Source organism: Podarcis melisellensis, assembly GCF_964234715.1.
Source record: "Podarcis melisellensis genome assembly, chromosome: 11".
Taxonomy (NCBI): domain Eukaryota; kingdom Metazoa; phylum Chordata; class Lepidosauria; order Squamata; family Lacertidae; genus Podarcis; species Podarcis melisellensis.
The window spans coordinates 13,920,612-14,187,002 of NC_138543.1; the positions used below are offsets into that span (position 1 = coordinate 13,920,612).

At 42.8% G+C, this 266,391-nt stretch overlaps 2 protein-coding genes and 1 long non-coding RNA gene across 4 annotated transcripts; 1 reads left to right on the forward strand and 2 right to left on the reverse strand.

Moving 5' to 3' along the window:
• Positions 1–18,861: 18,861 nt before the first annotated feature.
• On the reverse strand, positions 18,862–30,938 carry MINAR2 (membrane integral NOTCH2 associated receptor 2). The gene is made up of 3 exons (XM_081930807.1): positions 30,649–30,938; positions 20,188–20,433; positions 18,862–19,042 (listed from the first exon to the last, which is right to left on the reverse strand). The coding sequence occupies exons 1-3, from the start codon at positions 30,826–30,828 to the stop codon at positions 18,863–18,865; spliced, it is 606 nt and encodes a 201-aa protein (XP_081786933.1). The 5' UTR covers positions 30,829–30,938; the 3' UTR covers position 18,862.
• A 1,291-nt stretch (positions 30,939–32,229) lies between these two features.
• Positions 32,230–151,687, reverse strand: ADAMTS19 (ADAM metallopeptidase with thrombospondin type 1 motif 19). 2 transcript variants are annotated; one of them, XM_081930428.1, is made up of 23 exons: positions 151,312–151,687; positions 145,722–146,326; positions 124,353–124,494; positions 119,332–119,504; positions 118,540–118,623; positions 116,226–116,383; positions 111,532–111,575; positions 94,923–95,028; positions 87,557–87,697; positions 84,298–84,448; positions 81,374–81,475; positions 78,217–78,347; positions 75,455–75,627; positions 69,121–69,248; positions 67,327–67,447; positions 63,281–63,361; positions 55,126–55,283; positions 52,698–52,851; positions 51,436–51,571; positions 49,988–50,192; positions 48,798–48,950; positions 34,979–35,156; positions 32,230–33,960 (listed from the first exon to the last, which is right to left on the reverse strand). In XM_081930428.1, exons 1-23 carry the CDS (start codon positions 151,394–151,396, stop codon positions 33,809–33,811), a joined length of 3,561 nt encoding a protein of 1,186 aa, XP_081786554.1. In that variant the 5' UTR covers positions 151,397–151,687; the 3' UTR covers positions 32,230–33,808. The 2 variants fall into 2 exon arrangements, with proteins under 2 accessions (XP_081786554.1, XP_081786553.1); XM_081930427.1 differs by having other exon boundaries at positions 124,329–124,494.
• On the forward strand, positions 35,061–43,802 carry LOC309380754. Its single transcript, XR_014173110.1, has 3 exons — positions 35,061–35,167; positions 42,293–42,377; positions 43,729–43,802. It is a non-coding gene; the product is annotated as an uncharacterized lncRNA (long non-coding RNA).
• Positions 151,688–266,391: the final 114,704 nt, after the last annotated feature.

Genomic DNA, 266,391 nt, shown 5'->3' on the forward strand with positions numbered 1-266,391 from the left:
CTTCCCGCCGGAGTGGTACCTATTTATCTACTTGCACTTTGACGTGCTTTTGAACTGCTAGGTTGGCAGGAGCAGGGACTGAGCAACGGGAGCTCGCCCCGTCACGGGGATTCAAACCGCCGACCTTCTGATCGGCAAGTCCTAGGCTCAGCACCACCAACATCCCTTTAGCGCCACCCGCGTCCCTATAGTTATAGTCATAATCTGTGTGTTGCCCTCTGATTTTATTCTGCTCCAAATATGATTTTAAGCTGTATTTCAATCAATTGATTGGTTTATGTTTTTAATGTATCATACTTTGATGTTAGCTTCCTCTGAGCCCGGTCCTGGCCAGGGAGGGCGGGATATAAATAAAAAAATGTATTTTTATTATTATTATTATAGTTAACACTCATTCCTGCATATTTTAACTATAGCCACTCTTTATTACTTCCCCACTCTTGCAACACCCACAAATGTCACTTGCACTGTCAATTTTGTCTCATTCTGCCCACATTTTCACCTGTGTGCTATGGTTTTCCATATACAGTGGTACCTCTGGTTACGAACTCCGCTAACCCAGAAGTTAGGTCTCCTGGTTGCATACTTTGCCCCAGGATGCGAACGAAAACCATGAGCTGGAGGCCCCATTAGCGAAAGCATGCCCCAGGATAAGAAGAGTTTCAGCTTAAGAACAAACCTCCAGAACGAATTAATTTAGTAATCAGAGGTACCACTGTATCATCTCCCCACTCATCTTTAAATACCGGTTCTTCTTGCTCTCTCATTCCGTATGTTAAACCTGCTAATTCCAGAAATAAACCAGAAATAGGCGGGCCTGGATTATTTTTCAGAAATTGGGCAAATGTTTGAAATGTTAGACATGTCTAAACCAGGCATGTCCAAAGTCCATTTTGGGGTCCAGTCCAGCCTGCCGGTAGGTTTAATCCGGCCCCTGTGGCAGTTTATTTTCTGAGGTAAAATTCTCAAAAAACCTCCACAACTTAAAACCTTAAAAAAACCTCAAAAACTTTGGGGGTAAAATCATTACAAAAACTCAACTTCAATCCTAAAAAAAAGTAAACAACTTTGGTCAACAACTTTGGTCGGTCCTTTGGTTGGCCCTCATGGTCCTTCACTTTATCAAATCTGGCCCTCTTTGCAAAATGTTTGAACATCACAAAGCTCAACAATTGTTGGGTTTTCCTTTTTTAAATAAAAAAAAAATAGCTCAACAATTTTGGGTCTTCCTAAGAAAAGCTCAACAACTTCCGAGTGTTCCTTTTAAAAAAATTGCTTTTTACTTTTTGAAATATAGCAACCCCAGAATTAATCTCCCCGCAATGCTTTTCTTCCAGCAACTCTTTGCGCCCAGAGTCCAGGATTCCTCTTGTATGTTGGCGGCTCGTCATTTCTTCACAAATGGTCTCACAAATCCCTTCTCGCCACCCACCGCCTTCTTCATCTGCACCTTCCTTTCTTACAAAATGTGTCGCTTTCAAACAGGGAGAGGAGAGAATGGAGAGAAGCTGAGAGGGAAAGAAGAATGGTCTCCATCGCCTCCCTCAAACCAAGTAGAAAAGAGAAAGAGCTGAGAGGTAGGGTAGTCATGTGTCTGGTAATTCCTGGACAAATACAAAATGCCGCACCCGAAAGCAGTGTCCGGGCTGGAATTGGCATTAAGTGTCCAGGAAAATCTGGGCATGCAGCATCTGACGTCGGCAGTGCCATTTTTGCTGATTTCTCTCAAAGACAGGTTAAAAATAACTGAGAAATGCCCAATTTCTTTGCGAGAAGAAAAAGTTGCCACATCTTTTTTTTGTAAGTTTATAATTTTTATTTTTAACAAATAAACTTTTCAACAAAACCATTATAACAGTTCTCACCTATCAGACCTCAACTTCTCTCCCTCTTTCAGTAGTTCCATGAATTTACCCTCTTCTTCTTCTTCTGCACATCCCTATTAACTCTATTTAATCTTTTCCTCATCCATTTCATATGTTTTAGAAACTGCAAGTTTTTACAAGAATTTTACAAGTGTCTTGCAGATTGTTTGTAAATATTCAATAAATGATTTCTATTCCTTAATAAAAAGTTGGTTGTCTTGATTTCTTATTCTTCTAGTAAATTTCACCATTTCTGCATATTCCTTTAATTTCTGTAGCCATTCTTCTTCCGTCAGGACTTCTTCTTTCTATTTTGGGGCAAATGTCATTCTTGCAGCAGTGGTTGCATACATAAATAAATTTCTATATCATTTAGGTAACTCTGATCCCATAATTCCCAAAAGAAAAGTTTCTGGTTTTGTTTTGTTTTTTATTAATGTTATCTTATCAATTCATTATATATCATTTCCCAGTAAGCTGTAACCTTATTACAATACCACCACATATGAAAAAAGGTACCCTCTATCCCATGGGTAGGCAAACTAAGGTCCGGGGGCCAGATCCGGCTCAATTGCCTTCTAAATCCGGCCCACGGACGGTCCAGGAATCAGCATGTTTATTTGTGGGACCTGCCTGGTGTTTTTACATGAGTAGAATGTGTGCTTTTATTTAAAATGCACCTCTGGGTTATTTGTGGGGCATAGGAATTCATTCATTTCCCCTCCAAAAAAATATAGTCTGGCCCACCACATGGTCCGAGGGACAGTGGACTGGCCCCCTGCTGAAAAAGTTTGCTGACCCGTGCTTCTCACTTCTAACACATATGTGAGTTTGACCTATACATTTTTGCCAGTCTACTTGGTGTTAGATACCATCTGTATAACATTTTCATATGCATGCTGTAAATTTTATACCCATACATCCACAGTCTTTCCCATGCCTCATTTCTATGTTGTGCTCAACAAAACAACAAACGAACCCCAACAACTTTGCCCCCCCCAAAAAAAGTTCAACAACTTTGGACAAAACTTTTAAAAAGCTGAACTGTTTTGGCTAATCAAAACAGACAAACGAAAAACCTCAACATCTCTCCCCCCCAACCCCCCCCAACTTTTCTGTCCAGATTTTCACTTTTTGAAAGATGGCAATTTCATCACCTTTTAAAACCAACTTGAAAGAAGGAGGGAGGACTGTTGCATTCCCTGACAGCAAAGGGAAAAAAATCTGGGTATTGAGGCCTCTGAAGGCACTTGGGAATGACTCCCACTGAACTCAATGTCTCTTACTCCTGAGTAGGCACAAGACAGCGCTGTGGGAGTTATTTAGGGTTGCCATACATTCAGGAAATCTCAAACATGTCCTCCATTGGGGGCCTACCTGCCCACCTGGGGATATTTTTACCTTTTATAGCAAATGTTTGGGATTTGGGGGGGTTGGGTTAGGGTTGCGACAAGGGTGCAGGCAGCTTGGGCTTGGCTGACTAGAGGGTGAGTGGGTGCCCAAAATAAGCTCAACTGCTTTATGGATGATTGCTGGAATTTTACCTCTTGATATATGGCAACCCTGTATTTGGGAGCACAGATGGTGCACACTGCTGTCTTCTGCGCAGATCTACATGAGAAATACCCTCCAACATTTCTCTGAGTCCTTCCCAGCTCTACCTGGGATTGAAGCTAGAAGAGAAAAGAGATCCCTTGTTTCTGCTTATGGAAGGGTAATCTCATGCTTCTCTGGGAAGAAGGGACAATTGGCTATGAAACAGATTGTGACTGTAGTGATGATTATATGCCTAGTTTATATGGCTAGCATTTACTTTAGGTTTAATTTGGGCCAAGGGACAGCACCAGATCCTGTTTTCAAAGCAAGGATCAGTCCAGGGACATGCAACAGGGGGCTTCTGAATACAGTTGTACCTCTGGTTACAGACACCCCAGGTTACAGACGCTTCAAGTTACAGACTCTGCTAACCCAGAAATAATACCTCGGGTTAAGAACTTTGCTTCAGGATGAGAACAGAAATTGCGCAGTGGTGGTGCAGCAGCAGCGGGAGGCCCCATTAGCTAAAGCGGTACTTCAGGTTAATAACAGTTTCAGGTTAAGAACGGACCTCCAGAACCAATTAAGTTCTTAACCAGAGGTACCACTGTATAGCCATGGAGTAACCACAGGCATTGGGGAAAGGGTCAGGAAGACACATCAGCCAGTCCACACATGCCAGGGAATTGGAGGAAAGAGCGTCTAGGGGAGAAGTTGTGGCTTCCCAACAGCTTGAGGCTTCGCCGCTCACCGTTTTGAAACCCAACCACTGTGTGGTTTCACAGAGCAAAGAAGGAGAGGGCATAAGTACTTGCAGCCCTGTAGCATGTTGGCCAACCAAAAATAAAAAGCACAGTATGGCATTTAGAGACACTGCAGGCATGTGCAGTGTTACAGTGACAATGGTTGGGTCTGTGTGTGTGTGTGTAAATGCTACTCTTGCACTGGCACCTTTGTGGTGGGACAGGAGATAAATAATGCTTGCATATACTAATCTCAGCTGCGGAAAAAACATGTTCCCCCTTTATTTTCCACTCTCTTGGGAGCAGGAATTTAACCTTAATTATTTACAATTTTTGTTTAACCCACAAGAAAGAAGGCTTTTTCGCTGGTGAGGTTCAATTCTAATCCTTCTAACCTCCTTTAGGTTTGTGGGTATGGCAGAGGGAGATAGGATCTGCCCATGTGATGCCCACCTGGTGGAAACTCTAGCTCACATGGCCCTTAAATGTAAAAGGTATGATGATCTCCGCCAACAATTTTTAGACCAACTATGTATCCCAATATGGTTAGACACTTCTTATTACAGGGAAGAGACCAAGAGCTCACCAAGACAGTAGCTAAGTTCCTCTATTTGATTTTTTTGCCACCAAAGTACGCTACAGGATCCTGCCCTTGCTGGAGATCCACAGAGATGAAATAGATTGCTCGCCTCTTCTTCCCTTTGGCAAATGACTGTACTGTTGAAATGGCGACAAAATCACACTGGCCTATTTATTCTGAATGTTTGTATGTGATGCCAATAAAGGTTTGATGATGATGATATACTTTCATAGGGGAGAGTGGGGAAACAATACTACCTCTGGGGATTGGGAGCAGAGGAAGAAAGAAGTATTGGACCAGTACGACTGTCTCCAAAGCAGCAAACAGATAATGCTAACAGTGCTACAGACTTCAGGGCAGCAAGGAGAAAGAGACAGCATTTGGGCAATTGAATTTATTAGGTTGTTTTATGCTTCCTATAAAATGAAACTGTCAAATGAAACTGTGGAAAGGGCTGGAGGGCAACAGCAGGATGTGTAGGGGGCAGAGAACTGTACTAATTTCATCTCAACAGGCACTAAAATTACTGAGCAGACAAACTAATTCCCACCCACCCCAAACTCACAACATGTTAGCAAAAGGAGGAAGAGGTTCTAATGTTGCAGGAGTATGCAAGAAATGGGCTATCAGCTATCTCCATCTTCTGGGATTTCTTAAGTAGTAGATCAACAGTATCAAAGTCTGAAAAAAGATCCAATGTACTTTATCTATTTCTCTGGGACATATACAGTCTAAGTGTGAAACATGACTCGAAAGCCAGTTTCCAGCACTTCAAAAATATCCAGGAACTGGAAGGAGGAAAGGGAGAATTTGGTTTTCTCCAATACCTTATGCCATTCCTGAGTTTTGGTGGCATAGCCTAGCTTTTGACTACTTGCCAGCCGACAAAGTAGACATGAGTCGAACCCCCAACTTATTTCCAAATACAATTAACAGTGGCACAGTTAGGTAATTTTGGAATCTGGAATTAATAGTCTCATGCTCTCCCCTTTAGATGGTAATGTGAAGTTACTTTACTTATTTCAAAATTTAATAAGCCAGCCCTGCTGAGTTAGGGATGCCTGGACATCTACCCCAAAGTCCTGCCATGACAGTGTGACAACAAGTAACAATCAGTGACAGTATCTCAGATCTCATATACAACGCTTCTTCATTCCAATCAATATCTCCCCAATTCATCATGCAGAAAACAGACATTTTTTATTTGTCAAAGAGGTGGCAAATTCTGAGGATGACTCACTCTCCAGGCAGAGACAACCCGAATGCAACAGGCTGTTCACTAGCTGGAGCAACTGCCTCATATGACACTTTGCAGATTCAATGGCAGCAGAAAACAACAGGTGTTTTCCAGCACTGCCAATGTGTCCTGACCCCCTGGCCTACCTGGCAGACAGTGTGCCAAGGTGAAGTCCCAAGTGCAGAATCCAATCCACACAACAAAGTTCCAAGTCCAGAAGTCCATCCTTGCAAACCAAGTCCAAAGATCAGTAAATGCAGTCTGGAGTCAGTCCAAGTAAGCCAAGGTAGGAGTTCAGTAGCCAATCTCAAAGTAGAAACCTGTGAAAGTCCAAAGAGAACACAGGCGAGGTCCCTCAACATGGGCCACTTGAGCAGATACAGTACCTCAGCTCTGCTGCCTTCTGCTTGCCCTAGCTGATGATTCACATGCCTCCTTCCCAGTGGTGTAGCGTGGGTTGCCAGCACCCGGGGCAAGGCAAGTAATTTGCGCCCCCTAATCCGTGGATTTTGCGCCCCCTAACCCATGGAGCGCGCCCCCCAGATGTTGCGCCCGGTGTGGCCGGCCCCCCCTGCACCCCCCACGCTATGCCACTGCTCCTTCCCAACCTAGTGAGCTAGTGAACTAGGCTGCAGCCCCTGGCCAGCCCGTTTCCTGGAATGCCCCGCCTGCTGTTCCCTATGTCTTAGGACCCACCATGTTCATAGGGGCGGGGGCCTTCCTGGCTCTGGCCAGGGGTCCCACTGCTCACCTTCCTGTGAACTAGCCCCAGCAATAATAATAAAAAAATAATAATAAAATTTTATTTATATCCCGCCCTCCCCGGCCAAAGCCGGGCTCAGAGTGGCAAACAACAATAAAAGTAACACAGCATTCTAAAATCAATTCATTTTAAAATCAATTCAAAATCAAATTAATGGCAACCATTCAGCTAGAGTTCTGTGAGGATTACCAAAGGAGGGGGTCAGACTGTGCCTTGGCCAAAGGCCTGGTGGAACAGCTCCGCCTTGCAGGCCCTGCGGAAAGATGTCAAGTCCCGCAGGGCCCTAGTCTTTTGTGACAGAGCGTTCCACCAGATCGGGGCCACAGCCGAAAAAGCCCTGGCTCTGGTTGAGGCCAGCCTAACCTCCCTGTGGCCCAGATGTTTTTGTTTGAAGACCGTAAGGTCCTCCGTGGGACAAAAGCCCCCCTGCAACGTTTGGCAGTGAAAACACGTGTTTCAGTGCATTCCACAAAATGAGCCTTTGGCACTCTAACCCGCAGTCATGAACTGGCAGGATTTCAGAGAGTAGGAAGAGGATCCAGGTGAGGGGTGCAGCTGGGAGTGTGTCACACAGAGCAAGCTGGGTTTGGGGAAGGAGAGGTTGTTGTTGACAATACTCATAGGGTGACAGAAGATGAGGAGGGGATGGAGATCAGTGCGCAGGAATCAGGGCAGCAGGACACACCAGCAAAGCCTGAGGGGCCCCTGTCTCTGCGAAAACAGCAGACTCTGAGGCATAGGGAGGAGTGGGAAAGGCACTCCAGGATAGAATCTACACATGTATAAAAAACGCTGTGGAAATGCTTAAAAAAAAGTTTTGTAAAATACATTGAAATTGCCATAGCTAGCGTCACATTTGTATATTGCACTTTACAACAAACTTGATACTTTTCCTTTGCAGCTGAATAGCTGAGTCCTAAGAGGCAGAGGAAGGGATGCGGGTGGCGCTGTGGGTTAAACCACTGAGCCTAGGGCTTGCTGATCAGAAGGTCGGCAGTTCAAATCCCCGTGATGGGGTGAGCTCCCGTTGCTTGGTCCCTGCTCCTGCCAACCTAGCAGTTCGAAATCACATCAAAGTGCAAGTAGATAAATAGGTGCCATTCCGACGGGAAGGTAAACGGCATTTCCGTGCGCTGCTCTGGTTCGCCAGAAGCGTCTTAGTCATGCTGGCCACATGACCCGGAAGCTGTACGCCGGCTCCTTCGGCCAGTAAAGCGAGATGAGCGCCACAACCCCAGAGTCAGTCACAACTGGACCTAATAGTCAGGGGTCCCTTTACCTTTAAGAGGCAGAGGCAGGTAAGGGCCCACTAGCTGGTCAGGTGGGGCTTGCTAGCTCTGGAAGGAGGTATGTGATTCCTCAGCTGGAGTAAGCTGGGAGCAGGTGAGGGTCATATACCTCATCAAGCCCAGATGCTGCAATCAGCACACAGAGTAAGAGCTGAGCTGCTATGTCTGCTCAACTACCTGCTCCAAGATCTCTGTGGGACTGTGCTTCAGTTTGGACTTTGGATTGAGCCTGGACTGGAGACTTGACGTACTGACTTGCTGCCAGGTAAGCCAATTGTAATTGGGGACCAATTACAAGCCCTATTCTGAGGTTCCTCCCTCCCTGTGGTGTTAAAAACATAGAGGGGGCTATGTGGGCAAGCCTGCTCACTCTACTCCTCTATCAAATTCCCAGTCATCATCATCCACAAGTTGGGAGGCAACTCTCTGTAGCAGGTAGCCTCCTTCTATACAGGTAGGCTGCTTGCTCATTTTCGAACCCTACTTTCATGCAAGCTCCCCACTGCAGACAGTTGCCCTCTAGCTCACTGAGGATAACTGGGAAGGAGATGGAAGTGGGTGAGTGTGCACGCCCAATTCCTCTTTCATATTATTAATGCCGTGCGGAGAGGGTGAAGGGTAGAACATGACTTGGAGCAATCAGGTGAAGAATGATACTGTGATTGATACTACCTATGAATCTATCACCAACAGTACTTTAGGTAAAGGCAAAGGGACCCCTGAACATTAGGTCCATTTGTGGCTGACTCTGGGGTTGTGGTGCTCATCTCACTTTATTGGCCGAGGGAGCCAGCGTGCAGCTTCTGGGTTATGTGGCCAGCATGACTACGTCGCTTCTGGCGAACCAGAGCAGCATACGGAAACGCTGTTTACCTTCCCACCGCAGCGGTACCTATTTATCTACTTGCACTTTGATGTGCTTTCGAACTGCTAGGTTGGCAGGAGTTGGGACCGAGCGACTGGAGCTCACCCCGTCATGGGGATTCGAACCGCCAACCTTCTGATCGGTAAGCCCAAGAGGCTCAGTGGTTTAGACCACAGCGCCACCCGTGTTAACAGTGCTTTAGGTAAGCAGTAATTCTGATACCGCACCTGATATTTAAGGGAAATGCGACCCTATCCAGAGCAGGCACAATAAATCACATGGAACAGACTTTCTTTTCTTAAGAAAAAAAAGGGGGTGGATCAATCACTGTGAATAGCTGTTTGTTTCTTTTACAACAAGCCTGAAATGTATGTCCTAAGTCACTGGTATTAGAGTTTGGATTGCAGCCCTAGTAAATATTCATAATCTAAGAAATGCCTATGGGAAAGTAACTCATTGGCAACTCTTGAGTAGATGGTTTCAAGTTTGCACCCTTCAATGAATGTTTCATTTTCTAAAGTACCATCCACTTTGATTAAGTACAGCTAAAGAAATCAGTTGTTCTGATTGCATTTCCGGCCCATAGAATAGATTGCAAACATTAATAACACAACAGCCTGTGATATCTGGAGAGGGTAAACTTGCATGCCAGGTTTTCCTGCATGTTTTATGGCAGGGGTCAGCAAAATTCTTCAGCAGGGGGCCGGTCCACCGTCCCTCAGACCTTGTGGGGGGGGCAGGATATATTTTGGGGGGGGGGAAATGAACTAATTCCTAAGCCCCACAAATACCCAGAGATGCATTTTAAATGCATTTTAAATAAAAGGACACATTCTACTGATGTAAAAACATGCTGATTCCCAGACCGTGCACAGGCCATATTTAAAAGGTGATTGGGCTGGATCTGGCACCTGGGAGTTAGTTTGCCTACCCATGTTTTATGGGTTTGGAGAAGATAGGGATGGACACATCCCGCTTTGTGTATTATTATTAGTAGTATTATTTATTCTGTACTGCCCTTCAAGGATCACAGGGCTGTTTGTAATATAAAAACACAAAATACATAACATAGTAACAAACAAAAACACACAACCCACACACACAGTTTAAAAGGCTATAGACTCTTTAATTAGCCAAATTAGGTGTTTTACATACATTGAATAAGCCTCTTCCATCCCATTTTCTGCAGCTTTAAAAAAATGTACATCAAATTGTATGTGTTTCCTCCTAAAAAGCACATTTGTATGTATTCCCCCTCTAAAATAAACATTTTCCTATTCCTCCCCCCTAAATTATGCATTTTCCTATAGAATACAAATTTTGTACACTTAAAAAAAACTGCATTGAAAAGTTCAGAGAAGCATGCAATCGAATTTGTATACAAGTTCAGGAACTGCAAATTAAGCTGGTTTGCTTTAAAATGCAGATTGAGGAAAATTCTCAGCCATCCCTCGCAGAAGAACAATAGACACAGCCTAAAGTGTAACTGCACCACCTTGTGAAGCAATATTGTGGCTGCAGCGGCCTTTTCTGGATGCGTTTAGGCTCGTCCTCTTTCTCAGCACAGGCATTCTTATTTATAAAGGTAGGGAATCATTTTAATAGGAAGACATCACAAGCCGCTGTATTGCTATATTTCATGAGGTTAGTTACTGGACATTCCATTAGAGTACTTGAAAGCATTAACTTGTGTTCGCTGCCTTCTTGCGTAATTTAGCCAGCACAAATTGAGCAAGGACATTAAAAAGCTCTTAGGAGCAGGGATTTCTTCCAGCAAGAGTCTTCTCTCTTTGGCAAAATAAAAAAGCCCTTACTTTGGGGGCTCTAGGCCAATAATATTTTTAAATGCTGAAATAAACACATGGGAACATCTCTGGGGAGAAACAAAAAGGACATAGATCTTTTGCAAAACTTTCACAAATGAATGCATTTATTGTTGTGCACCGAGTGTTATTTCAACACACCCCTGGGGTTGGATTCTTGCCATGAGATTGACTGGGGTTTCTTGTGAGGCGGTTACACTGTCATAAGCAAACCTGATTTTAGAACTGTTGATCCCTAATTTCATTGTCAAACAGGCACATATAACTAATGTTACTGGCAGGAGGTTTCTGTCCCTTTCGCTGCCCATTCATTCCTCCAGTCTTACCAACTCCTTTGCCTAAGCACTGGATGTCGGCAGACGTATGTTCTCACTTCTGTCCAGTTCTGGATCTGTGACTGAGCCAGGGCTGATTTTCAGCCAAGGGATGAGCTATGAAACCTCTGGAATATGTGATGTAATAAAAATAATTCCCGGGACTGGAGGAAAGGACTCTAAAACAGAGGGGTTGACTTACAGGCTTCTCTCATTTTAAAAACAGAAGGCAGAGCCACAGGGCAACCTGTTTAGAGACAAATGCTTCCTCTCATTCCTCACTGTTCTGTTTATTCCTTAGCCTCTTGTTGTTGTTATTTAGTTGTTTAGTTGTGTCCAACTCTTCGTGACCCCATGGACCAGAGCACGCCAAGCACTCCTGTCTTCCACTGCCTCCCGCAGTTGGGTCAAACTCATGCTGGTAGCTTTGAGAACACTGTCCAACCATCTTATCCTCTGTCGTCCCCTTCTCCTTGTGTCCTCCATCTTTCCCAACATCAGGGTCTTTTCCAGGGAGTCTTCTCTTCTCATGAGGTGGCCAAAGTATTGGAGCCTCAGCTTCAGGATCTGTCCTTCCAGTGAGCACTCAGGGCTGATTTCCTTCAGAATGGATAGGTTTGATCTTCTCGCAGTCCATGGGACTCTCAAGAGTCTCCTCCAGCACCATAATTCAAAAGCATTAATTCTTCGGCGATCAGCCTTCTTTATGGTCCAGTTCTCACTTCCATACATCACTACTGTAGTCTCTAGGAACATACAAAGTCCACATACAAAGTCCACTTTCAATCACTCTAGGAAGGAGAGATGTACACTTCAAAATTCAGGAGTCAATGAAAGATGACCACTTCTTGGTTGCAGGTCTTCTCTGGTAAAGGAGTTAGAATAAGATCAGGAGGGAAAGGAAAGCCAGGGGTTGGAGGTCTCTGTCCTTCTTGATGTTATTGGACTCTAACACCCATCAACTCCAAGCTCTAGCCATCACGGGCAATGATCGGGGAAGATGGGAGTTGTAGTCCAACAACATCTGGAGAGGCATAGCTTCTATAACCCTGATCTAAGTCCCAAACTCCTGCTAATGCTGCAATAATCCAGTCTAGCCCAATATCCAAGTCAACTTTTTTGTATGCTCTGCACAGTGCCTTTCCATTGGGCGTGGAAGGTATTATTACAAAAATAAATAAATCGGAAAACTACAGTCTGGTTGAGTGGAGCTGGAAGGGAACCAATGAGATCTTAGATCCTGAAGGAGTGTCTTCACCCCCACTATTTGCCCCAGACAATGAGATCCAGCTCCAAGGGCCTTCTTGTGGTTCCCTCGTTGCAAGAAGTGAAGTTACAGGGAAGCAGGCAGGGAGCCTAATTTGTAGCCGTGCCCTCCCTGTGAAATGCCCTCCCATCAGATGTCAAGAAAATAAACAACTATCTAACTTTTGGAAGACATCTTTAGGGAAGTTTTAATGTTTGATATCTTACTGTGGACTCAGCTATACAGCTGCAAATAAAACCTTTTAAATGTGTTGTAAAGTGCAATATACAAATGTGACACAAGGTGGTGGCAGTGAGCTATGCCAAATTCAATGTATTTTTCAAAATATATTTTTTTAAACAGCATTTTTATATGTGTGTAGATTCCACCCGTCTTTTAATTTGTTGAAAACACCCAGAGTGGCTGGGGCTATCCAGTCAGATGGGTGGACGTTGTTGTTGTTGTTGTTGTTGTTGTTGTTATATGAGCCGGAGTCCCTCTGCTCTCTATTTAATTTTAGGTGTATGGAATTGGTGTGGCAAGCACGTGGAATAGATTTTAACAAATGTGCTAAATAAACTGTTGACTAAATATATTCAGGATGAGCCACAACAGACCCTGAGGGGAATCAGTATTGCCAGATAATTATCAATGGGGAAACTCTCATCTCAGACCCTTAAAATCCCTATGTTTCGTTCAGGGTGGCTTTCATATTCAGCAGGGAACAGCATCCCCTTCTCTTTCTCTCTCACAATAGCACCAAAAGTTGCTGGGCTTTAGAATAGTGCTTGGGACAGCACTCCATGGTGATTTTCCCCCTTCTTGCCTCAGGCATATCGGTTATTTCTCACACCTAAACTACTTTGAAGTGATGGACGATAACACCACACATTTGAACTACACCAATTCTTTGTACACGGGGCTGTCCTGAAGACAGTTTAGAAGCTATAATTAGAGGTGGGGAAGAAAGGCAATTCCATTCACATTTAATGGACAATCTACCTAATGTGCATTTTCTGAAACAATACAAGAACTAAAACAAAGCCGTCCTTTGAAATTTGCCCTTTGTTTAGGCTTTTTGGTATGTTTTAATTCATCCTTCCAGCTCTTCCTGTTTTCCATCCTCTGCTAGTTGTTGTTGTTGTTGTTGTCAGGGCTTTTTTTTAGTGGACCTCAGTTCCGGCACACCTCAGGTGAATGCCATTGCCTTTCTAAGAGAACAAAGGGAGGCGTTCCTGGTGAGCTTTAGCACCTCTTTTTCTAGAAAAAAAGCACTACCTTGTTTCTTAAAAAAATCAAAAATACTTTGGGAGGTTCGCTGTAAAAGCGATAAAGAAACATCTTAAAAAAATTAATATTTATTTAAACAAATAAGGTTCTAGGTCAGGCATTGGCACGGGCTGCCAGAGCTGCTTGCCAACCCTGGTGCTGCTCAGCATACAGGTAGTGGCCAGCATCATGTGCTTAGTGATGTGCCCACTCTTAGGGTTGACATATTTCAAAAAGTAAAAACCAGGACACCCCGAAAGTTGTTGAGGTCCCCTGGGACAAGGCAGGGACCTGAAGAGCTTGCATCTGTATGCCTTAAAAAGGGAAGCCTGTGAACAGCGACAAGAGCAAGCAATTACCCATATCTTGGAGGAATCCCTTATTAAAGAAAACACTTTTGATCCTGTTGTGTCGCTAGGTGGCAGGATCGTAACACAGATTAAGTTTAGGGAAAAAGCTGTCGAGTGGCTTCTTATCCTATTTCCCCACCTTCCACGAGATGGCAGCAGCAGAACTAAAATGTGCCAATAATGACCTTAAAGGCGGCGGCCCTGGAGGGGAGGAGGGAGCCATGATTTTCATCCCTACTGTCAAACGCAGAGAAAGAAGTCCTGTTAAGAAATGCTCTCTATTGGCTGCTTTCCTGGAAACTACAGAACTCTTGCTTTTTGGTCTCCACCCACCAACCTCACTAATGTATACAAATACATTTCCTTTCTCAAACGTTGCTTGCAGTCTACTTTAAAACAAGTGGGCTGGAAGTAGAGAGCTAGATAAGCAGTTATTGTGTGTGTGTGTGTGTGTGTGAGAGAGAGAGAGAGAGAGAGAGAGAGAGAGAGAGAGAGAGAGAGAGAGAGAGAGAGAGAGAGAGATGCTCCATTGGTCTTGTAAATTCCATGGCACACTTTGCAGTATTTTTATTTTTTTTAGTCTGGCGTGGATTGAGACCTAATTTCTACCCTGCCGTCTGAGATAGCAGTGCCATTATTTGCTTAGCACGCTAAGCGTATTATTGAACCGTAAATTATTCTCGAACGCCTTCAGTGTGTGGGTCTGCTCAAGGGTCTGCTATGGAATTCCCATTTCGGTTCCACATTTTTTGCTCCGCTCACTTTGATATGTCAGAGCAGAGTGACAAAACCAAACGCAACACCTTCTCAGGAGGCGCCCCAAGAGGCCCTGATGATATACCCAGAGATAATGGATTTGGAGTGTGATGGGCTCTGTCAACGCTCCCCTTGAAGAATGGTCCCCTTGTGCAAACAAAGTCAATTACCCTGACCGTTGTTGTTTTCACACAACACACAAATATGTCAGGGGTCAGTCCCACGGGGGGGGGGAGGCCGAGTGGTTCTGTGTGTATTCAGAAAACAGATGGACTCTAGTGCAGTTGGAGAATTTCAGATTGCAGACTAAATACCGTATTTTTATGTGTATTAGAGGAGGTTATTTTATCAGAAAATCATGCTAAAAGCTGTGGGTCGTCTTATACACGGATAGCGGAGAGGTGGGACGGACGATTGTTGGGTGTGGCAATGTCCGCTGGTTATTGGCTGCTGCATCAATAGGGAGGGCGATTGGCGCTTTATTTTGGCATTTGATTGGCTGTGGCTGTCCTGCAGATATGCGATTTCTGGCAAACCCCGCCCCCCGAAAGCTCAACAAGTCTGGGCAATCTCCCCCCATTTTCTCAGTTTGGAGTCCCCCAAATACACGGGGGCATGTTATACACAGGAAAATACGGTAGTCTTGTTTGTGTGTGGAGGGGAGGTCTTTTAGATGGTCATGTGAATTACTTCAAAAATGTGGTTTCTCATTATTGGGGGACGGGACCTCTTGCTCATTCTGCTGAACAGTCCTGCAAACAATGTGGGCTGGATCCAGACACATCAAAGAAGGGCTTCAGAAAAATGCGTTGTAACCTTTATAATGAGAAACCGTGTTGGCAAAAATGGAAGTCCGCAGCGCCATCTGGTGTTGCAGTGTTATATTGCATACGAAACACTTTTTCTTTACCAGTCTAGCTAAGACCTTGGTAACACTGCAAAGCTACAGGGCTGACCTATCCCACAGAAAGCAAAGGGCCCTGTGCCTCAGTTGCTGTGTGTGCCATGGACCACGGCAGTGAGTGAATGCCCGCCTAAGGTTTGCAGCCAAGGTGCTCCTGGGGAGTAATTTTCTGTGGCAGTTGCCATAGAAAAAGACATGGGAGCGGTGTCAGGCACGGCTTTAAGGGAGGAATCCTTTCTGAGAGAGTAATGGAGGAGACTAAAGTGACCTAGGAGACCGAGCCCCAGGGAGCAGAAAAAAGAGGATTCAAATTGGGAGGGAGAGATTCTCCGGAGTACAGCCCAATTCTTCTTCTCTAATCTTCATGTCAGAAAAACAAAAACAAAGCATGTCTTCATTCCGCTTGAACCCAGGGCTAGAAGGAGCTGCAGGAAAGGAATTTGAGTCGTGTGTGCAATAACTCTTGCATGTGGCTCCCCACATCACACCTGCACCAGGCCTCGTGTTAAAACTTCTGGGTGACCCTGCAAAACTGATCACAGCTACTCTCGTCCTGCTCTCTCCCCCTGACCCGGTAGCAGAGCTGCTGTGGCCGGGTGCATCTCACTATGACCGAAAAGGGCTGTTCTCTGCCACTGGGTCAGATGTGACCAGGCGCAGTGGCGTCACAATGGGGGGGGGGCAATACGCCCCAGGTGGGATGTCTGCGGGGGTAACAAGAAAGCACCCCGCGGGGGCACGAGCAGCCATCACGCCGCCGCAACCGCATGTGGAGGAACCTCCGTTTGTGGTAGAGGATCCCAGCACTGGCGGCAAACCGCTGTGTACAGCGCATATGCGGCGTCACACACATGCACTGTATGGAGCAATGCCACACATGCGCTATACATAGCAGTTTGCCACCGGCGCCACTCCAGCGCCGTACAGACGGTGTCGGGATCCCTCAGTCGCCGCTACAGCCACAAACAGAGCAATCCGTACAGTGCTGGAGCGCTGGCGCCGGCAAACCGCTATGTACAGCGCACGTGTGGTGTTGCTACGTACGGCGCACATGCGCCCTACGTAGCAAGGTCCCACCCCGGGTGTCACGGCACTTTCATTCACCCCTGACCAGGTGGGGGAGCTGCTGCTGAGGAGGGTGGGTGCCAGCGTGGCCGCCCACTCTCCTCCTGGTCTCCTTCCCTGGGGCAGGCCTGGCCCTGGGGCTTGTGCGACCGGGTACAACTCCTTGTGCGGAGCCAGGCCTTGGTTGAAGGAGCCTGCTGTGGGGGTGCCTGTTTGCGCTCCCTTTCCAAATTGCATCCGGGGCCACGTCCACCTCCCCACATCTCTGAGTTTTTAAGCAGAGGTTGGATGGCCGTCTGTCACAGAGATTCCTGCATTTCAAGGGGTTGGGGTCCCTTCCAACCTTACAATTCTGTGGTTCCTCACTTACGGTACTATTTACATAGCTGTCAAGTGTCCCTTATTTGAAGGGACAGCCCCTTATTCCAGCGCCATGTCCCGCTGCTGTCCCTTATTTATGGATGTCCCTTAAATGTCCCTTAAATTTCAAAGGAAGCAGCTCCTCACCCTCCCTCCCTGCTGGCCAGGGAGGAGGGAGGCTCCAACTGTGTTGCTTGGCTATGTTGCTCACCCAGTAAGAAGCCTAAGAACGACTGGGGGGGGTGGAGCTTGCATGCCTTGTGTGTGGCTAGTTAATGCAAGCTGAGGGGTTTTTTGAATGCTGGCTGCCATTTTGTTGCACGTGGTGCTGCAAACTTTGCAGTGCAAAGCCAGGCCGGGGAGCCATCTTAAGTTGAGGCTGCATAGGCCTTGTGGTGCATGTGATTCAGATTCTATTCAGTTGAACCTCTGGTTACAAAGTTGGTTGGACAGTGTTCTCGAAGCTACCCAGCAGTTTGATCAGACTGCAGGAGGACAGGAAGACTGGAGTGCCTGGAACAGGTGAGGCTGTAGGTCCCTTATTTGGCTGCTGGTCCCTTATTTTCAAATCTGTAAGTTGACAGCTATGACTATTTACACTAGGGCTGGCCATTTCCCAAGTTAGCTAAAGATGGAGTCTCCATATTCAGAGGAAACATGGCCCTGAATTCTATTTGTTGAGGAGCAAAAATATAGGTGGGCTGTTATGCTGGTGGAGTTGGGCACTGTGGAAAACTGTAGTAGAAATGGCTCTGAGCTGATGCCTGACAGAAGTTATTGGCAGGGCTGGTATTAGGTTTCATGAGGCGCTAAGCTACTGAAGGTAATGGGGCCCTTTATATGTCCAGCTGTCCTTTGTCAACAACAAATTGTCCCCTTTTTTTGCATTGAATATATGCTATATGTTAACTTATGGACCTAATAGTTATGTAGGTTTTATTTTATTTTGTTTTTTATCTTATATTTTGGAAATGTACATCCAGGATTTTTCCCTTTAAATTTTTGGGGGGGCCCAAGAGAGTGGGGTGCTAAAGCTTGTTTAAAGGTAAAGGTAAAGGCACCCCTGCCCGTACGGGCCAGTTGTGTCCGACTCTGGGGTTGCACGCTCATCTCCCTTAAGAGGCCGGGAGCCAGCTCTGTCCGCAGACACTTCTGGGTCATGTGGCCAGCGTGGCGAAGCTGCTCTGGCGAGCCAACACCAGCGCAGCACATGGAAACACCATTACCTTCCCGCTATAAAGCGGTACCTATTTATCTACTTGCAGTTAGGGGTGCTTTCGAACTGCTAGGTGGGCAGGAGCTGGGACCGAACGACGGGAGCTCACCCCGCCGCGGGGATTCAAACCACAGACCATACGATTGGCAAGTCCTAGGCACTGAGGTTTTACCCACAGCGCCACCCGCGTCCCTAAAGCTTGTTTAGCTTATACGTAAATCCCGCAGTGGTTGTTGGACTACACCTTCCATAAGCACCAGCCAGCATGATGATCCCATCAGAGAGATTGGCATTTCTAGTCCAGAATATATGGAGGGTACCATGTTGGCTACCCTTGCCTTAGAGGCACAAGATAGATTGGATTCTGCTGGCTCTATTCAGAGTTACTGCTGAGGAGACTGAATCAATCGATGACCCGCTTGCCTTTGACAGATTCAGTACAGAAGGTTTTCCCTCAGGGTGTAATCTAAAAGTCATCACATTTAAGAGGTACCTTGCTGTTGATTTCAAAAATGGATTGCAATGCTGGAATCACTGTGGCTTTTGAAAGACAACCAACTATGCTGTGTGATGTTTCTAGCCCTTTGATGAAAACAAAACTACAGATTGCAGTTTCCAGTAAAAAAATTTTTTTAAAGGAAAGCATTGTCCAGAAACTTTTATTGGCTGAATTTGGCTGTATCAGGTAAACAGAACACAAACTGTCACCGTTGTTATGATGACGCAAACCAGCAATGTCAGGAGCAGCGCAATGAGGCAACATCGCGAGTGTTTCCTTTCTCTCTCCTTCTTTTTCAGCAGGGTGTCATATCCTGGTGTGTAAATATCTTCCAACCAGTACTGCAGGTCATTTGGGTTTTCCTGCAAGAAAAGTGACTGGGTTCTTTCTTGTGCATAGGCAATAAACAACAACAACATCATGCAGTTGAATATATTTTGGCTCCCACTGAAAAATGAACTATGGCTACCCCAGATATGTCCAAGGGCTTTCAACCTGCAACAGTTCAGACCAGGGGTCAGCAAACTTTTTCAGCAGGGGGCTGGTCCACTGTCCCTCAGACCTTGTGGGGGCCAGACTATAGTTTGGAAGAAAAAAAATGAACGAATTCCTATGCCTCACAAATAACCCAGAGATGTGTTTTAAATAAAAGCACACATTCCACTCATGTAAAAACATCAGGCAGGCCCCACAAATAACCCAGAGATGCATTTTAAATAAAAGGACACATTCAACTCATGTAAAAACACACTGATTACCAGACCGTGCGGGGGCCGGATTTAGAAGGCGATTGGGCCGGATCTGGCCCCCGGGCCTTAGTTTGCCTACCCATGGCTCAGAGGCTTCCACTTAGTAGAATGAGGGCTAGATGGGGGGGCACCTCCATACTTAAAAATGTGCACAACGGATTCAGTGTGATTGACCAGTTTACATACTTGTGAAACTTTAGAATCCTGTCTTTGGCATGGAAGCTTAATGGAGCAACAATAAACAATTTAGAAAGAAGGAAAACACAATCTGATTTGCATCCTGGCTTTTCGTGCTGTCGATAGAAACTTACTCCATTCACAGAACGATCCCTCCCATAAGTGCAACTTTCCTTCCATGAATGGAAGCGCTTTCCATTCACAGAGCCAAAAGTTAGGATCTGGGCTTCTGCAAGCAGTCCCAAAGCTTAGTGCTCCCTTTGCTCTGTGCGGTACCCAATTTCCTCAGGTACTTAAATATCCAGTATCTCAGGCACAAATCAAACAGCGTAGTTCTGGGGTTGCCAGCCTTTTGGGGCCCATGCCTATATTTGCAAACCAGAGAAAGTGTTGCTGGCATTAGCCCAACCTATTGACTTGGCTGAAACAGAATGCTTCTTTCATGTCTAATTTCAGCCGGGGGAGAGGACATGTGTGAATCAGGGAAGGTCTCTATGGGTTCATGGGTGTCTATGGGCATCACATTACCGACCCCAGTATATTTTTTTTGTGGGGGCAGATGCGATTTTGTGGAACTGTACCTTTAGATAGTGAGCCAGGCTAGAGTTTAAGGAATGTCTGTCGTAGTCTTGGACAGTCCAGGATGGGTATTTTTTCCCTTCCTTCCAGCTGTCATCAGGGAAGACATCACTGTAAAGAGGATTTCTTTTGATCGTTGATTTCAAGGTGATTGGTGTAATGTGTTTTCCAAGAGCTTTATCTATCGCTGCAGGATGGGGCTCACTGACTTCCACGATAGGATGCTCACGTAAATTTTTCTTTTCTCTCTGGAAGAGACACGTACGAAAAGGATGAAGGCTGTCATCGACATTTACCTAAGAGCATATTATTTCACAGACTTCCTCTGGAGCTTAACAAAGCCCTTTACAGTAATCATCAGCTAATCCTCCTAGCTTTGAAAATCTTCTATTGAGAGGAACAGTCATCTTTGTTCTTGTAATATGGTCAAATTACTATAAGAATCTGAAAAGTTCTTTAACAACCTGGTCACAAGAAAGGCTTGACTAAGATTCAACGATTATTCATGGAATTCAGATATAGATGAATACAAAGCAACTTGATGCCAAAACACATTATTTTAAAGCAGCAATTTACCTACATATGCAACCAAAGCTGACAGCAGGCAGGAATATTTCCTTATTCATCATCACCAAAGCGAGAGAGTTCCTATTACTTTTCACCCTGGAAGTGGAATGCCAATTCAAAGTTCCCAGTTCAAAACCCCAAACTTTAGCCAGGTATCATTAATTTCACAAAAGACCATGATTATTACACATTAATAAGTTGAATTACAGGTTTCCTCCAGACTATCAGCATTTTGCAGCAGAAATTCAAGCTCATGCCAGGAATTTAGCTTTGCACAGTTAAAGAATATTAAAGCATATTATTGTCCTAGAACGCTGAATCTGCTTAAACAAACAGACAAACTTCATTTTTTTTTTCTTTTTTGTGGTTAGGAAAGTGATGAGGAAATGTGCTGAAAAGTGTGGACTGAACAAACGACGGACATGAACATATATAAATACCCCACAAGCAAACCAGAAATACGGCTGAATGTTCATTGCTGTGAAACCTCCCAGCATAAAAATAAGAACAAATGCTCCATAAACACTAAACATGTTCACACAAAAAAAGAAACTTTGTGCAAAGCAGATCAGGATGAATGCTTAATTAACAGGTCGTCTGAAGTAGCCTATAGATTGAGAAGATACTTTTGGATTTATTATTTTTTTGCCAGTGTGAAAGAGGGAAGCAACCCACAGTACGAGCCCAAAGGGAGCAGGGTGGGAGAAAATGGTTGATTCAGCCGGCCAAGTGATGAGCTGACTGCCTCAATTGCTCTGTCTTCCTTGTCCTCTCAGTTGTAGCATAAGAGGGCAAAGAAATCAGGGAGCTGAATCTGCTGTCTAATGCCCCCATCTTCAAGAGAGGTTGAAACGTCCCTGTCAGGACCACTTGCTGCTTTTGCCTATCCTTTTTTTATGAGAGGGTGGCACACTGTTTCAGCCGGCATGCTTTTCTGCTCTGAAGGAATTTCCGCCCTCCCTTCCCCACAGGTGGGCGGGGTTTGCGGCACCGAGCGACGGCTCACCTGGGCGGGTGCCTCCCACCTTCTTGGGCTGGCCTTTGACCCGCCCTCGGCCAGCTTGCCGGGGGTGGGCTAAGGCCAAAGAAAAGTGGCGGACCCCTTTGTCCAAGCCTCTTTCAGTTTTCTTCCTTCCAGGCATGTAGGTCAAACTCCCGGGACGAGGTTACTGGAAGGGCATGCTGTGTAAGTTTGTGCTTTACAGTCCCCTCTCACTGGACCTCACCTGCCTGCATATCCTCAGCCAGATGGGCTGAGAGGGTTACCTGCCAAGGCCTGTGCCAAATTTCCCATTTCTGAAGCTAAATAATGTTGTGGCAAATTTGAACCCATACCCTGGTCTCATTCTTTGGGGAAAAGAGTAGGCACCACAGACAGGGCTTAGCCCGCATGCCCGCAAAGGGATTTTCTTGTGTAGTAGCCTGCCTGACCCAGCAACTGAACCTCCATTGTTCTGCCCGGACGCTGAGGTCCAGCACCAAGGGCCTTCTGGCAGTTCCCTCGCTGCGAGAAGTCAAGTTACAGGGAACCAGGCAGAGGGCCTTCTCGGTAGTGGCACCCGCCCTGTGGAACGCCCTCCCACCAGATGTCAAAGAGAAAAATAACTACCAAACTTTTATAAGACATCTGAAGGCAGCCCTGTTTAGGGAAGCTTTTAATGTTTAATAGGTTATTGTATTTTAGTGTTTTGTTGGAAGCCACCCAGAGTGGCTGGAGAAACCCAGCCAGATGGGCGGGATATAAATAATAAATTTATTATTATTATTATTATTATTATTATTATTATTATTATTATACACAGCCCGATTGTAAAACAGACAGGCCTCAAATCAGTTGACTTTTGGGTAAATGGCGAACTGCATTATTGCCATCCCAATGGCTAGACTCCACCAACATTCGATTTCACTATGGTGCGCAGGTACGCCACGGTTGTTCTGAACAAATTTGGGACTTTAGCCTTTCTTGGAGGGCACAGGAGATGCATTGCAAATAAAAGCTACCTGAATCAATTGTATCATGTATATGTAAGCTATTTCAGTTGGATAGTGATTAAAAAGATGACTTTGTTTACAGTCCTTCCCCAACCTTTCGTTTCTTCTTAAGAAAGCAGTCCCTCTTGCCATCCATTCTTGTGTATGGGGGATATTTACTTTGTCTCTTCTTTTTCCTTCATGTGGTATATTGCCTGTGTAAATAATGCCTGAATGGGGTTTCGATCAATAATGTCCAAATACTTTATTACTACCCACTTTTCGTACTCGGTGAAGGATGCAAATTTCTCTCATTATTTGTTCATAGTACTACACCTCGGTGCTAATTATGCAGTACTTAATTAATAGATACCACAAGCCTAAGTTTACTTTTTATAATATTTTTGCTAAAAAAATTCAACATAAAATCCAAAAATCAACCTAATTTACAAAACATAATAAATTAAAAAAAGAAAAAAGGAGAGATAAAATAACTGTAGGGCCCTTTACTATATTCATATCATATATACATATCCAATCATCTATCTACACACAGAGTAGACCTTCCCATCTCCCACCTAAGCCTGCTTCTTCTCCTGGTCTCTCAGTCTGGGAGACCTTTTTCTACCCTGTCTTTCATGCAGGGATCCCGCTCTGCCAACTGTCCCCTTTCTGTGTTTGCCATCCTCAGTCCAAAGTATTTGCACAGCTTCGAAAAGCTTTTACAGAGCTACGACTAAATACAATAAGCTCTGCTTATAGAGATGGGAGACACAGAGGCATACCAAAAAACGAACGTGTTTGCAGTAGGGGATGTTCTGAAGTAGAGGACCTTATGCATTATACCTTGCACTGTCCGTTATATAATGATGCAAGAAAAAGATTTTTGGTACCTATAATGACAGGGTCCCCTGACCAGAACCCCCTTGACATGATGTTATATCTCCTTGCAGACACAGATAAGTATGTGACCTGGCGGGTAGCACTTTTTGCAACTGCTGCTAGGAAAATCAGAGCAAATTATATAGCCAAGGTAGCCATTAACTGCAAAGGAGATGAATTTATTTGATCCCATCTATCTACCTCAGGCTATGCTCTATCTTTGTCACCAAACTCTGAGTATAAATTGCACACTGTATTGATACTGTTTTTAACATTAGTGACCATGTGACGATTTTAGCTTATGAATTTTATTGTTTAATGTTTTTATTTGTACATTGGGGTACTTTTATAGCTTTGTTTAGAGTACGTAATGTTTTAATAATACAAATGTTTTTAGTCTTTTTTTTACCAATTCAGTATATTTTCTTTTAATTGTCAAATAATTCTGTGTACATTATGGCAGCCTTTGGCTATGTGCAATAAAACTGACTGAGACTGAGACAGTCCGAAGTAAATATATTTCTATATATTTCTCCTGCAAGGGTCAATATTTTCATAAGGAACAAACAATAATTGGACCAAGTACATATTCCCAGCTGGGAGTTTGCATCAAACAATTGTTGCTGTTGGTGATACTGGCACAGATGCATCTTGAAGTGGGAAAACTGACGGATCTGGATTCTGATAGATTTCTGGTCAAAGCACCTAGAGTAGAAAGCACCTTTTCCTCTTTCCTACGTGTAAACTCACAGAATGTTGACTTCCTGACAAGGTTCACGGTTTCCAAGCAGAAGACACGACCGTGAACTGCGATCCTGTGCCACCATGCATCAGGCAAACCCCTCGTTCCCTTTCCCCTTGCTTCAAAAGCAGAAAACAAAATCAGTTGTGGAATACGCCCCACAAGATTTTCCCAGGCGCAAGTCATGGTTTGAAAAGCAAGACGTGCAGGAAAAGGATGCTTCTTCCAATGAGCAGCGTCTCTCAGAGCCAGTGGTGTAGCGTGGGTTGTCAGCACCCGGGGCAAGGCAAGAAATTTGCGCCCCCTAACCCATGGATTTGCGCCCCCTAACCCGTGGATTTGCACCCCCTAACCCTAACCCCCAGATGTTGCGCCCGGTGCGGCTGGCCCCCCCTGCACCCCCCACACTACGCCACTGCTCAGAGCCAATCAGATGAAGAAGCGAGGGAGCCAATCATGGGAAGAATAAACTAGACTATCTGGGAAGATACTTGCGTACCAGATGGAATTCTGATTGTTCACCATTAAAGGTTGCAGGTACACACACCATGCTTGCAAAGCAGAGAAAAAGATGTAATCAAATGCAAAATAATTGCTGTCTGTTTTCGGATTGCAGCCAGAGAGATTGCAAGGAAATCGTTATAAGAAACCCTGTGCAGGAGGATTCTGGCATTCACACCCCTTTCACATGCCTAAGTTGCCAAGTCTGTTTTAGAGCTCTAAAATTATCCTCGGCTACTGCTAGGGAGTGAATCGATCTGCAGTGCCCGCCAGCTGCAGTTTTAGCTCCCGTCAGTTTCCATATGCCATTTCTGAGCCCTGACATATCCTCAGATCAGATTATCTTGCGTGTCTTTTGTGAATCGTAGTTTGCCCCCTCGAGCTTTCATGAGCCTAATTGAAATGGCACCACCGCAATAGCTTATCATATGTGTGTGTGTTTGTGTGTGTGCGTGTGCCGTCATTTCATCACCCTATTATGTATTTAAAGTTCTTCAGAGATGCTAATGGTGTCTCAGGCTTGCGAACTGGACGTGGAAAAGAAGGGCTATTTTACTACTGGTGCTATTAGGGTGGAATGGGAGATGGATGTGGAAAAAGGCATAAAAATAATGCGATCTGAGTGTGATGGTTATTTTAAAAAGTGTTGGGGGGGGAGAAGAAAATCAGATATCAGAATGTACAGTGGGACCTCGGGTTACATACGCTTCAGGTTACAGACTCCGCTAACCCAGGAATAATACCTCAGGTTAAGAACTTTGCTTCAGGATGAGGAGTCCCCGCTGGGCTCCGAAGGCTTGCGGATAGCCGCCTGAAGCCTGGAGAGTGAGAGCAGTCGGTGCACACCGATCCCTCTTGCTCTCCAGGCTTCGCTTCGCTGGAGAGGCGCTGCACAGTTTTCCCTCTCTGCTCAGAGCCCCTTCAGCGAAGTGGGAGGAGAAATTGAAGGGGCTCCATTTCTCCTGCCGCTTTGCTGAAGGGGCGCTGAGCAGAGAGGGGGAGAATTCCCCTCCCCCTCCTATGGTCTGGTGCGTCCTATGGTCCAGTGCATCCTATAGAGCGAAAAATACGGTACATTGGCTGCCCCCTAACACGATGAATTAGTCCCAGAGTTTGAAATTTCTTGTGGAATTGTGAGAGCAATTGTTAGAAGAACGAAACTTTTTCGTAGGGGCCATGGACAGCATCTGGCGATGCAGGAATGTCTGGCCTTCTGTGACCTTCCGAAAGCATCTGGCTGGCTGCAGTTAGAAGCAGAACACTGGCTTGCATGGAGATGATTCAGCAGGGCAGGTCTTGCCTTCAAAGATGTAAATTAGTTTCAGTTCAGCCACTTTTGGGGGGTGAGTAGGTCACATTCAGTGATGGGTTTTCTCCCCCATTGGTCCTTACTGATCAGCTGCATGGTGGTGTCTGAGAACTTTGATGCATCCAGATCTCATTTTTTATCATCACCATGAGCAATATTGTTCAAGTATACACACTTTGTAGAGTGGCTTAGGCAACTGCACCTCCAAGCACATGTGGACCGAAAGCAAAGACAGATCAGAAAGTAGTATAATTGCCCCCGCCCCCAGGCCATGTGACTTGGTCCACAGGCTGTAAAACTGGCTGGTGTGTCCAAGCGTAAGTGGAAGCATTGCAAGAAGATGGGCATTGCAGTCAGTCCTCGCTGCGACTACTACAGAGGTTAAATCTAGGGAGGGAGGAAGCTTACGAGTTTATTTGCATCATAAAAGCCTCCACATGGAATTCTGATTGCTTACCATTAAAGGGAAAGCCTGCAGGAAATTGTTTTTGGGAACCTGAGGATCAGATGACCTCTAGCCAACTCAGGTCTGCTTTTTGCAGTTCATGCACAACCCTCTTACAGCCTGATGCTACAAATTTTCCTGGAAGTTTGTGTGTTTAATTTGGCTTTCTAAAGTCTATCTTTGATGGGTAATTCAGTTGCCCTAGTTGGTTCATGCCAGTCTGAATGGTATGGCTCAATGGTGCTCTCTTACTGTAGGGATAACCTACAGGAAAATCTACTGTAATGAATATATAAGCAACACACCCAACTGCTAGGTAGTGCTGTACCATAAGTTTAGTGCTTTACTTAAGTCTTGTCTTCTTCTTGTGGCAAAGGACTTGTTTGGTATTGTAACAGATCCATTCCTTGCTCCAAACTAGTATTTCCAAATGCCCCAGGTTAATCACATGCTATTCCATCCCAGGGCATAGAATACCCTCCAATATTTCTCCTATGAAAATAGGGATATCCTATTCAACCATCATTTTATTTATACCCCATCCATCTGCCCCAGCCACTGTTCCAACATACATAAGAATACAATAAAACATTAAGCATTAAAAAAAACCTTCCTTATATGGGGCTGCCTTCAGATGTCTTCTCAAGGTTGTATCTCCTTGGTTTGGAGGAGTCGCATAACTCCATCCCCTCCTCCATTTCTCCAATGAAAATAGGGATGTCATAAGGAAAAATGGGACATTCTGGGATCAAATCAGGAACTGGGGTGGCTTCTGTAAATCCAGGAGTGTCCGTGGAAAATGGGGACACTTGGAGGGTTTGAATAGCCTAGACTAGAGGCACAAAGGTCAGGTTCTAGGATTTTTTTGTGGCTGCTTGCCAGGAAAGGAAAGAGCCTGAACATCACATCTCTTAAGATTAATCTGCTGCCATGGTCTTATTAGTTAGAGTCTCACACCCTCCGATTGCAATGCTATTGTGGTGTGGACCTGAGAGAGCTGGGCACAAGTTCAGTTTGAGCTTGGAATTTGTTGGGTGGCCATAGGTAAAATGACTAGCTTTTGGGTTCAGTTTGACACCTGCAGCATGATGATGAGAGAGGTTTGCTTCTTACGGGTTTTATGTGGATGAACAAAGAGTGTATAATGTGTTTCGGGAAAAGAGAAGGTTAATTGTAGTCACTCCAGCTAGCGGCCGTATGTTCTGAAGCAGGCTCCTCACCAACCAGCTAATTGTCAGGCAGATTGTATTTCTAACAGGCATCCTTGTGCACAAGCCCAGCTGCTGCTGCTGCACGTGTGTAGTTGGATCGGGGCCAGGGAGTCTAAGTGTGTGGTTTAGCAAAGAAAAGGAAGACCGCGCTCTCTTTCGTGGGGCAAACATTTTCAGTGCAAAGGCCAATAGGGCTTGGGCAGCCTTTACCTTCCATTATCTGAAATTAGATGAGAGGGGAGGAAATAGACTCCCCCAAAGCAGATTTTTTTAAAAAGTCAAAAGATAGACTATTGGTCTGAAACCCGAGTTACCTGTCATGGCAGCCTCAGAATTTGGTGGAAAATAAATGAAAACACTTCTAGGCAGAGGAAAGCACTTTCAGAAGCGCAGGGGGGCACATTAATCTGAATGATCTCTCAGTAAAGGTCGTGACAATCTCACAAACACAGCACGGAGGCAGCGAGTCCTAAGAAGCAAGTGTTTGTTAAAATAAAATGAATTCCAGGGCTGGGAATTTAGGTTGCTTTCAGGGTTTAATGACTTCAGGAACCTAGAGGTCACTCACATCTCTTCTGAAAAGGAACACGAACCCCCCTCTCCTATTCCGGTCTTAACTAACCCTTAACCTCATTAGGCCTTTCGTCCTAAAACAAAACATGCTATTCATCAAGCATTCGTTCTACACAGTGCGTACATCATGTTTATTTTGGTATCTGGAACATGTAAGACATATGCAGTTCCTCCTTATTTTTTGATCGTTAAAACAAGGGGGGCATTAACAATTAAGGCGGCAATCTCAAACATAATTATTTCCAAGTAAAACTTGCTGAAATCGGTCAGACTCATTCCTAAGTCAGCATGGATAAGATCAGGCTGTAGGTTTGGGCCTATCAAGGAATGTGTTTCTGTTGAATTTTACATTTCAATAAGACATTCTCCCAGAAAGCTCTCTGAAGGTTTAAAATATAGGGTTTCTTTTAATGCCTCGTGTCTCTCTCTCTCTCTCTCTCTCTCTCTCTCTCTCTCTCTCTCTCTCTCTCTCTCTCTCTCTCTCTTTCTTTCTTTGCCAGGTTGGACCATACTTTCTTACTTTCTTCTTCTTCTTTTAAAAAAGGAAACTCCTTTAAGCCCTGACAGACAAACCTGAGAGTTTTTATTGATCTGCATTATGAGGTTCCAAACACATACACTGGGAAGGGAGAGAAATATATGCAAATACTTTAGTGTAACAGTTGCTGAAAATCAAATTTTATTAAAGGGTTGTCTACATGTGTGAACCAAGGGTGTGTGGTTGCTGTGGGGAAAGCATTTAAAGTCTCTTCTAGATGGCCATGCGCAGGATTCGGCACATTGGCAAGTGCTTAAAAATAGCACTAAACAGTGAATGCTGAAGGCTGAATGTTGGTGAATGTGCACACTTGGCTTACTGTGGACACACACAAATGTTTCCAGCAGCCATCATGAGCTATCTGGCAATGAGTCTCAAGTCCTGTGCTCAGAACTGAGGGTCCCTACACATGTATCCCAAGTGTTCTTATGACACAAGTGAGATAAGCTGAGCTAGTGTTTAAAGAACATGTGTTCTATCCAGTGCTGGATTTACGTATAAGCTAAACAAGCTACAGTGGTACCTCGGGTTAAGAGCTTAATTAGTTCCAGAGGTCCGTTCTTAACCTGAAACTGTTCTTAACCTGAGGTACCACTTTAGCTAATGGGGCCTCCTGCCACCGCCCAATTTCTGTTCTCATCCTAAAGCAAAGTTCTTAACCTGAGGTACTATTTCTGGGTTAGTGGAGTCTGTAACCTGAAGCACCTGTAACCTGAAGCATCTGTAACCTGAGGCATCTGTAACCCGAGGTACCACTGTATAGCTTAGGGCCCCACTCTCTTGGGGGCCTCAAAAAAAATTAAAGGGGAAAAAACTAGATGTACATTTCCAAAATATAAGATAAAAAACAAATAAACCAACACTTGCTTACAGCAACAGTGTTTTGTGTTGTGTAGGCTCCTTAGATGTAAGTAATGGGCCTCACCTTCTAGCCTGCTCTCTAAAATATTACTGGTTTGCTCATTTCTATATATAGGGTGCCTACCTACTAGGTCCATAAATTACCATATAGCATATATTCAACACAGGACATCTGGGCATATAAAGGGCCCCACTACCTTCAGTAGCTTAGGGTCTCATCAAACCTAAATCCAGCCCTGATTCTTTCCCACAGCATCTCTGTCACAACCTTCATAATTAAAGGTTCCTTCCAGATGCTTCTTTTGCGGGTGAGATTCGATTGCATGAAAAGTGATGGGGAGCTGCACTGGAGAAAGTTTGGGTAAGAATTGTTGGACGTGGCATTGTATGAGCTCCCTGCAAACCAACAAGATGAATGCTCAATAATCTGCCAGTATCGTATAACCCCCTCGCAAATTTGTGCAAGTAATTCAGGATGGATGCTGGATAAACAGCATATAGGGAAGAGACCAGAGAGGACTGGTGATTGTTTTGAAGTGGTGCCAACTGATCAGTGGTTGCTAGCTTTCATTTTAAAGTGTATTCCCTCCCCCCTCAGATTTGCTTCCTTTAGGTTTGGTTTGACTGAGAAGCCCTCCAGTTATAATGCCATATGACAATATCTACCAAAAACATGCCAGCAAAAATGAATGTAAATGAATTTAAAATATCAAACAACTTAAGTCTAAAGCACAGAAGCAAAGCTAAGTCAGGGATGTTGCCAAGATGGGATACAGGATTTCCCAGTCCTGTGAAGTTCTCTGTAAAAGGTACAACAAACTATTGAATTAGTAGAGGATGAGTCCGGTGCTCTAGCAACTTACCTGCGAATAGACTCTGTTGTGCCATTGCTGTTGCCCAGGAAAATGTGTGTCTGGAAAATTTGCTAGCCAGGTTTGTAAAAAGACGGAGGTTTTTGCTAAGGATTTCACGTCTAGCTGCAGGAATTTGTCGGGATGGTTGTTGTTTGGCAGTGCAGAGAAATCCATGTCTCTCTGTTCCATATTAGTGAAAGCCAGTTGCTCTACGCCGGAGCAGCTCCCATCATCTTCTATAATTAATTAAGTGAACAAGGATATTGTCTTTCTCCTACCTGAAACTGTAGCTGACTGATGTCAGGTATATACATTTCCTATTGTCTGCACATGAAAACGAGCAACACGGCTGCTCCTTTTAAAGCAGCCGTTCTCAACTTGTAGGTCCCCAGATGTTGTTGAACTACAACTCCCATCATCCCTACCTAGCAAGGCCAGAGCTCAGGGATGATGGGAGTTGTAGTCCAACAACATCTGGGGACCCACAGGTTGAGAACCGCTGCTTTAAAGGATTAGCCGATGTTTTCAAGAGCCGGTCTGAAGTGAAAGGGAAGCTCTAAACGTGATTATCAGTTACCAGATGCCCGAGATGAGTGCAGCAAATTTTGCAGAAGTAGCGATTTCTGCAGCAAGTATGCATAAAAATGACACCAGAGCTTACAATGTAAAATGTAGCTTAAAAAAACCCAATCCCAACTTTATTGCTACGGCAGCATTTCAGATGTCTATTCAAAACACTCTTGACTGTCACAAGATAATCACTGGCATGAAATACAGTGCTGCACATTGTGGTAAAGGTAAAGGGACCCCTGACTATTAGGTCCAGTCGTGGATTGCGGCGCTCATCTCGCTTTATTGGCCGAGGGAGCCGGCATACAGATTCCGGGTCATGTGGCCAGCATGACTAAGCTGCTTCTGGCGAACCAGAGCAGTGCACGGAAATGCCGTTTACCTTTCCGCTGGAGTGGTACCTATTTATCTACTTGCACTTTGACGTGCTTTTGAACTGCTAGGTTGGCAGGAGCTGGGACCGAGCAACGGGAGCTCACCCCGTCGCGGGGATTCGAACTGCCGACCTTCTGATAGGCAAGTCCTAGGCTCTGTGGTTTAACCCACAGCACCACCCTGCACAATATCCCATATACACTTATGAGGTCTGGGCTGGCATGGTGATGGATCAGAAAAGAAATCGTGTAGTGGACAATTTGCTAAAAATGTAGCCTGACTGAGTGTCTGGCAGCTGTGAAAGTGGTTACATTCCACAGAAATAAGACAGGACTTGAAACCTCCCCCTTTGCAGGGAACAGGAACTGACTAATAAATGGCAATTCATAATTTATCCTCATAACATTTCTTTGAAGACCAGTGCGCCAGAAACTATTGGGCTTACGTTGGCCATGATGGCTAGGACTGTTAGAAGTTGAAGTCCAATGACCTGTTGGGAGCACCATGCTGGCTAATCCCCCTGCGCTAGATGGGTAGCGCAGTCCACCTTGACATATTTGGTTTTCTCCATTTTATTTTTTATTTTCAACAGAAATCAACCAACATTATATGGTTTGTGGGGAGTGAAGATATATATAAATGGAGTTTATATACATATATATTTATTGAAGATGTAGAAATCACGTGACTCACATACAAAATTTTCTCATAAGGAAAATGTAAGTTGCCTTGTTCACGTTTCACAAAATTGCAAAACTATCTTTATAAAAAAACTTTTTTAAAAAACAACAAAGAAGCTTATCACAAAATTATCTTCTAAATCTTTTTTTTAAAAAAACCTGAAAATTTAGCCCAATTCATGTGAAACATTAGGTTTTTCTCCATGTGCAAACCACATGAGCACCAAGAGCTAGGTGTGGATCTTTCGCTGAAAACCCTTGAGATCAAATGACAAGTTTAAAAACAGTACAGATTTCTTTCATAGGATGTTACAAAGTCTAGAACGATGTTTCTCTACACTACATCAAACAGTGCAACCGAGATTCAGTGTTAATCTTTACAGTGTTTAATTGATTCAATACTTGTGTTCAAGTATATGTTCATACACATGATTAAAATCCCTACTTTGTCATTTTGTCTATTTTTGTTTATAAAAGTTTCTAAGTTACAGTAGATCATTTCTTACAGTATGTTTTTAAGGGCATGGAGAAACATGAGGTGTCACGCTGGGCCACTAGTGATCTGTGGTAGGAATCAAGAACCCACGACCCTCCAGGTGTTATAAAGACTCCATCAGCCCCAGGTTAGCACCACAAAAATTCAGGGATAATAGGAGCTATGGTTCTGCTATATCTGGGGGACCGTAGGTTTCCCATGCCTGTTTAAAGGAATCTGCCTACAACTTCGTGGAATTGATTCTTACGATTAAATTGGTTGAAAATGGGCTGCTGTGATTATGAAAATTAATACTGGGAAGCTGTAGCTGTGTCCATAGATGTTCTGGGTCCAATGTCACATGGAAATAAATATTCGGACAGTTCTGAAAGTCTGATTCAGCCCTTAATAAAACAAGAATTGATTTCTCCAATACATTCAGTAATATAACCTGTTCAATGCTGTTAGATCAACTCACCCCAGAACTTGTTGCAAAAATTTCTGAAGTCAATCTGACACAAAGCATCAAAAAAATTACAATAAAATAAAGGGGATCTCATTTCCATACACAGGAAAATTATTAACCTAAAAAAAAATCCAAAAAAATCAGGGTAATATGATGACATTACTTTGCACAATCTTGTGGACAGTTAAGTGTGTTTAAGTCCCATTAACTGCAAGTGAGCAGGACTAGCACACTAAACAATGCACAGTATCATCATGCTCATTATTTGTCTTTTGGAGGTTGGGGGTGGGGGAAAAAAAAAGACATATTGGCCTACTGAATATAAACATTTAAAATAGTAATTTAAAAAAAAATCTGATAAATGTATCCAAAATAATTCATATAAAATTAATTATGGAAACTCTGAGCATAAAACAAAACCAAAAAAAGCTGTTTAACCAAAATCAAAAATAAAAATGTATTGGCAGGCAAAAATAAATTAATTTGATTAAATTATATGTAATCTGATAATATTTGGTCTGAAAAAGCGTGCTCTTGTGTGTGTTTATAAATAGTGTGGCTGTGAAGAGCTGAGAGCTACCCAGCCAGTCTGCCTGCCAGAGGTCAACTCCTTTGCTGAATTTTCTGAGCATAAAAGTCTCTGCACGTCTCACAGCAACGCTGGTACCACCTCATGTCTTGGCAGAGGTTCTTCTCTCGTATCACTCTGCAGTATACAGGCCACTGGTCTCCAAGGCACTTGAACGTTAAGGCAGCTGTGAAACGACACAAAACCAAACGGGGCATCAATGCAGGTGCATATGTCAACGGCTGTGAATTGCATTTCTAAGGTGTGAAACGTATGGTGGATGGATAGCGCAGGAAGCCTCTTACGTACAGGCAGCAAAACACCAACAACAAAGCGACTTGGGAATGAAACGCACGTAACAAGGTGGTTTTATAGAAGCAAAAAGGGCAAAAAAAAATGCTTCAAAACTTAGAGATAAAGGATGCAATCTACTAAGGAGTAAGGGACACAGGTGGCGCTGTGGGTTAAACCACAGAGCCTAGGACTTGCCAATCAGAAGGTCGGCGGTTCGAATCCCTGCGACGGGGTGAGCTCCCGTTGCTTGGTCCCTGCTCCTGCCAACCTAGCAGTTCGAAAGCACAAAGTGCAAGTAGATAAATAGGTACTGCTCCGGCGGGAAGGAAAACGGCGTTTCCGTGCGCTGCTCTGGTTCGCCAGAAGCGGCTTAGTCCTGCTGGCCACATGACCCGGAAGGTGTATGCAAGATGAGCACTGCAACCCCAGAGTCATTTGTGACCGGACCTAATGGTCAGGGGTCCCTTTACACTTTACCTTTAAGCACCATTTAACACAGGAGCATAAGAACAAGGCTGAACCAGACGAAAGACTAGGTGATATCCAACAACTCACACAGATAGAGTTGCACTGGTCGTCTGGGGTCCTCTGGGTTCCAGATCATGAGGATCTGGAACACAGCTCTAATGAATTGATTTCAGAATGTATTTCAATTAATTGATTGTGATTTTATGTCAACTGTGTTATTTTGACTGTTGTTAGCCGCTCTGAGCCCAGCTTCAGTTGGGGAGGGCGAGATATAAATAAAAATAAATAAATTATCATCATCATTGTTATTAATGTTCCCCACCCACAGGATGAGCAGCGGCGCCATGATTTTGGTCTTGGGAGAGTTGGGGAAGCATGGCACGCATGTGAATGTGACAAGACAAAGAATAGTCACTCCCCCATATGACCTTGCAGCCGCTTACCTAACCTAGGAGATGTAATTGTGTTCACATTAATTTTTTCGTTGCAGGGCTGCAGGTGGCAGGGTCTATAGGCTGCAGGCTTTTCAGAGGAGAAACACTCGTTGCCGTGTCTTCCCGTGATCTTGTGCATGCACTGGATGACTCGGGACTGCATTCCTTTGCCACAGGTAATGGAGCACTGCAAGGAAGGTAAGAGAAACATGTAAGCACTTTTGCCCATGGAACAAAATCTTATCCAAGCCTGGTGTTATGATAGACTCAATGTCTGAATTTAAAACAATGAGAAAATATAGTTTCCTTTTGCGCCATCTTACATGGAGCACATTCTTCTCCCAAATAGGTGTTTTCAAGGGATGTAAATTGCATTCCCAGAACCCTTAAGGATCTATTCTGATATATGAAATAGCACTGGATATGGTTTAATTGTCCATCCGTCCCCCAAATACTATAGTCTTTCTTTGGAAGGAGGCTGGTTTAGTTTCTTCTATATCTCTGATAAAGACCATTCTAGCAGTTAAAGCTGAGAATGTAAAGTTCCCAGGCAGCTGAAGCTCACCTGTAAGGAACAGCTGGATAGAGCTCTAATAAAGCATTGTCCTTATATACAGTATTGTGTGACTTGAGTAAAATACTCAGGGACAGGAGACTTCCTATTTTTATCCAGTTGCAGTCTTTTAGCTCTAAAAAGGCCAAATTTTGATCAAATCATTATTTTTATTGAAATAATACAGGATCGGATCATGGTTTACAATCCTGGCTTCTTTCAACAAACCATAGTTTAAATCAATCAGATGAAAGCTGGTTAATTTAAACCAGAAAGTGGGCGCTTCCCATCTCTTCCCTATGAACTCATCAGAGGAAGAGAAGGTAATGAGGAATGCATGAGGTTCATATCAGAAAATAATATTGTTGCTTGTCCTCCATTCATTGTCTGCTGGTTGCAACCAAGACAATATAGCTGCAAATTGGTGGCCTTTATAGTGTTTCTGTAAGGTCAGAATCTCTGTACGCTCTAGTGTGTGGCGGCCACTGGTACTTGAACTAAGGGAACCAGAAATGCATTTTCTTCCATGGATGCAACAGCCTTATGAGCAGAAACCTAGACAAACACAGACTTTGTAGATAGAACGTGAAGTGATCTTAGTAAATCAATTCATTTTCAGGTTTAACCACTGGCAAAAAGGTATTATTGTACGCACACATGATATGTGTTGCTTCTGCCTGTAGCTGATTAACAAGAATTCCTGGACAAAAACTATTAAGCATAAACAAAATGTTCTAATAGGCAGCCAGATTTTCTTTGTGGAAACAACACTTCGCTGTTAATCTCTGCATTTTGAATGCAGCCCTAAAGGTGCTGTTAAACTGTTCAAGCAGCAACTCAAGCAGAACATTCTTGTCAAAGACTGTACAAAAATGATTTCTGGATGAAGGTACTTGAAAGCCATTAAGGAAAGAATGATGGGTGGTATTTGTTTTCTGCAAAAGCAGCGGTGATCTATTTTGAGTCTCTCTTCCACATAATTTAAGTAACTGAACTGTAAACACTATATCAAATTATCTTTCAACTTGGCACCCGCAACTCTCACCCTAAATTCTCCCTTTCCTCTGCCTGCGAGAGACATATATTTTGAAGCTGAATCCCTAGACCAAAGGCTGAGGAAGGTGCTGTAATGCTACAAGCCACTTCCAGCTGGCCTCAGTACGAAGTAAATTAAGGGAAAAATTGTCACTGGCAGAGAGCAGCATTTAAACTCTGAACCTCAGCCAAGATAATAGGCAATCACTGCCGAGCTTGATAAAAATCTGCAATTGGAAGTGCCAATCTGTAACAGTGTTAACAACATAGACTTGGACAACTTCTTCCAAGAACAAATGATTACTCAAGTTGCAATGCAGAAATCACTTGTTCTAGAGTTATTACACAGAAGACAAACGAACACAAGAATGGCGTTCCTGGATCCGACCAAAGGCCTCCTGAACACAAACCAGACCAGCATCTTAAATGAAAACTGCAAGGTTACTGACTGGCCTGACAAAGGATGGCTTTAAAAAGAGGACGACGCCTGGCGTGGTGGTATGCTTGCTGGCCCCAACCCACCTATAAAACAGGATTTTAAATATATATATTTTGAGTTTGTCCAGGCTTCTGTACTCTGATACGTTCAAAGGCTGGACAGCAAGCAGGCAGGATGTAGCCTTGCTGCTAAAAGACTGTAATCCACTGCAGAGTAGATTGAGACGATAAGGGGGAGAGGGAAGAATTTCTGTGGGCTGCAGAGTGAGTGCCTCCCACATACTGTATTGCTAACAACTCCCTGGAGTTATTGCAGAAATCATCTCTTTCTAAGTTTTTATCTAAGTGCCAAAATGTGTACATCCAGCCATCTATCAATCTTCCATCCCCTTTTTGAGTTCCCTTCAAGAACTGATCACAAAATGTTGCCCCACCTTTAAAAAGAACCCCATCCCTTCACGTACAGAACAAGTATTTCAGTGAGAAGGCTGAGCTAGTTCAAACCAACCCCTGTATATGGTGTTTATCAACCTGACTAAGGCTTTTGACACTGTAAATCATAATGCCCGCTTACGGAAAGCTTGGCCTATCACTCAACATCCCCAAAACCTACCGTAAGTGCTGCACCAACAAGTACAAAATAGCCCCTCTGCAGTGCCACAAATCCAACTCAGTGGTGTAACGTTGGAAAATGTTGATCACTTCTCCTACCTAGGCAGTTATCTTTCCACAAGGGTCAACATTGATGCAGAAATCCAGCATCGCCTGAGCTCTGCGAGTGCGGCTTTCTCCCAATTGAAGTGCAGAGTGTTTGAGGACCGGGACATTCGCAGGGAAACCAAAATGCTTGTTTACAAAGCTATTGTACTACCAACCTTACTGTATGCTTGTGAAACATGGACCACTTACAAACGCCATCTCCAACTTCTCGAAAGATTCCATCAATGGTGTCTCCAAAAAAATTTACATGTCACTTTGGAAGACTGGCAAACTAATGCCAGTGGACTGGAAGAAGCAAAGATCACCAGTGTCAAAGCAATGATTCTTCAATGTCCCCACTGTGGAAGGACGTGTGGGTCCAGAATTGGCCTCCAAAGTCACTTACAGACTCATTGTTAAAACTGTGTTTATGGAAGACAATCTTACTCGGCCATGAGTGATCGCCAAAGAAGAAGTGCATTTTCTACTATGTACAATCCTTCCATCATCAGGAAGAGGGTTTTTTTTTTAAATGCCTCTGAAAAGCTGAGAGTTTTATTCAATATTTCTCTCTCTCTATTTTTTTAAAAGAGGATTTAAAAAATGTCTGCTGCGCCACCAGTAAATAAAAGTGGGGTGGATACTTCCATATCAGATGTGTGCTGCATTTTCTGTTGAAACCATGCAAAATATCTATTCCGTTTTTTACTCCATATGGAAACGAGCTGTCTGCCATTTTTATCCAATTTCTCTGAAATCCAGAGTTACAGCAGTTAAAAACTGGAAGCACGAAAGCTTCCCTTCTCTGCCGCAGATTCCGAACACCTCCAGCCAGCTTTTGTTGACAATAGCTTCAAGTTACCTGTAGATAACTACAGATAACTGTGAACCATTCACTTTTTGTCTACTGTATCTCATAGGGCTGCTGCAAGGATAAACAGGGGGTCGGGTGGGGGATAAATCTAGGTGCTGCCCTGAGCTCCTTGGATGAGGGCGGCGGCATAAAAGAAGCACAATGATTCAACACGATTACTGCTTACATGTCACACAACCAAAAGCTTTGACTAATACTTTCCATGTTTCTCAAACATGAATGAATTTATAGGAGCCTTTGCTTTTCTCTTAAACTGAATTTTTTAAAACTGTAGAATATTAACTTCATTTTAAGATGCTTGCCTATATTGCATTCCAATTTCCTCCTAGTCTTCTTAAGTTGCAATGTTAGTTTTATTATAAACCAACTAGGAACTGATATTGCTTCACACCATTCCATGAAACCACTTTTCACACCTATATAATATCTCCTTGAATTTACACACTTTAAGGGTCTCCTATAGCAACCTTTGTACTCATTGTGATTGTCTAGAGCCTCCTCCTCAAATATTTTTTAAGGCAAAAATCCCACTAGATTCCACTGGACTTAACTTCCAGTTTACTATGCTTACAGTTGGAACTGAATTTTCTTTTTCAAGCTGTTTCTAATTCTCTCAAATTCCGTTCAGAAATATAATTTCTCAGAAATCTGATGTCACAGGGACTCCAAATGAAGTAAGCCCTCCTTGCAAATACTTCACCACTAAGATTAGCTTTCAACAGCAAGCTCGTTTCTGAATATAGGCCCATTATAGCAGCTAGATGCCTCTTTGAACGCATTCTACCAGCTGTTTCATTGCTTCAAGATGGGACACTATATCTTGTTCTGATCAGCCTCTTGAGAAACATCCTCAGCGGCAACTTGTGGCAAAGCCTTGTTACAAAGCGTGTTCTCCCTAAAATGAGAGCAAGTGTTGCGGTGTGGGCCGCCAGGCCAGCCCTCTGTTGCCAGGCAGGTTAATAGTTATTGCCTGGCGCAATGATTGGCTGACCGGGTTGCTGGGGCAAATTGCATGTAACAAATTGGGTGGGTGGGACCATAGGCTTTAAATATTGGGGCACACTGCTTTTGCTTTCTCTTTTGCAGAGTGCATTGGATCACCCGCCGGCCCTGTGTTCTGGTTGACCTTGCTATGCCTGTCATAGGGTCATCTGCCTTGGGGCAGGGGCCTAGTAGGAATTTTGTCCATTTGGCTGATTGACTGGTGCCATTTGGTTTTTGCCTACTACTTAGCAATTCGTCACAACTTGTAAGGTTGTGGTTAGACATTGGTTATAAAAACTAGTGGTGGAGGGGTCAGGATAGGCTGTGCCTGCCCCTCCAATGGTGCTGGAAGGGAATTCCATTAAAGGAATCCTGGGGCTTGCCACAATTTTGTCCAATCCCTGAAATGGGACCAGGGCCAGCAAGCCTTGGGGAGCTGGTTGGGTGAGCGGTGAGGGACTGACGCTCAACTCAACTGATCCCCAACATTGTTTTCCCTTCACTGGCTTCTGATGGAGTTCGGAAAGTCAGTTCTGTCTGAGGGGAGGGGGGGCAGATAGTCATAACCAATGTCTAAGCAACCACTCACAGATTTTGTATTTTAATAAAGTTGTGGCCAAAATAGTATCAAAAACCTTAAACTAAAATTACGTGTGATTTCTGAATTATTTTGAGGGGTGGCTTGGGGACTTACACACGCAACAGACTTCAGTACTTCATGATCGGAGCCTCCACTTGGTGTTTGGAGATTCCCCCCTCAGCCTACCCCAGACAGCAGCCCACCACAGTAAGAAGCGTCACTGAAGCCTGGGATAATTTTTTCAGGGGGTCAGGGGGCTGGCACTGGATGGAATGGGAAATTCCAGCTAATACTAGCCCCTTCCATTAGCTTTTCTCGTGATCCAGCCCAAGGAAGAGCATTGAGACTGCTGGGTATGATGGTAGGTCATAGTTATGAGGCAATAGTTATGAGTTATGACTTTGTGTCAGTGCATCCTTACCATACATTTAAAGGGCATTTAAAGTGAATGGCTCCCCCCAAAGAAGCTGGGAACTGGAGTTCACCCCTCGCAGAGCTACCATAACAAAATACCCCGGGTTACAGATGCTTCAGGTTGCGTGTTTTCGGGTTGCGGACTGCCAAAACCTGGAAGTACTGGAATGGGTTGCTTCCGGGTTTCAGTGGTCGCACATGCGCAGAACGCTAAATCAAGCTTTGTGCATGGGCAGAAGCGCTGAATCGCAACCCGCGTGTGTGCAGACGCAGGTTGCGAACATGCATCCCACATGGATCACGTTTGCAACCTGAGCATCCTCTGTACAGTTCCCTGGATTCGTTGGGATGGAAGTAATTGCTTTAGATGGTATTGTGCGGACTGCACATTATCACAGGTGGTCAGGACATTGGAATTCTTTTTCTTCTTTCGCAATCACTCATAGCTGAGTAAGATTGTCTTCCATAAACAAAGTTTTAACAGTGAGTCCGTAAGTGACTGTGGAGCCCAATTCTGGATCTACACGTCCTTCCACAGTGGGGACATAATTATTTCACTATTAATATATTTCTTCTTAATTGTATCTCAGTTCATTACTTTGATAAAATACATATTTTGTTATGTGCAAATGGCTTTAGATACCTATTAGGTCCATAAATTACCGTATAGCATATATTCAACACAAAAAACAGTGACAATTTGTTGTTGACAAAGGACAGCTGGATAGACAGGGTGGGTCTTTTAAAAAAGGCCCCATGGAACATGTGTACTCTGTATCCACGGGGCTTCTTTTAAAGGACTCGCCCTGTATAAAGGGCCCCATTACCTTCAGTAGCTTAGGGCCTCATCAAACCTAAATCCGGCCCTGCCAATCTAGTCCAGCATCCTGTTTGCACAGTGGCCAACCAGATTCCAAGCAAGACTGGAGCCCTTTTGAATGCATAAGCAGCTGCCTTCTTTTAAGCTTGTAACTTGCCACCAGCCCCCAAACAGATAATAGCTCATTTATTCATAAGATGACATAGCAAATAGCTAGCCAGCCTACCCAAAATGTTTATCTTGGCAGGTTTTAGTAGAAGAAATCACATTTTGTTCTAGATTTTTTTTTAAAAAAATAAGTTGTTTAAAAGGCAGATGAGTTCAAACAATAAATATCTATAAGGGAGGAAAGGTAGACTATTATGTGTCAAAGGATGGGAAAATACAAAATGAAGAACATCTGATTTTTCCACAGAAAATATCCAATTTAGGATAAATTTGTTTGAACTGTATCATCAGACATGTCTTCAAATTGACATGAACGGCACTCACTTAGAAAAGAACTTTCTGCTTGACTGGAAACATGTCTATACTGATTATACAATCGTTCCCAGTTAAATCAGGACTCCAGAGTTCAATCATTGGTGTCAGCGTCAATTTTAAGGAATGACAGGCTTGTTTGGAAAATGAAAGGTATACTATATTGGCTAGCCTCTAGACACCCTGAAAGAAGAGGCCTAGACTTGAAACTTAAGTAAGATTAAGCTCGATTTTTTAAAAGGTTAAAAAAACCAAAACCTGATTGATACTAGAGCTATACTAAAATGGCCCCTGAATATTCAGTCTCCATTTGTGGACTGTAAACAAGGGGCAGGGGTGTCAAAAGTGGACACTTACTTTTTGCAGCACTGTAGTGGGAGGGATTGATTCAGTTTTTAAGCACTTAAAAATGTCATCTCACTACTGTCATGTCTGCCCCCCATCAGGGCTTTTCCCCCAGCCAGAACTCAGTTCCAGAATCTCTCCGGTGTGCGCCATTGCCATTCTAAGAGAACGAGGGAGGCGTTCATGGTGAGTTGCAGCACCTCTTTTTCTAGAAAAATTGCACTGCCTGAAATGATGCTGCGTCCGGGTCATTTGGTGGTTAAGGGAATTGATGGGAGAGCTTACCTAGAGGGAAAGTGTATTGCTGCCAATGGCACTGCCATCACACGCAACGGTGAGATATACAGTAGTACCTCAGGTTACAGACGCTTCAGGTTACAGTCTCCGCTAACCCGGAAATAGTACCTCGGGTTAAGAACTTTGCTTCAGGATGAGAACAGAAATTGTGTGGTGGTGGCAGCGGGAGGCCCCATTAGCTGAAGTGGTACCTCAGGTTAAGAACAGTTTCAGTTGGAACCAGTCCTATTCTATAGAGCCACCCCAGGTTACAAATACAATAGGGCGCCATCTCAATTGTCTTTTCAGCACCTGTTGAGGACTTTCCTCTTTCCACAAGCCACAAGTGGACATTTTTATGCCAGTACTGTATTTGAAATACCGTATTTTTTGCTCTATAAGACTCACTTTTTCCATTCTAAAAAGTAAGGGGAAATGTGGGTGCGTCTTATGGAGTGAATGCAGGCTGCGCAGCTATCACAGAAGCCAGAACAGCAAGAGGGATTGCTGCTTTCACTGCGCAGCGATCCCTCTTGCTGTTCTGGCTTCTGAGATTCAGAATATTTTTTTCCTTGTTTTCCTCCTCCAAAAACTAGGTGCATCTTGTGGTCTGGTGCGTCTTATAGAGCGAAAATTATGGTAGTTTTTATATATGATTTCATTGTACAGTGGTACCTCGCAAGATGAATGCCTCGGAAGATGAAAAACTCGCAAGACGAAAGAGTTTTTCATTTTTTGAGTTGCTTCACAAGACGATTTTCCCTATGGGCTTGCTTCACAAGACGAAACGTCTTGTGAGTTTGTTTCCTTTTTCTTAAAACCGTTAATACCAGGGTGCATCTGTGCTTCGCAAGACGAAAAATCCGCAAGACGAAGAAACTCGCAGAACAAATTAATTTTGTCTTGCGAGGTACCACTGTATTGTGAAATTGCTTTGAGATTCTTTGCAGGAAACAAGTAATAGACAACAATATAGTCTACAAGAAACAAGGAGGGACAGGCAATCACAAATTTCGCCCAAGTTGAGCTACGCTCTCCTAGAAATTGTGGCAGTGTATATGTGTGTGAGACCATGTGTTTCTAAAACCTCGAGAACCTAGCTAATAATTATGATAAACGAGCCATATTTCCTCTTTCCCTAATTTTTTGCCTTTGCGGCTCTTAGTTGTGTGAGATGGAGGCCGCTGTACTGTAATTACCTAAGAATTCTTCGATTAGGGAATAAGAAAATGCATCTGCTCTCTCGTTTTATTTTTTGCAGGGAATTTCACTTGGTGACCCCCTTCCTCCTTTACTAAGGTAGGGAAACAAAGGAGCAATTTAAACTTCAGCAATCCTCTTGTTACTGACAGCTTTGTTTTCAGAGTTCCTTACACTAATGGCTCTCTCTAGACCACACGGCTTGTTCAATGCGACTCCCTAGGCAACTGTAAAGTGTCAGGATGCATTTAGTCTCTTATGCTCAGCATTCTCCTTTGACACTAGCCTCAGGGATCTGGCACACACACTAAAAGTACAGGACTGCTGCAAAGGGGGAACTTGAAAAAACACACAAAAGCAAGGAAATGCAGCTCACTGCTTAAGGATATGCACACCTTTTCACCAACTAGTAAGCAAGTTGCCATTGCTCAGGAATGACTGCTTTTAGCACTAAGGCTGCAGACCTACAAAGGCTTTCTAGGAACTTTCACTTACTCAGAACCTGACTCTGAGGCTGGGTACACATTGCTGATTTCAAACGCAGCCAGATTATTCTGGATCTCAATTCAGATTGAAGCTGGTTGGGGAAAAATGTGTCAAAACACATTTTTTCATAAGAAATGATGGGACAGGCACAGGACAGAGATGGGTTGGATAAAAATCAGATTTTTAAAAAAATTAAATTGGATTTTTAAAATAAAATGCTTTTGGAGGAAAAATCTTTCTAAAGATAAGTTTTCTATTTAAGTTATACTATAGTCCAAAGTTTATTCATCAGGAAATAAGGATTTGTTTTAAGTTTTTCATGTGTGCTAAAACTCAGACTAAGTTTTGTTTCAAAAAAACCCCACAGTTTAACCACATCAGTTAACAAACATGGATACATATGTTATTGCTTTAGTAAAATAAACTGTTTAAATTGTTATTAAGGAAATGATTATTTTTCTCCTTCCAATAAAGTACAGCAGAAAAGTTGTCCAAATATAAACAGTTAACTTATTAAACCTCACAATAATGTCATAATTATTTCTAATAGTATAACCAAATCAGTAATTTTTGATATAACTGTAAAAACTACTCTGAAAATTTCTCATTCCAAAAATGAAACCTTCATCTGGTTGTAAATATTAGGATTATACCAGCAAGAATTAGTCTTTCTTTTTTAAAAATGATTTAAATCAAGTCTTGCTGACTAGTGATTTAAATCGATTTGATTTAAATAAAATCCACCCTGGTTGTGGCTAACATTGTGTGTACTTCCCAAAACAATGGTGGCAGCACACTGAGTGCAGAGTTAACAGGAATGTGTAGACAGCCTGAGTAAACCTGGTCAGAAGTAGGCTGCAGCTATTTACTGTATGTTGGAAAAAATGTATATAGCATAGCAGGCTATTCGCCATTTTTTTTAAAAAAAAAATCAAGTCACCTTTTAGACAAATCTCCCAGCAGCTTACTAAAATAGTACTTATCAACAGTGTTAGGAACAGATATATGAAATCTGGGAGCTAAATGGCACCTTAAACCCAGGTTATGGGCGCAACAACTGAATGTCTATGTGCACTTTTTTATAAAAAGAATACAAAGCTGAAAATGACTGAACTGCAGCTAAAATATGTTTGTTTTCCACATGGTCTAGTCCTGCCACTGCCCACGCCCCTAATATTCTTCAGAGGGTCTCTTCTCCAGTCTGCAGAGAGTACCTGGAAGTGGGGAGGTAGAAAAAGGTCCTCCTTGTTAGAATTCCTGCTCCATGATTGCAGTCATGGGATTGTTGTCTATCACATGACGGTGTATGTTTTGACTCCACAGAGTGGGAAGTGATGGAGACAGGATGTTTGTGTTACTGTTTTCCATGAAGTGGGACTATTGTCCTTTGTTCTTTCTCTTTGCTGTCTGATGCTAGAGAGAGAGGGAGCCATGTTGCAGTGCTCCGTGTGTGTTTATATGTAAATAAAGTAGATTAGCCGAAATCTGAGTTGCTGAGGTCTGTTATGCAAGTTGCGAAGACTCTGCGGATCCCTAAGTGTGCCGATGTCTGTTGGCATCAGTCACTGTGATGTTTGCGCAGAAGAAAGCTTTTGAAGCTCCCAAACAATTGACCAGGCGGGAGGGAACATGCCAGTCGGGCATGTGTCTCTGCCAGGGTCCTACTCAAGAGTAGGACGAGCTTCTGACACTCCTTTCCTTCCAGCAGTGGCAGTTTTAATCTGAAATCTTAGGCACAGTACTGTGCCCAGAAACAGCTCGCGCTAGTGAAATTCCCTGTCGCAAAATGCGCCTCGTACAATGGGAGTTTCAATCATTGCTTATCAAAAAATTCTGATGAAGTCAACAAACTTGAAAAAAAAACAAGTAGACATAATAAAAATAGTGGGGGGAATCAACATGATATAAAAGCAAGCACGTATAACAAAATTACCGTCTGGGTTGGCATGCTGAAACAAGTAAGATTTTGGAAGGCATTGAGAGCAGTAGAACGAAAATGCCCGCCTGAGAGTCCCAGAGCACGGGTGCTACCAGACTAAAAGAGTCATTTCCTCCCCAAGTGCAATCTACTGTGTCAGCTTTCAGGTTCTAAGAACAATTCCTTCTGCTACTCATTACCTGTATGCTACAAAGGGGGATGAAACAGCAACAGTTTGAGTCTTGGATATGAATCGCTAAAACTATTCACATATCAAGATTGGTAACTGGATCTCCTCACTGCTACTGCCATCATATTTTCAACCCTTGCTAGTTGCACATGGAGATCTGTTACATACAGCTGCAATAGGTAGGCAGGCTGGATGAACCTATCCATTTCCTTTTCTCTCTGTATCTCATTTCCCCCTCTCCATCAGTTTGCATTTAAAAAACAAAACAAAAAGCCTTCATGACGAATACTCCATTAGAATTTTAGTGCACCCCCCCCCCAATATACACTATGTAAATTTTTTTTTGCCTTATATACACATTTCTGCAAGGATTTTCACCGGATATAATGCATGGTTTATGTTATTTTCCCTAAATATTATGCATTTTGCTGCACACTTTCTGCCGCCGAGTGCACTTTCCTTCACACTATTTGGCTGCCCAACTAGATCGCAAAAGTCGGAAAAGTGCAAATTTAAAAGGAAAGCTGGGTTTCGGAAAATGAAAATAAGGCAGGTGCACATTAAAATCCTAACCAAACTGCAGTTCTCCTCTATCCCTAGGGACAAGGGGAGATACAGCATTATGGCAGGGTCAACATAAGCTCAGAGGCCACAGTGCCTCCAGCCTCCTAGTCTCTTTGCATAGCCTCTTAACTGAATACTGATGAACTCCATGATGGTGCCAGTCGACGCAGCTCAAATTGGTATGCCCATTTTTATTTCTGTTTTAAAAAGCCCTCCAATACTTGTCCTCATGAATATGAAAAGCATCCTAACTCTGAGCTCCTTCCAGTTCTTTCTACCACTAAGCTCCTTTTGCCTAAGAAAATCTGGTTTATACATTGAATTGTGTGCAAATTGTACCCCACGGAGGGCCACTTAGGAATGCTGACCCAAGACAATTAAAAAAGCTTGCTTTGCTTTTCCCTGGATCCCACATTGCCATCACCATGACAGGCACACAACACAGACTGACGTTAGTTGCCAGCACTTTACCGCTTAGAGCCACTTTGTTTGCTACTAGCATCTATTAAAGACCTAATGCTAAAGTTTCAGAGAACCTGACACAATACATTGAGCTTGTGGAACAAGTTTAGCATCCCTTTTATCTGTCTTCTGTTCCGCTGAACAATAGAAACCTATAATCTTTTATTTTTCTGAAACATTTTAAAATCCATTTTTTAATATCTTTGCTTTGGTAATAACTGTCTTATGCTCTACTTTTCACATTGTCGTTTATTTTACCAATCCTCTAAGTTCAAAGTTAAAGGGATGCTAAACCCTAAACAGAAAGCCAAATGGTATCCGATTAAGCTTCCTGTCGCAACATGTGACATTTGCGTTTCTCAAGCTGCATTTTGGCACCCGTTTAACAAGAACTTGGCATTTCTCAAAAGAACAGCTTCCTATCAATGTCCAGCGGAAAAAATCCCAAAGAGCAAAACCGAGGGTGATAGAAGGCTGCACTAATTATTCTGTATCACAGACAATCAGCAGTGAGCAAGGATATGGCTCTTCAATTTCTTTTTCAAATTGAAGCTATATTACCATGTAAGCTGCACCATCATGTTGCTATGCACTAGTTTGAGGGTGGGATAGTTTAGTCACGGAGAGAAAAAGACAGGAAACATGTCAAAGCTGAACTCATTCCTCTGCCGAGAAATTTAAAATGCATACTGCTTTGATAGAAACCTTTGAAAATCTCGACTGCGAAATACACAATTCAGCTGAATATCCACACTGGTCTGCTCATTTCCCTTACAGCCGCACGAGATAGATGCTTTAATCAAGTTCACAAATGACAGCAGTGTAACTGCAAAGGTGACTATAAAATGCTTCTGGTTAAAAACCTGCAAATGACACACACACACCCAATTTAAATTGTTATGTGATCTGCAAGGAGATTTCACTATGGTTGCCAGATTTTAAAAAGTGAAAATCTGGATTTCGCCGGACATTTTAGCTGTATCCACCCAGACACTGCAGTATTCCGGCTATGTCTGGGAAATTCCTAATTTCACTCACTTTCAAAAGGGCAAATCTTTACATATAAAAGAGCAGTGAAGCAAATAAAGAGTCTAGAAAAGAGCATATAGAAAACGACATGCGATGCAAACTGGCATTCTTTAAATAACAACAGGTTTCTATTTCTTACAGTGCTGCAGATGAGCTTGGAAGTCCGTCAAAAAGACTTAGTGAATTTCAGGATCTGACTCTGGACTTTGGTGGGCTATAAGGTCACAGTTAAAACACTGCCAGAGGGAGAGGGGATTTTTTTTTTAGAGGGGAGGGGCTGGGCCTGATGGGAAATGGCGTTCGACATATCTGAAAGGCCACAGGTTTGCCACCCCCAATCTATTATCTGCCTTGTGACAACTTTACCACATTGTTCAGTTCAGTCTGCACTGGTCTTGTCCTTCATTGGAGAAGAACTGTAGAATATTTGACAATGGCTAATAAATATAACATCATAGCACTAGTACAAAGCATGTTGTACCTTAGACCAGTCTCCCATTCTCCAGACGTAGCATTTGGAATAGTCTTCACAGTCTTCTGCTTCTCTAGGCCTTGTAGACAAAACGCACTTCTTCCGAGGATTGGTGCACCTTACAGTCCGATGGCGTACTCCCTTTCCACATTTTACAGAGCACTGTAAAAAGGTGTTTAAAATGATGCACACACAAAATACACATCATGGCATTCTGCACAGAGATCTATAAAAAGGTAAAGGACCCCTTGACAGTTAAGTCTAGTCATGAACAACTCTGGGGTTGCAGCACTCATCTTGCTTTATTGGCCGAGGGAACCAGTGTACAGCTTCCGGGTCATGTGGCCAGCAGGACTAAGCCGCTTCTGGCGAACCAGAGCAGTGCACGGAAACACCGTTTACCTTCCTGCCAGAGCAGTACCTATTTATCTACTTGCACTTTGACGTGCTTTCGAACTGCTAGGTTGGCAGGAGCAGGGAGAGAGCAACGGGAGCTCACCCCACTGCGGGGATTCGAACCGCCGACCTTCCAATCGGCAAGCCCAAGGCTCAGTGGTTTACACCACAGCGCCACCCACATCCCTACAGAGATCTATAGCTCTCTCTTTCTTCTGCCTAATAAATGCAATCATTAAAATGAAATTGAATGGGCAAAGAGCAGATACAAGAAAATATTGTGGAAGGATTCAGACAATAAATGCAGTTAATGTGCAATGTTCCTATTTGCTCCCTGAGCCCAACTTCACAGTGCCAAGGTTTGGAGGGGGGATATGGGGCTAGCTAGCCTCATCTATTTAGGGGATCAGTTTGCTTGAAAATGAACACTGCTGATGTGATATATCTGTTCTTTGCTTTAACTGGCATAGCCAGGACACCTTTTCAGCTGGAACTTGCCAGAACTCAGTTCAGGTGGGAGCTATTGCCATTTTAAGAAAACAAGGGAGGCATTCCTGCTGAGTTCCAGCACCTCTTTTTGTACAAAAATAGCACTGGGCACAGCACGTGCTATGTGAGAGAAATATACATTCATAACTGGCCCAAATTAGACATAAGGAGTTGTTTCGTTCTCATACTTGCATATGCAAAATTCTGCAGCATTCACTGATAAATCACAAACTCAACTTTTGTGTTCTCCCCGAATGTAGGTAATACAAATGAACAGAAAATAAAAGCATAGAAAAACAATGCATATACTCCACCTCGGACCATACGCCAGCCTCCCACACCGTCATGCAGTCCTGGCCTTCACAGCGCTGCGCCGAAGGGGGTTTGGGGCCAAGACAGTCTCTCTCACGGGCTCTGATCAAAGTCCCGTTTCGAAGCTGCTGAGTGCAGGCGACTTGTCTGTTCTGCGTCCCCTTCCCACATGTCCTTGAGCATGGAGTCCATTCTGTCATCATCCATCTGTAAATGCAGGTCAAAGCATGATTACTCCTCGAAATATGTTCTAGTGAGGTTTAAGACACATTTTAAATTGACCTCTGTGATAAACGCAACACACGTGCTTTTTGAGGGTCATCGGCCCTCAATTTTGAGGCAACGGCGTCTTAACTTTCAAATTACAGCCTTCTTTCCGCTATTGCATGCTTTTATCCAGTGCTGTTTACAGCAGCTAAGAACCAAAAGGTTGATTCGAGAATACTCTTCTGCAAACAAAGGGCTCCTTTGGAGCAAGACACAGGTCAAGCAGAGGCTCTGTCTGGATGCAGGGGGTGGGAGGTGATCTTTGCAGATTCTTCCTCTTCCCTGCAACTCATTGTATCCCTTGAAAAACTGCTCTGAAAGGGCTGGGAACTCTCTGGAAGAGCACAGTTGGTGGCATTGAGAGCACACAGAGAGGAGGTACAAACTTAGCAACCTGCCCAAACAAACACACACATGCACTCAGCAGCATTTTTGTCCGCTGGGCAGCACTGGTGTAGGATGGACTTACCCCAGAACTGCCCTGGGGAGCAAAAAAAAGGCTCTTTTTACCTTTGCGAAAGGAACCCTCCTCCCTCTGGTGTGGGGCCATTGTTGAAGGTCTTGGAGTGGAAACAGGAAGAAGAAATCAGAAAAAATTGCCTAGGGAGGAGGGCTTCAGGACGCACATGAAATTACTCGGTAGGCTAGATTTGCTAGTGATGTGCCAGGCATTAGAGCCAAAGGAGAGGATAAGCTCAGATATCTTTTGAGTTATTGCAGATGCCTTGGGGCATTCTTTCATTTAAGCTGGGACACCCACCAGGTGAGAAACAGGTGCTTTCTGAGCGTAAAGGTAAAGGGACCCCTGACCATTAGGTCCAGTCGTGATCGACTTTGGGGTTGCGGCACTCATCTCGCTTTATTGGCCGAGGGAGCCAGCATACAGCTTCCGGGTCATGTGGCCAGCATGACTAAGCCGCTTCTTGCAAACCAGAGGAGGGTTTACCTTCCCGCCGGAGCAGTACCTATTTATCTACTTGTACTTGACGTGCTTTCGAACTGCTAGGTTGGCAGGAGCAGGGACCAAGCAATGGGAGCTCACTCCATCACGGGGATTCGAACTGCCGACCTTCTGATTGGCAAGTCCTAGGCTCTGTGGTTTAACCCACAGCATCGCTCGCGTCCCTGCTTTCTGAGCATAAGCATCAACTAAAACACTCATTAAATAATGACTCACTATCACCTTGTCTGGCATGGCTGCTCATTGCACCTTCGGAGCTGAGGCTCAGGTTTCGTTAAGTATTTGCATTTCTTGCTGTCCACAAAACTGATATTCTTATTCATGATCTTTGTGCAGGATACTGTTGTCTTTCTTTCTCCTGGTAAGACACAAAAGGGATGTTTTTGAAGGAAAGCTTTGGGCAGGGAGAGGTGGGCGGGCTCTGTGCAGCCCCCTGGCCTGCCCAATCCTTGAAGCAGGTTGGTGTGTGGCTGAGTTAGGAGCAGGTCCCAGCTGGAAGAAGGAAGTGGCGAGGGAAAGACTGCAATTTTCTTTCAAGATCAAATCAATATTATTTTGATGTTGTTGCAGGGTCCCGAAAAGGCGTGGGGCCTATTTGGTAATCTGGTACTGACTCAGATTTTGCAAGTAAGAGTCCCTCTAGTAAGTCTCTAAGAAGAAGAGGCGACTTGGGGTTCTGAGGATTCTTGTTACCTTAGGGCAGGACAAACTCTGACACTTTTCTTTTAAAAAAGGTCTCTCAGGCAGCTGCTTTGATTAAAAACGCTGGCCAAACAACCACTTCCTGCACTTCTTCTTCTGAACAGCAGGTTCTCTTGTCATATCAGAAATTGCTTTTGGCCACCCCTTCAGTTTCAAGACTGCATCTGTCGTGCAGCTTGAGAGAGTGTCCTCTGAGAAACACAACCCAAAAGACCTGTTGGGCACAGGGAACAAGAATGACATGAATGGCACTGTAAGCCAAACCTTGACTTTAGCTGCTGTCCCATGCTGAAATGCCTAAAATGCCTTGGGAAGAACAAAACAGCTGCAATCTCTCTTCAGAAAGCATGGGTTAATCCATGGTTTGGGCATAGTGTTCCATTAAGGGGCGCGACCTGTACATTTACCTGTACACACCAAAAGCATTCTGTGTCCTAGAAATGAGTGTCAAATGCTTATCCATGGAGTTCCATGCATGTTTTAGAGACGATGGATTTCAACTAGAATTTTAGGTCAAGAACTAGCAGTTTTGTGAAGTTTAAAAAACACCCTCCAAAAATATATTTCCAAGTAAACAAATCAGTCTGTATCATCTAACAGTTTTTTAAAAAAGAAAGAAAGAAAGAGAAATGAATAAGATAAGCAAAATATTTTGAACTTTCCAGGACATGATATTGTCCGAATGGCAATAATGGCAGCCCTAGCGCATCAGCACCAACACCATATCTTCACACAACCCACTGAATGTTTTGCTCCTACCACAGATTTTAGAGAATTATTACCTCCTCCGCATACGGCATCGCAGTCCTCCCAACCTGAGTGTGTCCACATAAAAAGAGGCTCCGACCCTTTGGAGCTCTGATTCTCAGGCAGAGGGTCCAAAGGAATGGTGTATTCATAGTGTAGCCCATAATTCTGATCTTGAAAGAGCAGAACCTGCAATATACAGAATAAAAAATCGGGGTGTCTCGATATCACATTGGAGAACGGTGATATTTCTACATTTGAGGGGAGAGAGGTAAAGCTCTGTGGCAGAGCAAATCCTTTGCACAAATCTTTTCCATGTTCAACCCCCCATCACGGTCAGCTTAAGAGATCCTTCTCCTGATGCTCTTGAGAGTGATTGGCAGTGACAACCAACAGTACTGGGATAGACAGATCCATGGTCTGTCAGTACAAGGTGGCTTCGTTTGTTAATATGAAGAAATGCAGCACTGACTTGCATCTGACAGACATTCTGACATTCTTACAGAAGTCATTTGAGGCAACTCTCATAGGGAAAATCAGAGGGTTTATACATGCAGTGCTAAATTTTGCCTGTGGATGCAGGCAACCTCTTAAAAGGGCTATTCTTACAGAACATTTCATGTAAGTAATAGTTATCCGCCTGATTCAAAATGTTGGTGCTGACCTTTAAAGCCCTAAACAGCCTCAGTCCAGTATATCTGAAGGAGCTTCTCCACCCCCATCGTTCAGCCCAGACACTGAGGTCCAGCTCCGAGGGCCTTCTGGCGGTTCCCTCACTGCGGGAGGTGAGGTTACAGGGAACCAGACAGAGGGCCTTCTTGGTAATGGTGTCCGCCCTGTGGAACACCTTCCTATCAGATGTCAAGGAAATAAACACCTGACTTTTAGAAGACATCTGAAGGCAGCCCTGTTTAGGGAAGCTTTTAATGTTTCATAGATTATTGTATTTTAATATTTTGTTGGAAGCCGCCGAGAGTGGCTGGGGAAACCCAGCCAGATGGGCGGGATATTAATAATCATCATCATTATCACTGTAACAGGAGGCAGTGACTAAGATCAAGGGATATTTCCCTTTAATAATTTTCATGGTCATCAACAGAATTTTCTGGGAGAAGACAGAACTTTATCTGCATATACTCACCATCCATTGTTAAAACCAACAACACAAAAGCAAAGTGTGCATTGCAAAAAGTGGGCAATATTCAGCTAAGCAATACTAAAGAGTAGACTTACTGAAATCAAGAGACATACGTCCACTGATTTCAATGTGTCTACTCTGAGTGTGACTAACACTGGAGATCACCCAGCATTAAGATGTCAGGAGAACTTTAGTCATAGTGATTCTATCTGCAATAGTCATTTTAAAACTGCAATAATATAGCGTAAGTGTATTGTGCTAACTCCTGCCCCAAGGACTTAAAACTTCAAGTAAGCTTCTATTTTTAGAAATACATTTTTCATCATAAATTTGAATCACAGAATAATTTCGCTTCATGACAACACACTCTTTCTAGACCCAAATACTGGTCAATACTGTGTTGTTACAAGGAAAGCTACTGCCAGTTTAGCCAGTGATTATCACCATAATGAAAACTTCACTTTTCATTTTCTCAACCCCCTTTGCCTTGTTGCCATCCTATTCCAAGATTATAGGCACAAACATCGGGGGGGGGGGAGGACCTCACTTTCACTGAAAGGGAGAATAATTACTTGCAAAGATCAGCTCCCTCCAGCAAAATTTAAGGAAGAATTATTCAAGAGGAAATAGTTCTTTGCAAATGTGTTCTGCAAATTCTTTGAGCACAACTAGATAGAAATAGCTTTTATCCACTGCCAGGGTTTGAGCATATCTGCAGTTATGAAGGAAACGTTTTATAATCCATAATGTGTCCCTAAACGATCCAGCTCCTTTGTGCTAGCAATTTTGAATTGATATCAGCTTGTTTATTCTTCAGTTAATGGTCCAGGTTATGTAGAAACCCCCACACTGACTGTAGATACGTATGTCTTTGACAAATCTCTCTATTTGAAGAGATTCTTGCCATACTTCGCTGCAAAAAATGGTGAGTGTTTGCCTGCCAGGGGTGGAAGGGAATTTTGTTTGGTCTTCATTTTTTAAGTAAACCGGCCTAATCTATATAATTATGCCCTGAATTTAACATTTCTCTGAATTTTGTGGTACTGTTCTCAGCTAAAAAATGTACTAAAATGTGTAAAAACTGAACACATTTGCATTAAATTCATTTAGAAATGCATACACTAGGATACAACTGTCAAATACGAATTTTCATGCAGATTTTAAAATCATCATCACCATTGCAGATTAACTCAGAAACGGGATGGAACAGACTAACCAATGAATACAAGTGAAATCCATATGGACCAGAAATAGACTTATCCATCAATCCCTAGTATATTAAGATTTATTATAGTATAAAATAGTTTTTAAATGGTCATCCATACCAATAAATGCAAAGGTGATGTGGTTGGACCTTTGGCTGAGATCTTTTCCCACAGACCTCTCCTAACGTAATGAACCGTGGTACCAGCAATGTTGAATGTTCCAGAATGTTCTATCTTCCAGTCACTATTAATAGACTGCTTGCCGGCATCTCGGAGAGCTGTAGATAACATTGGGAAACAGTATAGAAGAAAATGGTTCATTTTCCAATTGTTCTATGAGATTATTATTTTTCCTACACTGGTTCAGTTACAAAGCTATTTATGAATAATAAGCATAATAAAGAAATCTCAGCAAGAAAACATTTTATCTGTTTCCCAGTTGGGATAAATGATAAAAGCCATATATTTAGATTTGTCTAAATTCTTTCCATATTTAGGAAAGGGTTCAATAAAATAGTGAGTGGTTGAGATAAAGGGCTGCAGGATTTAGTTCACCATCATGCAATATGGATAGTACAAACTATACGTTGTGGATTCATTGTTTGTGTTACATGAATGCACTAGAACATGGTATTTTAAAATTAATTACAACAGCAGCTAAGAAGATGCAATAGAATCTCATTACTGCACTCTGTGAACTTCCTGTGCCAACGTAGCTGGATCTTAAAATGTGCTTTGAACACAAGCTATTGAGCAATAGAGCTTTGAAATTACTAACTTAAAAAAGATGTGGTGATGGCAAGTAGCTTAGATGGCTTTGGGGAAAAACCTTAAGAAGCATATGGGTGGTTTATTTGTTCCAATCTATGATAAAACTCAGGGTTGTATTCTACTAAGAGCAAAGCCATTAACATTAATAGACCCAAATTAGTCATGCCCATTAATTTCAGTGGGTCTACTTTGAGTAGTAGTTAGTTGGCTACAACCTTCAGTTTCCCGCATTCACCTCATCCTGCACCTCATTATCTTCTTACCACAAAACTTATCAGGTCACAAAACTCCAACAGAAGCTACAATTGACACATCTTTCCATCAAGGGAAAGAGCTTTTTAGGCTAAGTCAATCACAAACTTTCAATCTGTGCTGTGAGGCCTTTGCAAACCCAGAGCTCCCAGATCATCTTTCAATAGCATGCCCCAAAGTATGCCCCACAGAAGGGCTCACGGTTATCTCTACAGCTGTGCTGGTCAACTGGGCCATCAGGATGGGAAAAGAAGGTGGAGCATGAAAGGGTCAATGGTGGTAGTGGTTGAACAGATCACACTGGATGACAGGTGGGGTGGACATAACGGCAGTAGTCCTTGTTCTCCTCTCAAGTCAGTTGTTTTCTGTCTTCCACAAGTAACATAATTTCCCTTCAATGCAATTCCCATAAGTTAAAATAACTTTATCAAGCTGTCTTGATATCACAGCCACATGAAATTCCCTGGCTCGCAGTTCCAAGCCTGCCTCCCTTGGCTGTCCAATTCCTTCCTTGCTCTTTAGATTTTCCTTTTGTAAACTCTCCGACTTCTTTGTCTTTCCCCCTCAAGCTCTTTCCATTCCACTGACTCATCCATCAGTTTTCTGATTCTTAGTCCACGGCCTGCTCTGCTCATTTTGGCCAAGCATGGTGGCCCTTTGCTTCCCTAGCTCCTTGGACTTCAGCCTGCCCCACAAAGCTACTCCTGTCCCAAGGACATGTGTGAGGTATCAGTCCCAGGCAAACTGACAACTTTTTCTTCCTTCCCAGACGTTGAGCTGGAAACTGTCTGGAAACTTGGTTCCCTGAGCTGTTAGAATGTTTGTGAACACCGTATACCAGCTCTGTCAAGTGGTGTTAGAAGGTTCACTTTCATAAATCCAACATTATATAGATTAGATAAATTCATAGTACATGATTAATTCTTATTACTTTTCTGTATTTTACTCTTTGTATTTGTCACAAGTCACCTTGAGATCTTTGTGGTATAAAGTGGCTGATAAAGAACAAAAATTGAATTTGGAGTTCTGGTAGCTTATCAACTAATTGCCAACAATTCACCATATCCTTCCCCAACTTCAGCAGTATGATCACATTTGGATGGCAAACTAACAAAAACCATCAAGCAACAGGGGAGAAAGTTAACTATTAAATGCCTAGGAGTGGAAGAAATTCTTGGTCCAGCGCTGAAAGAATAACAATGTTGGCCCTGGGCAAACCTCCTTGGGGAGAAATTCTATAGAAGGGGATTACTACTGAAAAGGTCCTCTCTCTTGTAGTAACAGGAGGGCTTCCAATGATGACCTAACAGGCAAGGCAGGTTCAAATGTAAAGTCCACGGGTCCCAAGCTATGTAAATATTTACAGAGCAAAACCAGCCCTTGGAATTGCACCTGGAAATGTATCAGAAGGAGCACACCCAGGCCAGAATAAGTGTTATATATTTGGATTACAGGATCCTTGTTATGAGTCTGGTTGATGAATTTTGCACTAGCTTTAATTTCTAGACAGTCTTCAAGAGCAGCCCCATGGGCAATGAACTGCAGTAATCTAACCTGAGTATTATTGGAGCATAGGAACAAAGCTGGTGGGTGCTCTGTGCCAGAGAGGTCACGTATGCATCAGAGTAATGTACCCAGAAGCAAAGGACAAGCAACAGGAAATGATTATTATGAGATTGGGGATAGTTGTGCTCTGATGTCAGCCTCCCAGAGACAGGTGGATAGCTGCTGTCAGAAACAAAATTCTATACTTGGTGGAAGTTGTTCTGTCCCACTAGATAAGTTGAAGAAAAAACTAGAACTATTAAACTTGTTCCGTGGCCATTTCCACCCATATATCTTGGGAAAATAGCAATTATCCCAATTAACATGGTCTGTTTTCCATCACCTTTGTGCTCTAAGCAGTACATCCAGCCTTCCGGCCATCAACATGATGAGCTTGATAAAAAACCTGTAAGATTTGAAAGCTCACAAAGCTCTTAAGAACCTTTTTGATCATGGTGCTCATTTGTTTCTAAGTTGGTGTGGTTAGTACGTGTGCAAATACCTCATCTATTCTTGCGAAGTGCTAAATGTTAGCACTTACATTTCTAGACATTTTTAACTGTGGCTTTTGCAAATAGACATTAATTTGATCTTTCCTGCCAGGAATAACTTTTTTTGGCCGACTCTTTCCTCTCCCAGGCCCAATCAATCCCCAAAAGTATTTAATGAGGTCAACTCAGATACACTTCAAGGAACTGAGGGATACGCAACCTTGTCTTTGCCGATATATAATTCTTCATTTTTTCCCTCTCTCTCTCTGTAATGTGAATCTTGAATGCCTCAGGCCCCTTAATCAGATATGTGAAGTTTGACTTGATGGCTTGATGTCATCCTCTGGACAAGACTGCCCTAAACATTCTTTCTCACTGAAATTCCATGCTTGGCATTCGTGATGTGAAAGTGCCTTAACTGCTCAGTCCTTGCCCAAATCTCTTCATAAAGTTGTATGTTAACGTGAGTCATTCCTGGCAATCAACTGCCGTCCTATCCATATTTGTACTGTTTTGTTATGTTTCTATGGGAAACAATGGCAATAGCACCATCAACTGGCGGCAATACAACTACATTATCCAACAATCACGCATGCCACTAAGGCACAGTACGATGAATCCAAATAGCACAAAATTCCTAAAACATCCTAGCAGCATCCAGTAATGTTACAGTTCTAAGAGGTTTCTTTTTCTGATGTAATATCTCGACATTTTAAAGTCTTCTAACTAACCACTGAATAAAAGTAGATTCTTCTCCACCCAAAGGACAGACATCTTTGGTACAGGAGTACAGCAGCATGGTTGTTTCACAGCCATCTTGTTTCTGAACAATTACCAAATGAAGCCCCAAAGCACAAAATGCTGATATTTTAGGAAGTGTAGCTAGCCTATCAGATACAGGACAGTTGCACCTTATGTGGGTATTCAGCTCCAAGGATTCCGTATATACACAAAAATCACATATACCCAAACCCTTGAATTATACAATGCCAAGTTCATTCCCTCACAGCAGACAAGCCAATACTATCTTGACATAAACAGTGTCCACATTCAAAGCCTTCACAATTTGTACAGGTGGGTCATATATGCAAACAGCTTCATTTCAGGGAAATGGGCAATGCCCCACAAAATCTTCCTGTGCCCTTCAGTTTGTAAATTGCATAACGAGGCCGGCTAAAAGTATGCTCTGGTTTTGAAGAAGAAAAAGGGCATGTGCTTTACATCCAAAAAGTTGTAAAGGGGACACCTCAGTTTTAAAATGGTAAAAGCAAGTTTTTTTCAACTCCAGGGGGGGGAATAATTTTTTTGGATGTGATCAAACCAAAGCAATCTACACACAGTTATGTGAAAGATAAAATTCTAGCTGGTCTTGCATTCCGTACTGGGACACTGTCGCCAAGTCTAACTAAGTTTGTTATTGGTATGAGCTTTTGTGTGCATGCAAACTTCTTCAGATACCTGCTTGCACACAAAAGCTCAGACCAATAACAAACTTAGTTGGTCTCTAAGGTGCTACTGGAAGGATACTTTTTTTTTTTTTACTACAGCAGACCAACACGGCTACCTACTTGTAACTAGAACCTCTGGAGAGCCAGTGTGGTGTAGTGGTTAAGAGTGGTAGACTCGTAATCTGGGGAACCGGGTTCGCGTCTCCGCTCCCCCACATGCAGCTGCTGGGTGACCTTGGGCCAGTCACACTTCTCTGAAGTCTCTCAGCCCCACTCACCTCACAGAGTGTTTGTTGTGGGGGAGGAAGGGAAAGGAGAGTGTTAGCCGCTTTGAGACTCCTTTGGGTAGTGATAAAGCGGGATATCAAATCCAAACTCTTCTTCTCTTCTTCAAGTCTAGTGTCATCTCTTTGTACCTGCTTAGCTGATTTTATCCTGGAAGCAATCATCATGCAATTCAGCTGCATCAAGGCAAGTTCCCCCTACCTGGTGATCTTGAGATGTTTTGGACTTCAATTTTCCATCATTCCTGATTGCTGGCCATGGTTGTTGGGAGTCGCAGTCCAAAATATCTCTAAGGACTCAAGTGGAGGAAGGCTGGAGAAAGTCATGCTTTACTTGTTTAAAAACCTACCAACCTTTTCTAAGGTACTACTTTGTGGAGTGAAAATAAATTGAGACTTATGAGTTTAGAGTCACTGGCTGCATGGACTAATTGCCTCTCAGTGGCGTCAGAGCCACTGGCAATTGGTGTGTGTCTCATATTTGGGCCAACTCAAAAAAACCTTTTATTTAGTAAGTCTCTACAGCACCTTTCCGCAATTACCGTATTTTTCGCTCTATAACACGCACCCGACCATAACACGCACGTAGTTTTTAGAGGAGGAAAATCCGTAGGCATGCCACCCGTAGGCATTCCCTCCATAACACGCACAGACATTTCCCTTTACTTTCTAGGGGGGGAAAGTGAGTGTTATGGTGCAAAAAATATGGTAAGTAGCAAAAGTACACAATTACAAAATAAAACCTATCAGTAAAAACAGCTACACATAAAGACCAGTTAAAAATTACACCATGAAAGCAGCAGCTAACGAAAATGCTGAAAACAGGCGAAAAATACATCTAAACAGGGGTTTTCTGTGCTGCTAGACTAGCAGAGGGGTGACTAAATCTGCTCTGCCTGAGGAGGCAGTTGCAAAGCTTAGGAGCAGTCACCAAGAAGGCCCTATCTTGTGTCCCTGCCAGATAGGTCTCACTGCTGAGCTATGGTCCTTTCCTATAAACAGGGTTACCAAACTGATTTGTCAAAATGGCTATTTTACTGACTTAGGGGTGGAGCTAAAACATGGCCCATATAAGAGCCCTGGAGATTTTTTCTGCGGCCCTCAATGCATCTCCCCACAGAAACATTTTGACAGCGGCAGCAGAATTTTAATGTTTATAAAATGGCTCTGTTGCACATTGTACCACTGTCCCTGGTTAAATTACTTCAGAGCAACTGTTCCAAATGTCATTGTGCTCCCAAAGGTCCTGAAAAGTTGCTCATGGCAAGCACTGCTGCAGCGCTCTCTGCTCCGGAGAAGCCATTGTCTATATCTCTTTCTGCTGCTTCGCTGCGCAATAATCCATTCTCTGAAGCTACGGATGCAACCACAACTGGGAAAAGCAGAAAAGCAGCAGCCAAAGCTAGTACCCCTCATTTATGGGGGTAATCTTGCTATTCATTTTAGAGGAATTAATTTGGAGGCAATTTGGAGACATTAATTTGCCTGCATTCTGTGCAGCAGATGATGGGAACTGGCTTGCAGCAGGAAAAGGATGAAAGAATTGGCGTTGCGTTTTTCAGGGACATCCTTTTGCCTTGTACTCAGGTTCCTGGGCAAGTTCTTGTCAATAGTTTTACTGGGCAGAGTGAGGAGTTCCATCCCTATAAAGCACACCCAGTCCAGAAAATTCTTTTGGCTGGCTAGTAGAGGAGCTCTCTTGAAAATCTTCAAACCTCAGGTTTATGTCACAATCTGTTCTCCACTAATTTGGGGCTTTATGAACCGACATTTTCAATTAAGTCCAGTTGGCAGCCAGCACTTCTCTTGTAACAGAGAAATCACATGCTCTTGATAACTAGTCCAGGTCAACAGTTTGGCTGCGGCGTTCTGGACCAGCTCAAGTTGCAGAACACTTTTCAAGGCGGTCCCACAGACAGCACATAAGATTAACCCATTCAAGATGTAACTAAGGTATATGTCATTATGACCAGATCTGACATTCCAAGGAATGGATGTAGTTTATTTTATTTATAGCATTTCTGGGTCACCAAATAACCAAGGATTTTGAGGCGTTTTGTACAAGTTAAAAACAACAAGTTGTTAATACAGCAACCTCAGGTATGTGATAATGCTCTTGGCCACTATTCCTACCTGGGCACTCAAGCTTGAAAAGAGGTCCAGGGTCACACCCAAACTGGATTTCCAAATCCTTAGAAATCCAGCCTCTAATTAGCATCAGTTCCCGTGTGTGTGTGTGTGTGTGTGTGAGAGAGAGAGAGAGAGAGAGAGAGTGAGTGAGTGCAAAATGGGCTAAATACAGGACTACACTCATTCAATTTTTTTATGTTAAAGAGAATATAATGTGCGCCCGTTTTTAATAATTCTAACTACCACAGAAAGTATCATTTTAATCCCGGTTATTAGACTTGCAAATTGATTCCGTGCATACTTATTTGCAAGAAAGCTCTGCTGGTTTCAAGGGGGCTTGTGCCTAAATAATGATCCACAGATTTGTATCTTTTGTGACTAAAAAAGGAGTAACTGCCTCGTATCACCTTTCAGTTTTCAGTCTACCGCTTTGGCAAAGTTAGATTCCTCTAAATAGTTCCACAAGGCATAAGCAAATATCAATTGAGCATGACAACCCTTAATACTCCTAAATCTGGCTATTTTCCAAAATGTGCTTTCAGTTGCTGTCAGTTGTACCTACTGCGTTAGCACTTACAACCAAACCTGAAGCTTGGACTCTGACTGGCAATTTTTCTCTTCCAAAATAGAATTGATCCTTTGATAGATTGTAAGAGACAGCAGGCCCCGCGGAGTCTTCATTGTTTCCACATTTTACAAAAGCAATTCAGAACCCTTTGTTTATGGGGGGGGGGGAACCTATTGATTTTACACAGTTGTATGTTTTGATACTTGTATCAATTAATTTTTTTAAGATTATAGTTTTTTAAGCAATTATTACAATTGTCAAACAAACTGATAACAGCCTGCAAACAACAACAACAACGACAACAACTAAGTAAGCTTGAGAACCACCGTTTAGGATGTGCAATGGAAAAAACCGTGCTGTTTTTATCTTTCGTACCTTGGATTTAATTTTTAAACATTTCTGTCTTCTGAAAAATCTTTTACCTGCACTTTGTTCATTTGGATTTAATGTCTTTGATTTTGGGTTTTCAAGAAAGAAAATGGACATGGGAGAGGGAAGGTCTACCTCCTTGTGGACCACAATAGGGTATTGTTCTACAGTTCACAGGGGGCTGACTGGGGCTAATAGGAGTCCAAAATCATCTGAAAGGCCACAGGTTCCCCACCCGGAAAGTAATTACTTGCCTAAAGCTATTTAGTGACCCCAGTGTGACATTTGAACTGGGGTGTATTCCACACTCGTAGTTTCTGTTTTGAATCTATGAAGAATACTTTTTTTAAAAAGGCATAAAGTTTTCTATCTTTTTTGTCAAGTACATATTACAATTACGGACAAAACACAACTCACCTAAGTAACTGTGAGCAGGTTTTTCTTCCACAACCTTGATTCTTCTTGCCCCTGCAGGTATCACCAATGCTTCCACATAACCTAATTACAAGATGAAATATTCCATGTGATGTTTGTAATCAACAAACACAAAAGATTTGTTTTAAAGAAATACAATAGTCTGATTTCCTCTTCTTGTTTATGAAGTTTTAGAATCACATTTGCCTCTCATTCTGTCAGTGTCTCTGGACTGACCCTCTGGAATCTAGTTTTTTTTTTTTAACTGTGTGCTTGGCACTGTTGTCTTCTTATTGAATCAGCCAATATTAATTTATTGACTCTCCCTTGAGTTGGATAGTTCCCGGGTCAAGCAGAGAAGCTGAAGGGGTTGTCACCAGTGCTGACTCCATGGAGCCAGAAAACATAGGTGGGGGTGAAGACAGGGGGTAAAGTGGGGAACCTTCACACTACATGAAATATTTTCATGAATCTGATTTTCTTTCTGGTCTGTGTCTGGAGCATCAATAACAGCCTGATCTGAATAGATACAATAGGGACTGCAGGGCATTCAGATCATAGATTAGCCACAATGACAATAATCTGGTGGCCAGCCATACAGTGGTACCTTGGTCCTCAAACTTAATCCACTCTGGAAGTCCGTTCCAAAGCCAAAGCGTTCCAAAACGAAGCCATGCTTTCCCATAGAATGCACATAGGCAAACTCGGCCCTCCAGATGTTTTGGGACAATTCCCATCATCCCTGACCACTGGTCCTAGTAGCTAGGAATGATGGGACTTGTAGTCCCAAAACATCTGAAGGGCCGAGTTTGCCTATGCCTGGCATAGGAAGTAATGCAAAATGGATCAATCCGTTCCAGACTTTTAAAAACAACCCCTAAAACATCAATTTAACATGAATTTTACTCTCTAACGAGACCATTGATCCATAAAATGAAAGCAATAAACAATGTACTGCAGTCAGTAGCTGAACTGGGTTCCACACAGTCAGAAAAACAAAACAAAAGAGCAGCAAATAGAAAAATGCAAAATAAATAGCAAAAAAAGACAGAGTGTAACACTCAAAACGGAAGTGTGGCACTCAAAACGGAGCACGTTTGGCTTCCCAAAAAAGTTTGCTAACCGGAACACTTACCGGTTTGCATTGTTTGGGTTCCAAGTTGTTTGAGTACCAAGGCGTTTGGGAACCATGGTACACTGTACTTCCAAGCAGGTGGAAGTGCCTGAGCAGTTAATGATCTTTGTTGAATTCTGCCTTCTAGACTAGCCAGAAGGCCATCTTGGCGGTTCCATTGTTAACAGGCAGGTTGTAAGCAATGCTGGACAATCCCTTCTCGCCCAATGCAAAGTTCATGAATACCATAAATAAAATGGCTGTCACCTGGTTCAACCCAGTGTGTGTTTTTGTCCTACCTCTTAGCTCATGCCTTTCATATGGACTTGGATTATGGCAGCGTGAAACTTTAATAGCTTGTTTAAATCCCACTGCATTTCCACAAAACTCCCAGAATGCTTGTATTTCCCCAATGGATTTCTCCACACTGCTCGTGAAATAATAGTCTTTCAACATATTATTCTCTTTCAACAATGTACATATACATGGTATAGTCAGAGGCCACCACAACCCACAAGTAAAACAAACAGCGACAACATAGCATTGTTGTTTGACGTCTGTATCTTGTATCTCTCTCACCCACATTTGTTACTGTGTGCTGATAATATAGTGTACTTCTTTTTACATTTCCCATTTCTACTAAATATTTTTACCCTAAACTGCATATAGTATGTGTGTGTATTTATGTAAGATTCAGTAACAAGTAAGAGGGCTATGTCCTATGCCGGATATCATATTTTATTTCAATTAAACAATGTTTCCTGCAACTATAAATGGGTAGCGTCCAAGAGACTCACAGATGATGTTCTCACCAATCTGATCCACAAATTTCATAATCTGCAGTGAGACTCATTCATAGATTCTAATTCCCTTCAGGATCAGGCCACACACATCTCATGTGTCAATACGATTACATAATACCCATGTGCCTTTAATATCAAGAACATAAGAATATAAGAAGATCCCTGCTGGATCAAACCAACATTCCTACATGAACAGTTATGTTTCAGAAATAAACTTCCAGTGTTTACTTTTCCCCACCGTGGGGGGCAAGGAAATGGGACTCCCAGATTTCCTTCCAGACTCATCAGAAATGACTTGGCAAATTCTGAATAAAATTCTGACTAACCCTATCCAAAATAAACAAATATAAGGCATGTGTGTTATATGTCTATACAGTGATCTACAGTTGAATGAACACAAGAGAGTAAGGCATTCCTTCAAGCATTTCTTTGGGCAGAAACCACAGAAATGACACTGATTCAATGAAAACAAATAGTCCTTTATCATTAAGACCACAGATAAGCACTGTGGTTGCAAACGTCCATAGAGTTATGCACGCATAATTCTTGAAGAAATGAATGGGATTTGTAACCGTGTAACTAGGCATAGGATTGTAGTCAGTGTTTTGACAGCCTTTTAAGTTGTTTCCATTGAGAAATACGCACCCGGCAAGCTATTTCTGAAACTCAGGGAAGGGGGAGAGCTTCATAAAAACTGGCTACTGTGTTAAAACGGAGAGAAAAAGCCCAAGTGTTCATACACAATCCCTTTTGCTTTTGTAAAGTCAGATTGTGGCAAACATGCTTAAAATCTGGGGTCTACATTAGAAGGCATTTCTGTGGTTTACGTTAGTTATTAAAACAGGAAAACATTTTTCTTTCAACAAGTACTCAGCCATGTAACTGGAAAGATTTAAACAGATTTCCTTATGGATATTTATTTTTGCCAGTGTTTTATTGGTCAGCTTAAAATCTCTATAAATATAATTTCAATATCCAATCTCTCCAACTTTCTGTCTTCTGACTTAGACCTTCAGGGTAGTTTGTGATTTTGCCTCCCTTTTCCTAGATTATCTCCATCCTAGGACACAACCGCACCTGAAGACTCAAAGCATGTCTTTAATTTTATTTTCTGAACCCCTGAATGATTTGGTATAGATTGTGATGTTTACTGCTTTTGAAACGTCTTGGCTTCTAATTCGGTTTTTTAAAAATACTTGCTGACTTACTCTGAATATTGAAATTTAACAATTTTGAAGACGCCTAAATTAAAGTCCCACTAATGGTTCCCCTCTCCTGTTTCAAAAATATATGCTGACACCTGATGCTTGGGCTAGATATGGGAAACAGTGAAATCAATTAAACTTATCACTTGCATTTTGCAACAGAAAAGAGCAAAAATTCTTGATTTCTGGAAGAAGTGGACTAATTTTGTAAATAATTATGATAGGATATTTGATACACCCTATTTTTTCATGCACTAGGTGACATTATGCATGACTTCCAAGGGCCCAAGTGTCATTCTGCCAGCAAACCTCCAACTACGCCAGCAGAATGTTACTTGTGCTGTATCCTGAGGCTCCCTCAGATGGCCTCACACTAAGCAAATGATTGCATCCCTAATGCAAAATTTAAAAATTCATATTCAAAATGTTTGCTCTTCTGCAAAGTAACACACATCAGAATCTGGACGACTGTTTAGCTTCTCAGCTATTTCATTTAGGGGGAAAAATCATGTTAAGTATAAATATTGAATTCAATATATATTGAATCTTTGGATATTTGCTCCCTTTTCTTTCCTTCATTTAATGTTTGAGCATTGGAGAGCTGCTAATCCAGATAAATGTTTATGTTCAACTATGGTAAATAAACCCAGGTATCATGTGTCAAAAAGTATGCAGTGGGGTTTACTAAATACTTGTTCCCATCTGTTCCTAATCACCCCCATCTCAGCAGTAATAAGTCTGAAACTGGGTATAAGGAAAGCCTTTTCTTGCCCTTATCTGCTTATCATGAATGGAATGCTACCACTTAATCAACACAAAATATGAAAAGGTACTAATTGATTTATCTAATGCAGAATGCTCATTACATTTACAAATTTCTGTAAAAAAGCATTAAATTTGAAAGGTTGGGAGGTGTGTTTTTTTTACCTGCTCCCCGAGTGTGATTAAAATCTCCTTTAACCACTCTGCACGATTTCCCATCTCCGTTGCAGACGCCACAGTGGTCTTCCCATGCCAAAGATCCCAGGATGCCATCACACCCAAACTTCTGGAGGTGAAAATGAAGCATCACGACATTTTCAATGAAGGCTTTACTGTGGCTCTCAATGTAGCTTGCAAGTATTAATATGACAATATAAGGAATTGACTCTGACGGCCAAAATAGACATGAAGTTAATGGTGTATCTGGCCCTTATATCCTTGCCCCTCCCCACTTTCTGTTAAACAGCAGTTGAGAAGGACTGGGGCTGGGTGGGGGACTTCTTTGCTTTCTTCTTCTGGACTCCCTCCCCCCTGAATAAGTGCCCCAATCCATCTTGTATCCCTCTACAGCAGGGATGTCCAACAGGTTGATCGCGATCTACTGGTAGGTTCCCGTGAGGTTTTGGTAGATTGTGGGTCAATCTTTGGCTCCCTTTCCTCAGCATCATTGAAACTGACTCCTGCCCCCTTGCACCGGCCTCCATTTTGTTATCTGATCAGTGGAAGGGAAGATGGGGCTATCTCTCTGTGGCTGTTTTCATTCAGAGAGATATTATTGTGAGTGACTTTTCCCCTTTGACCCTTGCCTTTAAACCCCCACCCCCATGGAACTTCCCTGCTAAAAAAGTATTTGTATAAAAACTGGGCTTTCTTCCTCCCTAAAAAAACACTCAATGACTTCGACCTGAACCCCCCCAAAACAGGGGTAGATCATTGCCAGATTTTAATTCTGAAAGTAGATTGCAGTCTCTTGGCCACCCCTGCTCTACAGGATAGCACAGTTGGTAGAGCACGAGACACTTAATCTCAGGCTTATGGGTTTGAGCCCCACACTGGGCAAAGGATTCTGGCATTACAGGGAGTTGGACTAGATGGCTCTTGTGGTCCCTTCCAGCTCTACAATTCTATGATTCTTTGATTCCTAAGCAAAGAAAGGCAACAGTTATGCCTATCAGTCTTTGGTTGCATCCATAACTCTTCTTAAGTCAATGGGGAAGGGAAAGAGAGATTCACGTAAAATAAAAAATAATCCTAAACAAGCGATTAAAGCAATTGAAAAACCCCGATTGTTTAACAGTAAGAGATTAACACTGAACCCCTATACATTTTGCTCATAAGTTACATTTTCAATGAAGCTTACTCCCAGGTAAGTGGGCATAGAAGGGAAAGGACCTAGACAGTTAAGTCCAGTCAAAGGCGACTATGGGGTTGTGGCATCCATCTCACTTCAAGCTGAGGGAGCCAGAGTTTGTCCGCAGACAGCTTTCTGGGTCATGTGGCCAGCACTGACTAAACCGCTTCTGGCACAACAGGAAACCAGAGCGCACAGAAACGCCATTTACCTTCCCGCTGCAGCGGTACCTATTTAGCAACCTACAAGACTTTCAAAGGTCTTTTACTTTACCAAAGAATAAAAGCTCAGCAGAGGTAGTCCTTCATCATGCTGTTGAGGTGGTTGAAAGAGAAGTGGGCATAACAGGATGCTTCTCCCTTCAAGGTATGCAGATGAGGAACAAGTCCCCCATCAAAAGGAGGGACTATAAACACTGATGTTTTAGGAAGATGCAGAACCCATAGAGACCAGAAAGAATGCATATGGCAAGTAGTAAATTGCCCCACCCCCACCCATATCCCACAAAGGCAGACTAAAGTTTCAAAGCAGGATTCAGGGATCCAAACATTCAAGAAACACTGCACAATAAATAGATAGTAAAACCTGGCTTCTGAACTTTGATTTACCTGACACCTGCCATTCGCACATATATCCATTTCCTGATGACCGCATGGCGTTCCATCCATCACTTTCTCCGTTACTAGTATAGGCTGGTCTTTTCCATTTGGAGAGCAAAATAATGCACAAGGTTTTTCTGTTCGAGTAAATGGAAACCAGGTAAGCATGATAAACCTCATTTCGTAGATACAAAATTCTGCTTGTACTGGCTGCAATACCAAGCTACATTTCTGCTATATTCCAATTCAACTCTCTCTCTTTTTTTTTTTAATAGATATTTATTGGAGTTTTTAGAAAAGAAACACAATAATAATAAACAGTGTTGCTTTGTTTTTACAAAATTTCATAACATCCTTAGACTTCCTCACGTCTCCCGCTCCCACTTGCATCGTTAATAATTTTTTGTCAAGCAAATTATCATCTTATTTCCAAATTTATAACCACTTATTTAAATACAATAAAAAAAAAATTCTCCTACAAATTTTGTTTCTCTTAATCTCTCTTATCATCAAATTCTGATCTATTTTGGTGATGGCCAATTATTTATAACCAAGCATCCTTCTTAACATTCCACTAAATCACAATGTTTTTATAGATAAATCTTGAATTTCTTCCAATCTTCTTCAATCCTTTCTTCTCCCAGGTCTCGGATTCTGCCAGTCATCTCCGCCAATTGCATATAGTCCATCAGTTGCATCTGCCATTCTTCCAGTGTGGGTAGATCTTGAGTTTTCCAGTTCTTAGCGAGTAGTATCCTTGCTGCTGTTGTTGCATACATGAAAAATGTTCTATCTTTCTTTAACACCTTCTGGTCGACAATGCCCAGAAGAAAGGCCTCTGGTTTCTTGGTGAAGGTATACTTAAATACCTTTTTCAACTCATTAAATATCATTTCCCAGAAGGCTTTCACTTTAGGGCAGGTCCACCAGAGGTGAAAGAATGTTCCTTCATTTTCTTTACATTTCCAACATTTATTATCAGACAAATGGTATATTTTGGCAAGTTTAACTGGGGTCATGTACCATCTGTATATCATTTTCATTACATTTTCTTTCAAAGCATTACATGCAGTAAAGTTCAACCCAGTGGTCCACAACCTTTCCCAGTCCTCAAACATAATGTTATGCCCAATGTCCTGTGCCCATTTTATCATAGCCGACTTAACCATTTCGTCTTGTGTATTCCATTTCAGCAGCAAGTTATACATTCTTGAAAGTACCTTAGTCTTAGGTTCTAACAATTCTGTTTCCAACTTCGATTTCTCCACCTGGAATCCTAACTTCTTGCCACTTTAAAAAATTTCTTTAATCTGAGCGTAGTGTAACCAGTCTCGCACTTTATCCTTCATTTTCTCCATACTCTGCAATTTCCAATTATCTCCGTCTTTTTCTAACAGTTCCCAATATTTTGGCCAGTAGGCTTCCATATTGGGTCTTTTCCAGGCCTTAGCTTCCAAAGGTGAGAGCCACCTTGGAGTTTTATTTTCCAATAAGTCTTTATATTTTGTCCAGACATTAAACACTGCTTTTCTGACAATATGGTTCTTAAAGGCCTTATTGATCTTAGCCTTATCATACCACAGGTATGCATGCCAACCAAAAGCATTGTTATAACCTTCCAGGTCTAACACATCAGTGTCTTCGAGGAGTAGCCAATCTTTTAGCCAGCAGAAAGCTGCGGCTTCATAGTACAACCTTAAGTCTGGCAGGGCAAAGCCCCCTCTTTCCTTCGCATCTGTTAATATCTTAAACTTAATTCTGGGCTTTTTGCCCTGCCAGACAAATTTGGAAATATCTCTCTGCCACCTCCGGAAACACTCCGTTTTGTCCACAATTTGCAATGTTTGGAACAGAAACAACATCTTTGGCAATACATTCATCTTAATAGCAGCAATTCGGCCTAATTCTGCTATATTCCAGATGGGAATTATGGACACCTCTTCAGATGTTTTACATCAGTTAGGTCAACATGCAAGGAAGGCAGCAGCGGGGGAAAAGCATGCAAACTCCAACCCTACCATGATCACCACACTGGTCACCTCCACAAGTTTGAAGGCAAATATTGGAGTCTCCTATACTTGTTGTTGTTCTCTATGGGTTTTAAAGGTAAAGGGACCCCTGACCATTTGGTCCATTTGTGACCGACTCTGGGGTTGCGGCACTCATCTTGCTTTATTGGCCGAGGGAGCCGGTGTACAGTTTCCGGGTCATGTGGCCAGCATGACTAAGCCGCTTCTGGCGAACCAGAGCAGCGCACGGAAACACCATTTACCTTCCCGCTGGAGTGGTACCTATTTATCTACTTGCACTTTGACGTGCTTTCGAACTGCTAGGTGGGCAGGAGCAGGGATCAAGCAACGGGAGCTCACCCTGTCACGGGGATTCGAACCGCCGACCTTCAGATTGGCAAGTCCTAGGCTCTGTGGTTTAACCCACAGCGCCACGAGAGTCCCTTCTATGGGTTTTAGAACCCTGGAAAAACAGTACTTTGATCTCCAAGACATGGGCAGCAATGGAAAAGGACAGTTGGCATCCCATCTGAAGGATAGTTTTCAAGTCTCCATTGAAAGGGCTTTCCCTGTTGGCTTTCCCCAATGGCTGATGGAGGACAGCAACCTGGGCATGGCAGAACTGGGTGGGCTTAGTGCTGTATGACTGAGCTTTCGCTGTCCTCCTCATCTGATGGAGGTTCAGCGCTGGCATTTCTTTGAAAGATGTCCCTTCATCGAAGCAATCCAGAGAAGAAAGGGGAGAGCAGGGGGTTGAGAGGAGGTGAAGGATCAGAGTGAATCAGGGGAAGGTGCCTAGAGGCCAGAACAGGTTTTCCCAAACTTAGGTCTCCAGCTGTTTTTGGACTACAACTCCCATCAACCCTAGCTAGCAGGACCAGGGATCAGGAAAATGTAGTTCAAAAGCAGCTGGAGACCCAGGAACACTGGGCCTGAAGAAAGGCACAGGTAAAAGAAGAAGTGTATGAAAGAAGATAGGGGAAAAAAACGTTTTCAAATAGGCCTGAAGAGAAGTAGCAGCAGGAAGGAGCAAAAGGAAGCAAGCTAGCTGCTTATAACGGAGGCAGGAGCAGAACTGAATCGTGGCCATGCCTACTTCCCAAAGGGTTGTTTCCTGTCTTCCACCAGTGGGAGGAGCCATCAACCCAGCCCACCAACCTTTCACTGGGAATGGGAAAATGGCAATGGAAGGGGCAGAGCTACATCCTCTTCTCTATTGCGTGTTTACTTAACCCTGATGCAGAGCACCTGAAGAGGGTTCGAGACATGCAGTATTAAAAAGAAAGAGAGCTACACAAGATCACAAAGTCCCTCTCATTTTAGTAGGTTACGCACAAGGAAAGCTCTCCTTCCAAGCAGACTTACTAATGAAGGGCATACACTAAAACCTTCCTTGGTCTCCTGCAAGGAGAATGGATGGGTTGAGACATAAAAAGAGAGTAATTTTCAGTGAGGGACTCTCCCCAAATGAAAACAAATCAAGGGTACCCTCTGCCGGAGATGCACAAATTTTGGCTTGGCTTCCAAGCCAGATATTATTTATGGTGGCTGAGGATACCTCAACAATGTTCTCTGGAATTTGGGGGAAGGCAAGCATGTTCTCCAATAGCAGAAGGTAATAAAAGTTTCTTTTGAGCAGCTGATGTATCTTCTTCTTTCCAAACCACAGCACAAATTAGAGAAGACCCTCTCGGTCTCTCAGTGCTCTTTCACGAGCAGAGGTTTGGGAGGAAAGGTCAACTCTTTAATTTGTGCTGCAGTTTGCTGAAATTAAGAAGCACTTGTCTCTCCTTGCTGCTCAACAGAGAATCAAACCACTGGGGTTGGTTTTTTTTTTACCTTCTGCAAGCTGCAGAACAAGTGACAGCTCTGCAGAAGTGATTTGAGGGCTGCCGGAAGCCCTGCTCAGTGGGGACATGTCCCTGGCATGTGTTTAAAGCTTATTCGATTCACCTTAAATACAAAAGGATTAAAAGTTATTTTCTTGACCTCATAGCTAAAACTCTCTTTTCTAAACAACCACATTTGATAATCTGTCTAAATAATATTCGCATCAAATAAAAAGAAGAAATCAGTTTCATCCACACATCCCTTTGGCCCTTTGTTAATGGGACAAAAGTGGTTGTTACTGTAATCCAGTGATCTTTTCTTCTCCAGGTGTGGGAACTCTGTCGGGGCATTTGGGTAGAATTGGCACACCCAAAAGAACCGAGTGATGAGAGCCTAGCCCATCTTATGAAAATGCAGGAGGTATAAGTGAATGGCATTTATGCACAATCAGACATGTATCAATAGGACACTATTTTCTGTTAAATCTCATAATAATTAATGGAATTTGCATAGCATAATCCAATGACACACACAAAAAAGACTATATCAAAGCATAAATGCTGTCCTTCTGACTATTTGAGGCATTTGGGGTTCAAATCCTGCACTTTCTACAGGAGCAACGTTTTTTTGTTTGCAGAGTCATACACCACTGACATTCACGTGAACTGTGTGAATTTCTGTTTCAAATCTTATCAGCTTCTTATCACTTGTTTCAGGTTATGATAGGACACTGTCCTAAACATTAAACACGGGGGGGGGGGGGCGGGAATTGAGCCTCATCAAATATAAAGAAGTTAGATAAAATCTGTAGGTGAAATCACATTTCATTTAATCAACGGTTGGTTAATTCATAACATTGTGACATATCCTCAAATACCAGCATAGCTTAATATCACGAGTGTTATTCATCTTCAGGCTTTACATTAACAGAACAAAAACAGCTATTTTCTTCGTAGAAAAGGAATATGGTAATTTGAAGCCAATGCATCTGTAGAGTAGATAATGTTCACATTCCAAACAGGGTAGTATGTAAAATATTTCTATTTTTTTAGACCATCAAGATAGGACCATTGGTTCATCAAACTCAGAATTGTCTACAACAGGGCTCAGGAACCATCTGGCTGATGGGCCAGATCCTGATTTTCCTTACCTCCCACAGGCCACAGTGATAGATGGGCCTGTCAATCCCCAGACTCCACTATGATGCCAGTTAACTGAACCTCAAAAGGAAAGAATGGGATGAACACATTAAGGATGCTCCTATTTATTCCTTTATTCTTTCGTGTCCCAGCTTGAATTTAGCTTGTAGATGCAAATGAACATTTTTTCCTTTGGAGTCTGTGTTGAGTTCAAGCCTTCCCCAACCTGATGCTCTCAATACAATTTGGACTATAGTTCCCCCTCCTGCCAGCTGCAGCCGATGGGATTTGTAGTCCAAAACTTACAGAAGGCACAAAGTTGGGGAATGCTACAATATACGAAGGATTTAGGTTTGGCAATCCGTATGCTGGATTTTAAAGAACATATTCCATGGCCAACTAAGATATACATTAGTTGCGGTTGCTTGCCAAAATACAGTGCAAGGTATGTAAAACATTTGAATGCCAAAAGCCATGCTTCGTTCTTCTCCTTTGAAAAAGTCCACTGTCTTCTTATTTCTGTTGTGTACCCAGCCTGACAAGTATGAAGCTGGATTACACAGAGATAGACTCACAGTAGTATAATGTAAACTGAAATTATTACATTAAAAAAAAGAAGACTTGAGTTGTCATGTTGTCTTTTTGCTTACATTTACAGAGCAAAATATCCTCTTGATGGAACCTTACAAAAGAACAATATGAGTGGACTCTCCGTGCCCTTACCACAGCAAAAAGACTGATACTGATGAATTGGGAAAATAAAAATGCAGCTCCCATCTACGATTGGATTGAAGACTTTTACAAAGACTTGCAACATATGAACATCTTGCATATAAACGCAGACTTGCCATGGGCAAATTCAATGATATTTGTAATCCATTCTTACAAATACTGTAATAGATTAAGATCTGGTGAAGTACAATAGCAGTCTTCAGATAGGTAGCCTTGCTGGTCTGACACAGTAAATAATAATAATAATTTTTTAAAAAAAAATAAATCCGAAGAAGTGTGCATGCACACGAAAGCTTATACCAGAACAAACTTAATTTGTCTATAAGGTGCTATGGGACAATTTTTTAATTTTTATTTTAATAGCAATCTTGTGTAAAGTATACAGTTTTGGGTTTCCCCCCCTTTATTTTCCTTTCCACATGGGATCTGCTTCTCTTTTTCTTTCTCTCTCTTTTATTTATGTCTCACCATGTTCAGTGCACATGTAATTATGTACCTTTTGAACTTTCAGTAAAGATGTTTATTTATTTATTTTTAAAAAGGTTGTCTTTTTTTTGCTAATGTGTGAATCACTTGCAGTAGCGTAACACGTATCAGCACAATGCTAGCAGCAGAAATGTGAGATAGGCTTACCTTCGTCAATAACAGCCTGCCACTGGTGGATATGTTTCTGATATGATGCTCTTACACTGAAGACCTGGCATTGCCAGTCCCTGAACGCAGGCACTCCAGGGGGACAAGAGGGATTCTCACATATTTTGTACTGTATTCTGGAACCGTGGCATTCCCCCGCTTCATGAGCTGGACTAGGGAAGACAAAACCAAAATAGTAAACTTGTTTGCAGGGGATATTTTGAGGACTTTATACAGCAGGAACAGATTGCTTTAAGGTACTCAAGGCAAAAGGGAAATCTAGACCAGGGGTCAGCAAACTTTTTCAGCAGGGGGCCAGTCCACTGTCCCTCAGACCTTGTGGGGGGCTGGACTATATTTTGGAAAAAAAAATATATGAACGCATTCCTATGCCCCACAAATAACCCAGAGATGCATTTTAAATAAAAGGGCACATTCTACGCATGTAGAAACATGCTGATTCCCAGACCGTCCGTGGGCCAGATTTAGAAAGCGATTAGGCTGGATCCGGCCCCCGTGCCTTAGTTTGCCTACCCATGATCTAGACCAGACTTTCTCAACCTGTGGGTCCCCAGATGTTGTGGAACTACAACTCCCATCACCCCTAGCTAGCAAGGCCAGAGCTCAGGGATGATGGGAGTTGTAGTCCAACAACATCTGGGGACCCACAGGTTGAGAACCGCTGATCTTGACGGTAACTAATGGCAGGCACAAATGGCAACCGTCTTGAGGTAATCTTCTGCAGGAACATTATTGTCCCAAACTAGAGGTGAGTGAAACCATTTAGAATAGGCAAGCCTTCCTCCTTCCATCACAGATTATAAGAGAGAGAAGAGTGTTGCATTTGGAGTCCCTGCACATGCAGTGAAAGGACTCGTGTGCAGAGAAGGGTAACCAAGATGATCAAAGGTCTGGAAACCAAGCCTTATGATGAAAGGTTGAAGGAGCTGGGTATGTTTAGCTTGGGGAAAAAAGGAGACAGGAGATATGATAGCCACCTTCAAATAACTCAAGGAATATCTCAAATATCAGATGGAAGAGCGAACAAGCTTGTTTTCTCCTGCTCTGGATGGTAGGACTCAAACCAGTGGCTTCAAGTTACAAGAAAGGAGATTCCGACTAAACATCAGGAAGAACTTTCAGACTGCAAGAGTTGTTCGGCAGTGGAACGGTCTCCCTTGGGAGGTTGTGGACTCTCCTTCCTTGAAGCTTAATAACAGAGGTTTGATGGCCATCGGTCATGGATGCTTTAGCTGAGATTCCTGCATTGCAGGGGTTTGGATGAGATGACTCTTGGGATCCCTTCCAACACTGCAATTCTCTGATTCTATGACAGTTTTCATAGAGCATGGGGGCGTAATTCAATATTACATTCTTCTGATCATTCTGTCCGCACAAACTTTTCTGCTTACCAGATGGCTCCCAGTACGTTCCGAGCACAATTCAAAGTGTTGGTGATGACCTTTAAAGCCCTAAATGGCCTCAGCCCAGTATACCTGAAGGAGCATCTTCACCCCCTTCATTCAGCCCGGACACTGAGGTCCAACTCCGAGGGTCTTCTGGCGGCTCCCTCACTGTGAGAAGTGAAGCTACACGGAACAAGGCAGAGGGCCTTCTTGGTAGTGGGGCCCGCCCTGTGGAACGCCCTCCCATCAGATGTCAAAGAAATAAACAACTATCTGACTTTTAGAAGACATCTGAAGGCAGCCCATTTGATGTTTTATCGCTTTTATTATTATTATTATTATTATTATTATTATTATTATTATTATTATTACAGTGGTACCTCGGGTTAAGAACTTAATTCGTTCCGGAGGTCCGTTCTTAACCGGAAACTGTTCTTAACCTGAGACACCACTTCAGCTAATGGGGCCTCCTGCTGCCGCCGCACAATTTCTGTTCTCATCCTGAAGCAGAGCTCTTAACCCGAGGAACTATTTCTGGGTTAGCAGAGTCTGTAACCTGAAGCGTCTGTAACCCGAGGTACCACTGTATTGTTATTATTCTGTTGGGAACCAGCCAGAGTGACTAAGGAAACCCTGCCAGATGGGCAGGGTATAAATTAATAAATAATAATAATAATATTGAACAACCCCAGCTCTCCTCCCTCTGTGCAATGTTCTGGGGGTTCTTCTGACCCTCCAGAACAGATTTGGGGGAGCTGCAGTGGTTGGAGGGGGAAGCTCTGTTGCATGAATGGGATCCCCTACCCTGGCTTCCTCTTGGGTTGGTTGAATCTGGGCCACGGTTTCCACAGTGCATAGCCAGATTATGGCTAATGTGTATACAAGCTCCGTGGTCACAGGCCTCTTATTTATACTCTGTTGTGAACAAGACACGGAATTACAATTGGAGAATCGAGGAGATAGGGCAGGATTTGGTTTCATTCATTAACCACGTTAAATAGTTCAGCCTGATTTGTGTTGGGGTCTGGGGAGGGACAAGGTGTCCCCCACCTCAATGTCCCCTGGGTGCAGCCCCTCAACATCCAACATTCATGCATTTAGCATGGATGTAAAAAGAAGACTTCTAAGCACATTCTGCTGAACACACTTAGAAGACTTGTCATTGTAAGTCCTGTGTTATGGTTTTTAATTGCTTGTTGTATCCTACCTAACCTGGGATGGCTTGTGATGAAGAAGAGGCTAGAAAGAGTTTTGGCAAATAAAGAAGACTTGCCAATATGTAGTGCATCTGTGCGCAACCAGGTTGGTACAGCTATATTAGTAAATAATATTGCAAGGACGAAAAAAAAAAGATACCCTGAGCATCTACGCTGTCGGCTGCTGACTCCAGTGTTGCAGGTTCTGCTGCAAGTGGTCCATGCACTCCATTCGCCCTCCATGCGTCCAGCAAATGATGTCCTACTGGAACATTCTCCAGCCTTGCACCACTATTTAAAAAGGTCAATTTTTAGATTAATATATGTATGTATGTATGTATGTATGTATGTATGTATGTATGTGGGACACATGAGCAATAATTCATTGCAATAATTCTGTTCAAACAATATGCCACATCGAAAGGGTAACAATTTTAGCTCTGATCCAGCACCTGTCGGTACATACATGCAACAGCTCTCTGTATTCTCAGCTCACTACTTAGAAGGAAAACCAGAACCAAAAAGTAAATGGTCAAGCCCCACAACTGCTTCTCTGCCAATCTTGATGGGAGTTCAAAGCTAACATTGGCATACATAATGCACATCTCACTTCTCTTCTACCTCAAACCTACTATTTGGATAAATCCCGTAACAATTCATGCCTATTGACAAAACTATCATATTCCTAAAGTCTGGGCATTTAGTACTCGAAGGGACTTTCACGTTTTCTTTTTGGTGTAGAATGACTGTGCTTCCTGTTAATCAAGTAGTAATAGGACAATTAAAGTTGGGGGAGAAATTTCTACAGTTCACATTTGACTACAAACTGAGTTTGCATTTCCCAAACCAATATGCAAACCAAAATACAGCTGTTTTTCAATTCCACACTGAATTTGTGTCAAAATTTATGTTAAAGTTCTCCCCCCAAAAATATATGCATACAAAGGGTTCATAGTAGTGGGAAAGTGCACACAGAAATGTGTATATTTGTGAAAATAACGTGCAAAAATATTTTCCAGAAGCACAATCTAAAATACTGTATTTAGAAATGAAGCATTTTAGAAGGAGCTACATACTATGTAGGTAAGGCTTAGCCTAGCTTGACCCGGTTATCTTAGAATTTGAGGTCCATGTAATGCATTGTGGGGACATCATGGCTGCAAAATATATACCGTATTTTTCGCTCTATAAGACACATCATAAGACGCACCTAGTTTTTGGAGGAGGAAAACAAGGAAAAAAATATTCTGAATCCCAGATGCCTCTTCAGGGCAGCGAGATGAAGGCTTCCCCTGCCCTGAAGAGGCTTCGCACGGCGAAGCCAGAACAGCAAGAGGGATCGCTACACAGCCTGCATTCGCTCCATAAGACGTACACACATTTCTCCTTACTTTTTAGGAGGGAAAAGTGTGTCTTATAGAGCAAAAAATACGGTATGTATGGGAATAACGTAACGCGTGTAAACAGCTTGACTTAAGTCTTGGAACCATCGCATGACAGGAACACCCCTTCCTGTTGGTCTCTGGTGCTGCCAAGAAGGCTTTCTCTGCCATTGGTCCCTGTCAACCTGCCTAGCTACCTAATAGCAGCCATTTTAAGCCTCTGCGAGGAAACTGAGTTTGGGCAGAAACCAAGAATATTGCCCAGCAGTGGGGGTTACACTGACCCAAGTATGTATACTTAGCAATCTCAGTCACTCCAGTTTGGACAAGCACAGAGACAAAGCAGACACCTTACTTGCACTTGCTTCAATTTAAATCTATGTGCCTGCCTGACCTTTCGTTCCCACTGAAAATATATATGGATTTTCTTCGCTTTATGACTGCACATAGTCAAAAGCATGCACAGCTTGTGCAAGACTCATGAATATTTCCCATTAAAGAGTTATTTTTATGCTACTGTTATAATAAACCAGGACAATAATTCCGGACGAATAATACGGTGCTTTGGGAATTCTTAATAGGCACTTGAGATGCATTTGGGAACATAAGTTTTTAAACATCTTTGTATTAAAAAGACAGACAAGTGCAAAATCCATCAGACAGATACGTTACGAGGATTTATAATATTCTGGGGTGAGGATTTGGGAGTAGAAGCAACTTGACTGATTACAGTAATCCAGAAATAAGGGAGCCGGTTTGTCAGATAAATGTGACCAACAACTTTCCCATTGATTTTAATAGTTTTGGATTTCGCACAATACTATTTATTTCATTCAGTTGCATTTTCCTTCTGAAAAAGGGATCTCAGTTTCAAGTACTGGATGTGCTTCATAACGGAATGAGAAAACGAGGTGCCAGTTTTTATCCTGCAGCGTGACCATAAAGAAGTATTTTTATTCTATTATAAAATATAGTTGTATGAAATTGCCATGCATAATACACATGAAGAAGCACTTGAAATTGGGTCAGGAATACAGAAATAGTAATACATTGCATGCACGGGGGGGGGGGGGAGACAACCTATTTCTTAAAGGTAAAGGTACCCCTGCCCGTACGGGCCAGTCTTGACAGACTCTGGGGTTGTGCGCCCATCTCACTTAAGAGGCCAGGGGCCAGCGCTGTCCGGAGACACTTCCGGGTCACGTGGCCAGTGTGACATCGCTGCTCTGGCGAGCCAGAGCCGCACACGGAAACGCCGTTTACCTTCCCGCTGGTAAGCGGTCCCTATTTATCTATTTGCACCCAGAGGTGCTTTCGAACTGCTAGGTTGGCAGGCGCTGGGGCCGAGCAGCGGGAGCGCACCCCGCCGCAGGGATTCGAACCGCCGACCTTTCGATCGGCAAGTCCTAGGCGCTGAGGCTTTAACCCACAGCACCACCTGCGTCCCATCCACCTATTTCTTACAGGCTAATAAATGTGTGATCCTGAAGTTCTCATCTTACGCATGTCATCATGGGCCAAAGAATTACTGGGAAAGATACTAGAGTCCCATTGTATTTCAGTGATGGCTTCAATAGTTAAATCAATTGATTTGTTAGAGAAAATGAAACTTAAAAACTTTTTAATCAGCCAAAGGTCGACCCAATTAACTGGGCTTCAGATTAATTCAAGCACCTTTCAAACCTGCCGTTGGAAAGTACTATTTAAACAGTCACTATCTATACAGAAATGAAATTCTCTTCAAAGATGATGCCCACTCTGCCATATGCACATGCCATTTAAAAGCAAAGAAAGCATGCTTTTTTTTTTTTTTGCTTCAGAATCCAATTGGCGGGTTTTACACTCCAGAATTAAGGTCAATAAAAAAACTGCAAAACAACCAACCAAACAGCCGATGCACAAATGTGACTTCCTTAGAGTAAGGTTCCAAAGTACCTTTCCGGTGTCACAATCTGTTCCATCCATTGGTGGGTCCAGCTTAGTTTTGCATTCCTTCTCCCCTTCCACCTTGCACCATAATCCAGTGCAAATAACATGCTGGGGAGGAAAACAGACACTAAGAATGTAAAAGTTAGTATTTAAGTCCCGTTCCGTGGCCAATAAGCACAGGACGCCTTTGCCCAGAGGTGCTGTGGTGCATAAAGGTAAAGGTAAAGGGACCCCTGACCATTAGGTCCAGTCGTGGCCGACTCTGGGGTTGCAGCGCTCATCTCGCTTTATTGGCCGAGGGAGCCGGCGTAAAGCTTCTGGGTCAGGTGGCCAGCATGACTAAGCCGCTTCTGGCGAACCAGAGCAGCGCACGGAAACGCCGTTTACCTTCCCGCCGGAGCGGTACCTATTTATCTACTTGCACTTCGTGCTTTCGAACTCCTAGGTTGGCAAGAGCAGGGACTGAGCAATGGGAGCTCATCCCGTCGCAGGGATTCGAACCACCGACTTTCTGATTGGCAAGTCCTAGGCTCAGTGGTTTAACCCACAGCACCACCTGTGTCCCTTGCTGTGGCCCATAGATTGCAGCAAAATACTAGGCAAGGTTTTGCCCAGTATCTTCTCCGTGTGATGGGCTCATGGGGGAAAATTGTCCCATGAGCCCTTGCTGAAGAGGGTAGGGGGTGCCTATATTAGGCTGCTTCTCCTAGAGCTCCTGCCCTCCTACCCTCGGGTTAGAGCCTTCACAATTTGGGGTCGCTGGTTGACAGGGTCAGAAAGGAATTCTTTTCTCTCAGCCTGATTGGCACTTGGTTGGGGGTTTTTTCCACCTTTCCCTCAGTGAAATTATGGCTTTCCTTTGTTAGGCGGAAGAACACTGTATGAGGGTGGAAATGGCACTGGATAGGATCAACATAGTATAGGGGGCTCGCCAAAAGGAGCCTGAGGGGAGCATTGCCCATGGCAAACCCAAGCGTGAGTTTGGTATCTGCCTGGTTGGAATCTGCACCCGGTCCCCCAGTGAGACACTGCTTGCTTGGCTTGCACAACGGCAAGGTTCAACACTAGCTAACTCTCATCGTACAGGTTTGGAGCTATCCAAACCCAGCAGATCCATTCCATCAACGTGGGGCTTGTGGAATGATGAACTGATCCTGAGACCCAATGCCATGGCAACCCTTGCCCTGCCTGCTGCTGTCAATAAAGATTTGGCCTGATTTTATCCCATCACCATTGTGCAGTTTGGTTATTTTGCTGCTCTCATGGGTCACATTATATTATTATTATTATTATTATTATTATTATTATTATTATTATTATTATTTAGTAAAGGGACCCCTACCATTAGGTCCAGTCGCAGACGACTCTGGGGTTGCAGCATTCATCTTGCTTTATTGGCCAAGGGAGCCGATGTTTGTCCGCAGACTGTTTTTCCGGGTCATGTGGCCAGTATGACTAAACCACTTCTGGCGAACAAGAACAGCGCACAGAAACGCCGTTTACCTTCCCACTGGAGCGGTACCTATTTATCTACTTGCACTTTGATGTGCTTCGAAATGCTAGGTTGGCAGAAGCTGGGACCGAGCAACGGGAGCTCACCCCGTCATGGGGATTCAAACCGCCGACCTTCTGATCGGCAAGCCCTAGGCTCTGTGGCTTAACCCACAGCACCACCCGCGTCTTCTTCTTCTTCTTCTTGGAATTTATATACTGCCCTATACCCAAGGGTCCCAGGGCAGTTCACAGAATAATGAATATAATGCGTCTGCCTGGGCAAAAGTGCTTTGTCTATTTCACGAGAAAGTGGCTGCTTTTAAAGGCAATAAACAGAATGTGATTGAACTCTGCCAAGCATGGATATAAATAAAAACTATGCTTTGGTCACAGAATAAAATCTGTTTCCGGTGCACTCAAGTCATGGATGCTTTAGATCACAATTCAAAACTAGGAAGGAATTCCCAACTAGCTCATGTAAATTTTAAAAATGCATTGGTTTCTCTTTCCATCTTCTGCCATCCTAATCCCACTCATGCCAAGGATTCAGGCATGGTTATGGTAATTAGCAAGCATTCTGGCTCCTGGAAATACAAGTTTAGGCTTAAGAGCTAGAGATGGATGAGGTCCTCATGGATCACACTTAATTGGCTTGAACATGAGCCAAGCTTGTTGTTTAGTCGTGTGCGACTCTTCGTGACCCCATGGACCAAATCAGGAATTAGGCTGGCCTCATTCACTCTCCCTGACAAAAATCAACTGAAATCTATTTCTTCACTGATTTCAAACTTTGAGGTAGCTGCCAGAGAATGGCTGAAGGGCAAACTTTTGTGTGGGTTACCATTCCCCCCCCCCGATGTTTTTGGGGCTGGCCAGTCAGGAATATACTCACTGCTTCTGTATATCTTAAGCAATATATGCAGCTAGGTTTATATTCAGAGATAACTGCTAGAGATAATTGTTCTTTCTGTGTATTTTGATCCTTCTAGCTTTATCCTTCTGGCCTGACGTTGCCTGTAAAATCAGCTGTGATATTAGATAAAACTCTTAATATATTTCCTCTACAATCTGACTCTGGGTCTTATCCAAAACCCAGGAATTTTTCTCCTCAGTGACAGAAATTCTAGCTCAGTTACAGCAGCCTTATTTTTCTAAAAACAGCAGAACTGGGAAGGGGGCGAAGGAAAGGGTCAAATCTGCTTCACCTTAGGAATACACAGCAATCTTCTTGCCACAAAACACCTGACCTTTATAAACTGAAAAATGCAAGGGAGGATGGGAACAATTTAAGGTAGCTTTGGGTAGCTAGTAAGAGTAAACATTTTGGAACCACTCTATATTTCTTATTTTTCAACCCCTCGTTGTTATGGAACAGAAAAAGCCAAAGAATGGATGTACTAGCTAGTGGATAAATTAAAATGTGTCATCACTGTTACCTGCATTTCTTGGCAAAAAGAGGCCGTTGGTCCAAAGAGAATTTGACACTGTTCATCTGCAGTGTATGTCAACCCTGGCAGTTTTGAAGGAATAATCACAGAGTTAAGGCTCTGGGGATTTGTCTGTAGCAAACAGTTACTGGCCTTTGACCTGGCAGTATAAAGAGGTTTAGAAGTTGGTGAATAGTAATAGAGGCTGCTTATTATACTGACATAAAACATGCACACACTACAAAGAAGGAATTATACATCTTAAAGTGAACGCTTAGAGAACCATTCTGTTTCATTTAGTGAAACGCTAAGGTTTTAAATTAGTGTAAAGGTTGAACTAACAAATTATGACCATGAACTTGCATAATTCACATATTGTTTCAAATTAACCAGTTATTCAATATAAATTGGGGGGGGGATAAAAATGAAACAAACAAAATCTAATGGAAGAAATTTCCCTTGTAAAGATACATAAATTAAGCCAGGTGAACATCTGCATTTAATTCCTATTTTTTTGCACACAGTCTCTAATCCAACCCAACACATGGGCAGGCCTCATTGTTGGATCCAGACTCCTGCCAGAGAATTCATGAACAGTATTTTCTGGGCCTTCTTTGCTAGATTGGACCATTAGCTTGCTCTCTAATATTCCAAAAATGAACATTGAATGAAATTGCTCTGCCCCATTTTGAACAGACGTGTCTTTGAACGTAAGGTAAAGGATCCCTGGACGGTTAAGTCCAGTCAAAGGCGACTATGGGGTTGTGGCGCTCATCTTGCTTTCAGGCCAAGGGAGCCGCCATTTGTCCACAAACAGCTTTCTGGGTCATGTGGCCAGCAGGAGACTCAACCGCTTCTGGAGCAATGGGATACTGTGACGGAAGCCAGAGCGCATGGAAATGCCATTTACCTTCCCACCACAGTGGTACCTATTTATGTACTTGCACTGGCATGCTTTTGAACTGCTAGGTTGGCAGGAGCTGGGACAGAGCAACGAGAGCTCACCCTGTCGCAGGGATTCAAACCACCAACCTTCTAATTCACAAGCCCAAGAGGCTCAGTGGTTTAGACCAGTGTTTCCCAACCTTTTTTTGGCAAAGGCACACTTGTTTGATGAAAAAAATATCGAGGCACACCACCATTACAGCCCCGTGACGTCAGCGCGCAGCGTCACTTGAGCTCCTTCTCCTGCTCGTTCAGGGCCGCAGTGGCGTAGCGTGGGTTGTCAGCACCCGGGGCAATGCAAGTAATTTGCGCCCCCTAACCCGTGGATTTGCGCCCCCTAACACTAACCCCCAGATGTTGCGCCCGGTGTGGCCGGCCCCCCCTGCACCCCCCACGCTAGGCCACTGATCCATAGCTAAAAGCAGAAGTCGACAAATGTGTCCTGTTTTTTGCTCTTCAAAATATGGCAACCCGAAGACCCCCAGGGACCGTCCAACCAGCCTAGGAAGTGTGCTCTGGTCGCGGGGGAGGAGACACGAGGCATTGCCATCCACACCTGGAATTGAGGAGGAGCTGGAAAGGTCCTTTGGTTTCACACCCAGGACCCATTTTTTCTCTCTTCTTTTGAGAAAGGGGTGGGAAACGGGATTTGGAGGGCGCATGTGTGTGCGTAGCTGAGCTCCAGTTGCTCTGGGCATTTCTGGACAGCGCCGGTAGCGTCTCTACTAACCCCTCCCCACCCCGGTCTCCACCCCCCCCCGCCCAAAGGCTTCCCCCTACCTGGCCAAAGTTCCACCCGAAGCTGGAGATGCGGTTCGCGCTGCCCACGAAGACGACGGCGAACTCGGAGAGGACGTATTCCTTGCGCTCAGCGCAGCGGCGCAGCTAGCCGCTCAGGGGCCCGGGGCGGCGCGCGCGTCCTGCAGCCAGGGGCGAGTGCCATGGGGGCGAGCCATGGCAGGGCGCGCTGCGTGGAGCCTCGCTGCAGCCTCCCCCTCAGCTGTAGGGAGGCTGAGGCGGTGGGCAGAGGCCAGAGCGGAGCTTGCAGGCAGTTCGCCCGCAGACGCATGGCTCAGGCACGCTGCAGGCGCCGAGGTGTGGCGCCCAGTGCCCCCCGCCTCGTCTAGCTACCAGTGGCATAGGAAGGGGTCTGCGGTGGGTGCGGGGCTGAAAGGACATGCAAGGCTCCATGCTGCTGCCCGGACATGCCGGCCTCCTCCTCGTCCGCTGTCTCGCGCTCCTCCCTTTTGCGCGCGCTGCCCTGCCGCCGCCCCATTGGCCGGGTCCTGTCAGCTGATCCTGTGTTATTTCCTGTGTGTGTGTGTGAGGGGAGAATGGAGAGAGAAACCTCGGCACCGCCACCGCGGAGCCGCCCCCGGCTCGACGCGGATCCTCGCCGCCGCTGCCCCGCCTCTCGCCCGCCTCCCTCCCATGGCACACCAGGCAAGGCTCCGCGGCACACTAGTGTGCCGCGGAACACCGGTTGGGAAACACTGGTTTAGACCACAGTGACACCAGCGTCCCATCTTGAATATAAGAACCTTTATTGTAAAATACAAAGAATCACAGAATTGTAGAGTTGGAAGGGACTCCTAGGGTCATTTAGTCCAACGCCCTGCAATCGCAACCATATCATACATGACAGGTGTCCATCCAACTTCTGAAAAGTAGGTGGTTGAGCAGTTCCACCTTCTCTCTGTCACCCAACAGCATTTCTCCATCTTCTCCACACAAGGGACCTCCTACTTGCTTGTTCTTCCTCTTGCTTTGAACATAGCTGAGTAAACCTTTAAAAATTGATCTGGTGGAACGCTCTGTCACAAGAGACTAGGGCCCTGCAGGACTTGATATCTTTCCGCAGGGCCTGCAAGACAGAGCTGTTCCACCAGGCCTTTGGCCAGGGCACAGCCTGACTCCCTCCTTTGGCAATCCTCACAGAACTCTAGCTCAATGGTTGCCATTAATCTGATTTGAATTAATTTTATAATGAAATGATTTTAGAATGTTTTATCATTTTACTGTTGTTAGCCGCTCTGAGCCTGGCTTCGGCTGGGCAGGGCGGGATATAAATAAAATTTATTTATTTATATTTCTATCCTATTCCTTCAATTAGCTCTCATGTTCTCTTGCTGGATAATCCAATAATGCTGAAAGCTGAGATATCACACTTTCAAAACTGTTCAACAGTACCTTTTGAACCTGATACAGAAGCTGCTACAGGGTGCTGAAAACTTGGCATGTCTGAAATTTATAGCCATCAAAGAAAATAAATGAATAGATGTAAAAGCTGACATTAAGCAATTCCACTTCTTGAATGAATTACCTGAGAAATCTTTCCAGATCTTCCCTGCTGCACCGGGACCACGAAACATCTCCAAGATTCTGCCCTTTGATCCATTCTCCAGACATGATATGGAGACCATCTGCACAAGATGGGTGGTCATTGTCATGATTTATTCCCATGCTAAAAATGTGAAAGCATTGAAAGTAGAGCTTATTTTAAGAGGGAAATATATAAATAGTTTTTAAACTGCTCACAGAAAGGCAGTCTTTTCCTCCTCCCTTTCAAAATAGACATACCATGTTTTTCACTCTATAAGACGCACCAGACCACAAGACGCACCTAGTTTTTTGGAGGAGGAAAACAAGAAAAAAAAATTCTGAATCTCAGAAGCCAGAACAGCAAGAGGGATCGCTGCGCAGTGAAAGCAGCAATCCCTCTTGCTGTTCTGGCTTCTGGGATAGCTGCGCAGCCTGCATTCACTCCATAAAACGCACACACATTTCCCCTTACTTTTTAGAAGGGAAAAAGTGAGTCTTATAGAGCAAAAAATACGGTACTTCCCAGTAAGCGATATTCATATGTACATATTTCTCTTTAAAAAACGGTTTCACCCAATATATTTACCTATAATCCATATTTAAACACATACACACACTGGTGGCAACCCGTTGTAGTTGTTCACAGTTCTTCAGCAGATTAGTACATCTGACTCAAAAGTTTGTCCCACCAAGTTTAATGAAGGTAAAGGTAAAGGTAAAGGTACCCCTGCCCGTACGGGCCAGTCTTGCCAGACTCTAGGGTTGTGCGCTCATCTCACTCTAGAGGCCGGGAGCCAGCGCTGTCCGCAGACACTTCCGGGTCACGTGGCCAGCGTGACAAGCTGCATCTGGAGAGCCAGCGCAGCACACGGAACGCCGTTTACCTTCCCGCTGGTAAGCAATCCCTATTTATCTACTTGCACCCGGAGGTGCTTTCGAACTGCTAGGTTGGCAGGCGCTGGGACCGAACGACGGGAGCGCACCCTGCCATGGGGATTCAAACTTCCGACCATGCGATCAGCAAGTCCTAGGCGCTGAGGTTTTACCCACAGCGCCACCCGCGTCCCAAGTTTAATGAAACTTGCTGCGAAAGACTGAAATCCTCATAGGAAGCTCACTAAATTGAACAGGACTTCAGATGTGGTTAGGACTGCAGCCTTCATGAAGCAAGCTCAACAAGACTGTTGGTTGCAGGTCTGCTCAGAAGTTAGGCTGCTTAAATTCTGAGAACTGAGTAAATTTCAGAACTGCTAATGTTGCCAGTGGCGTAGTTTGGGTTATCAGCACCCAGGGCAAGGCAAGTAATTTGCACCCCCTAACCCATGGATTTGCGCCCCCTAACCCGTGGATTTCCCTAACCCCCAGATGTTGCGCCCGGTGCGGCCGGCCCCCCCTGCACCCCCCACGCTACGCCACTGAATGTTGCTCCCTGCCTTGCAAGCCTTTCCCCACCTGACTGACTCCAGCTACAAAAACTGAGGCTGCTGAAGAGGGCGAAGAGCATCTTGGATGTGTCTTAGTGCAAACCAAGGTCATCAGGCCTGAGGTACCACAGCCGTCACCCTCCATGAACCACCATTGGCAGGATTGGCAGCAACAGCAGCAGATATATGTTCTATGTTTACAATAATACTTGATTCTCTTGCCAGTTACGCTGTTTTAAATATGCATTTTCTATTTGATTTCCTCTAGTAATGTTTTCTTTTGAAATAAGGTATTTATTTCTAACTTGGTTGTGTTAAATCTGCATTCTGCAGTGACCTAATTTGTAATGTTTTATTTTGAAATCTTTAAGAAATATTTTAGTTTCTTGTTAATTATGTTGTTTTGAATGTATAATTTATATCTGACTTTCTTTTGCAATGTTTTATTCTGGATTTGACATTTTGACGTAGGTTGTAAACCACTTTCAGGGGTTTTTTTGAAAAAAATGAAAGCGATCTAGAAGTGAAACGAATTATTTATTTATTTATTTATTTATTTATTTGAATTTGTATATATCCATAGATCTCAGGGCGGCTCACGACATAAAATGGCGGTTTAAAAACCACAAAATACATAATAAAAATAAGAAAGAAGAAATAATAATAATTCCCTCTCTCACAACGCATTTAATGCCCAATGACTCTAACAAGCATCTTTTCCGCAGGGAAGCATGGAAAAAATATATGTTATTCACTCCCCACCCCCACCCCATCTTATTAAATAAACGGCTGTCTACCCATCCCAATATTCACCATTTCAAAGCTTGAAAAGTTTCAGAAATACCGCTTCTGAAGGCTGACTCCTTGTAACTGTTTGGTGGAGGGAAGAAAGAAGGTGGAGGGAAAGAAGGAAGACTGGAGAGATGTGGGTTTGAAAAACCAACTAGATTAACAGCACAGCTAAGGCTGCATATAAGGATTGTACGTTCTGGGTTTCTCAAATCACACAAATCAGATAAACTAATTTTAGGGAAGCATCGTAGCTACTAAGACTACAACGTAATGCAAATCCTCCTCTCTCTCTCTCTCCTCCACCTCACACCAACAATTGTAGCCGTCTGGCCCAAATCCAAAATATGTGAATTCTGCACTTTCCCTCCTGCAGAGTAAACCAGTTTCCATCTGTCAAAGAGCTTTTCTTGCCAGGCATCCTTACGTTAAAACATCCTGAACTGACAGCCCAACTAACACACTCCTGTCAGCCAATAATCCAGCCAAAACTAAAGCCGAACGAAATCTTGCACAACAAATTCAGTATTTCTGGGATGACACAGGCATATTAATGACTGGTTGCATCGAGACTGTAGCTTTTTCAGCAGGGAGCTGGTCCACTGTCCCTCAGACCTTGTGGGGGGCCGGACTATATTTTGGTGGGGGAAATGAATGAATTCCTATGCCCCACAAATAACCCAGAGATGCGTTTTTAATAAAAGCACACATTCCACTCATGTAAAAAAACCACGCAGGCCCCACAAATAACCCAGAGATGCATTTTAAATAAAAGGACACATTCTACTCATGTAAGAACACGCTGATTCCTGGACCGTCCGCAGCCCAGATTTAAAAGGCAATTGGGCCGGATCCAGTTCCTAGGCCTTAGTTTGCCTACCCATGCTCTATCCCTACTAACTTCAATCAAGCCATGCTGCCAGATGACAAGGGGCAAGTTTTCATTTGACAACATCAATGCCTCGCAAGACGAAATTAATTCGTTCCGCAAGTTTTTTCTTCTTGCGAGTTTTTCGTCTTGCAAAGCACGGTTTCCCATAGGAATGCATTGAAACTAAATCAATGCGTTCCTATGGAGACCGTCCGGGGACAGAGGGGAAGCGCCGCGCGGGGAGATTGCTTCTCCCCGTTGCCTGCCCCGCAATCTCCGTGGACAGAGGGGAAGGCGTGTGCGCCTTCCCCTCTGTCCCCGGACCTGTTTAAAGCAAGTGGCGGCGGGGAGAAGATTGCTTCTCCCCATTGCCTGCCCCGCAATCTGCGGGGACAGAGGGGAAGGTGCGCTCGCCTTCCCCTCTGTCCCCGGACCTGTTTTAAAGGAAGGGAAGGGGCAGCGGGGAGAATCGCTTCTCCCCGTTGCCGCCCCTTGGTTCAAAAGGGGTCCAGGGACAGAGGGGAAGGCGCATGCGCCTTCCCCTCTGTCCCCAGAGATTGTGGGGCTGGCAACGGGGAGAAGCAATCTTCTCCCCGCCGCCCCTTGCTTCAAAAAAGGTCCGGGGACAGCGGGGAAGATGCGCTGCGCTTCCCCGCTATCCCCGGAGCTTGTGGGGCAAGCTTCGTTTTGCGAAGCAAGCCCATAGGGAAATGCGTCTTGCGAAGCGGCTAAGGAAACGAAAAACTTCTTCGTCTAGCGAGTTTTTCGTCTTCCAAGGCGTTCGTCTTGCGGGGTACCACTGTAATAACTGCGTAGGTTTAATAAGTAACTTTACTTCTTGGATTCAAAATGGAGTAAGGAAGCATTCTGGGGCTCTGAGGGTTTCCTAGGGAGTGATAGTGGAAACAAAAACCATTGCATGGTGGTGCCAAAAAAGGACTTTTAATCCACATTTGTAAGCAAGCGTTTTTACGAATTGTCGTAAGAGTTCTTCCTGACAAACTCAAGATGGTGATTCCCACTTGTGTAATAGTAGAACATTTGTGTGTGAATAAATTATGGTATGATATTGATGACAACTGTTGGATTGCTGCTTGCCTTTCCAATACGGTTTGCCCTCACTAAAGTGGATCATCACCAAAGCAAAAATTAAGACCACAATTTTACACATACAGGCCTGTGAGTCAGGTCCATCGAACTCAATGGGGGTTTATTTGGGGCAGACATGCATAAGAATGGTCTGCACTTTCACACAGATACCAAAACACAGAAACCTTGTCGTGTAGCTATAGAAGACCTATTTACTGCCAAATAATATTACTTGCAAAAAGTACCAATTAAACTGAACAGAAAGGAAAGCAGAATGAAGAGCCAGAATCTTATTATTAGCAACAACTTAGTTGTTTAACGGAGAAGACTTAAACTACCCCAAAGTTAAAAACATCTGTTCAAAAGGTCAATGAAAGTGGAAAATACTAGTGAATCCCAGTCGTCTTGTATGCCATTGTGTCATTTGTCAGAATCTAATGTGTGAATATTTGTGGCTGACTGGAGAGGCCTATATGACTCACTAAAATTTTATGGAGAAACTGTACAAGTAAGGAGCTTGCGGCCCCCACTTACATAATCCAAAAGGTAATTGTCTGTGTTATATGTAGTTACAATGTACTGTATTTGTTACTCTATAGAACGCACCAGACCACAAGATGCACCTAGTTTTTGGAGGAGGAAAACAAGAAAAAAAATATTCTGAATCTCAGAAGCCAGAACAACAAGAGGGATCGCTACGCAGTGAAAGCAGCAATCCCTCTTGCTGTTCTGGCTTCTGAGATAGCTGCACAGCCTGCATTCGCTCCCTAAGACGCACACACATTTCCCCTTACTTTTTAGGAGGGAAAAAGTAGAGCAAAAAATACGGTACTTTCATTCTGTTTTCTAATTTCAGAACACTTGATTCTATATGGTGTTATGATACCCTGTAGAATCGGGTGTACCAGGTGAGTGTGCTGTTGGGATCTAGCAATGTTCCTGAATGGCTAGGTTGCGATTGCAATAGCTAAGGGTACATTTTTCTCCCATTTACACCTTGGTGTGTTTTGTTTATTTACACCTGGGCCAATATTTATACCTCAGTAATCTCATGGATTGACTATTGCAACACACTCTCTGTAAGGGTGACTTTAAAAACCAGTTTGGAATTTCCATCTGATCCCAAACTGCTAACAAACAGTATAACTGAGGGCTTTTATTGTTCCATTCCTGGCTAAGCAGGATGTCGCGCATAAATGTCGTTGTCATTGAGGATGCCACATTCAAGGGAGCAATCTGTATCTCACATGAACACAGTGGGAGTGTTATCTGAGTAGACATGCACAGAGTTGCACTCCAGGTATCTGTCAATTCTGGATGGGTTTTTGGGAGATTCTTGTGCATGAATTTATTCTGTGTGTGGAGATCAGTGTACACTGATCAATGCACAATTTTCGCAGTAAGGCTCTATTCCAATGGCATGAGTATCCAGAATTGGCCTCCGCAGTCACTTATGGACACACCGTTAAGACAATATTCATGGAAGACAATCTTACTCAGCTACGAGTGATGGCCTAAAAAGAAGGTACAGTCATACCTTGGGTTGGATGTGCTTCAGGTTGAGCGCATTCGGGTTGCCCTCCGTGCCAACCCGGAAGTAACGGAGTGCGTTACTTCCGGGTTTCACCGCTCACGCATGCACAGACGCTCAAAATGATGTCACGTGCATGCGCAGAAGCGGCAAAATGCGGCCCGCACACGTGCCGACGCTTCTTACATTTCATTCAGGATGTGAATGGGGCTCCGGAACGGATCCCATTCACATCCCGAGGTACCACTGTATCTGTAAGAACATCCAACTTGTGAATGCTTTTCTGTTCTTTGCCACTGCAGCAATTCAGGTCTTTAAATAAACAATTCACTGCTTTGGGGTGCAATCCTGCAATCAGTTGGCAGCGGAAGCAGGCTCTCCAGCAGAGAGGAGCTTTGCCCTCGGGACCTGTGATCCTCAGATGAAGGACAGTGCATGAATAAGCAAACGTATTAGGGGGAAATCTCTTATCAGGTTTTAAAGCTGAATTGCAATAGCAAGAATATTCCTCTTATTAATCTCTTTTCCATCTTTGCCCTACTTCTCTTCTAATTCTCTCTTGGATACTAAATTTTCATCTCAAATATCTTTCCTAAGCTTGAGGAAAGTTGGTGTTCACTTGCGCAGGATATCTGTGAATAAAAATAAATCTATAAATCTGGAGCGTTACCGCTTATCCATATCCAATGTACACTTTTAGTGTTGTTGGGTGAATTGTGGTTTGGCTGGTCTGTCGCCTTATTGCTCTGTTTTATTTGCTGGTGCTCCACTTTCGGTTCTGTAACACTCGTTGCTCTCAAAATGCTTGGGCAATAACGGCTGTAAAGCTAATGCGATCCCCTGCCCGCCCCAAAGCTAGTATAATAACAAGACTTCTGGGGACAGCGGAAAGGCAGAGCGCACAGCAGTATCTGAAAGAAAGAATGTGGTGTGTGTTTGCTGGGGATGTTTTCGCCTGCCTCGTAGCAATTGTCACAACTTTGTAAGGTTTGGCGGTTAGGCATTGGAATAGCATTGTAGGGGGGGAGGGGAGGCCATCAGCTGCCCCGCCATGCTCAAAGGTATTCCATTGAAGGAATCTGGGGGTGTGGATCTCATCCAAAGCCTGCAGAGGGGCTAGGGTCAGCAAACCTTTTCAGCAGGGGGCCGGTCCATTGCCCCTCAGACCTTGTGGGGAGCCGGACTATATTGGGGGGGGGGAATATGAACGAATTCCTATGCCCCACAAATAATCCAGAGATGCATTTTAAATAAAAGCACACATTCTGCTCATGTAAAAACACCAGGCAGGCCCCACAAATAGGTTATTAAGCAGACGTTGGGTGACCATCTGTCATCTATGATCTAGTTGAGGTTCCTGTATTGCAGAAGGTTGGGCTAGATGACCCTAGGGGTCTCTTCCAACTCTACAATTCTATGATAATTAGATTTTTAAAAAATATATATCAAAAGAAAATCAGCCATGGTATTATTATTATTATTATTATTATTATTATTATTATTATTAATATACTGCCCTATACCTGGAGGTTTCAGGGCAGTTCACAGAACAAAATCAAATATAGGGAAGAAGGGTTTATTTATTTAAATGTACACATGAATACCAAATCTCCTTTTTCAGACTAGCAACATAAAGTTGAATAATCTTGTTTTATCTACTTACTTGTGCCCCATCTCATGGGCAATAGTAAATGCCAGATTCAAGCCATTATCCTCTGCAATAATACATTTCCGCTTTTCGCTGCACATCCCATTCAGATACGCTATACCTAGAAAACACAAGGATCACAGGTAATCACTACACTTCTTATTTTTATTCGCAAGCAGTGTTTTGGTGCACACGTGTTATATAAGAACAGTCTTGTTTTCCTGTATGTTGCCAACCTGCAAACATGCTGTCATGACTTTTACAAAAGGCAGCATTCTACAAAAGGACAGCTGTAATGTGTGTAATGAATGACCTGATGTATTGGAGAACGAACTGATCTTTCCCACTCAAAAGTACCCAGATGACATAAAGTAGGGAAGTTTTTAATGTTTGGAGTCTTATTCTTTTTTTTTTAATATTCTGTTGAAAGCCACCCAGAGTGGATGCGAAAACCCAGCCAAATGGGAGGGGTAGAAATAAATAATAAAATAGTAGTAGTAGTAGTAGTAATAGTAATAGTAATAATAATAACAGTCCTCTATGGAGATATCATTTCATAACCAGAAGCCATCGCAGAGGTCTTCCCCTAAGGAGCTCAAAAAAGCCTGTACAGTATACCGTATTTTTTGCTCTATAAGACTCACTTTTTCCCTCCTAAAAAGTAAGGGGAAATGTGTGTGCGTCTTATGGAGCGAATGCAGGCTACGCAGCTATCCCAGAAGCCAGAACAGCAAGAGGGATTGCTGCTTTCACTGTGCAGTCATCCCTCTTGCTGTTCTGGCTTCTGGGATTCAGAATATTTTTTTTCCTGTTTTCTTCCTCCAAAAACTAGTTGCGTCTTGTGGTCTGGTACGTCTTATAGAGCGAAAAATACGGTAGTTTTGCCTATGACCACCCAATCTTTATTATGTTATATTTTAGATTATTTTATTTATATACCTGGAGGTCTCAGGGCGGTTCACAGAACAAAATCAAAATATAAAACCGCAAAATATAGTATCAAAATAACAACAACCCAATAACGCCCCCCCCCCTAAAAAAGCACATTTTAAAAGGGCATAGGATGTCAATCAAATCAACCAAAGGCCTGGTTAAAAAGGAACGTTTTTGCCTGGTGCCTAAAGGTGTATAATGAAGGTGCCAGTCAAACCTCCCTGGGGAGAGTGTTCCATAGATGGGGAGCCACTGCAGAGAAGGCCCCGTTCTCGTGTTGCCACCCTCTGGACCTCTTGAGGAAGCACACAAAGAAGCAACCCTTTATAGCAGGCATGGCCAAACTTGGCCCTCCAGATGTTGTTGGCCTACAACTCCCATCATCCCTAGCTAACAGGACCAGTGGTCAGAGATGATGGGAATTGTAGTTCCAAAACACCTGGAGGGCTGAGTTTGGCCATGCCTGCTTTATAGCAACCCTGATAGGTAAGTTACAGTGAGATTAGTGACCGGTGAAAGGTGACTCAGCTTCACAGCTGAATGAACCAGTATCTCCTCAGTATAACTTTCTGTCATCCATTGCGGAGCTAAATTAAGCAAAAAGTAGGGGGAAGGAATGAAAAGCAGCAGAGATTCCAAGACACACACATACATCTCTAATGCTTCCATGAGGTAAGAAACAAATTGCTCATGTTTCTAAACTGTTTCAGCTGAACTGAGCTGAAGGGTTTTTTTTTTCTGAAAAAGCAATCTGCTACACAAGCCGGCCACATTCTGGTTGCAACAAAATTATTAGCGGTATTAAACGTTTGGGAGAAAGGAGGATTCCTTGGCGGTGCTCAGCGTTTTTAGGGGTTTTTTTACATCATGTGTATCACAACAACAGTGAGTAGCAAGCTGGAGAAAGAGGGGCAAAGGTCTCCCAAGTTAGCACCTCATTTAAAAATGAGCAGGAAAAACAATTCTTAACATGGTCCAAATGTTTTAGTATGTCTGTCAGCGCACAGAGGAACCTCTGCTACAATGCCTCCATTGTTTTGTCTCAAGCACAGTAGCCCGGAGTATGGTTAGATGATATACTGAGCAACACCCCCCCTCCAAAAAAACCCCACATATACACTTATTTACGTTTGTGATTTTTATTTCGGAGCATTTAACAATGATCGTGTCTTCTTGTAGAGGCTTAAGGTAAAGGTACGCCTGACTGTTAGGTCCAGTTGCAGATGACTCTGGGGTTGCACGCTCTTCTCACTTTACAGGCCAAGGGAGCCGGCGTTTGTCCGCAGACAGTTTTTCCGGGTCATGTGGCCAGTATGACTAAGCCACTTCTGGCACAACGGAACACCGAAACCAGACCAGCGCATGGAAACGCCGTTTACCTTCCCGCCGGAGTGGTACCTATTTATCTAATGATAAAGGTACCCCTGACCATTAGGTCCAGTAGTGGACAACTCTGGGGTTGCGCGTTCATCTCACTCTATAGGCCGAGGGAGCCAGCGTTTGTCCGCAGACAGCTTCCGGTTCATGTGGCCAGCATGACTAAGCTACTTCTGGTGAACCAGAGCAGCTCACAGAAACGCCATTTACCTTCCCGCCAGAGCGGTACCTATTGCTCTACTTGCACTTTGACGTGCTTTCAAAGTGCTAGGTGGGCAGGAGCTGGGACCGAGCAACGGGAGCTCACACCGTCACAGGGATTCAAACTGTCGACCCTCTGACCGGCAAGCCCTAGACTCTGTGGTTTAGATCACAGCAACACCCTGTAGAGGCATATTGGAGGAGGCAGTATAATAGGAAACTTACTAAGCAGTGTTCTCAGTGAAAACATTTTTTTGAAAAAGTTCCTAGCAATAGAGGAAAAATCAATTTTACTTTGGAAAGTTTCTCTTTGGGCTTAGGGTACACTAATGAGATATATATCTCAAAACTATTCCCGTCTGAGATGTAAGGCTGTTTGTTTGTTCAAGAGTGTTAGGGGACCTGGGACTGCAACTCAACAACATCTGGACGGCTGAAGATTACCTGCTGATTCAAACCACTTTACACCCCACCTTTTCTTATAAAATGCCAGAGGTGGCTAACAAGACACTCAGAACATGTTTTAGAAATTCATATTGCACAAAACACTCTTTTAAAAATCTAAAAATTGATATGTACAAACATATAAATGATCAGCTAAACACACACCATTACAAAAAATCTATACTTAAAGCACAGCCATCCAACACACAATATTTTGAGGATCTGTTGTGGTTTCCATATTCTCTTAGCAGCAAGACAGCTCATAGCATGACAAGGGGCACTTTTGCAGTCAGTTCCTTCACTATAACATAAAGTTTAATTCACTTTGGAAAGTGAGACTGCAAATCCTCATATTTTATTTTCTGTCTGAGCCATATTTTTCATTAGTTTAGAATATTTTTGTGTCTGTTTTTTTCTTTCCATTTTTGACCAAGTGAACTCACCTTTATATTTCTGTAGACCAGAAACTCTTCATTCTGCCACTGCATAAGATCACTACTTATTATTAGATGCCAAACATTTCAAGTTAAGATAAAATCTGTGGGATATTTATCATATTTAAAATTTCCTGACTCACTGTTTTGGAAGATATGACTTACCTGGAAGCATGTTGCAAGCAAAACATATAAAACCAGTGTTCTTTATTATTTCATTTCTTATTAAACATAGCTGACCTTGTGCTTGAAAGCCACATCAAACAGTAGCTACTGAATGTAAATCAGTCAACGACCAGCTGTGAACTAGTTTCAAGGCTTGTCCTTTGTTATTAATTTCATGTGTTAAGAAAGAGAAACTGGCTTCAGATGAGCAGCTGCTCCTGCTTAGTCAATTCCAACATTAGGTAAGAGAAAGATGTTTGTGTGTGTGTGTGTGTGTGTGTGTGTGTGTGTGTCCTCTACTTCTTCCTGTGGCTTATTAGCACAGCTGGAATGGTTTCAAGGTTTAATCCATGATGGGAGTGCAGAACTGAACAACTGATCTTCTGTAATGGTTAAGCCGCCGGCTAAAGATATGAACTGGATCTTATTCAAGTTTACACAGAAGTACAGTGGTACCTTGGTTCTCAAACTTAATCCATTCCGGAAGTTTGTTCCAAAACCCAAGCATTCCCAAACCAAGGCACACTTTCCCATAGAAAGTAATGCAAAATGGATTAATCTGTTCCAGACTTTTAAAAACAACCCCTAAAATAGCAAATTAACATGAATTTTACTATCTAATGAGACCATTGATCCTTAAAATGAAAGCAAAAAAAATATGTACTGCAGTCACACAATCAATCAATCAATCAATAGCTGAACTGGGTTCCACACAGTCGCAAAAACAAAAACACAAAATAAATAGCAAAAACACACAGACCTCAGTGTAACACTCAGAACAGAAGTGTGGCACTCAAAACAGAAGTGTGGCACTCAAAACGGAGCACGTTCGACTTCTGAGAAAAGTTCGCAAACCGGAAAACTTACTTCTGGGTTTGCAGTATTTGGGTTCCAAGTTGTTTGAGTACTAAGGCATTTGAGAGCCAAGGTACCACAGTAACTCCCAAAGCAATCAGAATGCATAAGTTTGCAACTTTAATGCATGAAGAAAAAAATTACCAATAAGCAACGAAACCTGAGAATTGGATCTAATCACAAGAATAAATGCAGAATCATGTACAAGCCCATGACTTAGGTTTGTAAAGTACTTTCATAATCAAAAGTTGTCATCAGGCCGTGTATTATAGCCTGATATTACAATGGCCAAGAACTACCTCGCGTATATGCTCTAATTATTATTTTTTGTCAGTGCTTACATTTATACTACGTTATGTTTAGTTTTGGGGTTTTTTTTAAGTGAATAATTGCTTCACATTCCTGACAAAATCTACTAAAAACCTTCAAACTTAAGTGCATGTGCATGACCTTGCTGTAGAATTAATCAGTTGTACATATATAAATTCAGCAAATAAATAAATAAATAAATAAATAAATAATAGGGAAAAACTTGCCTGCAGACAAATTGGGCCAGTCTGGGGTTTGTTTGTTTTTTGCCTACCTCATAGCAACTGTCACAACTTGCTGGTGGAAAAAAGGCATTGGGTATGTTCCTTAGTCTAAAACAGGCATGGCCAAAATTGGCCCTCCAGCTGTTTGGGGACTACAACTCCCATCATCCCTAGCTAACAGGACCAGTGGTCAGGGGTGATGGGAATTGTAGTCCCAAAACAGCTGGAGGGCCAATTTTGGCCATGCCTGGCCTAAAACAAATGTGGGGAGGAAGGTTTCTGTCTGAATCGCCAGACGAGGTCAACCAGGCTACAGAACTCCCCAAATGGCATCCTGAAGGGATTCCTCTTTTTGATATGTTTCATGGGAAGATCCTTAACCCAGGATTGACCCTGGCTGATGCAGGATACAAAAGCCCAGTAAAGGTAAAGGTAAAGGTAAAGGGACCCCTGACTGTTAAGTCCAGTCGCGGACAACTCAGGGGTTGTGGCGCTCATCTCGCTTTATTGGCCGCGGGAACTGGAGTACAGCTTCTGGATCATGTGGCCAGCATGACTAAGCCGCTTCTGACGAACCAGAGCAGCGCACAGAAACGCCGTTTACCTTCCTGCCAGAGTGGTACCTATTTATCTACTTGTACTTTGATGTGCTTTAAAGCTGCTAGGTTGGCAGGAGCTGGGACAGAGCAACAGGAGCTCACCTCGTCGCGGTGATTTGAACCGCCGACCTTCTGATCGGCAAGCCCAAGATCCTCTGTGGTTTAGACCACAGCGCCACCCGCCCAGTACCTACGCCAAAAAAGCCTGCTTACATCTGTAATCAATAAAGTTGTGGCCATTTCGATCACAATATGCTGTCGTATCATTGTTACTGCTTCACGTGCCCCAGCCCTGGTGGCCTTGGACACTGAGCCTGGGCCCACAATCATGCAGAGGTGAGACTTTTATGCCAAAACACATGCTGCTATGCTACTGCAGGAAGTTCTTCAGGACTAACCAATCAGTCATTTGATAGGCAAAATGTTTAGATGGCATTAAATTGTGACTAATGACATCCATACTGAGAGAAGGGTCGATTTCATGAAATCTGAAAGCATTTTTATTCATCAAAAAAACTCGAGGTGCTGTACATAGTCCTCCCACTGAGCTATATAAAGCTATTATATGATATGTTTAAAGTAAAATCCACACTCCTTAAAATTACATGCATCAATACTGAAAAGCAGTACTTACAAAGGTTACTAGAATTTATCACATTTATTTTGCAAGAAAAATAATCTTTTGTGTGTTTTGCGTTCTTACAATGTCTTTGAATGTGAATTTTATTATGTTGAGCACAACATAAGGCTTCAGTTGTTTGCAGTAAGTTAAGCCACTGAAATAGCAAATATGATCTATATTATGTTCATGTGTTTCTGTTTTCTTTGACTATAGACAAGTGTTTTTCAGACACGCATGCTTTGGAGCACGACTTGGGGGAAATTAACTTCGACTTGCTATTTCTAAGAAACTAATATTCATTTTCTTTCAGCACATCAAGTGTTTCCCATTACTGAAAGAGGAAAGGAGGGAGAGATAAAAAGCTTTCTGCACTGTTGTTGCTTAAAAAGTGTAAATAATATGTGGTACTTTTGAAAGTGCTCTGTACAAGACTGCTGCGCGGGACCACTGACGACTCATTTGTCACCTAAAAGATGTATCAGTGACCATACATGCAACAATGAGGAGATAAGAGAGCTTTGAAATATCAAGTAGTATATAGCTCCCTATAAATAAATAAAAATAGCAACAATTTAATGTAGAATAATCTCAAGGAAGAACAGCCAAGCACTGAAATAAGAGAGAGAATTAAACTACACTGGCAAAGTTATATATGTATGTATACGCACCATCTTCTGCCCCTAAAAGACAGTCCTCCAGGCAAAAATCAGAGAACAAAGATACAATCGCTAGCAAGGTAAAAAACACACTTAAAAGTTTAGCAGGGTAAAAATGCCTCAACTGTCTATCTAAAAGACATTAGAGAAGAGACCAATCTAACTACATTTGGGAAAGAGTTGCACAAAGTGTCACCACTGAAAATGCTATTCTATCCTAATATAACATATGTGGCTAGTAAAAAACAACTTGTATCTAAATACCTTCCAGATATTGCTGGACTATAACACCCATAATCCCTGATGATTGGTTATGCCGACTGGGTTTTCACTCTAGCAACTTCTAGATGGCAGCCCCAGTCTAAATATCTACGGCAGCTTCTTATATTTTGTTTAATCGTGTGAATAAAACCAATGTGAATTGAAAACGCCAGGGAACATTCTTCATTTAGTGTCTCCGAAACATATGGGCCACAGTTAATAATAATAATAATAATAATAATAATAATAATAATAATAATAATAATAATTTATTATTTATACCCCAGCCACTCTAGGCAGTTTGCAACAAATATGAAAGCATAATGGAAACACCAAACATGCAAAACTTCCCGATACATGGCTCCCCTCATAGTGTAGTTCTTTATCTCCTTGACATCTGATGGGAGGGCGTTCCACAGGGTGGGTACCACTATCGAGAAGGCCCTCTGCCTGATTTACTTTTGGCAGAGAAGGTCCTCGGAGCTGGACCTCATCTAAAGTGTGCTTGTTTTCACACAAAAATACCTAATTTCAGCTTATTGGAAGCTTGGATATGGTGACATGCAACACCTTCATTTGTAACCTGCATTCCCAGGATTCTTCTGTCACTTGAGGACCAGCCCTGAAGAGCACCTTTAGGAATTAGCCTGGGCCTAAACACGCCTTCCTGTCTAGTCTTCCACAGGAACCTGCCTTATGCTGAGTCAGAAAAACAAACACTCCATCTAGCTCAATATTATCAACATTGACTGTCAGAAACTATCCAGGGTTTCAGACAAGGAGTGTCTCACAGCCCTACCTAGAAATGCCATGTATTGATCTTGAGACGTTCTGCATGCAAAGCAGCTGTTCTTTCAATTAACTATGGCCCTTCCCAGTTAGTGGCTGAAACTGCAGCACAGAACAATCCTGAACAGCTTTTTAAAACAACAGATGAAAAGGAGAGATGTTCATTCTTCCACAGTTTTCTGGCCACACACATAAAAGAAGCACTCTTTGTGCGTTTCTGGCATACTCAAGACATCACAATATTTTTCAAATTGTATGCAATTTGCCAAACTAAAGAAGACACACTGTCTCTTAAGTGCTTTTCTGCAGATGGAAAGTGGATCAGTCTCTCACTTGAAGAGCGGAAGCAGAAGACATCTCTTGACATTTATCTTACGACGACACATGGCAACTGGAGATAATAGCCAGTTTTGTTTTTGAGAGTGACAGTCTGTGCCCTTTTCCATTGCCTATCCTTCTAATAAGATCCAGGAATATGTATTCATATTCTCTCACACGCTCGGTTAGGTTTTTGGAGCAATAGTAAAGGGAATTTGGCCATTTCACTTAAAAAGGAGAGGAGCACAAACGACGGTCATTTGTGGTGCTTAAAGGCTCCAGATGGAAAGAGCTCACAACTGTTTTGTGAACACTGATTTGCTCTTCTAAGAGCATGCTTTAGAACTGGCTTACATGCCAGTATTGCTCTGTGTTCTCTCAGTTTGTTCTTTGCAGCTTTCCCACTACCGAAAATATAATTCCTTTGACTACAGTTTTTCCAGGGGACGGGCTGAGTCAAAGAACACATCACATGCACATTATCATGTGCACATTATCAATGTCATCCATGATGACATGGACTTTGATGCAGCTATAACAAAAGCCAAAGACTCCTTTACTGAGTAAGGACAAACTATTCTGAATACATAGACGTATTTGTTTTATTGGAACTGATTTTGAAAAGCTTGCACTCTTCTCAGCACAAGGGAGTTTTGCAATATAGAATGGCTACAGCCATTGCGTCCTGGTTAATTATTATTATTTATTTATACAGCCCCTCTGGGTGGCTTCCAACAAAATATTAAAATACTGTAATGCATCAAACATGAAAAGCTTCCCTAAACAGGACTGCCTTCGGATGTCTTCTAAAAGTCTGGTAGTTGTTGTTCTCTTTGACATCTGGTGGGAGGGCCTTCCACAAGGCGGGTGCCACTACCAAGAAGACCCTCTGCCTGGTTCCCTGTACCTTGGCTTCTCGCAGTGAGGGAACTGCCAGAAGGCCCTTGGAGCTGGACCTCAGTGTCCGGGTAGAACGATGGGGGTGGAGACGCTAAATAATAGTATTCATCATCACTCATATATCAAGCGAGAGTTTAGCTTAGCATCTAGAGTAGCCACTATGAAGAGAAATTAAAACATGCTAAGAATGCAGCTGCTACTTATCAGTATTCACCATGAATACCTGTGCTCAGCTAGTGAGGTGTCAGATCTTAGAAATAAATAAACAAAAGGGAAGGACAGGAATTTACTAGGACATAAACTCCAGAATCAAGCCTCTGTGTCTTCCCTCTGAGACAGTCACAAATACCACAATTCACAATTTATATCATGCTGCTTCTTAATTCATACATGAGTCTGAAGAGCGTACCTCCATTTTTTCATCTTATATGAAGCCAGGCTAAATCTCAAAGATGGAGTGAGACACAAGAAATTATTTTACCCGCCTCACTACACATATTGGAACAATGTATGTGAGTCTATAAAAACACTGGAAAAATGTGTCTAACCACCAGTCCAGTATGTTTAATTTGTTCAGCGCAAAACATTTTATTTTATAATTCCCAAAGCCAAGTCAGTAAATAAACTGTCCTACACGGTAGCATATGAGTGGCAAGTCTAAGAAATTCACTGAGAGTGCAACCTGTCCGCTTGGCAGTAAGTCCCATTGTTTACTGAGGTTGAGCTCAGTAAATAGAGCAGGAACGCAGCATTAAATGTTTGTCATTCATTCATCAAACTAGTTTCACTGGCGAATGAATTTAGAGCAACCTTTTGAGTGGGCAGGTCATTTCGCATGAATGATCTTCATGTTTTTCTGCTTATATTAATTCACCTACATAACACCTTTGGCTACCATAAACAATGATATATTAATAGGAACTACCGTATTTTTCCATGTATATGATGCCCCCGCGTATAAAATGATCCCTACTTCTTTTAACCCAAAATTAAGAAATCAATAAGTTTGGGTTGCCAGAGTTCTTGAGAGTCCCATGGACTGCAAGAAGACCAAACCTATCCATTTTTAAGGAAATCAACCCTGAGTGCTCACTGGAAGGACAGATCGTGAAGCTGAGGCTCCAGTACTTTGGCCACCTCATGAGAAGAGAAGACTCCCTGGAAAAGACCCTGATGTTGGAAAAGATTGAGGGCACAAGGAGAAGGGGACGACAGAGGACGAGTTGGTTGGACAGTGTTCTCGAAGCTACTAACATGAGTTTGACCAAACTGTGGGAGGCAGTGGAAGACAGGAGTGTGCATGGGGTGCTCTGGTCCATGGGGTCACAAAGAGTAGGACACAACTAAACGAGTAAACAACTCAAAGTTGTTGATTGCCCCACCGAAAGTGATGTATAAGACGACCACCCACCCATTTTTTACTCAAAAAATTAAGGGGAAAAACCATTGTCTTATACACAGAAAAATACAGTATTTTCTCTTACGATATCTCTTCCTTCTATTCTGTGACTAGGCTCTGCTATGATGTCATTTCTACTATCATATAATATTAGCTGATAATAGCATTACCTTGCACGCACACACATTGCCATGGGAGCTATTTCCTCATAGTGTGGTTCCAATCTGCTGCATCCAAACCAGGAACTGTGGTTTGTTTTGCTCCATCAAACTATAATCAGTAATTCTTGGCGACAGATCATGGTTTGTTGGAAGCAAAACAAATGATACATTGTACTGACATAATGCAAAGCCCATGGTTTGCTTCCTTCTAGTACAAGCAGGGAGAAGTGGGAAGAATCAGACCAGATGCAATATGCTCATGCCCATAAACTATGGTTTATGGCATACCATGATGTGCCAATGTGGCCAGATTTTAGATACATTCCAATTGTACCTAAATTGGAGAAAACTTACCTGTTTAGGAACATATATAATAAGCTGTCTGAGGGAAAGTCAAATGGATATATATTGGTCTACCAGCCTAATCCTCTTCATGGATCACTGCCTTGCCATGGCGAAGGGGCTTCAATAACTCTGAGAAGCTATGAGCTATGCCATGCAGGGCCACCCAAGATGGACAGGTCATAGTGGAGAGTTTTGACCAAACGTGATCCACCTGGAGCAGGAACCGGCAAGCCACTCCAGTATCCCTGCCAAGAAAACTCCATGGACAAAGACAACAGGCATATAAAAGTTATGATGCTGGAAGATGAGCCCCTCAGGTCGGAAGGCGTCCAACATGCTACTGAGGAAGAGCGGAGGACAAGTACAAGTAGATCCAGAGCTGATGAAGCGGCTGGGCCAAAGCCGAAAGGACGCTCAGTTGCGGATATGCCTGGAAGTGAAAGGAAAGTCCAATGCTGTAAAGAAAAATATTGCATAGGAATCTGGAATGTAAGAACCATGAACCTTGGTAAGTTGGATGTGGTCAAAAATGAGATGGCAAGAATAAATATTGTCATCCTGGGCAACAGTGAATTAAAATGGATGGGAATGGGCGAATTCAGTTCGGATGACCATCATATCTACCACTGTGGGCAAGAATCCCGTAAAAGAAATGGAGTGGCCCTCATAGCCAACAAAAGAACAAAAGCTGTACTGGGATGCAATCTCAAAAATGATAGAATGATCTCGATACGAATCCAAGGCAGACCTTTTAACATCACAGTAATCCAAGTTTATGCACCAACCACTGGTGCTGAAGAAACTGAAATTGACCAATTCTATGAAGACTTACAACACCTTATAGAATTGACACCAAAGAAGGATGTTCTTCTCATTATAGGGGATTGGAATGCTAAAGTAGGGAGTCAAGAGATAAAAGGAACAACTGGCAAGTTTGGCCTTGGAGATCAAAATGAAGCAGGGCAAAGGCTAATAGAGTTCTGTCAAGAGAACAAGCTGGTCATCACAAACACGCTTTTCCAACAACACAAGAGACGACTCTACACATGGACATCACCAGATTGGCAGCATCGAAATCAGATTGATTATATTCTATGCAGCCAAAGATGGAGAAGCCCTATACAGCCAGCAAAAACAAGACCTGGAGCGGACTGTGGCTCAGATCATCAGCTTCTTATAGCAAAATTCAAGCTTAAACTGAAGAAAGTAGGAAAACCCACTGGGCCGGTAAGATACAATCTAAGTCAAATCCCTTATGAATACACAATGAAAGTGAGGAACAGGTTTAAGGATTTAGATTTGGTGGACAGAGTGCCTGAAGAACTATGGATGGAGGCTCGCAACATTATACAGGAGGCAGCAACGAAAACCATCCCAATGAAAAGGAAATGCAAGAAAGCAAAGTGGCTGTCCAACGAGGCCTTACAAATAGCGGAGGAGAGAAGGCAAGCAAAATGCGAGGGAGATAGTGAAAGATACAGGAAATTGAATGCAGATTTCCAAAAAATAGCAAAGAGAGACAAGAAGGCCTTCTTAAACGAGCAATGAAAAGAAATAGAGGAAAACAACAGAATGGGAAGAACCAGAGATCTGTTCAAGAAAATTGGAGATATGAAAGGGACATTTCGTACAAAGACTACCATAATAAAGGACAAAAGTGCTAAGGACCTAACAGAAGCAGAAGACATCAAGAAGAGGTGGCAAGAATACACGGAGGAACTATACCAGAAAGAAACGGATGTCTTGTATACCCCAGGTAGTGTGGTTGCTGACCTTGAGCCAGACATCCTGGAGAGTGAAGTCAAATGGGCCTTAGAAAGCACTGCAAATAACAAGGCCAGTGGAAGTGATGATATTCCAGCTGAACTATTTAAAATTTTAAAAGATGATTCTGTTAAGGTGCTACACTCAATATGCCAGCAAGTTTGGAAAACTGAGCAGTGGCCAGAGGATTGGAGAAGATCAGTCTACATCCCAATCCCAAAGAAGGGCAGTGCCAAAGAATGCTCCAACTACCGCACAATTGCACTCATTTCACACGCTAGCAAGGTTATGCTTAAAATTCTACAAGGAAGGCTCAAGCAGTATATGAACCGAGAACTCCCAGAAGTGCAAGCTGGATTTAGAAGAGGCAGAGGAACCAGAGACCAAATTGCAAACATGAACTGGATTATGGAGAAAGCTAGAGAGTTCCAGAAAGACATCTACTTTTGCTTCATTGACTATGCAAAAGCCTTTGACTGTGTCGACCACAGCAAACTATGGCAAGTTCTTAAAGAAATGGGAGTGCCTGATCACCTCATCTGTCTCCTGAGAAATCTCTATGTGGGACAAGAAGCTACAGTTAGAACTGGATATGGAACAACTGATTGGTTCAAAATTGGGAAAGGAGTACGGCAAGGCTGTATATTGTTTCCCTGCTTATTTAACTTATATGCAGAATTCATCATGCGAAAGGCGGGGCTGGATGAATCCCTAGCCGGAATTAAGATTGCCAGAAGAAATATCAACAACCTCAGATATGCAGATGACACAACCTTGATGGCAGAAAGTGAGGAGGAATTAAAGAACCTTTTAATGAGGGTGAAAGAGGAGAGCGCAAAATATGGTCTGAAGCTCAACATCAAAAAAACGAAGATCATGGCCCCTGGGCCCATCACCTCCTGGCAAATAGAAGGGGAAGAAATGGAGGCAGTGAGAGATTTTACTTTCTTGGGCTCCATGATCACTGCAGATGGTGACAGCAGTCACGAAATTAAAAGACGCCTGCTCCTTGGGAGAAAGGGGATGGCAAACCTAGACAGCATCTTAAAAAGCAGAGACATCACCTTGCCAACAAAGGTCCGTACAGTTAAAGCCATGGTTTTCCCAGTAGTGATGTATGGAAGTGAGAGCTGGACCATAAAGAAGGCTGATCGCCGAAGAATTGATGCTTTTGAATTATGGTGCTGGAGGAGACTCTTGAGAGTCCCATGGACTGCAAGAAGATCAAACACATCCATTCTTAAGGAAATTAGCTCTGAGTGCTCACTGGAAGGACAGATCGTGAAGCTGAGGCTCCAATACTTTGGCCACCTCATGAGAAGAGAAGACTCCCTCGAAAAGCCCCTGATGTTGGGAAAGATTGATGGCACAAGAAGAAGGGGATGACAGAGGACGAGATGGTTGGACAGTGTTCTCGAAGCTACAAACATGAGTTTGACCAAACTGCAGGAGGCAGTGGAAGACAGGCGTGCCTGGTGTGCTCTGGTCCATGGGGTCACGAAGAGTCGGACACGACTAAACGACTAAACAAAAACAACCAGCCTAATAAGTTAGCACAATATAGACACAACCCAAGCAAACTAAAGCACTTTTAAAGATTATTGGTTCCAGTGAGAAGTTAATCACATGGCTAGCTCTCAATGGGATTTTCTTGGAAACAAATATGTATAAGCCTTTCCTAACTTAAATTTAGATGTGCAAACTACTTATGACGTCAAATAGACTTAGACTTCTTAGTGAAACATTTGAGTACATTCAGGTTAATATTAATGCTTACTCCTTCCTGTGGTATGGATAAGATTGCATACCATGCTTCAATTTTTGTAAACTTTTAACAGCCGTAAATTGTTCTCTTGACATTACTTCAACATTTTTCTTTTAACTTTCTTTGGCTAGCACCGCAATTTACAACATGTTAAAAATTCCTGGAATGTCCTATCTCAGTTGCCCTATAAATACACTGGGAGAAGATTTGTTACTTCGTACTTGTTTGCCTTCTGTCTAATCCTTACAAGTGATCTATTTAAATTCCAAATTCAACCTTCCACTTTTAACTATTAATCTGTCACATTCTCAGAAAAGGAAAATCACAGGTACTGATCTGAAGTAACCATAATCTTAAACCAATGGTGCTACAGCTGTTATGATACAAGATTATGCCCCAGTATACCTTATGTTAACAATTTACATTAGCATTTGGTAATCTTTCTTCTTGCAGTTCTTGCTTTCAAAAGAATAACATTCATATCACTGTTGACATAGTCATCTTTTATACTTAGAAAATATCTGATTGTGTTTTTGTTAAAGGTATATCAATGCAATGGAGAGCATTGCTCATTCTTTAAAAAAAAATACAGTACAGACAAGATCAGGGGTCAGCAAACTTTTTCAGTAGGGGGCCGGTCCACTGTCACTCAGATCTTGTGGGGGGCCGGGCTATATTTTTTTGCGGGAGGACGGACGAATTCCTATGCCCCACAAATAACACAGAGATGCATTTTAAATAAAAGCACACATTCTACTCATGTAAAAACACGCTGATTCCTGGACCGTCCACGGACCAGATTTAGAAGGCGATTGGGCCGGATCCGGCCCCCGGGCCTTAGTTTGCCTACCCATGGACAAGATCAAGTAGTCCAAAGAAACTGCAACCAACTTCCAACCAAACTTTTAACTTGACTTGTTGAATACTTTCATTACTGTCCTTCCCAAAGCGTACAGAAATCTCGCTTCAATATACGTGATTGGACTAAATGGCTGTGATCCAGAGGGCTATTTAGGTATGCTCACTTTCCTTCCCCACTTTGACAAGTAGACCCACAAGCAATATAACAAACTGCTTTTGAAACCCTCCTCAGTTTCAGGGCAATTGCCATGTGGCATAAGAAGCTGCCATATGATGAATATTGGCAAAACTCCTTTGGCTGCACAGAGCCAACTACACTCTTGTTTCAAACCCAGGCAATGTCATTTAGACCTCCTAAAATTTACAGTTCTAGGATTCCATGAATATGTTTCTGTATGAAGACCAGTATGCAGTTTTAATTCAAATTGGTACCCTTAATGATTTTTCTGTTTGTCACCTCTGGTGCTTGCTAAAATTAAGGTATTGTTCCAAGTTTACGGAACACGAGTAATAACTTACATCAAGTGCATTGAAAGGCACCATATCTTTTATCACTTAATATTATGTATCCTACAGATTCACTTTGACTGGAAAAAAATACATTCCGGATAATGCTTAATAACTGTAGTTTTTCTTTGGATATTGAATTGAGAACCCTTTTTGATTAAAATGAAAAAAAAAAAATACGAAGATAAAGGTCTAATCTAATGCAGTTTCACCTAAGGTTCTGGATATGCATATCAATGAAAATATGTATTTCAAAATGTGGAACTTGATTTAAATCAATCATTTAATGTGCATCTTTTCTTGATTTAAATCAATCCACCCCAATTCATCATAACATGTGAGCTAAACAATGAGTGACAGGACCTCATTGCTCCATGGGCTTCCTCTCCTGTAGCTCACATCACTGATTGGTACGACAAGGAGATGAGCTAGCCAATAGGAAAGAGAAGAAATGGAGACGGTGTGATGAGACATGGAGCACCAACAACTCTTTTGTCTCTTACGATGCCTAGGTTAGTCCCAACTAGTCACTGAAAGCAATGGAGCGGTATATAATTAAGTTGCATCAATGTCAAAATGCTTAGCCTTGGTCAACTTGCTAGAGTACCAAACACGTCATCATTATGCATTTTAACTGCCTATAAGCATTCATCCCCACATAATGAAGCTTCCACAACTCCCTATAGTGCTGTATTTTAAAGGCATTATTGTTATTTGTTTGTTTGTTTGACTTACCAACAGTATCACATGGTTCATCTTTATGTACACAGAAATCCTTCCTAAAATTGGGAGGGAAAAGAAGACAAAACCTTAAGACAATTGTGCTGTCAGATGCTCATTTATGCAAATTTTAACCGCTTAATAAATGACAAGGCTCCTCTGTTTCAAAAAAGAACACGTGAAGGAAATCCTGAAATTATCAAATGACACTTCAACCTTAAATCTACAATTTATTTCCTATTTAAAATGTATGTGGCATCAGGTTGATTAGTTATCTTCCTTAATCATCTGAAATTCACAGATTTGTCAGATTTTTCATCCCCTACTGAAACTAAAGAGACTTCCACATGGGTACTTATCCTGAGATCAGTGCTGTTCATGAATGCCATCTCTGGGGACAGGAGGGGAAAGAGATCACAGAGATTTTTCTGTGTTGAGAACCTTGGTGTACTCAAGCAGGGGAATTAGGGAAGACACCACAGGGGAATGTAAATTGCCCCTATCTCCAGTCCAACTGTGCTGTTTTCAGGTCACTTAGATTGTCATTCATTTTTAAAAGATTACAGTCACAGAAATATTCCAGACTGGAGTATTCTCCCTAATGGGATCATAGTCTTGCATTTAAGCCCCAAACAACATGACTCTACAACAGTGTTTCCCAAACTTGGGTCTCCAACTGCTTTTGGACTACAATTCCCATCATCTCTGACTACAGGTCTTGCTAGCTAGAGGTGATGGGAGGAGTTGCAATCCAAAAACAGCTGAAGACCCAAGTTGGGGAAACACTGCTCTGCAATAATAAAAAAAAGGTTATAAAAGGAAAGTATACAATTAAATATGGAAGAATCCCCTGTTTCTAACCACTATGATAATCTCAACACACAGGTGACTCTCAATTTATGCTGGGGTTACATTCAACTCTGGCCTTTTCAACTTGGCTCCGGCCTGGTGGAACGCTCTGCCTCATGAGACCAGGGCTCTGCAGGATCTGATTTCTTTCCGCAGGGCCTGTAAGACAGAGTTGTTCCACCTGGCCTTTGGCTTGGAGCCTATTTGATTCCCTCCGTCCCTCTCTTTCTTTTTTCCTTTCCTTCTCCTCCTGCGATGAGGCTACATTTTAAAGTTTCAATTTTTTAATGTTGTATTTTAATTTTGTTTTTAAGTTGTAATCATTCAACTTGTTTTTATTATTGCTTGTAAGCTGCTCTGAGCCCAGCCTTGGCTGGGGAGGGCGGGGTATAAATAAAAATTATTATTATTATTCCAGGAATAGTGTCTACAGCCAAAATCGTATATACGACTCAGCTATACTGCTGCACATAAAACGTTTTAAATGTGTTGTAAAGTGTATTAAACAAATGTGACACTAGATGGTGGTGGTGAGCTATGGAGAATTTGATATATTTTTCAAAACGTTTTTTTAAAAAATGCATTTTCACAATTTCTTTTATATGTGTGTAGATTCCACCATAGTCAAAGCACATTGGGTTCAATAATAAGATTGACAAAGTCTTTTTCCATGAACACCTGCCCCCTTCGTTTCTTTTTTTAAAATTTGCCAAACATGTAAACATGTGCACAATCGCGTAGGCTGCAAGTTAACTGTACAAGATTACAATATGCCAGTATCTGCAGTACAAGAGATGAATTATGTGTTAGACATAGGGTTTAATGTTTGTGAATCTGGAGGGGGGAAGCCTGTCGGTGTTATGAATGCACTTACATAACTGCTCTTAAGGTTAATATCTGTTTAAAGAAGGAGAAAGAGGAGAACAAACGTAAAATATAACAAGGCACAAATAGAATGGAAGTTGTACTTTGTCAAAAATAAAATTGAGATTTGTATATGCACACCCTAATAAGTAGAATATATGTGGGCTGAGATGCTTTCATTCAGCTGATTTCTATCCTGGTTGAAGTAAACTTCCAAAAGTTTAATTATGAGAGTTTGGGGAAATAGAACTCTTAAGTCTTGGCAACAGTGAAGTACAATTGCATCCTGTGCAATGAGACAAATGTAAAACATTCCCTAATTTCCAAGAATAAGAACTGTATTCCTTGGAGACTAGGCTGCCCAGTAAAAGTTTATGATACTCCAGATACACCTATAAACAATTCATTATTTATTTGTGTCCTCATTTCTACTTAGGGAAGTTGCAGGAGGGTCATCATGTAGCATCTGAATCTACAGAATGGATTGCAGCATTGCTCTAGCATTATTTTTTCAAATTCTTTAAGTGACTTTATTATTAATTAGCGCCACTAAAATCTTAGTAGGCCAATGGTACAAAATGTACTGGAAAGGCTAAAAACACATTTAAATGCACATTTAATTTAAACACGTAAAGGAAACCATTGGTAAGTATGTTCCTGCAAGAGGTATATAAAGGCATGCACACGATTTATATGGCCAAATTTGCCTTATATTCTGTGTCCTGTTTCCCCTCGAACTTGATTAACGCTAGCTCCCCCCCCCAACTCTGTCTCCCCACTCGGTTTCACAGAGCCCCTCTCATCCAAAATCTTCTTCCCCCCAATGCCAGCCCCTCAATTTCTGGCCTGCCGCCTTTTGTGGAAAGCTTACAAGCAATGGCTCTTCGTGGTAGGCTGGGTGATTTTCTTATCAGTAAATGTGTCTGTGAAGAAGGAAGCCAGCCTACAATCTGGAGCATTTCCCCTCTCCCTCCCACTTCTCTTTCCAAAAGAGATCAGTTCTATCAGTTGTTCCCAGTCCTTAAAATTAAAGATGGGAGTAAACCAAGCTCAGCATTGAAGTAACATCTGAGCTGTCAGATTTTATTGTCTTCCTGTGAGTGGATCTTTATGCTCCAAATGCTTTCTATTTCTATGCAAGCCTATAGGGCTTGAGGACTGAATCAATCTCTGAAACAACTGCTATCACTCAGCACAAGTATCAACACATATGCTCGAAGTTCAGCACTGTGGTAATAAATGAGCCTTCCTCAACTTCCACCAACCCCAGGAAGCATGGTCAATAGTCAGGGATGATGGAAATTGGAGTCCAAAACCCCTGAAAGTCACCAGGTTGGGGAAATCTGTAAAGGTAAGTTGAAATAACACATTATTCTGTTCTAACTCCCATCTCATTGAGTAACCAACTAGGTATCTCCAACCCCTTGAAAGATTCCATCAATGGTGTCTCTGGAATTTTTTTGCACATCACCTGGGAAGACAGGCGAACTAATGCCAGTGTACAGGAAGAAGCAAAGTTTGCCAGTGTCAAAGCGATGATTCTTCAACATCGACTTCGTTGGACTGGTCATGTTGTGCAGATGCCTGATTATCGTCTTCCTAAGCAACTACTCTATTCAAAACTTTAAAATGGAAAGCGTAATGCCAGTGGTCAACAAAAGAGGTTCAAAGACTGTCTCAAGTCAAATCTAAAAAAATGTAGTATAAACACCGACAACTGGGAAACACTGGCCTGCAAGTGCTCCAATTGGAGAACAGCCTTTACCACAGGTGTCATGGACTTTGAAGACACTCAAACTCAGGACGAAAGGGAGAAACGTGCTAAGAGGAAGGCATGCTTGGTAAACCCTCACCATGATCAACTCCCGCTCGGAAACCTCTGTCCCCACTGTGGAAGGGCGTGTGGATCCATAATTGGCCTCCACAGTCACTTACAGACTCAATGTTAAAACCGTGTTTATGGAAGACAATCTTACTCGGCTACGAGTGATTGCCAAAGAAGAAAGATTTGTCTAGAACTGTACTGCATATTCCATGTGAAAGTCACAATAAGGGATACTTTGGTATCTTCTATTATCAGGTCAAGCAATCATAATTTGCAAGTGATTTACCAAGCTTATAGAGGGGATAACAGTCCTTCAAGTGGGAGCAAAATCTAACTTTTAAGAGATTTACGGCAGTTTTCTGAAGATTAAATGAGGTGACTAATGGCAAAAAAGAATCTGAGGCAAGAATGGGCAACTGCTAGTCTGTCATTTCCATAAATTACACTTTACTCATAAACTAAAACCTATTAAATACAGCCGCGGAAGAGGTCCTTAGGGTAATGCAAAGCCTAAATATTCAGCTACTCCATATAAAGACTACTATTATACAGGAATCTCTTCAAAGAAACATATAAAACAGGCAGGTATGGAAAGGGTGAGATGCATAGCAAATGACAAAGAAATACGGCAGGGAAGGATGGTACAGGAAAATCTCACGTGTACTTAATATTAAACCTTCCAGAACTACGTCTTTCTGCTCAGCCCAGATACGATGTGTCTTAACTCTAGAAGTCAGGTGCCAGTATGCTAAGAATACTGGAATGCTTCTCTTCTGTCCTTTGAGATTTTCCTTCATGATTCTGCAAGCCTGTTTCCCTTCTAATTCTCCTCACATAAACAGTCATAGATGTACAAATACTGCAGGCATCCAAATATCTAAGTCAGTTCTTTCTTTTTTAAAACAAAAAAACAAGATAGTGTAGAAGACATCTTGTTTCTCCATCACACCTGAGGAAGGGGAACACTAAACACTGTGGGCTTAAGTGGTTCCTGTTCATCTTTTGAGGTGTTTCCCACCCACCCCTTCATTCCTGCATCTGATGCCTTTCTTTTTTTGCCTATTTGCTTCATTTTGGGGATTTCCATCACTGATCAACTCATCAGAGTGCCTGCAGAATGCTGCATGAGGTTCCCGGCCATTAACAAAAGGGACAAAAACATGCAACTTACCTCGTGATTAATATGGCTGCGTCTACTGGTGACACATCTTCACCCCAGCTTGTTGACATCTCTAAATGGATGTCATTTTTCTTACCAAATTCTTCATGTTGCCATTTGCAGAAACTCTCCAGCATTTTTTCACCATGGTGTCCAATATACATGTCAGCCTAAAAGGTGTAATGTTTCACTTGTTGTAACATATGTATCTACACGGCTTTTTAAAGCAAAAGAGAGTGTGTGTGTTTTAAAGACTTCTAAAAACATATAATAGAGAATTTTGTCGTTCCTTGAATATTCAAATATTGGTTGCTATTCCACAATCAATATTAAAACATCTATTTCATTGCAACAACCATAATGTTCCCCCTTCCAGCTGACTACAAACATGTGTAATTAAAGGTCTGACTCATCTAAACTTTAGATTCTCTAAATATTTTTGTTTGCATCAGGGAATTTGGATAAATAGAATCATACTGTTTACAGAGCTGTTTGACCTGAATTACATATTTGTGACTTAAAAGACACATACACAAAATGTTCTACACACCTTCATACAGCTTCAGAGATTTAAGAGCATCTTCCCTTAACATTAACCTTAAAATAATATCCTCATGTTGTTTCGTAGAGCCAGGCTGTAATTGTGTTTGTTTCAGCAAAGGAAGACCTCACTATCTTCCTCACATTATTTTACCAATCCCCACTGTGTATTTGAAGCTGCTCATGACATTGAAATAGCTGAGGAAACCTACTCAGGTGAAAGCTTTTGTGCTTGTGATTGATGGCACACATAGCTCTGTCGGTAGAGCACGAGACTCATAATCTCAGAGTCATGGGTTTGAACCTCATGTTGGCCGAAAGCCTCCTGCATTGCACGGGGTTTCAACCACAATTCTATGATTCTATGAATGGAGGTTTCCAAACATAATTTGTAAAGTAAAGGTAAAGGGATGCCTGACCATTAGGTCCAGTCGTGGCCGACTCTGGGGTTGCGGCACTCATCTCGCTTTACTGGCCGAGGGAGCCTGAGTACAACTTCTGGGTCATGTGGCCAGCATGACTAAGCCGCTTCTGGCGAAGCAGAGCAGTGCACGGAAACGCCGTTTACCTTCCCGCCGGAGCGGTACCTATTGATCTACTTGCACTTTGACGTGCTTTTGAACTGCTAGGTTGGCAGGAGCAGGGACCGAGCAACGGGAGCTCACCCCGTCCCGGGGATTCGAACCGCCAACCTTCTGATCAGCAAGTCCTAGGCTCTGTGGTTTAACCCACAGCACCACCCGCGCCCCACATAATTTGTAGTAAGTACCAATAACTAGGCACAAGGCACAACTCGCTGCCATTAAGCAGGGGGACAATTTAGTGTGTCACCAGACGGAACAGCTATAAGGAGCTGCCCCGTTCCCTTTTGAGCACCTCCGCTAAAAGTGGAGAGATGTTTTTCACTGCTTGAGAAAGCTTCACCAAAATGTGTCCTCCCTCATCATTTCCACTCAACCTTATAATTTAAGAGTGTGTGTCCTTTATCTGTACAGATGTCTATTCTAAATAATAATAATAATAATACATATAATGCAGGTTAATTATGTGTCCAGGGCCATATAATGCAGGTTAATTATGTCTACCAGCTCCACCTGGTATGCAGGCTGAGACCCTACCTGCCCGCAGACTGTCTCGCCAGAGTGGTGCATGCTCTAGTTATCTCCCGCTTGGACTACTGCAATGCGCTCTACGTGGGGCTACCTTTGAAGGTGACCTGGAAACTGCAATTAATCCAGAATGCGGCAGCTAGACTGGTGACTGGGAGTGGCCGCCGGGACCACATAACACCGGTCCTGAGAGATCTGCATTGGCTCCCAGTACGTTTCCGAGCACCATTCAAAGTGTTGGTGCTGAGCTTTAAATCCCTAAATGGCCTCAGTCCTGTATACCTGAAGAAGCGTCTCCAGGCCCATTGTTCAGTCCGGACACTGAGATCCAGCTCTGAGGGCCTTCTGGCGGTTCCCTCATTGCGAGAAGTGAGGTTACAGGGAACCAGACAGAGGGCCTTCTCGGTAGTAGCGCCCAAACTGTGGAACACCCTCCCTTCAGATGTGAAGGAAATAAGCAGCTATCCTATCTTTAAAAGACATCTGAAGGCAGCCCTGTTTAGGGAAGTTTTTAATATTTAATGCTGTATTGTTTTTAACACTTGATTGGGAGCCGCCCAGAGTGGCTGGGGAAATTCAGCCAGATGGGCAGGGTATAAATAAATTATTATTATTATTATTATTATTATTATTATTATTATTATTACATGGAAAAGGTAAATGCAGTACTTTCTTACTGGAGTCTCATGAAGCAAAACAAGCTTAGTCACTCGAAGGTTCACTCGAATCCCAAGGCTCTTGTGTTGGAAAAGATTGAACACCTAAAATAAAATGGATTAAAACAACATTTCAGAATTGTAAAATGAAAATCACAAATCTGCTTTGGCAGTCTGACGAGTTCCAAGTGTTTTATACAACAATTTTATATAACAATTGGGTCTGGGCAATACACAAACACGGTCTCCATGTTCGGAACAAGCTTCATCATCTTTTTTTAGGGGGGTGGGCAGAAAGCTCATCTTCATATGCACAGAAAGATCAACTTTCTTTGATGGAATTAGACGCTCATGTTCACATCCAAGCACACAGAGCACTTTATGTAAGTGAGAGTGGAACATACTGTTGACTCCTTAATATTTTTTTACTGAATGTTCAAGGAATATCATAGTGTACTAATGTAAGAAGGCACTGTTACATCTCACAAGACATCTATGGAAGCCTAACGAGAAGGGCCAAAAAGCTTGAGTCTAAACTGGAGATAGGAGCTTGGGTCAGATCCTGCGCCTTTGTAAGAGTCCTAATCAGGACTCTGACCCACACTAGGATCCCACCTTCCAATCCTAATGACTTATACAATTAAGCTATGTTCTGCGCTTTACTGAACCTTCAAGCCAATTTAAATTGACGGTAGCGTAGACCAACTGGGATAAATGGCATCCATTAACTTACATTCATAGTTTGCAATGGGTATGACTTAGTTGGCGATCACCCAGCGTATTATCTTTACAGAAAATCTCAACGTTCCCTACCATATTTAGAATTGTTAGGATAAATCGTCTAGCTGCATCTGCCCCGTGATAGGATATCATAGCCGGATCTGCAACAACTACAGTCTCCACATTATATTCTTGAGGTAATTTATAGGAATATCTTTTTCCACGTCCGCTTTCTGTTCCTTTTTGGCTCTTGGGTAGTCTTTTCTCTGCAACAGAAACAAGTAGTAGACAAATGATTGCGTAAAGATGCTTTATACGGAGTTATGCTATTGGACCATCTCTATCTGGAGATGCTAGAGTTCTTCTGCATCTAAATATATGCTCTATGATTGACAGAAAGGCATCCTAGCCATTTTTAGCAAAAAAAATGTTTCACTGGGATACATGTTTTATGGCTTTTGTTCAAACCTCTAGTGATTATCAACTTATAAATGAAATATTTACCAACCATGGCTTATACAATGCTAATGAATATAACGTTACACTTCCTGCTCAGGGCTGGATTTAGGTTTGATGAGGCCCTAAGCTACTGAAGGTAATGGGGCCCTTTCTATGTCCAGCTGTCCTTTGTCAACAACAAATTGTCACTGTTTTTTGTGTTGAATATATGCTATATGGTAATTTATGGACCTAATAGCTCCATAAATGGGATGCGGGTGGTACTGTGGTCAAAACCACAGAGTCTAGGGCTTTGCGATCAGAAGGTTGATGGTTCGAATCCCCATGATGGGGTGAGATCCCATTGCTCGGTCCCAGCTCCTGCTCACCTAGCAGTTTGAAGGCACATCAAAGTGCAAGTAGATAAATAGGTGGGAAGGTAAACAGCGTTTTCGTGTGCTGCTCTGGTTCGCCAGAAGCAACTTAGTCATGCTGGCCACATGACCCGGAAGCTGTCTGCGGACAAATGCCGGCTCCAGCGGCCAGTAAAGCGAGATGAGCGCCGCAACCCCAGAGTCATCCGCGAACGGACTTAACTGTCAGGGGTACCTTTACTTTTATCTTTAATAGCTCCATACACAACACAAAACACTGTTGCTGTGTGTAGGTTTTATTTTATTTTTTATCTTATATTTTGGAAATGTACATCCAGGTTTTTTCCCCTTTAATTTTTTGGGGGGCGCCTCAAGAAAGTGGGGCCCTAGTCATGCTTATATGTCCAACAGATAACCGACTGGCCTCAACAATCAATTAACTGCTTAGCACAAGTTGCATAGCATTTGATGGGTTTGTGCTGCTTCACATTTCTCTGGTTTTTAATGCTGCTAACTTTGCTCTATAGCAGATTTCCCCTGAACTAAGACTAATGAGGCACACATAGTTCACTTAATATTTTTTACTGTAGAAGCAGGAATATACTGTAGATTTAGGAGCAACATGCTTCCACAAGCTCAAAATTCAGAAGCTACACGTATATTTTTCATCATTAATTCAACCTCAGCTCTGTGAATCAATCACAGCTCCCCAAAATGTATTTCTACAGCATCTGTGAAGTTAACTAAAAAACGTGGGAGGTGGATTCTCATGTTGCAAGTACACACTAAATTATAATTTCTATTCCAAAATAGGAATAATAAGTATTTCCAATCTCATCTTTATTTTTCTTAGTCATGGAATGCAATAAAATAATCAAAATTGCTTTCCTAGGAACTGGCAAGAAACATTTATGGACAATAACTTAAAAACTGTTCAGAAGAAGGATGGAGAATGCTAATAAAACAATATGGCGCTTTCATCTCTCCGCCCCCCCCCCAACTTGCAGATATAAAAGAATCACAGTTCAGTAGTTAAGCTTGCTAGGGGGGGAAATGCTTAAAAACTAAAGAAAATGTCCCTATGTGATAAAATGTTAGTGAAAATACTTTCATTCTATCCCTTCTGCAAGTCTATTAATGTTGGTGTTTCTGAGTACTTTGCACTGGGTTTTAATTTTATTTTTTTAATTTACAACAAAAAGGCTATTATGTATACAACTGTCACATTTAATAGCCTTCTTCCATTTCAAGAGATGACTGGTTCCAGCAACATTCTCTGTTTAAAATTGCTCTACTTCCCCCTTTGGTCTCTCAGTAGGAATCCTAGAAAGCTGAAGAGCCTCTTTAAATGCAACCAATGCCTATGGAGGAACTGCAAAAACAGACCACACAGATGAGGAAGAAAACAAAAAAGGGTCTGTGTGTGGGAGTCTTTCAAAACACACACACAAAATAACCAAAAACAATGATAGCTCCTAAAGATGTTATTAGGAGCTAAACACACGGAAAGATGGAAACTGCTGTCATTTGATTTGGGCAAAATAATGACAGGGTAAAATAAATGTTTTTGAAACTGCTCAAGGTGAGGTTCCACAGACAGGGAAACGTAAGTCGGTTGTGTCCATACCTGACACTTTTGAAAATCCAGGAGGAGGAGAAAGAGTCTCTTATCCCCACGATTTCATTCATAACAACAGTAGTATTAGTAATAATAAATGACATGGGAGATGAAGCACACATTTTGATATCATCATTCATTCAGATAATATTGCCAACATAAGCAAGAAAGAGCAAAACCTATGTAAATCGATTCAAATCTTGACGCTCTAAGGCTGAACAAGATTGAACCATTGCAATATTCTGTTTAAAATGCTAATTTTCATTTAGCTTATTTTACAAAGTGTGCATGTGATGAATCTAAGGATTCGTCGACACCAATTTACTGTGTATTTGCATGCCCATTTAATTTGTCTAGTCCAGGCATGTCTAACAGGTAGATCGAGACCTACTGGTAGATCGTGGGGTGTTCCTGGTAGATCATGTTAGATCTTTGGCCCCTCAGTAATCTGCTTCCCCCCCTTTGGTCCATCACTGTCATTTTTTTATACTGTGAGTAGATCGCAGTCTATTGGGAGTTGGAGGTCCCTGGTTACATCATTACCCTTAAACAACACCAATCTTGATGCTTTCCCCTGTAAATTCAGGTTTACCCGATACAGGGTTAATCCAATAGATTGGGGGGGGATTAGGATCCAAACTGCTCCACTTAGGGTCACAGATGATTGGGGGGGGGGGTTGGATGGGTAGATTAACTGTCTACTACTTCCCTTTCCATGCCCACAAATTCATTTCTTTCCCGCTAATCTCATAACTATTTCCGATATGCTCCTATTCTGAGACATTTTGTACCTTTTGATCTCGCAGTATTGCACAAAACTAGAAAAAAATATAAAATATATAATCTATGCAGGATATGTGTGTGTGGAGTGGGGTGAATTGTGTGCTGACAATTTACAATTGCTTCAGTTTCTTTTCCGGTGTGTTAGTAAGTGCAACATCAAGAGTGAGCCATATTCTTTTGATCACTCAGATTTGCACAAAACTCAAAATTGCACAAACTTGCAATTGCCTGACTGTGTGTTTTTGCACACTTCCTGGGCGGGGATTTTTTATTTTAAAAAAAGAAAAAAGACAGAGACGGTGCATGCATGCACAGCTATCTGCACACATGCCCTGTAAGTAAAAAGGTAACGGTAAAGGACCCCTGGACGGTTAAGTCCAGTCAAAGGTGACTATGGTGTTGTGGCACTCATCTCGCTTTCAGGCCGAGGGAGCCGGTGTTTGTCCACAGACAACTTTCTGGGTCATGTGGCCAGCATGACTAAACCCCTTCTGGCACAACAGAACACTGTGAGAGAAACCAGAGTGCATGGAAACGCTGTTTACTTTCCCGCCACAGCGGTACCTATTTATCTACTTGCACTGGTGTGCTTTCGAACTGCTAGGTTGGCAGGAGCTAGGGCAGAGCAACAGGAGCCCACTCCATTGAGGGGATTCGAACTGCCAACCTTTCGATCGGCAAGCCCAAGAGGCTCAGTGGTTTAGACCACAGCTCCACCTGCGCCAGTACTTAGGTGGCGTAACAGAATCAACAAATTTGAAGGAAGAGACAACACAAAATGGAATGCCTACTGGGAAACACTGAAGTTCCTCCTCATATGCAAATTCAAATATATGCAGATGTTTAATCCAGTCTAATTCAAAGGGGGGGGGGTGAGGAAGTGAATTAACGGCTAGATAATGTTCAAATGTGAGCAAGCCCTAAACGAATTAACAAAGTAAGCTTAATTAGCCTGGAAACAAACTAAAAACCCTGAAGTGGTTTTGCAAGAACTGTATTTTGACGCAGTGAGCTTGGCGCTTGAGCAGTTTACCATAACCACAACATTTGAGAACCACAATGAAGAAGAGGCAGATCAGAACAAGGACAAAAAGGGAATCAGCTTTCACTGCAGAAGAGAGTGTGGTCCTATCCAAAAAGTGAGTTGGCAGGTTGATTTGCGACTTGTCCTGTTAGAATCCTGGCACATCAATTCTAAACACATTTACTTAGAAACTGTCTTCAGTTAAATTTATTTCCAAGTAAAGGAGTTTCTGTCCACTGATTTTAAACAGAAACCGAGGTTCCATGTACTTGGAAGCAAGTCTCACTAATTTCAGTGGAACTCCAAGTAATATTGTGTTTAATGGGACAATCCAAATTATAGACTACTGAAATCAATGACACTTTCTACAACTCAACAACTATGGAATAGGGCTAATTGTCATTTAAAGTAATAGTACTCAGGTAACCAGAGCCTAGAGCTTGCTGATCAGAAGGTCGGCGGTTCGAATCCCTGTGACGGGGTGAGCTCCCATTGCTCTGTCCCAACTCCTGCCAACCTAGCATTTTGAAAGCACGCCAGTGAAAGTAGATAAATAGGTACCGCTCTGGTGGGAAAGTAAATGGCATTTCCATGAACTGCTCTGGTTTTGCCAGAAGTGGCTTAGTCATGCCACATGAACCAGAAAAAACTGTCTGGGGAGGCGGAAAAACGCCAGCTCCCTCGGCCAGCAAAGTGAGATGAGCGCCGTAATCCCAGAGTCATTCACGACTGGACTTAACTGTCAGGGGTCCTTTACCTTTAACCAGAATAGTGACTAGATATTAAGACAAAGATATTTGTTTCTTACAATAAGTGCCTACTGCATTAAATAGGTTAACAGGGATTACATTACCAGTAATAACACCACAGTACTGACTATGAGAAGCAGGCTTTTCAGTGGCTTTCTCAGGTATGGACCTTCTACGCCTGTAGACGCGATGTGCATGACCTGTCACAGCCAAAGTGTGATTGAGTGGTTCAATAAATATGAAGTCGTCATTCAGCTGCAAAAAACCCATCTGCAGGGGGAAACAAAAAAGCAACAGATACGGTGTGTTATTTAACGAGGTTCCACCATGCCACATATACGGAATAAATTTCAAATAGACCCTTAATGCTTTAAGACTTCCTGAAAGAGCCAGAAAATGCTTGTGATGATGAGACGTAAGTTACATCAGTACAAGAATTCCAAACCATGATATTTTGGAGGCAGGTCCAGCAGCGCAGATATAGGCAACTTAGGTGCCAGGTCCTGTTCCATTAGCCTCTTTCTTTCCAAACGCTAAAATAAATGTCATTTACTTTGACTTAATGTGGGTGGGTGGCTATGTGCCAGTAGCAGATGCACAGTGAAATATTCAGATTTCTCAAAACTTGCTTTGGAGGGCCCCAGAGGTCGTTTAAATATGTTCAGCACAATCTATACACTTGTCTTACAACATTCCACATTATCATTTATGTCTTTGTTTATTAAAATGAAGGACAGTTATTAATAAAATACTTCTGGTCAGAAAAAACACACCTAAAGCTGCTTCAAGTATTATTATTCCTTCTACATGGAAATCATCTCTGTCTTGGGGAAACAGTGCAAACTTTTTCTGCTGCAAGTACACATGCTGGGAATCCAAATCTGGGCCAGTCCTATCATTGGGCAGAATGAGGCAACCACCTCAGAGAGCAGATGCTGGTGGGTGTGGTGCAGGCAGAGTTTATTTATATTATTTATAGATATATGGCAATGTACAATTGAAACATCATAAAATTGCAATATTATAAAATACAGAATTACCTACATTCAATTGAATTAATTTCTGTTAAAAAAAGTGGAGAAACAGAAATGATTTCAGCAAGCAGCAAAAGATCAGAATTGTGGGTGCCTGCCTGATTTCAGAGGGAACAGTGTTTCAAAGTACCGGTGACATTAAGCTGCTTTAGTCTGTATAGAAACTCAATGAATCAGGGACAATGAGGAGGGCTTGGCCAGATGGCTGAAGTGACCGAACCCAAAGAATGCTCATTAATGGTTCTTCGTCATCCTGGAATAAAGTGGCAAGTGGAGTGCCACAAGCTTCTGTCTTTGGCCTGTTGTTGTCCAATGTATTTATAAACAACTTGGATGAAGAAATTGAGGGGATGCTCATCAAATTTTCAGATGACACCAAACTGGGAGGGTTAGCCAATACTAGTGAAGACAGAATCTGGATTCAAGATGACATTAACAGATTGGAGATGGGGACACCTTGCTTGCCAGTAGTACAATTGAAAAGGACCTATGGTTCTTGGTAGACCACAAGCTTAGCATGAGTCAACATTGTGATGCAGCAGTAAAAGTAGAAGTAACGTGAGTCAACAGTGTTACGCAGAAGTAACAGTACCTGCCTTGGTCAGACCACACCTAGAATATTGTGTCCAGTTCTGGGCACCACAATTGACTAATGATATTGACAAGCTGGAACTTGTGCAGAGAAGGGTAACCAAGATGACCGAGGGTCTGGAAACCAAGCATTATGAGGAACAGCTGAGGGAGCTGGGTATGTTTAGCTTGGAAAAGATGAGACTGATAGGAGATATGATAGCAGGGAACGGTCTTCCTTCCAGCACTCATGGCAGCAGCAATGTAACCTTGTCCTAGACAGTCTATGGCTTTGTACACTAAAAGTAATACCTTAATCTTCTTTTGGTAGTGTACTGGCAGCCAGGCAGAGCTTTCAGCACTAGTACAATATGCTGATAGGCCTGTCCAGGCAAACATCATTCCACAGCATCCTGTGCTAGCTGCAATCTCCAAACCAATCTCAAGAGCAGCCCCACATAGAGTGCACTGCAGTAAGCTAGAGATCACCACTGTGGTTCAGCTAACCTTGTCCAGGTATGTCTGTAGCTGGCGTACCAGTCAAAGCTAGAAAAAAGGACTTAGGATACCTGTGTCTCCAGCGACAGTATCAGATCTAAGAGTACTTCTAAGCTACATATCTAACCTTCCAGTGTCCTGAAGTTGGGAACTATTCACCCACAGGGCTTCTGTCTCACCAAGATCTGATCAGCTTCAGTTTATTGAACCTCCTCCAGCCCATCACCAACCACAGGCAGTGGTCCAAAACTTACACAGCCTCACCTGATTCAGGTATTACCAAGAAGTAGAGTTGAGTGTCATCGGCATACTGATCACATACAGATTCAGTATCTGTGATCCCATAGATACTTGCCTGGGAGTAAGTTCCCCTGAACTCAATAGAAGAACTTCTGAATAGATAAGGAAGGGATGGGATTGTCACATCCAAGCCACTGCTCAATCGTTAAGCTTACTGGGTGGCCTTGTACAAATCACTGTATGTTAGGCCTAAGCTACCCCGTGGAGTCATTGAGAGGGAGAATGATGTAATTGTAAAGCACTGAGTACTTTAAAAAAAGATAAACAGCAACAAACATAAAAGGAGACTGCTCATTTTATATCAGGAGCACGCCTCTGTGTTTTTACAAGAATCTCATTAACGGACAAAGAAAAGTAACTTTTTATTGCTTTAGTGAAACACAACATCTGGCAATATATCAATGAAGATAAGAAACAGGTTTACAGAATCATACTTTGAAGTATTTTCTCATGAGTTACACCATCTAATGAGTTGTCATTGGAGATAAGAGAGAGACTGTGTGTGTTTATATAGGACAGGCCATTTGTTGACCACCACTTGATGGGCCTTAAATCACAGCATGCGTCGAGATGGCAGCTTGCACCAAATGTGTACAGACTTCCAAACTCTGGAATGACAGGTACTGGGTCCAATCTTGCATCCAAGTCAAAATCCTGACCTGAAATTCATTTCCACCCTAGACCAGGTGTACAGCAGCTAGTTGGAGTAGTTATGCAGTGGAAGTGTTTTAAATGGCTTCCATGTGGGCATTGCACCCCTTTGTGAACCCCCTCTCTGCATGTGAGACAGCTACATTACTATTAATCTTTCAAAAAGAAGTAATCTAGTTTGTTGCCATTATATAAGCATATGCATACAGATTTTCTAACATATATAAGAGAAAAGGGAGCACATCTCAAATTACAGTTTTTCAATTCAACCACAACTAGTGAATTTTGGGGTGTTAGAAACTATATGATGTGTTAATTGTAACTGAAATAACATAGCCCAATCTTAGAGTCCTGTGTGGACTCTACACATACAGATGTACCTTGGAAGACGAACACCTTGGGGGTCGAACGTTTTGGCTCCCGAACGCCGCAAACCCGGAAGTGAGTGTTTCAGTTTGCGGAAGTTCTTTGGAAGCAGAACGTCCAACACGGCTTCCACAGCTTCCAATTGTGTGCAGGAAGCTCCTGCAGCCAATCGGAAGCTGTGCCTTGCTTGTAGAACGTTTTTAGAAGTCGAACGGACTTCCAGAATGGATTCCGTTCAACAACCAAGGTACGACTGTACTCTCTTTTAAAAAGATCTATGAAGTTTTGAGATACATTTGCTAATCCATTTTTTGTCCCTGCTTTTAGCTTTCTGTCTCTGCCCACAAAGTTGGTAGCGGTTATCAAAACAGCCGTCTATGTATCAAGAGATCATGATCAAACAGAACACCCACAAGACAAATAGCATGCAGAAAAACCAAATACAACGATGAAATAGTCAAGACTCGGCCAGCTACGATTAGATAAATAAAAGAGTCAATCATTCTGTTCCGAGTACAGCCCTCTGTCATCAACTATCTTCATTTTTGGACAGATAGAGAAATGATACCCAAATGGTAGCCAGTAATCTCTGTCTTTGATTAACTGTACTTCCTGACATACTTGCTGTGCTGGATCTGCACAACATATTTTTCTTAAAGTTCTCTGTCCACCTGCTGATGGCTTTTCTAAATTTGTTGGATGAAGAAAACGTCCTGTCTCTCATCCATGTTAACTCCCTCCTTTAAAAGTACTGTGGGATTTTTCAGCTAGTTGCACAACACAAGTTTCCAGAGAAGCGGATCCATCCCAAGTCCGTGCTGAACAAGTTCACTGTGCAATACAAAGAACACATGCTGTTACTTGAAAGGCCTTCCGCATACAGTTGCTCAGTTTGATGGTTGACTGTGTAAACCAGCTGAGTGCGTGGACTGATTCATCTCATGGAGATTCTCAGTGCCACAAAACAGTCTTTGCAACAGCAGATGAGGGCACAGAAATTCTCCCTGCAGTGGGAGAAATCCACCAGGAGACCCACTCTTCACATTATAACCCTTGCCTCAAACAGCCGCCATGTGACGTTTGTGACAACAAGGCTACACACATTGGATCCATTTACAAAAGCAAAATGGCGAAAGATACGCAGTAAAATTGAGTCCTTGGAGTGGGGGGGGGGAATGCCAAAAATGATTGACTGCAACAAAAAGGAAGGTTGAATATTGGAAAGGGGGGGGAAAACATTCCACACAGAAAGTTACCAGATATAAACTTCTCTTGCAAATTAAAGGATATGGAACAGTGAAATACAAACGAAAGTCAACACATTGGAACTGTATTATTTGGATTAAATAAGCGGATTGGAGCAAGAACAAGTAATCAATATCTCCTAAAAATCTCCTAATATCAGAAACATGGGAAGTCAACCAAAATGTTTAATTTGCAATCTGATGATTGGCTTTTTTAATCGAATTATGATTTGGTATTGTATTAACGTGGTCTATATTGGATTGTTATTAATGAAAAATTAATTTTAAAAATTATAAAAAAGAGAACCAAGTTAGAGATATATGACTAAAGCTGCTTTAGATGCTCACAATATGACCCATTTAAACTAAGCATGCTATACTTTTCTTTAGACTTCAGGTTTACTGCTTTTCTGCACTGTGCTTTTATTCTGTGTCAATTCTTACTTTTTACAGCTAACTCCTTTGAAATCATTCATTCTTTTCAAGATAGCTTAACTTTAATTTAATGTAAGTTAAAGCTCATTTGCAGAAGATGTTATTCTTTTCACAGGACTATTTCTTAAACAGTTTATTTTTAAGTAGGCTCGGCTGTATACTTTCTTGCCAGCAATTACTCAGGGGTGCCATTGAAAATGTGTGTTAACAAAACTATGTTGAGAGACTGGAAGAAACCCAGCATACAGAATCCCAGAGCTCATCTCGAATCTATGCAAGCCCCTGATAAGTTATATACCAAAAAAAGAGTGTAGCACATTTGAACCATATATCACATTGAGATAATAATTACTAGCGCATCCTGTGTATCATTCCCAAGTACTGGAGGCTACACGGAAATAATTAAATATGATGTAAGCTGAACTTCGTAGTTAAGAACTTGGCTTTGCCCTGCAAAACAACATTCAGAAACAATTATTATTCCATATATAGCATTCTAGCCTGCAGAAAGCATGACAGATTTATATACTGCTTTTCTTCTTCTTTACTCCTGAGATGTGCATCTGGGTGTGTTCCAGTCTGAGGTAACAGAATTCAATGTAATGACAACACAGGATTCACTTAGGAAGGATTTGCAGGATACAATTACCATGAGCGCCATTTTTGAAGTTTCAGAAAGCGATACTGTTAATCTGGACGTGCATTTTCTATGTTTAAAAAAATACATGCATTGCAGAGGAGAACGTGACGACCCCTAAGAAAATGAAAAAGCTGAAAGAACCTTGTGGCATCTTTAAAAGCCAAGAGATTTATTAGCAAGTACAAGGCTTAAACCACTGAGCCTAGGGCTTGCTGATCAGAAGGTCGGCGGTTCGAATCCCCGGGACGGGGTGAGCTCCCGTTGCTCGGTCCCTGCTCCTGCCAACCTAGCAGTTCAAAAGCACGTCAAAGTGCAAGTAGATAAATAGGTACCGCTCTGGCGGGAAGGTAAATGGTGTTTCCGTGAGCTGCTCTGGTTTGCCAGAAACGGCTTAGTCCTGCTGGCCACATGACCCGGAAGCTGTACGCTGGCTCCCTCGGCCAATAAAAGCGAGATGAGCGCCGCAACCCCAGAGTTGGTCACGACTGGACCTAATGGTCAGGGGTCCCTTTACCTTTACTTTACAAGGGTTGAAAAACTAGATCCTACTTAACCAGATGCACAAAACTGGGTTCTGGATAATGAAAGCTTATAACACAATAAATCTGTTAAAACGGCCACAAGACTCACTGTTGCTTTTTACTATAACAGTCCAGTCTGGCTACCCTGTGGAATCACCTGTCAGCCTGTGATGAACTGGAGAAATTGCAGGTGGGTGACCCTCCTGCATCATCTATAGCTGAATATATACAAATGAAACAGGCAATTATGCTATGGACACTGAAGGTGATTTTGATCAGATGGGAAGATTGAAGCACAGGATGTGATTGTGAGCCTTTCCGCCACAATCACTGCACTATATCCCTGTGAAAGAATAATTAAAAAGGTAAAGGTACCCCTGCCCGTACGGGCCAGTCGTGTCCGACTCTAGGGTTGTGCGCCCATCTCACTTAAGAGGCCGGGGGCCAGCGCTGTCCGCAGACACTTCCGGGTCACGTGGCCAATGTGACGAAGCTGCTCTGGCGAGCCAGCACCAGCACAGCACACGGAAACGCCGTTTACCTTCCCGCCCACCAACTTCTGCCCACCAAGTTCCACTCCTGACGCCACGTTTGAAAGACAATGCCATTCTATGAGAATAAAGGCGGCGTTGAGTTCCAGCACCTCTTTTTCTAGAAAAACAGCACCACATATAACACCATCGACAGAGCTTCCATGTCACTAGATGTCAAATTTCGCACAACGCTTCTCACTGGAGCTCTTTTCATACATTCAGCGGCCAGATCTCAGAATGAAAAGTGCAGAAGTGAGTAGGGAAAATGAGGAAACAAAAGTACATCCTGGGAATCTTCAATTCACTGCTCTGCCGCCCATCTTGCATTCCATATACAAATAGTTCATAAGACCACGCTCATGTCTGACCGTTCAAATATTACAGAGATGTATCTCACCGTACCATGTGTTCTTCAACACCCCAATCATGAATGCATTAGGGACAATGTAATGATGGGGACACAGGTGGCGCTGTGGGTTAAAGCCTCAGCGCCTAGGACTTGCTGATCGAAAGGTCGGCGGTTCGAATCCCTGCTGCGGGGTGCGCTCCCGCTGCTCGGTCCCAGCGCCTGCCAACCTAGCAGTTCGAAAGCACCTCCGGGTGCAAGTAGATAAATAGGGACCGCTTACCAGCGGGAAGGTAAACGGCGTTTCCGTGTGCAGCTCTGGCTCACCAGAGCAGCGATGTCACACTGGCCATGTGACCCGGAAGTGTCTCTGGACAGCGCTGGCCCCTGGCCTCTTAAGTGAGATGGGCGCACAACCCCAGAGTCTGTCAAGACTGGCCCGTACGGGCAGGGGTACCTTTACCTTTACCTTTAATGATGAAGTGGCAAAGTGGCATTTAGCCTCAGCCCCTCCAAACACTAGGGTATCCCATTAAAGGGATCTGGGGGGGGGTCATGTCCACAGGGCCAGGACCCCCAGACAGCAGTCCCTGTGGGGGTCACCCTGTTTGATGTAAGTCTTAGGAATGTGTCATTTCCGGTTGGCGGGCCGGAAGTATTTTCACTTGCCCCATGCCCAAGCCAAACCACTTTCATAAAGTTGTGGCCTGTTTTGATCCAAACCCATCTTAAAAAGGTAAAGGGAAAGGGACCCCTGACCATTAGGGTCCAGTTGTGGATGACTATGGGGTTGTGGCGCTCTTCTCACTTTAGTGGCCAAGGGAGCTGGCGTACAGCTTCTGGGTCATGTGGCCAGCACGACTAAGCCACTTCTGGCAAACCAGAGCAGCGCACGGAAACGTCGTTTACCTTCCCGCCGGAACTGTAACTATTTATCTACTTGCACTTTGACGTTCTTTCAAACTGCTAGGTTGGCAGGAGCAGGGACCGAGCAACAGGAGCTCACCCCATCGCGGGGATTCGAACCGCCAACCTTCTGATCAGCAAGCCCTAGGCTCTGTGGTTTAACCCACAGCACCACCAGTGTCCCTTTGATCAAACCCGTCTTAGGGGTCTTTTATTTACCAGGGTTGGGGACTGTGGAGCACGACACCTGGACCTGTAAAAGCATCTCTAACACCAATGTCGCGTATTGCCAGATTCCTACAAGAAAGTCACTTCAGCAGGGAACTGTAACCCCCAACTGGAAGTTACGCATCCATACAAACACATGCAAAACATTTCAAGTGCCTTTACCTAGAAGCAAGCCCCCACCACCTCTTGAACAGTACTGTAATTTAACACTCCTATAAAAGAGCTGATTATATATCTCAACAGTGATTTTGAATTTTATGCCATTTGCAACAAGCTATTTGTTTTATGCACCACACCACATTAATTATTATGAATAGCATTTCATATATGAAGCATATATGCTTCAAATCAGAGTATATATGATATTATGATCGTGGAAAATAGTTTTAAAGATGTAATTTATTAAACTGCTGTTTTCACAGTTGAAAGCCAAAATCTGCTGTAGCCAATATATGTTCACAAAAGCATGATACAGTAAATATATCATGCCCTTGCTCCTAGATTTATGATGCAGAAATCCATGAAGTCTTACTTCAAACCAATAATACACATTTATTCCAACAAGAGGGAGCTTTGGTAATAAACGACACTGTACGTCTATTTTGAAAAATTGACATTTAACATTTTTCCCCTTAGATATGTGCCCTTATGGATTTTGCATTATTTTTTCTCATGAAGACGCCATCTGATTTTGTATTTAGATTGTAACTTATCAGAATCATTTAGATTGTGATAATTCTACACACTCAACTCTATACACTCAAAACCTCTTAAACCTGAATGCATTGGATGAAATAACAAATTGGAGGCAAAAAAAAACCTTACTTTAACTATCTAGCATTATAAATGACAAAATTGGTCTTGTATATTTTATTATTATGTGAACTATGAATATTTACCCAACCGTGAGCAGAGACATTTATTTACCATCTTACAGAAAATCACAGTTCTGCCCAATAACTGCCACCTCTTGTTTCTGGAAAGTTCTGGGCTATTAATCTTCAAGTAATTGATACTGCTTAACACACTTGCGTGTGCATAGAAAAAGTCTGACAGAAGACCTTGATTCCATAATTGCTTGATGTTTAATCGGATATAAATTCTGAAATATTGCATGAACAAAACTATTACGTTATGCTCCTTGAAAATGAAGGATCTTTTTTAGAAATAATGTTATTGTTCTAACACCCAAATAGTGTTGTTCTGGGAGTTATTGGAATAAGTACCTCCACCCCCCCCCCCAACTCAATTTCAGGGAGCGAGCCGGGGGGTGGGGGGAATCCACATCATGCAAATGGAAGTTCCTAGACAGGACTTCTGCTGATGGGATTTTTTAGGAGAATGCCACTCTCTTAAACTGATTTTTAAAAATCAATGACATTATACAGTGGAACCTTGGTTTTCAAGCGTCTCAGAAGCTGAATGATTTGGAACCCAAACGCCGAAACCCCGGAAGTGAATGCTTCCATTTTTTAACATTTCTCATTTCTCCACTGAAATTGCCAACCACCCATCGCGCCTCGGTTGTCTAACGTTTCGGAAGTTGAAAGGTCTTCTGGAATGCATTACGCTTGGCAACTGAGGTATAGGGTTATAAAGGCCAGGACTAGCCTCCTGAGAAACAGTTTCTACGCAAATGCAATTCTGGTTCTAAACACAGCATAAGGAGTCTCTATAGTATATTGTATTTTAAAACGGGTTTTCAGTGTTTTTAGGGGTTTTTGAATATTTTATGTAGATTTTCAATTTCACTGTTCTGTATGGGACAATGACAATAAAGATATCGTATATTGTATATACCGTATATCCAACCACTGTACTGAAACCCTTTTGGAATTTAGATCTAGCCACCTCAACTTCAGATTGATAGGAACAGATCAATAGATGGTCTTAAGATTGGCTTGTCAAACAAATGTGCTTATGAACAGCCCTGAAGAAAGGCTGTTCCCCTTCTGTTTCACAATGATTGTCACAGCGTTCTGTTCACCTTCAGAAAGCCAGCTGGACTGGCAATTTTTCATAAACAGTGCATGTTACATCATGGCAATGTAAGTAGAAGCCAACTGCTCTCAGTCTTAAGGACAAGCTTGTGGAATGAAGGGTGAATAGCCATTTTAAATATGAGATGCAGGCAGCACATGTAGTTTTGCATTCTGCCGCTGAAGCTGTGCAACGGTTCTCAAAGAGTGTCATTTGCTGAGTAACTACAGCTGCGATACCTGGCTTCTCCTATGAGGTGCCCCATCCAACTAGTGCTGGCCTGAGTTGACCCAGCTCTGCTTTGAAGATCTGGTGGGAGTCCAAGGTAGCGCAGCTGAGGTAATTAAATAAGCACATGCAATTGTTGGAAGATAGTCACATTCAAAAAATGAAGTCACTTAGCGTTGGCTTGGGGCACACTTCTACATTTCTGTATAAAACTCATTCAGAAAATGAATTTTGACTTTTGTACCAGTGGACCCGAGAAAAACATCGTATAATATACAGCATGTACCCACAAAAAAAAATTTTTTTAAATCAACTAGCATGAAAGGCATGTGGCATCTGCAGCTTACAAGGCTGTGAAAGAGAAAGAGTATCATACATATATTCATATATATATATATATATATATATATATATATATATATATATATATGCAGGTTTTGGTGTCCTCGGGTGTCTTCCCGTGTAAAAGTTGGGGTGTCTAGGCGACGTTTCGACGAGGTCTCACTCGTCATCTTCAGGCTGGTGCTTTCGGCTTCTTGTTACTGTCTGTTCCAGTAACAAGAAGCCGAAAGCACCAGCCTGAAGATGACGAGTGAGACCTCGTCGAAACGTCGCCTAGACACCCCAACTTTTACACGGGAAGACACCCGAGGACACCAAAACCTGCATTCCTGTACCCGTGAAAATCTACGAAAGCATATATATATATATATATACACACACACACACACACACACACACTACTCCACAACTATTTTGGGAAACAATATTCAATTTCTTTCCTCTCCACCAGCATTTTTATAAACTTAAGAAACGGCAGGCTTCCCCATCTGTTTCACAAGACAGCTAAGTTATATATGGAATATATAATTAGATATTTCACTTCTTTATTCTGTAATAGGTTTTCTTCCAGCTGAATATTCAAAACCAGTGCAAATTGCTTTTAAACAGTATTTTAGTAGGCATTAAAGTGCTAAAATTCAAAGATGGTTTGATGCATAGGAGCCTCAAAACAGAGAAACAGTCAGAAAACTGACAAGTGCATGTGCCAACATGGAGGGGGAAAGAGTAACATATGAAGATATTACTAGGAAAACAGACCAAGGGATAAAGCTCAAACCATATGACCAAACTGAAAAGATGTTAACAGGGTGGCTGCAATACCATCAGATTAGTGACTTACTAAAGGAAGATAAAAAGAGAAATGGGTTCGAAGATAAAAAATCGATTTTCCAAATTGAGTTAATAGATTGTAAAGAATTTTTTTTATCAAGAATGTACAGTTTATTGCTAGAATGGTATACAAAAGACGAAGAAGTAAAGGAATCAATGATAAAATGGGCAATTGATATTGGGCATAACATTGAATTGGATGCGTGGAAAAGATTATGGAATGAGGGTTCGAGATTCACAGGATGCATGGCTTTAAAGGAAAACTTGCTAAAAATGATGTATAGATGGCATTTGACACCAGTAAAATTAGCTAAAATGTATAGAAAAAAAGAAAGTGTTGGAAATGTAAAAAGGCAGATGGGGACTATTTCCATACGTGGTGGACCTGCGATAAGGTAAAAAAATTTTGGAAATCAATTTATAACAAACTCAAAAAAATATTTAGATATACTTTCACCAAAAGACCGGAAGCGTGTCTATTAGGTTTAATAGGAACAGAAATTAAAATGGGAGATAAAAAATTGTTCATGTATGCTACAGCTGCCGCGAGAACCCTTCTGGCCCAAAGATGGAAAGTACAAGATATACCAACTATACAGGAGTGGCAGGCAAAGTTGACAGAATATGCAGAACTTGCCAAACTGTCAGGGAGGATCCGGGACCAGGAAGATAAAAGATACCAAAATAACTGGAGTAAATTTATTGAATATTTAAAGAAGAATTGTAAAGAGATCAAAACACTAGCAGGATTGACATAATACCTCCAATGTATAATAGTACTAATATGAGAATGATGTGCGCGATGGAAAGGGGTTAAATATACCGGTTGTGGGGAGGGAGGGGGGTCGCGACTCGGCAGAGTCAAAGGGAATGTATGGTGTTAATGCAATTTGTTGGAAAAGAATATGTAAGGAAAACAATAAAAATTTACTTGTGACAAGTGCATGTGCCACTTCTTGGATGTGCATGTATAAATGGCATTTCTAACCTTTAATACAATTTATGGGAATGTTTTGGATAGCCTGTAAAGCATTCAAATAAAGGAATTAATTTAGTACTTATACAATCCCATGTATCATACTCAGAAGTAGGTTTTATTGAGTGCACTGGGGCTTACTCCCAAGTAAGTGTATGCAGAATTGTAATGTTATTTAATTAAACAGCAAACAAAGAATGGGTTCCAAGTAGCCTGGCATGATTTTTAAAAACTAATTTTAGATGTTAAATGGTTCTTCATGTAATAGCTCACATTCCATATCTATTAAGGAATGATGCTTTGTAGAACATCTTGGTTACTTGGAGAACAAGTTAGCCAAAAAAGAAAAAGAAAAGAGCAAACTGCTATTTTCACAGAGATTTAGCAAAGCAATTATTCCACCTCAATTCAGGCATAATCTGGTTATGATTAGTGAGTTGGCTACCCACTTTAATGATTCAGAGAGTGAATTGGCTGCCCTCTTTAATGATTCTAAACATCTTCTCAAATTTGTCAGTGGAATTTTTCCAGACTCACCATCTAGACTTCTTCAGATTATGGATATGAACTACAAAATGTTTGTGCAGAAACCTGGGATATAGAAGTCTTTCCTGCCTTATCACGTTGTTGCTGTGCTGCGGACACCAACACCGATTCATCTCATCTATTCCTAGAAGCTGCTGCAAAAAGGAATTCTTGATATAAACTGCCTGCCCAGGTACAGTTTATAACTGTATGACTGTATAACCAGCAGAGTGGCCACTTTTCAGGGAAGATGGTGGTGGTTGTAACAGAACAGAAGTAGAGACATCACCTTGCCAACAAAGGTCCGTACAGTAAAAGCTATGGTTTTCCCAGTAGTGATGTATGGAAGTGAGAGCTGGACCATAAAGAAGGCAGATCGCCGAAGAATTGATGCTTTTGAATTATGGTGCTGGAGGAGACTCTTGAGAGTCCCATGGACTGCAAGAAGATCAAACCTATCCATTCTTAAGGAAATCAGTCCTGAGTGCTCACTGGAAGGACAGATCGTGAAGCTGAGGCTCCAATACTTTGGCCACCTCATGAGAAGAGAAGACTCCCTGGAAAAGACCCTGATGTTGGGAAAGATGGAGGGCACAAGGAGAAGGGGACGACAGAGGATGAGATGGTTGGATAGTGTCTTCGAAGCTACAAAGATGAGTCTGACCAAACTGCGGGAGGCAGTGGAAGACAGAAGTGCCTGGCGTGCTCTGGTCCATGGGGTCACGAAGAGTCGGACACGACTAAACGACTAAACAACAACAACATAACAGAACTCTATGGGGACCATTTAATAGCCTTTACAGTCATACCTCAGGTTGAAGTAACTTCGGGTTGAGCGTTTTTGGGCTGCGCTCTGCGGCGACCCGGAAGTAACGGAATGCATTACTTCCTGGTTTCGCCGTTCGTGCATACGCAGACACTCAAAATGACATCACGCGCATGTGCGGAAGCAGCAAATCGCGATCCATGCATGCACAGATGCGGGTTGCATTCGCTTCAGAATGCGAACGGGGCTCCGGAATGGATCCCATTCACATCCAGAGGTAGCACTGTACTGGGTAAAGGATTTTAGTCTAGCTTAACGTACAGCTTCCAGATAAAAACTGTACAAGTCAATGTGGGATGGTTATGCTTGCTATATTATAAACCTGGAATACAGCCATCCTTGGGGGTGGGGGATAACTCAGCATTTGTTGAACTAGCTTACAAGAACATAACAGCCACTAAGATGTTACACTTGGGGTTAATCCATGCTATATTTTACAGCTTTCTGCACCTCCATTTTCTTGGCTGTCCACATCCAGATTTTCTCAAACCAGGGGTACTCTGCAGAGCCCTGCTATGAGAAAATCCAGATTGAGGGAGGGAAAGGCTGAGATTTGGAGAATGTCATATTAAATGCTTGTGTGGATCAGCCCATAGTATTAAACCTACAGAGTTATTCTTGCTTACAGGAGTCCAGTCCAAAACAACACCAGTTAATCCTAAAATTAGAGTGAAACGGTCCTCCGACCTCCAATGTTAGATTTACCAGGAAGCAGATTAAGGCTGTCTGGTTACAGCCAGTAACTATGGACTATATTATTTCCAAAGGAAACCAGAAAGCCTTGCTGTTACAGTGAGGTGGCCCTTATGATAGGAGAAACTATACAGCATGGGAAGCACATCCTTACACTCCCTGTGGTCTTGAACCAAACAGACCACAAGTCCTTTGAGTCCCCCTTAAGGAACTCTTCAAAGAAGTTGAACAACAGTCGCAATAGACTGCCGGTGATTTCTGCCACTCCCAGTCCTTGGGAACAGACTGACTGCATAGCAGTCAGGTGCAGAAGGAGCGAGTGATGCTACTGAAGACTTCAGTCCTTTCTCAAAGTCTCTACTTTCCTTCCTTTGGCCGCAGCAACTGCCCAGTCCGCCCAGCACATATTGTGGATCTAGCTGGTCAACAGGCACAAAGGAACATAGGCACCTCCTTCCCTAACTGGCTAAATGGCTAGAAAGGTTTTGTGTTTTTTTGTTTTACACCAGCACCACTCTGACCTGATCATGAGTTTAGCTGCTGGGCGGCTGTCAGTGTAGGATAGCTTGGCAAGTACAGTGAAGGTTCTGGAGAAGAAAAAATGAGCTCCCTGAGTCACGTGCTAAAATGAAGGAAAACTTCCTCGGACCTGTCCCTTTCAAGGCCCTGAAGATAGAGGAGACAAGGGCAGGTCTTCCACCTGGAATTCACCTTATTATGAGGCCTTGTGGGGTGGTGATGTAGACAGATTCATATTGGCACTTGTGAAGACCACGAGCGAAAGTTCATCCAATGGTCCCAAACTTGGAGGTTCACCCAGAAAAGAAGTTGAAGAAGGAAAGCTCTTTTACCTGATAGGGAATCCATAGGAGGAGGAGGGAGTTGATCATGGTAAGCTGTGTGACAACTGAAGATCCCATAAAGGATCAATTAAACTGCTGCCTATTTGAAACTCAAAGGTACTCCATTGTCTCTTTATTCTGTGGGCTTAATAGGTCTAGAAAGGTACTAGATGAGTCTGGCCAGAAGTCAGTGGTCTAGCTTCAGTTCTCTATTGTTGTTGTTGTTTAGTCGTTTAGTCGTGTCCGACTCTTCGTGACCCCATGGACCAGAGCACGCCAGGCACTCCTGTCTTCCACTGCCTCCCGCAGTTTGGTCAAACTCATGTTTGTAGCTTCGAGAACACTATCCAGCCATCTCATCCTCTGTCGTCCCCTTCTCCTTGTGCCCTCCATCTTTCCCAGTATCAGGGAGTCTTCTCATGAGGTGGCCAAAGTATTGGAGCCTCGGCTTCATGATCTGTCCTTCCAGTGAGCACTCAGGGCTGATTTCCTTCAGAATAGATAAGTTTGATCTTCTTGCAGTCCATGGGACTCTCAAGAGTCTCCTCCAGCACCATAATTCAAAAGCATCAATTCCCTTCATGGATCACTGCCTTGATGTGGCGAAGGGGCTTGAATAACTCAGAGAAGCTATGAACTATGCCGAGCAGGGCACCCAAGATAGACAGGTCATAGTGGAGAGTTTTGACCAACTGTGATCCACCTGGAGGAGGAACCGGCAAGCCACTCCAGTATCCCTGCCAAGAAAACTCCATGGACAAAGACAACAGTTCTCTATTAGTTCTCTCCAAACCCTTACTCGATCTTTCTTGTTTCACTGGTAGGTTTCTCCTAAACCACCTCCATGCTCCTGTATCCATGAGCGCATGAAGACACAAGGACCTGCTTTCTAACAAGTAAGATCACTAGTCCACTTACCTGGAACTAATTCCCCAAAGTCTCAAGCAGAAATCTTTATCAGCCCTGTTACTTCAGATTCTTTTAGTTAAAGGTGCCAATAATTGAACCAAGAACTCTTATCACTATTCTTCCATGGAGCTTTGGGTTCTTCTTAGAAACTACTGAATGGATTTTTATTATACCAAGCATTTCTATATATCATTCTCTCCATGTTGTTTGCAATATAGTTGAAAAAACACAATATTTTCATCCAGGTTTTTTCATCCTTTCTCTATTCCGGTCTTGTGTCTCCACCCCTCCTCTTCCTTTACCCTATTGGTCTTTTCATTGTAAACCTTTGCACATGATCTGTACATTCTGACCAGTTCTTGTACCACCACAATTAAATGCTGTTACTATATACTCATACTAAAGAAATAAACATTATTGCTGTTGGTGGGAAATTGTCTTGGTGCAATTGCATTTGCATATTTGTCAGTAGTGCTGGCAGTACCTGCATTAAATCCATTCAGCTCTTGCATTCATATTAAGTAGTGGAAGTTCAGGTCTCCATCACATCATACCTTCAGAGCTGTCCCCTGAGTTATGTGATAAAACAAATCTGTTTCGTTTCCATTTGACATTTCCATTGATGTCCTCCCACCTAGACCATTTCTTCTGATGGTAAATCTGATAGTGCCTGTTTAAACATATCTCTCCACAACTCAAACAAGCGATAAATTAAGGTAAACAAAGAAAAGCCTTTTGAACTCTGTGGCCTTTCAGTGAGAAAGATTATCCCCAATCAGCTTCATGCCCTTATGAACAAACTTTCTCCTTGTAATTTGTTAGAAAAACTCAAAATACCATGAAAGTTTGTGGAAATGCCATGCCATAATTTATTTTTCTAAGATGAAGCAATCTGCAATTTTTAAAGAAAACTAATCTTAGATTCAGAAGGATTTCCGTTGATGTTGGGGAGGGAATAAGAAAGAAAATGTGTAGATAAAAATGAGCATAAACTTCTAGATAGATGACTGACTCAGATTGGTCATGGTCAATGTTGATCATTTCAGAGAATAAAGAGGGACCTCTGTTTTAAAACCCAGTTTTCAGTCCCATCAGTTTCTGCACACTATTTTATGCTCAATATCTGGAGAAAATGTATACTCAAACTGGTACTTTCTGACATTTTAGATAAATAAATGTAGCTTACATTTGCTGGATCTGCATGTCCCCATTCCTACCCTTAGCTTACCAGGAAAATGTTTAGAAGTTTATAGGAGGGAAAGACAAAGGGTAGAAGTGAGCAGAGAGAGATCAAATCAAACAACAGCTATCACCGTATGGCAGGCAAGCTACAACTGTAGCAACTCATCCTGTAGATCAGGACAATCTCCCCTACGATGCCATCAGCAGCAGAGAGAGAGAGAGAGAGATAATTGTGTAGAAAAAGCTACCTAATATATTCCAAGTGACAATTAGAGTCTGCTTGTGCTGTTTTGCAAAGAAGAATCAAGCGCTTAAACCAGCTATAGGCTATTAACATGTGATGATGCACCTATAGGATGCACAGTGTAATATACAAACAGAACCATATGGCCAATTTTACCATATATATAAAAAAACAGACACAAACCTTGTTGGTGGACTTGGGGAGAGAAAAGGAAAAATATAAATAGCAAAAATTCCCTAGATCCCCACTATATAAACACTATATAAATGTTGACACCTATCATAACAAGTAACAATACACTTTACAAAAAAAGTAAAAAAGTATTCAGTTTTGACTATTCATCCATAGTCCGCATTGTACCCATACACGGGAAAAATTGAGACACCCAACATGCAAATGTTTAAAACCTGGCAGTTACACTTTAGTTTAAGCAACTTCTTTTCAGTATCAGTTAAATGCCATTTCCCCCAAACCCAACAGTTTGAGTCTAAACAAGCAAACTGAACTGCAGCTTAAACCTCAACTTTTCCACCCAATTTCACTTTAGAATCCTATCAAACCTGGCAAATCTGCAAGTTTTAACAGCAGTAAACTAAACTAACTCTAGTCCTCACAAAAAAAAAATGCTTGCAAGCTATTTTCAATGTTCTTTGGTTGAAATCAGATTTTGGAATGGAAGCCAACGATGTCTTCATAGCTGTAGCACTGTTCCACAGATTACAGCCAGCCAACCAGGATATGCCATTGACTCTCTTCGGCCTCAGAGCCACTGTCAACAACACCCCTGTCCTCCTTCTATATGGTTCCGCAGGCATGCAGATTAATAAAAGGCTAAAGGAAAAGAGTAATTGCTTTGCTTTAAATCATTCCAGGATTTTACATCATCCCAGCTGCCCATACTCTCTCCACCCACCTTGAAATATCCTGGGACTTCTGCTCATTGCAGAAACCATTGCTGTTGTCGCTGGGTCTAATTCCGATTTCTAGCTGGTGCAATCCAGGATAAAATCTGCTGAACTCCTACCAGTAGTTAACTGCAGTCTCCAGGGAACTGTTGATACATTCAAAGGTTGTTTCAAGTCCAGCAGGGCCCAAGCAAAGACATAAATGGCCTCACCTGCCCTTAAAGCCAAGCCATGGTTTACAACTCTGTGCTGGAGCTGTAATGAGCTGAAGCAAAGCCTTGAGCTTGCATGCTCTCCCTTCCCCTCTCCTCTTCCCTGCGCTCACTCCCTAAATCTCAGCCTGGTTGTTTGGACCAGAGATCATATCACAAACTCCGAACAAAACAAGCCAACTTCAACATGGGTTACGTTTAACAAACCATGGGTTTGTTTAACTAACAAGAATTCGCGATAAACCAAGATTCCTGCAAAGCTTCAGAAAAAATGAAAGTAAACACTGCCCAAATCCTTCCTACACATTGCTACAGCAGCCTCTGTTACTGGGGTGGAGGTTGTTTGCTACCCTAGGCAAATTAAAAATTAGGTGATCCACAATGAGTGTTATCGTATGCAGGATGATATTAGCACATTCTTGGGCCCTGATCCTTAGCACCAGCTCTACTTGACTTTGGATATACGTTTGCATATGTTATTGTTATTTTATTGTATACGTTTTATTCTGTAACTCACCTTGTTAGTTTAACAATGAGACGTTGTCTATAAATTATTTTAAACAAATGAACAATTTATGCATGAATGTGGTCAGAGAAAAGCCACCCTATTCACTGCACTGTAGATCTCACTGCCCTGGTTCAAACACAACACTCAGCCATAGTTTAGTGCAGGCATAGGCAAACTCGGCCCTCCAGATGTTTTGGGACTACAACTCCCATCATCCCTAGCTAACAGGACCAGTGGTCAGGGATGATGGGACTTGTAGTCCCAAAACATCTGGAGGGCCGAGTTTGCCTATGCCTGGTTTAGTGTAATGTGCATGAGTCTTAGGCTTGTGTGCTCCTTCACTCACCTTATCCAAAACAGCTGCAAGGAGACGATTAGCCCTCCAGGTTGATGGCCAATGTAGGAGTTGCAGTCCAACAATGGGGTGTTAGGGGAGGGGTAGTACCTCTGGTGGGCGACATGTTGTGATCCTTCTGGGGTAGTTTGTCTATCTATGGTCCCCCACCCTGCATTCAGCTCTCACCTGCTATCAGGATGCAACAACAGCAACACTCTGGGAAACGATTTTTGGCTGGCCAGCTAAATCAGGTGAGGGTAGCTGATAGGTCTTAAACTCTAAGTGAGTTAGAGACTTTGCCTGTATGCAAAGATAGGCTCCAGCAGATTGAGCAGACAAGTCTAAAGGTCCAACGGTCAAGAAGACTGTAGAGAAGCCTTTCTCAACCTCTGGCCTTGATAGCTAGGGGTGATGGGAGTTGTAGTCCTACAACATCTGGGGACCCACTGGTTGAGAACCGCTGCTATGGGGCAGAGTGGGTCACCCTTCTAAGAGAAGGAAAACTCTGGTCCTAAACCTCTGCTGCTGCCTTGTGGGATATATTCGGAAGAAGAGAAGGCTAAGGAGTAAACCCTACACAAATCTGGAGTCCCTAAGGCAGTTGGATGGCATCTTGTATGTCTCCTTCTGGCAACTTCTGCAGCCAATCTGGTGCCAAACATACGGCTCTGCTTTCCTTTGGACCACATAAACAAGGCCAAGAGGTTGGTCTTGTCACCTCCATTCACTCTGCCCAGGCTTGCGCCATGGGGATGCTGCTTCAGTGCTGCTAATGCGCCAGTTTGACTTCGCCCCCAGAGAAGCACTGACTACAGATGGGTTACAGGGTAACCCTTACCTGGCAAGCCAGGTAAAACCATGGGGATGTGTGTGGCATTTGCCCATTCTATGGGGATACATTTGTACTGGGGGAGAGAAAGGGTTAATAGGTTGACCAATAAGAAATCCCGGAGGCGGAGCCTACCTGACTTTGAGGCTCAGCCCAGAGGTTTTGACAGTTAAGTTTGGTTGGTTCTTTTTTTGGAGACGGGGGGGGGGGGAGAGATAGAGGAGTCAGAGTGAGTTAGACACAGGGACAAGACTGAGAGGGTATAGAGTGACAGCGTTATTTTAACACTTTTTTGTGTTTGAAATAAACTTTAATCTTCATTGTTAACTCTACCTGACTGAGACTCAATCCTTCACTGGGGAACCCTGGGTTCCCCCCCTCACAAAATTGGTGGCAGCGGAAGGATAAAGTAGTGGTGTACAAGTCAATAGTCCGTGAAACAACCGGGGGCTCTATACGAATGCCACAATGTGTAAAGGACAGCACAAAGAATAACCTTTTCCCCAAAGAAGGAGAAAATACAGGAGGTGCTGAAAGAAAGTGTTATGTACTGAAGTTCTCACCCTGGGCCAGCAGGAGGATACTGTAGATAGTTTTCACTCAGGTCCACATATGCAAATAAGGGATTGAAAGTGACGTTCAGTGATTGGATAGTTACAGAAAATGGTTACTGTTACGTTCTAGTGGAGCTCTATATAAGGAGGCTGGCTGAACCCTTCAGTTCAGTTCTGTTCTGCAAATAAACAAGAGCTGTTTGAAGAATCGCTGTGTCGTCTCATATGTTCACCCACAACTGAACAGAAAGCACCTCAAAAAACATACAAGACTGGGAGAATGCTAAAATTACAAGCCTTACCAAACCACCACAAGTGCTGAAGGAAGCAAAGGAGCCTGGGTAATGGAGCACAGACCCGCTGTAGTAACACGATCTCTCTGTCTGGGTCTGGGCAGAGTTCGGGAGACTCCTCCTCTCGCTCATCAGTCGTTCTTCCACTGCAAAGCCTGGGGCCAGGAAGCGGCTGTCCCTCTTGAGCAGCAGGTAGAGCTCCTGAGCAAAAGCTGGTATTCTCAGCAGCACCTCGTCCCCGTCCTCCGAAGAAGGCGGCAGAGGCGAGGGAGGGGGCAGCTGAGAAGTAGCGTTCAGTCCCTGAGGAAGAGGAGACCAGTGATAGAACTCCTGAGACTCATATTCGTCCTCAGAGACCTCGTCCTCAGAGGTCTCCCCAACCGGCTGCGGCTGCCTGTCAGATGAGGAAGATACTGAGCGGACCTCGCGAGAGCTGCCCACCACCTGAGTGGATGCAGAGGTAGCGCTAAGATTGCTGCTACTGTTCCCACAGTTTCCATCAGTGCTGCAGCTGCCTCCTGCGCCGCTGCCTCCATTGGGTTCCTGCTGACCCCTGCTCCATAGTGCCGGGTAGACAATCTCCCACTCCTCAGAGTCTCCCAAAGGTTGCAGTCCTGCATAGGGGGGGAAAGATAGGCTGAAGTTTAATGCCAGAACCAGTCCCTGACCTTAACAGTTGCCACAAATGATAGATCAATATTGGAGCCAAACTTCAGATGTGACCATTTCATTTCAATGCTTCAACTACGCTTGGGGAGGGGAAGAGGTAACTACCCATACAGTGGTACCTCAGGTTACATACGCTTCAGGTTACATATGCTTCAGGTTACAGACTCCGCTAACCCAGAAATAGTGCTTCAGGTTAAGAACTTTGCTTCAGGATGAGAACAGAAATCGGCCTCCGGCGACGCAGCAGCAGCAGGAGGCCCCATTAGCTAAAGTGGTGCTTCAGGTTAAGAACAGTTTCAGGTTAAGTACGGACCTCCGGAACGAATTAAGTACTTAACCCGAGGTACCATTGTATTCTGTTAGTCTCCAATTGCATACCAAGGCACCGCAACCCACGGTCCCCTGGTGGATAACTAAAACACACAAACAAGCGGATTTTGGTTTATGGGTTCAAACAGGCCACAACTTTATTGGTTACAGATGTGAGCGGTTTGGCTTAGGCACTGGGTGAAGCCAGACTATATCCCGACTGCTGCCCATCTCCTGGGAGTCCAACTAAGGGTAAACACCTGACAGGGGGAGCCCTAAGACGTACATTAAAAAGGAGCACCCCAAAGGGTCCCCGTTGGGGTAGTGGCATGGCCCTGGCCCACGTCCGGCCATTGGACAGAATCCACACCCCCAGATCCCTTTAAAGGGGTACCCTTAATGAGGAAGGGCAAGAGGAGACTACAACCTTCCCTCCATCTAAACAAGGGCTTACCCAATGCGAAGGATGCAAGAGGACGGCCTCCCCGCCACACTGGAGTTTAAATTCCCCATGGACACGCCCCTCGTCGGTGCTGAATGGTTAGTGAGGACCGCATCTTGAACGGCGCCCTGCCCAGCGCCGATGGCATGGGGAGGCAACAGCAGGGAGTGCACCAGTCTCCAGCCCTCAGCCAGGTGATGCGGGACCCAGCCACAACGCCGGCCACCAAATAAGGTAAGCGGACTTCCCATCAACCCCAGTCAACATAATGGTCCAGGGTGATGGGAGTTTATATATGCTGGAAGCCAGCCAGAGTGGCTGGGGCAACCCAGTCAGATGGGCAGGGTACAAATAAATTATTGTTGTTGTTGTTGTTGTTTTTGTTGTTGTTGTTTTTACAAACAAACCTCACAGTGGTTTACAAAAAAGCAAAACAATAAAATCAAGGAAAAATTACAGCAATAGTTAAAAACATACAAAAAGTTAAAATACTACAACCGGTCAAAATTCACAACTTTCTAAGCATCTGTTTAGGCTTGTCTAAGCGATAATGTTTTTAGCAAGCACCAAACAGAATGCAACAGGCAGAGTGTTTTAAAGTGAGAAGAAGAAGAAGAAGAAGAAGAAGAAGAAGAAGAAGAAGAAGAGGAGGAGGAGGAGGAGGAGGAAGAGGAGTTTGGATTTGATATCCCGCCTTTCACTCCCTTTAAGGAGTCTCAAAGCGGCTAACATTCTCCTTTCCCTTCCTCCCCCACAACAAACACTCTGTGAGGTGAGTGGGGCTGAGAGAAGTGTGACTGGCCCAAGGTCACCCAGCAGCTGCATGTGGAGGAGCGGAGACGCGAACCCAGTTCCCCAGATTATGAGACTACCGCTCTTAACCACTACACCACACTGGCACTCTCTCTCTTGGTCTCTCTAGATGACCAAGTTTTTACAAATGCATGGTAATTCGCACAACAAGCTGGAGTGTTACAACATCTGGAGTACCAACGTTCACCATCCGTGGCCAACACAGTGACACAAATAGAGTTGGATTTGAATGCTGTGTTTTTTCTTTCCGTGTGCTAGGCTATATAAGATCCTAGATGATATATCACCTAGGTTAAAGAAAGGTGAAAATGCTGAAATTCATACCAGTGTTGAAGACTGTTGCTTGTTTTAAAAAATAAAGGACCAGATTCAACTAAGTAGGTGCACTAGCAGAAGCCAGCACAGGTCCTGCTAGCACAGTTGGACTTTCCCTCCTTTCCTCCTCCCAATCTGGGGGGTCTTGAGAACCCCCAGATCAAGCAGGGGGAAGAGAGGGGAGATCATTCTATCAGACAAGTTAAATGCTTGCACTGACAGAATGATTAGAAGAGCCCAATGTTGGATATACTTCCTCTCGAAGTATAAACTGCGTCCTTTTTTAAACTAAATATAACCCAAAGCTTCTTTTTAAATTATAAGGCATTAAATAGGGATGATATATTATCCATTTTAATAGTTCTGTTTAATATTTCAAGGGGGTGTGGAGTAGGGGCTGATTTTGCTTCTCTCACTAGGTGGCTTCAGGCAGGGCACTTTCTTTCAGTCACATCGCCCCATCTGCAGCACGATGATAATAATTTCCTCTAATTATGAAGCTGGGTGGTTAAGTGCTATCAGTATGGTCTGGAACCGGGCCACCTGAAAATAAATAGCTGGGGGATGTGCAGAAGTATATACACTTGTATCTTAAAATAAAATGACAATTAAAAAAAGTTCTTTCTAAAAAAAAAGGAAGGAAAGAAAGAAACCTTCAGAAGGAGCTGCAGTTTCCAGGGCTTTTCTACTGTTGGAGGAAAAACGGGAACTGGAAGTGGGACGGAGCCTGTGGTTGAAGGGAGAGGAAAAACTTATTTCCCAGGGATGGATCCCAGTGGGCTGGAGATACAGTTGTACCTTAGAAGTCGAATGGAATCTGTTCCAGAAGTCCATTCGACTTCCAAAACGTTCAAAAACCAAAGCGCAGCTTCTGATTGGCTGAAGGAAGCTCCTGCAGCCAATCAGAAGCTGAGGAAGCCCCATCGGATGTTTGGCTTCCAAAAATCGTTTGAAAATCGGAACATTCACTTCCAGGTTTCAGTCGTTTGGGAGTCAATTTGTTCGGGAACCAAGGGGTTCGAGATCCAAGGTATGACTGTTTATCACAACATTTTGTTGCGGGTATTGTTGTTGTTGGCATCCGTCGGTCTCAAGAGACATTTTGCTGCTGGCCCCGCTTATAATACTAACCATTACATCATAAGAATGACACTGGGAATCCGTGTGAACATAGAAACCTGCCATATGCTGAGTCTAGACCATTGGCCCATTTTGCTCAGCACAGCTGCTCTCCAGAGTTTCATACGCGGAGCCTCTCTCAGCCCTACCTGAAGATGTCAGGGGTTGAACTGGGAAACTTCATGTATTCCACAGCCCCCCTCCATCACTTTGGACACTATGGCATTTCAGGTGTTGGTTATTACCTGGTTATTATTCACATCTTACAAAAACAAAATACAAACAGGACACCGTACAAAGAGGTGCAGAATGCCATTCGTCAAGTCTTCTAGCGTTTCACATGGTGGCATGTGCCGTATTCTAGATGTCCAGAGTACAGCAAAATTACTATACAAGAACAAGCCAGATTCAATGCTCAGCAGTCCCATCCCATTGTATCCCACGTCCCCCTGGCTCCTCTGCAATATGGATTTTTTTTTACACACAATAAGGAAAGTACTATCTGGCATATTCTTCTACTCGTGAAAAAGCCTTACAAAACAACAGACCTCGCTGCACAGGAAATAGCTGCGAAGCACTCTGCAGTTAGCTTAGGTGAAGCAGGCAATGTACTGTACAGAGAAACAGAGTTTCCTTGCAATTGACTACCTAGTCTTGCTCATCAAAGGAAACAAGGCTACAGAAGTAATTCAATTTATTAAATATTGACCCTTAATGCTTGGACGTGAACCATATGAGAGAAAGAAAATTAAGAGAGCTCTTGTCTCAGGGGAACATGTGTTCTGCCTTTTGAACCCAGAGAGAGGTAAGGAGGCATTGGGACTGAGGAAGAGATAGGAATTAACTTGGCCAGTTGCATTTGCAAAGTATGTTGCATGCACTGCGTGAAAATACAGCATATGGTATAAACCACGAACATATATATCGTTTCTACTTTTTAATGTGTTCCTTTACAGCACAGTGTCTAAAGACCTAAACTTCACAGATCTCCTTATAGGTAATGAGAACACAAGGAATCACTCCTAGGAAATGAAAGCTCACAGTCTGAATGTTATATAAGACACATTTTGAAGAAACGTTTGTAGGAGGACACATTCTCGTAAACTATGCCAAACCAAGATATTGTCTTAGGGTGTGTATCAGAGAGTGCATCATTGCAAGGAGAGCAGAGAATGAGTTCCCTCCTGTTTTATAATGGCTAGTAAAAGAAGCGCTTAATTTGAGTGGCGGCTTAACTTTCAATCTTATACTGCCAACAATTATCAAGCGTTTGCACGGCTGACTGGAGAGCTGTCCGACTCTGAACATGTGCAGAGTGCTGTGTTCCTCACATCCACGCCTGGCGCTGTGCATTTGGAGACGGGATGGGCCAAGGCATTCCAGCCAACCTGAAGCCCGATAACTCGCAGAGATATTGGTGCAACACGAGAATCTTCCTGGGCAGAAGTTTGCGCTCGCCCAGGATCCTCAAATCCAGATCTTTCATCTAGCAGAGCTGACAAATCTATCCACAAACCCACTTCGTGCCCCACCGCTCCCTGCCCCTTTCCCTGCCCAGTCCGGTAAAACATCCAGCATCTGGACACCTCTGGGAAGAATAAGTGTGTCCGTTTATTAAACGGACAAGATTCAAAAAGAAGAAAATTGAGAAGGCGTGCCGGGCTGTGGGGGGAGGAGAGAGTAGGTCTGGCATATGTTCGTATTTCCCCGGACGCTACCGGGATTGCAAAGGCAGAAATTACGTGGGGGGGGGGGGGATTTCCGAAATGCGGGGCTTTGTCCTGGATCTTAGGCAAGTCACATTTTTTGGCTCAATATTTTGGGGTCTTCCTTAAAAAAAAAAGCTCCACGACTTTCGGGGAGTCCTGTTTTGTTTTTCAAACTTTTTGAAACATGGCAACCCTAGGAGAGAGAGAAAAAGCTGAATTTTACCTGCAGCGATCCCATTTGACAGGAAGCACAGCTGATAAAAGAGGCAACAAAGGCGGCTCAGTCGCATCCCTCGTCTCTCCTCCATCCACGGAGGAGAAGTGGCCGGATCACCTCCCTCGTCTCCCGGTGGCGGGTGTTTTTCTTTTGGTTTGGTGTTTCGTTTTTGGAGAGCCGCCGATCGCCTCCGAGGGCTTCTTCGCGCCCCGACGTGGAGCTTGCCAAGCCGCCTCTCCCTCCGGTTTGCCGGAGGGGAAATGAGAGAGAGAGCGGGCTTAGCAGCAGCAGCAGCGCGCTCCGGTTCCCAGGAGGAGGCGCTGGGGGTGACCTGCTTTGCAGAAAGGCGGCAAAGCAGAAAAGGCGCCCGAGCGGCAGCAGCAGAAGCGGAGAAGTGGTGTCACCGCACATACACACGCGCGCGCGCCCGGTCCCGCGCGCGCCCGCCCACCCCCGGCCCGATCCGCACCGCCGGCGAGCCGCGGAGAGAGCTCTCCCTGGGTGGCAAGTGGGCGGAGGACTGGAAACGGACGCGCGGGCTCCCCCGAACTCCGGGCGCTCGCCTGCCGCCGATTGGCTACGGGCGGCGCTCCGATTTGCATGCCGCTCTGGCCGGCCCCGCCCCTTTCGCGCACGTGCGTTCGAGGCCGCGGGGCAGGTAGGTCTGCGGTGGGTCCGGCCAAAGAAGGGGGGGCAGCTTTAGTGGACACACCGGACTGCTGCAGAATGAATGAATGAATGGATGGATGGATGAATGAATGAATCTTTTTTTGCATCAGCCATGGCCATAGCAATAAAACAACAATACGACTTACAAAGAATAGAAATAAAAAGTCAATTATATAAAATACATTTTAGAGTTTTGAGTCAATAGTCAAATAGTGGATCTTATTCTGATTGCCCCAGCTAAGAACCTTGCAACCTTTCCTGTCACCTGCTCGTCTTGATGTGCCAAGAGAAAGGACACTGTGGCATAGCTGTCAACTTACAGATTTGAAAATAAGGGACCAGCGGCCTTGAAAATAAGGGACCAGCAGCCAAAATATGGGACCTGCAGCCTCACCTGTTCCAGGCACTCCAGTCTTCCTGTCCTCCTGCAGTCTGGTCAAACTCATGCTGGTAGCTTCGAGAACACTGTCCAACCAACTTTGTAACCAGAGGTTCAACTGTATAGAATCTGAATCACATGCACCACAAGGCCTATACAGCCTCAACTTAAGATGGCTCCCCGGCCTGGCTTTGCACTGCAAAGTTTGCAGCACCACGTGCAACAAAATGGCGTCCAGCATTCAAAAAACCCCTTAGCTTGCATTAACTAGCCACACACAAACAGCCTCCCCCCCTCGCCATGAGATTGCCAGTCACCCACCATTTTAGTCAACCAGCTCCTTTCTTTTCCCCCATAAGTCAATCAAAGGAACCTCCAAAACAAATTCAAAAGCCCCCCCCACGAGATCTCCAGCATTCAAAAAACCCCTCAGCTTGCATTAACTAGCCACACACACACACACACACACACAGCCTCCCCCCTCCTACGAGATCTCCTTTCCTTTTCCCCCACCATGTGCGCCCGCTCCAGACAGACCTTTTCACCGGCAAGGGTGAGTGGGCCATCGATGACATATCCATCCAATTCCAATCCGAGCACTCAGCACAGGTATGTTCAACTTCTGAGCCCCTCTAAGCCAAAGGCAGAAAGCCCAGCCAGCAGCCAAACAAAGCCTCAAGGAAAACCACCGTCACCTCTCCACTGGGAAGCGCTGAGCAAAGGTGAGTCCCCAGGCAATGCAGCCGATTTGATCAGCACAAGGTGTGCAAGCTCCACCCCCAGTCATTCTTAGACTTCTTATTGGGTGAGCAACACAGCCAAGCAACACAGTTGGAGCCTCCCTCCTCCCTGGCCGGCAGGGAGGGAGGGAGAGGAGCTGCTTCCTTTGAAATTGAAGGGACATCATTTAAGGGACATTTAAGGGACATCCATCAATAAGGGACAGCAGAGGGACATGGCGCTGGAATAAGGGACTGTCCCTTCAAATAAGGGACGCTTGACAGCTATGCACTATGGCAGTGGTTGGGCAACCCGGAATGGACAATAAAAGAGGGGTGATAACCTCATTCCTCAAATCTTTATAAAACAGAGTGCAAGCCAGAAGGGCATGCACCTCCAATTCGGTACTGCCATCTCCACAGGGACATAAGTGTTTATCGTAACTGCTGCAGAAGTTGAAGCGCGGGGGCAAAGGCATCTCATGATTCTCCCCTCTTGCCCTTGGAAGGAAACAAGATAATGGGGTGATTGGCCACGGGAGGCTTCACGTGCCTGCCACCCAGAGAAGCAGAGCAATAACTTTGGCACCCTGGCGCTGATACACACATGCGCACCGAGGGAGCCAGCGTTTGTCCACAGAGAGCTTTGCGGGTCATGTGGCCAGCAGGACTAAACCGCTTCTGGTGCAATGGAAAACTGTGACGGAAACCAGAGTGCACAGAAATGCCATTTACCTTCCCGCCACAGCAATACCTATTTATCTACTTGCACTGGTGTGTGGGATGCAGGTGGTGCTATGGTCTAAACCAGTGTTTCCCAAACTTGGTTCTCCACCTGCTTTTGGACTACAATTCCCATCATCCATGTCCACTGATCTTGCCAGCTAGGGATGATGGGAGTTGTAGTCCAAAAACAGCTGGTGACCCAAGCTTGGGATACACTGGTCTAAACCATGGAGTCTTTTGGGCTTGCCAATCGGAAGGTCGGGGTTCCAATCCCCGTGAAGGGGTGAACTTCCATCGCTCTGTCCCAGCCTAGCAGTGTGAAAGCACGCCAGTGCAAGTAGATAAACAGCAGTGTTAGAAACTGAGAAGTGAAAGCTAGGAGTTCAGTGGCACCTGAAACTGAGGTTATGGGCTCTACCACGGAGTGTCCAGGCAGACTTTTTTTTAATAACAAGAATACAAAGCTGAAATGAATGAACCACAGCTAATTTTAGGTTATTTTTTCACATGGTCTAGTCCTCATCTTAAGCCTGCAAAAAGCAAAGCCATTCTTCCCCTGCCCGCCTCCCTAATATTCTTATGAGGGTTCCTTCTCCATTCTTCAGAGGGTGGCTGGAAGTGGGGAGGCAGGAAAAGGCCCTCCTTTCCTTCCAGCAGCGGCAGTTTTAATCTGAGCCCAGAGCTCAGAAACTCAGAAGGTAAATGCCGTTTCCATGTGCTCTAGTTTCCATCATGGTGTTCTGTTACGCCGGAAGCAGTTTAGTCCTGCTGGCCGCATGAGCTCAGCCTGAAAGCAAGATGAGCGCCGCAACCCCATTGTCATCTTTGACTGGACTTAACTGTCCACAGGTCCTTTTTACCTTTACCTTTTTACACTAGGTCCATTTTTACATAAACCTATACGTATATATTTGTTCATGACTTGACCTGGTCAAACGATCTGTTCTCCTTTGCAGTGAACACATAGGTCACATGAACAGGGCCTACACCTGCATGCAAATTTATAAGAATAAATTTTGGTTCACGCTAATGAAGTACATATATATGTTTACATGGGGAGTATTTCCCATTAAACAAAGTGAGTCCTGATTCCAAATAAAGCATGCATAAAATTGTGCTGCACCACCTTGATGCACCCTGCAGAAGGTCAGAAACACCCAAGTTGTTCTACAACCTGCACTTCAGTGTGAAATGGCGCACAGAGACACCACAAAACCGAAAACCTGCACTGTGTGCCAAAAAAGAGTCCCTTTACATGCTACAGTCATGCCTCAGGTTACAGACGCTTTGGATTGCATGATTTCAGCTTGCGCACTGTGCTAAACCTGGAAGTACCGGAACGGGTTACTTCTGGGTTTCAACACTTGCACATGCGCAGAAGTGGCAAATTGCAGGTCGCTTGGGTTGCGAACGTGCCTCCCACACGGATCATGTTTGCAACCCAAGCGTCCACTGTACTACAATACATTTTTATGGCTATACATACAGATAGGAAGCACTGTTTTATTAAAAAAACAAAAACCTTGTCTTGTTCGGAGTGTATTTTGACTCTTTGCGGAAACCATGTATGACTCGGCCTCCCTGAGTCTAGAAATGATTAAGTGGCTGGTGAGACTATTCATTCAGCTTGACAACATCAGAGATACAAACACCCCCATCTAGATCAGATTTAAAACGTGCACGCACACAACCTTGTTCTGTTTAACTGATTTATATATTAAAGGCAGTTATTACACTTTCAAAGGGAGACATGGATGGCAAGTTTAGAAGGCATTTCTACAGTAATTTATGATTACAAAAAGATATCCTAAAAGGTATAAAAAAGGGTTGACAAATAAATACCCAACCTTGCTCCTAATTAAAGTAATAATAATATAAAAAAAACATGTTTAGGCACCAAGATGTAAAATGTTGCTTGAGGCTTGGTCTCTGATCTCCATGTTCAAGAACCGCTTAAAATACACAGCAAGGATGTGTTATATCAAGCATAATAGCTCTAAACAATATTCACTAAGTGGAGGGAATACCTTAATGCATTTCCCCAGACATAATTTAATATCACAACCTTTATAATAATATTTTTTAAAGGGCAACTGCAAGGAAAGTCCTTGCAACTGAGGCAATGATAATGATATAGGGCTGCCATATGTCTGGAATAAGGCAGTCGGATACAGTGTCCAGGCAGAAATCGTTGAAATGTCCAGGAAAATCCAGACACATGGCAAACCATGTCGGAAGTCTAGTTTTTGGCGAATCTCCTTCAACAACTTTGGCCCAAAAAAGCAAAGTTTTTGAAATATGGCAACCCTTTGATAATATGCGTAGTCTTAGGAAGATCATGGCCACTGGGTCCATCACCTCCTGGCAAATAGAAGGGGAAGAAATGGAGGCAGTGAGAGATATTACTTTCTTGGGCTCCATGATCACTGCAGATGGTGACAGCAGTCACGAAATTAAAAGACGCTGGCTTCTTGGGAGAAAAGCAATGACAAACCTAGACAGCATCTTAAAAAGCAGAGACATCACCTTGCCAACAAAGGTCCATATAGTTAAAGCTATCATGTTCCCAGAAATGATGTATGGAAGTGAGAGCTGGACCATAAAGAAGGATGATCGCTGAAGAATTGATGCTTTTGAATTATGGTGCTTGAGGAGACTCTTGAGAGTCCCATGGACTGCAAGAAGATCAAACGCATCCATTCTTAAGGAAATTATCCCTGAGTGCTCACTGGAAGGACAGATCGTGAAGCTGAGACTCCAATACTTTGGCCACCTCATGAGAAGAGAAGACTCCCTGGAAAAGACCCTGATGTTGGGAAAGATGGAGGGCACAAGGAGAAGGGGATGGCAGAGGACGAGATGGTTGGATAGTGTTCTCGAAGCTAGCAGCATGAATTTGACCAAACTGCGGGAGGCAGTGGAAGACAGGAGTGCCTGGCGTGCTCTGGTCCATGGGGTCACGAAGAGTCAGACACAACTAAACGACTAAACAACAACAACAACAAAGTGTCCTGAGTTCAGTGTGGCTTCCTCCCAGACAAATGAGATTAGAATTGCAGCCTAAATGGCAAGGTAGTGAATAAGCAGTGCCTAAGCTTCTATGCTATAGAAACAGTGAAGCCATAGCTTTGAAGATCTATAGGAGGGATGAGAACCTATGCCCCGCCCCCTTCCAGATCATGTTGAGCTCCCATCAGCTCCCGCTAGCAGGGCCACTGGTCAAGAACAATGAGAGTTGGAATCCACCACTGTCTGGAGGACCACACGTTCCTCAACCTTGCTCTACAGCCTATAGTGAAACAGAAAATGGTGTACATGGAGGTGGAGAATGTTAATAAATGGCTATAGGTTTCCAAAGTGGGTGGTACCATCCCCTGAAGAGTTGTGGTATTGCCTAGGGGGGAGCTAAAAGGCAAGGGTGCTGCATGGGGCACTGGTGGCACAAATGACCTGAAAAGCTGGCATCACTGAATCAAATTAGCTTTGTTGAATCGATTAAAGCTAGAACCTTCCAAGTACGGTCGTACCTTAGATCCTGAACGCCTTGTGAGTCGAACATTTTGGCTCCCGAATGCCACAAACCCAGAAGTGAGTGTTCTGGTTTGCAAACGTTCTTTGGAACCTGAACATCTGACGGGGCTTCCGCGGCTTCCGATTGGCTGCAGGAGCTTCCTGCAGCCAATCAGAAGCCGCACTTTGGTTTCCAAATGTTTTGGAAGTCAAACAGACTTCTGGAACGGATTCCACATGACTTCCGAGGTACGACTAGTTTTAACTGGATTTGAACGAATGCAATTATTTGTTACTGCTTTGAATTTTACTGTGCTATTGTCTTCCATAGTGAGTTGTGCAAAACACTATTCTGAATTATGGGGTTTTTTTATATAAAGTAGGGTAGGGGGCATTGGGGATGAGTTTATGGGACCAGGGGGGCAGTGGGTCAAAAAAGTTTGGGAACCCCTGCTATATAACATGGTTTACACGTTGCTATGTACTAAGTTAGTTGGCCTTACCATGAGCCTGACGAAGACCAGAATCCTGGGTGAAGATGTCACCCAGGATGTCATCCATGCATCATCGTTGGTGACCACATGCTTGAGGCAGAGTAGACAGTTTTGCCTATCTGGCTTCCACCATAACCAGCAACCTCCCCATTGATAGAGAGCTGGACAAGCATATTGGCAAGGCACCTACGGCAATGGCTCGCCTCTCCAGAAGGGTATGGGAGAATGTGATGCTTACAACCAAGACCAAGACGAAGGTCTACCAAGGTTGCGTGTTGTGCACACTGCTTTATGGAAGTGAGTCACAGGCAACTTACAACTGCCAGGCAAGACATCTCAATGCCTTCCACATGCGCTGTGACAGTAAGATTTTGGACCTCACAGGGCAGGGCAGAGTCTCAAACAAAGAAGTCCTCTCCCAAACCCACATTCCCAGTATGTTGGTACTCCTGTCTCAGTGACATCTGTGTTGGCTTGGTCATGTCCAAAGAATGGAAGATGGCAGGATCCCCAAGGACGTGCTCTATGGGGAGCTGGCTTCAGGCACCAGACCCATTGGCAGACCAACTCTTCATTACAAAGATGTCTGCAAACATAACATCCAAATTACTAGAGCAGGACATAGTCCCAGCTAAAAGAACAGTAACCTGCAAGCTAGAGGAGATGGACTTGCAACAGAAAATGATCTTGGGCAATGGTACCTGCTCACCTCTAAACCTTGGTTTATTACCCCTCTTAAGGCTCCCAAACTATTTGAATTCCTTAACTTCCTCAGCTCATAGATATGCCTTTGTAAAGGCAAGATTCAACACCTTCCCATCGAACGTGCTGAGAAATAGATTCTCCAATGGACAGATATCGCTCTTATGTGATTGTAATTGTGGGGCACCGGAATCGTTGCATCACATAATTTTTGACTGTGCTTTTCACTTACCGGCCAGGAGCAAGTTTCTTGCTCAATATCTTAAGGGAATTGCCCATGATACGACTGAAGCCAAACTGAGATATCTACTAATTGATGATGACCCCCTAAAATCACTCATGGTTGCCAGATTCCTGATCAGCGTCCTATCCCTAAAGAAGAGAAACGGTCTCCTGTGTGATTCGGATAACCCCTTTAAACCATGACCTATGTTTTAGGCGATATCACCATTGAAATCCTTGATTAATTTATGAGCAGAGGGCGATGTATAGGCTACAAATTTATTGTAATGTATGATGGTGGTTTTTGTTTTTGTTTTGCTTCGGTTACTGTTTGTCTTTTGTAAGTTTTGGCGATTTTAAATTTGGAGGTTTAAGTATAATATGTTGGCATGGGAAACTGTCGTGTAATGGGCCATTGGCCGTAATAAAGATCAATCCAATCCAAATCCAAAGATGTCTGCAAACATAACATGAAGGCTGGGAACATCAACCCCGCTGTGTGGGAATCCCTTGCGGTTAACCACGGTGCCTGGAGACAAACAGTTAGGTAATGCATCCATAGCAGTGACCAGAGGAAGGATGACAGCTGGGAGGAGCTCAGAGGAGAAACGCCATGGTGCATCTGCAGCAGCAAAACTGGATGCCTTCCTCTGCCCCAGTTACAACAAAACAAGTCTCTCCCATACTGGTCTCTACAGCGACAGCAGACACTGTAACTGCGGATGCCGGATGATCGTCTTCCAAAGCAACTACTCTATTATGAACTTAAAAATGGAAAGCGTAATGCTGGTGGTCAGCAAAAGAGGTTTAAAGCCTGTCTCAAGGCAAGTCTTAAAAAAATGTAGTATACACACTGTCAACTAGGAAACACTGGCCTGTGAGCGCTCCAGTTGGAGAACAGCCTTTACCAAAGATGTCATGGGCTTTGAAGACACTCAAACTCAGGATGCAAGGGAGAAACGTGCTAGGAGGAAGGCACACTTGGCAAATCCACACCATGATCAACTCCCACCCGGAAACCAATGTCCCCACTGCGGAAGGACACATGGATCCAGAATTGGCCTCCATAGTCACTTACGGACTCACTGTTAAAACCGTGTTTATGGAAGACAATCTTACTCGGCTACGAATGATCGCCAAAGAAGAAGAAGAACCTTCCAACAGTTTGACTTCACTCCCAAAGGTGTATTCCTCCATTTGTCTTCCTAGACTGGTGAATGCTAACCAAACCAGTGGTTCCCAAACTGTCATCCATTCAGGTGGCCTGCAGTCTGTCTCTGGATTTGTGGCTTGAAGATGGGAGACAGCACATCCTTAGCATTAAATATTCAAACTGATTTTTAATTGTATTATACAGTGGAATCTCGGTTCTCTAACGTCTCAGTTGACAAACATTTCGGAACCCAAACGCTGAAAACCTGGAAGTAAATGCTGCTGTTTTTGAACGCACCTCGGAAGTCAAACACCTTCCACTGTGTGTTTAGGGAAATTTTTTATATTTGAAGTTTTATTCTGCTTTTACTGTTCCGTTGGAAGCCGCCCAGAGTGGCTGGGGAAACCCAGCCAGATGGACAAGGTATAAATAATAAATTATTATTATCATCATCATTATTATTCAATTTTCTCAATTGAATTTGCCAACAGCCCTTTACGCCTCGGTTGTCAAACATTTCAGAAGTCGAACGGCCTTCTGGAACACATTGCATTTGACAACTGAGGTTCCACTGTAATTGCCTCTATTATTTCTCGTATTCTATTTTACTATATTAGCACTTGAATTCTATGGAATACAGTACAAAATGATACAATATATAAGAAATAAAATAAGTGATTAAAATACAATTAAACATCATGCGGCATTGAGCACAGCACATTTACTACAACGGGAAGATGGTCGGCTAAGACACAGCAATTTTTAAGTGGCTCATAGGAAGATAGGTTCAAGAACCACTGTGCTAGACTAAACTCTAGGGTGGGCTATTTTAAAAAAATATTGATTTACATATAAGAAATGACAATGTATGAGGTTTTTTTTAAAAAAAAAAAGTTCAGCATTGTTCTATTGTTATAACATCATTTTCTGTCCTGGGAGAAAGGAAAATATATATAGAAACCAGCAGCAGCCTTTGATACAGTTAAGTGTATGGAATAAGAATTGGGAGAGACAGTGTGAGAGCTTCCTTTAATCATCTGTGTGGCAGTCTGAGTAAAAGACTGGGGGCAAATTAAGCTAAATTCAGATGACTTGGCTTTGTTCACTAGAGGCTGGGGGGTATTTAACTGTGAAATACATTGAAACAAAGATCCAGAGCAAGTACGGCAATGTTTTGGGGGTGGAGGGGAGAAATGCTTTAAAATCTCATTTCAGTTGTGCTGTGTGAAGCCAACACACATAGGAGCTTACTTTTCTGGGAGGTGGGGGACCAAGAGACAGAGTAGATACATACGTACCCAACCCTTGTAATTCGAAGCCCAGCTGCCCCCATGTGTCATTTAATTTCTCCAGATTAACTGCCACCACTAAGTGCTACCTTCTCTGTTGTTCAATCCCTGATACCAAAGCACCTCACTTAGACAAAATACGCAGGGCCATCTGACCCATAGGCGCTAGGGGTGCGGGGCACCCGGGTGCTGGGCTCTCAGGGGCGCCAGGATGAGAGTCCGGTGCCCGAGAGTTGAGTCTGGGGAAGAGCCTACCCTTTGGTCGGAGCTCTGCGACGGGTTCTTCCGCGCCACAAGTTCGGGGGCGACCGAGCCAGCGAGACACTGAGGCCGCCAGCCGGCTCCGCCCTCCTGCGTGCCTGGGACTGGGCAACCTAGAGGGGGCACCGGGCGGATCTTTGCACCCTGGTACCGCATATCCTTAAGACAGCCCTGAAAATACAACTGGGAAGTAACACTTTGTCGCCTCCACTTTTCTTCCTAAGGCTGCAACCCTATAGCCATATACCTGGCAGTAGGCTCCTGTTGAACCTGATAGGGTTTGCTTTTAAAAAGCCTTTAGAGGGAGGCCCTCACAATAACCAGTGGTCATGGGCAGTGTGAGTTGCGCTGAATGCTAATCCTGCCCCACAGGAACATGCAAAACAGTGCTTCAAAACAGTGAATGGGGCATGGTTACATGAAACCTTTCTTTACCCCAGCCCCTGGCTCCAAGACAAAAGTATTCTCCGAAAAGAACGCTTGGCTCTGCTTTATAAAATCATAAAATCAGCCCGGCCAAAAAAAAAAAAAGCTGGTAATGGGAATGCATACAAGAAAGAAACCATACAGAGATATCCCAGAAGAGCCTTCTAAGTTGAGGTCGGGCATAAGTGAAGAACACCTTCCATTTAAATTGTTAGTTTTTGCACAAACGAGTTATATGTTGAAGCAAATCTTCACAAAAGTGAGCAGGCCTGTGCAAAGTAGCTCACTGATCCATCAAGGTTTATCTTATTCGTGACTTTAGAGCTAAGAGGGTTTCTACTGAGATTAGGTAAACCTCCAGATCAGAATGTGAGAAGGTTGTTCCAGAAAGTAATGTGTGTGTTTTTAAACTGAAACGCCGCAACGTTTTCCTGAATTAAATTTCATTTCATGTTTCCTATTTTATTGTTTTAACAGCAGGTATAAAAGTACAAAGGAATTAATCTAAGTTTACTTTTGAGGAATGGATGTTATTAAACAGGGCTCCCACTGACTTCATTAGTTTTTAACAAAGAAACTGGCTGTAGCATCCTACTGGCCAAAAGGGATGCTGACAGTTGTCACTATAATTAAAAAATAAATTCAGAGAGGAGGTGACTCACAATGGGTTTTTTTGCTCTGATCAGTGCACGCAGGGAATGAGAATTCCCCACATTCTATACATACAGTGGTACCTCAGGTTACAGACGCTTCAGGTTACAGATGCCGCTAACCCAGAAATAGTACCTCGGGTTAAGAACTTTGCTTCAGGATGAGAACAGAAATTGTGCGGTGGCGGCAGGGCGGCAGTGGGAGGCCCCATTAGCTAAAGTGGTACCTCAGGTTAAGAACGGTTTCAGGTTAAGAATGGAACTCCAGAATGAATTAAGTTCTTAACCCGAGTTACCACTGTATTTGTAAAAAATATTTAGATTGTGGGTGCATTTTATTAATGTACAATGTCTAGTAATTTTAAATCAAAACAGTGATAGGACGGGAAGGGTCTTGTTTATTGGTAATGAACAGGCCCATCAAAACCATTGCTGGTTTTATGGAATGTTGTACAGTACAGTGGTGCCTCACAAGACGAAATTAATTCGTTCCGCGAGTCTTTTCGTCTTGCGATGTTTTTCGTCTTGCGAAGCACGGTCCGTGGCAACTGCGCCTCTTCAAGCGGCTTTAGGAAAAAAGCGAACAAACTCGCAAGACGTTTTCGTCTTGCTGAGCAAGCCCATAGGGAAATTCGTCTTGCGAAGTGACGCAACAACCGAAAACCCTTTCGTCTTGCGTGTTTTTCGTTTTGCGAGGCATTCGTCTTGCGGGGCACCACTGTATTTGTCTCAAAAGAAATAGCAAGATAGCACAGCTTTGTATTTGTAAAAGCTGGGGGAGGGAGGAAAACAGTGCACCAAGTCTCTGCAAACTCTGGTGACATTCACAAACACGATATACACAGCAAAAGCAGAGACACTTGCTATTGCTTCTTGTTCCCTTTCAAGGGGGACTAAACTTCATTTTAGCTCCCGCTCAATCCCTCTCTAAAAAACAACCCCCATTCATTTTGCCTGTACAGATGATGGATTAAGGCCTCCCTTGCTTTCAATATCTCAAGGTGCCTTTTGCAAGTGCAGCTAATCTACCTGCGTTACACCCTGATTTTTGATATATTCACTCATGTCCTGCAGGAAGTTGCTCAATGCTGTGTAAACTACAGCAGGCCAAATGCTAAAGAGATTATTGACGGGCTTTTGTGGACTCACAAATCTTCTTCTTGAGAGGTTAGACAACATTGCATCGAGCAAATGTTATCCCACAGTTTACTGTCACTTTCCTTGTCAGAAAAAGCCAGCAAGACTGTTGCACAACAGCTCCAGATGAACTTTAATTGCACAACCTGAATTTGCGAGTATACAACTGAATTCCGTCCAAAAACAGCAACAGTCTGTAATAGCGCCCAAAGTAACTTCATACATCTCAATATATTGTTGGCACAGCCAATATGAATAAGCACAATTTGGATCTAGTATCATCTGTTTACATGAGATTCCGTTTTTAAAATTATTATTTCTTCCATCCCCACTGACCACTTTTGTTGTTAATTACTTGAGCATATGCTGTATGCCTCTTGAGAGTTAGTTAGCATTAAGATATATTGGTTTCACAGTGTCAAAGTATAGTGAAAATATGCCAGATCAATAGAAGAAATTTTGCCTGTTTGAATTATTCCTGCTACTTTAGGACAACATATCGTATGTCTGCTCAGATTAGAAACAGAAGTGCATGCCTTCTGCTTCCTAGAAAACCTTGGGAATAAATAAGCCATGCAAAATTCAAGCTGAACTGCATGCTTTTTAAGAATTCAGGCAAATGTAAATAGAAAGCATTTGTTATCCTTTCGAAAGTAGAAATGTTTCTTCATTCTATAGAAATGTGCGCTCTCTTTCCGTAGATCTGAACAGTTAATCTCATTGCCAGCTAACTCAGTTTAGACTGTAATACTATACTGCTACTAACATGCTCAAAGTAGAGGTTTATACAAAGTGTATGTATTCAAGACCACTTCAAGAAGTTTTCTTCAGTGAAACTTGCTTTAGAGCGAATCAGACAGTTATAGCTAAATTCTGCAGTAGACTCCAAAAAACCTGTGGGGGGGAGGTAGCTGTCAAAACTATCAGGAGCTTAATTCTTCATTTCTAAAGTGGTGGCATTTCAGTTTCATGGTCCTGCAACTGTAAATATGCAGTGTTAAACCTCACAGTAGTGTGACCCTATTACAAGGCTCTGAGGCTTGTGCAATGAAGTTTAAATAACACAGTGGGATTTTCTCTTTGTAAATAACCTATAAGCCATTTCCCAAAGTCATACTGTGAAGTTAATCTAGATCTTTGTGGGTGGTAGATGTGAGTAAAAAAAAAAAAAAGGACATGCAGACACACTGACAGCACACTACTTTTGTTCCCTTGAATTGGGACTACTGTTTCTTTTATGATACTTCCAGCCTCCCACTGTATAGTCAAATATCTGTGAATGGTGGACCTTTGACTCCATTCACATCAGTGAGCCAAAAGTTATTCCCATTAAAAAGTTACAAGTTTTTGCACAAGAGGTCTCAGCTGAATTCTTGGATTGTCCCTCTTACTAGCTATTAACTTGCTTCTCCTTATTTTCACTCATTAATTGAGTAGAGTGGTTAGTTCATCCCCCTAACAAGGCCCAGAATCTGGTTTTTGAAAGGTGGCTGTTGCGTAGAAAACTAGCAATTAATATTTACAGGAGGCAAAGAACTGCATCCAGTTGACCACACAGTTAAGTCATTCTGTAGCTGGCATCGGAAAGGCTCTGTCTCAGAAGCTGGAGCCAGGAGTACGTCAGCAGTAAAAAAAAACTGGTGTCCGTGAAGTTAACTCGTTATTCAAGGAAACAAAACAGCTGAGTCATAGTGGTCACAGCAACCCATCCCATTAGGTCTTGCCCCAGTGAGACAGTTTCAGATAGAAGGTCTCCTCCTTCCCACTGCTCTCTAAGGCTCTTCTTGCAGTTCCTTCCACAGCAGCCTAAGGCTCCATCGTCTTGCCTAACATTGCTCCACCCTGTTTATTTCTCTGTATGTTCTGGGAGACCAGGGAGGATGGGAGCTGGTCGTAGCAGGAGGGGGAGACTCCCTAGATTCTTCAGCAGCCTGCCTCATCTCTGTCTCCTGGGCCCCCTCCTCTCCTGACTCTGAGTCTGGACTGCTCTCTGCCACAGCCTCTTCCTGCTCACTATACCCTGTTGCCTCTTCAGCTTCTGACACATTCTGTTCCCTCTTTGTTTGTTTTAATACTGCTGTACAGTGGTACCTTGGGTTAAGAACTTAATTTGTTCTGGAGGGCTGTTCTTAACCTGATGTACCACTCTAGCCAATGGGGCCTCCCGCTGCCGCCGTGTGATTTCTATTCTCATCCTGAAGCAAAGTTCTTAACCCAAGGTACTATTTCTGGGTTAGCGGAGTCTGTAACCTGAAGCGTCTGTAACCCGAGGTACCACTGTATTTTCTATTTTTGTTACTGTTGTTTGATTTTTTCACTGTTTTCATATGACTACAGTGGTACCTCGGGTTAAGAACTTAATTCATTCTGGAAGTCCATTCTTAACCTGAAACAGTTCTTAATCTGAAGTACCACTTTAGCTAATGGGGCCTCCTGCTGCTGCCGCACCGCCAAAGCATGATTTCTGTTCTCATCCTGAAGCAAAGTTCTTAACCTGAAGCACTATTTCTGGGTTAGCAGAGTGTGTAACCTGAAGCGTATGTAACTCGAGGTGCCACTGTATTTTATATTGTTTTACACAAGCCTCTTAGATGGTTGGGTTTTGTTGTTGTTCTTAAGCAAAGCATTATATAAATCTCGATAAATAAATGAAATCCTGTCTAAGAGGCTCAAGTCTTGCTTCCAAGATGGTTGTTGTTCTTCAGCTTAAAAGCATAAATTATCAAGTGCATAATCAGTGTAGCTATTTAATGGGAAATGGTATAATTGCAAGAGTGAAATTAACTTTCCCAGTAAGAACTACTCTGAGGAGGGCAGGTGAGAAGGTTGAAATAAAACGTTCTAGCTGTAGAAACCTGCCTGAGGTTAATATTTCTGCCAACACTGACAAAACAAGTTTGATAAATGGTCTTAGAACACTTTCTATAAAAATATAAACATGTCACTAAAATAAAATTATTCCTGCTCGCAGTTGATAAATGTCTGTCTGATCAAATTTCTAAAAATGCCTCGTATTGTTTTTAGGCAGCTTCCTTTGTTGAACCAATTGCACCACCTTCCAATTGTCCAAACTCTGTATTAAATTACTGTTGTACACCTGAGTTCAAAACAGGCATAGATCACATTGAATATGAATGGTACACAGGTGAAGTATGTGCGTATCTTCACTAAGAAGTAATATGAGAAGCCCAGAATTAGCGACTGGAGTATGGAATTGCCCAAGAAAGATGTTAAATTATTTTTGTATGCCACAACCGCTGCTCGAATTTTACTAGCTAAGAATTGGAAAAGACAAGACAAGAAGTCCCAACAGTGGAGGAATGGCAGATGAAGATGATGGACTTTTCGGAGCTAGCCGACCTGACTGGAAGAGTCCGTGACCAGAAGGAGGAAGACTACCAGGAGGAATGGATGAAATTCAAAGACTATTTAGTTAAATATGTTAAGTTAATTTAACTGGAAAAGCTTGCAAATACCAGATCGGCTTAGGATTTAAATAAGTAATGTGATGAATTAATATGTTTAATGCTGAATTGGAAAGAAAGAAAGATGTTAAGTTAACTTAGGTTTTGGAAAACTGTTAAAATGGGATACACTGAAATTCAACCAGGGGGATACGAGGAAGTCACTTAACAATGTTATGAAGTTTGGTTTAAATACGGTTGAGATTTATGTTTGCTTGTTAAAAAAAATTCTGGAAAATTAATTTTAAAAATGGGGGGGAGAGAATTAGCGACTGGAGTAAGGGCATCTTTAATTAAATGGAGTCATACAGTAAGCCAACTTAAACTGCTGTTACAATGCATGCCATAGGATTTTGCCATCACTCTGCAAAGAGGGGGAAAAGGTATGAAAGAATGATAGAATCATAAAGTTGGAAGAGACCCCTTGGATCATCTAGTCCAATTCTCTGCAATGCAGGAATATGCAGTTGTACAGCGATCAAACCTTTGACCTTAGTTAAAGCCTGGTGCTGATAATGCTAACTAAGCTGGGCATGTCTATAAATTCTTTCTAAAGCTGTGTACATTACAGTCGTACCTTGGTTCTCAAACTTAAGCCGTTCCGGGAGTCGTTCGACTCCCAAAACTGTTTGAAAACCACGGCATGGCTTCCAATTGGCTGCAGGAGCCTCCTGCAGTCAAGCGGATTTCGAGTTGGACATTCGGCTTCCGAAAAATGTTCACAAACCGGAACACATACTTCTGGGTTTGCGGCGTTTGGGAGCCAAAATGTTTGAGTACCCAGGCGTTTGAGAACCTAGGTATGACTGTAGTGGCTTAAAATGCTGCTAGGTCATTCCTCCCCACCCCACCCCAATTCAGACCAAAGCTTGTTTGGGGGAAAACACATCAAAATGCATAAGAAAAAACCAGGATATAGATTGTCTATTCTCCGAACGCTGCTTTTCAAACCAGCAGTGAGAGCACACTGGTTGCCGAGTAATCAAGAGGGTGTGTAGCATTTTTCAACTTGGGGCAAAATGGAAACAATTTGGTTTGTTGGCTCCACATCAAGAAGTTCCTGTTTCTGCCTTAAAATCTCTGCCCTCTGGCTACATGGAGCTAGGTAAGAATGAAGGCACAGAAGATAGACTTCAATTAAATGGAAGATTAAGTATCAGCTGGAAAAGACCAGGTTGACAGAGTAAACTGTAATTATGTAGATTCAAAGCTAGGAAATGTCAATTAACAGGGTGCTAAGAGGCATTTGGTGCTCTAGATTAATTTGTTAATGTTAGCAAAGGGCTCTTGAAGATGGAAAGTGTTGCAAGCTAAGTAGTATAATCAAAAATCAGAATGATTCCCCTAAAGGAAAATATGCACTGGTTTTCTCAAACTGCTCCTATAAAGAGCCATCATTTCTGCATATTTTCTTCAAAATGTCCACATTTTGGGATGTGGGGAAGAATGCATTATCCTTTCTTTTCCACCCCCTGAAATATAATGTGAAAACTAAGCAAGTGAGGCACGAGTTCCATAACCAGTCTAACAAATGCACAATATCCTGGACCAATAATACCTAGAGTAGTAAAAATATTTTCCACTGGTGGCTTATATTAAGTTTTTATGAGTAAAGAAAAACATACATTCTGAAGTGTGGTGGATATGTTTCTTTCCACCACAAAGCCTTGCACACACACAATTCTGTTCTTCAAACCACCTAGGTTTCAAAACTAGCCCCTCTCCCTATGAGTAGTCAGTTCTCGTATTCTGTTCTTAATGTTTTATTCAATTGCTTTGCTTAAAAAAAATGCAAGCTGCATTGTCAGGATGTGCTTTTTAGGTGGGGTGGAAATAAAACAAATAGTCAGCCGTTCTCAATGATCAATCCCTGTTCATCCATGCTGAGTATGGCCCCAACTTCAGATTCCTCCTCAATCTGGAAAAGACCATTCCTGACTGACTCCCACAATTTTAGAACTTTATTTCTCACCTGCCCTGAATTCATTTCTGTGAACCTGTCCCATCTGAACTTCAGCTGCTGCTTTTAGAACTTGACCTCTTGCCTGTCTTGGACTGCACTACCTACTCCTGGACCTAATGACCTTGGATGTTGAGTATGGGACCGTAGGAAATCGTGGGCTGAACTACTTTGCCCTATCAGAATGATAGTCAGCTTCCACCATATTTCAAAAATTGACTGTTTCAGGCCCAATCCATGCAAAACACTGTGGAGTCCTGAGGCAGAGTGGGCAGTTAGGGGAGCTGAGAAGACAAAGTCATTTCCAAGTCTTTTTGTGTTTTGTATTCTCTTGTTGGGTCTTGCTTCCTCCTGGTGGTATGCCATGATAGGCTACAGACTGAGTTGAAATCTTCACCTCTCTTGAATGGGTTGGGGTAGTGACCTAAGGCTCTCCAGTAATATTGGCGAGTGTGTCTTAACTCACACCTCTTCTTTTGTAAACATGACATGCTGCTATCATTGATGAGACTAACATCTGAGCGAGTTCCTCTGCTCTGTTACCAAACCTCCAATTTCGATTGGAGGAAGTATGCATGGAGGAACACCTACAGCAACATGGTGGTGTTAAACAATAACAGACATTTAAGTAGAGCAAGCAAGGATAGAGGCACAAACAGGATAATAGAGGTTTCACTAGAGCAAATGGAGGAGGAGACTGAGGGGGAAAGTGGTGGGGAAAGGTTTCAATGCAGTAAGAAGAGAGTTGGGAACAGAACTGTTATGGTATCTTTTTGGTGTAAGCTTCTGTGCTGTACCCATCTCTGCTATTTCTCATTGTTAGAGTTTTTTAAAAACAAGAACAGGTGTTGTGTATTGAAGTTCTCACCCTGGCCACCAGGAGTATCATGTATATAGTTTTCACTCAGGTCCACGTCAGTTACTTTAGGCGGGAAACCCTGGGTTGTTGTTGCTACAATATTGACAGCCGGCTGCCTATAAAAGCAGGCCGGCTGAGCTGTTTGCTGTTCAGTTCTGTTCCAGCTTGCAAATAAAGAGCTGCTTTGGAGAAATTGCTGCATCATCTGCTATGTCTGTGTTGTTGTTGTTTAGTTGTTTAGTCGTGTCCGACTCTTCGTGACCCCATGGACCAGAGAACGCCAGGCACCTCTGTCCTCCACTGCCTCCCGCAGTTTGGTCAAACTCATGCTGGTAACCTCGAAAACACTATCCAACCATCTCGTCCTCTGTCGCCCCCTTCTCCTTGTGCCCTCCATCTTTCCCAACATCAGGGTCTTCTCCAGGGAGAGTTCTCTCCATGCTATGTCTACCCACTATTCTTCTCTTCTGCTATGTCTACCCACTATTTAACAACAACCCTCTTTTCCCGATCTGTTCAGACCTCTCCCACCACTTTCTGATCTGGGTGTCCTTCCATTCCAGCTCCCATCCCGTTGCCATTGTGCAACCTTCTTTCTCTTATGCTCCCCTACTCCACTCTGACTTCATACAAATCCCAGTTCCTGGTGAGTGATTCCAACTCCCCCAATGGGAGCTGCATGATGACACACTTACATTTTTATTATATAGCAACATATTATATAGTAAAATATAATTTTTTTAACAAAAACAAATGATAAAAAGTGAATACTTTCTTCTGTCATCAGGTCTTTGAGGATTCCCCATTTGTTTGTTTTGATCCCTGTTATCAGTTTAATTCTATTTGTTTGAACGGCATGGATTGTATTTGACAGATTTTTAGGTGTTTTTATTCTTGATTGTAAACTATTTTAAGGGAGTGGTAAAGTAGTGTATAAGTTTAAATATAAGTAAAATAGCACCCCAAATTACAAGTCGAAGCAATAGTTTCCTGCAATCTGATAATTTTAACAGATGTTTCATATTAAACTATTCCTTCTTAAAGAACTGCTTCAGTGTCTGCAACAGGGCTTTTAAAATAATAAATAAATAAATAGCTATACAACTTTAGATTATAAGAAAAATCAGACTATGCCAAAAACCTGACATAAACATTTGTATAAGCTTAAATGCCTACCTAGCTCACCCCCTTTCTTGTTTCTGACTCAGATCAGGTTACCTTTTCTGCTACTGTAGAAATTGATGGAACCGTTTTCTTTTAGAATTGCATGGTATTTTTATAGCTAAATATGGACCTAATTCCTGCACAATTTGAGGCCGAAATCAAAACAATTTGACTTCAGTGTCTTTCAATATCCCCAAATTCCTGACTTAACTGTCTGTTTTCCAATCAATTCCGATTTTCCACTGGAACCCTCTGAGATCTGGTTACAGGTACAGAGTACAACTGACGTACCCAAGGAAACACAGGGTGGTAACACCTCTGTTGTCTATGAAGACTCTTGGCACTATACCCCAATAAAACTGCCCTACACAAAGAAAAATGTTTTATCCCAGTTCTGGCGATGCAAAAAGTATAAAGATATGTACTTCCACCTTCAGTGGGAGTGCCAACCAGGGTAAAATTTTTGTGAAATGATATTTATAGAAATTAACCAGATTATAAAACAGAGTTACCAATAGCAACTTAAGCACGTCTGGGAATATGAGATGGTCCTGATGAAGAAGGGACCAAGTAATGGGTTAACGTAGTATGATTATTACAAATATTTTGAAGTATTTTGAGGGGATTACTAAGGAAGAATGGTGTAACTGAGCATGGTTAATAGCAAGGGTTTGCCTGGTGAGGAGCAACCCAGACCCTGAAACTTTGGGGCCCAAGTCTGAGAACTAAGGTGGCCCCTAGTGATGTAATAGGGTATGGGCTTCAATTATGTCAAAGGGGGTGGGCCCTGGTGATGTCATTAAGGATAACACATTATTTACTCCAGTCACTGAAAGAACATCATTCAAATGTTAAGAAGTACAGTGGTACCTCAGGTTAAGTACTTAATTCGTTCTGGAGGTCCGTTCTTAACCTGAAACTGTTCTTAACCTGAAGCCCCACTTTAGCTAACGGGGCCTCCTGCTGCTGCCGCACCACCGGAGCACAATTTCTGTTCTCATCCTGAAGCAAAGTTCTTAACCTGAGGTAATATTTCTGGGTTAGCGGAGTCTGTAACCTGAAGCGTATGTAACCCGAGGTACCACTGTATGAACAAATAAGCAAATATATCACTGGTTGGAAATTAAGATAGAAATCTTGGCTGAAGATGGGGTTCCCGGGTCCCGCTGAAATGAGAAGAATCAGTAACTAACTAATTAAGAAGCCCAAAGGAATTGCTATGTAGTGAAACAGGGATTGAACGCTGGCAAAGGCTGCGAGCAAGGGAAAGCAAGTGGGAGACATTTTGACCCCACTGTTCTCTAACCGAAAATGTGCACATTCAGCACAGCCCTAACATACAGCAAGAGGCAAAGGATTTTGTGACCTAACAAATCTCAAGCTCCCAAGGAAACTAACCCAATAAATAATAATAAAAAGTATGCAGATAGAAAGCCAGCAGGGGTGTGGAGGCTATCCTGCACATCTGTAACTCTTTGTCCACTGGAAAAGAAAAAGTTGTGTGTACAGAGGGAGTGCTTGCTGCAAAGAGCTTGTGGCCTTCAGGAAAAGAGTTCATTCCCTTGAGGCCAAAATGGCTGACCTGGAGAAGCAGAGAGGATGGTGGATTTGAGGATGCGACAGCTGTGTCCTGCTCCCCCATTGTCATGGCGAAGGGGCTGCAGAGGAGGAAGGTGTCTGAGGAGGAGGGAAGAGCTCCCTCAGAAGGGACCCATTACTTGGGGGATTTTTATTTTTTTTTAGGATTTGATATCCCGCTTTATCACTACCCGAAGGAGTCTCAAAGCGGCTAACATTCTCCTTTCCCTTCCTCCCCCACAACAAACACTCTGTGAGGTGAGTAGGGCTAAGAGACTTCAGAGAAGTGTGACTAGCCCAAGGTCACCCAGCAGCTGCATGTGGAGGAGCGGAGACGCAAACCCAGTTCACCAGATTACGAGTCCACCGCTCTTAACCACTACACCACAATTATCCTCTTGTGCTGCCAGGGGGCAGGAAGATCCTGGCAGTGGGTGATCCAATCATTAGTGACACAGGTGGGCATACACGCTGCATGGTGCCTTGCCTGTTTGGCACAGAGATTGGGGATCTAGATAGCATGGTAAATAGTGTTTGGGAAGGGGTCCGTGATTGTGGTGCATACAAGCATGAGGAAATATAGCTGTGCAGTCCTGGAAACCTAATTTAGGTTGCCATATTAAAAGCTACAGTCGTACTTTGGATCCTGAACGCCTTGCGAGTCAAACATTTTGGCTCCCAAACACCTTAAACCCGGAAGTGAGTCTTCCGGTTTGCGAACGTGCTTTGGAACCCGAACATCCGACAGGGCTTCTGCAACTTCCAATTGGCTGCAGGAGCTGTCTGCAGCCAATCAGAAGCCGTGCTTTGGTTTCCAAATGTCTTGGAAGTTGAACGGACTTCCGGAGTTTAAGTTTAAGTTGACTTTCCCTGTAGGTGTAGCTGCGTAGTCTCAATGCATGGTTGAGATACTGGAGTCAGGAGAAGGAATTTTGATTTGTTAGGCACTGAGGAACAAGCCAAGTCTGTTCATATGTGAAGTATTCCCCTTGGACCAGGATAGAACAAGACTGTTGGCATTTAAAAATAAAAATGTGACAAAGCAGCTTTTAAACCAATTGTGTTCTCCTCTGTGAGTGGTGATAGAAGGTCCAAAGAGTAGTTGAGTGCTGGGGCTGTACAGTTGTGCCCTTGCCCAAAATGCCTAGGCTAGGGTGACTTTGAGATGAAGAATGAAATCAATGAGATAGCTAAAGGAGGAAGTGCTGTAGCAAAGTGACTTCAGTTATCTTTACATAGACTGGATATATGCATATTATATTAATGATGTTATGTACTGAGTTCAATAGGATCCAAAATGCAGCAGTCTGATTGGTCCCAGAACAATAGGATTCAGAATGCAACAGTCTGACTGGTCCTAGAAAAATGCAGCAGTATGATTGGTCTGCAGGAGCCACCCAATCCAGTTCCAGGTGGAAGTGAATCCACAACCTGATTGGCCTACAGGAGAATTCCAGAATTAGCCAATCACGTGCAGCCCATTGTGTAAATAATGTATATAAAGCAGATACTTTGAGGGGACTTTCATTCCTCCTCACCACTATGAGCTAAATAAAGAGCATGAAATCCACTCTCGACTCTCAGTATATTTCAAATGACAAGGAGAAAGTTCCTAAAGGACTGTGGTCATGGAACCAACCAGGGGGTTGGTGACCCTATCTTTAATCTTAAGTGGTGCCTGTTCATGCTGTGAGATATAAGTGTTGCTGAACCAGTTAGAAACAAGGAGCGTACTGCTATTAAATTCAACCTATGTGTAAGTGGGCACGTGTCAAGAAAGGCCAACACAATCACATTTAACTTCAAAATCTTCCCCAAACTAAGGAGACTCTTAAAAAAGAAGTTGAAACAGAAAGTGATGAGGGTCAAATCTCTCCAGAACACTCGGGTATTGTTCAAAACCAGAATGACCAAAGCTCAGCTGCACTGTATAGCACACATCAGGAAAGGTACCTACCTTTCTAATAGGATGCCAGCATGGTTAATGAGCAGCGTCAAGGAGACTACTAGGCTGCAGGCAAAACGTTTTTCTATAACCAGGACTTTGTCTGATTAAACAATTTATGGTCTTTTAAATGTGTTTATGGGGGATAAGGGACCAAGATGAACAGAAATTTCATGACAACTGGAATAAATATTGGACGTATATTGGAACTAATTTGTAGATATCACTGGCGGGGGTAGAATAACTCTAACAGCAAGGGGTTATTAAGCAAGATTGAAAATAAAATACGTGACCATAGAATCTATTTGACACTTACCAAAGGGGTGGAGGGAAGTCCTAGGCTTGGCAGAGCCTAAAATAAGGTGTTTATTTTGTATGATTTGGGGAGTGGATATAATATGTGTAAGTTATGTAAATAAATTTTGTATATGTTTATTTGTTTATCTGTGTAAATACTAATAAAAATTTATCGGGGGGGGAAATAAATGTGTTTATGGGAGGAGGGCTATTGGTTTGTTTTTAGTTTTTGTTATGTATTTTGGGTTCTCATTTTGTACTTTTGTTGTTGTAAACCACTCTGGAATCTTTGGATGAAGGGTGGTATCCAGGCCTTCTTAAGCATATCCGGTGCCGTGGTGCAAAGATCCCTCTGCCCCGGTTTCCCAGAGTTGTCGACCTTTTCCCAAGCCTCTGCGGGGGTCGCTCTACTCCCATGGAGGCTTGGGAAGAAAGCTGCATGCCCGCCAGCCATATGGTTGATGGGGCACAGCTGGCGTGCGTGCAGGGAAAGGGGAGGCTACTGGCAAAGCCGCTCAGCTCCCCCACTTGCTGGGGCGCCCCTGAGAGGCCAGCGCCCTGGCACAACGCGCCACTAAGCACAATAGGAAAGACGGCTCTGGGTGATATTATTATTAATAGTGTTTGGAAAACACCATTTGTTTGGAAAATGGAAGCCTAGTCCAAATGAAGGGAACACAAAAGCAATCAGAGAACAGGAGATGCAAAGGAAGAAGAAGCCAATTCAAGGAGCACATCGCTTAAAAACCTGAAAATTAGTCACACACAAAAATCTACATCTGAAGGCCTTTAATACGTTTTAAGTGGTGACGACTTCTCTTCTTCCTCAAGCAGCTTAACCACACAAAGTGATTTATTATCTTTTTAGAGGCAGAGACTGCTCCCAGTTCCTCAAGTGGATAAGGTGGGGCTTTAATGTTGAGAAACTATGATACAAAATCCCCAGTCAGTCATGAAGCTCAGTTAATGGCCTTAGGCTGTGAGAGAATGACCTACTTGGCTATTTAGAGGAAAGAGCAGAATTTGTAGAGCACTTCATACAATGAAACAAGAAATAGTAATCAATAAAATATGTATTTCAGGTCTTCAGCTAAAAGCTTCTGGCTCTTTTAAAGCTAAAATTCCTTCGGTAAATCAGTATACGACCACCATGTTCAGTTTGCACTCAGTTTGCCCCTCCTCAAACTTATGCCAGTAACTGAAATATTCTCCAAAGGTGAAAATTCCTGCATTTCACATACTCCTGAAAGTTCCTTTCAGAGCCTGTTGCCTGAAAGGAGAAAATCATAACCTTTCATTGTTATTTTCAAAATTACTGCTTGTTTAAATTAAAAGCGATATTATTTTCCCTCCGAGAAAGACCCACGTTCATTTTTTTCCTTATTAAAGCCATTCTGCTTTTCAGAAATATTTCCCTGGCGCTTTCTTTTCTGTCTTGATTGTAATTAATCCTGACATTTATCACATTTAGGTAAACTGGTGAAACAGTATCCATGTAAACTCTCAACGGCAGCCGTGTATGCAATATATTTGGTAGTTTCTGAGGAGCGATGTTTGCGTTTTTAGATTTGAAAAGTTTGAACAGAGGATTCCAGCTGTGATATGCCAGGAAGAATCCAGCTGCACAGCTTTAATGGGGGAGAAGGGTGTTTGTAAGAGCTGCCTATTCTTCCTTTCAATCAATTACCATAACAAATTACTGGATTTCGGCCAGAAAAGACACAAAAGCTCAATGTGTAGCATTGTTTTTGGGCTTCGTAAACTGTTACATTTGAAGCCTGGCCTAGATAAAACCCAGATGGGGGGAAAGGACAGGGCAGTCAGTACCGTTGGTGTGTCTGAAATGATAGCAACTCAAGAAACGTTTTCATGAATGTACTTCCTTTTGAAGGGTACTTGAGAGCCGGAGGTCCAAGGGCCTTTGAAATCGATGTCAAGGCTACCATTGACTTCAAAGGGCTCTAGGCTTTTTACCGTTGCAACAGGTATAGCATAAGCACAGAGGCTAACACATGTCAGATGTGACCCAGAGAAGAAATCCTATCAAGGAACGAGTACAGGAAACTTATCCATTCTTTCTCCGGCATTTCTGCAGGGACTCAGCCAACGTGGGTATCAATCACTGCCAGCTGAGTTGGTGGTTTTATGATGCGAACATCTGCCTGCTGTGAAATGAAAATCACCCACTATTTTCACATAAACCAGTGAGCAGCTCCCTGTCGCAAGAATACTGTGCCGTGCCCTCTTTCGTGGTGCGCATCAAGGGAACCTTTTGAAAAATGGCGAGCGGTCTGAAATTTGGCTGCTAAGATTGTCTAATGCATAAAGGAAAATATCTGAACTATAGAAAGCATCTGATCTCATACATCAAACTAAGGAAACCATGAATATAGTCGCATGCATGACATTTTCTCTTGTTCTGACATATTACAGTGGTACCTCAGGTTAAGAACTTAATTTATTCTGGAGGTCTGTTCTTAATCTGAAACTGTTCTTAACCTGAAGCACCACTTTAGCTAGTGGGGCCTCCTGCTGCCGCTGCGCCGCCGGAGCACGATTTCTGTTCTCATCCTGAAGCAAAGTTCTTAACCTGAGGTAATATTTCTGGGTTAGCGGAGTCTGTAACGTGAAGTGTATGTAACCTGAAGCGTATGTAACCCGAGGTACCACTGTACATTAAGTTATACGTTACTGCTGTATCCCAGATTCAAAAGAACCATTCCAGCGGAGGGACTGTTTCTCCCCCCGCCCCAATACAATGAAACTGACATTTAACTGCCTCTTCATTTTCAAATCCTTTACCAGTGTCTAAGCTTCTAATGCATGGGTAGGCAAACTAAGGCCCAGGGGCCAGATCCGGCCCATTCGTCTTCTAATTCCAGCCCACGGACGGTCTGGGAATCAGTGTATTTTTACATGAGTAGAATGTGTGCTTTTATTTAAAATGCATCTCTAGGTTATTTGTGGGGTATAGGAATTCGTTCAATTTTTCTCTCCAAAATATAGTCCGGCCCCCCACAAGATCTGAGGGACAGTGGACCAGCCCCCTGCTGAAAAAGTTTGCTGACCCCTGATCTAATGAATGCCCCTGGCCACATACAAATGAATACTACAGTGAACACATAAACTCCCCACGATACACATTTTTCACTGGACTGACTGTGGCATGTTTGTTCCATGGCATGTAATGTGGTATTGATTGTATGATTCTGGACTTGGCTTCATTTCCCAGTTGACCCATAATGAGTGAATTTCTAAATTACACATAATGACAGCCAAATATTGTTTATTTATTAAATTTGTGTAACACCCTTCCTTCAAAGAGCACAGTTCAGTTCATACCATAAAAATACAAAATGAGAACACAAAATACATAATAAAACAAAAACAAACCAATAACCGCCCCCCCTCCCACGAACACATTTAAAAGTACATGGGATGCTAATTAGCCAAAGGCCTGATAAAAGATGAACATTTTCGCCTGGCAGTAGGCAAGCCTCCCTGGGGAGAGAATTCTACTACAAAGGAGTCACCACAGAAAAGGCTCATTCTTGTGTTACCATCCTCCGAACCTCTCATGGAGGGCTTCAGATTATGATTGCAGGGTCTTGGTTAGTTCATATGGAGGGAGATGGTCCCACCATATGTAAACGTTAAAAAGCACAGATGTTTAATAACATTGAACCCTGAAGACCCTCACGTTGAAGGCTCCACAGGGCCAAAGAACCTTCCCCAAGAATCATCTTCTGGAAACAACCAGTCAAGTAGGACCAGAACCACTGTGAAGCGGTGCCACCCACGCCTAACTTGGACAGTTGCTCCAGAAGGATGCCACGGAGGTGTTAGAATTCCTGATCTATGATTGCAGTCATAGGATTGTTGTCTTTCACATGACGGTATATGTTTTGACTCCACAGAGTGGGATGTGACGGAAACAGGATGTTTGTGTTACTGTGTTCCGTGAAGTAGGACTATTGTCCTTTGTTCTTTTTCTCTTTGCTGTCTGATGCTAGAGAGAGAGGGGGCCATGTTGCAGTGCTCCACGTGTGTGTTTATATGTAAATAAAGTAGATTAGCCAAAATGCTGAGTTGCTGAGGTCTGTTACGCAAAGCTGCGAAGACTCTGCAGATCTCTAAGTGTGCTGGTGTCAGCTGGCATCGGTCACTGTGATGTTCAGGCTGAAGAAAGCTTATGAAGCTCCTGAACCAGGAGGGAGGGAACATGCCAGTTGGGCATGTGTCTCTGCCAGAGTCCTACTCGAGTGAAGGCTGAACTCCTGACAGGAGGATGGTATCAAAAGCCACTGAGAGGTCATGGAGAATTAACAGGGATTCATTTCTGTTGTCTTCTCTCCCACCAGAGGTAATCCTACAGGGCAACCAAAGCCATTTCTGTGTAAAAACCGGGCCTAAATCCCAAATGAAATGGACCCAGGAGAATGGTTTTCTCCAAGAGGGCCTGGATCTTGGAGGACAACAGCAAACCACCTCTCTCTACTGACAATATTAATCAACCTTCAAGCCCTTGATTTCTAACAATGTCTGGCCAACCTTGCATCCAAGGGTTTCTCTTGCTTAACCTGCACAGGTATTTCCATCGTACAGTCCATGGTGCCAATAACAAGACTCTATAAACATTTATTTAAGGACGCGGGTGGCGCTGTGGGTAAAACCTCAGCGCCTAGGACTTGCCGATTGCATGGTCGGTGGTTCGAATCCCCGCGGCGGCGTGCGCTCCCGTCGTTAGGTCCCAGCGCCTGCCAACCTAGCAGTTCGAAAGCACCTCCGGGTGCAAGTAAATAAATAGGAACCGCTTACCAGCAGGAAGATAAACGGCGTTCCGTGTGCTGCGCTGGCTCACCAGATGCAGCTTGTCATGCTGGCCACGTGACCCGGAAGTGTCTGCGGACAGCGCTGGCTCCCGGCCTCTAGAGTGAGATGAGCGCACAACCCTAGAGTCTGGCAAGACTGGCCCGTACGGGCAGGGGTACCTTTAACTTTTTATAAACATTTATGCTACTGCCTGTATCTGTCCTCCCACTGGTGGTTTTCACCAGTTCCCCATTGCAGCTGCCGACACCACCTCACATACTGTTTGTGGGGCTCCCCAACCCACCAGAACAGTTTTTTGTGGGGGGGTGTTGCTGCAGTGGGAAGGAAAAATAGCCCTGCTGGATCAAAGTCACTGAGTTCAGCTACGCTAGTACATGTGCAAAAGAAATTATTTTAATTGAATTAGTGTTTAGTACAGTGGTACCTTGGTTTCCAAACTTAATCCATTCTGGAAGTCTGTTCCAAAACCAAATTGTTCTAAAACCAAGGCGTGCTTTCCCATAGAAAGTAATGCAGAATGGATTAATCCGTTCCAGACTTTTAAAAACAACCCCTAAAACAGCAATTTAACATGAATTTTACTATCTAACAAGAACATTGATCCATAAAAATGAAAGCAATAATCAATGTACTGTACTATAAAATAAGTAAGACAGAACTGTAGATGATAAAATAATAATAATAATCTTATGTGCACTGATGATAGTCATTGTTTTTGGGGGGTATCCATTTCTTCAGTCACAGAATCAATCCATCAGTAGCTGAACTGGGTTCCACACAGTCACAAAAACAAATCACAAAAACGGAGTCACAAACAACAGTCACAAGTCAGTCCCATAAAACAAAGAACAAGTCACAGTCAAAAAAATGAAAAAGCCACACAAACAAAAAGCACAAAAAATAGCAAACCCAAAAGCTCCAAATATCACCTCTGTGTTGCGTGGGTGCGCGGGACTCAACAGCCGACAGACTCAATAGGAAGCCTCTGATTCGCAGCGGAAGACTCAATTTACAAATGGAACATGTTCAGCTTCCAAGGCAAAGTTCACAAACCAGAACATCTACTTCCTGGTTTGCAGCGTTCTATTTTCAAGTTGTTTGTAAACTAAGCTGTTCTTTATAAAACCAAGGTACCACTGCAACAGACTCTTGCCTCATTACATTGAGGACATATATGTCACTAAGAAACAAATGACCTAGCTTGGGAACTCATGTATTCTAGAAATTTGCTTAAGGCCAAAATAATACTTGATTGGCAAACATTACCACAGCGGACAACTATATTAACGTTAGCTGCATTCTGTAGCAGTTCTGAGAGACAGAAAGAGAGGATACAGAACTCCAATAATTTTTAAAAAACCTATTTTTAGATACGCTATGTTGTAGATGTCATTCCAATGGCGCAATATAGAATGCATATAAAAAGGTCCAAATTCAATGCAAATTTGTTACTATAACTGAGTGCAAAGATGCCACAGCGGAATAATCAAACACAATCTGGCTTTGTTTATATGAGAAATATTAAGCTATGTTTTCCACGAAGGAATGACATTCCCACTGGATACACATAGCGATCACAGGGTTATGATTAATGACTATGGAGGGTAGGAGTGGAGATTAGCTTCAAGGGAGGGTCATAAAGAGTACTCAAGTTAAAGATGACTATACTCAACGTTGACTTTTGTAGCTCTATTTTTTAAAACATATCTGATGAACTGAGAACTGATGTAAGTGGAGAGTTATAGACATTCCACCCTTGATTGTATATTACTCTTTTTCTCTCTGGAATGGGTGCAGTTTACATTTTCTGTTATTTAATTGTGTTTCAAAATTCTGTAACTGAATAATTTGTCATTGTTAAATCCCCCCCCCATACAAAAAAGGAAGAAGATTCAAGACAGAAAGATCACTGGAAATCAGAGCATATTGCATTTCCGCACGTTTCCTTTAAAAACATCATTTAAACGTCTCAGTGCTATTGTGATATGTGGGATTAAGGATATTTTAGCATTCTTGAATAGCTTTTTAAAGAAAACCAGGGCAACCATTTTAATTTCCCACAATGCCCCAGTGTGATGCTGTGTCAGCAGCACTCTGGGACAAATAAACGATGGAATTTCAGGATATCGGCAAAATGTCCAGGTTTCTGAAACTTTCCCAAAAAACGCTCAACAACTTTTTGTGCCTGGATTTTCACTTCTTGAAATATGGCAACCCTACTCTGGACCCAAATGATATTGGCCCATTAGAGTGCACTTTGCGCAGGACCCCTCCAATCCTGAAGCCAGCCCTCATAACCATTAAATGAGTGGATCTTTGGGAAGACTTTCTAGCCAGTTCTGAACTGTGTTTTCCTGACAGAGTTCAACTCCCCAGTGTAAAAATAAATAAATCTGCAGCCAGTTTCACAGCAACTGCAGGAATATTCCGGGTGCTCCATCTCCCAACACTGGCATTCTTCCTCAAAAGTCATAGACTATTAGCAGGGCCGTCTTAAGCATATCTGGCGCCGTGGTGCCAAGATCCCTCTGGTGCCAGCGCCCCGCCATTTCCAAGTGTTGGGTTTTTTAATTATTTATTTAATCATTTTTTCAGTACAAAAACAACCACATCAGATATGTTTTAAAAAATAGAGCTACAAAAGTCAACATTGAGTAAAATCATAATGACACTAATAACACAATCTGACAGTTCAGATTTGAGTACTGATATACCTATGACTACACCTTTTTAACAATATTTCCCCACCTCTCCTCCCCCTACTTCCTACCACCGTCCGCCTTATCGCTTAAATATTCCTTCCAGATTTCTTCATATTTATCCGTTCTTAATTTGCGTCAACATGCAATTCATTCGTGTGTAGCTCGTCTGTCCATATTATCAATCCATGTGCTCAATGGAATCTTTTTGCGGCTCTTCCAATTCATCAAAACAAGTTTTTTTGTTTGTAATATGGCAAGATACATCCATTTTTTGGACCCCTTGTAATCTCCCACGTTTCCGGAATATAATTTAGAATTCAATTCAATTCACCTAAATAACAATTTCTTTTTATTACTCTTGCTATGAATGTCCTCACCTCACACCAAAATGATCTTATCATCATGCCATTTTCAAGAGTTTTCAACCTTTTCCCAAGCCTCTGCGGGGATCGCTCTCCTCCCGTGAAGGCTTGAGAGACAATCTGCAAGCCTGCCAGTCATATGGTTGACGGGGCACAGCTGGCAGGCATGCAGGAGGGAAAGGGGAGGCCGCCGGCAAAGCTGCACAGCTCCCCCACTCGCTGGGGCGCCCCTGAGAGGCTGGCACCCTGGCGCAACGCGCCACTAAGCCCAATAGGAAAGACGGCTCTGACTATTAGAGAACTTTCACGTACAGCTGAGAGAAAAAAATATCTGCTGTACCGTGCTAGTATAGAGAATGTCTCCAGAGCACCAATGAATATAACCACACACAAAAAGCAGGTGCAAACTTAAGATTCTAAGGTGTGCAGCTATTAGCAAGCGAAACTGCCCCCAACATGATCCAAATCATGTTTACTCAGACTAACGTCCCACTGGATTCAGTGTGGTTTATTTCCTAGTTTGTGTGTTTAAGATTACTGCTGTGGGAATATTCCCTGCACAATGTCACAAATGCTATTAACACATTTTCCTATTCAAAAAGAGGGGATATGCTAAAAATCAATATGATCCTATTAATGTGCTCTCTAGTCTATAACAAAAGCTGGAGAATATTACAATTTTCACCTACGGCTTTTAAAGTTTTCTTTAGGTTGCAATGTTATGCAAACTTACTTGGGAGTAAGTCCCATTACCTTTCGAGTAAACAAGCACGGGACCAGGCTGTTAATTTAGCTTATGCTGCCAATCATTGTTAATGACCTTTTAAAGTCATTTGCAAGTGGGATTTCTGTCATACTGTACTGCCATCAGGCTTTTTATATATGTCTACATAATGCATATGGCTGCAATGTTTACATGTCTGGAAATTTGAATGAATTCAACAGCACTTCCAAGCTTGCATGTGCTATATTTAGAGAGAAAATCTTTGCCTTTAAACTTAACTGCTTGAGCCTGTGAATGCAGTTCATTCTCGATTTCTTTAATACCGTACCAAGAATTTAAGCGGAATGGTATCTCAATAGGTATAGAAATAAATATATGTATTAGGTCTCAAAATCATAAAAAAGTGCCTTCTTTCGTTTCAAATGTGTAGGGAATGGGGAGAAAGTAGATAAATGCAGATGGGGAACTGTTGTGTTAGGAAAAAATCTGCTCCTGCGGACACACACTGTTGTCTTCCCCCAATTCCTGCAAAATATAGGCTATGGCTCCTCACTTCTCCCCATCACAATGATGGGCATTTTGCTAGCAACATACACCACTCTGTAATTACCGGTACATTTCCAGACGGAAATATGGGCAAGAACTTGACCGAGGAAGGCACTTTAGTTGTCAGATTTACTTGGTGGACAATAGAAAACGGCAAGGAAGCACAGGGGATTGGAATGATCTAATAGAGAGTTCATCAAGTTGAATTTCATGTGTTTGCTTTCCAAACCAACACCCTTCTGTAGCTTGGACACGGACCCTAATGGATACACTTCAAAATAACAGTAAGCATCTAAGCCTGTGTGGGTTGAAGAACATCTCACAGGGCTTTGTCCTAGCCAAGGTTAGTTGAGGCTCTCAGAAAAGTATTAAATGAAACCTCCGCTTTCAAGCCTCAGAAGATTTTCAGAGTTAAAAAGGTTCTATTTGCTTTAGCGTTTTTTCTTCCAAAAAGCTAATGAGCTCTTCAAATAGGCAAAAATCTGTTTATTCCCACCTGGCAACTAATAATACAAGTGAAACAGATATGTGTTTTCCATTGAGGTTCCTACCATTTGCTCTTGCATTTATATTATTGGCTTGTTCAAAGGAAAGAAATAGTAGCTTGAGCTCATAATATATTGGGCAAAATTTCAAGAAGATTAGGGCACGTGGTGAAGGATTTTGGATGGAAAGCATACATTTATGGCAAAGAATCGTTTGTGCCAGAAATCCAAATTGCACTGGCAATCATCTCTGCCTTGTATCTGCTATGTCCCAGTCATAGACTCTCCTAACAGCAGGGAAGGTCTAACACCATTGTCACAAAGCCAAAATGAACTCTGAATTAGACCAACCCAGAAAATGAGCAATCTTGATTGGATAGAGCTGCACATTCAGAAATACTAGGCACCCAGATATACACATTCAGAAATATTCCATCTGAAATGTACTGATGGGTAATACAGTGGTACCTCGGCTTAAGTACTTATTCGTTCCGGAGGTCCGTTCTTAACCTGAAACTGTTCTTAACCTGAAGCACCACTTTAGCTAATGGGGCCTCCTGCTGCCGCCGTGCTGCCAAAGCCCGATTTCTGTTCTCATCCTGAAGCAAAGTTCTTAACCTGAAACACTATTTCTGGGTTAGCGGAGGCTGTAACCTGAAGCGTATGTAACCTGAAGCATATGTAACCCGAGGTACCACTGTAACTTGCTCATAGGAAGCATGCAAATCAAAGAAAAGTCCAAGTTAGGACTCCTGTCCTTGACATGATAACTTGCACATGCAGGGAGATTTTAAAGTATGGAACCTGTGTGCATTCTACTGGTTCCTCCCACTACTGGTTACTGGGAAAGCAGGACACAACTCACCAAATTCTAGGAGTATATGAGAAAACCCATATACAATCTATAAACATTTACACAAACGTGCTGGGACAGGTGTTGCAAGGGTCTTGGAAGACACATTTGGACAAGGGAATCCCCAGGAAGGGTGGATCTTTCAACCTGCACTCTGGGAGGTCAGACTCATCCTCAAAGTTTACTCTGTGGGTTAACTTCCCAATCCGATTACTGAAGCTGTACCTAGGGGCTCACAAGCTATCACTCTTTTTAGATTGCACCCAGTCGCATGTCGTCTCATCTCCTTTCTAACAAATCAGAATGGGTCATCCGGAAGCGCCCTCGTTGTTCCGATCAAATTACAGATACCTTGTGTAATGTATAGTTTGCCCATCAGTTGACTCTTTGTGAAATTCTTAACGATAATAGGCTTCCATGTGAAACAGAATAATGCCCAGCTAAAAGCACATTCAGGTTCTGCATGTCTTTGTTTATAACTAAAATGTATCTGGTGCTCAGCCACTTGTGCAGCCTCAAGAGCAATGCCCCCTGCTATACATACTAAATATACCTTATAGTGAACACTGGGCCACGGCCAACAGGGTAGTGGCAAATTCAGAAGTGCAAGGTGCCTTCATCATTGTCACAGCCATGTATCCTGACAGCCACACCCCCTTCTTAGACCACACAACCTAAGATTGTATAATAATCTTATAAATAAACAAGAATAATTAGGGGTGCATTGCAATGCTCAGTGTAGATTGCTGAGTGTTGTCTTTCAGCAAATCTGCTATTTTCTGGGCAAGTTCATGGGCAAGTGATTTGGTGTGTTCTCAGGGCTTTTCTTCAGATGGAACGCAGTTCCAGCACCTCTCAGGTGGGCGCCATTGCTATTATAAGAATATATATTCCTTGAAGTTCCATGGTAGATAACATAACTTGCACACAATTCTCTTGGAAAGTGAAGCACCTTGTTTTTTCAGTTTTCCTAAATGCTCTGCTTGGGAGCATACAGTACAACAATTCCTCAGTCTTCGTTTTGCCCACTTTTTCCAGAGTGATCCCATGAGCCAGATCTCAGTGGCGGACTCACTTCTTTTCACTGATTGGCTGCAATCAGCACAAATGATGATTACCTAAAAAGTTTGTCTTTGTGTTCTTTGGGTGCTTTTAGGGCACTATAATAATAATTTAAAATAAAATAAAGAAGCAAAGTAAAATAAAATAAATAAAATAAAATAATTTATTTATACCCTGCCCATCTGGCTGGGTTTCCCCAGCCACTCTGGGCGGCTCCCAACAGAATATTAAAAGCACAATAAAACATCAAACATTAAAAACTTCCCTGTAGACATGGCCCCCCCGCAGCAGAAATAGTAACAAGTCTTCAACCCCGCACAACCCCAGACACCACTATACCTCTGAAAAGGACTGGTGGACTCTTTACATTAATCCTATAATGTTGCACATAACAGCTACATGAGAATCCCATAATTCATGGCAGAAATAATGTACTTCTTATGTGTGCTGTTGGGATTCTGTGACTGCAGAAATATCATCACACTTGATCTTAGCCGAAAGGCCCAAGAGTCTATCCTGGAAAAAAGCCTTCCCTTCATGAGTCAGCCATCATATGAATACGCTGTTAATGTGTTTTCCTAATGATCCTCTTCATGGAATTGGATGTCAGAGCTCATAAATGTTATGCAAAGTACCACAGCTGTCACCCAAAAAAGAGGAAGCAGAACGTCTCCATCCTTTCCTTTCCTACATTCTATTTTACTTACATCTTTTTCATGTTCTGACATCACAACACCACTCACTATTCCACCCCACCTTATTGGCCGGCGCTGGCGGGGGAGTGCGCTGTGCTGTGATGTCAGGATGACAAAAGGTGAGTCAAAGTAAACCTGGCAAAGAAAAGGAAGAGAACAGAACATATGAATTCTGTTTTGGTGGCAGCTACATGTTTCAGCCAAAGGATGAAAACGCTACCAGTTCTGAATTAATAAAATAAATAAAACTTGAATACTTAAATAAGAAAAAGAAAAAAGCAGCTGTTCTCCATTGCCACCGAGGAAAACTCAAGAATAGCAGCCTGAATTGTGACTGAATATTAGGAAAAACTGTAAGAACAGCTGAGCAATGGAACAAGTTTTCTAGGAAGTTCTCTAGAGGCTTTTGGGGGAGAGGCTGGATCAACAATGTCAGAAATAATTTAAGTCAAAGGAATCCTGCTATAGTGCAGGTGGCTGGACACATGATGACCTGGAATGCACCTTCCGGACTTTATGATTCTGGATTTTCTGAAATCACAGCAAATATGCAATTGCTATAAAACTTATGTGGTCTTTCCTTTATGGAAAGATTTATTTTTAATAAATGAGATATTGGAGTGGTCACTGTCCAGCAGCATTTCTGAGCGAGGGAACCATGTCTTTCAATGTTCTTCCATGCCACAAATTCCCTGCCTGTGGAAGGCTCTCTGATATGCTGATTTTCTATTTGAAATGAGATTTTTGATGAGAATATTCAAGTAGGCACTTATTCTCCCGAAACGTCTACCATTATATGAAAGGCACAACATTTCTTTACCTTCTTCCTTTAAGTCTGTCCTTGCAACTCCTTTTCTTAAAAACAAATCTTCAGATCCATCCCCCCTTTTCTACCAGCCCTCTTCTTGATCACTTCCAAACTGGTTTTCACTTAGCAGAGGCTTCTATAACTAATGTTTTCATCCATCTTGTTGTTGTTGTTGTTTAGTCGTTTAGTCGTGTCCGACTCTTCATGACCCCATCAACCAGAGCACGCCAGGCACTCCTGTCTTCCACTGCCTCCCGCAGTTTGGTCAAACTCATACTGGTAGCTTCGAGAACACTGTCCAACCATCTCGTCCTCTGTCATCCCCTTCTCCTTGTGCCCTCCATCTTTCCCAACATCAGGGTCTTTTCCAGGGAGTCTTCTCTTCTCATGAGGTGGCCAAAGTATTGGCACCTCAGCTTCAGGATCTGTCCTTCCAGTGAGCACTCAGGGCTGATTTCCTTCAGAATGGAGAAGTTTGATCTTCTTGCAGTCCATGGGACTCTCAAGAGTCTCCTCCAGCACCATAATTCAAAAGCATCAATTCTTCGGCGATCAGCCTTCTTTATGGTCCAGCTCTCACTTCCATACATTACTACTGGGGAAACCATAGCTTTAACTATACGGACCTTTGTTGGCAAGGTGATGTCTCTGCTTTTGAAGATGCTTTTCATCCATCTTTATCTTGCAGAAAACCCTAAGAATCAATTCTCTGTACTACTTCTTTTGAATCTTTCATTACCCTTTGATACAGTTGCCTACTTTCTCTCCCCTCCTCTTTTCTTTAGTTCTTCTAGTTTTTCAGGTATACTATTGCCATGGCTTCAGTCATACTATCAATCCTTTAAGGCTTATTTCAATAGTTCTTCATCTGTTCCACTTTCTGCAAGAATTCCTCAGGGATCAGTATTATGCTGCCTTCTATGCTTTTAATATTTTCTCTCTCGGTTCCATTACACATTCTTTTGTTCTTCAGCACCACCTTTGTGCCAATGAATTTTGGTTCTACTTCATTACATGATATTGCACTGCATTCCTTGCCTCCATTTCGGAGTTCCCAGTATCTAAGCAGGAAATGATGACATTTTAAATTTCCCACAATACCCTAGAGTTTCTGGCTTAAGTGCTGCCTTGTGGGATTATGGGAGCCTTAAAGGTTGGGGCACTATGGGAAATCATAAAATTGCAATCCATAGTTGGATCTTCACTGAGGTACAGCAGGGGGTTGGCAGAGGACACCACGGAGAAAGAAAAGAGTGGTGGTTAAAAAGTAAAAACAGTGTAAAATAATTGAAAAAGAGGTGGGAGCACTATCACAATGACTAATGGTAAGGTAAATATTGTGGCAGCAGACAGCATAAAATTAACAATAATTCAAATGGGGTGTGTGCAGTGCATCTTGTGATCTGGGCCCCCACAATATTTTATTCATGTTGGCACCCCTGACATCACAGATCAGTTTTAAGTGGGTGCTTAAATGCCATAGGGTAGATGCCTGTCTGATGTTCATTCCAAAAGGCAGGTGCCACCACACTAAAGACCCTGTCCTTAGCAGACTTTGGATAACCCTCAAGAGAATATGGTGCGACCAATAACCTTTCTCCCAAAGATCAAGGTGACCAGGGAACGGTACACAAAGGAAAGTGTTTTCATTAGGAGGCCCATGTTCCCAGCCCTGATTGATTCTCCTCCTGCTTTCCTTTTCTTCCTAATGTGCATAAGCCTGTGGGCATGACCTATTTTTCTTTCTTTCTTTCTTCTCATTTGCATACGGCACCTAGCAACCTTGATGTGGTTTTAAATAGTAGCATCGGCAATTCTGAACGCTCAGCTCAGCTCTCATCACTTTGGTCTAGTGATAAAAAGCTCCGCACCAAAAGACCCAGCTCCCTGATCAGATTAAACTAAGCAAATTGAGACCTTTTCTAGGGTTTGTTTTGCCTCCGTGATTCAGTGGAGCTTCGTAAGTCATATATTAGGGGGAGGATGCAGTTTCCATTTAAGAAATCGTGCACACCTCAGGTTTACCCTGTCAAATGATAATTGCACAGGTATCTGGTTTCAGCTGGCAGGCAACGGTTGCTCCTTTTTCATCTCTGAAGAATCTGGGTATGGGAAGGAAAGGGGAAAATTCTAGGAATGTAGCCAGGTAACCTTTAATATCATCTGTGTCCCATTCCTTCTTTCTATACTGAGTGGCTTTTCTCACTATAAGTCCTGATAGGCCTGCATAGTGGATTCAGGAACTACAAGTTAACATCTTTCCACTAAATGATTATTGGCTTGTGGTAACACAGAAGAGGGTTTTTTCATTGGTGCCACCAATGTTGTGTAATGCTCCCCCGGGGACGCGGGTGGCGCTGTGGTCTAAACCACTGAGCCTCTTGGGCTTGCCGATCGGAAGGTCGGCGGTTCAAATCCCTACGGCAGGGTGAGCTCCTGTTGCTCTGTCCCAGCTCCTGCCAACCTAGCAGTTTGAAAGCATGCCAGTGCAAGTAGATAAATAGGTGTGGCAGGAAGGTAAACGCCATTTCTGTGCACTCTGGTTTCCGTCACGGTGTCCCGTTGCACCAGAAGCGGTTTAGTTATGCTGGCCACAAGACCCAGAAAGCTGTCTGTGGGCAAACACTGGCTCCCTCGGCCTAAAATGAGATGAGCACCACACCCCATAGTCGCCTTTGACTGGACTTAACCGTCCAGGGTCCTTTACCTTTTATGCCCCCCCATCATAAATCAAGACAGCACATAGGTACTACTAACATGCTGCCATCTGTTGAGGTCATTCCCCCAATCTTCTGATTTGAACCTCCCATTTCAATTGCTCTTTAAACTGTTTTAATTGTTCTGCTGACTTAATGGGCTTGTTTAATTGTACATTTTTATTGTGAACCATAATTGCTCGTGACTATACTTTTTATAATCAGTTTCATATTTGTAAACCGCTTAGAAGCCACTTTGGCAATTAAGCATTATGTAAATTAAATTAATCATAGATTCTATACATTCAAACATGTATAGAAGTGGTGCAGAGAACGTGTCTGTATGGGTGATATGCAAATATAATAAATAAGTGTCTTTGTTGTTCCTTGAATTTTACAGGCTAACGAAAAAAGCAAGTGATTGGCAGGTACACATGTAGCAAAAACTTGGAGCACAGCAGTAAATCGCCCAGCAAAGGGCAGAATAACTACCTCCTTTGCATCGGAAAGAGCAAATGCAGATGCAATTACTTTGCGCCTGTGACCATGATGGGAACAGAAATAATGCAGACCAGCAAATGCAAAACATTTGCTAACAACATCAGATGCTACATTATAAATTATCTAGACTTTCTATAATCTATGGCTTGGAGGCAATTAAATGAGGCAGACAAACATTTGGCCATAGTATTCCGATCTAAGGCTGTGCGTGCACATGTTTTTACTTTGTGTGACTGTGAATAGAGAAAATTAAATTAAAATTAAATTAGATCTGACAGTAGCCTCATTTTGTTGGGAATAGAATCTCCAGCAGGGTCTGTGTGGTCCAGAAAGAAGAGATTTTAAGCATTTTCCAGAATTCCCTAATCCTGATTAGATGCTGCATGTCCTTAAAATTACTTCCACTTCCCGGAACTTCTAGGGGATCCTGTTTTATTTTCTTTCATATGTTTTCCTCTTTGAAGGGATACGGCATATCAAAAACAAAAGCAGTATCATGTGGTCGGTGCAGCCAATGAAAAATATGCCTCACAGCTCACTCCCTGCCCCCATTTGATACATAACATGGCAATAAAGGTAAAAAGGTAAAGGACCCCTGGACGGTTAAATCCAGTCAAAGGCAACTATGGGGTTGCTGTGCTCATCTTGCTTTCAGTCTGAGGGAGCCGGCATTTGTCCGCAGCTTTCCAGGTCATGTGGCCAGCATGACTAAACCGCTTCTGGTGCAACGGAACACTGTGATGGAAACCAGAGTGCACGGAAGTGCAGTTTACTTTCCCGCCACAGTGGTGCCTGTTTATCTACTTGCACTCGTGTGCTTTTGAACTGCTAGGTTGGCAGGAGCTGGGACAGAGCAGCGGGAGCTCACCCCATTACGAGGTATGAGGATTCGAACCACCAACCTTCTGATCAGCAAGCCCAAGAGGCTCAGTGGTTTGGACCACAGCGCCACCTGCATCCCTTCACATGGCAATAGTGAAATATGTGCAAAAAGAAACCAAAATTAGAAAGATCATGGCTCCTTTGCAGATAAATGAGAGCCAATTTGGTATAAAGGAAACAGTGCTGTACTTGAGGTGGGGAAACCTGGGTTCAGAAAGTGGCTTTGGACAGGTTACCATCTCAGTCTCCATCGCAGGGTTGTTGTACTTATAAAATGGGATAGTCCTCAACTGTGCCATTCTGCGGCCTTTGGAAGAAGTGTGTGAGAAGTAAATATTAAAATCTGGCTTTGTTCAGAAGGTGCAAAGGCAAGACATTGCGAAAGAGAGAGAGAGAGAGAGAGAGAGAGAGAGAGAGAGAGAGAGAGAGAGAGAGAGAGAGAGAGAGAATGAGAGAGAGAATATGAATGTAATGGAAACATTACATTTGTTCAGCCCAGACACTGAGGTCCAGCTCCGAGGGCCTTCTGGTGGTTCCCTCACTGCGAGAAGTGAGGTTACAGGGGACCAGGCAGAGGGCCTTCTTGGTAGTGGTGCCCGCCCTGTGGAACACCCTCCCATCAGATGTCAAGGAAATAAACAACTCTCTGACTTTTAGAAGACACCTGAAGGCAGCCATGTTTAGGGAAGTTTTTAATGTTTGAAGTTTTAAAGCGTTGTTGTTGTTGTTGTTGATGATGATGATGATATTCTGTTGGGAGTCACCCAGAGTGGTTGGGGAAATCCAGCCAGATGGATGGCGTATAAATAATAAATTATTATTATTAAATATTTGGAACATTTGCTTTCTTTACAGATACGCAAGCAAAGCATCATGGACGGAAAGGGGTAGTGTGATTTGTTACACAGACCGCACATAAAATTCTCAGAGAGAGGTCCCGAATCCCTAAAACTCTTCACTTTGGGCCAACTCACAGCTTTCTCTCTGCATCTGTCTTCAAAACCGCCAACTTGAACTTTCTGGCATACAGTCACCAAAGTACTTTTCTCAGACCCACCCGTCCCCCATATGAACTTTCATAGCCATTCATATTCTAGACTCTTATAATCAGGCATCTTGAAAAAGCAAAGGAGAACACACACTCATAACCTTTTCATATTACACGTTTCAGGTTAGTGATCAAATCGAATTTTGCATTTCTTTGTAAGGTTTTAAAGAGTATGGCTGTGCGTGTGCTGTTGTTTTAAAAAATCTTGACCAAATATGTTTTGCATTTATAACAGCAGCTTTAAATTTTCAACCAATCTTAAATTTCTACTCTATTTAACCGAGATGTTGTCAACAAAAACTGGGTTAAAAATACATTGCAACCTTCTGTGGTTCCTCAGGGCAGGCTGGGAAAGAATCACAGAAGGCAAGAAAAGCAGGGGCCATCACTTAAATAACCCCTGTCCTAAATGCTACAGTTTTGGTGCTGGGTCCTAGTTTAATAATATGGAATTGTTTAATAATATGAAATTGTGTCTTTTTTAATAAAAAAAAACTGTTGCATGTTGCTTCTTATGTCAACCTTGGAAAGATTTTTATTCTTGAAAGGTGGTATAAAAATTTATTGAATAATAAATGAAATAATAATATAATAATATACCGGTAATTATAATATAATATAATATAATATAATATAATATAATATAATATAATATAATATTATAATATAATATAATATAATATAATATAATATAATAAATATAATATAATATAATATATAATAATATAATATATAATAATTGGCTGAAGTTCAGGAAGCCTTATTGGTGGCTAACTGACACAGTCACTCATTCCACAGTTTCAAACATCCCACCCTTTCCAGAATAAACCATGCTTCCAAACAAGAGGGCTTTTTTTCTCTCTCTGTTTTAGGCTCAACTTCTCTGCCCTCACTTCCACCTTTACTCCTCAACAAACGCATATTCCACCATGAAACTGGATGCCACCACAATTTGATATGGATGCCGACAAGCTGGGAAAGCAACAGACTCCACCCAGATGCAACATTTCCTCTCAAAATACACACATTAAAACAGATTTTGATACTTTTTTTTAAAAAAAGAAAAAGCTGAGAAGTGAACAGCAATTTGGTTTTTAGCAGATAGCTTCTCTCTGATCTGCACATTAGCCTGGGAGGAGTGGATCAGGGCAATTTCATTTCTGAATTTACGGAGAATGAATTCCTCAGGCATCCTTAAAACTTAAGGGAGCCTCTCTGTAAGGTCTATTGAAATTAGAAAGACATACTTTCAAGAATATTTATTAAGGACTGGGCATAAAGAGAGAATAAGCTGGACGCAAGTAATCATGGAACACTAAGCTTTATTGCATGTGGTAGTGTCTGATGCGAGAGTTATAGGTTAATGTGACCTTGCTGTGCTTTAAAGGAAATTGAACAATGCACAAGAGTAGAGCCAATTACTAAAGCTGTCATCCAAAATGTATTTGAAGTTTGTCCTCTAGATATACAGGACTTCCATTCCCATTTTTTAAAAACCCCCCAAAATCACCTTCCATGACTCTTTCTTACTACTACAGCACTCATCTGTCACTTGCTAAGTCTTTGAAATATTCCAGACATGTCCCTGTTTTCTGTTTTGCCTCCTCTCCATTACTTTCTACTAGCTGTTCTTTTTTAAATGATATACGATGGGTTTTGGGGGTGTTTTTTTTACCTTGATGAATAACCTGGGTGTTTCATAAGCAGACTTTCCTGAACTGTCGCATCTTTAAGGCTTCGAATTAGGCATTTACGATGCAACTTTAAATCGAATCATACAAGAGTTCCTACTCAAATGTTAATAACAACCTTTGGGAGCAGAGATTATGTTGTTAAAAACACAAAATAAGAGAGCTGAACAGTTTACAAAAAAATTATGTTGTTAAACACACACACACACAAAAAAAAATAATAGAGCTAAAGAGTTTACAAATAATGAGAAGTTCATTTCTATTACTTCTTGAAATTCCAGATTTAATATAATGCATGAGCAAACACGAAGTCCTGATTCGGAGTTGATAAATGGACATAATCTGTTACAGATTTGTCACAGTGGATAAAATTAAGTACACTAGCTTTACACGAGTCATGTTGGTACCATCACATTTTGCATGACCATTGAGTTGAGGCATGATATAGGGCACATTCACAAGAGCAAGATGTAGGCTAAATCAGGGCAGATCCACAGGACCTGTTTCGTTTTGTTGTTCTGGGGTTTATAAACCATTTCAACTAAATAAGAATGTTAGATTACAAAGTTGTTATGATTACACCAGCACCACCATCAATTTTTTAATCTGTTTCACCAGGCTATTTCCTGAAATCTCAATGAATCCCTGGAAAGAGCTTATTTGAAATTGTAAATGTTTATTCTTCATTCATGTATATTATTGTACGAAACCTCTGTTGCAATGTGACCCCAGACCAAGAATATATAGACAAGAAAATTAATGGCGCCCCAGTAATTAGTTGGTGCGTGGAAATAAGTGGTCCTTTCAAGTAGGTTTCAAATAGGTTTTTCCACCTGAAATTCATATATTTTTCTGGTATGAAAGAATATAGGTTTTCATGTAATAGACCATGTTTACAATCCAGGAACAATCTAAGACACATTACATACACTACATAATTATTTTTGCTTCCTTAGATTCAGATTTCTGTTTCACTGTCAGCCTACGAAATGAGTATATTAAGTAAGATCACTTAGGCTATGCTTGCCGTCCTGTACACCATAAAACTGATTATCTAGATCCATTTCAATCTGATAACATTTAGTCTTGCATATACTGAACTTTAACAATATATAAATTGGGTTTGAATAAATATTTGTTGACCTCCATGCCTGTTCACTCCAACCCTGCTACTGTTTGGCAGATGGCATTCTAAGGAACAAATCTTAGCAATTCTGTGGTGGCAGTGGAACATTAAGGAATAAAGAACTATAGTACATTTACTAGAAGGTATTGTTTGTAGGATCATAAGGACTTCCATTCCTTCGCATTTGGTATTGCGGCAGTTGGAATGAGGAAAGCAAGGACCTAAACAAGTTGGATGTCCGGGGGTGACCACCCGGCAGGCAAGATTCAAGTGCCCCAGGAAGGATTGAATCTGTCTAAGTGTTACCTTTCTAAGGGGAAGTAATTGGGAAATAACAGCCTTAAGGGCTGATAATTTCTCAATTAGCAAGCGAGATGTTTGGGAGACCGTATCCAGTTGGACGCCCAAGTACATTAGTGTTGTGGTAGGGCCTGTTAGAATTCCCTGCTCCATGACTGCAGTCATGGGATTTTTGTCCATCACATGACGGTGTATATTTTGACTCCACAAAGTGGGAGGTGACGGAGACAGGATGTTTGCGTTATTGTGTTCCGTGAAGTGGGACTATTGTCCTTTGTTTTTTCTCTTTGCTGTCTGATGCCATGTTGTAGTGCTCTGTGTGTGTTTATATGTAAATAAAGTAGATTAGCCAAAATGCTGAGTTCTGTCACGCAAGCTGCGAAGACTCTGCGGATCCCTAAGTGTGCCAATGTTTGTTGGCATCGGTCGCTGTGAAGTTCGGGTTGAAGAAAGCTTTTGAAGCTCCCGAATGATCGACCAGGAGGGAGGGAACATGCCAGTCGGGCATGTGTCCTACTCGAGTGTAGGACAAGCTGCTGACAGGGCCTTCAGTCTTCTCAGCTGCTAGCGGGACTCCTATTTCCTCAGACAGGGCTGCCCGTTCTTCTAACAGGGTAGCACACACAGTGGTATTCCAGAGATCCTGGTACAGGCTGGCGCCATGTGGGTAGATGTGAGGAGGAAACAGAGTGAGGAGACTGAAGCTGCTATATCCATGGCGCGGGGCTGAAAGGGGCGATTCAGTGTCACACCGGGGTTTAATTGCCCTGGCCACGCCCCCTGAGCTGCCCAATTGGCCACTCGCTGCCTGGCATAGCTGGGCCCCCTAAGCGTGAGGCGGTGGGGGTGGGCCTGGTGGCAAGACCGCAGCCCGCCCCCACTCTGAAGCGATTTACCATGGTGGCAATCTGTGCCAGGAGAATAGGGCAAGTGTAAATTCAAGAGTAGCCTTTATCTCAATCTGCTTAATGGATGTTCATGATTTATTTATTTTCCAAAAAAAAACTCCTATAAGTCTACTATGACTGTTTGCATTACCTCCAAAATTTATTTTAAGCAGTGTTCTTTTTTTAAGAGACATTAATTAAAACTGAGTACAACATTCAAAATTCCATTTACATTCTGCTTTAAAAACCTAAGATTTTTCTTTCTTGCTTACTGAAACTGAAATTGTTCTAAATCCTTGGATGCCAAGATTTAAGTTTGGGGCAAGTACTCTTTGTTGAGAGAACCCCAGCAGAAATTTAACATGGAAAAAACATTCAGCAAAGAATTGTGTCAACATATAGGCTGTAGACCCTATGACATATGCCCTTTCCAGTCAATTCCAAAGTACTGTATTTCACTTTAAAATCACCTTCCAAAGTTTCCCACTTCCTCTAACATAGAAAAAGGCCATGTGTTTGGTAAGTTATAAAATGGTTTACTTACAAACTCTCCAAAGGTCAGATTCATGTGCTTTTTCCACACAGCAGTCAGGAAAGTTGCAGTAAGTCATAGCTTAGTAACAAAATGGTAAACTGCTGATATAGGAAAATGCTAGTTTCAGACTCCATTCTTGTCTTAAAAAAGAAAAAAAAATCTGGTTAAAGCCATGTGGCTGGAGGGAGAAGCTCAGAGCTCATCACATCCTTAGTCTCATCACATGTAGACTAAGGCTTGGTTACCAATTTCCTGTCAAGCTGAAGGGAAATGATGTAGGCAAAACCTGGCAGGGCATCTTATTCTATGGCATTAACCCCTTTGTGCATTAATTAGACAGAAGCATGGTGGTTATACGAGGCTGGTTTATCGCACAGAAATAGGCACCACAAAATAAACTGTCCGCTATTTGTAAAGCAGGTTGATCACAATCAACAACTTTTGCCAACCCTCCCCCCGCCCAAAAAAACTTCTGGCAATGACAATGGGTAGATCACAGCTGGTCTTTTTATACTGTGAGTAGATTGCAGTCTCTTGGGCAGGGGTCAGCAAACTTTTTCAGCAGGGGACTGGTCCACTGTCCCTCAGACCTTGTGGGGGGCCAGAATATATTTTGGGGGGAAATTGAACAGATTCCTATGCCCCACAAATAACCCAGAGACGCATTTTAAATAAAAGGGCACATTCTACTCATGTAAAAACACGCTGATTCCCAAACCGTCTGTGGGCCGGATTTGGAAAGCGATTGGGCCGGATCCAGCCCCCAGGCCTTAGTTTGCCTACCCATCCCATGCTCTTGGGAGTTGGATGTGCCTGGTATAGGCTAATGCTTTATTATGCTTTTGGAGCTGTGCTGTATCCTTTTTCCTTCCAGACTGTGAAACTTTATGGGCTATATTTTTTATTCTTTGTTTTCTTTCTTTTTGCTAGATTTCCAGGGGTGTATTTTTTCTTTTAAAAAGACTAAATAAAAATATATTAAAATAAAACCATAGAAGATGCCTATGTGTCTCCATCAATATAATATTCCCAGTTTTATTTGAATTATGAGTAAACCTTCAACTTAAACAGGACAAGACAGACCTCTGAAACCTCTAGATTGGCCATACCTTGTGTAGATAATAGGAGCTTGCCTGGTCAGCAGTGGAGTTCTTTCCCTTTGTTAAATATTCCAGCTTTAGTGCAACTTGAGCTTCACAGCTGTAGTTATCAGTGGCACCTAAACAAGTTCCATATTGTTTTCAGCACAGCTGTTGCACATGACCTGCTGGCTAAATCAATTTCAACTCAACATTAGCCCTAATGCAGAGTCTCAGTTGACTGCAAGGGATTTGAAGGAAATTGCAATCTATTGTTTTTGCCCTTAAAGTCAGTGGCAGCACTTCCTTGTTTGGCTGCCAATACTGGGCTCAGTGTGGGGAGCTGTTCATTCCCGGGGGGCCGGTTAAGAGGTGTTCCATGTGGATGAAACGACCGAGAAGATTGAGATAATGGCAGTGGGAGAGAAGGAAGCTGGGAAAGCCAAGTTAGCAGGTGCACTGATGACTTAGTGGAGATAAGTTGAAAGCAGTGAACTGGATTAAGTCCACGGAACATTTTTAAAGCCAGAAGGGCCATTTAGAGGTGGATTGGAAGACTGATACGCAAGAAAGTTAGAGAATGTTCTGTAAGATCGTGCCGATATGGCCATATTAACTAGAAGGAAAATAGCTGGGCACATCCCTCTGGAGCCTTTCAAATTAAGATAACAAAGATTTATGAACATTATAAAAGAGGTAACTGCAACCGGCAAGATAAGGAGTGATTAGAGCGGTGGTGAGGATTTTGTCAGAAAGGTCAGGGAGAGGGCAAATTCTGGTTATCTTATAGGCAAGAAAAATCTGCATTGAGAAATCCAAGCTGATACAATTTATTTTAACCTTTATGTGAAGAATATTCACTGTCCTCTGAAACGGATATCGCGAAATGGGACATCTTCGCTCTCCCAGCACCTCCTACATCTGCCACCAGAGCGAGGGGCTGCAAGAGATATCAGAAGCAGCTACCCAGTGAGTAAGTCCTGGCCTGTGTGGGACTAACATCTGGCTACTTCAGTCAGTTCTAGGCTAGGAAACGGCATTTGTTGGAACATCAGAGAACAATAACCTATATACACCCATGCCCAGCTGCAGTGGCGATTGTCTCGTTGCCTGTTTTATTGGGTTTTTACAAATACCGTAAGCCATTTTGAGGATTTCAGTTAATAGTATAAATACTCGAAAGTAAATGAAATGGAAAAAAGCAGTAACGCCTTTAGAGTTGACTGTTTCTGCTTTCAACTCACAGCAAATCTCTTTAGGGCAAATACCTAAGCACATGAAAGAAACAGATAGAGAACAACGCAAACCAAGGAGAACCAACTTGGTCACACTTGCCAGCACTGTTTGGCTATTCTAGTCCACTTTTTATGTGTACCAGTTCAGTTGTTAGTTCTTGGGATCATGATGGATAACTCAGAGAACATCAACTCAGTGTGAAGCAGTAGTGGGGGAGGAGCAAATTCTGTGCTAAGGTTTACTAGAAATGGTATTGGGGGGGAGAGATGAGTAGGCCTTTTTGTTGTTATAATGGCATTATGTTATGCAACACGATGGTGCAACCGTGTTTAGAATGCTATATAGAGTTCTAACTGCCCCATCTTGAAATGAATGTTGTAGAATTGTAAAAGCTGCAGGAAAGGACAAGCAAAATCAGTGGCAGAGGGTCTTCTCGGTAGTGGCACCCGCCCTGTAGAACGCCCTCCCACCAGATGTCAAAGAGAACAACAACTACCAGACTTTTTAGAAGACATCTGAAGGTAGCCCTGTTTAGGAAAGCTTTTAACATTTGACGGACTACTGTATTTTAATATTTTGTTGGAAGCTGCCCAGAGTGGCTGGGGAAACCCAACCAGATGGGCAGGGTATAAATAAATAATTATTATTATTATTATTATTATTATTATTATTATTATTATTATATTTATATATGTTGGAAGCTGCCCAGAGTGGCTGGCGTAACCTAGTCAGATGTGTGGGTATAAATAGTAAAATTATCATTATGGAATGGGATGTCCTTATTTTCAATGGATAAATGTTGGAGGCTACTACAGCCTGGTAAAGGAGTAAGCATATACAAAAATGTTCAAACTGTGTGGGGCAATGAGTTCTTCGGCCAAAACATGGCGATTGCTGAAATCCTGCAAAAACCATTCGCCCAAAATATATGCCTAAAACTTGCAAAGTGACAAGAATCACTTTATTTGCACATACAGCCACCTACATAATCAGGCCAATAATCCGTGAGTTCTTTAAGATTCCAAAGGTGTTAGTATACCGATGGGCAGCGCTTTTATCATTACATGCTAGGAGCAGTTGAAAGCCATATGAATAAAAAGGTTTTAATTTTAAGAATTGTGTTTATGTAACTTAAGTGGCATTTCAGAGCCAGATTCACCCGAACCCTGTCTAGTCTGTGTGCTTTGGGAGCCAAAGCCAACCACATTGGTTTGGCTTGGGGTTCGATCCCACCACAAGGAATACAGATAGAGCTTTAATCAGTCTGTCCTGAGCTGGAGACATTTAGAAGCTGAACCATGCCAAGAACAGTGCATCATATCCGGAGTCTTCCATTTTATTTTCAAGTCAGGGCTTTTTCTCCTTAAGAAAACAACCAACTGTTTTATTTACATTGATTAAAAAAAACCCTTAAATTGTTGTTGGCAGCATGCGGAGCGATGGTTTCGTCTCCCTGAGTCCACTTCACTCCGAGTTCCTTCCCCTTGCTCTCTTTTCTCTTGCAGCCAGGAGAAATGGTTTCATTAGAGCAGAGATAGCTAACATTTGGCCTTCCATTTGTTGCCGAACTACAGCTCAGTCAGCATGGCCTACGGTCAGGGATGGCGGCAGATTTAGTTCACTAACCTATGGAGGGCCACAGTTTGCCCCTTGCTGAATTGGAGGATGCAACTGGTTTTGTTGTGACTAACATCTGGGCACCAATCATATCTGTTGTGTGTGGAGGTCGCAAATATTCGTAGTGGGTTGAGGAGGAGCTGTGTGCATCTGCAAACACTATGCAGATGATACCCAGCTCTACCTCTCTTTCAACTCAGAACCAGTGAAGGTGGTGAAGGTTCTGTGTGAGTGTCTGGAGGCAGTTGGAGGATGGATGGTGGCTAACGGATTGAGGTTGAATCCTGACAAGACAGAAGTACTGTTTTTGAGGGGCAGGAGGCGGGTGGGTGTGGAGGACTCCCTGGTCCTGAATGGGGGAACTGTGCCCCTGAAGGACCAGGTGTGCAGCCTGGGAGTCATTCTGGACTCACAGCTATCCATGGAGGCACAGGTCAATTCTGTGTTTACCAGCTCCATCCGGTACGCAGGCAGAGACCCTATCTGCCCGCGGACTGCCTCGCCAGAGTGTTGCATGCTCTAGTTATCTCTCGCTAAGGTTACTGCAATGCGCTCTATGTGGGGCTACCTTTGAAGGTGACCCGGAAACTACAACTAATCCAGAATGCGGCAGCTAGACTGGTGGCTGGGGGCAGCCGCCGATACCATATAACACCGGTCTTGAAAGACCTACATTGGCTCCCAGTACGTTTCCAAGCACAATTCAAAGTGTTGGTGTTGACCTTTAAAGCCTTAAATGGCCTCGGTCCAGTATACCTGAAGGAGCATCTCCACCCCCCATCGTTCTGCCTGGACACTGAGGTCCACGCCAAGGGCCTTCTGGCTGCAAGAAGCCAAGTTACAGGGAACCAGGCAGAGGGCCGTCTCAGCAGTGGCACCTGCCCTGTGGAACGCCCTCCCACCAGATGTCAGAGAAGAACAGCTACCAAACTTTTAGAAGGCATCTGAAGGCAGCCTTGTTTAGAGAAGCTTTTAATGTTTAACAGGCCACTGTATTTTAATACTTTGTTGGAAGCCGCCCAGAGTGGCTGGGGAAAGCCAGCCAGATGGGCAGGGTATAAATAATAAAATTATTATTATTATTATTATTATTATTATTATTATTATTATTATTATTATTACACTGAGAAATGTGGTAGATAAGTTCAAATTGAATGTGGTCATTGAATTGTAGAGTTGGAAGGGACCACAATGGCTGGAACCCACAACCATGAGATTAAGAGTCGCATGCCAGACCCTCCAAGTGTTCCTATTTTCCAGGGACATTCCTGATTTAGAGAAGCTGTCTCAGTTTCTGATTTGATCCCGGAATGTCCCACTTTTCGTTAGGATTTTCATTGGAGAAACGTTGGCGGGTATGGAGTTACCCGACCCCTAAACCGTCTGAAGGCAATCCTGTATAGGGAAGTTTTCTTAATGTTCAATGTTTTATTATGTCTTTATATATGCTGGAAGCTGCCCAGAGTGGCTGGGGCAGCCCAGTAAGATGTGTGGGGTATAAATAGTAAATTTATTATTATGAAATGGGATGTCCCTATTTTCATCGGAGAAATATTAGAGGGCATGTCATGCTCTACCGACTGAGTTGTGTTTGATACAAGTCCCTCACCCCCATGTACAAATTAGACCTGACATAAATTCTCAAAGTGATTCATTCATTGGCTCAGTGAATGGTTATATTACTCTTTGCTAATGGTCGAAGGTAACTCATCCATTGTGGAGTGAGTTGTCTGCAAATCCTTACGAATAAATCTTGGGGAGAAGAGCAGCAGAGACTTTTTAAAAACAGTTTTTGTTGATGCGCCTACAGTTTCTCTTCAGTCTCACCTAGAATTGCTCTAATCAGTCTGTAATCTGCCCTGCTGCGGTACATGCTATGTGATAAGTCTGACAACATGTTTAAGCTTATTTGTCTTTTTTTGGCTCAGGATCAGAGAGAAACTCTCCTGCCCCAGATCAGAATTACCATTTTGCAGATACTCTTGAAGAAAAACTAGGGCAAGAGCCAAGACCTATAGGCCACTGGAAATACATGTGAAGTAAAACGATGCACGAAGTGTATGCTAACAGTTGTTTCCTCTGATATGCCGAGTGTGCTGCAGTTTTGTTTTTTTTAAGTGCCCTTTGAAGCTGGCTTTGGGGTTATCACCTTTTCCTGGAAATTCCCCCTGCGCCTTTAACAAGGAGTGTGATAGGCAGAAATTAAACAGATGAAGCTTTCCCATCACTGCCTGACAATACTGGCAAAAACATGGCATGCCGAACCTTTAACTGCCATGCAGACGTTCATTTACTGATCACATTGAGAGCTCACATTTCCTCCAGGGAGGTCCAGATGGCGTACAGAGCGACAACCCCCACTCTGCATTGTGTCCTCACAACAACCCCATGGGGTAGGCCAGGCTACGTTAGTGTGAATGGCCAAGATTGCCCTGTGAGCTTCATGGCTGTGTGAGGTCTCTCCAGCCTTAGTCAGAGAATGTACTGTATTTAAAAAGGTAAAGGGATCCCTGACCATTAGGTCCAGTCGTGGCCGACTCTGGGGTTGCGGCGCTCATCTCGCTTTATTGGCTGAGGGAGCCGGCGTACAGCTTCTAGGTCATGTGGCCAGCATGACTAAGCCACTTCTGGTGAACCAGAGCAGCACATGGAAACGCCGTTTACCTTCCCGCCGGAGCGGTACCTATTTATCTACTTGCACTTTGACGTGCTTTCGAACTGCTAGGTTGGCAGGAGCAGGGACTGAGCAATGGGAGCTCACCCCGTCGCAGGGATTTGAACCGCCGACCTTCTGACTGGCAAGTCCTAGTCTCTGTGGTTACCAGACACAGCAATCCTCAGCAGAAACACAAACAGACAAGGACATCTAACCAATGTGCACCACAGGAATCCTTTTTCACTTGATTTAAACTAGGGCAGGCTATGCCAACCGGCTACCCGCCATCTGTTTTTGACCACAGCCCCAGCCAGCAGGGCAGGGGTGGTGCTGTGGATCTGGCCTCCCGGTGGAGAGCAGGGGTAGGAGAGGATAGAGATGAGGTTGAGGTTGTTCAGGTGCAGGGACTGAGCCAATCCAGCACTCTTACTGGTGTGTCTCAAGCACCTCAAGTTCACCACCAACCTGCCCAGCTCCCACACCATCCCTGGAAGCCAGGTTCATGGTGGTTCAGCTCCCCCGCCAACCACTGTCCAAAACATCTGCAGGCCACCAGGTTGGCAAAGGTTGAACTAGTTAATATATACAGATGTATGAAGTTCTCTCCCCTTGCTCATTATAATGATTCCTGTGAGCAATCTTGGGTTAACGTAATTGCCATTTCTTGACCCGTCACGAATGCCTGCAGTGTTACTATGCTGAGTCTATAAATTAACCAGAAAACCATGCTTAGACTTGCCAGAGATCAGCGTTTGGCCTGATTAGTTCATGTTTGTGTTGTAGATTTTGCCCACATCTCGAACATCTATATGATAAAGACTACTGTAAGATTTTGTATTTAGCAGCAGCTGGCAAGTTTCTCTGCAACACTTCTTTTAATGCATTGAAGCAGGGTTTGGAAATTTGTCCTAGACCAAGATTCACATCGTAAAGCTTGGCCAGCACGTATGCAAACACATCTGTGAGTCGTAGAAATTAGCCACGAACAAATGAGAGCTGGGATTCTGAGGATTCATGTAAGAGTACACACATGGCTCACAAAGTATGCACTCTGCTTTCAAATTTTAGATGTTAATACCTTTTAAATTGATGTCTAAGATCACACTCTTATCATATGGTCCTTTTGCCCAAAAATGCCATTTCCCGTTCCTGGGGAGATGACATTGCAGGCTGGGCACAAGCCTGACCCACACGCACGGGGCGGGGTAGCCCCTGCGCCATTGGCCACATCATCCCTTGGACCAACCAATGCAGTCGGTCCAGGGGCGTGGCTTGGGCTATTTAAATCACCCACGGTTGAGGACCCGCCCCCTTTTGCTTCCTGCTTGCGCAGTTCTCCCTCCCTAAGGTTAGGCTCTTTATCTCTTGACCTTGCTATGGACCTCAGTTGGTTGCCTTGGTTGTCTTCCTTTGCTAACAGCACTGTAGAAGGAGACATCAAGGTAAATCTTCAAACCTTTTAAGCATGCATTTTATGGACCTGGGAGAAGAAAGGATTGAAGAAGATTGGAAGAAATTCAAGATTTATCTACAAAAACATTGTGATTTAGTGGAATGTTAAGAAGGATGCTTGGTTATAAATAATTGGCCATCACTAAAATAGATTAGAATTTGATGATAAGAGAGATTAAGAGAAACAAAATTTATAGAATTTTTTTTATTGTATTTAAATAAGTGGTTATAAATTTGGAAATAAGATGATAATTTGCTTGACAAAATTTATTAATGATGCAAGTGGGAGCGGGAGACGTGAGGAAGTCTAAGGATGTTATGAAATTTTGTAAAAACAAAGCAACACTGTTTATTATTATTGTATTTCTTTTCTAAAAACTCCAATAAATATCTATTAAAAAAAAAAATAAGCATGCATTTTATGGAAAATTATCCAGGGTTAACAATCGGCAGAGTATTTCTTTGAGAAACAAAGAAAACAAATTCGCAGCCAATGGAAGCATGTGATGAATTAGTAATCTCCTTAACCGTTGACAGCAAAACATGATTTGCACAAAACATCACACCAAACCATGTCTTAGTATGACTGCATGAGCATGCAAGTTCTGGAGGGGAGATCACAGCTGTTTTGATCCTCTTCTGGTCTTCCTGCATCGATGCTGCCATAAGCTAAGCCATGGTTTGGCTCAGTGGGTCATCCACTCTAAATAAACTATGAACTGTTCTTGGGCTGAGCTTTATATGATACGCTCATACAAGCCATGGATGAAGATTTGTGAAACTGAAATGTGCTGGAAATACCTTCCTGTTCTCAGTCCAATCTAATGCATGTTTACTCAAAATTCAGCACCACTGATTTCAGTGGGGCAACTTCCCAAGTATGTGTGCATAGGATTGCAGCCTTCATTTCCTTTTGTATCTTTCACATTCTGGGGCCATCAAAGCAACAACTATTTATTTTAGCAGACAGCTTTAATCCTGCCTGCTTTTCAAAGAAGTGGAGTATTCTAAGGGGAAAAGAGAATTTATTTTCTTAGGATTATAGTCAGGTCAGTAACAGCATAATACAGGTATTTGGGTTATCCCACCCCCACCCTAACTACATTAAACATCTATTGAGCACGTTCTTCAACATATCTTAATTTAAATTAGGGTCTGTAATTACACATATAATTTTATTGCAGTTCTTAGTGAAAGAAATGTAGACATGTCACTGAGAGAAAGAGTCTCCTATGAAGAATATCCCTTCTAGTGGATAACATTAGTATGATGTGCATTTAATTGTACACTTTTGCTTTGCTGCAAGAGACTTTCGCCAAAGTACTAAGCCAAGCATGCTAAACAAATCGGTTTTATGTTTTGCTTGGCAGCATCAAGGCCAAAGTAATTGAGTTAAGTACTAATTGTATGGAAGGGGCTTGGTGTTCCATGGCTTATCTGTGTATTTCTCGCATTAATATTCTTCATATCAAACTTGCCTGCCCCAAACAAATGATATGCATTCTTAACAACTGGAACAACTGGAAAGAGGTTGAGACAGTTCAAAGTGTGCACAGGTAACTACTAGAAATTGCATTCGACGGTATCTTAATTTTCATGGTGTGACAGCACACATTTGATCCAGAAATCAGGTTTCCCATTTTGGTTTCCAAAAGGATGGTTTTTATTGTGATTATGTTACCAAACTGGCATGGAAACTGTGTCGCTGTGGCTAGATCCCACACACAGTACTGGTAATGTCTAAGTAAAGAGGAACCATGTGGGTTGAGAGCATAGCACGACTTCTCCCCATTGCTTGTCCTAAGGGCACAGTGATGTTAATATGAAAAGGAACCCTAGCAATCACCAAGTCAGAATCAGCAGAATCTTTATTTGCATCAGCCACTAGCCATAGCAATAAAATAAAATGTACTGAAGATAGAGGTGAAAACTTAACTATAGAAAATACTTTTTGGGTGTTACAAGTCTATACATACACACAAACACACACACCCGAGTATGAAGTAAACTCCATCATGCTGTCTTCTGGTAGTTGGCAGAATCAATTTCTAGCTTGTTTGTATATTTGTAGATTAAGGACACAAGGAGAAGGGGACGGCAGAGGACGAGATGGTTGGACAGTGTTCTTGAAGCTACCAACATGAGTTTGACCAAACTGCAGGAGGCAGTGGAAGACAGGAGTGCCTGGCGTGCTCTGGTCCATGGGGTCACAAAGAGTCGGACACGACTAAATGAATGAACAACAACATGGCCCACCCAGTGCATAATTTTATTTACATGATAAAGTTTCCACACCACTAAGAGCATTGCTTACAAAACAGTTATAAACAACTATTTAAAATATTTTAAAAAATTAACACCACCAACAAACTAAAAGCACAAGTCTGCATTCTGCAGGTCTGGGTAGGCTTGTCTAAACAAAAATATCTTTAGCAGGCACCAAAAGGAGGAAGGCGAAGGAGTACAGGTGTGAATTTCAAAACGGAGGGAGCTTTTATTATTGTAGCCAAATTCACCCCATCACTGCTTCCACATAGAAATAAGCGCAAAAGTAGGACATAATTTGCTGTACAATCATGCCTGCTTGACTCCATGCAGTTTCATGGTTTTTGTTTGTTTGTTTGTTTTCATGCTTTCCATATAGCAGCAGCATTAACATTTGAAACCATCCTAAATGGCTTCATTTTCTCTTTTTCCTTCTTCAGCAAGTAAATGGAGATGATACTATTACTCCGCCGTGGGCTCTGAACCACGGTACATTTGCCACGTTCCAGTACTGCAGGATCTCCTCGAATCCTCGTTCTAATCCTTTCAAAGATTAGATCAATGCACTACATAATTAATTGCATACTCTCTTAAGGACTATACTTCTCCATTAGTACAGCTTGTACAGAAGAATAAAAGCTTTGTTATCTTGGACCTGCCTTCTTTTGGATTCTTCCTTCCATACACCCTTGTATTTGTTTATTACTCCTTTATTGAGAGCTGGTGGTGTTCTTGACGTTGCCCAGGCCCAAAGGAAGACAGTTATAGCTTCATAACATTCTTCTTGTTTTATTTGATCAAGTTGCTTTTTAATGCAGTCATTACTTTAGCATCAAAAGTGCGAGAGTATCTGTCCACTTTCCCCCTTTTTCTCTTTGCCAGTCAAACATTTGTTCCGCGTCTCCTTTCGTTAAACAACTGTTGCCTGTCCTGAGTTAGTCTCGGTCACCTCCCTGACGGACAGGACTCGCTCTGTTTCCCCTACTTGAGCACTTCCAGCCCACGCTGTTCCTGTACAGCACTTTGCTGATACCTTAGATCTCCGTCTCACTCCAAATGACCTCATGCAACATCTGTAGTTGTGCTGGATTAAAGGATATAGGAAACCTTACTTGAACTATGTTCTGGGGCACGAACCATTTTGAACCATACCCTACCTCCCCTGTTCTGCCTGCACAAACAAAGGCATAAAGTAGTGGCCAGGGAGGGAAAAAAGCATAGGTTCAGATAGTCTTCTTAATTCTACAGAATCCCACAAAGTGTCTGGCTGAATACTATGCAGAGCAGCAGTAATCTGACACTGCTCAAAGTAAGAGTCTTTGGGGACCCAGGAAATTTAAAACACAGAGAAGCAGCATGGTTATACAGTGGTACCTCAGGATGCGAATGGGATCCGTTCTGGAGCCCCGTTCGCATCCCGAACAGAATGTAAGACGCGACAGCACGTCTGTGCGTGTCGCCGCTTTCGCACATGCACGTGACGTCATTTTGACTGTCTGCACATGCATGAGTGGCGAAACCCGGAAGTAACACACTCCATTATTTCCGGGTCGCCACGGAGCGCAACCCAAAAGTGCTCAACCTGAAGCGTATTTATCCCAAGGTATGACTGTATTATGGGACGCGGGTGGTGCTGTGGGTTAAACCACAGAGCCTAGGACTTGCCGATCAGAAGGTCGGCAGTTCGAATCCCCGTGACAGGGTGAGGTCCCGTTGCTCGGTTCTTCTCCTGCCAACCTAGCAGTTTGAAAGCACATTGAAGTGCAAGTAGATAAATAGGTACCGCTCTGGCGGGAAGGTAAACGACATCTCCGTGCGTTGCTCTGGTTCGCCAGAAGCAGCTTAGTCATGCTGGCCTCATGACCCGGAAGCTGTACGCCAGCTCCCTCGGCCAATAAAGCGAGATGAGTGCCACAACCCCAGAGTCGGCCACAACTGGACCTAATAGTCAGGGGTCCCTTTACCTTTACCTTTATATGACTGTATTACAACAACTTTTGTACAGTCATCTCTTTAATTACTCACTTGATCGCCATAGGTGACCAGGAATTCCACCCCAGCAAGTGAACAGGGGAAGCTGGGGAAGGAATAACCATTTCCTCCATTCTCCCTTCACCAGCTTGTCCAACACAGTAATTCTGACATTCCCAGGGGAACAATTCAGTTGTGAAAGGCAGAGCTGCCAGAAGTCGAGCAAAACATCACACCATTTGGGCACGCTGGTGCCCAGCTTTAGTTGGTGAGATGGACTGATCGTAAGGATAAGTTACACACGTTTGCTAAAAGATCAACAATTTCACACTGTACGAGAATTCTTCTGTCCAAGTGTAACTGCTTCGCTCTTCTTTCCAGCTCGCTCTTCTTTCCAGATCTTTGCTGCTGCCTCTGTTTTAGAAGGGGAGCCACAGTAATGGTGGTGTGGAGGGCAAATCTCTCATTCTTGGTTCCTCTCAGTTTCTCAAGCTTCAGGGTGGGCAAAAATGCACTAAACTGGGATCCGGTCACTTACTACAATCTCACTCCCAGGGGGGAGGAAGAGAGAAAAGATCTGTCTTTCCTCTTTGCTTTTGGATTATTGAGATCTTGCTCTGACGAAAAGTATTCCGTCTTCTGAAAATCAATTGACATTATTATGGCAAAATGAAAGTACAGTGGGAAATGACAAAGGTGTACAGAGACCTATGCCTGTTTTACCTATGACTCCAAGATGTCCTAAGGGAGAGATGCTTACCTCTCTGGTTAAAAGAGTTTCGGTGGAGACAGCTACTCTTGAGTTTGGTGGCAGTGTGAAATCGGTCACCCAGAGCAGTCAATGTGATTGTGACAAGCATGGCTCTAATGAGCTACAGGAAAGCATTTTCTAGCCATTGTTACAGCTTTTGTACTGATGTCTATTTCTAGAAGAACAGAATACACTTATTTAAAGCCACAGTAAGAAAGTATGGAGTATTGTATAATAATACAGTGTCTCCAAGGTTCCAAAATCAATTATCTGGATACAGCCTAGCATAAAGAATAGTCTGTCCCTGCCAGTAGTTCAGCCAGTAAATTGGTTATGCTATCCATCTGTTTCATTTCCTACAGCTTCAGGTAGTCTGAAATAGTTTCAGATGTATAATGTTGATTGTCATAATCTGTCATAATTTTGACTTGAATATGTGTTTCCTAGAGATGGCCTTGTGATCTGTCACTTACAAATAAAATAAATTTTAAAAACCTTTAAACACTGAATAGTTCATCAGCACACAACCAATTTGACAAAACTTATTTTCTTCCTTCCTATGGGTATGGTTTGATAGAGTTTACCAAACCTGAAGCTAATGCTGCAAAATGCTAGATCTATACTGATCTGGAAAACGCTATAAAAAGGCTATAAAAGAATAGCTCTCATTGCAATTTCTCATTGGGACAAACCCAGGTACCAACATGCCAAAACTGATGTTGTGGGTAGGGAGCCTCTGACCTACTCTTTCCTGTTGTTGTTGTTGTTTAGTCATTTAGTGGTGTCTGACTCTTCGTGACCCCATGGACCAGAGCACGCCAGGCAGTCTTCCACTGCCTCCTGCAGTTTGGTTTGGTCAAACTCATGCTGGTAACTTCAAGAACACTATCCAACCATCTCGTCCTCTGTCGTCCCCTTCTCCTTGTGCCCTCCATCTTTCCCAACATCAGGGTCTTTTCCAGGGAGTCTTCTCTTCTCATGAGGTGGCCAAAGTATTGGAGCCTCAGCTTCAGGATCTGTCCTTCCAGTGAGCACTCGGGGCTGATTTCCTTAAGAATGGATAGGTTTGATCTTCTTGCAGTCCATGGGACTCTCCAGCACCATAATTCAAAAGCATCAATTCTTTGGCGATCAGCCTTCTTTATGGTCCAGCTCTCACTTCCATACATGACTACTGGGAAAACCATAGCTTTAACTATACGTACCTTTGTTGGCAAGGTACTCTTTCCTAGGGAAACAAACAACAACAACATTTATCTCCCCCCCAACATTTATCCCCTGGTTATTGTTGAGCATGCAAAACCTGAAGAATAAATTGATGCAAAAATATGCCACGGGCAAATACTAAAGAGTGGGAAAAGAGGGACACAGACGTAAGCAGCCCAAATCCACAGAAGAAGACACTGTCTGTGGCTCTCAAAAATACAGCCTGTTTTCTAGCCCCCTGACACTGATGATAATAATATAAAGTACTTGTCCTATGGTGGGAAGTCTAAGGGTGTTGGACCAAAGTGGTAGTGAATGCCGGAACACTCCAGGAAAAGCTCTTCATCTCAGCAAGAGAGCACAGTAGCTTGCCATTCCCCCCCCCCCCGAGAATGAAGAGATTGCAGACCTGTAATGGAAATATGGCTGTACATCCAGCAATTAATATGAAGCATGACAGCCATGGCTCTCAGCTGCAAAACTTTGGGCGAAGGAGTGGATTCAGGGAACTGTTGCCACGTGGTATATCATCTCTTCTTTCAAATCCTAAAATAAATGAATGGTACTTTTCTAAGCATTTGGGGTTTGTGTGTGTGTGTGTGTGTTTTAAAAAAGAGAAAGAGTAGCTGGCCTGGCCAAATGCATCAGGCAGATGTGGCAGGAGAACCTACCTGAAATGCCAGCTGGATTTGTGCTAGCATTCTTGGAGAGTCTGAAGGCACGAATGGCTGCTTTGAATTTAATATCTGTTATTTCCTGATTGCACGGCACTGCTTACAGGGCATTGACTGTCCATTCTGCAGTGTCCACTTTGAAGACTCCTCCTCACAGTTCCCTTTAACACCCCCACCTCCCGCTTCCTGAAAATGAATATTTCACTAAATAAAACCCAAATAATAAATTGTGTTCTTTCAACATTTTGGCTCCAGTGACCCAGCTCTTAACCAAAGACAGACAGCAATTCACAGTAAAGCGTACAGTCAAATGGTTAACACATTTTAAGATACATTTTTTGGCAAAGACGGAAATTTGTGAAATAGTTGGATTTTTATTTTACATTTTTTAGTTTAAATGAAGCTGCTGGTGTGTGGGGAGGGGGACACTAGCATGGCCCATACTACTAGTATTATAAAAGTTATTTACAACATGCCCTTTAATTATACTCTTAAAAACTAAATGGACAGCAGGCGTTTGCCAACAAACTACACACATATACACATGTTTGAAGCCAATCTGTCAGCTTGTGTTTATTGAAGGGATAGCCGTTAATCACATACTTTATATTTTATTTATTTGGCTGCTAGCTCACTTAAGGTTCCTGTTAAGAGGCATGGAGAACCCAATATCTCTACATGGCTTTTCATATGGAATTGGGAACCAATTGCCCAAATGGAACAGTGGTCCACTTGGCATGCACATCTGAGCAAACTGCTAAAGGGGTTTGGTGTTGGAAATAGTTTCTCACATGCATTCTTGAGATGGTGACCTTCATTAGCCTCCAACATTTCTACAGGGCATTTCCTATCTCGAAGATCTTGGAGAAGGAGTGGGAAGCACAGAGGCGGCCATTAGCCAGGAAATTACAAAATGCAACCTTTTTCAGGGAACAGCTTTGTGTCAACATTGGCTATAGCCAGCCAAGCATGCAGGGACCCGGTGTGAGTTTTGGCAGGATTCGGGCCTGAGTGAAATGGAAGGTTGCAGCATATCCAGAGCAAGAGACTCAGTCTGGAAACAGAGCCGCTTGCAGGCTAGGGTCTGTTCTGGTGAGAGGATCAGGGTTTAGGTAAAAGGTAAAGGACCCCTGGATGGTTAAGTCCAGTCAAAGGCGACTATGGGGTTGAGGCACTAATCTCGCTTTCAGGCCGAGGGAGCCGGCGTTTGTCCACAGACAGCTTTCCAGATCATGTGGCCAGCATGACTAAACCACTTCTGGTGCAATGGGACACTGTGACGGAAACCAGAGCGCACAGAAACGCCATTCTACTTGCACTTCTACTTGCTTTCGAACCGCTAGGTAGGCAGGAGCTGGGACAGAGCAACAGGAGCTCACCCCGTTGTGCGGATTCGAACCGTCAACCTTCTCATCGGCAAGCCCAAGAGACTCAGTGGTTTAGACCACAGCGCCACCCGCATCCCTAGGATCAGGGTTTATGTGGATGTGATGGGGCAAGGAGCAGATGGAATGAGACAGAGAGAAAAGAACAAGCACGTTTACAAGCAGAAAATATTACAGCACAATTAAGAAGCCAAAGCAATGACAGTCTTACTATTGCCCATCGTAGGATGTAGAGGAGGAGGTACACTTGGGCTGTATTTTCTCCTTTCCGCTGCAGGCTTGAATACCATGCAATATACAAAAGGGTGCAAACAAGGAGACTCCCATTGGAATCTTGACTGAATCAGAGAATAAGTGTCCTTATTCTCCATGGATTTAGAGAAGCCATCCCAGTTTCTGATTTGATCCTGGAACGTCCCGCTTTTCCTTAGGATGTCCCTATTTTCATTGGAGGAATGTTGGAGGGTGTGGAATTATCCGACCCCCGAGCGATTTGAAAGCAATTCTGTGTAGGGAAGTTTTCTTAGTGTTTAATTATGTTTTTATATCTGTTGGAATCTGCCCAGAGTTGCTGCCTAGTCAGATGTGTGGGGTATAAATAGTCAAATTATCGTTATGGAATGGGAATCCCTATTTTCATCGGAGAAATGTTGGAGGGTATGCTGATCAGAACTATCAGCTGGATTTATTAGATGATCAAAAATCTGTGGAGAAAGCTAAAAAGACCTTGGCTGATTATTTTGAAATAAACATTCAAGGACAGGTTAAATTACAGACGGTCTGGGATGCAAGCAAGGCAGTAATGAGGGGACTGTTTATACAACAGAATTCATTTAAAAGGCGGCTGGTCCTAGGCCATAGGGCAATGCCCATAAAGGCAAGCAAATAAGTAGTAGAAAGAGGTGCAAATTGCCAACTACCAAGTAGATATGGGGTACTGACAATGATTACATAGCTAGCCAGCTTGGTCTCCAACACAACCAACCTCAGCAGATCACACATGCAGTGATACTAGCACGTGGTTCCAAAATACCACACACACAGCAATTTCTAGGGCAACCATTCATAATGCCATTGTGGCTGGCATGCAAGATGAAGGTCAGTGTAGCTTTGTGCCGAGGAAATCCTAACCCCCACTCGCTCCTTAACTTTCCTAGCGATGAGGTCGCACCTCTGTTTTCAGGCCCCAGGCAAGCCATGTGCCTCTTAGATAGATGCAATGGCCACATATCTGCAGCTCACTGATCTGACAAGCCCACCCTTTCCTTTCCACTGAGGGGTGCAGATCATTCTGACGGAGACTTGCCATTCTGTCAATTACAGGCATGGATTGAATTGCGTGGCGAGTTCCCGCCCCCTCCCAGTGGAAATAATGACACATGACACAATTATTAAGGTTAATGAGCTAAATAAGGCCACAACTTTTATTGGTTACAGGTGGCGAGCGGTATTGGTATTGGCTATAGTCCTAACCGACTATATCTGACTTCAACCCGTCCACTAGAAGTCCGGGAAGGGTTAACCACCAGTAGGAGGAGTCCTGTTGATGCACATCAACTAGGAACTCTCCTGGGGTCACTGCTAGGGGGCGTGATTTAGGCCCTCACCTTCTTAGGCTTCGGACCGGTCCATGCCCCCCGGAATCCTTTACTGGACTACCCTTCAATATGCAGGGCAGGTGATGGCACAACCTCCCCTCTGCCAACCCTCCCAATGCCTAACTGCCAATACCAAGAAAGTTGTGACAATTTGCTACGAGATAGGCGAAAACCAAGTGGCTGGTGCCAAGTGGAAAAATTCCTACCAGGCCCCTCAACGGCAACCAACCCAGGTCCATAGCAAGGTCAAAGAATCAAAACATTATAGGGTGGGAGGGTGGGAAAAGCAGAAACAGCTGGTAAGTGGCAAAGAGGGAGACCCCCAGCCACGTCCTGCTTTAAATAAGGCAGGCCACACCCCCAGAGCCAGCTGATTGTCTGGCCAGGAGGTGACGCGGCCAGGAACCCCCCCAATCGCACGGGGGCTGGGTTCCAGCCGCTGCGTGCATGGTGGGGCCGTGAAGCCCGCAACCCCACCTCCTCCGAAGGGCGGAAGTGGCTTTGCTGAAACCAGCAATGTGCCGTTTGGCTTTGTTCAGGAGGGTAGGGGCAGATCTGTGGCATGGGTTGAAATTTTTAATAGAGGAACAGTTAGGGCTAGAGGCGTCAGCTTGCAAGGGAGATGTATTGCGTGCATGAACATTGAGCCTCCCTCCCTAAGCCAGACAGAAGCTTCCCGGGCTTTGGGAACGAGGCGCCAGGCCTCTGACAGCTTGCTGGAGCCCTGCTGCCTCCTTCCCAAAGCCAGACAGGCTTCGGGAAGATGGTAGAAGGGTTCTTGGACCTGTCAGAACATTGCACCTCCCTCCCTAAGATGGGCTGTGGCTTCCCGGGTTTTGGAGACCATTTAAGGATTTAGCATAGACCCCCTAGTCCACTGACCACATGCCATGGGTGCAGACTGCCCTGAGCATTTCTTCTTCCTGCCCCACTCAGTCACTAAAGGTCTCCCTGCCCCCCAGGCTCTGCTAATGCGACAGAGAGAAGACACAGAGAGGGAGCAGTTACAGAGAAATCGCACGGCACAACCAAAAGAAAGACGGTCTAGATCAGGGAGCGGGGAATGAAAGGAGGCAAGTCATTGCCAAAAGTCAGGGTCTTGTGGGGTTCAGCCAAGCTATCCCTGTGTGATAGGGTTGGTCTAGCTGGTGGGGTGGTCCCTCCCCCTGGAGATGCTGCAGAAGGCTGGTGTTGACTTTGCCTAGTGCTGGCCAGAAGGAGGTGCCATTTTGAGGTGAGGAATGCCCTCCAGAAAATAAAGTGCAAATTGGTCAAACAAAATCTATACATATTTTTCGATAGTATGCAAGAACATTGTCCTGTTGAGATGTTATAAATTTCTTTGCACTTCGTGGTTATCAGAAGGAACCAGGTTCAAAGGCACTTGCATAACGATGTCAGCCAAAAACCGCTTCACTAATTTTCCCCAGAGCCATGCCTCGGCTCCAGTTCAGTCATTACATAAGCCGTTGGACAGCACAAGGTGACACTGACATTTTCTGATGGCAGGCCAAATAGATATTTCACAAACTTACATGAGAAATTTGCATAGAACTTAATTTTTTAAAAAGGGGGGGGGAATGTGGGTTTGGAACATTTCTCGCAAAATCTAACCCAGAGACGATATACGCTCACTGTTCTCAAATCAGTACGTAGCATTCTATCAAAAAGGCAGTTGTTACTGAATAGGAACACATCAAACTTAAATTCTTGTCCTTAAAAATCTCCCAAAGTATTATGTTGCTCTATAATTTAGCATTTCCAGTCTTGGCAGACCAATATTCTCACTGAACAATGGATACTAATGTTAATAAAATGCACTGGGCATCTGGGAACTTGCATGCTTGCAAATTGTAGTAGATGGCAGTTAACACAAAATTCAATGACTCTTCTACAATGTACTGTATTATTAAACACTTTTAAGGAGCTTATTTCCTATCCCCAGCAATGATTGATAAAAACCTGAGCACTGGGAGATAGTTCTGCTGGTCCAAAAGAAGAAGAAGAGGAGGAGGAGGAGGAGGAGGAGTTTGGATTTGATATCCCGCTTTATCACTACCCGAAGGAGTCTCAAAGCGGCTAACATTCTCCTTTCCCACAACAAACACTCTGTGAGGTGAGTGGGGCTGAGAGACTTCAGAGAAGTGTGACTAGCCCAAGGTCACCCAGCAGCTGCATGTGGAGGAGTGGAGACCTGAACCTGGTTCCCCAGAATACGAGTCTGTCGCTCTTAACCACTACACCACACTGGCTCTCTCTCAAAACAGATTAGAAAAAGAAATGCTAAAAGTGAGGGGCAAAAAAACTGTCTGATGAGGACTGAGCATGCTCAGTGGGCACTGAATGGAATGGGATATCATAGAAGGGGGCATGGAACCCTGGAAAAAATGGAACCCTGAAAAGGAACACTGCACACAGTAACATTTTGTAAACATTCCCACTTCTCTGTCCCTGTTTCTGAGCTCCTGAATGTGGTAGTCACGTAGGAATTACGTCTCTGAAAACGGAAGTTGCATTTTTGGCAATTACTGCCAATGCCACCAGCTACTATTACTAGGCAGGCTTAAAAAAGAAAGTTACATACTCCATCAGCACACATGCAATATGTGTTTCAAAAGTTCACGGAGCACTTTGAGAGGTTTTTCATGTTGCTTGACTTACACACTGTGATATTATGATCCCCCCCCCCCCCGCATCAAAAATAATTGTGCATGCCTTCACTTTGCATTGTTGTTCTTGAAACTGACAGAATCTCAGTAGCGGAAAAATTTCTGGATATACTTTCAGAAAACGTATCCAGTAAAAATGATGTCTTACATTATGCTATAACTACACAGCTTAAAGAATGAAATCACACAAATCGTTCCTTTTCCTTATTTATTTTTTTTCAGTAGGAGACCCAAAGGCCCAATATATTCACATTTAAGGGAGGGCGGACATAGGTTCTCATACTCTGCAACATTTATTCGATGAAAATAGGGACACCCCATTCCATAATGATATTTTTTTATTATTTATACCCCACACATCTTACTGAGTTGCCCAGTAAGGGGATCAAATCAGAAACTGGGGTGGCTTCTCTAAATCGGAGGCATCCCTGGAAAATAGTGATGCTTGGAGGGTCTGAGTTCTTCCTTACCTTTACCTTTTCTATCTTATCGTGATAAGTCTGCCCGCTGTTTACCCTTCCTGTGAAAGACTCTATGCAACATTGCTTGAATAGGCCCAGAGGCCTATCATAGAAATCATAGAAAGGCTCCCACTGATTTCAGGGGACATTTGGATCAGGCATATTAAATACCGAACTCCAGCTGTTACTATATACAGGAACACAAAACCACAGTGCTAAATTAACAGCTGAACGTGGTTTGCAAATGTGATCTGCATTCTAAAGCCAAGTCTTCGTGAACTTTTAATATAAATCTACAATGTGAAAAAAAGAAGTTTAACAATAAATCTACTATTAGTATAAATGACTGGTGACATTTTTCATACTGATAGGACTTTTGTTGTTGTTGCATTATCTCAACACCACATGTTCTTATTCACATGGTTGTTTAGAGAACTGAACAGTATTTATCTGATGGATTTGAGTGGTTTTCATAACAGATTCTTGAAAATAACTTATTGCAGTGGTGTGATACACTAACACTAAGAGATATATATTCAATCCTTAACCACCAAACACTCATCAAAGCCCTTTGAAAGTCTTTTTTTAAAAAAAAATACTCCAGAAATTTTCACACAGAATCCTGAAACTGAGCAGGGGAGAACATTCATCTCAGCAGGCCTTCTGAGTAGTCAAAATGGAACATAATGTGTGTGCAAAATTGTAAGCAGGTCAGGAGGGCTGCGAATGCCTGTGAGAAATTTAAAGTGGAGCACTGTCCTGTTTGAAAGTTGGAGAGGGAAAAAGAGAGACCAACCACCATGCGGGAATCCTCTCAGAAATAAATCAATTACTGAACCCTCATCTGCACACAGGGACACGGGTGGCGCTGTGGGTTAAACCACAGAGCCTAGGGCTTACCGATCAGAAGGTCGGCGGTTCGAATCCCCGTGACAGAGTGAGCTCCCATTCCTCGGTTCCTGCTGCTGCCAACCCAGCAGTTCGAAAGCACGTCAAAGTGCAAGTAGATAAATAGATAAATAGCGGGAAGGTAAACGGCATTTCCGTGTGCTGCTCTGGTTCACCAGTAGCGGCTTAGTTATGCTGGCCACATGACCCAGAAGCTGTGCGCCGGCTCCCTTGGCCAATAAAGCGAGATGAGCGCCGCAACCCCAGAGTTGGTCACGACTGGACCTAATGGTCAGGGGCCCCTTTACCTTTACAGCTCTCAGGGGCAGGCAGATGGCAGGACCACCCTGCACAGGAGGAAAGGGGGAGCAGATCAGTGTGCAAGGAGTCTTGATTTTTTAAAAAGAATGCTTTGTGCGTCCACGTCTAATCTCACCCATTTCTAAAATTTATTTATTGGTGTTTTTTTCTTCTTTTTGTAAATCTAAGGGAAAGGGAAAGGAGCCCTGATGGTTACGTCCAGTTGCGAACGACTGTGGGGTTGCGGCGTTTGTCCACAGACAGTTTTTTCGGGTCATGTTGTGGCATCTGAATATAGACTGCATTTTTAATCAAGACTTATATTGGCTTATATCTTGATCAGGTTCCTAAATTAAATGGGCTTAGATTTCCAAATGTTTCATGCCAGGCAGAAAACCTTGGCTATCCTCCTAGATAAGTGGCCCCCTGATTTATAGCAGGAAAAACAATTCTCAAAGTCGTTTAAAAAAAGAGGAAATTACAGACTGAGAGCAAGGACACTGATCCTGCATGTTACGGAACATAAAAAAGGCTGAGAAAACACAATTAGGAATGGGCAAATAGTAAAATGATACCATGGGCCTTTCTTAAACTTGAGCCACAGGGTAAAAGGCCAAGAGCAAATGGTTTTGAAAACAACTGGCTGGAGAAGGGGGGGAGTGTAAACAGGGGAAGAGACTTTTTTCTTCACTTTTTATTTTGAGGCTGTAAACTGTTCCTTCCTTTTACTTTGAGGAGATTTATCCTTCTAAAAAGCTATATATGTTATGTATGAAATATGCTGGCTTAAATGTAATTATGCAAAGGATCTAGAAAGAAAGAAAAGTTTAATTCTTATTTCATAGAGTCATATTGCTGTAGGAGACCAGAGGGCAAATGAGCCTAGCCCCCCTGCCAGACAGAAGACGCCATCCAAGCAGTCCTGATATATAGTTGTCAGGCATTTGTTTAGAAACCTTTAATGAAGAAGATCTTTCAATGTTGATGTGAACTCAATATCCTTGACATATGTTTAAGATAAAAATTTAAGATTAACCATTTGTTTTAGAAGGCAATAGGGCAAGGAGGGCAAGAGGTGAGCTGGTAATTAAGATTCCATGTAAGATATATTATTACTTATTTGTCATTTATATATAGCTCTTTGTCTCCCTTATAAGGACAGGAGGATATGGGTGTATCTTTTTGTGATTAGTTATAGCAATCAGCCAATAGGAAATCCAACCAGGCTGATTGAACAGAGGCAGCCCAAGGAGGAGCAAAGGGGGCTGGATTAAGGGAATATAAGTGCTGGCCAGAATGGCAGGAGGCCAGGCCAGAGCTTGGTAACCATATACCACTGAGCCTCTCATTTATTTGTCTGACAAATAAATTATTATTTTAATTTCTCTGTTGCTGCGTTGAATATTTCATTCCAGCTAAGCGTTAACCACAAGCAGGGTGCTACATTTTATGGTGCCGTGACTCGGATAAGTGGTCTGCTGGAACGCAGCCCCTTCGCCCTATTGGACAGGGTACAAGAGAGAGGATCTCTAAACTGCTTCCCAGCGCGCACTGGTAAATTTTTCCAGGGGGAATGCAGAAGTCTCGTCTGTCTGATACCCTGCCCACTGACGGCGACGGACCGGGGGGGACCAGAGAAATAAACAGGCAACCAGCTAAGGGTAAGTGCACTAAGGGGTTTTGGCCCTCCAATTAATTGGGAGGAAGAGAAGTCCTGATCAAACTTCTGCGTCTCAGTAAAGGGGAACTGAGTACGCTAGGTGGCTGGGTACATCAGATGGTGATCTGGTGTAGGGAAAAGGGAAGATTGGGAGGTAGAGTGTGGTTGAAGTATCTAGCGCATTGCATGTGTGAGAAAGTACAATGTGTAGCTGACCTAAGTGTGGAGTGAGTACTACTTCGTTTCCCAGTAAGGCGTGTGTGTGAGTGACTGAGTGGATACTTCACAGGGCCATACAATGGGAGTTGGGGGTTCAAAGGGGGAAATACACCTCTTGAATGTATGTTAAATAATTTTAAGAAAGCCTTCTCAGGGGCATATGGAGTCAAAATGACGCCAGAGCGCTTGAGAACGTTATGTGAATTAGGGTAGCCAAAACAAATTACTGGATGGCCATCCCAGGGAACCTTTGATATAAATTTAGTAAGCAAACTTTGGTCTAACATCACCAAAGAAACTGGAGGGTGCCCAGAACAATTTTCATATATAGATTCCTGGCTGAGCACATTAAATAAAAAAAATCCTCCATGGATAAGGGAATGCAAAGTCCAACGATGCAAATTATTGGCTGTAAAAGCCGAAGCTAGGAAAGGAATCTTGCCAAATAAACTCAAACCCATTTTTGAGGGACCAGAGGAAGAGGTGCTTCCACCTCCACCCTATGCTCCACATCGAAGGGAGCCTAATTCAAACCCTCCACCAGTTGTAACCCCAAGGCAAGAAAGTGGAACGAATAATGGGGGTGGAGTCACAGAGCTTGATTCCTTGATAGATTATGATAAATATCTTCAGGAGGCATTGGAGTCCTATAATGAAGCCCAAGCAGAAGTGGTTATTCCACCTGTGAGTCCCAGTAGAACTCCATCTACAGTCTCTTTTAGTGGAACAACTGATTGCCTACCCCAAACCCCTGTACATCCAAGTCCTAGAGAATTATTACAGAAGTTACAGGGAGACCTTAATCGGTCAGCAAGCAATACAGCCAGGCGTATAAAGCTGCTAAAAGAACGCCTTGGGACAAATACCATCCCCTATGATTTGAGGCCCCTAGAGCAAAGTGAAGAAAAAGGTCACGTAGTAGCCCCTCTTAGAAGAGTATTTGATGCACTTGAGGAGCCTGTGCTGGTTAATGGGCAACCTGGACCACGGCCACCTCGAACTTCGACCCTGCAATGTATTCCATTCACAACTACAGATCTGATGAATTGGAAAACACCCCATCTTTCGCAGAAAAACCTCAGGCTATGATGGACTTGGTGACCTCAATAGTAATAGTCCTATTTGGACAGATTGTCGCCAGCTCCTGAATACTCTTTTCACCACTGAGGAAAGGAGAGACATAATTGAAAAGGCACAGATATATTTGCGTGAGCAGGCCAGAGTGGGAAATATTTATAATATTGACCATCATCTCCAGGACAACTTTCCCTTGGAAGATCCTAATTGGGATCCAAACAATGCAATTCACCTGGCCAGGCTTACTACCTACCGCCAGACGCTTGTGCAAGGCATCTGCAGGGCATGCCAGAAGCCCACTAATATGTCTAAAGCAGGGGTGTCAAACTCAAATTCATCGGGGGCCGCATCAACAGTTTGGTCACCCTCAAAGGGCCGGTTGTATCTGTAGGACTATGTGTCCACTCTTTATTTGTATGGTGCATGTATGGGGACATATTTATACTACTGCTGGCATTATATCACTCCGTTTCTCCTCTCTTCTACAATGGGAATAACCATGGCCTACCTCCTAGGATTGTTGTGAGATCACATTAAGTGTGTGCAGTCGGGTACTGCTGCTGCAAGGCTGAAAACAAGAAACCAGCTCCCTAAAATACAAGCTGGCAATAGCCCATTATGTGGGTCAGAGGCGGCTCTGGTGCAAGTTCAGCTTTTCTGCGGAGCTCAGAGAGGCATTTGCCACCCTAACCCACCACGCTCCGTTGGCCCCAGTGTCTGTTGCGTGTGCCCCCGGGGGGGGGGATGATTGCCACGAGGCTTCCGGCAGGTGCTTCACCCAGGAGGGAGAGGGCCCAGCCTGCCTCCATCTCTTACGGCCCTGCACCCCAGGGACCAGGCCGGGCTGTGCCAAGCCTGCAAAGGAAAAGCACAGGCTGCTTTAATATCCCCATGTGCTTGCTGACCCATAACACTGTTTCGTGTTCGGTGCGCACCCACAAAAAGACTTAAGTTGTCACCTTTTGAGCTCCTGTATGGGAGGCCGCCCTCCTTTGTTCAGGATATTCCAACTGACCTCAAACAAATAGGAGACCATGTGACACAGGGACAAGTGCAATCTATCCCGTGTTTTTGTCTCTCTCCCGTGTTTGTTTGTTTTTTATCTTAACAGGTGGGCCCTCAAGCACACACCGTGCAGCATTGCCAAGCCGATTCATCAGCTCCAGGCTGGCATAGCATATGGGTGAAAGAGTGGAAACGTGATCCACTTGCACCTAAGTGGCGTGGACCTTACACCGTCCTGCTCTCTATTCTAACAGCGGTGAAGGTAGCTGAGGTGACCCCCTGGATTCATCACTCTCGTTTGAAGAAGTCTGAAGGCAGTTGGACATGCAAAGGTGACCCCTCTAATCCTTTAAAACTGACTCTCTCCAAAAACCCCTGTATCTAGCCCTACCGGGAACGGGTTAGGTCACGGGCAACATTAGACGACCGGCCTGCTGCAGCCACAACCTGGAAGCTGGCTGACCTGCGCACGCCTGAAGCTTGAGGAGCGTCTGAACCAGCGACTGTAAACGGGAAGATTCTCTTATACAATCGATTGACTGCCCCCTTGTGGAACAATTATAAGTGATATTACTCATTGGGGATCCTTGGGATATATGTTTTGGTCTTGGTGGTTCCCCATTTCTGTCACTGGGGGAATTATATTGGGACTAATAATTATTTGCTATCACAATAAGGTAATCTTTTGTGGAAGGAATGCATATGCTAGACATCAACATGATTTTATTATTAATCCTGATCCCTTGGGAAGGGGAAGGGTCCATGAATCTGACCAAATTTGCTAAATATGGATTCCGCCATGACCACAATATGTGGGTAGGCTTAGCTGAGATGATAGCCAATGTTGCAAATAGGACTAATTGCCTTGTTTGCTCTCTTGGGCCAGATGATTCAGAGGGAGGTATGCCCTTATTACCAATACCATTAAGTGCCATTGGTATGGTAAGCGAAATGCCACACCAAACAGAAGTACAGAATTTCCCCGGTTGGAACTCAACTAAACCAATACGAGTTATACCTGTGCAAGGGGAAATCTGTGTGCATAAATCATCAGATGCAGCTGATCCTACCATGATAGGCTCTTCTCATTGCCACTATACTTGGGATTATATTAAGAATAGTCAAACCTGGGCAAACGGTACTACGTATCGAACTCGGAATACCTTGCCCTGTGCACCTCCTTTTATTTATGCATGGAAAGTGGTATGGAACATAACTGTGACAGAAAAAGGCAATCTAACATACTGCACTGTGAACTCTCTACCTCTTTTGATATTTTCGCCTTCTGTACTCCACGTACCAAAAACCTCAGACCCGATGGTTGTGGTGGATATGTGGAGAATGGGCATACAAGAAACTCCCTTCCAAATGGAGTGGGACTTGTTTCCTGGGATGGGTATTACCACCAATGTGGATTATGCCCACTAGTTCAGCTAAGCGAACACGAAGGAATGCTGATATTTCTCGTATAGCAGGAGGAAGTACCCAAAGTTGGAGCGGTACTGATGATTGGCCGCCAGAGCGCATTATAGCCTATTATGATCCTGCCTCCTGGAATCCTGGTGAGCTCATACAAGGGGCACGGGATCCTATTTATAATCTAAACAGAATAATTCGATTGCAAGCAGTAGTGGAACTTGTAACCAATGCAACGGCCCAGAGTTTGAGACTTATTGCATAACAGTTGGATGAAAGTAGAGCCGCCATTTTGCAGCTGAAAATGGGAATGGATTATGTACTTGCCAGGCAGGGAGGCCTATGTGGAGTCTTGAACTTGACAGGGAATGCCTGTTGCTTTAACATTTCTGATAATGGTGAGGCAATCCGTGTGTTGGCTACAAAGATGGAGAATATAGCACATGTCCAAGTACAAACATGGGACGGATGGGATATGGGATGGCTCACCAATTGGTTACCTAATGTTGCGGGACTCAAAGGGATATTATTGTCTTGCTTGTTTTTCTTGACGGTAGTAATAATGGTTTTATGTATGGTGCCATGTATCATCTCACGTTTTAGAAGTACAATTAGCAAGATGATTTCGAATGAAACTCTATCTCATATCATGGCACTATACAGAGCTTTACCTCAGGAATATGATGAAGATCAAGCTATCAAGGACGCTTGGTAAGCAAGGTCCTTGAGCTTGAAAGGGGGGAATGTGGCATCTGAATATAGACTGCATTTTTAATCAAGACTTATATTGGCTTATATCTTGATCAGGTTCCTAAATTAAATGGGCTTAGATTTCCAAATGTTTCATGCCAGGCAGAAAACCTTGGCTATCCTCCTAGATAAGTGGCCCCCTGATTTATAGCAGGAAAAACAATTCTCAAAGTCGTTTAAAAAAAGAGGAAATTACAGACTGAGAGCAAGGACACTGATCCTGCATGTTACGGAACATAAAAAAGGCTGAGAAAACACAATTAGGAATGGGCAAATAGTAAAATGATACCATGGGCCTTTCTTAAACTTGAGCCACAGGGTAAAAGGCCAAGAGCAAATGGTTTTGAAAACAACTGGCTGGAGAAGGGGGGGAGTGTAAACAGGGGAAGAGACTTTTTTCTTCACTTTTTATTTTGAGGCTGTAAACTGTTCCTTCCTTTTACTTTGAGGAGATTTATCCTTCTAAAAAGCTATATATGTTATGTATGAAATATGCTGGCTTAAATGTAATTATGCAAAGGATCTAGAAAGAAAGAAAAGTTTAATTCTTATTTCATAGAGTCATATTGCTGTAGGAGACCAGAGGGCAAATGAGCCTAGCCCCCCTGCCAGACCGAAGATGCCATCCAAGCAGTCCTGATATATAGTTGTCAGGCATTTGTTTAGAACAGTGTTTCCCAAACTTTTTTGGGCAACGGCACACCTGTTTACTGAAAAAAAATCTCACGGCACACCACCATTAAAGCCCCGCCCCGTGACGTCAGCGCGCAGCGTCACGCCGGGAGGGACGCACGAAAGTGAAAGTTTTTTCCCTCCCCCTTGCCGGGGAACCTCCAAGCTTTGGGGGTGGGAGGAGGCAGCAGAGCGAGGGACTGAGGGACGGCGGTAACTGAGGTGGCGGCGGCTGTTGTGGTGGTGGCGGCGATAGCGGGCGGAGGAGGGGGCGGCGGCGGGGCTTGAGGAGCCGTCGCCGGGAGTTGCTGCTGCTGTTGTTGCTGCTGCTGCCCGGACATGCCGGCCTCCTCCTCCTCCACTGTCTCGCGCTCCTCCCTTTTGCACGCGCTGCCCCGCCGCTCGGCACCACCACCGCGGAGCCGCCCCCGGCTCGACGCGGATCCTCGCCGCCGCCGCCTCTCACCGCCCGACTCGCCCGCCTCCCTCCCACGGCACACCAGCCAATGTCTGACGGCACAGTAATGTGCCGCGGAACACCGGTTGGGAAACACTGGTTTAGAAACCTTTAATGAAGAAGATCTTTCAATGTTGATGTGAACTCAATATCCTTGACATATGTTTAAGATAAAAATTTAAGATTAACCATTTGTTTTAGAAGGCAATAGGGCAAGGAGGGCAAGAGGTGAGCTGGTAATTAAGATTCCATGTAAGATATATTATTACTTATTTGTCATTTATATATAGCTCTTTGTCTCCCTTATAAGGACAGGAGGATATGGGTGTATCTTTTTGTGATTAGTTATAGTAATCAGCCAATAGGAAATCCAACCAGGCTGATTGAACAGAGGCAGCCCAAGGAGGAGCAAAGGGGGCTGGATTAAGGGAATATAAGTGCTGGCCAGAATGGCAGGAGGCCAGGCCAGAGCTTGGTAACCATATACCACTGAGCCTCTCATTTATTTGTCTGACAAATAAATTATTATTTTAATTTCTCTGTTGCTGCGTTGAATATTTCATTCCAGCTAAGCGTTAACCACAAGCAGGGTGCTACAATGTGGCTAGCATGACTACGCCGCTTCTGGTGTAACAGAACACCGAAACCAGAGCAGCACACGGAAACACCATTTACCTTCCCGCCGGCCCAGTACCTATTTATCTACTTGCACTTTTTGGCATGCTTTCGAACGGCTAGGTTGGAAGGAGCTGAGACCGAGCAACGGGAGCTCACCCCGTCACAGGGATTCAAACCGCCGACCTTCTGATTGGCAAGTCCAAGAGACTCATTGGTTTAGACCTCAGTGCCAAAATAAAATTGGGATCAAGGGTTTTTCTCTGGATGGTATATATATATATCACACACACACACATCTCTCTATCTGTTTTGTATAAGTTTTTGTACGTTGCTATGGAGTATTTGTATTCCTTTGTTTGTGTTTTTTGTTTGTTTTTCTTTTGATTGTGCAGTTTTACAAACTTGTGTGTAAACGTTGTAAATAAACTCAATAAAAAAAAATTAAAGAGGGGGTTTCTCAGGATGGTGAAGGGTGTGTGTGCTGTGTCCTGTTGGTATAGTGGTGGCAAAAAGGGGAAGGACCAAAAAAAGGGGAGTCGAGGAGGGTCAGTTGGGGAGTGAGAAGTGTCTCTATTTTCATCTTGTTGGAGGGTATGCAGAGATGGTCCCTGTTAGATTCCATTTTCAGACTTTGGCCCAAAACACGTTCTGCATACCTAGGAGAGTAAGAGATCTTTTACTTGGAACACCATTAATCTTGAGTGAACCAGGAGAGAGACGGGGATGCAAAGTCACCATTCATCATTCCTCCCCAAAGAATCCTGTGAACTGTCATTTACCCCTCACAGAGCTACAGTTCCCAAAACTACAGTTCCCAGGACTCAACGGGGGAAGATGTACCATATTTTTCACTCTATAAGACGCACTTTTTCCCCTTCAAAAATTAAGGGGAAATGTGTGTGCGTCTTATGGAGCAAATGGAGGCTCCTTGGCTTCAGCAAAAGCAACGCGAAGCCTCCAAAGCGCAGAGGGAGAGCTCCCCCCCACGCTCCAGAGGCTTCACGTTGCTTTCACTGAAGCCACCTGAAGCCCCCGGAGTGCAGCCATCAGGCAGCTATCCGCAAGCCTTCGGAGCGCAGCAGGAGTTCCCGCTGCGCTCCGAAGGTTTGCGGATAGCCGCCTGAAGCCTGGAGAGCGAGAGGGCTTGGTGCACACCGATCCCTGTTGTTCTCCAGGCTTCGCTTCGCTGGAGAGGCACTGCACAGTTTTCCCTCTCTGCGCAGCGCCCCTTCAGTGAAGCGGGAGGAGAAATGGAAGGGGCTCCATTTCTCCTGTCGATTTGCTTAAGGGGCACTGAGCAGAGAGGGGGAGAATATTTTTTTTCCTGCTCTCCCCCTCCTATGGCCCGGTGCGTCCTATGGTCCGGTGCGTCCTATAGAACGAAAAATACGGTATGTTGTAAATGTTCTTTAAATGTATCATGTGTATACAACCTGGGAGTTGCAAATTTCAATTTTAAAGCGTTTGCTTTTTCTTTTACTATTGCTTTTGGCATGGGGAAGTGAATAAAGCAGTTTAACTCACCAAATCACAAACATAGCCCGAGTTCTTTAGCTGAAAGAACAAGTGGAGTGAAGCTGTTTTCTATCATCCCTGGGCTTTAGCAGCAAGGCTAGAATACAGGGCTTCCCTGTTGGATGTTTTCTACTACCAAAACAGAGGCTACCAGGAATTTGCAGGATGTGGGGAACCAATAAGCAAAAAAGGGATTTACAGCGGCACCTAAACCCCGAATTACCTGGGTGCTGCTTTAGAAAGGCCCTTTGAAACACTTCCCTTCTCTGGTGTGGCCTAGACAGCCTTGTCTAGTCCACACACACACAGCTAGCACCCCAGTCATTGATAAATCATTGTTTCCCGGCACATTGACAAGTTTTTCCTAAGCGTCCATGGCCAATTATTGAATCATGGGCCCTAAGCTGACTCCCCCACTGACAATGGCCCATATGGAGTTTGCCTCCCAAACAGATGTTTTTGCTCTGTTGTTCGTATGGTCACTGACCCCGTTTTAATGCATCATTCTTTCCCTCTCCGTTAAAGATTCAAATTCAGATAAAACTTCAGGGTTTTTTTTTCTAAGGCAAACAGTAAATAAATGTCCCCTTGTCAAACCACTGAGAGCCTCGTTAGCTTCAAAGTTTATAGTGGAGATTGGAGAATGGAGACTAAAACTCGTTGCCTCCTTATTTATGTGCTTTGGTACACATTATTTCACATTATTGTTACATGGTGATGTCATCACGGCTGTTCCAGCTCTCCAGCCTTCCATTTCAAATTCAATGTAGCTGGAAAATAAAGAGCTATAAGGTTGGCAAGCTGTCCCAGCACATAGACACACACTGTTAGGAAAATAATAAAACAGATCCCAGGCACATGTAACTAAGTTCCACCTCATTCTTTGTCCCGTTTAGAACATAAGCATGCTCCCTCTCTCTCTTCCCACCCCCCCTGCAAAATTCTGATGTCTTAATAATTTTCTAATTTTCAGAAAGCAAAATTGTCTATGCTGAAATCTGAACTTGCATTTCACCTTTCCCATTTGAGTTTCAAAAGCTGACATGTGACTTTGAAGGTTACTTTCAAAACCAAAAAAAGAACTGGTTACACGAATGAAGTTTACGTAAAATATTAAACCTATGGTAAGTCTTCTATCAGATACCATTAAGTGTTAATTGCTATGTGTCCCGTTCAAAACTAGAGGTGGTGCCATTAGAGCCAGTGTGGTGTAGTGGTTAAGAGCAGTAGACTTGTAATCTGGTGAACCGGGTTCGCGTCTCCACTCCTCCACATGCAGCCGCTGAGTGACCTTGGGCCAGTCACACTTCTCTGAAGTTTCTCAGCCTCACTCACCTCACAGAGTGTTTGTTGTGGGGGAGGAAGGGAAAGGAGAATGTTAGCCGCTTTGAGACTCCCTAGGGTGGTGATAAAGTGGGATATCAAATCCAAACTCCTCTTCTTCTTCTAGAAACAACAGACACAGGGAGCAAATTTCATCAGAACTGCAGCACACAGGAAGGTGAGGTTTAACTCTTTGCTCCAGAGCTTCAATTCCACTCCCTGCCCCCACCCCATAATCCTCCCCCCAGTACTATTGCTAGCCCTAAACTCAAAGTTCCCATTGGTGGAAATGAGAGCTTTCTCCCTTAGACTAACTGGTGTAGACAGGAAAGATTTTCGTAAGGATTGCTGCTGAGGAGGGAAATATCACCGTCTCCTACTGGTGGTAAGTTAGGAAATGGAGTCATGTTTCTTTCCCCTTCAATGTGCTCCTCTTTTGTGTAGGTAACAGACATCCACCCCTGCTTTATATATGGAAGGCAGCAAACATGTTCTTAACATATACACATATGCACAGTTATCTTGCTCATCTAGTTTGACCCTAAAGCGGCAGCATATTCACTCGGAATGAGGTTTTATTGCATGCAATTGGGTGTAGTTTATTTTACACTGTTAGGTGGTTCACCATCAAACATGCTAAGTTGTCCCATTCAGAGCTCATCAGTATAATCATTTTATTACGGTCCATGACCAGTATCAAAGCAGAGCTCATCATTTTCATTGAACTTAGTAAAAGTAACTGCTGAGTCCCATTGTTTACTAGGGTCTTCACCAGCTCAACCTACAGCAGAGATCTGAACCACATCCTGGAATGTAAAATCTGGAGTGTGAACTCCTTTTGTACCAGTAGTTTTGCCAGTGTTTACTTAGGTCCTTCTCTCAGATATCCCTCTAGCCAAAGCCTACCTATTATTTATTTGAACTGGGAAAGCAAGCTACCGTTCCAGACTTCATACATGTTGTATGAGTTCTACCCTCAGGGTAGTTACTTTTTCCTCTTCCATCTCCAGCTAACCTGATTTTTTTTCTGATGAGTCTCATTGGCAGCTACTGCAGGCATGCAAAGCTTGGTGTTTACTTGCAGTGCCGGTCCAACACATTTTGCTGCCTGATGCAAACCCGAAATGCTTTCACCACCAAGTGCAAACAATGTAAACGTCTTGTTACATCATTTATATGCCAATTCACACTTTCAGCTTGTTGTCACCATCACCATACTGCAATCTGAAGCAGATTGTTTCACCCTGAAGTGGCTGTAGCCTGTTGCCTAACTTCCTGTAGCCTAACTTCCTGTTGCTGAGCCTTTGCTGAGTCTAACTTCCTGTTGCGTAGCCACTATGCTTCCTAATTTCCTGTTGCTGAGCCTTTGCTGAGCCTAACTTCCTGTTGTGTAGCCACTACACTTCCTAACTTCCTGTTGCTGAGCCTTTAAGAGCTGTTAGATCAGCAGTCAAACCATAAAGATGTCACAAGCACAGACTCAGAGTCATGTCCAATATTGCGAGTGCTGTGTGTGCCTCCCGATGTGAAATTCATGTGCCAGGCCACATTGGTCAGCCCAGGGTGACATCCTGCCAGGCCGCACCACGTCCGGAGATGCCCCATGGCCCTGAGTGACATCCCGCCAGGTCTGCTCTGCCCCCTCAAGATGGGGGGGGAGCAGACATGGGGAGGGCTGTTGAAGCCTCAGCCCCAAAGAGTTGCCATGCCTAGTCACAAGGAATGTCCCTACTAAGTACATGTGTGTAGTTAATGTCCCAGATTCCATCCCTGAAATCCCAGGTTACTTTTCCCCCTTTAGATAAAAAAAATGTCAATGTACTGTAATATTAGATGAAAAAACAACAACAACCACACAAGGCCTTTATATACATATATGAAATTTCTATTTTCTGTTTTTGAAGTCAGCATTAGAAGCATTCATAGCATTCATAATGGGCCATAACTGAGTAAGTTGCTGATTTCTGTTGACATTAATAACTGACAGCATGAGAAAACTTGAAATGGCACTTTCTCTCATATGTGGTGGAAATGTAAGGTAGTAAAAGGATTTTGGGAAATGATACATAATGAGTTGAAAAAAATGTTTAAAATTAAAGCCTTCCTTTTAGGAATTCTAAGTGCCGAAATCCAAATGGATAAGAAAAGACTATTTATGTATGCAACCACGGTTGTGCGAATGTTATTGACCCAGAGATGTAAAGAAGATAAAGTCCCTACCAGAGAAGAATGGCAGATCAAATTGATGGATTAAGTCAAAAATGGTTAAAACGACCAAAACAATCAGGAAGACCATAATTTTAATAAGGGGGGGGGAATTTATAACTTATCTTAAAGACCACTGTAAACAGTTAATATCGTTAGTAGGATTGGAATACCACTTGTAGTTTAATGGTGAATTTTGGACATAATGGAGAGGTAAAAGATTTGGATTATCATAAAAGATGGAGGAGGACATGATTAATAATAGGACCCACAAAGGGGAGGAGGGAAGTCCAAGAGATTCCTTGGAAACTTGTTTTTATGTTGTATGTTGTATTTTATGTTGTATGTTGAATATGTGACTGCAAACTTTTAATCTGAAAAAACAAATAATTTTTAAGAAGAAGAAGAAGAAGAGGAGGAGGAGGAGGAGGAGAAAACTTGAAAAGGTAAGGAAACTGTGTCTCGGCTCCAGGACATAACTCTCTACAGTACATAACAATCACGGAGATTCTTCAGCATTCCTCAAATGCAGTCCCAGAAATTGCTCACACATATCACACATTGGTTTATGTTTGCAGAACTCAGGACAGCTTGTGCCTAAGTGAGTTCTCCACACTGGTTCCAAAAGAGTGACCAATGGATTCCTTCACTTTTAGCTACATTATCCAAACACTCTTTTTCTTTCTTTCACTGCACTGAGAGTGACTCTGAAGCCAAACAGCTGGAAAACATGCAGTGTGTATATTACACTTCATACATTATTACTACCATCTCTGTTAACACATTGCATACTTTAACAAAATCCTTCTTCAACTGACACTTGTTAGAGTCTGGGATCCAGTATGATCAATGGTCTACTACCAAGATCTGTAAATGGGAACTTAATGTCAAAAAGTGCTTTTGGAGACAAAATATTGGTATAATATTTAAAATACAGATTCAAGTGTTCCACTTTGGAGAAGTTAGTATTGTGGCATAACAATAACATACTCGAGAAAACTCAGTATTTGCAGTGATTTCGTTGTTCCCGCTAGCAATAGAATAAATGGAAAGTGTAGCTTTGTCATTAACAGGGTCGCAAAAATTATGTAACCAAAAGAAACTGATTTTACTGCTGTTATCACTGAAATACCCTTGTAGATGATAGGAAAGACTGCTCCAAACCTCAGAAAATGAGCATTAAAATGGCAAACTCTTGTACTGAGGTTGCAACTCAGTTTGATTATTTATTTCCATTTTTTGTTGTTTTTATTTCCTTGTGAGCAACAGGTTGATACATATATATTCAACAAGATATATCCTACTAATCATAACACCTGAATTTGCATTCAGCTTGCATACTTTGGCCTGATGAATTTTGCACCCCTGATAAATAATAATAATAATAATAAATTTTATTTATATCCTGCCCTCCCCAGCCGAAGCCGGGCTCAGGGCGGCTAACAACAATAAAACCTTACAACAGTACAACACAACACTCTAAAATCATTCATTATAAAATTAATTCAAAACAAACCACTGGCAACCATTGGGCCAGAGCTCCGCAAAGATTGCTGAAGGAGGGAATCAGGCTGTGCCCTGGCCAAAGGCCTGGTGGAACAGCTCTGTCTTGCAGGCCCTGCGGAAAGATGTCAAGTCCCGCAGGGCCCTAGTCTCTTGTGACAGAGCGTTCCACCAGATCAGAGCCACAGCCGAAAAAGCACTGGCTCTAGTTGAGGCCAGCCTAACCTCTCTGTGGCCTGGGACCTTCAAGATGTTTTAATTTGAAGATCGTAAATTTCTCTGTGGGACATACCAGGAGAGGCGTTCCCGTAGGTACGAGGGTCCTAGGCCATATAGGGCTTTAAAGGTTAAAACCAGCACCTTAAACCTGATCCTGTACTCCACCAGGAGCCAGTGCAGCTGGTATAGCACCGGGTGAATGTGATCTCGCAGTGAGGACCCCGTAAGGAGTCTCGCCGCGGCATTCTGCACCCGCTGGAGTTTCTGGGTCAGTCTCAAGGGCAGCCCCACATAGAGCGAGTTACAATAATCCAGTCTGGAGGTGACCGTCGCGTGGATCACAGTGGCTAGGTCAGGGCGAGAGAGGTAAGGAGCCAACTGCTTAGCTTGGCGGAGATGGAAAAATGCTGCCTTTGTTATAGCTGCAATCTGCGCCTCCATGGAAAGGGAGGTGTCCATTCTCTCTTTACTTACCACATTCTCTCTTTACTTACCATTTGTATACACAAAAAGACAAAAAGAAGAGGAAAGCATGTCAGATTCTACACAAAAATACAAAACAATGTCAAACATCCTGCCGGCACTTTAAACTAAAAATTAAACAAGAAACCCACGGAGAATCAAAGAAGGAAAGGGAAAGGATAGTGGTGGTATAAGACGTGTTATTAATCTGCACCCCTGCCTTTCCCCCACGACAAAATATTAATTATTTTGCTGGAGGTGCGAATCAGCTCAGACTAGGGATGGAAGAGAAATTCAGTTCACTTTGCATTTTCATGAGAGTCTATCCAACCTGCACTTCCTGGGGAAAAAATGTGAACTGAAATGCAGCTATTCTGTGGAATTTTCACTTCTCTGAATTTTGTGATGCTATGCTATTTCACCCTAGCCTGAAAATGAAGCAATTGCAGATTGACACCAGAGTTGTGCAGCGTCAGTTGAAGTGATATGCTAGATACCTGCTCCACTCAAATACTCTGGGCCCAAACACCCCAAGCTATAAAAACGAGGAGCGTGAGGGGAAAGGGAGTTTAGGAGATAAGTAGGAAGGGAATCATAGTACAGGAACTGAAGCTGCGTCGTAGGAAAATAGGAGCGAGGTGACCAGGAAACAATACATACAGATGTTGAAACAGTCCAACAGGATCAGTCTAACAGACTTTGCCATCAAACAATGGTAGGATGGGACATGCCAATTACTGCAGCAACACGTCATCACAAACCACGCTGGCATGTCAGTTGTACAGGATCTTCCAGGTTGCGGATAGCACTGTGGTCTAAACCACTGAGCCTCTTGGGCTTGCCGATCGGAAGGTCAGAAGTTTGAATCCGTGCAACTGTTTTCCATTGTACCAGACTGGCTCCCATTTATCTGCAAAGGAGCCATGATCTCTTTAATTTTGTTTTCTTTTTGCACATATTTCATTATTGACATGTGAAGGGATGGAGGTGGCGCTGTGGTCCAAACCACTGAGCCTCTTGGGCTTGCTGATCAGAAGGTTGGCGGTTCAAATCCCTGTGATGGGATTGGATTGGATTGATCTTTATTACGGCCATTGGCCCATCACACGACAGTTTCCCATACCACCATAATGTACTTGAACCTCCAAATTTAAAACCTCCAAAACTTACAAAAAACTGACAAGAACCAAAGCAAAACAAAAACAAAAGACCAACATCATACATTACAAAATTTGTAACATAAACATCGCCCTCTGCTCATAAATTAATAGAAGACATCAATGGTGATAATACCTAATTACATCCTAAAACATAGATCATGGTTTAAAGGGATTATCTGAGCCACACAAGAGTCCGTTTCTCTTCTTTAGGGATAGGACGCTGATCAAGAATCTGGCAACCATGAGTGATCTTAGGGGGTCATCATCATTTAATAGATATCTCAGTTTGGCTTCAGTTGTATCATCGGCAATTCCCTTAAGATATTGAGCAAGAAACTTGCTCCTGGCCGATAAGTGAAAAGCACAATCAAGAATTATGTGATGCAACGATTCCGGTGCCCCACAATTACAATCACATAAGAGCGATATCTGTCCATTGGAGAATCTATTTCTCAGCACGTTTGATGGGAAGGTGTTGAATCTTGCCTTTACAAAGGCATATCTATGAGCCGAAGAAGTTAAGGAATTCAAATAGTTTGGGAGCCTTAAGAGGGGTAATAAACCAAGGTTTAGAGGTGAGCAGGTACCGTTGCCCAAGACCATTTTCTGCTGCAAGTCCATCTCCTCTAGTTTACAGGTTACTGTTCTTTTAGCTGGAACTATGTCCTGCTCTAGTAATTTGGATGGGGAGATTCCCAATGCTGTAATTTTCAGCTGTAATTTTTTTACCCATGGGCTCTGGAAATCATCTCTCCACATACATTGTATCAAGTACAAGTTTGGGAGATTGTGCCATAGAGATAACCAATGACAAAGTATGTGCTTCCACAGAGCGTTTTCCAGGGATACAGTGTTAAGTTCCATGCGTAACGCTGTATTACTTACACAGTTGGGCAGTTTCAATATCCCTCTTAAAAACTGATTTTGAATAACCTCTAGGTGAGATAGATTGACAAAAGTCCCCCAAATTGAGATGGCATAAGCAATTGTCGGAATCACCTTGGCCTTGAAGACTTTCAACGCCGATGGGATATGAAGGGCCCCATCGGTGAAGAAGAATCGCAAGATCGCCAAGGAGATAGCTTTGGCTCTATTTGTAACATAGGCTACATGGGCCTTCCATCTAAGGTTATGTTGTAACCAAACTCCCAAATATTGGAATTTATAGACTTGTTCGATGGCTCTCCCATCAATTTTCCAATTATGGAGTTTCCGGCTCTTTGAGAAAACTAGTATCTTAGATTTCCCATAATTAATTGTAAGGGAATTTGCGTTACAATATGATCCAAAAATTTTCAAGGCCCTTCTGAGACCTACTCTAGAAAAGGAAAGGATGACTGCGTCATCCGCATATAGTAACAAAGGGCAGCGATAAAGTGCTAGGCGGGGTGCATGAATCCTTTCTTGAGCCTCTATTAGGGGAGTCCTCATGTCGCTTATGAACAAATTGAACAGGAATGGAGCCAATATACAACCCTGTCGGACACCTCTGTTAATGGGAATTGAATTGGTGAGATCACCCTCCGGGGTGAATCTCACTCTAGCCGCTGAGTTCTCATGGAGTTTGATTATTAGCCAGAGAAGCCTTCTGTCGATGCCCCAGCGGGTGAGTTTTTCCCAGAGGATGTTCCTGGGGATACTATCGAATGCTGCCCTTAGGTCAATGAATGCCACACAGAGTTGGCCACCCTTTGGGGTGGAATATTTCCAGGCAAGATGCTGTAAAATTAGAATATGATTAATTGTTGACTGTTTGGGGCGGAATCCAGCTTGTTCGGGCCCAATTAATTTTTTCTCTTCGGACCACTGGATAAGTCTGCTCAGCAGTGATGGGATGAGCTCCCACTGCTCTGTCCCGGCTCCTGCCAACCTAGCAGTTCGAAAGTATGCCAGTGCAAGTAGATAAATAGGTACCGCTGTGGCAGGAAGGTGAACGGTGTTTCTGTGTGCTCTGGTTTCCGTCCCAGTGTCCCATTGAACCAGAAGCGGTTTAGTCATGCTGGACACATGATTCAGAAAGCTGTCTGTGGACAAATGCCAGCTCCCTTAATCTGAAAGCGAGAAGAGCGCCACAGCCCCATTGTTGCCTTTGACTGGACTTAACTGTCCTTTGCCTTTTTTTTTTTTAACAGGATCTTCCACATGTTCCACTGAGATGTGAATAACATTTAGCATCAGAATTTTAGCACCATGTTGCCTTTAAACAACTAGCCCTTGTTGGTTTCAGAGGCAATGAAATTCTATTTGTACACTGATGAGAGCAAATAATTCATGATCTGTTGCTATTTCACACATTTGCAAAATTATTCAGATGCTGTATTACTCGAACCATTGTCACCTTGCCATGCAAGAAAGGATCTTGCCTGGTAGGGAAGGTTATATTTTGAAATGAAAACACTCTTAATTCAACATTTTCAGCTTCACTCCATGAGGTCAAGGAGTGCTGACATAATATCCCCAAAGTGCCCTGGGAAATAAAAACGGTGATGACAAGAGAATGGAAACAACTTGTAAGTCAGAAAGATAAAAGAATGGGAGGCTGTTTTATAGAAATCACTTCCAAGAGTTGGACATCTAATTAACACAAATTCGTTCTCATCCAGAACCTTTGAAATTTTCTGTTTCTGAAAAGAAAATATACTGTTTTTTTTTTGTTTTCTGTTTTATAATCCTTTAAATCGAAAACATATGAAAGAAGTTTATGCAATATCATGTGGAAACCATTATGTGCCTCTTTAGTTTTCAAGCTTATGAACCAAGTTCTGCACTACTTACATAAGTTGTAAGGGGGAGCTTTTCAAGAACAGAACTCCTCACAAAGCGAAATAAGCTGTACGCTATTAAATATTCTATTGTAAAATGTGGCAGTCTCAGAGCATGTGCTAGTACAGTAGAAGAACAGAGTTATTAATTCTTCGCCCTTGTTTTAGCTCTAGAGTGTTCCAAACAGACCATCTATATATCTCAACTGAAAAAGCATACTTTAATTCCTGTGGATTGAATTCCTGTACACAAATCCTGTACTCTGAATACATGATGCAAATTATGTATTCATTCAGAATTTGGGGAAGCATCAGATCACTAGCTATTTATTGATTTATTTCATCAAATGCATATACTACTTGATTGTAAAAAACAAACATACCTCAAAGTTGTTTTCCAAAAGAATAAAACAGTCAAATTGTTGGTAAAAACATCTGGAAACAAGAATTTAAAACATTCAAAAAATAAAATCGGTGTGAAACTGCAGAAAAAGATTAAAATACAAATCAACATTCTACATATCTGGGTAGACTTGTTTAAACAAAAATCATTTTTAGCTGGCGCTGAAAATTGTACTTTGGGGTTCTAAAGTGTAGGGCTGCCACAGTCTGCACCCCTCACTGACCTTTCTATGGGCTCTCCTTTGATGTTTTGTCCTGGCTGCGCTGTATCCTTGAACTATGTTAACTCTTCTTCTTTTCTTGGATGGTGAGAGAGATATATGGATGTGTTCCTGTCTGCAGAAATCTCTGCATCTGTAGAGCTGAAATGTATCCAGCTGTACAAAGGTACAAAGAGTCCGGACCTATCAGGGAACTGCCATCAGCTCAGAAGCGAGAGATGGAAGGGCAGTTGTGTTATAGGGAGCCTCCGAAAATCTTGCGAAGCAGTTCCTCTTCCAGCGGAGCGGAAAGCCCCACCTCCAGTGGAGAAGAGGTCAGGGACCAGAGGATGCTAGGGAGAGACTTAAGACCGAGCCTGAGCAAACCGGAAAGCACACCCTTACCAGCGCCCATTCTGCGCAGTAGACTCTGGTGCAGGGAGAGGCAGAAAAGGCTGGGAGTGACGCGACTTTTATGCTGGGGGAGGTACAAAAACCGACCACTCCCAGATTCTGCTAGCGATTGAGCCAGACACGAACTTAGGACGCTCTTCACTGTAAATAGTTTGCACCGAGAATAAAGCCTGTAAATGACAGGCCGGAGTCTTGTCTGGTTATTCTTGAGCATCAGCATCTGACAGGACCCTCCAAGTTTCCCTATTTTCCAGGGACAGTCATGGTTCATCAGAGAAATATTGGCAGGTATGGAATAAGACTTCCCTATTTCATCAGAGAATTGTAGGCACGTGCTGATGCTGGGCACCCATAGTGTGTGGCCCAAGTCAGTGCCCATGGAGAGTCATATCTGTCATACTGCCAGCCTTTGCTTTTGGTCTGTCCATCGCTGGAGAGCAGAGAGGGCAGAGTCCAATCTTTTTGTGCCAGTCCTCTGTTGTTGTTCTTGTTTAGTCGTTTAGTCGTGTCCGACTCTACGTGACCCCATGGACCAGAGCATGCCAGGCACTTCTGTCTTCCACTGCCTCCCGCAGTTTGGTCAAACTCATGCTGGTAGCGTCGAGAACACTGTCCTACCATCTCGTCCTCTGTCGTCCCCTTCTCCTTGTGCCCTCAATCATTCCCAACATCAGGGTCTTTTCCAGGGAGTCTTCTCTTCTCACGAGGTGGCCAAAGTATTGGAGCCTCAGCTTCAGGATCTGTCCTTCCAGTGAGCACTCAGGGCTGATTTCCTTAAGAATGGATAGGTTTGTTCTTCTTGAAGTTCATGGGACTCTCAAGAGTCTCCTCCAGCACCATAATTCAAAAGCATCAATTCTTCGGCGATCAGCCTTCTTTATGGTCCAGCTCTCACTTCCATACATCACTACTGGGAAAACCATAGCTTTTACTATACGGACCTTTGTTAGCAAGGTGATGTCTCTACTTTTTAAGATGCTGTCTAGGTTTGTCTTTCCTTTTCTCCCAAGAAGTAGGCGTCTTTTAATTTCGTGGCTGCTGTCACCATCTGCAGTGATCATGGAGCCCAAGAAAGTAAAATCTCTCACTGCCTCCATTTCTTCCCCTTCTATTTGCCAGGAGGTGATGGGACCAGTGGCCATGATCTTCATTTATTTGATGTTGAGCTTCAAACCATATTTTGCGCTCTCCTCTTTCACCCTCAATAAAAGGTTCTTTAATTCCTCCTCACTTTCTGCCATCAAGGTTGTGTCATCTGCATATCTGAGGTTGTTGATATTTCAGTCCTCTAAGTATTGTTTTTAGAAGACTAAAACTAGGAGGAGCTTGTGGACTTCATTAAGGCCTCCCTACCCTCTTTTGAGATGTGTGTGCATATCTTTAGAATAGGGGATATCATTAGAAGCAACCTCTGTCCTTAAAATATTTTGGATTAAATAAAAGTTGTCTAGAAAGATAGGAAAAACACTTCAGGCTGCTCTTCATTTGATCTTGTTTGGACCCTTCTAAAATCCATTAACAAAGGAGTGGTGGTGGAATCATATGAGCTGAACGGGAGCAGGATCAGAAGAACCTTCTTTTTATGAAGAAAAGTATATAGATAGAAAGCTTCAGTGTCATTTCCAAGAAATGAGGGAAAATAAGAAATTATGCATTATTGGCCAAATCAGGGTTGCTTTTATTTTGCTCCATATCATCTGGAGTTAATGAAACATTACAGAGGATGTCTGTATTCTCATATGAACACAGTATCTTATATTGCAGCGCTGTGCATTTAGGGTTTTATGACATTAAAAAAAGAGAGAGAGAGAGCACATAAAAGGACTGGTAGATAAAATCATGCCATATAGTCGATGGCTCAATTTCCTGTAGATAGTTCTGGCCATGACATATTAAAATAATACTAAGCCCCAAAGATTCTGATACAAGCTTAAGAAGGGCAGATCCATGAAGAGAGGCGATTTGAACAGAAAGAAAAGGTAACACAGGCCCATTCCAGGACCACCATTGACTTGTGATGAAAGCCAAAAACCCCAGTTGGGCATTGTTGTTGTTTAGTTGTGTCCGACTCTTCGTGACCCCATGGACCAGAGCACACCAGGCACTCCTGTCTTCCGCTGCCTCCTGCAGTTTGGTCAGACTCATGTTTGTAGCTTCGAGAACACTGTCCAACCATCTTGTCCTCTGTCGTCCCCTTCTCCTTGTGCCCTCAATCTTTCCCAACATCAGGTTCTTTCCCAGGGAGTCTTCTCAGTTGGGCATTGGGACAATCCTTTGTTGTGGATGGAGGGGAGGTTGTAGTCTCTGCCTGCCCCTCCAAATACTTGGGTATCCCGTTAAAAGGATCCGGAGGGAATGGCCAGGGCTGAGTGCCCAGGCGAGGCCAGGGCCAAAGGCACTCCCCCAGGCATTGGACCCTGTGGGGTTCACCCTATTTGATGTAAGTCTTTTTTAAAAAAAAAAACACAACTTTTTTATTCAAAATTAAAACAAAACATATTATCCAGAAACATATCCTTATTTTCCCCCATTTTTCCTCCCTCCCCCCACGCTCCCCCACAAAACCCACGCTCCCCCACCCCCAGCTTCCCTCAGTTCCAGTCTTTGATTTCTCTAAGAATGCTGTTTTCTGCATGCTACACAGTTGTATAGATCCTCAAACTATTTAGCTGATTATTATCAATGGAAAGTTTGTGAATGTTTATTCAAAGCCAGCGAAAGTTCGCTTTGTTGTGTCTTCAAATACTTCGCAAAGGATTCCTATTCATCTTTAAAGTCACAGTTATCCTTGTCCCATAGTTTATATGTCAGTTTTGCCAGTTCTGAATAGTGCATGATTCTTTAGTTGGGGTTTCTTCAGTCTTCCATCATTGTGCTATTAGAACTCTCAGGGCCTGATGTAAGTCTTAAGAACCCCTGCCTGGATTAACCACGCGTCACTTCCAGCAGGTGGGCTGGAAGTATTTAGATTGTGACATGCCCAAGGGAGAAAAAACTCCCTCAATAAGAGAATGGCAAATAAGATTTTGTGAATATATAGAATCAGTAAGACTTACAGCAGTGGTAAGAGGCAAATCAGACCAAAAACTGATGGGAGTTGACGTGCGTGAAGGAATACATCAAAAAACATTGTTCTGGTATTAATATATCAATATGCAATGAATGAAACTTACAAAGTAAAAAATTAAGAAGAAATGGGTATAAGATGAGACAGTCAAAAATAATATTGATAACACAGCGAAAAAAAGGAAACAAAGAAAGACACATATAGGTGGAGGGAAGTCAAAATTTATGCCTGTATGTTTAGTTTGTATGTTTGTTTTCTTTTTTTGTAATCTAATTTTGAGAGGTGTATGTATAATAAGTTTGTTTAGTATTCTGGTTTGTGTTTGTAAGTATTGCATTTATCAATAAAAGTTTTATATATATATATATATATAAAGATTGTACCATGACCAAGCCAACCCTCTTTCATCTATATTCAATAAAGTTGTGGCCTGTTTTGACCCCAAACTAGTCTTAGGTAAAGGTAAAGGTACAGTTAAAGGTAAAGGGGCGCCTGACCATTAGGTCCGGTCGTGGCCGACTCTGGGGTTGTGGCGCTCATCTTGCTTTCTTGGCCGAGGGAGCCGGCGTACAGCTTCCAGGTCATGTGACCAGCATGACTAAGCCGCTTCTGGCGAACCAGAGCAGTGCATGGAAAAGCCGTTTACCTTCCCGCCGGAGCGGAACCTATTGATCTACTTGCACTTTGATGTGCTTTTGAACTGCTAGGTTGGCAGGAACTGGGACTGAGCAATAGGAGCTCACCCAGTCGTGGGGATTCGAACCGCCGACCTTCTGATCGGCAAGTCCTAGGCTCTGTGGTTTAACCCACAGCTCCACCCGCATCCCAAAAACTAGTCTTATTGGTCTCTTACTTATATGGGTTGGGGTATGGGAAGCCTGGTCCTGCAAGCAAGAAACCCCAATATCCTAATCTTAATCCAGAAGTGTATGGCACAGTTTTTGTCAAATCTTCAGTCAAAAGTAATGCTTACTTTTACCAATTTCAGGAATTACGGGTAACTTGCACCCATAGACTCTGGTGCGCCAAACCTGCAACAATATTAAAACAAGCAGTTGTGCAAAAATGTCTGCTATTAAGGGAAATGTGCTAAAGGGAATCCTGTTTTTCATTGACAGAATAATGCAGGTTAACTTGGCGGGGACTGGAAATATCATGGAAAAATCTGCTGTAGTTGGACTGTCTTGATTATCAATAAATGTTCTTAAATTTTGTATATACATATTACCAAAACGCCCCCCCCCAAAAAAATGAAATATTCTTGGCCGATACACCTAACCTTCAAGAGGTTTGGTTGAAATAACAAGCTTGCATTATCAGTTCATTCTCCATTCCTTCAAGTAAATGTACAGAAATCTTGGAAAATATGAAAGCATAGTGTACAAAACTACATACAAAAAACCTAGAAAGCATCTAATGATGAACAAAAAAGGGAGAAATGCTTCTCAGAGATATTGGAAAGAATAGTCGTTTATTGTTATATTATCCCAATCCGTTTTAAAGCCTTGCTTACAATAGGTTTGCCATATTTCAAAAATGTTAAAAAATGATACCCTGAAAGTTTTGAAAGACCTCAAAATTGTTGAGCTTTTTTCTTACAAAAACGTCAAAAGAACCATGTGATTTTTTTGATTGACTTGCCTAAGATTCAGGACAAAACGCTGTCTTTCAGAAATTCCTTCCCAGTAATGTCCCGGGAAATCCGGGCGTATGGCAGCCCTAGCTTACAGGGCAAAGCAAGCATTTCTTCCTATTTTTATTGTTTACAAAAATGTACGTCCAAACAATGTACAAAATCTCCTGTTTATGTTGACAGTTGTTACGTATTGCATAAAGAGGTGAGAAATTGCTGTTACAGGGTCAGGTGGGGTAGTTCATCCACATTTTATTAAACCTGGTCAGCTGGGATGAGAAGCCTTCATAATATAAAATCAAAATGTGGTGGCAATAAGCCCAATTTACCACAAACTATCACCACCTCTTAGAATAAAATTCAGCTTTCTTCAAGGTAGACAGCAGCAGAAAGTAGTCACCAAAATATTTTAAAGGTTTACTTTATCTAGGAGTCACACATTCATGACCAAAAGTGACTGGATCTGTCTATTGTGTGCTTCTTCTGTTGTCCTTGTGTTTCAGACATTTCCCTGTGCTCAGTTGGGACTGAAGGAAGAGGGAGGTGGAACAGAGATAAAGTTAGGAGGTAATGTGTGCTTGTGGCGAGATTATGTCAGCCCACATGATGTAAACACCCTGACTTGGGAGTTACAGAAAGAAGCTGTGCTATCGAAATTGCTTTTTCAGTAACGTGTCTGTGCAAAGAGATCAGTGCTTGCGTTTGTTTAAAAACACAATCTTAAGTAGAAAAAAGGTTTCTCTTCTTAAGATGAATGTTACATCTGTTATCTATACTATCTGCTTTTCTTTTAAATAATTGCCACTTGAAATCTAGTTCAAAGTTATTTGGATTTTTTACAAAGGGTGATTGGCCACCAATGGCTTCACGGTTTGGATTTTGCTAATCGATCTTTCTTGGCACGTCGTATTACCACCATTCTTACCTAATGTTACACAAACATCCAGAGTTAAGACAAAGCCACTAATTTGCATTTAATTTTGTTTAAAATGGCAGCACTGCCAAAACAGCATGCCGTTATAACAGAGTCAACATGTGTGGTCATTGTTTAAGAAATATTGCTCCTTCTGTGAAAAGTTATACATTGAAAAAGAGTACTTTTCATCATCTACAGTGTTCCTGTTCCAGTTACACATTAGCACCCATGGGATGAAGACAGATGCAACAAAGCAGAAGAAATCACAGCTTGTTCGCCACACCCATATGCACAAACATACCCAATGTGTGCTTGGCTTCATAACTTAAATGGCAGATCCACACACAAGCAAGCTGAGCGCCGATTCAGCCAAGGAGTTCCAGACTGAATAAACCTATAGTGGCATTGCCAGTTCCCAAATAAATGTAGCCATTTTCAGGGCGCCCCATTCTTCAGACAGCTCCTGTCCTCCACATGGTCATGCTCAACTGGGAAAAGGAAAGAGCATCATTGCCTTTGCAATTAAATTTGCCTATCTTGACTAGTATTTTAAAGTTTGGGCAGCTTAACTTTTTAAACAAAGCAAACCGTGTCTATCTTGGCTGCAAAAGAAGGAAGAGGCACGCTTGGATTAGTTGTTTCCCCTTAGATGGCCAAAGTCACCTCCTTCCACTATTTATTCCTGCTTTGCTGCTATTGCTCAAGAAACTGAATATCCTAAAGGAGTTTCTTAATTCCTGATGGTCTTTTCCATGGAGCAGGCAATGTCTTTATTCAGTCTACTTTATTGCTTTGAGAAGCAAAGCCACGTGCAAGAAAAGAATGGAGGAAGCCTCCAGGTGTATACAAATATGTTTATTCCGAATATAAATCCTTCTAAGTCTTTGGTCTCCAGCTCTGTTGCAAAATAGAGTCCATTCCAAAAGCTTTTGAATGTCAGTTTTATTTGGAGGTTTATCAAAGCACCAACATCCTTATCATATTTCAGAGGGCCTTATTTTTTCAAACATAAAAATATGGAAGTTGAACGGAATCTGTTCCTGAAGTCCATTCGATTTCCAAAACATTCAGAAATCAAGGCATGGGTTCCGATTGGCTGCAGGAAGCTCCTGCAGCCAATCGGAAGCGACGTAAGCCGCGTTGGATGTTTGGGTTCCAAAGAACGTTTGCAAACCGGAACACTCACTTCTGGGGTAGCGGCGTTCGGGAGCCAAAACGTCTGAGTGGCAAGGCGTTCGTCAACCAAGGTACGACTGTAATAGATATATTTTCTAAATTATTTTTACTGCTATAATTCCGACACTTGAACCAAGGGCTGCTTTGCGATACATATCTCAGAAATTGAACTGATTCATAAATTATTATATACTGAAGCCAGGAATGAATTTGGGCCCAAGACTCTTTCCTCTCTCCTCCTCTTTCCAAACACACTGATTTTGATGTGAAGATTTCCTGTGTTCTCAGCCACAGCTTCTTTTAGTAGGCTGTTTTACTATTTCATTTTTTGAGAGTGGTTGATCGTTAATTTGTCACTATTCAATTCATTGATAATTTGCATCTTGACAAATGCATTAGCAACATATTTGCTATTTCATTCCTTCATTGGAATTAGTTTTCCACTAGCTGGATAACAAAGAATCAGGATTGCTCTTTGGGGTTTTTAATGGACAATGATGAGTGAGGCAAGTAGCTTCAGATTGTATTCTGCTGCCATGCTTGGGTTTGGATTGATGAATGTCAGTAAGCCAAGAGACTGTCAAGGCCATATGAAAGTTTTCAGCGCTAAGAATGACCTAATCTATCACTTCACATACGTTACATACATTGTGTACTTTCTGTTCAGTTCTTCATTTTGTCCCTTGGCTGGCATGTATGAATGAACACAGTCCAGAGCTCCAGCTCTAACATGAAATGATATGGCTCATTCCTCTAGCAGTAGGACATTCTTGTACATCAGAACATCTGGATTCTGTACATTTTCAGTCCTGTGCAGAAATGTTACTGCCTGCAAACGTAACATTCATTATGAAGTACAAGCAGGACAAATGATGGGTGAAAGTTTTCAACAGGGTTTTTTCTCCTGGTGAAGAATCTTATTCTAAGAGGTCCCATTGCTGAGTTTTTGCTAATTGTGCTGCAGTCAGTAAGAAGCCTACTAGTTCTCTGTAGCGTAAGGTGGTGCCCAAGTCTATGTCCAATGATAATAGGGAGAAGGAAGCTGGCTTGTAATTGTAACTCTATTCCAGAAGTTTTTAACATGGGGGCATTCTCTGAGTTCACATAGAAGTATGAAATGTGTGTGGCACAGTTAAGAGTGTGTGGTTTTGAGATTTTGAGGAGATTCTTCTTTTTTAAGAAAACGCTTGACATTCTCCTTGGGAGGCCTAGTGGATCAACCTCTCCTAGGTTTAAGCAATCATAGTTTCTAAAAAGCTGCCACAATTTCTGGGTCCTGTCAAAATCAGTATCGAAATGACAAGGGATGAAGGTGGGTGTTTTTCTCACAAGCTGCGTTACTGCTTGTTCTCTTTTGAACTTGGTTTTTTTTTCAAAAAAATTATTGATTTTCCATATTTATCACAAAGATGGCATAGTAAAATGCGTAACAAAAAGAAAAGAGAAAAAGAAAACACATTACACTACAAAGAAAATAAAACTAAACACAAAAAAGATTGTTTCTTCAAGTACCTAATTGTAATTACATTGATAACTGACTTCCTTGAATCCCCTCTGTCTGAATTTCATTGTATCACCTGTATAACAGTTCTCCAAATTCATATTTCTAATAATATTAACTCATTTCATTTACTAACCTCTTCTCCTTTCTTAATATTCTAATCCTTAATCTTTACTACCACATATTCTTATTCTACCCCTAAGCCTATTTATTACCTCCAATAATTTTCTATTTATCTTATATTACAATATTTAACTAAATATTCTTTAAATTTCTTCCAGTCCTCTTGTCTCTCCTCCTCTTTCTGGTCATGGATTCTTCCAGTCAGGTCGACCAGCTCCAAAAAATCCAACATCTTCATCTGCCATTCTTCTATTGTTTGTTTTCTCTTGAACTTTGTGAGACAAAAGATGAAGAGCAAAGTTTTGGATTCAAATAAAAAATAATCCTACTTGAATTGGGGAAAAATAGAGAAGGAAGGATTTGAATAGAAAGTTAAGTCTAGAATACTTTTTAAAAAAAATAGTACGAAACAATTCAATTTTTTAAAAAAACAAATCATAACTTTCCAGACCTAAATATGGGCAATAGTAAAGGTAAAGGGACCCCTGACCATTAGATCCAGTTGTGACCAACTCTGGGGTTGCGGCGCTCATCTCGCTTTATTGGCCGAGGGAGCCGGCGTACAGCTTCCGGGTCATGTGGCCAGCATTTCTAAGCCGCTTCTGGAGAACCAGAGCAGCGCACAGAAACGCCATTTACCTTCCCGCTGGAGTGGTACCTATTTATCTACTTGCACTTTGGCGTGCTTTTGAACTGCTAGGTTGGCAGGAGCAGGGACCGAGCAATGGGAGCTCACCCCGTTGCGGGGATTCAAACCACCGACCTTCTGATCGACAAGTCCTAGGCTCTGTGGTCTAACCCACCCGCATCCCCATGGGCAATAGTAGTTAATTTCAAATTCTAGTTGCATGCAACAATGTGTTGCATGCAACTAGTAACCATGCATGGGAGATGCATTTCTGGAAGAGTAAATGTATTCAGGCCATTCCATTGTGTCTAGATGAGTAGTGCAATAAAGAAATGGATTTATATCTGTAGAACACAGTGTCCCAGTCCTACCACAGTTTGAAAGTCTCCCACAACAGGTCAGAAGAACCAAGGACTGTTCTATCTCACAGTGCAGGGCAGACTAAGGAAACTACCCTCAGGTCAGGAGAGAAGGAATAACTTAACTCTCACAAATTATCACTCACATTTATGGAACACAGTTCTAGTAAATAATTTCGACACAACATTCTCATTATGAAACAATGCTAATTAAAACTTTAAATATCAATATAGTAGCTGACAAGCATAGCATCAGACATTTTATAATTAGCAGATGCAAATGCTCCTTTGAAAGAAGAACATGTCCACATATGGGGAAATCAATGAAGAGGGAACTTTAAAAGTTGAAAAATGAAATAGAATACGGAATGTGAACTTTCCCTACTTCCCTTCATAAAAATTAGATGACCAACTTGCAGAAAGTGTAAAAGACGAGACTTCAACCAGCACATGTGCAAAAGATCTTGCAAATTTCCCTTGCCTCCCTTAATAAAAATGAGATGGCCAACTGCACGAAGCATAAAGATGAGACCCAGCAGCAGATGGAGAGATAAGAGCCTTAGGTTTGCTTCTCATATTATAATGTCAAGAAACAGGAGCACCCCAATGAGTCATGTCTACATGAACATATTGTTCAAATAACCACATAGGTAACAAAGTTCTAAAATGCATAGGCCTTGCTTCCATGGGATTCTCTTGCAACAATTTTTGCACACCGCCACTAACAGTCTGTTTGTTTGTTTTTCTTCCTTTTTTAAGAAATGGAAATGACCAGCTGGAGTTTTGCTCTCTAGGTTTGAAATTTAAGGTATTTATTATTCTTATTTATTAAATTTGCAACCTGCCTTTCTCCAAAAGGAGTGCAGGGTCACTGCTTCAAGCCAAGGAAGATAAGTCACTAGTATAGGCATTCGGTGTCTATTAGAGTGGGGGGTGGGGAATTGAAATTGATTGTAATATAGTAATTGCAAGAGTTTGGAATGTGACCGAGGTCTAATTTTACCCTTTGGTCCACTCAGCCTCAGAAATCATCCAGGGTCACATCTGACCTTGTCCTAATTTCTGCAATATTTCACACTGCCGGATGGGTCTGCAAAATTCACATTCCAGCACAATTGATGTTTCTTAAATGAAACTTTTCCTAAAAGACGTTTCCTAAATGAAGCCAATCTGAAGTGTTGTCTTTACTACTCATCACATGATATAAACTAGCAAAGATATAAAACACAGATCTGTAACCTCCCCCCACCTACTTGCATTACACATCATGGACGATGTAGCAATCCAGAGGGGCTGGATGGATGGATAAATATTATTGTTATTGTTATTGTTATTGTTTTATTGTTGTTAACAACTGTCCTGGGATCTGGCATGTGCATTGCTTTCAATATCCAGATAAGGGATAAAAAAGGAACTGATTTATACATGGAATGCTTTAAAATGACTTATACGTGAAATTTCAATTGAGTTTTGCTTGGATCACTTCCTGCATCAAGGGCCTGTTTATGTCTGAGCTGGTTTTCTCATTGTCAGTGTGTTTTTTAAAAGCTTGACGAATTAGATGCACAAAAGAATAGGTCTTTTACATTTTAAATATGTTTTAGACTGTCAACCCTCGTGCTGTATTGTATTTCTGCAGCATAGATTTAAAAGTATATTAATACATATGTACTTTTATACAGTTACATGCACTGTTGTGTATATCTGCTTATGTGCTAGTTCATTTAGGAAATGCATATGCATATATTCCATGTTTAATATTGGGCATATAATAATGCATAAAATATGTGAAGTTTGTTCATATGGAATTAGAAACTGTTAATGAAACTCGGGGGGGGAGGGGGGAAACATGCACAAAAGCTTAGCATCGAGTTTTCCAGAAAATCCCATCCCTAGTCAAAAGCTCACCATGTAGCACTTTAGATCCCAGACTACATAAATAAGATACCCAGATGCATCCCATTTGTTCTCTCTGACATGGAACATAGCAAAAGGCAAAGAAGTGCAAGCACAGCACGTTCTGTTTCTGCTCAGACTAATTATGTGGCAGGAACATCCACTGAGAAGCCAGAGAGCCAGTTTCAGAGCCTCTGGCCATAGTACTAAAATCTCACAACATGAAGAGCACCACTGTCGTGTCTGATGCTTGGCAAAAAGTAACCCAAGTCATGGAACTTGGGTTTCATTCAGTTGGTGCACAGCATATTTGAAGGCAGGAGACAGCGCATCCAACACATTAGATATTCACATTGATCTTTAACTGTATTAGGTTTTTGAAAAAATAAAAAAAATCTCGTATTTTATTGTATTACAATTTGAAATACAGCCGTACCTTTCTTTCCGAACAGCTTAGTTCTCGAAGGCTTTGGCTCCCAAACACAGCAAACCGGGATGTGAGTCTTCTGGTTTGCAAACTATTTTTGGAGGCCGAACGTCTGACGGGGCTTCCGCAGCTTCCAATTGGCTGCAGGAGCTTCCTGCAACCAATCGGAAGCCTTGCTCTGGTTTCTGAACGTTTTGGAAGTCAAATGGACTTCTGGAACGGATTCCGTTCGACTTCTAAGGCATGACTGCATGTAAGAAATGAAACGAGCAACAAAAGTACAATTAAAAACCATACAGCGTAGAGTTCAGCTCATTGCAATTGCTACAACAGGCATCAAGAAAGAATCAAGTGGCCCACCAAGACCCTCAGCTGTTTTCAAGTGGTCCGTGGAAAGGGGGTAAGTCACCACTGATCTGTGGGCACAGAAACAAGTGCCTATGCATGGATGCAGAAGAGACCAAGCCCCACATATTTAGCCCTGTGGGGAAAATGGCTGCCTGTCACCAAGTAGTACAGCAGAGATTTCTACTGAACAATTTTCTCTGCCCCACCATCTCCTTTCACATGAGTATCTAATGCATAGCACAGTTTTATAGCAACACACCCAGGCATCTGGTAAATCCTCTTCTTTTTCCAGACGGGTGTTCTCCAATTCACCAGCATCCCCCCAAAAAAACATGTGTTTCAAGAAATAGCACATGAGCTTTGCTATCCGACAGCAGAAAATACAGAACTAGCATAAATGTTATTCCCCCCTTCCACTGGTCCATGTTTTCTGTTAGAGTTAACTTAGATACTTCTCACAAAGGTTTACTGATTTGTAACTCACCATTCAACAATAAATCCAGGGCAGCTTACAATAAAAAGCATAGTAAACCAATAACCAGCAATTAAGAAATGAAGAAACAAAACAATATTCATAAACCAAGAGACATTACATCTAAAACATAAAACTCCAGTGACCTAAAGCTCAAAATCATGGACAAATAAAAACTTCTCTTATGTGTGTCAATTGTGAGACCATGGCAGGCGTTATTTGGGGGGAAAGCTGTACAGATAAGGGGTCACTATCAGAAATACCACAGTTTTAATCTCAATTTAGGTGGTTGGTAGTGAGGAACCTTATTACCACATCTCAGTTCCAGGAAGTACATACATGTGAGAAAACACAGCACCTGCCATGTGTGGGTCTATCCCAGACCCAGACCATTTAGGACACTAAAAATCTAAACCAGCATCTTTTAAGACTGGTACTATAAGCTGTGTAAAGTATTGCCATAGATTTACAGGTGATAGAATGTAATTAAGGTCTGGGAATGTCAAAACATTCCTTGGAGGAAATAGCCAGAGCCAAGTGTGTATTAGGGCCAGTAAGGGGTTTGGTGGACCTGCTGATAAGCCTCTGTTATCAGCACAAGTAAAAGCTTGTTAAATAGGCGCACACTTCCTGGGTTGTGTCTTGGACATTGTAATTCTAGCCAAATCAGCAACTGTTGATGAAGTGAGGCAAATGTCTTTGTGAGGTGACCATGGGGGGGTCGGGGTGTTAACCATTAGGAATTCAAAGTGACAAAGGAAATAGATGTGTAAACAAAAGGGGGTGGAAGTGATGTGGCAAGGAAGCAGGGAGGAACAGCTGATATGGAATGGGCCTGGCAGAGCAAGTGAGGCTACCGAGAAAGAATGCTGATGCTGAAACTAAGGAATAAGCGGGCATGTGTTGGGGTGCTGCTGTGGTGAGCCGCTTGAAAGCTTCAGGTCATATATATGTGAAGTGGGAAGCAGTGTCCAGACATGTTGTTGTTGTTTCGTCGTTTAGTCATGTCCGACTCTTCGTGACCCCATGGACCAGAGCACACCAGGCACTCCTGTCTTCCACTGCCTCCCGCAGTTTGGTCAAACTCATGCTGGTAGCGTCGAGAACACTGTCCAACCATCTCGTCCTCTGTCGTCCCCTTCTCCTTGTGCCCTCCATCTTTCCCAACATCAGGGTCTTTTCCAGGGAGTCTTCTCTTCTCATGAGGTGGCCAAAGTATTGGAGTCTCAGCTTCAGAATCTGTCCTTCCAGTGAGCATACAGGGCTGATTTCCTTCAGAATGGATAGGTTTGTTCTTCTTGCAGTCCATGGGACTCTCAAGAGTCTCCTCCAGCACCATAATTCAAAAGCATCAATTCTTCTGCGATCAGCCTTCTTTATGGTCCAGCTAAAAAAAAGCTCAACAACGTTTACATCCAGATTTTCATTTGTTGCAATATGGCAACCCTATCATAAAGACACTATAGCTACCCTTGTGCCTAATTTCCCAAAGGAAACACAAATGCAGATTAAAAGCAAGTGCCCTGGATTCTCCTCCATAAACAGCACCATATCAGACAACTCCTATAGGCCAAGGTCCCTTCAGCCCCCCCCCTAAAATATTTGAGGGGGCCGGGGCCCTCAAAGTTGATGTACATTGCCATTCAAATGGCATGTGTGCACCACATCTTGTGATCGATTACAGAGTGTGGGCCTTACCTGCCCTCCAATATTTTATTCAACTTGGCACCCCAGAACAGCATCAATGTTTGCACTGCACAATGCTCAGAAATAAGATTGCAGCCTTAGCTTGCCATTCCTTGATTTTCTAAATTTAAGTCTGAAAAGTTAAATTAAAGTGAAAAAGCTTTTTTCTTTAGACACTTCTGACAGTTAAAACTCAAAAGCTGTGAGATGAGGGAATGGGGGCAAAGCTATGATGTGACCCCAGCTATGTTGTCCTGCAATGCAAGACGATTTGCAGACTAAAAGTGCACAAGCACTCTGTAGCTCATTTAAAAAAATGCATGTTGCAAAATAATTCTAGATTAGTTTTAATTTGCTTAACGCTACTACCTCCTGCTGGCAAATTCGAATAATTTACAGCATTAGCCAGTTCTGATATAAAAACAAAGAATATTTATTGGGGAAATGTTCCATTGCACTATACACATTTGTTTGTTAAATTGTCCATTCCATGACCCTGGGATTGCAGCTGAACACTAACACTAACAGTGTGAATAGTGTACAATAGCTTTTCAAGGTAAAGAAATGGTCAAGAGTGTTGACAGCAAGGAGATTCTCTGCAAATATTCCCCTCTACTGCGGCTATGCTTTTCTTCATTTGTTTTTAATGCATTGCTGTAAACCAGACCATTCTTTCTACCTTACAAAATGTTCAGGTTAGAGGAAGGATGTCATGGTACGCTAAGCTGGTACTCATTTTTTGATTTTCTGTGCTGTATTCAGAATAGGAAGAGAGTGGAGAGGAAAGAGTTATGCAGTGAAAAATTTATAAATAACAACCACCAAGTCAATTTCGTAGAGATTTTGTGAGGCCGGATTTTACATGTTGCTATAACAGCCTGGAAAGCTACTAGCATATTTTCTATAGATTTGACATAAATTGGAGGAGGGGGGGAGCTTTTCCCCAAGAGGTCTCAATGCATCTGTAAAAGAGCCTGCAAAATCCTTTATTAAAAGAGGGGGTGGGGTAGGGAGAACCTCCTCCTCTAATAACTATAATACGCACTTTAATAGTATTACACAATGTGCAAGGTTTTAATCATTCGTTCAAAAATTTGCATACCACTTAGCCCCATGATTTCTAAGTGACAATGAGGTTACAATGAGATAGAAAAGATAAGCCAGCTTTTTAAAATAATAATAATAATAATAATAATAATAATAATAATAATAATAATAATAATAATTGTTTTTTTCCAAAATGCGATACAATTACCGATACCTAAAGGCAAAACTAAATATATAACAAACCATTATGACTAAAACACTGATTCACAGAGTAGAACAACACACTGATCAGGTAAGACACACAATTTCTCCCCCACCCTTACGACATATATAATATATCAGTACCTATGGGGTATTACTGATGAGAATGAGTAAGAGGATATATTATTAATTAATTAATATTCACTAAATTAATTGTCTTTAATTATGCATGTAGGCTAACAGCAAAGGCAAAAACAGGTAGTGCCTGTTTTTAAAACTGTGGGCCTAACTCAGAGAGCCCCAGTAGCAGACTATTAAATCCCATCCTTAGGTAGACTAATGAAGCATAGAAATAGGCCATTAAACCTTATTTGATTCTGCTCAGCAGCTGACCCCCATTTTGACCTCTTTTCGGTGAAACAGATCACACAGCAAGTTTAAAATGAATTACTTACAGTTTCTAGGTCTCAGACATGCATCTTTCCTTATGCAAAGGCAATACAATATTCTGAGTAATACAGCAAAGCAGCCTCAGACACGTGTCTGAGAGGCACGTCTGCCTCTGCTGCTTAGTGTGTGAAGAGGCAAGTGGGGGAACAGGAAATAGGCTTTACTTCCTCCCTCTCAGGAAAAGGGGGGGGCGTGACCTCAGTGAAGCTCTTCTAGCAATTAGAACTCTGTGGTCCTTAACCCCTTTATGCACTAACTAGCCCCAATGTGTGGTGCTGTGTAGGGATAGCAGCAGCAAATGAAAAACAGTGAGAGTTGGTGGATAAAATTGCCTGGTCTGCAAATCTCCTGGCTGCTACTCTCTCCTGCCGCTGCTGGATGGATGGAGATAGATAGATCAGTTAAAAGGCATAGATAACTACAGTGGTACCTCTGGATGCGAACGGGATCCGTTCCAGAGCCCCGTTCTCATCCAGAAGCGAACGCAACCCGCGTCCGCACGTGCGCGGGTCACGATTCGCCACTTCTGTGCATGCACACGAAAGCTCATACCAATAACAAACTCAGTTGGTCTCTAAGGTGCTACTGAAAGGAACTTTTTTATTTTGTTTTGACTACGGCAGACCAACACGGCTACCTACCTATAACTATCTCTGCCTTTTAGCTGCATAAAAACAAAAACGGAAAACATCCTGATTTGCAAAATAATGCAAGTATACAGCATGTCATTGTGTTTCTTTGTGAATGCCCCCCGTGATGGGAAACCATTTAGCTTAGCAATTTTCTTTACAGCATCAGGAAGTTATCTGAATAATGTATGAAGCATCCCTAAGGTGTCTCATTGCCCTGTCCTATCCTGCCCTGCTGGCTCGGTGCATGGGAAGCTCTGGGCATTTCATCACAAACCATCCTCTCCGGCTGCAATGTTTAATGCCACACCTTCCCCGAGGCTCTGATTATTACATAACAAATGGACCTTTTGTTCCCAGGGCTCGATCATGTGCAATCTCTGCAGTGCAAAATATTGATTAGCCAGGTCTATTAACAGCAGAGAGCTTCTAAAAGCTTGTATGTGGAAACTGGAATGACTCCAGTCCAGTTTCATGACACGCATTAGTTAGGCCAGAGCTCAGGTCCTAGAAGTGAGATTTTTTTGCAAGCTCCTGTTTCTCCAGAGGAGTCATTCATATGGGTAAAAATATTTCTTAATGGAAGGAAGGAAGGAAGGAAGGAAGGAAGGAAGGAAGGAAGGAAGGAAGGACAGTTTGTTTACAGAGCTTTCAATACAATTCATGTGCTTAGTTCCCCCCAAAAAAATCTACCCTGGAACCAGTTAAACCTCCCCATGGGGGTGCAGTAGGTTTAAGATCACAAGGAAGAAAAAATCCATCAACCAGGAGACATGGGAAACGTAGACTACAGTCATGTGTACACCTACTGGAGAATAAGCCTAAATAGGATTTCCAAAGAAACTTCCATAGATAGCTAATTTAACTTCACTTGACTATGGTGGTACCTATTGCTATGTACTTTTAAATATCTTTTTTTAAAAAAATTGTTTATTAAATTGGTATACTGCCCTTCATCCGGAGACCACAGAGTGGCTCACAACATAAAAATGCAAAATGTGAACTCAAAATACATAACAAGAACAGGAATAAGAACAAACCAATAACCCCCCTCCCATGAACACATTTTAACAGACATAGAACTCTAATCAGCCAAAGGCTTGGTTAAAGTAAAGGTAGGGCAGTTAAATCCAGTCAAAGGCGACTATGGAGTTCTGGTGCTCATCTCACTTTCAGGCCAAGGGAGCCGGTGTTTGTCCACAGACAGCTTTCCAGGTCATGTGGCCAGCATGACTAAACCACTTTTGGCACAACTGAACACTGTGACAGAAACCAGAGTGCACGGAAACGCTTTTTATCTTCCCACTGCAGTGGTACCTATTTATCTACTCACACTGGCATGCTTTCGAACTGCTAGGTTGGCAGGAGCTGGGACAGAACCATGGGAGCTCACCCCGTTGTGGGGATTCAAACTGCCGACCTTCTAATTGGCAAGCTCAAGAGGCGGTGGTGATGTGGCCTGGTTAAAGATAAACATGATTACCTGGCGCCTAAAGATATTTGATGAAGGCCGTAGGCAAGCCTCCCTGGGGAGAGCATTCCACAAACAGGGAGCCACCATAGAAGTCCCATTCTCATGTTGCCACCTTCTGGACCTCTTATGGAGGAGGCACATGAAGAAGGGCCTTAGATGGTGATTGCATGGTCCAGGTCAGTTCATATGGAGAGAGGTGGTCCTTGAGATATTGTGGTCCTAAGCCACTTCAGGATTTATAGGTCAAAACCAGCACTTGGAATTGGGCCCAGAAACTAATTGGCAGTCAGTGCAGTTGGGCCAGGATTGGTGTAATATGCTCAAACTGTCTTGCCCCAGTGAGAAACCCCTAAATGATTAGGGTAGATCAGTGTTTAGGCCAGAGGAAGCCAACATGGTGCTTTTAAGATGGACTATGGGGGTTCACCCCAAGTATATGGAACTCCCTTTCTGCAATACTGTGTCAATTTTCTTTACAGCTTCCATCTCTTGCTAAATTTGTGCCTCTTTCCTATGGCCTTTGGAAACGGAATTATTTATTTTGGTGTCCTCCTTTTAGTATTTTACCTACACAAGAAGCGAAGCATTAGACAAATCAATTCCTCACATTCTTTCTTGATAAGTGGAACATTTATAATGGAGCAACACTGGCAACAAACATTGTCAGTACCATCTGCTCAACAGAGGGCACTCTAAGCCTGCTTAAATATGGGGTGCATATGGCTTTATTTTCGTTTACAGTAGGGAATCTGTCACTTTCAGTTTCTCTCACTCTTCCTTTTCCCCATCTTCAGTTATCCACATTTCCATATCAGTTTGTGAATTATTATTTTTTAAGATCTCCTGAAAATTCACCAGCATTTTTAGTGCAAATTTATCCCAAAATGCACATTTTTGTATACAATTTTGCCTAATATACACATATTTGCAAAGCAATAACATATTATGTTATTGCTTACTAATATCCATATTTTATGCACACTTTACCATAGTATATTCATGTTGATACACATTATTTGGCTGGAGAAGAGCACTGCAAAATTCTGCTAGGTGCAAATTTCAAAGGACGGCAGTGTTTCTTTTGCATATTGTCTTGGAAGTGTGAACTAGGTAGGTTTGCCTTTAAACATAAACTGAGTCAAATTATGCCACTTCATACTTAATCTGTGATTAAATATCTCCCATAAAAATATCTAGTTCTGTAAACTCAAGTGTAGGGAACCTCAGGTCCAGGGTCCAGTTTCAGTCCGCTAAGCATTTCTGCTTGAATTTCAGGACTCTCCATAAGCCACACACTTCCCTAGGTCACATCATTCAGTCACCATGCCCTGCCCTTCAAGCTCCTTCTGCTTGACTGGAATGAGTCCTTAAACACTGATAAAGCCTTCCTTGCCTAGATGGGGAGGTTACTGCATGGGTAGAGCCCTCCGGCTTCTGCATGGCTGAGATGTAACCTATGTTCAAAGGTAAGAGCGACATCCCTGGCTCCACCCAGTTTTGCATCTGGCTCCACCCACCCCTGGAACGGTAGTCCTCTGGCTGAAACAGGTTTCCCACCCATCTTAAAGGTAAAAGTACCCCTGACTGTTAGGTCCAGTTGCGGATGACTCTGGGGTTGCACGCTCATCTCGCTTTATTGGCCGAGGGAGCCGGCGTACAGCTTCCGGGTCATGTGGCCAGCATGACTAAGCCGCTTCTGGCGAACCAGAGCAGCACATGGAAACACCGTTTACCTTCCCACTGGAGCGGTACCTATTTATCTACTTGCACTTGACATGCTTTCGAACTGTTAGGTTGGCAGGAGCAGGGACCGAGCAACGGGAGCTCACCCCGTTGCGGGGATTTGAACCACCAACCTTCTGATCTACAAGCCCTAGACTCTGTGGTTTACACCACAGCACCACCCGCGCGGGTCCCCCCCCCCATCTTAGGTGGTTATAATTGTTTTCACATAATGTGCAGCCAGAATTTAAGAATCTTGAATGAAAAATTCAGCACATAAGGCACGTTTTTCATTTAGCCTTGTGTTTGAATAATCTTATGTGGATGTTAAGAAGCCTGGGGTGTCTCAACAATTTCCCCAGTAACAATATCACCTGTTAGTAAAGTTTAATTCATCTGGCCTGCTTTATCTTCTCTTCTACTTGATCATAGGAAGACACTTTATACCAGATCAAAGTATTTATCTGGTCCATTGTCGTCTACTTACCAGCAGGAGCTCTTCAAAGGTTCACAGTCATGCAGTGGCAGATTTTGGGCTTTAACATTTCTGCAGGGCCCCGACTCTCACCTTCCGTTGTTTGTCGTTGCGATGCCCGCTGCAGCACCCTCTCAGCTCAGTGTACACTGTGGGCGAACTGGTTGTGCTCCCTTACATCCGCCTCTGTGCATTGCTGCCATTTATAATCTACACTGAATCATGTTATTTAGAATTGTAGAGTTGAGAGGGAACACAAGGGTCATCTGGTCCAACCTTCTGCAATGCAGGAATCCTCTGACCAACGTGGTGCTCAAACCCACGTCCCTAAGATTAAGAGTCTCATGCTTTACCAACTGAGCTATCCCTCGGATGATGTGTTTTAATGCAAGACTATAGTTACATTATTATTCCAACAAAGCAAATAATTATGCCTAATGCTGCTCAGCTCCACCAACTGAACACTGGAAGAACACAGGTCAAACTACCGTATTTTTCCGTCTATAAGACACCCCCCCATGTATAAGACGCCCCCTATTTTGGGGGAGGGGCTCAGATTTAAGAAAATGGGGGGAGATGGCCCAGAGTATAAGATGCCCCCTAATTTTCGACATTATTTTTTAGAGGGCAAATACATGGGAAAATAGGGTATTTGTATATCGATCCCACTAGGGTCTGAAGCAGATTCTTTCCCATTACCTGCTCCTTTTCACCAGAAACATCAGGCGTTGAACCAGAGACCTTACGAATTCAGGGCAAGCGCTCTACCATTGCAAGTCAGTGAGGAGATTTCACCCCTCCCATACCCAAGAATCTCCTGATCATCTCCTGAGGTCTCTGCTGACTCTACAGAGAGGAGGAGCAATGTACTGCTCTCTACTTAATTAGTCAAGTGAGTGAGTCTCTCTGTGTGTGAGAGAGAGAGTCAGCCAGTGTGTCGGAGAGTGAGTGCAAGAGATAGTATTTAGAGATAAGATTGCTGCTAAGAGCAGCTGCAGGCACTCAGAGTAGCATTGATGTATGCTCAGAATATTCAGCTCTGTATATAGTTTGTATTATAGCTGTAGTTCTAGAATAAAAGAAGATACTTTACAGAGCTGCTCTCCGAGTGGTTTATACTCTGCAAGACTCTGCAAAACGCTGCTGCGCAACGACTGCATTATTGAGACAGTGAATCCGGTGCTCTCAGCTCCAAGCTGTGAGTCCACAGCACTGTGACCAGTTCCTGTGGGAAAGGAGGTCTCCGGCAGTGCTACCCAGCTCGCCTAGCCCAGTCGGGGCTGTAGTGCATGAGTCCAGTTGGTACAATGGCTCAAGGGCGATGCTGACATCCAGATCATATTTTACCAAGTGACGCTAGGGCTTTCACTCTTGCTAGAAGCTTGGCCTTGCCCTCACTGGTTCTGGAAGGCTCCTATAGAAGAGTCCCGTATGCACAGAGACTTTGCACCTGCCCATTAGGGGAAATAGGAAGCCCTAAACATATATATTTTTAGATGTCCTTTTAATGTTGAGATTCGTAGAGACACCATTGATCCTTTGCTGAAGAGGCTCGCAGTTCTTTCAGACAAGTCTAAACTTAGTTCTCTCCTCTTAGGCAAAGATCACAAGACGACCTGGCTGGTAGCCAGATTCTGCGCCCAGATTTGTAGGCACAGATCATCCTCTAGAATAAAATATCTTACTCGGGAAATGCTGAAGTCGCCCCAGGGCCAATTTTTATGGTAGCCCAAATTTCAGTTGTACGGGTATATGTATACAGTGGTACCTCAGGTTACATAATGCTTCAGGTTACATACGCTTCAGGTTACAGACTCCGCTAACCCAGAAATAGTGCTTCAGGTTAAGAACTTTGCTTCAGGATGAGAACAGAAATCGTGCTCTGGCAGCACAGCAGCAGCGGGAGGCCCCATTAGCTAAAGTGGTGCTTCAGGTTAAGAACAGTTTCAGGTTAAGTACGGACCTCCAGAACGAATTAAGTACTTAACCTGAGGTACCACTGTATATCTCAATTTTAACTCATGAGCTATTGCTGCAGTCTGCTCTGATTGTATATTTTATCTTTATGAATGCTGTTTTTATTGTGTTATGCGAGCTGGTCTTTGACCGTAATAAATTATCTATGAAGGTACCAAGTAACACTATTGAACAAAGCCTTGTGCATTTGAGCTTCTGGTCCAATTCCTGAATCTGGTAACATTTTGCCTGAGTCTCATCATGACAATAGAACTATCTTCTGTCCCATTCTTACCTTTAGGAGGAACAGCAGAGCAAAGCATATGGTTAACTAAACAAATGCTTGCACGCATATAGAGGATTTTTAAATAACACAAAAAACCCCTGTATCTGTTAAGATGATCATAAGTAACAGAAGTAATTGTTACCGCTCGCCAGAAATTGAAACAGCAGCACCACTAATGAGATAATAAATTCCAAGTACAGCCATAGCAACAATCTAGTTTAAAGATAACGGCTCTCGTTTTCTACACAATTAGCAAAATGTGGCAAAAGCAAGCAAGCCAGGGGTGTAGTGCCTTTGGAGGCTGTGCACACAGGGTTGCGTTGCTGTCCTGAAACCCAAATACTGCACATTGCTGCCAATTACCTAGAGGGAGAATTGCACTGTGAAGGATTTACTCAGTCTACTGTCCAGTTTGGGTTTGCTTCTTTAAAAGGCACAGATACACTACTTGTCTGTAAGCACTTACAGTATTCTCCCGAGTCCTCATTAAAATGAAGCAAACATCACAATTGCTCTTTTGAGCTTTTTCAGCTGCAGCCTCTTGCTGTTTTACTGAGAAAGAGCCTTAATACTTCAGGGGCATAACACTACCAGTCTTTGATACGCTTCGTGTTACTTCCCTTTGTGGCATCATGATTGCTACAGTCTTTTCCCACCTTTAAACGTGTTTCTACCAGCAAGTAGCATCTACCCTTCCCTTCACCTCTGACTGCATTGTATACCAATTTTCTCTACTTCTTGACTTCCTATTATCTGAATTTTGCTACTTCAAAACAGCGTGTGTGTGTGTGTGTGTGTGTGTGTGTGTGTGTGTGTAAATTTGTGAGGATTTAATAAAGGAGGATACCTGCCTCTCAAATTCAGGTAAATCAATGGCATTTAATCTATAATTTAGAGGTGGGAAACAGATTCCAAACCAATATACTGAATCTCTGAATCATAGTTACAGGTAGGTAGTAGCCGTGTTGGTCTGCTGTAGTCAAAACAAAATAAAAAATTTCCTTCCAGTAGCACCTTAGAGACCAACTAAGTTTGTTATTGGTATGAGCTTTCATGTGCAAGCAGGTATCTGAAGAAGTGTGTATCTGAAGAAGTGTGCATGCACAAGAAAGCTCATACCAATAACAAATTGAGTTGGTTTCTAAGGTGCTACTGGATTTTTTTTATTTTGTTTCTCCAAATCATGTCAGATCAGTGAATGACATACAGTATACTAGTAAAGAAGGGCCTTTATACTCGCCAGAAGCGCGGCTCTTCCCTCGCCGGTCCTGGATGGAGCCTTTAGAAAAGTCCCCTATGCCCAGAGACTTTGCACCTGTCCATTGGGAGAGATAGGAAGCCCAGAACACTTGTTCTTTAAATGTCCCTTTTACGAAGAGGCATGCAGTAAGTTCACTGATCCCCTATTGGTGAGGCTCGCCCACCTCCCGCAAAAGCAAAAATTTGACCTTTTGCTGTTAGGCAAAGATTAGAAGAAGACCTGGATGGTCGCCAGATTCTGTGTACAAATCTATAGGCGCAGACCATCGCCCAACTCCAAATAGTCCGGCATGAAAATCCCCAAACTCGGTTCCATGGATGGCTCTGAATCTACTCCCTGGGATAGTTTATTGTTGCACATTGTTTCTAAATTTATTGTTGTACACTGTTTTAATTGTCTGTTTTAACCATATTTGCACATCAGTTTCTAATGCTGTGAGTGTCATCTATTTCAGAGGCTTCTACTCTGCAGCCTCTTATAGTTGTTTTAACTGTGAGTCTTTTAGTTCCTACGCTCTTACAGTTGTTTTAACTGCATGTTTTTATTTGTTTTTAGCTCTTATCTGTTTTAATTATCAGTTTTTATCCATCCATTATCCGTGTTTAATCTTGTATTTTAGTCAGATGTTTTATCCTATGCTTGTTTCTTTGTCCTTATTTGCTCCAACATTTATCAGTTTTAAAAAATCCTAACTGCTATTTTATTTATATGTTGTTTTTTTTATCCTGGTCTGTGACCGTAAAAAGTTCATTCATTCAGTATACTAGTCACAAACCTGCATGGTCCACATCCTCCGGGAGCAGAACTGTGGAGCAAAGTGGGCTGTGGATTGCAGCAAATGGATCAACTTCACATTTTTTGGTTACATTCTCGTTGACCAAACAATCAAGGCCACAAAAACACACAAAATCAATGCCTGCTGAGATTTGAAAATGTGATATAAGCATTTACACTGCAACCCTGCACCCAATTAAATGCTCTCTGCACATTTATTTGGAAGAATGTTCTACAGCAAGCAATGTCGTCTGCTTCCAGGTAAATATATTTAAGATCAGGATGAAAATTCTACTGAAGTAAATGGGTTGTTTCCAACTAAGTTCTACTCAAAGTAAACCTACTAAAATTAGTGAATCAGTCACGTCTATTAATTTCAGTGGGTCTACACTGAGTATGACTAATGTTAGATACAACCCAGTAAGTATGTATACCATTTTAACACACATACCTGAAATTCAGACTACTCAGTGGGCTTCCAAAGAAATAAAAAGGTATTATTATTGCAGTTTTGAAATGAAAAAGTGGGTCTTCCTTGCTTTCAAGAAAGTCAGTTTTGTTTTATTTATTGACTGAATTCAGATTCTGCCCTTCAAATTAAAAAAACATTTCCAGGGCTTTATAAAAATATGCTAAAAGCAACAGTAAAAACCACTAGATAAAATAAAAAGAGAGCAAGAAACAGCAGGATGAAAGTGGCAGTTAAACACAATTCTGCCAGGTTTTGGGTTTTTTTCAATGTCTCAGGGAAATAAAAATAACTTTGTCTGGAAATTTTAGAATACTTTTGATTAACCAGTTGGCTAGGAATGGTATTTTAAATGCAAGTTAACAGCTCAAGGTGTGAATATTCTAGCTATAAAAATAGCCTTTCTTATCTAGAGTGGCATATCCAGTTAACAGCAACAGACCTCTGTGTGAGAGCATATCTTAAGGATGGACTGGTATTGATGTTCAGCACAGAACAATCACCTTATTTGTTATAACATGCAAGTTTCCTGGGCAACTTCTTCATCAAGGGAAAAAAAATCCTTAACATGTTTTTTTCAGGTGTGAAAAGGTGACCTCGACTGCTCCTGTTGAACAGGGTGAAGAATGCAAACCATTTCACATGAAAAACAACAGGTAACAGCTCACCTTGATTTTCACTTGTGCTTCGAGTGGCATTCCTACAAATTCCTTCTTGTTAAGCATCACTGAACCTAGTGGGAATCATTTGTGAGTAAGTATGTATATGATTATATTCCTAATCAGAGATAAGGGGTGACACAGAGCTTAAGTATCAATGGGCTACATTAATGTTGTATTTGGGACATTGCATCTTGCAATGGTTTATTCCTTATTCCAGGAAATGAACAGCTTTGTCGTTCTGTAAGGTTTTTATAAATATGGCTTGAAATCTTACAGAATTGTAAAACCGACAGTTATGATGCACACAAAAACCCGTTAGCAACAACCCTTTTCCTCAGCAGTGAAAGAAGAGATTTATACTGTATATAAATAGCCTAAAAACTGCCACCTTCCTGTCTCCTCACACAGAGCCATTAAGTCCTGTAATGACACGGAATGCTTATGAGAATTTTTTTAATGGGATTTGTGGCGCAGGGATGCAAATGTTATCAGCATACAGTGGTACCTCGCGTTACATACGCTTCAGGTTACAGACTCCGCTAACCCAGAAATAGTGCTTCAGGTTAAGAACTTTGCTTCAGGATGAGAACAGAAATCGTGCTCCGGCAGCACAGCGGCAGCAGGAGGCCCCATTAGCTAAAGTGGTGCTTCAGGTTAAGAACAGTTTCAGGTTAAGTATTGACCTCCGGAATGAGAGGTACCACTGTACTGGTCCAGCAGCAAAACGGTGTGTGTTTCTCAATCGAAAGCTCTTCCTGCTGAATTGAAGACCACTCGAGGAAACTTTTCACAGGCAAAAATGTGATTTGGCATAGGTGTCTGTTGTTTGGTTGGATGGAATATAAACTCCTGCAGGTTATA

What these genes read in the sequence shown, in the direction of transcription:
- MINAR2 (XM_081930807.1), bottom strand. Translation starts at nt 30,828, where the DNA reads ATGGAACAGAGAGACATGGATTTCTCTGCACTGCCAAACAACAACCAT. An exon ending in ACAACAGAGTCTATTCGCAG is followed by an intron (nt 20,434 to 30,648) that starts GTAAGTTGCTAG and finishes TGTCTCTTCCAG; the next exon opens with AGAGAAAAGAAAAATTTACG. An exon ending in GCCTGGCTCACTATCTAAAG is followed by an intron (nt 19,043 to 20,187) that starts GTACAGTTCCAC and finishes CTTTTCTTGCAG; the next exon opens with GAAAACCCAAATGACCTGCA.
- ADAMTS19 (XM_081930427.1), bottom strand. Translation starts at nt 151,396, where the DNA reads ATGGAGGAGAGACGAGGGATGCGACTGAGCCGCCTTTGTTGCCTCTTT. An exon ending in GTCAAATGGGATCGCTGCAG is followed by an intron (nt 146,327 to 151,311) that starts GTAAAATTCAGC and finishes CCCCCTATGCAG; the next exon opens with GACTGCAACCTTTGGGAGAC. An exon ending in GTGCGAATGGCAGGTGTCAG is followed by an intron (nt 67,448 to 69,120) that starts GTAAATCAAAGT and finishes TTTCACCTCCAG; the next exon opens with AAGTTTGGGTGTGATGGCAT.